Source organism: Lepidochelys olivacea (assembly GCF_965140295.1).
Source record: "Lepidochelys olivacea isolate rLepOli2 genome assembly, chromosome: 6".
NCBI lineage: Eukaryota > Metazoa > Chordata > Testudines > Cheloniidae > Lepidochelys > Lepidochelys olivacea.
The window spans coordinates 62,394,895-62,631,891 of record NC_140416.1 but is presented as its reverse complement, the minus strand read 5'-3'; the positions used below and the strand labels follow the sequence as shown (position 1 = coordinate 62,631,891).

General features: G+C 41.4%; 1 protein-coding gene across 3 annotated transcripts; it reads right to left on the bottom strand.

Moving 5' to 3' along the window:
* Nucleotides 1-57,785: 57,785 nt before the first annotated feature.
* On the bottom strand, nucleotides 57,786-184,156 carry PCNX1 (pecanex 1). 3 transcript variants are annotated; one of them, XM_084631695.1, is made up of 36 exons: nucleotides 183,923-184,156; nucleotides 171,753-171,961; nucleotides 168,396-168,501; nucleotides 163,908-163,953; nucleotides 162,183-162,272; nucleotides 158,398-160,089; nucleotides 138,246-138,378; nucleotides 132,655-132,839; nucleotides 120,384-120,474; nucleotides 117,511-117,568; nucleotides 115,082-115,299; nucleotides 113,333-113,486; nucleotides 108,610-108,642; nucleotides 107,512-107,683; nucleotides 105,570-105,680; nucleotides 103,705-103,796; nucleotides 101,832-101,941; nucleotides 100,927-101,032; nucleotides 99,095-99,187; nucleotides 96,835-96,985; nucleotides 93,774-93,915; nucleotides 92,164-92,341; nucleotides 91,388-91,496; nucleotides 90,580-90,709; nucleotides 89,304-89,362; nucleotides 87,939-88,154; nucleotides 87,231-87,484; nucleotides 84,790-85,020; nucleotides 83,249-83,349; nucleotides 82,338-82,488; nucleotides 78,964-79,194; nucleotides 73,288-73,562; nucleotides 71,580-71,785; nucleotides 69,922-70,361; nucleotides 68,421-68,561; nucleotides 57,786-62,873 (listed from the first exon to the last, which is right to left on the bottom strand). In XM_084631695.1, exons 1-36 carry the CDS (start codon nucleotides 184,073-184,075, stop codon nucleotides 62,733-62,735), a joined length of 7,008 nt encoding a protein of 2,335 aa, XP_084487821.1. In that variant the 5' UTR covers nucleotides 184,076-184,156; the 3' UTR covers nucleotides 57,786-62,732. The 3 variants fall into 3 exon arrangements, with proteins under 3 accessions (XP_084487821.1, XP_084487822.1, XP_084487823.1); XM_084631696.1 differs by having other exon boundaries at nucleotides 138,246-138,375; XM_084631697.1 differs by lacking the exons at nucleotides 132,655-132,839; nucleotides 138,246-138,378 and having other exon boundaries at nucleotides 183,923-184,155.
* Between the last annotated feature and the right edge of the window lie 52,841 nt (nucleotides 184,157-236,997).

Genomic DNA, 236,997 nt, shown 5'->3' with positions numbered 1-236,997 from the left:
TATTGGGGGAGGGAGTGAAACAGATGTATTCTCACCATGTGATGATGACTCTTTCCATTCTGCTAGTATTTCAGGAGGATGCTAAACAGCAGCTACTAAAGTTAGGGCTGATTAGGGTGACCAGATGTCCTGATTTTATAGGGACAATCCCAATTTTTGGGTCTTTTTCTTATATAGGCTCCTATTACTCCCCATCCCCGTTCCGATTTTTCACACTTGCTGTCTGGTCACCCTAGGACTGATCTACACTTACAGTGCTGCAGCCCCTGCTGCCTCCTTACCCTTCATTGCCCCAAGCTCTGTTCTGCAGCTTTGCACGCACCCCAAGCAGGGTCCACTGCTGAGCTGTGGTAACTGTGCCTGCTGCAAGCCTGGTCTCACTTCCCTGCTCTAGGTGCCACTTTGTGGGGCTCAGTGCCAGTGCCTTTCCCAAGCATATCCCTCTCAGTTGTGCCCAAGTCCCACCCTGGCAGAAATCTGGGGAGGGATAGGGGAAGGCATGGGACCCCGTGTACCTCCTCCACGTGTCAGCTATGATTTCATTGTAAAAGTTACCTTGGTGCCTTTGTTTCTGCCTTTGGGAATGCTCACTCTGCTTCCCTCTAGGCAGTGGGCATCCAAACGGCCATCTCCCTGTCTAAGCCCCAGAGTGATCCACAAACTGGGGGAAAATAGGCATTCATCCTCTTAAATTGCATGTGGGGCCCTATCCAGTAGCCATGTTCAGAGGCTGCCTACCAGATTGCTCTAACCACTGGACAAAAAGTTATGAGGTGGACAACACACGTCCACCTCCAACCATTTTGTGTGGAGCAAGGCAGGTGCTTCACTCATTCCTGCAAGAAATGCATTAGGCAACTTAGGTGCCTGACTCCTGGAGAGGGGTTCCCATTTGTGAAGGTAGGTGCCTATCTTCATGAGAGGTGTGGGACTTGGGACACACTGCTCTCGTTGGTATTTCCCATTGACTAGCTTAGGTGGCCCCCTGCCTACTGTGCTGTCTTTTGTGGGTCACATTCTAAGGTGCCTAACACTCCCCATTCATTGTCCAAGTAGCCTAGGCTTTGTGGATTACAGTGTTGTTTCTGTGATTTTCTAGGTGCTATGCCGCTCACCATTGCAATTCCTAAGTCACTTCATGGACCCCAACCTAGTACATTCACCTCTAGTGCTGAGGTCTAGCTGTAGAACGTGAACATAATGCATTTGAGTGCTGCCTTGCTCTAGAATCCAACCTCAATAGCGATTATCTGGGCTCAGAATTGCCATTGCCCCTTTTCCTCATCTTTCTGAGATGACTCCAGTGGTACTTTATTTGCTTCTTAATTTCAGTGTAACACTGGCGAAATTCCATTTTTCCACTGTAGTCTTCACCTTGTAACCAGAACAGAGTGGTGAAGGCCTTTGTACATGTGAGTATTCCTAGCCAGAATAAATGCCTTCCGTAAATCACGGTTCCCTTTACCCTGCTCATCCCTCAGGCATTCCCTATCAGTACAGAGGTTCCAGCACAGTAAAGCCACAGTGCAGCTTCTGTATCTGGTAAAAGTTTATTCTTTGAAGGTTTTATAAAGGAAAAAAGGCATCTCTTCAATATAATATTTCAACTATTTAGCAGCTTGTAACTGAAGAGGAAAAAGTACTTTTCATTTTTAAAAAAGTGTCAATATTAATGTTAAAGGTGCATAATTTCTGAAAGACTTTAGTTCAACTGCTCTATGACTGTTATAGCAATGAACTTGTGTCATAAATATAAAGGGAAGGATAAACCCCTTTGAAATCCCTCCTGGCCAGGGGAAAGCTCCTCTCACCTGTAAAGGGTTAAGAAGCTAAAGGTAACCTCGCTGGCACCTGACCAAAATGACCAATGAGGAGACAAGATACTTTCAAAAGCTGGGAGGAGGGAGAGAAACAAAGGGCCTGTGTGTCTGTCTATATTCTGTCTTGGTCGGGGATAGACCAGGAATGGAGTCTTAGAACTTTTAGTAAGTAATCTAGCTAGGTATGTGTTAGATTATGATTTCTTTAAATGGCTGAGAAAAGAACTGTGCTGAATAGAATAACTATTTCTGTCTGTGTATCTTTTTTGTAACTTAAGGTTTTGCGTAGAGGGGTTCTCTATGTTTTTGAATCTAATTACCCTGTAAGGTATCTACCATCCTGATTTTACAGGGGGGATTTCTTTATTTCTATTTACTTCTATTTTTATTAAAAGTCTTCTTGTAAGAAAACTGAATGCTTTTTCATTGTTCTCAGATCCAAGGGTTTGGGTCTGTGGTCACCTATGCAGTTTGGTGAGGCTTTTTATCCAACATTTCCCAGGAAAGGGGGGGTGCAAGTGCTGGGAGGATTGTTCATTGTTCTTAAGATCCAAGGGTCTGGGTCTGTAGTCACCTACGCAAATTGGTGAGGCTTTTTACCAAACCTTGTCCAGGAAGTGGGCTGCAAGGTTTTGGGAAGTATTTTGGGGGGAAAGACGCGTCCAAACAGCTCTTCCCCAATAACCAGTATTAGTTTGGTGGTGGTAGCGGCCAATCCAAGGACAAAGGGTGGAATATTTTGTACCTTGAGGAAGTTTTGACCTAAACTGGTAAAGATTAGCTTAGGAGGTTTTTCATGCAGGTCCCCACATCTATACCCTAGAGTTCAGAGTGGGGGAGGAACCTTGACAATTTGTCTCAATATCTGCTTATTTACATTTATTTATTCCATAGTAGCTGCGGGGATTTTTGTTTTTTTTAAGTGTATACAGTAGAACCTCAGAGTTATGTACACCTCGGAAATGGAGGTTGTTTGTAACTCTGAAATGTTCATAACTCTGAACAAAACATGGCTCTTTCAAAAGTTTACAACTGAACATTGACTTAATACAGCTTTGAAACTTCACTACGCAGAAGAAAAATGCGGCTTTCCCTTTATATTTTAATAGTTTGTTTAACACAGTACTGTATTTGCCTTTTTTCTACCTCACTGTGTACGTCCGGTTCCAAATGAGGTGTGGTTGACTGCTCAGTTTGTCAGTATTTGTAACTCTGAAGTTCTATTGTAATTATGTGCTTTAGCAATGCTTAGTTTCATTCCAAAGTTTTTTTCTAGCTGTAGAGTCACCCTGATCTCAGAGTTCTGGTGCCCCAAGTGATGCTTTATAGCACTCTGTGACATGGGCAGTGAAATTGCCTCCTCCCTTGTGAAAAATGGGTTAACCTCAACTTCCTCACTTCCTTGCACAGGCACTCAGCATGAGGAGGACTGCTGGAGTGGCTCCTTACAAACAAGGCAGGGAGAGAGAATGCTTTTAGAAAGGTTGAACTTCACACCAAGGCCATAAGAAGGATAACCTGCTGGACTGTGACTGGAACTGAGGATATTTGGGCTCAGTTCCTATAAATTTCTTGTATGACCATAGGCAAGACCCACTTAATCTACTCTGCACTTCAATTTCCCATCCATAATATAGGGATGATGATGTTTATCTATCTTACAGGGGTGTTGAAAGGGTAAAAAAATCCACAGTAAAAAACAATTTTTATCACAGTAATTAAACTGTGATGTGCTCAGGTGCTATGGTGATGGGCTATATCAGTACCTAAATAGACAGACTGAGTTAAACCACGCACTGCCTTCTGTTCTCCCTCATTATGTTGACTTATTGTGTTTTTTAGTTATAAACACTAATAGCTTGTGGACTGCAGCTGTTTTTATTCTGCTGTGTTACCTCACCAGAAGACATACACTAAGTGGGTGCAGACATAGGAGTGGTCCAACTCATGAATCCTGTGGCTAAATCTGCTTTCGGTCTTTCCAATGGCTGAGTAAGGACAAAGCTGATCAGCTTTGGATTTTATTACCCATGAATTTAAGCAACAAGCAATTTCTATTCATTTGTCAAAACAAAATATTAGTGTTACAGGTATTTATTTATTAAATAAGGATGTACATGTACATTCAATTTAGCCTTCTGGCTCCAGACAAGTTGCCAAACTAGCCCGCAGTGTTTGGGCACACTGAGACTACATCTTGGTATTATGTATAGGAGGAGTCACAGGCACCGACTTTTCAAAATGCCAGTGGGGTGCTGGACCCCCCGGCCCTGCCACCACGCCACCCCTTCCCCCAAGGCCGCACCCCACCTCTTCCCACCCAGTTCCACCCCCTCCCCCGAGCGCGCTGTGTCCTCGCTCCTCGCCCTTCCCTCCCTGCCTGCTGGGAAACAGCTGATTACAGCAGGCTGGAGACGCAGGGAGGGAGGGGGAGGTGCTGATTCACAGGGCCCACTGGTGGGCGCGAGGCGCTGCAGGGGTGTGGGGGACCTGATAGTGGGACTGCAGCACCCACCATTTTCCCCCGAGGGTGCTCTAACCCCAGAGCACCCATGGAGTCGGCACCTATGGGAGGGGTGGCCTGTCTTCATATCGAGAGAAAAGATGGTCGTGTGGTTAAAGGAGAGGACCAGGAGACCTGGGTTTTGTTCCCAGTTCTTCCACAGATGTGTTATATGCCTTTAGCCAAATTGCTTTAATCTCTGTGTCTCAGCTTTTCAATCTGTATAACTGTGCTGGTAATGGCAACCTCACAAGAGTGCCAGGAGGCAAAATTCAGTGTTTGTAAAGCACAAATAGAAGGTCCTAGGACAGCATAAATTACCATCTTCTTTCTCTTATTGGTGCTCACAGGAACATTTAATACTGGATTTGGGAGAGGGCTGATAAATGACAAACAATACCAGGGTTATCTTAAACAGATTATTATAGTTACAAATCATTCTTTCAGTTTCTCCCTTTCTCTGTTGCACATGTGGCAACTTCTCAAGCATGACACCCTTCAAGATATCTGAGTTACTGAGAGACAAGAAACTCATGGCCCTTTTAGGGAAAAATTCACCTTTTAAGGTTCAAGGAATGTTTAGCTTTAATTTGCAATAGAATTCTAGATGCATAGATCATTGCTTTAAGATTGCATTGGTGCTGAAATATATCTGTGATGGCAATTGGCCAGTGTAAATAGGAGGGTGTAAATCAAAAGAAGTACATGATGTTGTTTCTGTGCTGCTTACTGTTCTTGTTTTAACACTAACCCAGCCTCTTTCAGATGGGGGGGCTTAATGTACTTCACTTAAACTACAGCCAGAACAAGGCAGCATAGAATAAGCCCACCACTGTAATTTTACTTGAAAGGAAACATACAGAAGCTATAGCCAAGTCTTCATCTGGTTTCTTGTTTTTTTACAATAGGAAGTTAATAGAACAGAGAGGCCCTTTCAGCTGCAGAGGGAGGTTATTTCTGCTCCAAGACCAACTGCATCATTCAATTTGTTGCACACTTATGCTACCAATAGTGGTCACAGGGTGAAAACACAATAGCTTCCCTTTATACCTGCTTCTTTGTGACGACTTATCACTCAGGTTCTAGGATTTCTCAGCCACGATACCTTTTCATAGAAAACATGGGTCAAATTCTTCTCTCTTACACTGGGGCAACCCCATTATCTTCAATGGGTTTGCATTGGTATAAAAGCACAGGATTCCACATGGTGATTTCAGGGCTATTTATAGTTCCTAATTCTCATTTTGGAGAATGACTAGAGATTCCCCCCCGCCCCACCTTCCAGGTTTAGATGCCATGTTTTCTAATATGTCTCTGTGCGTGGATGAGATTAGTAAAAACAGCTGAAAATTACTCTAGGTAAGACTGCAGTTATAGTGGGAAGGAGGAGACATTTACAGGAACTAGCCAATACATTTTCTATCAAGGTTACATGCCCTCTGATAGTTAAAAGAAAAGGAGTACTTGTGGCACCTTAGAGACTAACAAATTTATTTGAGCATAAGCTTTCGTGAGCTGTAGGATTTCAGTGGAAATGCATCAGATGACATGAGCTGTAGCTCACGAAAGCTTATGCTCAAATAAATTGGTTAGTCTCTAAGGTGCCACAAGTACTCCTTTTCTTTTTGCGAATACAGACTAACACAGCTGCTACTCTGAAATCTGATAGTTAAGTTAGTCTGCAGCCTAACAGTCCTCGTGGACCCTCACTGCTACTGAATACTCAGGTACCATCAGCAGGTAAGAGAACCTTCTTCTGCCTGTGGGTGGCCTGTTGCCATCTCCCACTTTCATGACTACAGTGTACTGCACCTAGAAGTGAAGTTGGGGTTTCAGAAAAAACTCATATGAATCAGAACTCAGCAGCCCATCTGCTCACCCACACAGACTGCTGTGAACATATCACTCTGGTGCTATGGATTCACCATTCAATACCAGATTAGGTTCAGGGGCCTGATTCTGAACTTCAAAGCCCTCAAATAGACGGGGACTATACTAGTTCAGAGAGAGAGACACATCAGTTGCATTCACCAGGAACAATGAAACTGTCTAGGCTAGACTGAAGCTTGAGTGAGTTTGGGACAAGGTGCTCTCTCAGCAATGGTACCATCACTATGGCATTGAATTTCCTTTCACAAGAGTTGAGAATACCCATAGATCTTACTATTAGGACTAAATGCAAAACTCCATCTTTGCATCCTAGTTTATCACCCCTATCTGACTCCCAAAAAACAAACAAAAGACCCTAATAATGAATAATCAGTGCCTAAAATCTCTAACAGTGGAAAGAAAGATGATCAGGGATCTATCTGTTTATATAATCTGTGCAAGGTGTTCAGGTAGAATGGTGATGAATACCTTGATAGGTTTACTGCATTACAAATTCAATGTCATTTACCATTTATTATCACTAAGGTCTAGATTTTTAAAGGTATTTAGGCATCAGTATAGCAATGCCTAATTGATTTAGGAGTCTAAATCTAATTTTCAAAAGGGATTTATGCATTTAGGAGCCCAAATCCCATTGACTGTCAATAGAATTTTGAGACCACATTAAAGCACATTAACAAATTGTTAATGAGCATCAGCAGGGACTACATGGACAGATAGTTCGTGACAGGCTAGTCGGGGGTGGATTCAAACCCCAACTTGGCACAAAATGAATGTTTGTGAAGACAAGCCCTAAATCCCTTTTGAAAATTACAGTTAAGCTTCTAAATTATTGCTGAGCACAGCAGTGCCTAAATACCTTTAAATCTCTGGGCCTAAGTCTCTTTCAGCATTACTACTTTCTAGCTATCATCCTCCCAATGAATAGCCATGTTTGGGAATTGCCTTACACTTTTCCAAAATGAATTTCATTTTGATATTTTCTAGACATGTTATTTCTCTGTGCTCACTGATGTTTATACCACCACCTCCCAATTCGGTATAATTTGTGAGTATCAGTAATATAACATTTACTCCCTCTCCTAGATCATTAATAACAATAGAGCTAACCTAGATTCCTGCAGTATCTCACTAAACTGAAAACCTCACCCCCGCCTCCATATTGTTACCTGTTTTTACAGACCTTCAGTTAGTTTTTATACTCAGGTGTCTTTGTCATATCCAAGCCAATTTAAATTAATTTTGAGGTACACTGTCAAATCCAGATATATTCCATTTTTTAAATGTGCTCCCTTCATCTGCTGATTTTGCAACTGTCTGATTGATTTATTTAAAATTCATCTTACTATGGCATATGCAGGTTTATTTGAGAACACATGACTGCTGTTCCCATAGTCTTGGTAAACTACGTTTTAGGCAATCTTTTTGTTGCTGAGAAGTCTAAAGACCACAGGCAGGGAGGGTTTAGTTCACAGGAAGCCCCTGAGGTGGTTTTGTCATTAAGGGAGATTTCATCTTTTTGTCTGCAGGATTCAAACTTTATACTGCCCTTTTTTGGGTTACAAAAAGCCCTCTAGAGACCTTTTTTCTTATCGTATAAAACTGCTTGCTGGGGAGATCTAGTTTAAAATCCACCTTTTTCCTGTTATGGAATCTTACAGGGCTGCCTGGTCCTCATTCTCTTTATTGATGATTGTGGTAGAACTCCTGTCAAGGTTCCTCCCCCACTCTGAACTCTAGGGTACAGATGTGGGGACCTGCATGAAAACCTCCTAAGCTTACTTTTACCAGCTTAGGTTAAAACTTCCCCAAGGTACAAATTAATTTTATCCTTTGTCCTTGGAATATCCACTGCCACCACCAAACTCTAACTGGGTTTATTGGGAAACGTAGTTTGGACACGTCTTTCCCCCCCAAAATCCTCCCAACCCTTGCACCCCACTTCCTGGGAAAGGTTTGGTAAAAATCCTCACCAGTTTGCATAGGTGACCACAGACCCAAACCCTTGGATCTGAGAACAATGAAAAAGCATTCAGTTTTCTTACAAGAAGACTTTTAATAGAAATAGAAGTAAAGGAATCACCTCTTTAAAATCAGGATGGTAGATACCTTACAGGGTAATTAGATTCAAAACATAGAGAATCCCTCTAGGCAAAACCTTAAGTTGCAAAAAAGACACACAGACAGAAATAGTCATTCTATTCAGCACAGTTCCTTTCTCAGCCATTTAAAGAAATCATAATCTAACACGTACCTAGCTAGATTACTTACTAAAAGTTCTAAGACTCCATTCCTGTTCTAACCCTGGCAAAAGAAGCATATAGACAGACACAGACCCTTTGTTTCTCTCCCTCCTCCCAGCTTTTGAAAGTATCTTGTTTCCTCATTGGTCATTTTGGTCAGGTGCCAGTGAGGTTACCTTTAGCTTCTTAACCCTTTACAGGTGAGAGGATTTTTCCTCTGGCCAGGAGGGATTTTTAAAGGGGTTTACCCTTCTCTTTATATTTATGACAACCCCTGGCAGCAGTCATCAGTTTAACAACAGTTTAGATGGGATATACATAGGGGAGATTAATAATAGGGTATGTTTTACAGGGATGGTTCACTAATATATTTTTTTTAATCACAGAGGGGCCTTGCATCACACTTTTTAAACACTCAGGACTTTAAGAGAATGCTTTGGACTAGCCATAAATTGGTGCAAAAAAAATAAATTATTCAGCATTGCTAAAATAGCTTTGTTATTCCAGAAAGCAACTCAGTACAAAAAGTTCTTCAAGCATAAAGACCCATGAAATAAATATCACAATGGAGGTGAATAATATAACTTCAGCTATAAAATTCCTACTTACTGAAACATGTAAATGTTTCAACAATTGGATATGGTTACTCCTGACAATCACTGGTTAGGAATGTGTGCTAAAATGGCAACATTACATAGGTGCAGACACTAAGGGGTGAGAAGAACATGTCTCCACTGAACTTGTAGATGCCCTCATTAATCCCATTTCATTTCAATCCTGATCCTCACAACAATTCTTATGATTGCACCTCTACACCATTATCCAAATATATATATATCTCTTTGGATCCCTAATAGCTTTACTGTTTGTAAAGCACTTGAGATTCTCAGACAGAAGACTCTTGAGAAGTCCAAAGTATTATACAAAGGAAAACTCCAGTGTGAGATAAGTTAATCTTCATTGTCTCTAATTACAGAGAATAAAAAACACTTGTATCTTAACTTTAATAAAAACAAGCAATTAATCAAAGCTGTCACCCTGAGTATAATATTCAATATTTATTATCTAACATACTAAAACAAATCATGGAAGTCTGCCTTTTAAATCGTTAAACTTCATTATAAGTTCTTTTCTTATGCCAGTTTTGGGAGATCTGTTTACCCAAATAACCTTATTGTTAGAGAAGGAAAGTCACTATTACCCAGTTTTATGAATGGCAACCTAGCACTTTTACCCAGTTAACCAGTTTATGTATTCCCTGATACGATTCACCTCTATCCCAACAAACAAGCCAGATCAAACACAAGTGGGAGACATCTCACCTCAAAACATTCTGCAAGAACTTCCTAAAATTGTTTCAAAATGAGATATTTGTATGTTAACTTAGAGTAAAAATATGGAAGACTTCATGCTGTTGGGAACCATGAACGGATAAGAACATAGGCTACCAGTGTGTTTACTCACAGCTACTGACTGACTTTTAAGAAATTGCTTTACAAAATGAGATTAGTTCTGCACAAAGGCATCTCATCACAGAGCAGGAAGGTAATAGTCCTTCTGAACAAATCTCTGTTGTGACCAGATGGCGGTGTAGTGCATTTACTGCTGGACATTGCATTACTTACAGATATTAACAATTTATAGGGAGTACAGTGAAGAGCCCATGTTTCATAGTCTACAGGATAGACTTACAAGCCTATGTTAAATGCCTACTGCTTCTCTTATTAAAGCCAGCGACAAAACTTTCATTGTCTGCAAGAAGAAATGGATCTGACCCTAAAAGGATTAATACATATAGCATAGCTAAGTGATAGCTGGAGGGATATAAAAAGGTGTAAACACCCTGAAGAGAGAGGCACTACTGAGCATAATAAAAGAGGGTAGGACTAGAATTAAAGGATGATGTTATGGGAGGAAAACATAGCATATCAGAAAGGACTTCCTGGAAGTGAGATCTGTGGAATTATTTCACAAGGGTGAAATTGTGGAAGCACCATCACTTGGCACACTTAAAGTTAATTTGGACAAATGAATAGTCAGAGTGGATAAAAATTGATGATTTTTAAGAATTTTTAAAAAATCCTTTATATTAGATTTGTAAAATTTAAATACCTTTTTAAAAACCCTATTTAAAATTTAAATTGACAACCTATGTTAGTCTAAATTTGCTGTAGTCTATAAACATAATATAAATTAAATAAAAAGATTATATTAAAGCAGTATATATTTGCTGCCAATGTTGTATAGAAAGTCAAACCACTGAACTGATGGAAGACGCTAGCTAAGTACCTGGAACTAGAGTTTGCTGAAGTGGTAAATCAGCTTTTGAGAGCAGTAGTCTCTCCTGCAGGTACAGACAAAATACTGTCTTCATTTCAGTTTATTCAGATAGTGCAGTTCAATGACTAATTCAAAAGTTGGAAAACTCATTGGTAGTGACAAAGCAAAAAAGTTGGTTTTCCTGTTCCAAACTATAAATAATAATCAGGTTTGAGGACAACATCTGTCACCAGACGCAGCTCTCACTCCTGCAGGTACTGGTTCACCTCCCACAATCTTTGCTAATTTTCAAGCACGGTCTGGATTCACCCTTGTTGCTTATCTATCCCATTTGCTGGAGGTGGCAAGTCTGGGGTCCAGCCTGGGGGGGTTTTGCTGCCCTCTGCAAAGAGTGCCTCTGCCCAAAGCGACTCCATAGTCTTTTTCTCTTCTCCCCTCACCTCAAGGGTGTCTGTCCTGCACTGCACCACAACCTTCCCTTATGTTGGGATGACTGTGCTATATAGGCTCCTTCAGTTCCCTTTCCTCGGGGTCAACTGCCTCATGCAATCCTTCACCCAGTGCTCAATCCTTCACACCATCCCCTTACTTCAGGGGCGATCGATTGCCCGCGTTCTCCATCAAGTTGTCACAGGGTGCAGCTCTCACCACTAAACTGGTGCCTCTTCTTGGTCACTCTGGAGGTTAGCTCAAGGCAGACACCCTCCTCTGTGATCTGCACATTGTCACTCTCTCTGATTCTGCTTACAGCCCCTCTCTCCATTTCAGGAACTGCAGCATCCTTCTTCCCAACTCAACCCTCCGGCTAGGGTGCCAGTGTGTTTCCCCCTTCTGATGGTGTGTTTCTCTGTCCAACAGTCCAGTCACTTCCTCAGTGGCAAGTGGGGGATGGACCCGGGCCCACCTACTACTCTGGGTCCTGACCCAGAGACCCTGTAAACAGCAGCCTCCTGCTGCACCTCTTTAACTCCTGTCAATGCTGCTATATATCCCTGGGCCATTTCCCCATGGCCCCAGCACCTTCTTCACCCTTACCTCAGGGCATTCAGCTGCTCTGCCCCGCAGCCAGCCAAGAGCTCCCTCTTGCTCCTTTGGTCCCTGTTAGCAGTTGCTCTGTCCAAGGTGCTTACTGTTCTCTCAGCCATGGGGACACAATCCTTACTCCCTGGCAGCAGCGACTGACAACCTCGGTCCCTACAGCCCTTTTTATGTCAGCTTTCTGGGCCCTGATTGGCTGCTCCTTGCAGCTTCTCTCCTATTATCTGCTTCCTGTGCAGTCTCCCTAGGACTTTATTAACCCCTTTTATGCTAATGTAGGGTAAACAACCCATCACAACATGTACTGGTTCTGAAATTTTAAAGGACATATGGCCAGATTCTCAAGGATACTTAGGCTCCTAAATTCCATAGAAATCACTGGAAGTTACGAGCCTAAATACCTTTGAGGATCTGGGCCAGAGAGACCAGAACAAGCAATTCAACTCACTAACTACGGATAATACTTCCTTTGTTTAATAAATCAGTTAGTTTAAATGCAAATATTTTTATAACAGAGAAAGTAAGGTAATGTATCACATTTAAGATTGTTTATTAGTTAAATAAAACTATTTAAAATCCTGTTTTGTGCATTTTAATTGAATTCCAATTTCCATCAAATGCAGCTTGACACAAATCACGAGTAAAAAATTAATCCTCATCTAGTAAATGTCATTCATCATTTTCTAATTTAAAAATTAAGAATCTGAATAAATGTATATCAAGCTATATACTTGTGTAAATGTGTACACATACCAAGAGTCATGGTGGATTCTCCATTATTGACAATTTTTATATCCAGGTTGGATGTTTTTCTAAAAGCTAAGCTCTAGGAATTATTTTGGGGAAGTTCTGTGGCCTGTGTTATACAGGAGATCAGACTAGATTATCACAGTGATCCGTTCTGTCCTGGGCATCTATGAAAAATATAGTGTATCTGCCTGATTAGCAAAAAGTAGTACCAACTTATACAAACAAAAAAGAATAAATTTTTTTTAGGAAAATAACTAAAAAATGCAAATGTAAATCAAGGTTAAAATAAATTATTTCAACCCAGGTTTTTTGCTTGCTGATTTAAATCAAGATTAAAATGGATTTAAATCAAAGTGAATTAAATCAATCCACTATGGCAATAATGAATGTACAATAGGGGACAATCGTAGTTTGGCAGGGTGATGAATTAAATAAGTCTTTTCTATCTCTAGATTCTTTGATCCAACTGTTTGCAAGATTTATTTACAAACAAATTAAGATTATTCAAACAATGTCAAGGAGAACTGAGACATGCCTATACATTTTTCCAACACAGGCTATTATAAAACATTTTTCAAGATAGAGCTAGAGAGAACTAATATAACCCTGAAAAAGGTATTACAGAATGCATTTTAACTCCTGCTAAATCCAATAAACTCCATCTCACAAATGCACTATTATCTCTAAAAAGTAGCCCAGAGATGGACCTGGTGGAAAGAGGAGTTTGAGCTGTCTGCAGACCTGGCCGTGCAGGATGACGACAACAGCAGGAAAGTAAAATTTATTTTACTTTATTGGAGAACAAGTCAGAGAGCTCTGCGCCACTCTGAAGCTCACCACTGTCTCAAGCCTCACAGCAGTCCAGTTCTAGAGCCCTGGAGACCTGTTGCTCCCCAAAGCAAAACAAAACTGTGAAATGACACAGGTTAGTCACTAGAGACCAATCCAAAGGGGAGGGGATAGACTTCTATGTTACTGCCTTACACACGTTGGCTGCTACATACAATTTTGGGTATTTGACAGGATAGTCTGCGGCACTTGAGAGCACTACCTGTGGGAGAGGTTGCTCCAGAAAGGCTGTCTCTCATTAGACAGATGCTTAGACATTGGTCGTGCAGTGGAAACCTCAAGGGAAAAGATGAAAGCTGTAGGAGGCACAACACCCCCTGAAGTACATGCTGTGAGATAACACCAAAGGAGAGCAGTGGTCAGGGTCCCAAACCCATAGAGAGATGCATTTACTACGGGAGGCAGCATATATGGGTAAAGGAGAAGTGTCCTGCACTAAGATAGCATTGGAAGGAATATGGCATGCTGAATCATTTTAGCAGTATGCACTAGAGTAGAGGAAGGTCCAGAATGACTGACTTGTACAAGACAGCTGTGGCACATCAGATAGCGGTGATGACATCATGACTCTCTCTTTGAGTCCAAAAGTATATCAGATTCAGGCTGTCAGGACAGGAAAGCAACAAGGGACAATGTTGCATACATGGAGGTTGGTAATGTTAATAGGGAAATGCCCTATGGATAGCAGGGTGTCCTGAAAAATGATTCTTCAGGGTGAATTGGACTCAAAACACATGCATTACAAAGAGCAGGCACAATCTGATAATATGCAATGAGAGCATAATGCAGCCCCTGGGAAAATCTGACCTCATAGTAACTAACCCAAAAAATAACAGCCAGTACCAACTGAAGTTTGTAGTGATGGATGGTAATACCACAGACCGTACAACCCATGAATCTGATCAGGGTGTAGCATTAGAATTTTATAGCTGTAGTGTTAGAAGCAAAAAAAAAAAAAAAAAAGGGAATTCCATAGGCAATGGAGACAATTTTCTAAAGCGTATAGGGATGTTTTCAAAGGTGAGGAGTTCCTCAAAGGAAAGCTGTGACTGGTAAGACCCCGCAATGAAATCGGTGTGCTTACCACTAAGGAAAATTCCAGTGGCACTACATAATCCAGTATAAAAGAAGATCAAAAGTCTGTAAAGTTGGGGTATCATAGCCCCTGTGGAGGCCAGTACACTCTGGGTAAGCAGCATGAGAGTGGTAAAGAAGCCATCAGGCAAATTAAGCAGCTGCATAGACCCAAAGCCACTGAACCAGGCATTAAAAAGATGCCACTATGCACTGCCCACAATTCATGACCTCTTTCCAGAACTTTCCAAAGCCAGAATTTTTATGGTCTGTGATGTGAGGAATGGATTTTGGCAAAAAAGTGTAAATGAACTTTGCAGCACCATTTGGTCTCTCCAGATAGTTGCACATGCTGATGGGCAGAAGCCCACCATCAGAGGTGTTCCAGAGAAGATTCACCCAAGCTCTGGGGAAGGACTGTGTTAGTTGAAAATAATGGCTGGTGATGTCATCATTGTAGGTGACGGGAGCAATGATACAGAAGCTGAACGAGACCATGAGAGAAAACTACAAGCTTTTCTACAGAGATGGAAAGACAAGAATATAAAACTGAACTCAGAAAAATGTGACCGAGTGAAGTGACATGCATTGGACATCTGCTAATAGCTCAGGGACCGAAACAGATCTCAACAAGATCAAGGCAGTCAGAGAGATGCCAGTTCCAGTGCATGTGAAAGGGGTACTAAGTGGCTCATCTGTAAACAAAGTGTCGGGGATGGAGTGTTAACTGTCCTGTCTTCCTAAAAATTAGACACTTCAGATCATGGTTAAGGCACACTGGCAAAACACAGGGGATGGATGCACTGTGGCTACCTGTGTTGTACTTGTTCTGTAGCGAAGTAGACAGCTCCATGACTCATATTCCAGCACTACTTTCACACAAACACTAAAGGCTTATTTACACTGAAAAATTCATTCAGATTAAGGTAGGGTGTGACTTTAAAGCAGAATAGCTATTCCTGATTAACTCCTTGTATAGATGTCCTTATTCTAAATTAGCTTAATCCACTGGGGCTGCTCTGACCTTTACAAATTTGTAGTAGTCCTCAGCCAACACAGCCACTTTCATCCTACTGTAGTCCTACTGGGTTCCCCCACACTGGAAAAGAAGGGGGAGTGGGACTGGGAATCTGTCTTAATACGTTTTATGATTGATAAATCATTAAACATTAGGAATAAGAACATTCTATAATCTCCACATTTTCAGCTCCTAGACTCAAATTTTAAATGGTTTAATGCTCATAATTAAGAATTAAAAATAAAGAAATCCATTACAGGGAAAAATCACAGGGCAATAACAGGAGAAATGGGATGAAACCAAAATATTCCCTGAGGATAGTTCTGCCTAATGAGGAGAGTGTTGGAAGTCCCCTTCCTGTTTGCTCAGTGATGCATGCAGTGGTCTCAGTGCATCTTTCCAGGTGGCCATGCCTGCTCCACACACCAGGTGATCCTCCGCTTGGAACAGTGCCGAGCTGCTGAACCTCATCAGCATTTGGGGAGAGGAGGCTGTCCAATCCCAGCTGCACTCCAGCCGTAGGAATTATGATACCTACAGACAGATTTCACAATGCATGACAGAAAGGGGCCATGACCAGGACACACTGCAGTGCAGGGTCAAAGTGAAGGAGTTGTGGAATGCCTACCACAAGGCGTGGGAGGCAAACCACCACTCTGGTGCTGCGCCCATGAGCTGCCAGTTCTACAAAGAGCTGGATGCAATACTCGGTGGCAACCCCACCTCCACTGCAAAGACCACTGTGGATACTTTGGTAGCTTGTGTGCCAGTCGAGAGTGTACCAAGCCAGGAGGAGGAAATCTTGGATGAGGATGTGGAGGGTGGGATGGGACCCAGAGGCAGAGGACGACTTGGAGGTCAGAGATGCATGCAGCCAGGAGCTCTTTCCTACCCCGGAGAAGGCTAGCCAGTCACAGCTGTCGGATCTTGGTGAAGCACAAACAGGCGAGGAGGCCCTTGGTAAGTGGATTTGATTTTGGGAATCACTGAAGCGAATTGTTGGAGGCAGGAGGGTTGCAGAAAGCGGGCTTGTGTCTATATGATGCGCACACCACCACATAGAATCATAGATGCCTAGTCTGAGTGGTGGAACAGGGTGTTGACTGACTCCCTCACTTCACAAGAATCTGCCTCAGATCTCCACCAAGCTCTCACGGAGATACTGGGCAATCCACTGTAGTATGTTCTTTGGCAGAGCTGCTTTGTTTTTTGCCCCATTAATGGTAATTTTCCTGCACCACTCTGCTGTCTCGGGGCGGGGGGGGGGGGACCATTACGGCACATAGGCGAGCTGCATAAGGGCCAGGGAGGAAGCCGCAGTCTTGGAGAAGACCCTCCCTTGATTCCCTGCTCACCCTCAGCAGTGAGATATCTTCCATACTGAACACAGCCTGTGGAAAATGTGGGGACAGGAACGATTATCAGCCCCCCCCACACACACACACACAGTGCTGGCTCTCCCCAAGAGCCACATGCCCAGTGTACAGTAGGGTCTGAGAACACTGATTTACCCTGCCCCTGTGGCTACTCACCATTTTGGGGGTTTTGTGGCTCATGTGCTTGCCTGGGGTTAGCCAGTTAGTGACAGGAATGTGAATACTGGCTGTGTTTTAAATCACTGAATTAGTGTTCTGTGCTTCACAGAGATGATCTTGGGAGCCCAGCCTCCCTTTGTTATTGCCGGCTGAAGGACTGCACAGAATTAGAAAGTGGCCATGAAGAACTAAGGGGGACTTTCTGCATGATGTTATGATGCAGCCAAAAAACAGGAACTGAAGGAGTGGCGGGACAGAGAGAATAGGGACCGAAATGAGCACACAGCATGCCAGAATGAAGCCACAGAGTGGCTCTTAAACATTATGGAATGCCAAGAGGACACACTCCAGGTGATACTAGCACTGCAAATCGAGCAGCTCCGCACCTGCCCTCTCCTGCAGCCGCTGTCACAAATCTCTTTCCCATGTGCCTCTCAGACACTTCCAACACACTCTTATCAACCCTCCTGGTTCCAGTCTGTACCCATGGCATTCCACTCCTCCCCCATCACAGTCCAGCACTGCGGACTCCCAGTACTCTCTGCACTCAACACCCATCCCTCTGCAGTTTGGCCCTGCTGAAGTACAATACCCACTGCACTGTACTCCAAAGGAGAAGATTGGATATGATCCCTGGACATAGACAAGTCTTTAACTGTCCTGGGACCCCCACTTCCTCCTGGGACCTTCCCTTCCCCCATCCCCCTCAGTGCTGATATGGTTTTTTTTGTTTGTCTCTCTCCTCCAGTTGTTGTTTTTTTTTAATAAAAAAAATGTGTTGGTTTGAAAGCAAACAGAACCCCGGAAAACAACAGACAGTTATCTTAAACCTTCATATTGCATCGTCTGCACCAATCACAATCACCTCCAAGCATTATAAGCACAGCACTCCCAAGCATAGCAGCAAATATTAGTCTCTGGCTGTTCAAATTCAGCCTCCAGGAACTGAGCCTCAGCAGTCCAGCCCTGAGAGAAGATTCCACCCTTCCCTTCACAAATATTATGGGGTGTACAGTATGCGGCTATAAGCCTAGGAATGTTGTCATCAGCCAGGTCCAGCTTCCCATATAGGCAGCACCAGGGGGCCTTTAAATGGCCAAAAGCACACTCAACAGTCATTCTGCTCTTGCTCAGCCTGTTGTTGAACTGCCCTTTGCTGCAGTCAAGGTGCCCGGTGTATGGCTTCATAAGCCACCGCATTAAGGGGTATGTGGGGTCTCACAGGATCACAATGGGCATTTCGACTTTCCCTGTGGTGATCTTCTGGTCCGGCAAGCAAGTCCCTGCTTGCAGCTTCCTGAACAGGCCAGTGTTCCAAAAGATGCATGTGTCATGCACCTTTCCGGACCAGCCTGCGTTAATGTCTGTGAAATGCCCATGGTGATCCACAAGCACCTGGAGAACCATTGAGAAATACCCCTTCCGATTAATGTACTCAATGGGTAGGTGGTCTGGTGCCAGAATTGGAATATGCGTGCCATCTGTCACCCCTCTGCAGTTAGGAAAGCCCATTTGTGTAAAGCCATCCACAATGTCACGCATGTTGCCCAGAGTCACGGTCTTAATGGCCCTGCACACTTCCGTCAACACAGTCGACTTTCCCACTCCGAATTTGTTAGCGACCAATCGGTAGCAGTCTGGAGTAGGCAGCTTCCACAGTGCAATCACCACGCGCTTCTCCAATGGCAGGGCAGCTCTCATTCTTGTGTCCATACACCGCAGGGCTGGGGAGAGCTCATCACACAGTCCCATGAATGTGGTTTTCCTCATCCTAAAGTTCTGCAGCCACTGCTCACCATCCCAGACGTGCAGGACGATGTGATCCCACCACTCAGCACTTGTTTCTGGAGCTCAAAAGCAGCGTTCCAATGTAGTCAGCACCTCCGTGAATGCCACTAGCAATCTCGTGTCGTAGCTAGTATGCATGGCAAGATCAATGTCGCACTCCTCTTGCCTTTTTAGCTTAAGGAATAACTCTACTTCCACTTGTGACGTGTTAGTCAGAGTGAGCAGCATACTGGTCAACAGTTCGGGATCCATCCCTGCAGACTGAAGAGGCAGAGCACGCAGTACACAAACCATTGAAAGATGGTGCCAAATGCTGACAGAAGCACAGGGATTGCTGGCATGCGAAGCAATGCATCACAGGGCATTGGGACAGGACCCAGGATGCCCTGCAACCCCATCCGCCTTCCCACAGCTCTTAGTGGCAGAAGAGGAAGAGATGCTCTGTGGGATAGCTGCCCAGAGTGCATCATTGCAAGTGCCGCAAGTGTGAACATGCTATTGCGCAGGCAGCTAACAGTGTGAACGCACAACAGCGGTTTCCCTTCAGTGCTCTCTGAGCGGCGCTCTAACGGCCAGCACTATAACTCTGCCAGTGTAGACATACCCGAAGTAGAGAGAGCCCAGTTACTTGAGTCATTTAAAATTAAACTGGAGAAAGTATTGGAAAATATATGATAGGGAACGAGCCTGCAATGGGCCCAGAGGGAAAGTAAATAACCGTACAGAAATTAGCTATTAAAAACCACCCACTATTTTGACTTTTTTTAACCTTCACAAAGCTTCACACACAGAAAACCAAATGTCTTTACAGTGGTTATTTTATCTGTGCTTTTCTATATGTATCATCCTGGTTGAAGATTCCAAGGTAGCAACTGCTATGTAGTTTGTGGGACTCTCAAGGCTGAAAGATTACAAACAAATACGCATTTATCTCATGTATTTTTATATTCTTATTACTTCGCTATTCATCTATATGCCTTATTACCTCTCCTTGCTAAAGTGTTGCTTTCTTCACCTAATAATTGGTTCAAATGTGTGTTTCAAATTACAGTTTGGCCTTATCTTGCCTCTTTCAGTGTTTATGAAAGGTGATTTAAAAACAAAAAAGTTGATATCAAGTGAAGTCAGAAAGAAATTCATCTCAGATTTTATCTTAATAATCTTTCGAACATCACCTTTATATTTAAATACTCCTGCAATAGTTAGGGCTCCCCACTGATTGTCATTTTCTTTTGGTGATATCTGTGCCTCTGGGCAAAGTTTTGATTCAAAGATTGTTTGAATATTCCTGAAAGAAGAAAAGCAGTACATACTGGAAAGACAGGCATCAACTTCATTCACTGAGGGAGGCATACATCCCTCTCCTGTGAAAGGGGGTTGCCCTCACCTTCATGAAAGCGAGCCTTTACCAAAGCTGTAATAGACCTGTTGTGCAACTGAAACACTTACCTAAAAAACTGAAGGGCCTTTAGAGGACCGAAAATCCAGACCATCTGTCTTTGCTGGTACCTCATGTTTCTAGAAGCTTCAGGTGGAGAAAACCTGAAATCATGAGCAGAAAGACTTAATGAAAACATCTGTCCAAAAAGGCAACTAGCTACTGAAGACTTGATAATTAAACAAAAACAATTTGTGAGGAACTCAAAATTAATATAAATTTGCTCTGATTGTGTGACACTACCACTCCTTCTGGATGGAAAGCTGGTCTGCTTGGCTTCTAGCCACTTGTCATTTAAATCCCTCCTGAAAACTCATTTTTCCATCAGTCCCATTATAAAGGAACCTACAGCATTCACTGTTATAATCATCATCTTTATCTTTATAGATTTAAACATAAGAAACGTAAGAATGGCCACACTGGGTCAGACCAAAGGTCTATTCAGCCCAGTATCCTGTCTGCCGACAGTGGCCAATGCCAGGTGCCCCAGAGGGAGTGAACCTAACAGGTAATGATCAAGTGATCTCTCTCCTGCCATCCATCTCCACCCTCTGACAAACAGAGGCTAGGGACACCATTCCTTACCCATCCTGGCTCATAGCCATTAATGGACTTAACCTCCATGAATTTATCTAGTTCTCTTTTAAACCCTGTTATAGTCCTAGCCTTAACAGGGTTTAAAAGAGAACTACATAAATTCAATTCTTCCTGTCATCGATGAAGTTCCTTGCTGACTGATGGGTGCTATAAAAATAATAATAATTAATAATAGAGTGATTGGTGTCCCACAAAGAACTAAGACACTGACAGACAAAGGTGTGCGTAACTCTCTCAAGTTGAGTGCATGATCTTCTTGGCTTCCTTCTTAAAACCTCTTCTTGTGTTGTCATCTTCCTGTAGTTATCGTAATTTAGATTGTAAGCCCTTTGGTGAAGGGACTCCATCTTTATATATTTTGTAAAGAACCATGCACATTCAGTCCAGTTCAGCAGGTATAAATTGACATAGCTCAACTGAACTCTAAGGATCTGTCCCTATATAAATAATATCTAACAATAGGTACACATTCAGTGGAAAGATCAAATTGAATTGAACTACTACAGACACAAGGGCAGGTATTGCATCTAACAGAACGTGGAGAACCAGGAGCACAGACTTACTGATTAAACAAGTAAAAGTGCTCTGATGAACAGAGAAGCGCCTAGTGCTTCCATCAGCAGTTCATCTTGGACAGGCTCTCAATGCATAAGTAAACAGACGACAGATGCCCTCATAGCAATGGTGTGACATCAAGAAATATTCAGGTGATGGATAGACATTTAAAGCATTCAGAAAAAATAATTTATTTTGCACCATTTGAGAACAGAAAAGGAAGTTTATCTATTAAAAAAAGAGCAATAGGCATTCTTGCAATCCCATCCACTTTCAGCCCATTTTAGTTAAACATATTTTAGCCAAGTTCTGCACAGGGTGAAGAGACTCATTTAATAACTTCATCTTGGCCAAAAGGGCCAAGACTCTCAGAAATGGATCAACTAATGTGATATAACTCAGACTTTCCCTCTAGTTACTGTATAATTACACTCTAGTGTGTCACTCTTGGGTAGAATTCCTAAATTGGATAGCTGGATGGATGAAAGGCAAACAGCAAAAATTCCAATATTCTGCTCCTAGCAAGAAAACCTCTGCTGTTTTTTATTAAAATAATCCTTAGGGTGAACTTGGTACCCACAACTGTTGCATTAAAGCACCTCTAGTCTCACCTGTTGCATTGCCGGGCTCCCACAGTTGTTTCTACGTACTTCCATCTTCACTTCCTGCATCCCTTGCTATTGCAGCACTAGTCAGTCTCTTCAACAGAAACTAGCAATAATACTAGCGTGGGATTTTTAGTTTGGTTTGGTTTGGGTGGTTTTTTTGTGCATGAAGTATAGTAGATAAATGCCCAGTAAATATGAGGATTTTGATCATTAAATTCACCCTACATTAGAGGGGGAAAGACTAGTGCATTAATCCCACTGCATCATCAAGGCTTACCAAGGCATTTTTACCAGGTTTTGTTTTTATTTTAGTATCAATACTTTATAAATATTTATTTCTGAACAAGTTAGAGCAGCACTTGATGTAATATCAAACCAACTGTTACCTTTATATCTTCTAAATCATTGGTTCTTTAGACTGACTGTATTTAAAATTCTGTATCATTCCGGCTGGGGTTATCTTTTTACCCAGATATAAAACCAATGGATGCATTCATTATTGCTACTTCCTTCATGACCGTAGTCACCTAACCTGAGAGAACCAGAATTATCTTTGGTGCTGGCAAAGAAAGTTACATTTTCGGTTACCACTAATGTGAATTTCACAGATGTCAATGAATCATCTCCTTTTTTATTAAAACTTAAGTTCCTAAGGAAGAAAGCTGGAACAGCTGTGAAATTACACCTTTGGTATATATCCACTGGAGAATGTCAGCCCAGATTTCTAACTGGCTCTCACCTTCATGCAAAAGAAATAAAATAAAAAACCCTCATTATAATACAATAAATAATTGTCTGAAAACATTCAAACTGGTACGTGAAAGACTCACTGATATCCAGTAGAAAGTTATGTATATAGTGACAATGCATCTCACAGGTATTTCTCTTCCCCTTTGTTATTTTATTACAAAGTTCATTAGCAAGGATACAGGGACTTCCCCCCCCCATTGTGACCCTGATCCAGCAAAGCACTTAAGCATGTCCTTAAATTCATCCCTGTCTAGCAAAGCACTTAATCACGTCCGAGTCCCACTGACAATTTAGGTCACTGGTTGAACTGGGGCTTGTACCCACTTAACTGTGAACACTAATACTCATATGAACTAGGCAGGTGATGAATTCTCCAATGGTATTAGGTTTGTTTTTGCATTGAGCTATCTGGAAGGTATTAGAATTAATCAATTTTAAGATGAATCATGAACAAATTATGAGAATATAGAATTTAATAATTTATTAAATAACTTTTTACAAAAATTCACCTAAGCTGTTTAAAATTTCTAATACAAATCCCCCCTCCCAAATATGTGCAAAATTACAATCTCTTGAATAGCAGAGTGATATAAACGTTTTCACAAAGTGCTTTTTCCTTTCTGCCTCTGCCTGCAACTAATGTGTGCATCTGTATTTTACACACACATCTGCATGTGTATTACATAGAAAATACTGTGTTAAATGAACATTATTTAGACTGCAAAGTGAAACACTTGAAAGTTACGAAATGCCAGATTTATGGTTTCCCATGCAACCACGTTTCTGCTCCTGTGTGTGTCCATGAGGCAAAGGGGTCTTGTGGAAAAAAATCAGTATATGACTATGTAATTAAACGAAAGTATCATAACACATACATGGGGGGGAGGGAGACAGAATTTAGACTTGAACCCTAAACCTTCAGCATTCTAGCACTGATTATTACCACCTGAGCTATAAGACTAATTATATTATCTGGCATCATTGGGTCTGGTGAGTAGTTGCAGCCTGGCTTCTCTCTCTCTCTCTCTCCTCTGCATGGGAGTTAGGGACACCCAGGTGGTGCTCCCAGATGGGGTGGGACTAGACTTCCTGAGGCAGGTGCAGAGTTTGGTGGGGGAGAAGCCATGCCTGTCTGTCTCTCTTGCAGCGGGATACAGGAGGAGAGGAGAAGCCAAAGGCAATCTTGCCCCTGCTCTCTCCCTGCTTATAGCAGCTTTGGCAACTGCCATGTGTGTGGCTGATGCTTTGAGGGTGATGTCAGCTCCCACCTAAGAATGCTCACCTTCAGTTATTGTTTTGGCATGCTGCCAACGTTTTTCTTGCGAAACACAAGCAAGAGAAAGGAAGTGGTGATTGTTAAAAATCTCTGCAAAAGCTTACTGGAATTTCATGGAACAAAGAAAAGGCACTGCTGTAGCCTGAAGGCTATCCCCTGATGCATATCAATTGTCACCTGCAAACAACAGAGCTGTGAACTTCTCAAACAAGTTGTCATAAGACTCTTTTAGAATGGAAATTATTAGGCAACCAAAACATAGGGGTTGCTAACAGCTTCCCCCTCTAAAAAACACATTTCCTTCTAAAATAGCATCAAAACCCAGCCTGCTTAAAGTTTTTACAAGGCATCATGATTTTTTCTTGACTGACTGGGTTTTGGCTGGTGCTGGAGCCAGTGGTGATTCAAGAAGCTCCAACCCTCTAGTGAATTTGAGCCCTCTGATTGATTGGCTGCCCTCCCCACTTACTTGCCTACCTCCTAGGTCACAATAACCAATCAGAGCTGCTGCAGGTAGACCTCTTTTCTCCTACCCATAGCAACCCAAAGCCATTCTTGAGGGGGTGGAGGGAGAGAGGCAGGAAGAGAGCTAAAGAACCGCACAGCTCCACTCCCTCCTCTCCTCCCTCTCTCTGAGCTATGGGGACAGGGCAACACCTCCACTCCTCGCCACTCTCTTCTCCCTCTCTGCAGCGCCTGGGAAGGGGCAGAGTGGGATGAAGAGCAGAGCTGCCTCTCCCAGGCGTGAGAGAGTGGGGTGAGGAACCCCAGAGCTGAGGTTGGGTGGGCTGAACTGATGGGTGTGCAGTCTGTGCGGGAACCTAATTAATTGTCAGGCAGAAGTGGTGAGAGCTCCTTGTGCTGGGGCCAAAATCACCTTCGGAGAGTGTGCATCACTAATGACAGGTTTCAGAGTAAGAGCCGTGTTAGTCTGTATTCGCAAAAAGAAAAGGAGTACTTGTGGCACCTTAGAGACTAACCAATTTATTTGAGCATGAGCTTTCGTGAGCTACAGCTCACTTCATCAGATGCATGCCGTGGAAACTGCAGCAGACTTTATATATACACAGAGAATATGAAAAAATACCTCCTCCCACCCCATTGTCCAGCTGGTAATAGCTTATCTATTATGCATCACTAATTTCCCAAACACATACACTGGGAATGGGCAGAGAGAGTTCAGAAATCAAAAGATAAACCAGAAAACGGCAGTATAATCTTCAAAAAACAAACTCATGATTTTTGGAGTTTGACTTGTGATTTTTGAACTTTTAAGGGGGTCCAACCCCTGAATTTTGATCTTTGGATGTTGGCAATATTGCAGTTGTCTCCTCTTCCCTGACACTTAGAAGCCATCCAGAAATAGATGAAGATGAAAAAGTTCACAGTAAATTAGAGCAAATTTACACTTAGAAGCCATCCAGAAATAGATGAAGATGAAAAGGTTCACAGTAAATTAGAGCAAATTTGCTGGATAAAACTGAAAAGAAACCTCAGTGCCCCATTCCATCAGTTTTTTGCACCAACATGAGCATCCTCAGCATATGTAAATCATTCATATATTCTGTGCTCTGGCTGCCCAATGGATTGTGGATGCAATTTCATACTGCTAACTGCCTGGCAAATCCCATCATTCTAGCATGGCCTCACAATACCTCTAACATGCAAAGATTTTAAAAGTTAGGCTAGTGTGACTGTGTGTATATGTTTTCATGTGCCTAACGTATGTGAACAAATACCTCATGGGTGCATGCAGATCTGCTATTTGAAAACCACATGGCCCATTTAAGTGTCTAACTGGCCATGAGCACATACTTGACTTGCATGATTAATTTAGGTGTACTCAGGTGTGTTTGTGAGTGCGAGAGAAAGATTGGGTGTACCCCAATGAAGACCTCAATGTAATATGTGTTATTTAAATACTGTTAGTTTTTATAAGCTATTATACTGAAGAGCAAGAAAATAAGTTAATCATATATTTCAAACAATTGTATGCAACAATATACACTGTGGACAAGCTCTCACTGATAGCTACTACTATTTTATTATTGTACCATAGCTCCCACAATGCGTACAATATATTAAGTCAGGGGTGGGCAATCTACAGCCCGTGGGCCAGATCCAGCCCATTAGGGCTTTAGATCCAGCCCGCGGGATTGCCACCCCTGTGGCGCCACGGGCCCCATGCCGCTCCCAAAAGCGGCCAGTGCCACGTCCCTGCGGCCCTTGGGGGAGAGGGGGCAGAGGACTCCATGCACTGCCCTCGCCTGCAGGCGCTGTCCTCCACAGCTCCCATTAGCCAGGAACAGGGAACCGCGGCCAATGGGAGCTTCAGGGGAGGTGCCCACAGGCGAGGGCAGCACGCGGAGCCCTCTGCTCCCCCTCCCACAGGGGCTGCAGGGACGTGGTGCTGGACGCTTCTGGGAGCAGGGTGGGGTCAGGGCAGGGAGCCTGCCCTGGCCCTGGTACACACCGCTGTCACCCCAGAGCCCCTCCAGGTAAGCGACGCCGGGCCAGAGCCTGCAGCCCAAATGCCTCCTGCACCCCAACCCCTTGCCTCATCCCACGCCAACCCCCGCCCTGAGCCCCCTGCTGCACCTCACACTCCCCTGCACTCTAACCCCATCCTGAGCCCCCTGCTACACTCCTCCTTGCACCCCTGCCCTGAGCTCCCTCCCGCACTCCGCACCCTATCCTGCAACCTTTTCAGGCTCGCGCTGGAGCCCAAGCTCTAGGACCCTGCGAGGTGGGAGGGTCCCTGAGCTTTGGCTGCAACCCAAGCCCAAACATCTATGTGCAGTTAAACAGCCCCTTAGCCTGAGGGCTTGTCTACCCTGGCAATTTACAGTGCTGCAACTTTCTCGCTCAGGGGTGTGAAAAAACACCCTCCTGAGCGTAGCAAGTTTCAGCGCTGTAAAGCGCCAGTGTAGACAGTGCACCAGCGCTGGGAGCTGCGCCCCTCGTGGAGGTGGGTTTTTTAGAGCACTGGGAGAGCTCTCTCCCAGCGCTCTGCCACAACCACACAAGCCACGTTAGCGTTGCCAGTGTAGACTAGCCCTGAGCGCCACGAACCTGATTCAGCCATGGGTGTCTAATTGTAGTGTAGACGTACTCTCTGAGTACATTTCCCAGTCCTGAAGAAGAGCTCTGTGCAAGCTCAGAAGCTTGTCACTGTCACCAACAGAAGTTGTTCCAATAAAAGATACTACTTCACCCACCTTGTCTCTGTTTTAAGACATTATGTAAAACACTTGCACTTGATTTAGTTCATATTTAGAAGAGCAATATAATTTTGGAATAATCTTTTTACTTGTACTTGTGTTCCCCTATTGCAACAACACTAATTTTTGGAGGCAACAACCTTTAGCCCTTCAGACAATTCTCGTTCTGTACTGCCTTTTGGTAGAAGTTTTAAATCCATTTAATAACCACACTGGCATCTAAATAGCAATGACAATGCATATCAAGTGAATTTTAACACAGACTGAGTGTTTATGGTTTATAGCTTTTGTACACTCCTGAATAGCTTAATTAGCGACATAATTTCCCGCAGACCTCACTGCACTTGTGGGAACAGAGAAGAATTACAATTACAGTCCTGGGTGGTGGAAAGCAAGGGACAGCAGAGGGGGAAGAGAGAGAGTGCGAGAGGGAGATGCACAAAACCATTTCTCTGTAAGTGACGGTCATAAATATAAAGGGAAGGGTAAACACCTATACATCCCTCCTGGCCAGAGGAAAAACACTTTTACCTGTAAAGGGTTAAGAAGCTAAGATAACCTCGCTGGCACCTGACCAAAATGACCAATGAGGAGACAAGATACTTTCAAAGCTAGATGGGGGGAGGGGAACAAAGGGTCCTCTCTGTCTGTGTGATGCTTTTGCCGGGACCAGAGCAGGAATGCAGGTCAGAACTCCTGTTTTCCACGGTATGCATCCGATGAAGTGAGCTGTAGCTCATGAAAGCTCATGCTCAAATAAATTGGTTAGTCTCTAAGGTGCCACAAGTACTCCTTTTCTTTTTGCGAATACAGACTAACACGGCTGTTACTCTGAAACCTGTAAAAAGTCAGTAAGCAATCTAGTTAGATATGCGTTAGATTCTGTTTTGTTTAAATTGCTGATAAAATAAGTTGTGCTGAATGGAATGTATATTCCTGTTTTTGTGTCTTTTTGTAACTTAACGTTTTGCCTAGAGGGGTTCTCTATGTTTTGAATCTGATTACCCTGTATGGTATTTACCATCCTGATTTTACAGAGGTGATTCTTTTACTTTTTCTTTAATTAAAATTCTCTTTTAAGAACCTGATTGCTTTTTCATTGTTCTTAAGATCCAAGGGTTTGGGTCTGTGTTCACCTATGCAAATTGGTGAGGATTTTTATCAAGCCTTCCCCAGGAAAGGGGGTGTAGTGCTTGGGGGGATATTTTTGAGGGGAGACGTTTCCAAGTGGGCATTTCCCCTGTTTTTATTGTTAGACACTTTGGTCGTGGCAGCGTTTAACCTAAGCTGGTAAGAATAAGCTGAGGGGGTCTTTCATGCAGGTCCCCACATCTGTACCCTAGAGTTCAGAGTGGGGAAGGAACCTTGACAGTGGCATAATGAGGAAATGGCACTGAGCTAATGCAGGCATATGGAACTGTTCACAGCCATGTTGATAAAGGAATCATGAGTCATCATACATGCAGCATCAGGGAAGGTATCTGTTTTGCATAGGGAGAAATGACATGTACTGTAATGAACTGGCTAGTGTCGGTAGCACTAGGCTATACTTCATGGAATCAAAGTTTCTCAACTGTATGTCATAGATCCTATGCTGTCGATGGAGATTCTCTTTTCTAGTAGCTGAGGTGGAAGAGACCTGTACTTGTGAAGCAGGAGGATCTGAATTATATCACCACTGTGTCTGTGAAATTTGAATGGCTACTGCAGTATTAGCAGAAGTATTATGGCAACATTCAAAGGCACAATTATTTTAGGTGCTGTACAGTCTCACAAAAAACCCAAGATCTTTGCCCTTTCAATTTAATTTAAGTCAAGGTGCAATGAGAGAGTGTAACAAAGAGGAGTTGTCATGAGGGGAAGGACAAGGGCAAAGGTAATAAGGTCACATAGTCACTTAGGTTAACAGTGTGTACAACCTGAGGGTTTGAATCATATAAAGCTTCTTCCTTTTACAAATAAATAAAATCAGCTATACCTGACTGGAGATCAGCATGCTTGTCATTAGCTGGCGATTTCTTAAAGGCATAACAGCAGAAGTGTCATGAGAGTGGCAGTAGCCTAATGGATCTGTTCAAGGAGGGTACTAGATGTGTAAGGGGCAGAAAACATGGAGACATTTGTGGGAGAAGCTGAAATATGGGCATCATCAAGGCGGATATCACTGGTGGAGAGTGGGGTTTGGAAAGTGACCCAGTAAGAGACAAGAGCAGCACTGAAGAGCAGTGACATCCATGAAGTTCTTAGATGGTGATAAAATTGTTAGAGTATCTTACAGGCTGCATTAGCTTCCTTTGTACTAGTTTAAATGAATTCTTAGTGGGACACCTTTAAACTTCTCCTGGCAAATTGGTGAGCTTTTCCGGTCATTCGCATTGAATTTAGCCAGCTCTTGTCTTTTTAATATGTATGGTCAAATTGCTATGTCTGGACATTTTGTGTAATGAATTACCTTGACTAACTTGATAACAGGAAGTTATTTGACAAGAAAGAGTTAAGAATTAGCAGTTCTGACCCTTTTTGATTTATCCAATTTGACAGGCTTTTGAATTTCAGACAGTATCTCTCTTAAAATGCAGTTTGTTTCTGGGTGGTTAGCTGTATTTACATTCTCTTCCTCACTTCCCTAGCGACTGAATGTAGAATGAACATTTTAGCTCAGGGTTTGCAATTCACTTGTTAAATGACCCTCAGGCATTATTTTCTTTTTTTCCCCCTCACAGACACGCTTCCCACTTTTCCTTAGAAAAATGTCCAAGTCCTGCTTCCAGTACTCTCACAGACAACTGGACTTACCCTAGTATCAGTGTTTGATGCATTTCACATTTACATCACTCTTGCTCTAAAAGCTTTATTCCCAATCCTCACAAAACACTCTAGTGGAAGAGCGGCAAAGAGTCCTGTGGCACACAGTCTAGTGGAAGTAATTATCTGGCCTTATACAGAGAAGACTCAAAAGTTTAGATTCAGATTTAGATTTAAGGGTGTGGGAGTATTTGGGCACAGGATTTTGGTTTAGTCCATTTTAAAGAAAGGTCAGATTTGCAAAATTCAAGTCCTGATCCTGGTGTGGGTTTTTAACACTTTTACGTTCAGCAGTATTCAGATCAGGTTTGGGCTACTTTCTAGTTTTGTGTTGAATTGCAACTGCTCAATTTTACCTTTAAAAAAAAAACATACATAGAGAAGCTACTTCAGAGGCAACAGTAATACTTCATATATATTGGCTGCTATACAAGTACTAATGGCCTCACAACACCCCTCTCTTGTATGAGGTAGCTAAAAATGTTTCCACCTGTTTTCCAGATAGGTAAATGGAGGCACAAAGTGTTGAAACAACCTTACCCAAAGTCAAACAGTAACAGAACTTGGATTGGAATCCAGGATTTCTGTGGTCCCGTTCCCTGCTTTAATTGCTACATAAAAACTTTCACCCAACATTTATAATCAATCCCTATCTACACATTGTAATGCTTCCTGGTGAGGCACCCCACTAGGGTTGTGAGGCACCCCACTAACACCTCCCGTTAGCATGAGGAACTCTTGTCTGTGCTTGCTGTGGGTCACCTCCCCAATTCCAGCAGCCATGGGCAACATAAGCCCTCCCCTATAGGCTTTGCAAACCCTGCTGTTACTTTACAGGTTAGCAATTACACACCCCAACCCTCCTCAAGCCCTGTAAGCATCTACCTTGAGTGTTCAGCTCCTGGTTCACTGGGCACTCTCAGTATTCACAGATCAGCTGCTTTCAAAGAAGCAGTACACCCAAGCTCACCAGTTACACCAGATCACCGCTCCGCTCAACACAGTACTTAGATAATGTTTATAGTGAAACTAGGGGATTAGTTTATTTAACAAAGCATAGAGCTTAACAAGATACTCTCATTTCTAACCAAGTATTGCTCACCCAAAAGTCCTTGAAGCAGTGTACAGCCAAGCTGACTACGATCCTCCTTTCATGAGACAAGCACTCTGTCAGTTTGCCTCCTTGGTGAAGGACCCATGTTTCCTTACATCCAAAGATACACCAGAATTAACCTTTGTCTTTATTCATTAACAGGATCTCTCCTCCCAACTGTTCATTTTTTCTTGTAGATTTTCTTTTTTGTATCCAATATCTTATTCCGCTTGTGGCTCAGTATACAAACAGACATACATTTTGAGGTATACAATACACAGATGACCAGACAGGGAGATGAGTGTCTGTTTCCTCCTGCCTCAAAGAATGTTTTCCAAGGTATGTCACCTTTTGGTGACCTGCTTTAACTCCTGGATCTGAAGAACATTATTTTTAGAATAGATACATAACTTCTTAAATATTATCTGTTCATACATTTTGCAGTGATTATGATGACCAATCTCAGTAGAGACCTCACACAACATCCTTCGATAAACGGTTAAGCATAACCCTGGGATCCCAGTAAAATTCTATTCATCCCCTGTGCCCTCTGCCACTTGGCATCAAGGGGTCCCTGGATCACACACATTGCTACCTAAGTCAAAACTAATACTTTAGGCAATTTTCTTTCAAGTGATTATGGTTTTGGAAAGAGCACTTGTAATTGTCCGCACACAGGAGGCATAATTTCACATTATAATAACACGGCCATCATTTTTGGCCTTTCAAACCTAGTATTTAATAAACTAGTGAGGGGAAAAAAATTTTGAGGAAAAGTGGGAAGTGAGTATGAGAAAAATGAAAGTAAAATAATGCCTAGAGGGATTTTTAAAACGTGAATTGCAAAAATAAAATGTAAATTTATTTAAGCTCAAAAATATGTGCTGAATGCCCATATTACATAGGTTGAGAGAGGCTTTCGGGCAGGAATAAGTTATAGCTAGCTTTTCCTTAACTTTCTCTCCTCCTCTGAAATTCTCTGGCACTTCCTCCTTTACTAAAGACATCCCAGAATGCATCTTTTTGCGACATCGATACCAGATACCATAATTCTCATGTCACAGAGTAGTGTACTCTGAGAAGTTTTTACCAAATCAAGAAGTACCAGGGGATTATGCAGGGAATCATTAACTTTTACAAAGATTAATTATCGCTCATTTCTGTCTGAGTGCCCTTCATAGCCAGGTTAGTGGGGACAGTCAGTCTGTATTTCTTATCTTAACTCACTTTTCATTTTAAGCTTTGCAATTGTTGGTTGACCTGTAACGGAATACAGATTAAAAACCTGAAAATACTTTGGAAAGCACTAATCAAAGGTTATGGGGCAAAGTCATTATTTTAAATAAAAGATTTCTCACCTGGAGATTTGGGTAGATCTATGCAGCATGCTGGCTAAATGACCATGTGTTACCAGTGCTCTCTATTGGATGTTTCAGTGGAAATGGTGATTCTCCTTTAGTTCAAGGGGTAAAGGCTTGGGGCTTTTGGTACAAGTAGGCTATCCAACTTTTCAAAATGCAAAACTGGGAGAATGGTGGCGAGGATAGTGGCCAGGGTAGTGTGCAAGAGAGAGCGTGGCGGCTGGGGAGAGAGAGTAAGAAGTGCCTTCTCCTCAACCTATACCAAGTATCATCCCAGTGCATTCTCTGCCATTTCAGAATGCAACCCAGGAAATATGACAGTAAAAGTTGGAAGAAAACTATTTGCCCATCTGTGTCCCCTTTATTGTTTTCTTCCTGTGTCTGCAGACCCAGCTCCTTCTAAAAAACTCACCAGCACTGAGTTCCTACCATATGCCATGCTCGTCTTTTTTTTCTCTACTCCCAGCTCTTGCTGGGTTTTCTGTTCCTATACTTTAGTTTTCTCTTTCCCCCACATTCTCCTCTGTTTCTTCCTTTCTTCTCTCTCCATCTTTCAGTCTATTCCTCCTCCCCTCTTCCCTTCCTAGATTTCATTCTCCTGGCTCACCCTCTCAATCTTTTGAATCCCCATAAAAAACGGGCTCCCATTTGTCTTCCTGTGCCTGCTGCAAACTGGTGATGCATGGGAGGTGAGGAGAAGCACAGCCACCTGCCTAGGCCAAGTCAGTAGTTGCCTGCAGTCTGTAGACTCACTATTCATGTTAACTGGAGTCAGACAGATAGATCTGCAACTCTCTATTAATTTGACTTTGTATATAGGGAGGCCTACCTCAAATACTCATTGGAGTTCTCATAGCTGCCAAGTTGTGGGCAGCTCCATTTTATGCACATTATTTAATCCATATCTATAAATTAACATATAAAAAAATCTCAGTTTATGATCAACACACTCTTCCCCAAGTAGTGTGTGTGGGAGGAGGAGGTAGGACTTGGAGTTACATAAATCTTGGTAGCTGTGGCTGAAGATAGCGGAGGAAAGCTGGTGGTTGTCTAGGGGAAGCTGAGGGGAAAGCTAGGAGGGTGCTGCAGTAGTGGCAGCTACTGTGTTAATGTATTTTTTTGCCATTGAATTTCCTCGATTTATGAACAGGAAATGATATGTTGTTGGTGTGAGTTAGTAATCACCTAGACAGTTGTACATATTGTGTCCCGCAATTTGCGTACCGAGCCAAATCAGCCTGTAAGCAGCAATCTCCATGTCATGGTATACTCCTCGGTCTTCAGCAAACTTCTGCAACCTTGTGATCCAGGAATCACCGGGAATCCACATGCTGGCAACACTGGCAGTGTACATATTTATTTCCCCTCAGTGGTTAAGGTACCTGTGCTGTCAACTGCAAACCTCAGCATAGTGTGTCTTTGGAAACACCACATTAATAAACCCCAGGAGCAGAAAGTAGCCTTTCCCTCTCCTCTCCCCCAGCCTTTCTCCAGGGGCTGGTAAAATACAGATTTTCCTCAACCAACCAACTAAAGGTTTGCCTATCACCCATCCTCATTGCCCAAACCCTCCGCAGCCACAATCCCTCTGCATGCCCCTTCCTCTCCCCAAATCCTCTGTCTCCAGCTCCTTCTCATACAATCTAACAAATATTTTGGTTGACCGGCTGTTGACTATCCGGCTCTGTTCACAGTAAACCTTCCCATAAAATAAAAACATGTTATAACAGAGACAATTTATAGCAAGCAACATGAGCTGTACAAAAAAAAAAGGTTTGGACTAAAAATGTCTGAGGTGGGATATCCCTGAGGGCCAATGGTGTCAGCACATTCCCTTGAACTACCTGCACAGAAACCCTCTCATGGTTTTATTCTTTATCAGAGCATGTGCACAATGAGCCTTCCAGACTGTGCATATCTATGCACATGAGGAAGTGAACATGTTCTTAAATACCATTTGCAATCTGGTCCCCTAAACGTTTAGTGGATGCCATGCACTACCTTGTCTAAAAATTGGTCAGCTGAGACCCATTGCAGTAATAGTTTGATCTCTAGCTCTGCGGAAAAAAACTCCATCTGGAAACTTTTTGAGCAATTGCTACTTGGGGAGGGGCTTATATTTCTGCGCATGTGCCCCCCCCCAACTCAAATGACTCAAAATTTGGGTCACTAACCCTACCCTGCACCCTCCTGAGGCACACCAACTTTTAAAGAAATCCAACCAAGCATGTAGATTTTAGAAGAACTCAGGTCAACCTTTAACCAGATGTCATGATGCTACCTTAATTATAAAAAGAAGAGGAGGACTTGTGGCACCTTCGAGACTAACCAATTTATTGGAGCATGAGCTTTCGTGAGCTACAGCTCTCTTCATCGAATAGCAAGCTGTAGCTCACGAAAGCTCATGCTCCAATAAATTGGTCAGTCTCGAAGGTGCCACACGTCCTCCTCTTCTTTTTGCGAATACAGACTAACCCGGCTGCTACTCTGAAACCTGCCTTAATTATAGTGATGCTGCCTTGCCACTATAACCACAGTAAATAAGGCAGGAAACAGGGGACACTCCTGTATTTCTTGGACATTTTCTTGGACAAAAGGACCCAAACTCCATCCCTGTTTATAACCATGGCATCCTGTAGAGTTAAGGCTACAAATTAGTCACAGAGGTCGCGGCAGTGACAGATTCTGTGACTTCACTGCACCTCTATGGCTTCTTCCACTTTAGCTATCAGCAGCTGAAGCTGGGGCTGGAGGCGAGACTCTGCGTCGCAGCCCTGCAACTGGGACTGGAAACGGGACCCTGCAGCCGCAAGGAGGGGCTGCAGCCAGGCTGTGCCCCCCCCGTGGCTGCGCCCCCCGTGGCTGCGCCTCAGCCCAACGGGTTCCACCAGGGTGCTGCAGCTGGGCCACACACCCCTGCCCTGTGGCGGGGGCTGAGAGTTCCCCTTGCGTCCTAGGGCCATGCACCCCTGTTCTGCAGCTGCAGCCAGCTCCAGAGCAGGGGCTGTGCGCCCCTCACTGCGGCTGCTGGAGCCTGGCAGGGGTCTCGGCCTGTCAGCCCCTCCCCACTACTTAGTCCTGCCCCTGGTTATTTTTAGTAAAGTCACGGACAGGTCACGGGCTCCTTGAATTTTTGTTTATTGCCCTTGACTTGTGCATGACTTTTAGTAAAAATAACCATGACAAAATCTTAGCCTTATGCATAGTCAGAACTGTCACACCAGCTGTATATTTCCAGCTTACTGGGAGTAGACACTTTATGGTGGCAAGTCAGTAATTTCCACAGAAAAGGTCTCACTGCATCTCTCTCATTTCAGAGCAAACCCTTAGCTTCTTCTGTACTTTTTCTCTCTAGATATATTCGCAGACATTTCATCCTTTATTACTGAATACTGCTGCCTGCCTAACAACAAAAAAGAGGCCTTGTAACTAGGGATCGTGGTTGGTGAAGCTGAGGAGTGCTGAACTAGACTCTCAGTGAAGTACTGACCAGTAATTCTCTTAGTATTTTTTATCCTTATTGTAAAATTTTGAATTCAGCAAAGGGCAACAAACACAAAAAGCTGTGAAAAGCATCACTCAGAGTTACCTTTCCAAGGAGATTTCTCAGTGGCAGTTCAGCCATCATCTATACATCAACCAAGAAGAGATTAGTATTTTCCAGGGAATCGTTGGCACATCTCTAGGACAGTTAAAATTGAACTGGATGAAGCAATTGAGATTATAGTGTAGGAATAGATACTTCATGGTCCTTGAGAGAGATGATTCTGTGATTCTATGATTTAATTGTTTTTTTTCAATCCAGGGGCAGAAGAGATCCATTATAGCAAAACTGAGTGAATAGAGGGAAATACTTATCACGTATATTTCTCTGAATTCTAGGAACACATTTCAGTTCAGCTGTTTGTGGCTGTGATGCTTGCTGAACAGAACAGTGCAGTATGTGAACTTTGACTATTTACAACCAACTATTTGCACATTATGGGAAAGGCATTTTAAAAGAAATTAGTCAATAATTGAGTAATTATATTTGAAAATACTGTGATCTACTTGTAACCATTTCAAGAGAGAGAGGAGGTGAAACTTGACACCCTTTGTTTTGTAAATAAATTATTTGCTTAGCACACTTGTTAGGTCATGCACCCCATCTTCCTCCTAATACAAGATAGCTCACTACATTACATGTTCTGATGTTGTGTCCAATCTAGGTGTAAATATCCCAAGCAATGAAGCTTCCACTGCCACTCTTGGGAATCTGTTTCACAGGCTAACACAGTTCAATGTCAAGAAGTTACTCACAATAGTCTCTCTTTCTTAATAGCATCCCATTACTTTGACTGAAAAACAAACAGGAAAAATAGACATTGAGGTCTACCATATTTAAAGAAAACAAGTTTCCTGCCTGTGTTACGTATGCGACCTGAGATTGTTAAAAATGAAATGATTAAAACAAAACCCAGTTTGCCTTTTGCTCTACATTCACTATAGACTATGAAAATACACTGAGCAATTTCTAGTCACTTTCACCTTTTGGTTCTTTTGAAATAGCCTTATTACAGGAACCTACATAATCAATTTCCTATGTAAAAGAAATATGTGAGTAGCAGTGGTCACTTATGGAATGGAACTGTAAATATAGTCTGTTCTTTTCTAATTTAATTACCCCTTAACATTCACAGTACTAATTTCTATGTATTTAATAAACAAAATAATTTCATACTTTGGCTTTATGTAGTGTCTTTCATCTGCGAATCTCAATTCACTTTGAAAACATTCGTGGGCACATCCTCAGCTGGTGTAAATTTCCAGAGAATTTACATCATTTGCAGATCTGTCCCTAAGTGTCTCAAACTCCTGCACGGTAGATCAGGATTATTATCCCCATTTTGACAATAAGAGAACTGAGGCATAACAAAAAGAGGTTAAAGAACTTGCTGAAAAGTTCCAGCTCTACCACTAACTTGCCGTGCAAAAGAACCCAGAACTCCTAACACCTAGTCCCCCATGTTCTTCTCTGCTGCTTTAGGGTGTTGACAATTTTTGGCTGTTGTAAGGGGTAAAAAGTACTTGGACCTTGCAGGAAGAACTGTTTCTCCCCAATTTTCTTTGAAAAATACATTCATTTACATTATTTGTTTATTGTCTGAGATGTAATACAGCTTTGCAATGCCATTTTAATGTAGGAATTTATTTCCCTGTCATGAAAACTGATTATGTCTAAAACAGTTAGAAGATCACGCACCATAATGTAATGTACAGATGAACTAATAATCACAGCCAATGTTGAATTCTGAACCAATTATTCATTTCACAGGCCACTTCCATTCATTATTACACAAGAGATAGATTTTAAAATGCAAAGCAAGAAACTGGAGACTGCTGTAGAATGTGCCTCTCATAAGTGATCAGTCAAGGTAACCATCCTACATACAGAGAATTCTCCAAAGAGAAAGTCCTGTAATAGCTGGTTAAACAGTAAACTGGAGGCAGTGGTGAGGCCTAAGCCAACATTTACAAGGATTTCTTCCACTAATTTGCTTAACAGCAACCAGCTGTTTAGAAGTGGCTATGTTACAAGCCCAACAATAGATCATGAGACATCGTATATCTGGAGACTGTCTTCTACTGCCATTAAGTACCATCCTTACTGATGCATCTGCCCACCAGCCTCACTGAGGGCTTTGAGATCTATGGATGAAAAGTGCTATATAAGAGATAGTGATTATTATTAATTATTATCCAAAAACAAGCTCAAGGGTGGAAGTTACCCCTCAAACCCTCACCCTTGTCTGTAATCTCCCCATAATTTGAAACATAGCCCCCATCTTTAGGGTTTCAATTTGACTCAGATGTAAATCTTTGATTCTTCAAAAGCAAGTCTCCTAGTCAATGGGGAAATACTGGAGTGTATCTTACCCCACACACAGTTTTCACCAAAAGGGCCTTGCCGGGTGATAGGGTACTGAACTGGCACACAAGCAATCAAGAGTTCAAATCTCAGTCTTGTCTTTCTGCTTGCAAGCAGGAGATAAGAATGAGAAGGACTTTAAAGTAGGTTCAAAGGGGGCAGGTGACAAAAATCCATAGTAAGCATAAAAAAGGTGATCAGTTAAAGAGAGTTAAATGTTTCAAGGAACATGAACAACTACAGCAGGGTCACAGAAGCAACAAGAGGGAAATCAGTAAGGAAATCTGCTCAATATCTTAGATGTTTGTACACAAAATCAAGGAGTATGGGGAATAAACAGGAAGAACTGGGAGTATTAATACAAAAGCTAAAGTATGACTTACTTGGCATCACAGAGAAATAAAGAATATATACACTTGTTCTGAGGTCCAGAAGGAGGCCAGTTGAAAGTCTCCAGGTAAGATAAAAGGAGAAAAAATAGGGGTGACCTCATGGTAGGGATTGGTTCTACTATAGATCACCAATCAGGAAGAGAACAAACAGAAGTATCTAAAAACACAAGACTTGGTAGTAATGGGAGACTAAACATCCAAGCATCTGTTAAAGAAGTAATATGGCAAAACACAAAAATTCCAATAAATTCTTGGCATTCCAAGAACTGGGAACAACTTCCAGAAAGTGAAGGAAGTAGCCAGGGGGACAAACATTTTAGACTTCTTTGTGACCAACAGGGAGGACTTAGTAAAGAATCTGAAGGTGGAAGGCAATTTGGATGAAACTGATCATGAAATGATAGCTTTCACTATTCTAAGGGAAGGAAGGCGTGAGAGCAGCAGAATAAGGACAATGGAATTCAAAAAAGCAGACTTTAAACTCAGACAACTGGCAGAAAAGGTCTCATGAGAAGAAAATCTGAGGGCTTGTCTACACTGGCACTTTACAGCGCTGCAACTTTCTTGCTCAGGGGTGTGAAAAAACATCCCCCTCTCCCCCCCCCCCCCGAGTGCAGCAAGTTTCAGCACTGTAAAATGCCAGTATAGACAGTGCACCAGGCCTGGGAGCTGCACCCCCAGCCCTGGTAGCTGCGCCCCTCATGGAGGTGGTTTTTTTAGAGCGCTGGGAGAGAGCTCAACCAGCGCTCTGCCGCGACTACACATGCCTCGTCAGTGCTTTAACATTCCCAGGGTAGAGTAGCCCTAAGAGATAAAGGAGTTCAGGAGAGCTGGCAGTTTCTCATAAAGACAGTATTAAAGGCACAACTGCAAACTATTCTGATGTGAAAGAAAGACAGGAAGAAAAGTAAGAGGCCAGTATGACTCCATCAGAAGCTCTTTAATGACCTGAAAATCAAAAAGTGGAGACATGGACAAATTGCTAAAGAGGAGTATAAAAACTAGCAGAAGAATAGCACATAGGGACAAAATCAGAAAGATTAAAGCACAAAATGAGTTACGCCTAGCAAAGGGCATAAAAGGCAATCAGAAGAGGTTCTTTAAATACATTGGAAGCAAAACAAAAGAAAGTGTAGGTCCCCTACTTAGCAGGGAAGGAGAGCAAATAACTAAGGCCATCAAGAAGGCTGAGGTGTTTAATGCCTATTTTGTTTCAGTCTTCACTGAAAAGGAAAATGGTGACCAGATATTCAACACAATTAATATTAACAGCTAGGGGGAAGACACGCAAGCCAAAATAGGGGAAGAACAGGTTAAAGAATATTTAAGTAGGATGGATGTATTCAAGTCAACAGGGCCCAATGAAATTCATCCAAGGATACTTAAAAACTAGTTGAAGCAATCTCAGAACCTTTAGCAATTAGCAAGTACAGTATCTTCGAAAATTCATGGAGGACAGAGGACTGGAGAACAGCAAACATAGTACCTACCTTTAAAGAGGAGCACAAGGAGGACACCAGGAGTTAGACCAGTCATCCTAACTTTGATACCTGGAAAGATACTGGATTATTAAACTATCAGTTTGTAAGCATTTAGAGGATAATTGGGTTTTAAGGAATAGCCAGTATAGATTTGTTAAGAACATGCCAAGCCAATGTAATTTCTTTCTTTGATGGGGTTACTGGCCTGGGGGAAGCTGTAGACTTGTTATATCTTGATTTTAGTAAGGCTTTTTGACACAGTCCCACATTATATTTTCATAAGCAAACTAGGAAAATGTGGTTTAGATGAAATTACTATAAGGTGGATTTCACCTGGTTGAGTAGTTATCAATGGTTCACTATCTAACTGGGTGGGCGCAGGGTCAGTCCTGGGTCTGATACTATTCAATATTTTAATTAATGATTTGGATAATGGAGTAGAAGGGTATGCTTATAAAATTTGTGGATGACACCAAACTGGGAAAGGTTGCAAGCACTTTGGAGGGCAGGATTAGAATTCAAAAGGACATTGACCAATTGGAGAATTAGTCTGAAATCAACAAAATGAAATTAAAGAGAGACAAGTACAAACTACATCACTTAGGAAGGAAAAATCAAATGTACAACTACAAAATGGGGAATAACTGGCTAGGTGGTAGTACTGCTGAAAAGGATCTGAGAGTTATAGTGCAGAGGTGGCCAAACTTACTGACCCTCCAAGCCACACATGGCAAACTTCAGAAGTTTGAGAGCTGGGGCACACCTGCTGGGGCTTTGGCAGGGGTGGGAAATAATATTCACATGGGGCCACTCCATGAATTTTGGTGAGTTGTCATGGGCCACACATTTCTACTATATTAATGAAATTTTTAAATTCTACCCCTCCACTGCAGTGCCACATAATAATTTGTGCAAAAACTGAGGGGGCAGGAGAGGGTCCGGGGTCTGGGAGGAAATTTGGGTGCAGAAGGGAGCTGCAGGCTGGTGCAGAGTCTTGGGGTGCAGGAGAGGGTGAGGGGTGTAGGCTCTGGAAGGGAGTTTGGGTACAGGAGGAGATTCTGACCTGGGGCAGGGGTGGGGGTGCAGGCTCTGGCCAGGAGGTGTTTACCACAGGCGGCTCCCGGCCGGCAGAGCAACAGGGCTCAAGCAGGCTGCCTGCATGCTGTGGCCCCACACCGCTCCTGGAAGTGGCCAGCTGCAGGCACGTCTCTGTGCGTTCTTTGGCGGGAGGGGGCCAGTGGGTCTCTGTGTGCTGCCTGTGCCCACTAGCACCTCCCCTGCAGCTCCCATTGGCCGGTTTCCAGCCAATGGGAGCTGTGAGGATGGCACTGGGGCAGCACACGGAGCCACCTCCCCCAAACCCCAAACCACACAGAGACATTCCAGCAGCAGCTGGCCACTTCCAGGAGTCGCGTGAGGCCATGGCAAGCAGGCAGCCTGCCTGAGCGCCCCGCTGTGCTGTGGGACTTTTAGCAGCCTGGAGATCATGAGGACAGAAATGTTAGTCATGGCGTACCAGACAGAAATGTTAGATGGGCCAGATCCAGAAAAATCTTATTTTTCCCACCACTGGGCTTGGGGCTTCAGCCCCCTGGGAGGCACCTTTTAGGGCTTGGTGCTTCAGCCCCATTCCTGCTGAAGCCTTGAGCCCTGGGAGGCGCGCCCCACGGGGTTGAAGCCCTGAGACACCCCCCTCCCTGCTGGGCAGAAGCCTCTATCCCACCACCTTGCTGCAAGGCAGAGGTCCTGAGGCTCCAAGAGCCACACCTTAATGGTAAAAGAGCCGCATGTGGCTCGCAAGCCACAGTTTGGCCACCTCTGTTATAGTGGACAATATGATGCAGTTACAAAGGCTAACAACATTCTAGGGGGTATTAACAGGAATCTCATATGTAAGACATGGGAGGTAATTGTCCTGGGCTACTTGGTGCTGGTGAGTCCTCGGCTGGAGTATTATGTCCATTTCTGGCCACCACTCTTTGAGAAAGATGTGAACAAATTAACGATAACCTGACTTGTGAGGAAAGGTTTTCTAACAAAACTGGGAATGTTTAATTTTAAGAAGAGAAGACTGAGGCGGGACCTGATGTTAGTATTCAAATATGTTGACTTATCAAGAGGAGAGTGATCAATTGTTCTCCATGTCAGCTGAAGATAGGACAAGAACTAATGGGCTTAATTTGCAGCAAAGGACATTTAGGTTAGATATTAGGAAAACGTTCTAACTATAAGGGGTAGTTAAGTTCTGGAATAGGCTTCTAAGAAAGGTGTGGAATCCCCGTCTTTGGAGGTTTTTAAGAACAGGTTAGACAAACATCTGTCAGGGATAGTCCAGGATGGTTTATTTGATCCTGTCTCAGCCAAGGGGCTGTTCTTGATGACCTCTCTAGGTTCTTTCCAGCCATTCATTTCTATTATTCTGTATTGGAGGAGGAGAATATATGCACCCCAGGTACAAAAGAATTCACACATTACAGCCTTATTGGCTCTTTCAAAGACGAAACTGTGTCTACCCAAAGAAAACAGGATTCTGCCTTTGGTTGCTGTATATTATAAGAGCATGAATAGGGACTAGTATGATCATTCTGCGCACAATCAACAACAGGCAACCATTTGTGAGGAGGGTAATTTGCTGCATCTCATGAGAATACAATATCAGTACCTTAGAATCTCTACCATGTGGAGAACCTGGTTCTCAGATGAACCTCACTGGTGATGGGCAGAGAAGAGTCACAGAAGAAAACAAGAGACAGTGGTCGTGATATGGTCAGATGGAGAAGTCTTAGCACAAATGAGGCCACGTCAAGTGTCTGGAATGCAAAAATTATTAGGTTTATTCATTAAGTGTAACTATGCCTACTACATTTCAAATCTTTTGTCTCTCCCTTTACCCATTGTAAGAGGCAACCTCAAGTGTCTGTTTTCCATAAGAAACAGAAGAATTTTTACCTTGTTGGTTGCACCTGCCAGCCACTCCCCTGAGTGAATCTCCAAACCTGCTCCATTTGACTTAAAGGAAACTTGCGGTGGTTTTTAACCACTCTCAGAGAGCACAACAGAAAACGTCACTTTATCAGAAAATGCAAGTTAAGCAAGGAAACAAGAAAGCAGTATTACAAGATACCAGAAAACATTTCAAAACCCTGAGTGCTCTGAAGTGGGCAGATGGGCAATCCTTGGGGGCTACTGACAGAAAATGCAGACTGACGTGTGTCAAGACAGGAAGAACAGACACAGGAAGTAGCTTTTTCTAAGCACTCATTTCCAGGGGAACATTTCAAGTACAGATATAGCTCAAGGATCCTCAGTCAATATTTCTGAGGCATGTTACCTGGGCATATCCCAGCAGACGCTGAAGGAAAATTACAAGCCAGTAGTAAGATTCACTCAGATAATAACGTTAAAATTTAAACAAGTGATAGCAGGTATAATGAAAACTAGACAAGTTGGCCTTACATGTCACAGACATCCAAATGTCTTGGAAAGTAGGTGGGATACTGGAAGAGTGTATGTCCCCTCCAGTATCACGTCTCTTTTTATGAAAGCAATTATTCTAGACATTAACCAACTCATATTAACCATTTACATAACACCCATCCAATCTTAATCAGACATTCTGAAGGTCCAACAGAGCAGCTGGATACACAGCTTACTTCCCCAGGGATATAAAACAGCATACACTAAATAACAACAACAACAAAAATATTTAGCACTTATATAGCACTTTTCATCCATGGATGTCAAAGCACTTTACACCTCAATTTTATTGATGGAGAAAACTGAGGCATAGACAGTAGGATGTTTTTCCATTAACACCTATGACCCAAAGCCATCCACATAATAAAAGGCTCTGGGTGTTAAATCTAGCAGTTCCAGAAAGTTTAGAGTAATGACAGAAGGAGAAATAGAAAAGGAGTACTTGTGGCACCTTAGAGACTAACAAATTTATTTGTTATTATTTATTTATTTATTTGAACAAATTTATTTGAACATAAACTTTAGTGAGCTACAGCTCACTTCATCGGATGCATGCATCCGATGAAGTGAGCTGTAGCTCACGAAAGTTTATGCTCAAATAAATTTGTTATTCGCATCCGATGAAGTGAGCTGTAGCTCACGAAAGCTTATGCTCAAATAAATTTGTTAGTCTCTAAGGTGCCACAAGTACTCCTTTTCTTTTCGTGGATACAGACTAACATGGCTGCTACTCTGAAAGAAGGAGAAATAGTTAGTGCCAGACACAGGTGGACTAGATTCAGTTTAGCCGTAGTGGAGGAAATATCACCACTTCCAGTTGCTGCCTGGTTAGATGTGCACAAGATGTTTTGATGGAACAAAATGCACCATTAATAACAAACAGTACCCAACTAAGAGTGACACAAAAGGTATTTTGTAATTGCTTCTAGTACATCAGAGTGCTTGCTCTTCCAAAGAGATCTGCTGTCTTATAATTCACATTGGGATGAGCAGCTAAGAATCTTGCTTTCTTCACAACTGAATTAATGTGCAACAACACTCAAGCAGTGAGAAACATTTAGAATGTATTAGGCTTCTTCTCAGTGGGTGTAGGTAACAATAAGGGGTAATCAGTCAAAGCTCTGGTAAATATGAAATGAACAAGAGAAAAAAAGTTAATGTACCATGGCAATTACATTGCTTGGGCTGGGGGAGGAGAGGAACAGGCTTGCTTCAAAACCCCGAGGTTTCTATGGTGAAGGAGGAAGGAGACTGGAGTAATTTCTGTTCATGGAGAATTTAATTTCAGACTCTCTCTCCTTCATCCCCTTAAAATAGCTTGTAAAATGTGCCAGATTGACAAGACTGGAAATTGTCCTTTAAAAAAAAGTGTTTCTCTTTTTATTGAGTACAGTCTTTTCCCTGTGATTTTGAGAAAGTGTGTGTTTGCACATGTGAGGAAAAGACTTTTGAATATCAGCTGTATGAAGAAATATTTTGGCTGCAAGGAGGGGATTGGAAGTGGCTAATGTGGCTGTGAAACGGTGATGCCTTTTTCTGTGTATTGTACCTTCACATTTCTAAGAACTCTGCCTGCGTGCAAAGACGGCAGCCATTTTATTCTCAGTGTTACTAAGTATATCTTACAGAGGAGAGAGACCCAGTGCTCTCATGGAGATTTTACTTAATAGACTTTTCTTGTTTTCCTTAATGAGAAGTAAGAAGCCATTTAGAATGAAAATACATCACAGTATATGGGAACATTACATGGAAGAAGCTGCCTTAGAATTTTTTTTTGTTAAACATAGCTCTAGTTCCCAGCAAGGTGAATTGATTTAAATCAGAATGATTGAACTCACCAATTTTAATCTTGCTTTAAATCAGCAAGCAAGAAACCTTGATTTAAATAATTTATTTTAATCATGTTTTGCCTTTATATTTTTTAGTTATTTTCCTAAAGAAGGGTTGATTCCCATTGGCTGGTAACCATTAAAACATGTTAATTTGTAACTAAATATAGATTTTACATGAACTTTGGTGCTTCTCTTTGCTGACCTGGAGGATACCCTATATCTATATACATTTATTTAAGCAATTACATAGCTTAAATTTTTACTTGTGATTTGTTGTCAAGCTCTATTTGGATGGAAATTCCAGTTCAAGTAAAAATGCACAAAAACAGCATTTTATTTGTGTTTATTAAATAAAACTGTGTTGAACTATGAACTAAGAAAAAAGTTTTAAATGCAAAACATATTTTGATAAACTAACTGATTTATTAAACAAAGGGAAATATCATCTGTAGTTACTGAGTTGAACTGATTGTTATGGCCACCGTGCGCTTACGAGTCTAGAAATAGTAGATCTCATCCTCTCACACATAGTTTTTTCCCCATAGATCAGAAGAAGAAAACAAGCTTTCCTGCTTTTTCAACTCCGAAATGGTTCCTTAACTTTGAATGAACTAGTCATTCAACTGAATTAGTTGAATAAACCGAAGAGGAAATATTCTTTCTGCACCTGCAGAAAAAGCTACTGCTATCGAAAGCTATTTTAGCACTTCAGCAAACTCTGGTCCTGGTCCTTAGCCAGTGAGTGCCACTAGTTCAGTGGTTTCAGTTTGGCAGCAAAAAGTAGTGCTTAATATTATTTCTTATATTTCATTAGAATTATTTTAATAGCTGATAATAAATGTAAGCCTGAATGTAGACTGGCAATTTTAAATAGGTTTATTTAAAAAATAATAATATATGACTATTTAATTTAAATTAAAAATCCAATTTAAAACAATCCGTCTTTTTAAAACCATAAAATTTTATACACTCTGGTTCTCTGGTTTGAGAGCTCCTAAGGTTATTTAGTGGGAATGAACGGGCCATTGCTGTAGCAGCATTGTATGCAAGGTCAAATCACATATTTGGGGCGTTCATCTCTAAACTCTAAAACAACATAGTTAATGGAGACAATGCAGAGGGGATCCTTGTTAGGGCCACCCCCACTTAACTCCACTCTGTTAGAAAGATGAGGAAGAGGTTGTTTCTCTTCCTTTGCATGTCTTTTCCCTATTTCACTCTTGTTTGTCTTTTCTTCTGTTGCTATTTTTGTCTCTGTTCCTCTCTTCTCACTCACTACCCTGTAACAGCATCATTAGGAGCCAAGGCTTATTATTATTGTTATGATTAAAGTGACCTGCAAAGAGGAAAAAAACGGATTTGTGCCATTTTCCCTTTTTGATATATGAAGAAGACCTGAAAGTAAATTTGTGGGCTTTTTCTTTCCTCCTTTTATTTTTTTATTTTTTATTTTTTTAAAGTCAGCTTCTTCTTTTTCTTATTTGAAATTCTGGTCTTTTCTACCCTGCTTTCCCTGGAAGACTAAGAAGAACTAGAGAACTGGTAGATTTATGACAGAGAGACCACACAAGTGAAACCTAATTAATGGATGGCGAAAAAGTCAAGCCTCTGGCCCTTCAGCACTGAAACCTCCAGCCAACCCTCCACTAAAACCAGAGAAGAGCAGACATGACATCCCTGCTATTTGTAGGATTATGAGAAGCAGCCACACAAACTCTTTTTGGGGTAGAGGTGAAGGAGAAGTCACTTTCAGGCCTTTACAATCTGTCAAAGAAGCAAAAAGAGCACAAACCCCATGTTTTCCCTTTACAAGTCATGGTTAAGTGTTCACATGTGATCACTGCTGTATAGGACATAAAAAAAGACAAGGTTCCCAGCCTAAGAAACTTACAAAGGACTAAGACTGAGCACTGAAGTACTTTATATATTGAACCAATTGGGTTCAGAAACTAAACCCCCATCTACACTAGAAAAATAATCAGTGACACAGGATCCCCTCAACTAAAGCAGAAAACAGTCCATCCATTAGTATAAACTGGGCCAAATGGTTTATAACACTAGTCACAGAAAGCCCATGGTACAACAAGGTATCTAGAATTTTTTTTGCTATGACAAATGTTAGAGTTATACTCATATCTACTAATGGCCAAATAATTTTCTTTCATTGTTTACACAGAACAGAGAGGCCTGCAAATACCCATTATTATAGGGTATAATATAAACACCAAGTATAAGCACCCCCTACTAATGCACAATCCTAGTCAGTTTATCTTTTTAGCCCATTCTGTTGATAAGGCAGTATTGGTTAAAAAACTAATCTGGTTTACAGGGGAAGTAAAGGAAACTATAAAAGTATCTAACAAATGGGAGAAAGGGGAAGATGATAGTAATGAATATAAATCAGATTCTAGGAATTGTAGAAAATTGATGAGCGAAGCAAAGGGACAAGGAGAAATCTATGGACAGCAGAGTTAAAGAGAATAAGGAGTTTTTAAAAAAAGAATTCTGACAATGGTATTAATCTATTACAAGATGGAAATGGTAAAATTATAAATAATGCAGAAAAATGCAGAAAAGTTCAGTAACTATTTCTGTTCTGTATTGGGAAAAACACAAATGATATAGGCATATCATATGATAACTCTCTTTCTTCAAGTGCTTCCTCATGTCCATTCCAATGTAGGTGTGCACACCCTAGATACATTGCTGCTGGAAAGTTTTCCCTCAGTAGTATCCATCAGGTTGGCTCTGGTGCCCCCTGGAGTCGCACCCTCATAGTGCCGGTATATAGGGGGTCTGTGGCCTTGCCACCCCTCCAGTTGCTTCTTATTGCCCGTGACGGTCGCTGGAACTTCAGCTTGTCTCTTGCGTTTCACAAGTGTTTCTTCTCAGTGGACTTTTCTGTAAAATAATTGTAAATAGTTACTGTTAGTATTAGATTAGTTCTTAGCTAAGTAGTGTAGTATAATTAGTAGCATTCCCCACTTAGTGGGACTAGCCCACTGTGGGCACCAGGGTATGCCTCGGTCCCCAGGGTTTAAACTGTGTGCAGCGTGCCACAAACCAATGCCTGTTAGTGACCTGCACAAGAGTTGCCTTAAGTGTCTTGGAGAGGCCCAGGTGCAGGAATGGTGCAGGATCTGCAGGAGCTTCAGACCAAGGACAAAAAAGGACAGGGACACTAGACTGAAGTTCCTCTTTATGGAAGCAGTACTCCATCCCCCTTCGGCACCGACTCAGGTGAAATCAACATAGTGTATTTCTAGGTCAGTAAAAAGTGCCCCAGTGTCTCTGAGGGAGACGCAGTGCCATTCTGTGTCCCCGGCACCAAGAAAGGAATCCACACCGATGGTCCAGGATTTATGACACTGACATGAGTCCTTGATGCCAAGGAAGTCAATTCCAGCGCTCACCATCGCCAGTGGTGAAGAAAAAACAGAAAAAGATGGCACTCTCTAACCCCAAGGTCTACAGGCCATAGGGATGCGGTCAGTGTGACCCATGCTGAGCCACTTAGAGGCAGCAATGGGGCATGTGGCACTGTCAACTCCGGCCCCAGGAAGGACGCGTGAGTCTGGTACCTTCGGACTCCCCACCTAGGGAGAGCCACCACAGGGTGACAGCCCTGACTCTACTGTCGACATTGAAGGCTTTTGAGACAGCAAGAGACTTCCTTTCCATCCTGGTGCCACTATCCCATACCATTTGGGAGATGTCAGCAGCAGCATCAGAGCTGAGGGATACCATGGCACTGAGGCCGGTACTGGCAAAGGGTAAGCTAGCCATGATAGTACAGCATAGATCCCCTCATTCACAGCACTGCTCTCTGCAACTGCCCCGGTCGCCAAGAAGCAACTCCTTGGCCTCTGAGTCAGAAGCAGAGTCCTGCGCAGGCGCAGACATTGCTCCAATCAACGGCACCCTGTGGCGGACATGAGCCAGGGCATGCTACCAGTGGCCATTTTGGAGCCCCTGGGAATTCCAATCTATCCAGGGATCCCAATCTAGAAGATTCTTCTCTGCGATATCGGAGGCATGAGCTCCCCTGCCCATCTCCCTCAGAGCAGGGATTGGTCCCTGGTGCCGCGCCTGGTAGCAAACCGTAGGACTTCCCCTCAGAGGACTCATCTGGAGCAGAGGGAGAAGTACAGGGCCTTGTGCCTGTACAGGCCTCATCATCTTCCTCCTCCACTGAGGCAGTGGGGCCCGGGGCGGGGGGCGCGCTTGCGGACAGCTATGACGCTGACCCAGGATGATTATAGAGCACACCAGGAACTCATGCAGAGGGTAGCCCAGACCGTGAGCATAAAACCAGAAGATATCTCTGAATCCTCCCATGGCTTAGTGGATATTTTAGTGACCTCAGGACCATTATGCATGGCCCTGCCATTGAATGATGCCATCCTAGAACCTATAAAATTGCTCTGGCAGACCCATGCATCCCTCCAACCTACTGCCAAGAGGATGGAGAGGAAATACTTTGTCCCTCCCAAGGTGTATGAGTTTTTGTATTCAACCCCCCACTCCCACCCCTCAGGCTCGCTGGCCATTTTGATGGCACATGAAAGGAAGAGATAGGGGCTAAAAGGGCTGTCCCCTAAGGTCAAAGATGCCATAAGACGTGACTCTTTTGGCAGAAAGGTCCACTCTACAGGTGGCCTCCAGTTAAGGATTGCCAACAACCAGGCTTTCCTGGGTCGGTATGACTAACTCCTGGACTGCAATGGCAAAGTTCAGGGAGCTCCTGCTGTTGGAATCCAAGGGTGAATTTTTGGTCCTGGTGGAGGAAGGCAAAGCAGTAGCCAAAGCATCCCTCCAGGTGGCTCTGGACATGGCAAACCCTGCAGCCCGCTCCATGGCTTCTGCAGTGGTCATGAGGCAGAGCTCCTGGCTTCAGTCTTTGGGACTGCCCTATGAGGTCCAGCAAATGATCTAGGACCTGTCGTTTGAAGGCAAATTGCTCTTTTTAGAGCAAACTGATTCAAAACTCTATAGTTTGAAAGACTCAAGGGCTGCTTTGAAATTCTTGGGTCTGCATACACCAGCCCCCATTAGGAAGCACTATAAGCCCCAACCAATGGCCTGCATTTATCCTCCACAGACCACAGCAGAGGCAGGAATACAGTAGGAGAAGGAACAGAGGCTACAAGAGGAGGCCCCCATCCCAATCCTCCTCTGCTCCCTTGAGACATTTGGCAGGGTCTAAGCAGGCCTTTTTAGAGTGTGCCTGAGGACAGCTTACCAGGACAGTGTCTGGATCTTATGTCCCCTGCATCTGTGGACTGCTTATCCCTCTTCTGTCAGGCTTGGGCCCTCATTACCACAGATCACAGGGTACTGTGCACAGTAGAAGTGAGATACACCCTTCAATTCAGTTGTTCCCCTCCTTCCCACCCTGCCTCCCTGTCCCTCTTTAGGAATCCTTCTCATGAGAGACTTTTAGCTCAGGAGGTGCAGTTGCTCCTAAGGGCAGGAGCAGTGGAGAAGGTTCCACCAAAGCTAAGGGGCTGGGAGTTCTACTCCAGTTACTTCCTAATCCCAAAGGCCAATGGTGATCTCAGACTGATCCTGGACCTGCGAAACTGCAACAGATTCATGAAGAAACTGAAGTTCCACATGGTATCCTTGGCCTCCATTATCCCCTTTCTAGATCCAGGGGACCGGTATGCCACCCTCAATTTAAAGGATGCGTATTTCCTGGATGCTGAAGTTAGACATTTTAAAATCAGTAGTTCCAAATAGCTTGCATCCAAGAGTTTTAAAAGAGCTCAGTGGACCATTAATGTTGATTTTCAATAAGTCAACACTGGGAAAATTCCAGAAGACTGGAAGAAAGCTAACGTTGTGCCAGTATTTAAAAAGGATAAACAGGATAACCAGGGTAAGCATAGGGTTGTCAGTCAGACATTAATCTCAGGCAAGATAATAAAGTGGCTGATATGGGACTCAATTAATAAAGAATTAAAAAAGAGAGTAATATAACTAATACCAGTCAACATGGATTTATGAAAAATAGATCCTGTCAAACTAACTTGATATCTGTTTTTTGAGGAGATTACAAATTTGGTTGATAAAGTTAATAGGGTTGATGTAATATAGAGTTCTGTAGTGCATTTGACTTGGTAGCGTAACTGATTTAAAAACTAGGTCAATATAAAATTAACATGGTACACATTAAACGTATTAAAAGCTGACTGACTGATAGATCTCAAAATAAAAATGTAAATGGGGAATCATCATTGAGCATGTGTGTGTATAGCGGGGTCCTGCAGGAATCAGTTCTTAGCCCTGTGCTAGTAAACATTCTTATTGATGACTTAGATGAAAACATGGAATTATAACTGATAAAATTTACGGATGACACAAAAATTGGGGTAGTGGTAAATAATGAAGATGACAGGTCACTGATACAGAGCGATCTATATTGCTTGGTAAACTGGGCTCAAGCAAACAATATGCATTTTAATACAGCTAAACATAAACATATAATCTGGGAAACAAAGAATGTAGGCCATTGTGAAAGGATTGACTCACTGCTAGCACCTCCTTGTAGCCAGAACTGGTGTAGCAGCTCTCTTCCTGTTGGGTACCCCCTGCCAATGGTCGCTCTGCCTCTGCGGAGATCTGCCTCTTCCTGCAACTTGGCCCTCCAGCAGGTCACTGAAGTCTCTCCTCTTCCAGGGTAATCCATGAACAAAAAACAAGGGGAATTAATGCAAATAAACTGAGCTAACAGGAAATAGAGGGGAATGATTCCCTATCAAGGTGTGTTAGAATCTGGCACCCCCTTCCATCAGGGAGCAACCATTGGGCAACAGCCGCCTGGGAAGTGCCTGCTTCAGTCAGCCCTTTCCTTGAGAGTGGAGGGCCAAAAATCTGTTTGCTTCCCTGTTCTACCAGTGAGTGAGCTGCTCTGCTTCCCTTTTAGAGTCCTCCTCTAGTCTATGCATGCATCATGCGTGGTGGGGCAGAGCTGCCTGAGCCCAGAGCAGCTCCTTAATCCCTTGTTGTCGAGTGTGGGCTTTGTATACCTCACCACAGTTATATTTACAGGATGGGGACTCTATCCTGGGAAGCGGTGGCTCTGCAAATGCTTTAGAGGTGGTGGTGGATAATTGGCTGAACATGAGTTCCCAGTGCATTGTTGTGTCAGAAAGAGCTAACACGACCATTTGATGCATAAATAAGATAATCTCAAGTAGGAGTAGAGAGGTTATTTTACTTCTGTATTTAGCACAGGAATACCATGTCCAGTTCCAGGGCTGACAATTCAAGAAAGATGTTGATAATCTGGAGAGGGTTCAGAGAAGAGCCATGAGAATCATTAAAGGATTAGACAACCTGCCTTATAGTGACAAACTCAAAGAGCTCTAGCGCTATAGCTTAACAAAGAGAAGGTTACAGGTGACTTGACTATAGTCTATAAGTACCTCCATGGGGAAGAAATACATGGTAATGGGCTCTTCAGTCTAGCAGTGAAAGGTATAACACGATCCAATGGCTGGAAATTGAAGCTAGACAAATTTAGGAGTGGAAATAACGTGTATATTTTTAACAGTAAGGATAATTAACCATTGGAACAATTTACCAAGGCTAGTGGTAGATTCTCCATTGCTAGCAATTTTTAAAATCAAGACTGGAAGTGTTTCTAAAAGCTCTGCTCTAGAATTACTGTGGGGAAGTTCTATGGCCTTTGTTATATGGGAGTTCAGACTAGATGGTCACAATGGTTTCTTCTGGCCTTGGAATCTGTGAATCTTGAGCTGACCGCTAACTGGGACTTCGGAAGTGTCTGTATGCCAGGACACTGCAGGATTACGGCAGGAGGAGAGGAAGGAAAGTATTGATCAGAAAACATCAAGGGACACAGAGACATAGTGGGAGATGATGAATACATGGCTACTCAGCTATACTTTGAGGCACTCCTGCACAGAATAAGTATAACACAGGCAGTGGAGGTTCCCTCCAAACAAACAGTCACCTTTTCTTGTTTTGGAGAGACCCAAAAAGAGATTTGAGTACTGTCGTCCACTCTCATTCAATCCTTGGCTTCTCTGCTGAGACTACCAACACAATGTTTGCTTGTTTGTTGAAGACAAAGCCAATTCCTACACAAACATTTGTGATAGATAGATAGAACAACATTTGGTTACTACCCGCTCATACCTCTTTATCATCACCAAGCCATCCAGTCCTATCCTTTCTTCCTCCACTCAAATGTTCATGGCTTAAACTAGTTCTCTAGAAGTACTTTGCTTTTTGCTGATCTTACGCAAGACTGTATATAGTTGTTTTTTGGCACCCCCCTTGACATGGTTTGTGTTGCATTATGGATTTTTTTTAAATTTAAGAGCATATCCAGTTTATTGAAAACAAATTGTTCTGTCTTCCTATGAGAAGTTTCATAGCCACTCAGTTCATCCCACATAATGTCGAGGACAGCAGGTTGACTATTATTGGCTGTTACAAACAGATAAAAAGGGAAAGGAAGAAGCAGGGGTGGGGAGAGAATGTGTTAGATGTGCCCACCCAGAATATCACCAGTGACCACAAAGGTAACTTCAGCTAAGAAGTGGTTGGATGAGTGTTTATGTGAACATACCAAGTCAGGGTTGGCTTGAGCTGGTTTCCAGGTGTATGGGGATTTCTTCAGTGGCCCTAGTGCAGCACTGAGAACGAGCAGACAGCCTGAACTCATAGCTCTGATGGACATGAATAGCCAAACTCATCTCAAATAGGTGATTAATCCTAAAGCCTAAATGATGGCAAATTAAATGTGAGCACTTAACTTTACTGCTTATTTTAGCAGTCTGGATATTCTGACTGGGGATCATCTAATTCCTGGAGACAACATATAAGCAAGCAGAAAAGCAACTTTACAAAATGTATGTAAAGATTGCATTTTAATATTCCCTTCATGCCTGGGCTTTCCAATTACTGGGCGTGGCACACACCAAAAAAGTTACTCTGGCTCTTCTACTTCTTCATGCCAAGAATGTAATTTTATGCTAATTAAAAAGAATAGTGTTTATCCTGAAGCCTCCTCTCAAACTAGTTGGTTGGGTCAGGCAGGCTGCATTAATCGCATTGTTATTGGCCATTGTTCCACAGAACCCATGCATCTCACTTCCTTCCTTGTTCCAGCACAAAGAGTAGGGTTTTCACAACTAGCTCCCCTAGTATACACAGTGCTGTGAAGGCTAGAAAAAAGGAAGCAAAGCAGATGAATCTGTTGAGGTCAGATAGGTACACTGCATATAATTTAAATAGGCATCCTCAGGAGACTGCCAGATGTAAGAGAAATCCCTCTCCTATATGGGATGTATAGATGCTGCCATCTGCTGGCAGGTTTCTAATTTTTAAACCTTTACCTGTGCAAGGGAAGGTGTATAGGATTAGACAAGTTCAGTGATCAGCGAGGACTAGTCAGGTTTCATTTGCATTTAAAAGGTTCCTGGAAAAGTTAGGTTTGGCAAAATGCTGATGTATGAGCACTGGGGGGTGGGGGTGACTGGACAGACAATGAATTCTTCTAGTAATGTCTCTAAAGTCTATCACTATAAGGCATGTTTTCCAGTCCTTCAATCATTTTCATGGCAGGTGAAATTCAATGTTGATAAATGCAAAGTAATGCACTTTGGAATACATAATCCCAACTCTACATATAAAATGATGGGATTGAAATTAGCTGTTAGCACTCAAGAAAGATCTTGGATTGTGGATAATTCTCTGAAAACATCTGCTCAGTGTGCAGCAGCAGTCAAAAAAGCAAACAATGTTGGGAATCATTAAGAAGGGGATAGATAATAAGACAGAAAATATATTACTTCTATATAAATCCATGGTACGCCCACATGTTGATGTTGTTGCCCAAACTCAAAAAAGTTATATTGGAATTGGAAAAGCTTCAGAAAAGGGCAACAAAAAATGATTAAGGGTGTGGAACAGCTTCCGTATGAGAAGAGATTAATAAGATTGGGACTTTTCATCTTGGAAAAGAGACTATGACTAAATTGGGGGGATATGATAGAGGTCTGTAAAATCATGACTGGTGTGGGGAAAGTAAATAAGTGTTATTTACTTCTCATAACACAACAACTAGGGGTCACCAAATGAAATTAATAGGCGGCAGTTTTAAAACAAATAAAAGGAAGTATTTCTTCACACAACGCACAGTCAACCTTTGGTACTCCTTGCCAGAAGCTGTTGTGAAGGCCAAGACTATAAAAGGATTAAAAAAAGAACTGGATAAAGTCATAGAGGTCCATCAGTAGATATCAGCCAGGATGGGCAGGGATGGTGTCCTTAGCCTCTGTTTGTCGGAAGCTGGGAATGGGCGACAGGGGATGGATCATTTGATGATGACCTGTTCTGTTCATTCCCTCTGGGGCATTGACCACTGTCAGAAGACAGGATACTGAGCTAGATGGACCTTTGGTCTGACCTAGCATGGCCGTTCTTATGTTCTGTTCTCATGGCTTTTCTGTGAATTCTCTCCAGCATCCCTTTTGAAGTTCAGGTAGCAGATTCACAGCTTCCCAGAATAGAGGCTCCCATCCTGTAAGTGTAGCCTACATTCTTTCTTCCTAGATGTATGACTTTACATTTAGCTGTTTTAAAACATATTGATTGCCTGCACTCTGTTTACTAAGTGATCCAGGTTGCTCTGTATCAGTGACCTCTCCTCTTACTTCTCCCCCCGGCCCCCAGCCGCTTTGTGCTAATTTTAAACCCATTTAATGTGTGCCAGGTTGATTTTGTGTTGTTCTAGTTTCTGTAATGTGGTATCAAGTCAAATGCCTTACAGAAGTGTAAGTATATTACATCAACATTATCACCTTTGTCAACCAATCTTGTAATCTCCTCAAAAAAGATAGTTTGAAAAAATCTGTTGTATATAAACCCATGGTTTTGATCATATTAATCAAGCCCTATGTAAGCCATTCCATCATTTTGTCTGATATCAACGACAGGCTAAAGGCCAATTGCTGTAGTAATCACATTTACTCTTTTTAAATATTGTCCTCTAGAATTTCCCAGTGTCCAAAGACTTTTTGAAAAGTCAAGAGAGCTTTCCAGCTAGTTTTTTTTACAACTCTTGGATCCAGGTTATCTGGACCCAGATTTTAAAATGTCCGACTTTAATAGCTGCTGTCAACATCCTCCTGAGTTACCATCATCTTCCTCTACTGAAATCAGCTACAGGAACACAAACTTAATAGTTACTGAAGGGGCCTTCCCTCTTGGAGAGAGAGATTTTTAGCTTTAGGGAACTGTATAAATTCATTAGTAAAGAAGCCTAGATTTAGCACTAGTATCTTGTGGCAAAGGATAGTGGAATTATTCTGCAGTTAAGGGGTAAAGCCTACATTTGGTTAATATTTGTTAACAGATTTGGTGTCCATAATATACAGAAGTGCCCAGAAACAGTGCTGATGGGCAGGATTTTAAGTGACATACTGTAAAAATAACTATGAAGCAAACGTGGTTGGGGCAACGCTTGTATTAACTAATAGGTAACATCTAAATGTCACAACGCCTAGACAGAGTAAGGGAACTCAGTTTAATATACCAGGGGTTCCTTCATAATTAAGGCTACATTTTAGTCATAGGTATTTTTAGTAAACGTCATGGACAGGTGATGGCCCATGACCTGACCTTAACTTTTACTATACACCCCTGACTAAAACTTGAGGCGGGAAGGCAGGTTCCCTACCTCTGCTCTGCCCCAAGCCCCGGTTCTGTAGCTCCCATTGGCTGGGAACCACAAGGCAATGGGAGCTACATGGGCAGTGCCTGCAGGTGGAGGCAGCACATGGAGCTAGGAGCTGAGGGAAGGGAGTTCCTGTCACCCTTCAGGGGAGCGCCCCCCCCCAAGGTAAGCACCGCCCTGCACCCTAATTCCGAATCCTGAGCCCCCCCCCACACCCAAACTCCTGCTGCTGGAGGGCCCCAAAGTTCCCCAGCGGCTGCCCGAGCTGCTCAGGTGGATCCCAGGCCAGCCGCACGGGCTGCTGCAGAAGTCACGGAATCCGTGAACTCCATGACCTCCGTGACAAACATGGAACCTTATTCATAATAAATGGGGAACTGAGTGATATACTGAGGTATAATTTAAAAAAAAACGGTTCTTTATAGTCATTTGCAAGGTTGGCATCCCATGGAAAATGAAGTGAAAATGCAATCAATAAGAATAGCACAAATGAAAAAAGAAAATTTTATTTCTCAGTGTTTCTTCACTGTCAATACTGTCCTTTTTGATACAACACATTGCAAAAAAATCTCTGCTTTTTCCATTTCAAACAACTACAATATTTACAGGCTGTTTTCAATTACACACACGCAGACACATACACGCTTACAGACACACGCAAATACATGTATCCCTATCCCTGGCAAGATATCTATATGCTGGTAGAGGCAATGTGTATTTTTCATAGCCCATTCAAAACTCAACCCACTCTCCCTATCTATGTTTTATTCCCCTCCTCCATCAATTTTCTAATCAGCGGCTCATTGTCAGGCCTACTTAGGGTCCTTATGGAACAAGTTAACATTAAGCTATATGATGTCTGTCTATCAAAGTCATGGGATGATTGAATTTGCCAGAGGTTATATATTCAAACTGTACACCAGAAATTATTAGATTGCTTGTATTCAAATGTTTGTGACTGAGTGATGTACATATACTCCTGAAGTCTTTTGGAGCAGCCATCTTAAATAATTTTTTCTTGGAAATATAAATATACAACACTGGGGTGAAATAAGTCATGTACTGTAGTTCCCACCAAGGCGTTATGTAACCACTGTTTTATTAAGGCACATAAATACAACTAATTTCTTACACTGTCTAGCTTCACTGCGTGAACTACATCATGCTATCATGTACTGAGTAATGCCAGACAACAAGAAGAGTTGAAGCCTATATAATAGGTATAAAAGCCCCTTAATAAAATTAGCTACATAAAACCTATGGTGGTTTAACCAGATGTCCAATACGAGTTACTTATATATTTTAATTATTCATTATAAGAAATCCAAGCTGTTCTACTCTAGTTTGTGGAAGGAGAGTCCATTCTCTATTAATAAAGGTCTTCAAAAAGGTATAAGTTATGTATCTACAACACTGGGTCATTTAGTCTCTTGGGTCTGGTATCAGTGAAGTGATTCCCAGTTGGATATTTATTATTATTATTCCCCAAGGCAAAACTTTTAGGGCATCTGCCACAAATTGCCAAGGGCACAAATGCCACAGCATATCTATTCTGAATTTTCAGTTCATTACGCACCTAGGGTCTGCCCTCAAAGATCACCATCTGACAGAAAGCAGGATGGGATAGAGGAAGGACTGGAGATGAACTGCAAAGAGCTAATATGAAAATTGAGTCAAGGTCAGAAATGTGCAAGTGCCCCACTAAACAGGATATAGGGCCATTCAACTATTTACCTTTTTAAAAAATCCTTCCTCCCCCAACCTCATTGTGAAATCCTCTGGCACTTCCTGGTTTGCAAGAGAGATCCCAAAATTAATCCATCACTCTATGACATCACAGATACCATGAGTTGCATAGAAATTCAGGTAACAGTGGTGGTCAAATGCATGCTGGGATATCATTAGCAAAACCAGGAAGTATCAAAAGATTTCACAGGTAGCTAGTGTGGGAGAGAGGGAATTCAAGAATTTAAGTTGTGTTCTGCTGCTGAATGCCCCTGCAATCTGCTTAGTACAAACATTCAGTGTATTTCTGTACTTGAATATTCATTTTAGCTCAGCGGTAAGCCCTTAATGTATGTATCTATAGATACCGCCTTCAGAAACATCTACTTACAGAAACAAAGTAGATGTGGATCATATTCCCAGAGGCTACAAAGCTAGTCTTAACTGGAATGTCAATACAGCAAAATACCAGCAACACACAATGCTGCCAGAGGATAAGAGTGAAACCCTGCCACCATCTTTCTACATGGCTGAAGTTTCCATGTTGGACTGAGAAAGTTTAAGAACTCCATTCTACAGCCATGACATACTAGTCTGGTAGGACAACAATATGAGAATATTCAGGGCTTCCACTGTCCCCCAAAAATTCTTATGCATCAGTATTAACTCCTAATTGATTACACCACCACAAAAAAGAAAGCATAGCAATCAATTTAAAATAAATCTTGTTGAAGCACGGGCTGACCTAACATATTCGGAGTTAGCAGAATTTGGGTAAGTTTTGTCCATTTAATTGTGAAATCAAGAGCCCACTAATTTAGTAGACAATCCAATATAAACTAATTTAGGTAATTTAAGGACTTTATAACCAAGTAACTGAAATATTGGAAGGTGAAAAAGCTAATTTTTAAAAGCCATATGGAAGGGTAAAATTGCAATTAGCTAATTTTCAGTGAGCATATCTGAAATCAGTTAATAGTAAATTATTAGGATTTACAAGCAGTTTTGGTGTTGGTGAAATACAGCTATCTGAATGACTTCACACAGACTTACTAATAATGCTTTCAGGAGAAGCTATTAACCTGTTAACTAACCAAGTTACAATCGGTCTTCAAATGTCAACACAGTGGAAGCCTTAAGATTAAAAATATAGATCCACAAGTCATATTTACTGTTTAAGACATGCCTTGGTTCTTCTAAATTTTACCATTTAACTTTGAATAATAAAGTGTTACTGTAGTATTTTTATATATCCTCAAAGCATATTATTAGGAATGGACTTGTTGCTGGGAGAAATTCATTATCTTTCCCAAAAGAGAGAAACAGAGATTGCACATAAAAACCATATTTGAAGAGGTGCTTCATCCAAGTTGTGATTTTTTTAAAATGGGGTATATGTATTTACTTTGCTTTTTAAGCATCTGATTCTCTCAAAGCATCAGAACAGTGAAGACCCTTGTATTAATACCAAAATTAGGGTCTATCCCCAGAGAGGATTCTCATTTGTTAGTCTTTGTGAAACCATATTCCAACTGATAAAGGAAATGGATCTTTTAACTGTCAGCAGAGAAAGGGCATAAAAGTACAAACCTTCATTAAAAATGGCTTCAACTCTAACAGAAATTTTCTTCACTCATGACAGCAAAGCTACAAAACTGCCTATCAAGTCAGCTACTTCACTATGTTTTCAGATAACTAGGAGATAAATTTAACCACACTATCGTGCACATTTGGTAAGGTGTTTCAACCAGACAAATGATTTCCAAGGTGGCAGATTCTGAACTGTGCATTTATGCAAAGATTAAATACTGCATATGTATAAACTGTACAGTAATATGGAATTGTAAAATGCACAGTACATAAAGTGTACACGCTTTGCATCGTATACAACATAAGCAAAGCCCGACAACAGGGCACTAGGAATTGGGTTCACAACTGACCAGACACTAGGAATAGAAGAGACTACTTTTTCATCGCTAAAAGCTTTATAGTAACTTGAGTCAGCATATCAACACTGCTTTGCAGGAGGCATTTGCTTCCTACATGTTCCTTACCCCTTGTAGGTTTACTCTTACATAAGTATATAATGGACTAGATTTCAGTGCTTACAGAGAAATAATTGCAACACATCCCCTGCAATCTGCTAAAACTCTCCCCCAGTTATACTACCTCGGAAGAAGAGGTAATGATGGGGGAGAGAAGATGGCTGCTCTCAAAAGCTAGGACTGCGTGAAGTTCTCTGCAGAACTGACCATAATTCCAGATCAGAGACAGGAAACAATCACAACATGGATTAAGAGAATCAAGTTTGAGGAGCTGCAACTTAAATCTAAACTGCCGTTTTCTCCTCACACCTCCATAGTAAATTTGAGTTTTACTTGTTTCCCTGAATACACACATTTTAAAAAACACAATAAAACCTAGGATATGTAACACATGAATAATTGAACTTCACAGTTATAAATACTCAAATTACAGTTACATAGAATATATAATCATTGAAAATAAAATTCAAGTCATAGAAAAGAATGAAGACTAGAGGGAAAGGAAAGGTGAGATGGTAAAAACGATACAACAGTTTAGGGCTGTGCCTCCTCCATAAGTCCTTTAAAAAAACCAAAAAACAAACAAAAAAAAACAACCAACCAAACCCCAGTTGTTTAACTGTACTGAATCTGAAAACCTTCAAGGTTGCAGAAAATAGACATGGACCATGGACTAAGATTCACCCCTACCTCCCTCAAAAATCAAGTGCCTCTTCCAGAGAAGAGCCATCAGTATAACTGAGTTAGCTCCAGGTGTAAAGGAGCAGAGAAGCCAGGACTATCTAAGAAAGACAAAGGATGCAAATTAGTGCATTGAGACCCACTTTAAAGCTGAATATGTTGTACAGATGATTGATGCACCACCACCAAAATAGCTTTTGATATAGTTATGGGGATATTCAGGTACATTACTAGATATTTGGTATTTTGCCATTTATTGTGAAAAGGATGCAATGCACTGATATGAAATACAGACTACTGAACCAAACAGAATCCATAGCACAGCTCTTACTGTCAACATGTATATGGAGAGGGAGGGGATTAATCCCAAAGGCAATTTAAATAATGATATTTTATTTATATATAAATAAATGTTCTGAGCAATCTCAGATATTTTAGTGCATTGCTGTAAAAAAATTAGTGCAGTTCTCTCATTAAAGATTTTAGCTCACAAGGAAGAAGATAATCTATACGTCTATACATCTGCTCAGTCTCTCGCCATACATAAAACCTCTATATGGCTTTACGCTGAACCAAAGGTTTGTATGCTAGTCAGTTTCTTTAAATAAGGTGAATGGACACCACATGCTCCGTTACAAAACATGGCAATTTTTGGCAAAGCAATTAGAAAAATATGAGGGGCTCCTATTTTAGAACTGAAGTTTGTTGATTTAAAGCAATACACAATGCATAAAACAAAGTTTCAAAACAAAAATGATGTCTCAACAAATCTTTACCCTTCATGCAAATGTTTCCTCAGCAGCTAACAACTTAAAAAAATCCAGCTCTTACACTTCTTTATTTTGGGGAAGGGCCTTCTACAAGCCTCCTGTTTTCAGGTCCTGTCCTATAACTGGACTAAAGTTTCATGCCCTGGGAGCATCCTCTCCTGACCCCTCCTCTCTTCTGAATCTTTGGAGGAGGGGAAGTTTAATTATCAGTGTGGCTCACACTTCAGCCCCAAGTTCTAGGACTCCAGTTTCAACCACAGCAACATATTTGTCTTCAATCTGGACCAGCAGGATGGTTTTATCTATGTGGGACCTACTCCCTGGATCTCTGCTGCAAGGCACCCAGCGGTGAATCACCTGGAGAAGGCAATCATAACAATATGAAAGGTTAGTTCCACACGGATTACTGCCATTTCATGGTGTTGATTTATAATTCTGTACTATAACAGGGCAGAGGCAAAACTACTGAAAATGTCATACAATCTAACCACACATTTTTCAATGCTAATATATCCATAGATATATTATTCTTGTAATACTTCCTCAAAATCTGCTATAATCTCTTTATGCCAGTAAGGAAAGCCTGGAAATACACTAAATAACTAGAGAAATGCTGTCTGGCACACAAAATCCAATGTAAGGAGGACGTATTTTGAGGGAAGGGGCCTATAAAAGATGTAAGACTTTACTTTTCTGTGCTCTGCAGAATCTTAGGTTTTCTTTTTGGTTTTCCTACAACTATAGAGCTTTCTAGTCCTCTAGATACAAAAGATGAAGACAGTCTTCCTACTGCATATTACCGCACCCCTGTGTTTTTGTGTCTATAGCAGTAAAGAATGAAAACTCAAGAGGCTTACTTTCTGTCATTCATCTCAGTGGGGTGTTAAAAGAATACTTAAGTCTGTTTAAAAACACACTCATCAAGCTTAAACTATTACATATAAATAAAGAATAGCTGGGGTTGGATTTCAGCAATAGAAATCAAGTTAATCCCAACCAGACCCCATGTAACCACTGCAAACTCAGTGAAGAGCTGGGCGGTGGGGGAAGACAAGGAGGAACTTGGATATGAGGCTCCATTGACAGTGAAAATAAAGAGTCCCAAATTATTTCGGTGCACTGCAGTGAACAAACTGCAATTTAGGTTACAGTGATGCTCTAAATGCTTAGACCAATGAGACGTGAAATATTATACTCCTCCCCAAAAAGAGACTTTCAGAAACACTGGTTTGTTCTCTACCTCTACAAATTATTCACAAAAGATACTACAGAAAGGAACAGGATTTCAGAAGCACTGTTATTTGCTGTCTGTGTAGGAGCTTTGATAAACTGCATTTCTTCAACAAAGAAAATCTGTGCTATTTTGGTATACATTTAACAAACTTTCACAAAGCAGGGTACTGTAATTGTATTTAATAGCAAAGCAGAAGCACCACTTAGGAAAGAAGCAGGATGCACATAATGTTGAGAAATTTGAGACGAGTTCAGTTACCTTTAAAAGCATAATTAAAAAAATATATATAATTGAAGGGGCCAACAAAAACCCCTCACTGATCACAGGAGAATTAATACATACTTTCTGAAAGCCAATGTACAGAACATCTCAAACAAAACCCAAGTAATTTCTACAATTTTTTGGAAAAACAGCTTACAAACCAGGTACAGAAGACACACACACAGATCTTAGAGCAGAGGTCCCGAACCCTTGTGGGAGCTCTGGTCCTACCCATCTCATGTCCCATCATGCAGTTTTCAAAAACAGATTCTGTCCATTCTCTCTTGAGTCTTCTCTCTCCCCTCTCCACCTTCTCCCCTTTCTTTTTGTTCATTTTTGCTCTGGTTCACTGCTTCTCTCTCTAGTTATTCCCTCTGAAAGCTATTCTCTTTCCCCTGGTTACTCAACAGAAAGCTATGCACTACTTGGTGTGGGGGTGTGCTTATTAGTTGCTCAGTGGTCCAAGACACATGCTCCTGTAGCTGAGCTGGGTGTTTTGAGAGCAGACAGTGCCTTTGGCGAGTAAGCTTTTTCTTGTGTCCCAGTGTGCATGAGCATCTCCTTTGCTCAGTTGCATTAAAAGACTGCAAAAGGAGCAGGAAGGGAAGTGAGTTTCAAGTGAGCTTTACCAACAGCAGCAAGTTTGTTATAGGGAGTTGAAGTAGATCCAATGTCATGAAGCCTTTACCACACAACTCCTTCTATGCACACTCCTGGAGGGAGTGCCCTCCCTCTTCCCCAAGGTTAAAAGACACCATCCTAGAGAAAAACCGCTAGCACTATGTTCCAGAAAGGAAGTAATGCTCCAGAATTACTGAACAGAACTATTCACACACAAACATTTAGATCAGCAGCTTATTCTAATCTTCAAACTCTCTCTTTTTAACCTTCCTCTCTTTCCTTATCATCATCAAACAGTGTAGATGCTGGCATCCTGTGACAAGCAAGGCCAGTTAACGAATTCCTTGGAAGCAATTCCCAAGTGACGCTGGCCAACTGCCAAGGAGTATTCAGAATGATATGCATTATCACTAGGATATTCCTTATCTGCAATGGCTAACAGAGTAAGTTCCAAAACTAGAAGGCACAGTATTAACAACCTAGACCCTTAGTTTGCTTATTATGTCTTATATACAATACCACTAACAGCTGCTGTATTAAGTCAAGTTTACAACTAAGATTTAATGCACATGAGCCATAAGAGTGGACTGCCAATGGCAATACAAATTCAGTCACGGACAAGGGGAATTTATTTCCGTGTTCTTCATTCACACACTTAAAAATCCAGTTAGACTCTAGCTGTTCATGGAAGCCAACACTTCTAAGCATAAGACACTAATAGTGGTTAGAACAGAGCACTGGGTGTCAAGATATTCAAGTTCGTTTCCCTGCTGCCACTGTCTGGCCTTGAACAAGTTGTAACTACTCTGCACTTCTCTTCCTTCTCTCTCTTCCCCAATAGGTACAATAGGCATAAGTTTTTACCATCTTCTTAAAACACTTTGAGAGCCTTTGTTGAAAGGTGCTAAAAGGAAAAAGTATGTTGCATTTTTGGCTGCCAATTGAAAGACTGGTTTTTTCCTTCGGGACAAAATTTCCCATATGACAATCCCTACAAGAAAGTTTAGGATGCTTTAAAAAGTCTCCTTAGGCTTCTCAGGGGTGATTAAAAAGAACTGGGGTGGGGTGGATCAAAGATTTTAAAAAATCTCAATACCCAGCCTCCCTGGAATAGCTTCCTGGATGCTTGGGTGGAGTGGAGTGTTATTTGCAGGCTGCAAACACAACCAGTTTATTTTCTAATGCATACCACTGAATGCCTAAGTAGGAAGTCTGAACTGCTAAGCATTAGAAAGTCCTTGTTCCCAATGCCAGACAATACATGCACACATCATTTTAGAGTAGTGTGTCTTCCCTGGTAGTTCTTATGCCTTTCATATTTAAGGGCATTCTGACTTATTTGCTTGTATCATTCAGCTCTGAATATTATAGTGATCTTGAAGAACACCTCTCTTGGGGCCGAGCACTGATCCAGGAGTGACTAACTGTGTATAAGTAAAATGATGAGATTTCTGAAAGGTAGAGCTGCAGTTTTCTAGAAAGGAAACTATTTCAGTACTTACTAATCCTCTCCACTAGATGCAGTGAAAGGTGAAGTTGCAGCTATAACAGCGGAGGAGAAGAGGGATTACAATTAATAGGCTGCTGGAAAACTGAGTTAGACTAGATCTTTGTTTTCAGTTGAATCTCAGAACTTCCTTTTTATATACAGAAATAAACCAGAGACCTAATTGTGTTATCTCACTACATAATTGACTCAACCCTATCTGCATTATAGTGATTTGATTTAAAGCCAAAATACCATTAAACTAAGCAATTCCCGCAATATTAAGGCTGGCTGGTAAATTCATCTTTTGCATACTCTCAGGAGTTCATAATTTTAGGAAAGGAAAACTGAAGGCCGGGTGAATAGTACAGTAATTTAAATGCAATGCACATAAAGGGTTTTGTTTAGGTTTGTTTGTTGTTTTTTGCATAGGGCTGTTGATTAATCACAGTTAACTCATGCGATTAACAAAAAAATTAACTGTGATGAAAAAAAGTAATCAGTTTTAATTGTACTATTAAAAAGTAGAATACCAACTGAAATTTATTAAATATTTTGGATGTTTTTCTACATTTTCATAAATATTGTGTTGTAATTGAAATCAAAGTGCATATTATTTTTACTACAAATATTTGCACAGTGAAAATGATAAAAGAAATAATATTTTTCAATTCACCTCATATAAGTATTGTCGTGCAATCTTTGTTGTGAAAGTGCAATTTACAAATGTAGATTTCTTTCCTTACATAACTGCACTCAAAAACAAAACAATGGAGAACTTCAGAGCCTACGAAGTCCACCCATCCTACTTCCTGTTCAGCTAATCGCTAAGACAAACAAGTTTATTTACATTTACAGGAGACAATGCTGCCGCTTCTTGTTCACAACGTCACCAGAAAGTGAGAACAGGCATTTGCGTGGCACTTTTGTAGCCAGCATTGCAAAGTATTTACGTGCCAGATACGTTAAACATTCGTAGGCACCTTCATGCTTCAGCCACCATTCCAGAGGACATGCTTCCATGCTGATGGCACTCGTTAAAAAAAAACGTGTTAATTAAATTTGTGACTGAACTCCTTGGGGGAGAACTGTATGTCCCCTGCTCTGTTTTACTCACATTCTGCCATATATTTCACATTATAGCAGTCTTGGATGATGACCCAGCTGTTGATGATGACATGCTGTTCATCATTTTAAGAGCACTTTCACAGCAGATTTCACAGAATGCAAAGAAGGTTACCAATGTGAGATTTCTAAAGATAGTTACAGCAGTCGACCCAAGGTTTAAGAATCTGAACTGCCTTCCAAAACCTGAGAGGGACAAGGTGTGGAGCATGCTTTCAGAAGTCTTAAAAGAGCAACACTCCGATGTGGAAACTACAGAACCTGAACCACCAAAAAAGAAAATCAACCTTCTGCTGGTGGCATCTGACTCAGATAATGAAAATGAACATGTGTCGGTCCGCACTGCTATGGATTGTTATCAAGCAGAACCAGTCATCACCATGGACGCATGTCCACTGGAATGGTGGTTGATGCATGAAGGGACATATGACTCTTTAGCTCATCTGGCACATGAATATCTTGCAATGCCGGCTACAACAGTACAATGAGAACACTGGTTCTCACTTTCAGGTGACATTGTAAACATGAAGCCGGCAGCATTATCTCCTGCAAATGTAAACAAACTTATTTGTCTGAACAAGAAGTAGGACTGAGTGGACTTGCAAGCTCTAAAAATGTTACATTGTTTTATTTTTGAATGCAGGGTTTTTTGTACATAATTCTAAATTTGTAAGTTCAACTTTCATGAGAAAGATTGCACTACAGTACTTGTATTAGGTGAATTGAAAAATACTATTTCTTTTGTTTTTTTACAGCACAAATTTGTAATAAAAATAAATATAAAGTGAGCACTGTACACTTTGTATTCTGTGTTGTAATTGAAATCAATATATTTGAAAATGTAGAAAACATCCAAAAATATTTAAATAAATGGTATTCTATTATTAACAGTGTGATTAATCATGCGATTAATTTTTTTAATCACTTAAACAGCCCTACTTTTGCACTAAAGACTCTATCTTGCACCTTTTGGATTGGTTTCAGAAATTTCATGCAGTTCAAGTGAGGACCTAGGCTCCTTCTTCCATACAGGTAGTAACTCAAAAGAACATCTGCTCCACCAGCATATGATCAAATATGCCTTCTGAATGGTGGCTGCACAGTGTTTCAGACTGATCTTTTACAAAGTTGACTCCCCACCACCCTTTCACAAAATCAGCTTCCAAGTGAAACTTACATGGCCTTCCATGCCTTCCTGAGGACTCCAGTCTTTCCAGCTATTTCTTCCAGCTTTTAGCCGTATCACCTCATCTGGCCACTGCAGCTCCTTCCTTTTAGACATGTTGATCCCTTCCAGTACTTGGCTGGGATCCATTATCTAAAATGAAAAGTAGAAATGGATTTTAGACTATTATAGGCCCACCAATTAATGGTTAATAGTGAAACTGTAACTGTTCCCTTAGATGCTACTCATAAAAATGTTGCTCTTTAAAGGACTGATCTTGCACCCACTAGAGTCAATGGCAAAGCTTCAGTGGATTTCAGTAGTGCAGATTCAAGCCCTAAGTTAGCTAAGAGCTGCACTTTAAAAAACTTGAGTGGCACAGGCCTTCAGATTTGGGAAGGCTCAGAGGATTTATCACCAGGCAAAAGAACTAAGTTCCATTTAGGATGCACAGCAGAGACCAGCCAGTGTTTTGAAATTAACAGGCTTCCTGCACCTGGAAGAGGTCAGCAGGAAAGCATTGTGGAAAACCTCCCTCAAGTTGTGAACAAGCAGGGAGCTGCTTAGATACCCACCATCACACTAAGAGTTTACAGAAGGGACACGGAAGAAATATTATTGGGAAAAAACAGTTTTAAAAGAAGGGCACTGAATGTTAGCAGATCTTAGCTGTATTTTACTTAGCTCACCCCTGCCAGCATACAAAAGCTACAAAACTGAGGCCTGCCAAATTTATTCGCAATTGTCCGTGGTTACTGAATGACTACGACCAAGACAGGCTTCAGTATGGCATTAAGTTGTGTCACCATGTGAAGCAAGCTGGATACGACCTTTGTGGTACTGGGGACTACTTCTTCATTTATTCCAGCAACACTCTATTGTAAGCATATACTAGGGTTTATTGAAAGCCACATGAGCTAGAGCTTGTGTTTAGCTTCCAGATTTCAACAAAACCACCAAGGTTTCCCCAGACAACTTAAATCAATGGTGAACTGGCACATGCGCAAAGACTTTGTTCAATTCTTTGTTATTGCCACATACAATGAAAAGGAAACTGACAATATTTTTACAGTGACTACTATAGAAAATTTTCTTAGTTTGCAAATCAAAAAATACAAACTGCCAGCACTGCTGAGGAAGCTGTTCTGGCTTTCATGTTACAACCAGTAAATAAAGATACCACAAGCAAAACTAAGCTTATAATTTTGTTGTTAATGTATGAAGCAGAACAGAATCTAGCCCTCTCACAGCTCTGTGCTAAAATAAAACATGTCTGTAATGTGCGTAGATATTGCTCAGTATTCCAGTAGGCCACTTGTTCAGCAAAATAAAGATGAACCTTTCTAGTCATAACTGCACTTCTGTTCTGCACTGAGAAACTCAAGGACGTGTGTGTGGATAGAAGACAGGGGTAGTGTTCTTTAGTTGCTACAAGGTGTAAAATAATAAAAATGAGAGGAAAAAATAAGGGCTAAAAATGTGTAGATTAAACATGTTCTTCTGGCTGATTCACCTGGATTCTGTAAATAACTTCATCCCTTTTGGCTTGCATATGGTTTGCAGGGCTTGCATTACCACCTGACTGTGCATCAGTTACGTTATTCCCTCCTTCTGTTCCTAGGAAGCCCACAAGGGCATGTTGTTTACAGGCTGGGATGCTTTGGCTGGAGCTGCTGGAAGAGGGTAGGCCATGCTGCATGATGACAACGCCAGTCTGGCTAGTGGGTTCCATTTGGTTCACCATGGATAGGCGAGACTGGATGGAGGATGGGAGGTTACGAAGGGATATCTGACTGGTGGAAGAGCGTCGGCAAGGCACAAAGCCTGTAGTGGACGTGCGAAGTGATGAATGACGACTGCTGTAGCAATAAGATGAATGGCTGGCTACTGAGGCACGAGCAGGGGAATGTCTGACAAGGCTTGACTGCACAGAATGGGAGCTGTGACTGGTGCCTAACAAAAAAACAAAAACGGAATCAGGAGAGTTGATAGTTTTAATACATGCCTCCCACATATTTTAGACTTTACACACTTACAAAAGTGTTTTGGCACCTTGATACAAAATTGATGAGCATATCAGAAATGCCTGGAATACTTCAGAGGCAAGATGTCCTTTCAACAATGAAATATTTGAATATGTTCAATTAATCTTAACTGGTTTAAGAAACTGATATTACATTGCTAGGAGCATAGATGCAACAGTGTAAGTGTCCTTGATAAGTATGAACCCAGCTCTTATTGCATTAATGAAGTATTTCGTTAATGCTGAAGAGTTTAGTTTCTCATTCTATGTTGTCTAATTCTGCCAGTAACATTTGCAGTGTTTCAGAACCACCAAATATTCTTAGTCAAACATGTGGCTTGACTGGACTCCTAAGTGTGCATCAAAAAGTTTAGTTACTATTGCTGCTATTTTAACTAGTTCTGAAATGTTTAATTAGATTTGAAGTTGGCAAAGAAAAACCATGAGAATTTTAGCTCTTAGTGTTATTTAATGCATATTAATTAATGCTCCTCTCTGGTGCCAGACAGTTGTAGATACCCCATCACAATTATGGACCTTATAATGCTATACGGTATGACGAGATTCAGAAGCTGGCAATGTACTAATCTGTAAAATAGTTCTGTTTTTCTTGAAAGGCAAATGAAAGCAACTATACCTCAGGAAACACATATGCTCAATTACCTCCAGTTCCTCACTAGATCACTAATGGTGCTCCTTAGGTACTGTTTAACTGAAACCCTGCAGCAACAGACAATTTACTCCACAGTAGCAGTAAGGTTGTAGTAGCATAAAAGACAGATAGTCACATTTATAAAACACTTGTTATGAGTTTGGTATTTCTGAACACAAGGGAACAGAAGAACTGGTGCAGGTTAGCCATCCTGTAGAGAGGTGCTAAGAAAGGCTATCCCACTCAACTCTGGTCAGCATATCAATCCTGATCTGCAATCCTCAAACCATTCCAGTAGCAGTCCAGAAACCTGCCACTGTGCTAAACTGCATTGAGATTTTGCGATATGAATCCATTTCCATTGGGAATTAAGATTACAGAATCAAAATTAATTTTGTGCTTATAGCCCAGCCCTGATCTACAGTGGTGAAAGGCTAGCTGGTATTTATGTACAGTTCCAATATTTTATATAATATACACTTTAGGTTAGTTTTACCTAGTGTTGAGGGGTGAGAAGTGACAGGAGGGTGGAGTCCCACGCCAGGGCCCTGCCCTGTAATTAAATTCCCTCCTCCTTGTGACATGCTGCTTTGCGACTCATTGGCAGCTGCATTGTTACTTGTGCAGGAAACCCCACCTCCAGCATCTGAATCTTCAATGTTTCCACCACTGTTGCAGCCAGCACCACAACCTTTCCTTAATCTGAGAACAGAATGAGAATCAATTGTATTAGTGAACAGAAAAAAGTGACCAGACATCAGTTTCAACTATATTGCTTTTTCTTCTGTACTATGCTTTCCCCAACTTGTAGGCTGCTGTCTGAGACAGCACTAAAAATATTTTCCTGACAAACATATAAGTGATACTTACTTTTATTTATGTAGTACCAACTGTTTACAAATGTGACTTGGAGAATTCATTGGCAATACTTTTAATAACAAATACTAGAATTTATTGCTCTTCTATTTTGTGGTCATATTAGCATCAGAGTTTATGCTGTTCTGTCTATAATGGCTGTCATTTATCTCTAATTTCAGGCTTTTCCTCATACTTTTTCCTCTCTTTATGTTTAAAATGAGCAGGAAAGAACTGTTAGCTTTTTTCATCTGTTTCTTTTCTTATCGCTTTAGCAATGGATTTCAGTTATGACATACTTTAGTGACTATGAAGTGCTAGGGTTATTTGAGATTTTTATACTGCCCAAGCCAGCATTTGAACATTTAGGTGGGTTAATCCATTTGTTAGCTGGAGCCTGTAAGCTTTTATTTTTACAATGTTGTTTGGAGGGCTACACTTCATTTAGCCTCACTAAAGAAAGCACATTTACTCATCCTCCAGTCCCTAGTACTACTCTTGTTCTTCTGTTCTCAGATACATTGCCAAATCCTTTCCCAGTCTCTTTGCTTCTTGATCTAGGATTTTGAAGTATAATTAGCTTAGGTCTAATGCTTTGTTATGGTACTGTGACAGGTTTTTCTAGCAATATGCTGGAGAAGTGGTTTGGGGTGGAGAAGAGATATGTCACAGCTTGCAGTAAATACACCACACAATTTTGAGGAAACAGCCAATTTCTACTTATATACTATAGGTGTACAGCATGGTTATACCTACATTTAGTCAAATACTCGTGTAGTACTAACATTTAGAATGGTATGTTGCTTACATATTCAAAGTGCTGTACAAAATCATCAATCTTGAAAGTATTAATGCCTTACATAATTTTACTCATGAGAGAGTCCCAGTTACTTCAGTGGGACTACTCACATATTTAAGCATATTTAAGACCTGCATGAATCTTCCCCACACCTTTGTGAGGTAGATTATTATACTCCTCTTATGGACAGAATAAACTGAGGCATTGAAAAGTGACACACAAACCCAACAGCAGGTCACTGGCACAGCTAAGATCCCATCTCAAGACATAATGTTTCCACCTAGAATTATTTTTATGAGTTGTTAAAACTGGACACGATATTCTAATTGGCAAAATGCTTGGGATGTTGTCCACGTGGCCTGCTGAACAACACTCTTGCCATAGTAGGGCCATGTGTTGCAATTGTGACTGAAGGGAAAAATACTGAGAGGCAGCCACACTTCTGTGAATTCCATAAATTATGCTCTGCTAAGATGTACTAACATCTTAGCATTGACAGTGATGTTACTGAATAGCTGAGTGCTCTTAAGAACTCATTTCCACAGCTCACCTGTGCCATGTGGACACTATGAAGTTTCTTATATTTCCCAAACTGATAGCGCCCCCAAGAAACTCCTTGAGCTGATCATGGCTATCTGAATAGGAAGTAGTCAAAGGTGAGACGTAGATTGGGTATCCAATGGGCTGGTCACAGGAAGAATTGATCATATTCCTCAAAGCCTGCTTTGCATTTTGGATGCTCCCTCTTTCTGGGTTACGGTTACGCAGGAAGACAAGTTCCTGTTGCTGCCCTGCCCAGAGGCCACGTACACACTCCTTATTTACCTGCAAAAGAACAACAAAAACCAAGAAAAAAAAAGGACATCAGAAAACTAGTCAAGGAGAGGAAGAAAGAAAAAAAAAAAGCTACTAACCTTCCATAACTGTTGTTCTTTGAGATGTGTTGCTCATGTCTATTCCAATATACGTGCATGCTTGCCCCGAGCGCTGCTGCCAGAAAGTTTTTCCCTCTGTGGTATTCATCAGGTCAGGTCTGGTGCCCTCTGGAGTTATGCTCTCATAGTGCTGGTATAAAGGATGCTGCCAACCCACTGACCCCTCAGTTCCTTCTTGCCAGCTAACTCCGATAGCGAGGCAGTAGTGGGAGGTTTTAGAATGGACATAAGCAACACATCTCAGAGAACAGCAGCTATGGAAGGTTAGTAACTGCTTTTTCTTCTTTGAGTGCTTGCTCATATCCATTCTAATGTAGGTTACTCCCAAGCAGATGTAAGGGGTGGGTTTTGGAGCTCACTGACAAGCAGATTGTAGCACTGCTCTGCCAAACCTAGCATCGTCTTTAGCCTGCTGAATCATGGTATAGTGAGACACGAAAGTGTGGACTGAAGACCACATTGCTGCTCTACAGATATCCTAGACAGGGACCTGTGCCACAAATGCAACTGAAGATGTTTGTGCCCTTGGGGACAGAGCAGGGACTTTCATCGTATCATAGCATTTGCGGCTACAGGACATGATCCACTATGAAATTCTCTGGGCTGAGACTGAAAGACCCTTCATCCTGTCTGTAACAGCCACAAAAAATTGAGTCATTTTTCAAAATGGATTTAGTTCTTTCTGTGTAGAAGGCCAGCGTGCGTCTGACATCTAGTTAGTGAAGCCTCTGCTACTGGTTTGTTGGCATGCCGTTTCAGACAGAAGACCAGAAAGAATAGGTCTTGATTACTATGGAATTATGAAACCATCTCTGGGATAAAGGCTGGGTGAGGCCATAACTCGACCTTGTCCTTGAAGAATACTGTGTATGGAGGTTCTGAAGTAAGGGCCCTAATCTTGGATACCCTTCTGGCCGAAGTAATGGCCACCAAGAAAGCCACCTTCCAGGACAAATAGAGCAGAGAACACATTGCCAATGGCTCGAATGGGGAACCCATGATCCTTGAGAACACCAGGTTGAGATTCCAAGGGGTACAACCTGTCAAGTCCCTTGAGAAACCTACTGCAGATTGAGTTTGCAAAGATGGACCAGCCATTCACCCACAGACGAAAAGCCAAAATTGCAGTCAGGTGGACACTAATCGATTAAACCAACAGCACCTGCTCCTTCAGGTGTAGCAAGCAGTCCAGAATGAATGGCACTGATGATTGCATGGGCAAGACACCTTTCTGCACTCACCAGATCAAGAACCTTTTCCAGTTTGCCAGGTACATAGTTCTAGCGGACGGTTTTCTACTCCCTAAAAGAGCTTCTCGAACCAGTCCGGAGCATGAGCTTCCAGGCCATAAGATGAAAAGCCTTGAGGTTTGGGGGACGCAGGGGTCCTGGGATATTAGGTCTGGAACCTGCGGTAGTCAGATTTGCGTTTCTACTGATAGGTTCAAGAGTGTCATGAACCAGTGCTGGCGTGGCCAGGCCAGGGCTATCAGGATGACTCCTGCTCTGTCCCACCTGATCCTCAGCAAGCCCTTGTGTATGAGAGGAATGGATGAGAATGCATAGAACAGATGTCCCATCCAGGGCAAGAGGAAGACATCTGTCAGAGATCCTGGACTGTGGCCCAGGAAAGGGCAGAACTGGAGACACTTCCTGTTGCACCTCGTTGCAAATGGATCTATTTGGGGAGTTCCCCACTTCCGGAAGATGACTTGTAGGATCTCTAGGTGGATGGACCACGTGTAGTGGTTGGAGAAAACCCTGCTGAGGTGATCGGTAAGTTGGTTCTGAGAACCTGGCAATAGGTTTCCTTGAGGTGAATTAAGTGGGCTATACAAAATTCCCATAAGCAAAGTGCCTCTTGGCACAGGTGAGAAGAGCGTGCTCCGCCCTGTCTGTTGATATAGAACATGGCTGTTGTGTTGCCTGTACAGACTGACATGCACCTGCCTGCTACATGGGTTTGGAATGCCTGGAAGGTCAGGCGAATTGCCCTGTGCGCTCTGACATTGATGTGCAACAAAAACTCTTCTGGAGACCAGAGGCCCTGAGTCCTGAGGAAGTCCAAGTGAGGTCACCACCCCATTGCCAAAGTCTGATGAGAGACTGACAATTGGGGGTCTTGAGAAAGGTATTCCTGCGCACACTGTTAGCAGGTCTAGCCACCAATCGTGGGAAGTAATCACCAATGGGGAAACTGTAGTGACTGAGTCTACATGATTTAGGTTTGGCGAGTATACTGACACCAGCCATGCTTGGAGAGGTATGGGCTGAAGTCTCTTGTGATGAGCCACATAGGTGCAAGACGTGATGTGGACCAGGAGCTGTAAGCAATTTTTTGCCATGATGACAGGGTGATTCTTGAGGCTTTCTGTAGGTTTCTTTATTGCTTGGAAGCGTGCTTCTGGGAGAGAAGCTCTGGCCTGTACCAAGTCCAGAACTGCCCTGAAGAATTCTATCCTCTGGACCAGGAAGAAGGTGGATTTCTGTGCATTTATGAGCAGACCTAAGTTCTGGAAGGTCGACTGTATTAGTCTCACATCTGTCTTTACCTGGAGTCTGGATCGACTTTTCATCAGCCAATCGTTGAGGTATGGATAAACCTGAACCCCTTATCTCCTCAAGAAGGCTGCAACAACTGACATGCACTTCGTGAATATCTGAGGGACTGCCAAGTGACAGAATGGGAGTGCCGTAAATTGGTAGTTCATGACAAATTTAAGGAACCTTCTGTGTCCCTGAAAGATGGCAATGTGGAAATATGCGTCCTTTAAGTCAAGGATAGTGTACCAGTCCCCTGAATCCAAGGAGGGAATGATGGAGGACAAGGAGACTATGTGGAATTTCAGCTTCTTTATGAATTTGTTGAGGTTTCACAGATCCAGAATCGGTCTGAGACTGCCACTGGCTTTTGGGATTAGGAAATATCAGGAGTAGAACCCTCAATCCCTTAGCTCTGATCCCACTCTTAAGAGCGATTGCACCTCTTGGGTTAGAAGTTATTTGTGAGAAGGGTCCCTGAAGAGGGATGGGAAGGGTAGGTGGCAAGGAGGGGAACAAAAAAACTGAAGGATGTATCCCACTGCGATCATGCATAGCACCCTATTGAAGTGGGATAACCAGTCCACAAAATCTGAGGAATTTGGATCCATAAACTCTTCCTGGTACATCGTCCTTGAGCGTCCCATCAAAAAGCCTGCTTTGACCCCACCAAGCGTCTGGGAGTGCAGCTACAGATGAAGGCTGTGGGGGAGCTTTCCTGCTGTAGCCCCTGCTCTTCCTGTTGCTATAGTCCTGCCAAGCAGGCGGGAGGAAGATGCAAGTCGTTTGCTGTGGCTATAGTGCTTCCTCACTGGGGCCACAGTATGAAGGCCCAAGGACGTGGCCCTTGACTCTTAAAAACTGAAGTTTGGAGTCTTTCCACTCTGAAAAGATTGACGTACCTTCAAATGGCAGGTCCTGCAAAGTTTGTTGGACCTTCTGCAGCAAGCCCGAGGACAGCCCGATGTGGGTCACACCTTAGCAGCGTCTCTGTGTCCCACTGACCTCAGTGTAGGTGATCAGCCTCTGTTGGTCTTCCTTTGCTTCTTCCTAGGCATCAGTGACAGTGAACGGTGCCTGGGCTCTCTCGCATTCACATCCTTGTTTGGCACCGGGGATGACTGATGGTGCTGAGGTTCCTTAGGCATGGTCGGAGCATCTCACCTTGGTGCTGGATCTGGAGAATGGCACCGGATGTCCCAAAGTGAAACCAGGGTGCTTCTTACTGAGGCCAACGTACTCGGTGCCGAGTCCAAGTGGCCTTGCTCCAATGGAGGTCAGAGTGCTGCCTCCATGAGGATAGAGTGGAGTCTAGCGTCTCTATTTTTCTTGGTGCAGGCTTAAAATCCCTACACAGCTGAGCTTCTCCATTCCAGCTGCCCCAAGTGTCTGGGGGGTCACTCACAGGCATAGACTTGTGACAAGATTCACAAGGCTTGAAACCTGGAGACTGAGGCATGCCCTGGTTCTGGGAGTGGGCCAGTTAACCCCACTAACAGGGTTCCTAACTAACTAACTTAATAACTGAAACTTAACTAGTAAATACAATCAACTATATACAATAAGAGTAGAGAAAAGTTCACTAAGGAGTACTTGCAACAGCAAGAATGAGCCAAAGTTCCAGCAACTGTTGCAGGCTGTAAGAAGCAATTGGGTGGTCAGCAGGGTCCTTTATACCAAAGCTATGAGAGAGTGACTCCAGGGAGCAGCAGAGCCGACGGATACCACTGAGGTAAAAATCTTTCTCGTGGCGATGCTCATGGCAAGCACACACCTACATTGGAATGGACATGAGCAAGCACTCAAAGAAGAATTACGTTATTGTGGATAGAGCATATAAAGTGTACACAGCACTATACAACCAACCATCAAGCATTCACGCTCCCTGCTTCAAAGGACTCAGTATATAGGCACAAGCTGCAAACAGTACAGAATAACATGCACAAATACGGAATGGCAGGTGGGCCCTCTAATAGGAGCTGGATTCTAGTTTTTGAAGAGAGTGGCAGTTTGGCATATGTTAATTTAGGATTCTCTCACATACCTTTGGGGTGGGGGAGGGGGATACATAGAAAATAAATGGACCTTTTATCTGCTTCATATCAAGAATGACACTTGAGTGGACAAAGGGGAGCAGCAGGAAATATATCTGAAATCCAAAGTTATGGAGAGACCTGGAAGGAAAGCTTAAGCTTTGTTCAGAAGAGGGGGCAGCTGTGTAAATACCGAAGGGGCGGAAGTAAAGCTATAGTCAGAGTAAGGCTACATTTATCACTGTCATCTAAATGTAGATAAATTCAAAATTGCCACCAATAGTACAAGTCACAATATGGATATGCTTTCACGGGGCCATGTTTATACAATAGGAATATTATGCTGACTTTACAAGGTATTAGACACTTTCCAGACCTCATACACATACTGGAGAAAAGGGCAATAAGAAGATAAACAATTAGGTCCAATGAAACTAACATAAAGGACTGCTGAAATTGTGTTTTGCTGATATTGTCACTAGGTATTTTTAGAGATGACATTACACTTATTTTTCTGTCAATATTTAATGTTCATGGAAAGCACTATCTTGATAACCAATTAAGTACTCTAGGACAGCCCAAGCAGTGACCGCTTACTGAGAAAGGTAACGGGTGGGGCTGAAGTAGTAGTTTTCTGTAATGATTAACCTAAATTCTAAAACAGCATGAAGCAGCACATCATATGTCCATTCAATGTGCATATACAATGAACACACACCTTGATTACTCTGAAACTGAGATAACGCTTGTTCAGCATGATGATTTTATATTCATTGGTGCCATCATCCATCACATGGCGGAGGGCAAGCAGGGAGGGAGAGTTGGAAAGGACAGCGCTCCTCCAGGCAGGGTCCCCTTCATGTGCTATAACCAGGTTTTGCTCATGGGACACAATGGCTTCATAGAGGACAGTAGGGTCATCGTATTCATCTGGGGAAGTGAAGTGATCCTGAACTCAAAAATAAAAGCATTATTTGAGAATGGCTTAGTGTCATAGATGCTAAAGGAGTAAAAAAAAGTAGAGATTTCAGACCTCAGAAACTATAAATAATGCATTGAACAAAATTACAATAATCAAAAACAGATTCCCACCATTGTTTAGATGAGTTCAATATCCATCACATCAAATGTTTCTTTAAGTTTGGGGGTGCGAAGGATTTATCTAGTACTGGTAACAGTTAGTTATTATAATTTTTATGCTGATTTTATTGTGCATCTAGTCACATTGCCTACGGAGAGGTTTTGGTTCTAGTAAACTACTCCAGAGCTCAGAAGCCTTGAAGTTTAAAGCCAAAGAAGTAAAATACTGAATATTCAGTGAGAGGCTTCTTTTCAACGGTTGGTCTCATTTACAGTAAGAAAAACAAACACATGAATGTGTGTTCAACACCGACCTGCAGTCACACACTAAAAAGAAATCGAGTTTCAGACAAAACATCCTGTATACTTCATCATGCATTCAAAACATCATACTATTGCTAGCCACATATTTACAGGCCTCATTCAGTATTAAGTTATGGCTCTTTCTGATACAAAAGTACAGATTTAAATTCCAAAGGGCGAAGACCATGTTTAGGTTTTTCTTTTTTTTTGTTTGCTTGTTTTAGTGCCTAGCACAATGAGGCCCCAATCCTGAGTGGAGATACTTCAGAGCATTACCACAATGCAAATGAAAAGTCACCAGTTATCTGTACTATGTATTAGTTCAAAGGGTTGTGTTTAAAAACATTTATATTTGTATGCATATTTGTGTATATTCACTCATTTCTCCATATTCAGGTGCATACTTTGTAGTGGCCTATGTAATATCTTGAGAATATTTCAGGATTCGTAAATTATAATCCTGCCACTTTCACCACAGAACCATAGAATATGGAGTTGGAAGGGACCTCTGAAGGTCATCTAGTCCAACCCCCTACCCAGAGCAGGACCAATCCTCAACTAAATCATCCCAGCCAGGGCTTTGTCATTTATATTACTTTATATTACTCTACTGAAGTTCTTTTCTGCATTTACACCTACCGTTTCTCATTTTATATACACTGCTAAATTAAGACAATTCCATGATCTAATGGAACAAGCTAACTCAATTATTGCTATGCCATTGCATGATAGTTTTTGGTGACTTTTGGACATTGCAGTGATGCAAGCATGCAAGACAGCTGCAGCAGCACAGGAGCCAGCAAACAGAACTGTAAACGGGAGTTTGAGTGGGAATTTGTAAGGTGAGTTTGCGGGGGAAGATTAAGAGCCAGGTAAAGGAACAGACAGGCTAGTGAAGGGAATGTGTGGTGTTTTGGTGCTCGTTGGGGGTTTGTTTTGCTGTGGTGTTTTGGTTTGGTTTGTGTTTCCCAGACTAACAGGACTTAGGTGAGACGGCTATGACAGACACAGAGGTAGCAGTGGTAGTGACCCAAGTAGTGGAAGACACAATGAAGATGACTGGATGTAGAAGCTGTGGCATGTATATGATCCTGGAGGGGGTACCTGAAAATAATTTCATCTGCATGAAGTGCCGCCTGATAGGGCTGATGGAAGAGAAGATCCGAGGATTGAAGATGCAGGAGGAGACTCTGGTTGAGTTTAGAAGGGGGTTCGAGCGGATGATGCAGCAAAGACATGAGGAGGCTGAAGGGAAAAGATCAGACTTGCAGATGGAAACAGGACCGAAGAACTCTGAGGGGATACTGCTGGGTGAGGATTCTCATGTGACTAAGAGAACCAGGCAGAGGAAAAGACTGGCAGTGAAGGAGAAACAGAGCTCAGGAACAGTTTTGCGGAAAATGAAGAAGGGGCACAGCAGGTGGCCACTGAAGGTGAGAGGGCAAGGAAGAAGAGAAGAGCAGATAGTCCTTTAGGAAGAGGGCGAGAGTCAATGGAGATAACACCACCAAATATGAGCTCCAGGAGGATACGGTATGGGTTGCAGAGGATTGCAAGGGACAATAGGAATCAAGAGGACTTGCAGCCAGATGAAACAGGGGATAGACTGGAGAATCACACCATCACAGGAAAAGGCAGGTCTACGTGATTGGGAATTCATTACTGAGAAGAATAGACAGGCCTGTAACAACAGCTGATCCAGAGAACAGAAGGGTGTGCTGTCTGCCAGGTGCTAAGATACGGGATGTGGACCTGAGGCTGAAGAGGATCCTAACGGGAGTGGGAAAGAATCCATTGATTATCCTTCATGTGGGAACAAATGATACGGCCAGATTCTTGCTGGAACATATCAAGGGAGACTATGCCAGGCTGGGGAAGACGCTTAAGGAAATCAAGGCTCAGGTGATCTTCAGTGGGATTCTACCTTTCCTAGAGAAGGGCAACAAAAGTGACACAAGATTATGATGCTCAACAGATGCTCAAGCAGTGGTGCTATAAGGAGGGCTTTGGGATGTATGGCCACTGGAAAGCATTCATGGACAGAGGACTGTTCTCTCAGGATGGACTTCACCTGAGTAAGGAGGGAAACAGACTTCTAGGATGGCAGATGGCACAATTGATCAAGAGAGCTTTAAACTAGGAATTCGGGGGAGATGGTTGGGAGATGTCCAGGTAATCTCCACGCCAGATTTTCTCTTTGAGAGAGAAGAAAACGAAGTAAGAAAGGATACAGCCGTGGGTAGGAGAATGGACATAGGGCAGAAGGGCAGTGTGGATACCAATCTAATAGGTAATATTGTCAGTAGAATGTCTGTGCCTGACATGGGGCACTTAACAAGCGAGGATTTCATGTCCTTAGAGCTATTCAAAACACAGAGAGGGGAAGGAAGAATGATTGAATGAATGAATTCCCAAAAAGGGAACAGGGCCAGTCAGGCAAGCCAATGAGTTTGACGAGGCAGAGATTATACTGTCTTAACTGAACATGGTTTCACCTCAGTTTGATTAGCCCTATAAACATTTAAAACACTGTCTTTAAAAACATATTATAGACTTAGCTAGCTCTACCCAACACACTTATCTTAAACAGGATTTAAAGCTTGCTATGCTGGCCAGGCAAGCTGTGTGGAAAACTGCTCCATATATCACAATTTAATCAATCAGCATGGACATAGCCAAAAAACATACATCCCCCGTTAACCTTATTACCTGATGTAGCTTCAGTGACATGCGTATTCCGGGAACCACCACTTTCCTCAGCAATTCCATGTCAGCAAAGATCCATTCATCTCGGACTGAAGAGATACGGAAGTCGCCCTTAAACAGGGCATGCAGCCCATACAGGAAAGATTCCAAATTACTGTTTGGGATGGAAAGTAACCCCAAAACATTAACATATTTAAAAACCTCCATATACAGCATCCCTTCCTTACATCAGTAGAAATATTGATTTACATAATGTAACACTGAACTGTAGAGACAGGTACAGTTGTGATATTCCTCTGTACACATATGAACATAAGAATGGCCACACTGGGTCAGACCAATGGTCCATCTGGCCCAGTATGTGGTCTCCTGACAGCGGCCAATGCCAGATGCTTCAGAGGGAATGAACGGAACAGGGCAATTATTGAGTGAGCCATTCTCTGTCATCCAGTCTCAGCACCTGGCAGTCAAAGGCTTAGGGACACCCAGAGCATGGCATTGCATCCCTCATCCTCTTGGCTAATAGTCCTCCATGAACTTTTATATATAGGCTTCATGCTTTGAGCAAGGAATGAAGTTCAATTTCAAAACTTGATTAATCTTGCTCATTTTTCAGCAGGTATCATGGACAAGAAAGGCATGAAGGCCCTCCACTTCACCACTCTCAACTTCCATTAGTTAAGGAAGTGAGATGTTCGGCTACAAGTCTTCCGCATCCTTCATTTGCTGAATCTTGGCACATCTTCACTGGATCATCCACAATATTTATGAAGGAGGGTGGCCTAGAGTATCTGTTCATTTTGGGGGTCCATGAAGAACACTGCTTTTGTATGAAGAGTTAGCCATTACCCCAAACCTAGATGTTCGCAGGATCCCCTCCTCCAAAATCCTTGAAAAGAAGAGCGTAGTATTACCTAGACATATGATGGGAAGCAGTCCCCAAAGCTCTCCGCCCCAGAACACACAGTCCGTAACAAAGAGTCACCAAGGAGGAGTCTTTATCTGCATCCAGCGGCTGGTAGTAATAAATACATAAAAAAATAAAGAGTCATGTTGAGAAGATAGGGAGAGATTCATACTATAGCAAAGTGTATGCTGATAGGAGGAGTGACAAAAAGGCAAATACAGAAAGCTACCAGAAATCAACTTCCAGTGGCACTTATGTTAAATAAAAGTGGGTTGGCACTCAGAAGCACCTGAATTCAAATTAGGGGTTCTTACAGTGCTTTGTAAACGCTGCCTTACTAATAAGATTTGTACAAAAAAGCACTACATTTGCCATTTGAATTAGTTGCAAGCTGAATGAATGTACATACTATCCTGCATGCATACTCTGTTCTGGAATTCTAGGTTTGATTCATAAAAAGACTAGTCTTGATGAACAGAGATGTAACAGGCATATTAATGGACCAGGCATACATCTCTCACTTAAAAGTTAATATATATTTGTGAGTTTACTTCAGAAGTATGTAGACTGCTTCCACTCATCAAAACACCCAGAGCAAAAAGCCATTTGTGTGATGCTTTGTAAAGCAACATTACTGATGTAGCACTTCATTATAAAGATAATTCTCTTGGCAGTAAAATGTCGTGTATCCAAGTTATTATATCTGCTTTCCACCACCCGCACAAAATAATTGCCAAGTGATGATCATGTAATACAGGCAGACAGTTTTCTTTGATGGCCATTCTCCACATCTAAAAAAGGTTTCAAATATTATACTTCCTAGAAGAGGCCTCCTTTTAGTCACTTACCTCCAGTGGAGCTCCCCAACTCTAACGACCCAGGTACATCACTAAATCGAAAAGGATCAGGAGATGCTTTTACCCACTCCCTGAAAGACCACATCTATCCATGGTCAAACCACACATTTGAGAATTTAAATAAGCAGCCAGATGCCAGTGTAATTCTCTAGACACACTTTTGTATAAACTTCCTTAAAAGGGTGCGGGAGGTTTGGAGAGATGACAAAGAGGCTAGGAGATGAAGTGCTCATCTGGATGAAGTGGTCCAGAGAAGAGCTTCAAATTTGACCATGAGGTACCTAGCAATGCTTTGAGCAGTTGATTTTACGTACTATAGAGGAAATTATTTTGCAGTTAGGGTTGTTTTGAACATTAGGGAACCATGGCTATTCTAAGATCATTCTTCTCTGCCTAAACAGAGGCCCAATCAAGCCAAATTATATTGTGTGATTTGGTCGCCTCTTCCTTTCCCTAGTGCACTTCCAACTACATAATACACTACTTGCAATCTAAGACTAATTTGAACTTTGGTCTCAAGAGATCAAGCTCAAAGCATTAACTCATCAACCCAAACCCAATGTAACACTTTCCTACAAATCAATTTGAAATATAAGTTTCAATAGACAGTTAAATCCAATGCTACCAAAGAACATATGTAAGAGACTTTCCTAGAAAAGTTTAATAGTTCTGGTCACTCAGTCATGCTTACCTTTTCTCTTCGGGAGCAGCAGTACTCTATCCAGTTGAGGTAAGTCATACAGAAACTCTCTCTGGAGACCCCTGCTAGATGGTGGTCATAATCCTCATCAATATTTGGATTAAATGTAGGGTCCACATCAACATAGTTGCAGTCTGCACATGGCTGTAATCCTTCCTGCATTGTCTCATTAGCTAACCATTCCTCCAGCTTGGGGGAGGTTGTGACATAATAGATAATGCCCTGAAATGGTACAAGTTGAAAATATTATGACCTATACTACATATCCAGGAAATAATTTAAATCTAATTTGTTGTATTAAATTGTGTATTTCTCTGTTACACACGAGGATGGAAATAGCACCCCACACTGTTTGAAAGTGCACAGGTTTAATTAGTGCGGGATTTGTGACAGGCCTGTTTGTTTAGTATGTTTTTTAAAAAGGACTGAATTTAATGTTTTTAGTTAAGAAAAAACAAACTTCAAGCTCTTCTGGCAGCAAAGAGCCTTCTAAATGTGAACCATAAGTCTGACAAGTGTTTCAAGGCCAGATTTATTTACCCCTCAGAAGTATGAAAGGTTATGATCGTATTTGAGACAGTCTGCATATCGATCTTTTGAAGAGATCGAGGCCTGTTGGCTCAGGGTGACCAGTGAAGATCTGGCAACTATCATCTTTCTGCAGAAAGAGACATTTTCCACGGAGTCTTTGGCCAATATTTTCCCTCTACCACTGTTATGCAGTGATGTGCATGACAGTGGCCTTCTGCCCCCACTCCTCCATCCCAGAGGTAGCTGAATTTCAAAGATGGTGCCTGTACATACTTAATAGAGAGTTTTGGGATTGAAGAGATCACAAGTGTAATTTCCTATCATTAACACAAAACAGTATTTACTTGCATCCTTTGCAAGCAATGAGAGCATGGCAGGCTCCATACATTCCCCCAGGTTCAAAAAGGCCCATTTTAGTTTTGGATTTGCAATAACTAATTACAGAAATATTTTTAACAACATTTTCCTGCACTCTTACTGCAAATAACCTTAACAAAAGGTGCACTGACCCAGATCTAAAACAAAGAAAATGATTGTTCAAAGCTATCAATCGAACAGCAAGGAGGAGTTTTGGGGTTTGGATATTATGTAGTGGTGGGGGGACGGGACTTTCTTCCTTCTTTGGCTCTGTCCTGGCCAAATTCATATTTGGGTAATTACCTTCTGTACCCTAAGCTTCCACTGATGTTTCAGTTGGATACAGTAGTCATTCTCTGTCCTAGATTGTGTTACATGGCTGTCCAAATGTGAAAATAGATGTTACATTTACCACAAGGCATGTCTACATTTGGAGCTGGATGCGTGATTCTCAGCTCGAGGAGACATACTCACACTAGCTCCTTGCACTATAAATAGGGCCCTACCAAATTCACGGTCCATTTTGGTTAATTTCATGGTCAGAGGATTTTTAAAATCATAAATTTCATGATTTCAGCTATTAAAATCTGAAATGTTACAGTGTTGTAATTGTAGGGGTCCTGACGCAAAGAGGAGTTGGTGGTGGTGGTGGGGGGAGGTTAAAACGTTATTTTGAAAGTTTAGTTGGTCCTGCTTTGAGCACGGGGTTGGACTAGATGACCTCCTGAGGTCTCTTCCAACCCTAATCTTCTATGATTCTATAATTGTAGGGGGACTTGCAGTACTGCTACCCTTATTTCTGTGCTGCTGCTGGCGGCAGCGCTGCCTTCAGAGCTGGGCAACTGGAAAGCGGCGGCTGCTGGCCAGGATCCCAGCTCTGAAGGCAGAGCCGTCATCAGCAGCAGCAGCACAGAAGTAAGGATGGCAGGGTATGGTATTGCCACCCTTACTTCTGCGCAGCTGCCTGCAGAGCTGGGCCCTCAGTCAGCAGCTGCCACTCTCTGGCTGCCCAGCTCTGAAGGCAGCCGTGCAGAAGTAAGGGTGGCATAGTATGGTATTGCTACCCTTACTTCTGCGCTGCTGCTGGCAGGGTGTTGCCTTCAGAACTGGGTGCCCGGCCAACAGTTGCCACTCTCCAGCTGCCCAGCTCTGAAGGCAGTGCAGAAGTAACTGTGGTAATACCGGGACCCTCCTAAAATAACCTGTAACCCCCCAGCAACTCCCTTTTGGGTCAGGACCCCAAGTTTAAGAAACGCTGGTCTCCCCTCTGACACATTTTTCATGGCTGTGAATTGGTAGGACCCTAGCTATAAATCACACCCCCAGCTCAACGTGTAGACATACCCTCAAACCAGCTGTTCTCCTTTGGTGAATGAGAGATTCGTGTATTCATAGCTTATATCGCATTGTGTAATCCTCCACTTGAAAGACACTATATATACACAAAGTGTTAACAGTTCATGCTTCCAATTCCCCAAAATAACATTATGTTAAAGGACAGCTGAATTCTCCCACAGCCGCGATTGCTAGGTGCAGAGCCATACCTTCACATAATAAGTGGTGAGAATTTTCCGAAGATCAAAGACTTGAAGCATAGAAGCGGCACTGTTGTCTGTGATGCTGTAGCCTTCCAGAACATACTTTGTCACAAGCACTTCCCATGCCAGCCAGCGTTGGCCAAAGGTAGTATTGAATGAAAGCATATGTGGGATGTGGCCAGGTTCACAGCAACAAAACCCTTCATCTTCCTCTACCCCCTCAGTGATGGCCTCTACTTCTCGTTGCTGACAGTAAGTGCCTTAGGGGATGTTAAGAAAAGTAAGAATTTAGATGACTAATTTGAAGATAATTGATATTTTAAAAAGTTTGAGAGAATACATCACAAGTTATGTTTCTGTTAATAGCAGGTAAATTAAACTACTGTTTCTAGCTTAACTATTTAATGAAAAAAATTAAAATTGCTTAGTTTTAATTTACCACTCTATATTCAAACATGCAACTCAGGTATAGGAAAAGAGAGTAAGTGTCAATCATTGTACCTGTAATACATTAAAATGTAATGAGAAACCTATATTAGCTCTGTTATAGAATTCTGTGTCCCCTCTTATGTAAGTGAGAGAAAACCAGAGACCCTGAAGCCCAAGTTCAAAGCCACTGGTTTAGAGAACCAAACTGTAAATAAGTTAAACTTTTCAAAAAAGAGTCAATTTGGCAAGTCAATCAAATGGGTAATCAAAGCACAGAACTCTTACCTCTGAATTCAAGCCCCCTCAGCTGGAAGGTAACCAGACCATTTCCTATCTCTATAAGGTGTACTAGTGCATTGAGGTAGTCAGAAGCTAGGATGAAGCAGTCCCCAGTACTGTAGTTCCCCCACCGTCCCAGCAACAGGTCTCCACACAGGCTGTGCTGAAGGGAACGGGTTAAATGCTCATAGAAGATTGAATTCAGGTTGTTATCATCTGAACCTACAGGAAAAACCCAAGCTTCTATCAATTAAAACTTGTACTTTGCCATCAAGAAAATATAGGAGTGAATGTAATGTTATTTCAAAGATCTCAATCTCTTTTTATGGAGGCAACTATTCAACTAACTGAAATTCATTCTGAATGGATTGATAGGTTAATCAGTTTTGGTTTTTTGTTTGTGATCTCCAAGCCACTCCTTCCGTTTCACTCACACTACTCCCATATGCCTCACTCCATGCAGTGTTTTATGCTTAAGAACGTAGGCACAAAGGAATCAAGCAGCTATCAGCAGCACTACTTTAGGATGCAACCGCCCTGGTACCTAGACACCCTTTAAGCAGTGCTCCATTCCCAAACTGCCCTTGTTCATAGCACTCAGAAACCCCACAGAAAACAAAACAGCTGTGCGGGTACTGCAACAGGAAGGGGAGAAGTAGGTAGGCATAGAAAGAAGAAAAACAAGGCAGAGTATATGGTACACCTCTACCCCGATATAACCTGACCTGATAGAACACGGGTTCACATACAACGTGGTAAAGCAGGCCTCCCCTCCCCCCCCGGGTCTGGGAGGCAGGAGCTGTGGGGGGGCACTTTTGGGGGCCCCGTAGGCACAGAGTGGCTCAGGTGATTAGCAGGGGGCTGGGAGCAATCCGCTCCACTTCCCTCACCCCGGCCCGTGCCGTGTCGCTCGGAGGAGGGGGCTTGGCGAAAGGGATCCCCCGCTGCACTCACCGGCAGCAGCGGAAGCGGAGCAGCCCGGCCCCAGCCTGCTCCACTCTGCCAGCTCCCAGCCGCGGCACTACTCTTCCTGCCATCGGTGAGTGCGGGGGGCGTCCTTTCCCCAACCTCCACCCACTCACCAATGGCGGGAAGTGTTCTTCACAGGTGCTGTGTATATAAATGCACACAAGTCAAATACTTTAAAAGAAACCCAATTATAAGCTGAGCGACGTGTACTACAGTCATATAACATTCAGTGTAGGAGGTGAACCTCACCTTGATATACAAACAAATTTTTATTTCTGTCATAAGGAGTTCCCAGACACAGAATGGAAGTTGATGTGTGTCCCTTTCATGTTAGTAATATCTGTACATGACAGACTCACACCTCCACTCTGTACCATTTCAACCAAAAAGCAGGAGTATTACCTGGATTTCTATCAAGCTGGGAAGCGAGTCTTGTGTTTGAATGGTCCACACGCTTTGTGCTGAAGACAACAAAATTAAAACAAAAACATATTTAAGAGTTTTTCGTACGACAGGAGAATACAGAGAACGGAGTTGTAAATGATGCTGTACCAAAGAAAAGATTTTTTTAGAATAGCTTTGAAAGCTTTGCCTGCAATTCTTCTTTACATTCAACTTAGAATCCTGCCCGTACATAACAATGCCTTTTAGCCGTAGTAGTGTTAGAATCTAATACACCGAAGCTCTCACCTTTGCCCACAAAAAGCCACTTAAGGTAGATAGTTTCTAAGTTCTGCATGAAGTTTTAGCTATGTTACTTGCATTGAAGTCAATAGAAGTAGCAAAGCTAACACTTGGCTGCGCTCAAAGTTGACTTTTCAGCGTGGCACTAGTAGTTAAGAAGCATAAGTGCTGCTCCATTTTAGTTCTCCTCACCCAAAAACTGCCATTATGTTGGCTGAAGGAGAAACCCAAATTTGTACACCAGGTTTTAAAAGCAAGGTCTTGAAAGTATTCAACTCTGACAAGTGGGTTTCATTGATATTTATTGCCAGTGACTCGACATGAAACTTGCTCATTTTACATGTGAAATGATTTTCCCCTTAAATGCTAGTACTACAAGCTCATCCTGCCATTCCTGGGTTTTTTCTGGCTCAGGTAACATCAACAATAAAAGATTCTTACCGCAATGATACCTGCACAACCCCACTGTTTCAGTCTAAGGGAAGGTTTAATTGAAGGTACTATCTTACCTGAAGAATCTTTTATATTGGTGGTGGTGCATAAGCCAAGAACTGACATCGACTAAGATATGAGGATGAGTTTTTGGCTTTGGGCGTTAGGAAAAAAAAAGTTTTACCTGTAAAATGAGCAAATGTGAAGTGGAGTTACTAATACAAATAAGGAACCCTCAAATGCCCTTTGTATACAGTCACTTTTCAGACTCAATTTTCCCTTAAAATTTCTGTCATTTTGGAGCTTAAATTATTCAGTGTAGTGTAAATAAAAGCTATATGACAGGAATGAAGTGTAAGCACCGTCAGCGTTGAAACAGCTGCTATGATGTTTCAGAAAAATAATATACTTGTATGAAAGTATTAAAAGCCATGAACAAGTTCTCTCTAAAAAAAAAATCATAGCACCTAGAAATACAGCAAAACAAAAAGACCACATTCAGTCACAGCTTTCTCTATTAAACAGAGCTGAGATAGCTTCTTAATGGCTTAACTTCACCCACTTGTAGTCTCTTTCCCAGAATTTGACAGGTCTGACATATGAAGTGATGAATATTGCACTTCCCAGAAAGGGGTTCAGTGGGGTGGAGAAGAAAGCTGACACAGCCGCTTGGACAAACAACATTGCAGAATCTGTGGGGTGACAGGGTTAAGGAAGCCAAGACTACCGCGTGGTTCTTTTGCAATGTCACCAAGCTCTTATGTAGCACTTTAAATCATCAGATCTCAAAACACTTTACAAAAAGGAAAGTAAGTATCATTATCCCCATCTTAGAGAGGGGAAAGTGAGGCACCGATGTTGGCACCAAGTAAGAACAAAGCAAGTTCTCCCAAGTCCCTCATGTATTATATAAAGGAAAAAATTATTCCGCAATAAGGGGCACCATTTTTTTTTTTTTTTTGGCAAACAGGAAAAACAAGACTAGAATTGCACATGGCAACTCTTATTCTGGAACTTCTGTATTAAATGAGAATCAACACCCGACCCAGGACAGTCAACGAAGTGCAAGTCTCTATCTGCGGATAAGACGCTTGAAACTATGAACTACAGACTGGAGATAATTGTTGAAAAAAGGGAAATGTTGGTCAGTCCTACAATTTTTCCAATGGAATAACCTAGTCTAGGTCTTTTCTGTGATGGAACTGTTCTAGTTTTACTAGTATATCCAGACGGCAAGTGCATATAGTTGTCAATCACATTCATTAGGCAGGATAACGTACTCTCTAGGTTTAATTAATTAAGAATAATACAGTAAGAGTCAAAGTATAAATAGATGTAATTAACAACAAGTTGGAATCTTCAAAGGATACGCGGCACAGCAAAGGGCTGGGCAAAAGCATGGAAAGCAGATCCCCAGGTGATCTGCCAAGGAGCGATATAAGTATACACAAATCTCAATTTATAAAAGAGTTCCCAAAGCTAGAGAGAAAAGGGGAGAAGATAAAATATATAAATCATTTTGTGACTTAACTAAAATCAGAGTGTTTTACATATGAACTTCTCAACGGAAAATGCATATAATTTTGACTTGCAGTAAGATATACACTTACCAATATAATTTTGTATTAATTTGTTAAAAACACTCCTTTATATAGATATTGAACAATCACTACAGTAAAACAGATAAACATTAAACGAGTCTCAAACTACAGTAGAACATAATTTTGGGAAAAAAGTAAACAGTTTTAGTCATAAAACTAGAACCAAATATTGGGCTAAAACACAGTTGCCCCCATCAATCTCATTGGTTCACTATCAGTGCTTTGGAAAACTACTGGTCTTGTAAGCACTTGAACTGGTCTGCCGAAGTGCATCTAGCCATACTAAATCACATAATTCACATCTTCTCTGCTCCAAGGAAGTGCTGGGACTTTAAAAGAACAGATACCTTAACACATGCCAAGGCCAAAACATTAATACTGGGAAGCAGAGATTCCCAGCTATCCAATAGTATATGGTCATTTATTCATAGCATGGATGACCTGGGAGATTACATAACCACCAGTAGGATTTTCATTCCTTGGATTCTCAAATATGATGATCTGAAATACTCAGTTTCAGGGTGTGTAATTTTGTGTAAAGTTACCTTGCTGAAGAGTATGGACATGAAGAAGAGGTCAAGCAGCATGGTCTCAGAAAAACTTTTGTAGTCAAATGTAAAGAAGAGCACTGTGAAAACAACAGTGACATACTGGCAGGTTGGGTTGCTGAAAGAGGAACGCAACAACTTCAAACCAGCTATGGTGATCATTAAAGCGCCAATCCTACAAAAGGAGCACAGAAAGAAAAGTTACTCATCTGCAGTCTACTGCTTACCTGCTGTTAAGCAATTGCAATTTCTTCACATTCAATGCTTAATAGACATGTTAATGTTTCTTTAGGTTATGACTATAGTCTCTCCTTCATTATTCTGAATTCAATCAACATTCTACAATAACAATATTAGCACAGTCTGTGGGATAGTCTTCCTAAGAGATCTAGCAAAAAACCCACGTGTGACAGATGTGGAGCTGATATGTAATGATGTCATGAATACTGAGAGGCAATAATTTTATGAACACTGTGACAGGGTCAAGGAAGGAACGTTTATTGTGCACTGGTCATTAGAATTTGCTGTATGATACTGGACTAACCTATATTGGGGTGATGGAATATCATACACCTATAATGCTCAAATTCAATGAGGTTTGTGTATGAAGATGAGACAATGGCTTCCCAGACAAGAGCTCCCCAGAAAACACTTGAAAGACAATGAGAAAAGCTGTTAGCTTCAAGGATCCAGACTCCAGTGAGTTGCAAACCATTTTCTGCAAGAACTGGGAGTTACTCAATTAAAGAGCTACAAACATTTCAAGTGTTATTTGATTCCTACAAAACTAAGGAGGCAACTGGCTGACCTGGAGAGATTCTGCAGAGGGAATTTAAAGAAGTTAAGTCTTCCCAGATCCCCAAAGCCTTAGGGAAAGGCTAGATATGCATACAATCAGTTTTGTTGTTTTAAGATCTGTTTTCTCTAAAAGGCTGTTGTTCTAAATAAATATCATCTTGCTTTAAGGAGGCCATTTGGTCACTGTATTAACCTTTGATATATCTCTCTGAGGGACCAGAGCCACAGTCAGACCTGCTGGAATAATCACAGTGCCAACCGAGTGCAGTAAAGGCCAGTCTGACAGCAGAACTCCTCTGTGGTTCCAAACGGCGCCACATGACAACTAAAGGAGAAGTGAGAGGTGCATTTAGCCTAGTAACTATGACATCATGGCTTGGGTTTTTTTTAAGATTTAAATGGACAAAATACCAGAGGGATTATTTCTGCATTGGCATGGATAAGCTGGATGGTAACAGAACTATTCTATCTCCGATATCTGCAATTTGATACATTTCCAGAAAATTCTGTGGCTTGAAATCTGCATAGCATTTGACATGAGCTGAGGGGTCCTTTTTAACAAATCAGAAAACTCAATTTTATGATTTCTGCATTTAAAAAGTTTACATATTCATTCAGTACAAGCCATATGGTGATCCAGACATATACACTTGCCAGGTACTGACACTAGAAACTAGTTATTACTACTTTGCTTTAATTGCAACTCGTATTAACTATACTTCCACTGCAGCTGTCAATTATGACGCCCTTTGCCATTTTCTTCCACCATATTGGGTACACTCAAGTTACTGACAATCTTTTCTACTTACTCTGTGTCCAGTTTCTTTGGACTAGCAATGTTCTTGGCACTGCTGCTGAGCTCATTGAGGACTATCAGTGGGTAGATAACATTCTTCTCCACAAAGAGGAGCCACACATGAAGTTTCTCAAACCACATTACATGGGCAGCATCTAACAGGACAGCAAAAGAGGATATCACAGATTATACTAGGGGCCTAAATAGCTCAGGAGATTTGTAATAGGATGCAGTTCATTTCAGCTCCAGATCAGTGGTTCTAAACCAGTCTAGGTCATCTGACACCAAAAGTACTGGCCCTCTGGCAACTGTCAGGTGGCACACACAAAGATTTGGTAATCTTTAGTAGTGAGGCAATATGTGAATAACTGCTCTCTCCCTGCCAGTTTCAGCAGAGAAGCCAAAGACTAATAAGGATTCTCAGACTGAACTACCTTCTCATCCATAAAAGCAATCCTTCCAAGTCATGGCTGAATGTCATCGGAGAGAAGCTTGCACTACCGTATCTGTATAAAGTTGCCCATAGTTTTGGATTTTGGTAAATGTTACAGTTTCTGCATATCAGCAAACATGAGTTACTTTTCTGAAGGGATGGAAACTGTTACCATAGCTACTGATCAAATTACATTTCATTTTGATTTTAAAATGTTTTTCCACCCATATTTGAATTAAAATGCTTCAGACATATGTTCCTACAGTCTAGAAGAATTTAATTATCCTGCAATTATAAACTGACAACTAATAGCCTCTTTTGATCTTTAACTGCAAAAAAAAAATACAACATTGTTATTATTGACAGCAACACACACACACACACACACACACACACACACACAGAGCTATGGGGAAAAAAAATCAAGGTTATAGGACAGCACACACAGAGGCCTGGAATCAGCTCTGGATTATGTCAGTTTTCAATTATGCCCCTCCCTCAGTGATATCAAATCCGCTGGGAAGAGGCTGCAGAGGTACAAGGTGGCCACGACCTCCCCATCACCAGAGAAGTCCACAGGGGTTCACAACAGTCAGAAAAGTGGGAGGCACTAGCCAGGAAATGAGTGAGGATAGCTGAGACCTACTGATTCAAACACATTTCCACTGCAGCCTTTGGTAGCAAGGCTTCTTTGGAGCCTCCAACAGAAATTAAAGTTGCTCCTCTCCCAAAGCAGAACCCTTAGGGAGGGCAGACTACTGCCTGCCCGCCCTACCTCAGGTGAATTCTCTCTGCTGTGCAAGGGGCCAAGCCAGGGTACATTACGATCTGTAAAATTTCATATTGATGTATAGCTTTAATTTTGCATATACATGTAGAAAAAAATATGAACATTAGTATGTGAGACAATATTACAAACATGTGAGCACTGCAGCCTAATTATAATTCCTGCTGGCAACAAAAGTGTTTCTCAGTTTGTGTGCATGTTAATTCTCAGCCATAAAATTGTATTTAGGTAGGTTTTTTTCCATCAAAAAAATCTGATATCAAATCAAAAGACTGACTGTATTTATTTGAACATGTAATCACTGAAATAATGGAATTTAAAACTGCAGCTATGGGTACTGGTGCTGAGACAGCAATGTACCTGGCTAAAGTGCAGGTTAATCAGAAGACCACAAATGCATTCTGGTGTGAGATGAAGTTTTAGATACAAATCTGACAGCCCTTCTAGAACTATGTAAAGAAACAAGATACTTGTTTGCTATAAATTTATTTCATCTTCTTTACTACTCAGCTATCTACTAATTCCTATTTACAGAGCTACTAGAATGTTATTGACCTTGCTGTTCTTATTTGCCATTAAATGACTCAAACAGGTGATAGTACAATTTGCTGCTTCTTGCATGCAATGCTAGGTTTGGTTCAGGTTAACACTGAGATGTGTGAACTAATAAACTTCAGTAAAAATTGTTTTTTACCTCTAAGCCTGGCTGCCTGTGAACTCAAGATCTGAATGCAGAATTGGACTGTTCTCTGATGTATTTTCACTAGCCCAATTCAGCAATTGGAGCAGGAACTAGGAGTCAGGAAACTCAGGTTCTATATAGATTTTTCCACTGGCTTGCCATGTAATCTTGTTTAAAATATTTAGGCACTGATCAACAGGGACAAATGCTTATGCAAATACACTCCACAGCACGTGCAGTAAGGCTCCACTAAAGCCAAGGGGGATGCATACAAGCTGTCGGGGGTCCAACCACACAGACTGGCTTGCAAGAATGGGGCCTTAGGTTTTGTCTGTTTTCCCACTTATAAGTGGGGGTAATAATTTTCACCTTTATAAAGGCTTTTGAGATCCTCACATGAAGGATACTACTGTATGTAAATATAAACTCATTTTAACACTTTTTGCAAGGTTTTTTTGGGTTAACTGGGGTATAATTTGCTACCTTTTAAAAATGGCAGTTCCTTAGAAAACAAGTTTCATAAAAAGTTTCATTAATAAAAGAAATAAAATGGAGGTGCATTTGTTAGATGTATAGTGCAGATAAATGTATGTTTAAGCATGTATATATGTGCAGTTTCACACTTAGTACCCTTTTAAACAAATATAACGCACTGTACTATAGTCTATTTTCAGATGTTTGGCTGTTATTTCCCAATTAAATTTCTAGAAACATGCCAAAAGCATTAGTCTTTAATACGGACCAAGATAGCAAGCTGAAAGTATACAAGTGGGTCTGAAACATCTAAAATAAAAACAATTTAAACCCTCCTAAATGTTGAAAAAAAGACACTGAAAAAATATGTTTGCCAAAATGTTGCAAGAGAAGTTTCAGCACAGGGAGTAAGTTTTTGACACTTGTAAGACCCCAATAACAAGGACTCAATGCAATTGCATTCATCATAACAATAGCATTGTTAATGTGACGCCATCATTACTACTTACTAAAGATACATAAAATGCCACAGGATCAAACAAGGCATGCTGAGCTAGGAAAGAATTAACACTGTCAATCAGAGACCCTGAAACATTTAAGCAATGACAAGTTATAAAGCAAAAAGTTAAAGTAAAGTAATGGTTAATATAAACTGCTCAACCAATAGAGCAAATTCAAAAAAAATTATTGATACTTACTTCGGACTTCAAATTGATAATACTCCTTGGTTTTCAGCAATGAGTGAGAGAAACAGTGCCAAGGAAGCTGCTTTCGGAGTTGAGGCAGCACATAATGGGTTAAAAATCCTACTGAGCCCACCAACGCATACAAAATGTAGCTAAGGACAGGCTAAAGAAAAAGCAGAGTTGAATAAAAGATAGGTTCTCAGTCTTATAAACAAGAAGCAAATCAGTTAACAACTTGATGTTTTCTATAACCTTTATAAATCAGCCTAAAAGCACATCTGGACTGCAATTCCCCTTTTAATATGAGAAAGAATGTTAACTGTACGAATGTAAAACAACAAGGGTTGTCTCAGAAGATAACACTTCTAAGAGAGACAGATTATTCTACTTTTGATCTTCCCTGAAGACTGGGTTGCTACCTTTTCTTCTATAGTACTTCTGATCTTCTTTCATAGACAGTTGTTTCTGATTCTTCTGCATTTCTTCTCTAAAATGGCAAAACTATTATCCTTGAAGGAGAATTTCTGCTAGATAAAAAGGAGGTCCAAGTGCAGAAGAGACCGATCCTCATTCTGGATGATATTTTTAAGATTTCTCTTGAAGAAGAGTTGAACAGCACCCTCTTACTGAAGTATACCCTTTACATACTGCAATAACACATCACCTCCAGGTATGTGAGCGCACTGCTGTTTAAGAATTTTACAGTAACACAGTATCTGTACAGACATGAAAACAATGAGAAGTCCAGTGCCACCTGAAAGACTAACAGATTTATTTGGGCATAAACTTTCATAAGCCCATGAAAGCTTATGCCCAAACAAATCTGTTAGTCTTTAAGGTGCCACCGGACTCCTCATTGTTTTTATGGATACAGACTAACATGGCTACCCCTCTGATATTTAGAGACATGGGTATGCATTTTACATTACAGCAGTGCCTACTGCGAGAGCTAAATTGCGGTTATGAATCATATTTTCATGGGTAGCAAGACGGCAGTGAATTCACAAAGTTAAAACTTTTCATAGGGGTCTGTCTAGAAGCTCATTTTCAAATTTCTGATGTCTTTGGTCATTTAAAATAAACCTGAGTGTAATAAACTATTTAGTTAACTCAACAGCAGATAACCAACTTTCTTAGTTGGGGATGGAAGCCACATTCATCAGGGATGGGTGGAGTTTGGGCTTTCCCTGGAAGAGAGGTCTGCTTTAGCAAAAACTAGTGTGGATGTGGTCATCTCTACTCAACTAGAAGGACCCTCCATCTGAAAATGTTTAGATTTAAAAATAAATTGACAAATGCTTAAGAATAGCCTCTCCATTTTTGTAATTAGAGAGAGCAATAGAATACTGGAATCCTTCCAGAATTTATGCCATTTCTTTTCTTCGCATTATTTGGAACAGTGATGCTAGACAAACAAATTAGACATTCTAGTTCTTCCAGGTAGCCAAAATCCAGCATATGTCATCTGTGTAGCAACTTGGCCCGTCATATTTGCCCTAGCAATTTGATCTTTTGCTCAGAGTGAAAGTTATATTTGCTTTCAATACTGTAATCAAACTAGACAGTTTCAGAAGGTTTCTCCAGCTACTTAGGCAGCCACTCTGGTGTGTAAACAGCAAATTCCGCCACTGGATCTGCTTAGACAGACTCCTTCACCCACACAAATCCTGTTGCACAATGTGGCCTAAGTCACATGTCAAGCTGAAAATATTTAAGTGTATTCCGAAGCATATGCTAATGATAGCTAGGCTGATAGGTGGAAACTTAGAATGCAACTGTAAGGAAAGGTCTCCTGCCCGCACTGATACCCTGCGAGGAACCATCCCTCTACCCCCCACTTCCATCCCATGGGAGATGGATACTGTCTAGGAGCCACAACAGGTGAAACCCTTTTGAACCTTTTTGTCAATTTACTCTCTCCCTTCTCTAGAATGAGCTTGTAGGTATTTCTGTGGGTGGGCAGAGTGAAAGAAGGGCACTTTATCGAAAAGAGTGGAGCACTTAGAGAAGTAGAAGTGGGGAGGAGGGGAAGAAAAGGGAGAGGAACATTGGGGAGACAAAAAAATTGAGATTTAAAAAGGTCTTCACGGCAGGTATTAGTCACACTGTATGTCTGAACAGCACCTTGTGTAAGTCATGCCCCAAGCCCAAATGGGGCCATTGGGTACAACCATAAAAGAGTATTAAATAGTAGCATTAGCAAAAAGGCATCTACAAGAAAAGAGAAAGTACAGGTATTTTATAAATTGTGAGGCATAATGCAATAACTTACCTGCAAAACTGTGAATACTGTACTGACATGAATTGCAAAATAGAGTACACCAATGACGAGGCACACTATCAGGTCAGATTGTAACCGTTCATTCTATGGAATAAAAAGAAAACAGCTTAGAGGACATAAAGTTTGGTACTCTTCTTCCAGACCTAGGGTCACCTCCACTTACCTCTTAAAGGAATATGGGGTGCTACTGTCAAAAGATTTCAGCGCTGGCCTAAATCTGCTTCCACTGAAGTCAACTGAACTTTCCTCTCTAACTTTGACAGCAGCAGCAGTTAGATAAGTGCTTTCAAAAATCCCACCATTTTTATTTCCCAACTCCCAAGAGAGAACTGCAACAAGCACCAGTGCATGGAAGATAACCCTTACTTAGCTGGTCTTGTTCAAGGGCATGTGTCCAAATGATTTAATTTAAAACATCTAATCACTGCCATACGTGAGAAGTTAATGGACAAAACACTTTCATTCTGGATATTCTTCCCTTCCAAATTTGAGCCTATTGCCTCAATGTAGGTAAGCGAATTAACAACTTTTAAGGCTAGAAGGAAACATCTAGTCTGTCCTCCTGCATAACACAGGCCAAAGATTTTCACCCAGTAATTCCTGCATCTAGCCAATAACTTCTTGCTGTGCTAGAGCATCTCTTAGAAAGACATGTGATCATGTTTTAAAGACTTCAAATGAAATAATCCATCACATTCTTAGGTAAATTTTTCCAATGGTTAATTACTCTTGCTATTAAAAAAAAAATAATGCCCACACATAAATTATTTTTTTCCCTGAATTTGTCTAACTTCAGTTTGCAACCATTGGATTTTGTTACGTCTTTGTCTGCTAGATTAAAGAGCCCTATACTATCTAGCAGTAAATCTTTTCCCCATGCAGGTACTTTCAGAACACGATTAATCTTCTCTTGGATAAATTAAATAGACTAAGCTTCTTAAGTTTCTCACTTACTGCTTGTTTATGTGAGACAGGATAACAACTGGGTACTGTTATTTTCACAAGCATTTACAGTGGATTTACTCTAGGTATCCAAAGAATGTGATGATAAAATTAAGTCAATAAAGCAAGTCTCCAGTGTTACTAGAAGCAACTCATTCTTCATTTAAAAAAAACCCACCAGCTTTCCTTAGTTTTTAGTTTCTGTGTGTGGGCTGGATTGCCCAAAGCTCTTGTTTATCCAAAAATACTGAGTTAACATCTTTTGGCCACTATCACTCTTTTTCATTTGAGCCTTTATACACACACCAGGTATTACTAGGTTTATTTAGGTACATATTAAATTGTGAACATGAGTTACAGAACACCATCAGTTATCCTTCACTGCTCTATCATTTTGGGAGTTCTGGCCTTCCTAATTGTATCTCTTTTTTGATAGCTTATATTGTCAAGACAAAGGTAATACTTTTTCCTCATGGCTGTGCATTTTTAATGGGATGTATAGATAAAGATGCAGTGTTGTTTCAATACTGATAGTCAATGAGGCAACGAACTCAGCATTTTATATTCAAAGTGGAAATGCATTCTAAAGGTAGATGCAATTGGTCCTCTGAATGTAAAATTTTGACTCAAATACCCATTAGCATTAACTCAATCCTTAAGGAGTTATTTTTCACTGTGTTAAATACATATACCTAAAATTCTTGAAGTCAAGTGAAAGTCAATGGGACTTGAATGCCTCACTCTCTGGAAGTCCAAGCCCTGGACTGCAGAGTATATAGTGCTAACAAATTCCAACTAACAACACCAAACTAGTACATACTCTATTGGCCAGGATTCAGTTTATGTCTGGGTTGAGTTTTACAAAAAGCAAGCCTACTTACCACTGAATTTCTAAGTTTTTCAGGTAAAGGATCTTTGACTTCAGACAGAGGATCCTCTGGGTTTTTGTCTTCAGAATTAGGAAAAAATTTTGATTGTACTAAAGAGCTAAAAAGATGCAAAGCAAGAATTCACTGTGATAAATACATTGCTTTGGGTGGGTTTAGAAGAGGTAACAAAATCAGAGGCCTATTACAAATCAATAGAACATAAGCAGTCCCAATCTGCTATCTTTTGTGGCTCAATTTACTTAAAGGAGTTTAGAAATCTCAATTGGTATATAAAGGTAAGCCTGTTTGCCGCATCTCTCTTTTACGGAAAGAAAAAGCTCAATAAAATCTGTTCAGATTTTCCACCCCGCAAGTAGTCTCTGTTGGTCCAAATACAAAATAGGCAACCAAGGACTCTAGTACTAACTAAAGCTCTAACAGACCAACCCACACTCCTTTAATTTGTAGGGCCATACTGACCAAGTAGCCAAACTCTTAGTAGATGCTACTAGTAATAAAGCTTGATATAGCCACATCTGGAAGCTTTCCAAAGTATTTTTATGGCCTCTTTACCAGTATCTAAGTGGCTCACCACTTTTCCTGTATTTATTCTTGCAACACCTCTATAAGGTAGGTAAGTACAATTATCCCTATTGCATACATAGGGAACTCAGACAGAGATTAATTGATTTGCCCAATGTCACAAAGGAAGTTGTGGCAGCATAAGGAACTGTACCTGGGTTTTGAGAGTTCCCAGCCAGCAGCCTAACTACCAGACCACCATTCGTCCCTCCCTTTTGTTTTCCACAGGGTTGGGCCAACATCAGTTTCAGCGGTACTACTGGGTTTCTATTAATGGTCAAAATGGATCTCCTTTGAGAGTTGCCTTGAGGACAGATGTACAGTCAGTAACTTACAAAAGTACAGAAGGGTCACTACTTTGTCTGCTGAGATGATAGGATATCGCTACTAACAAGCCACAGAATATTGAGAAGAGGACTGGAATATGCTGGCCATCCCAAGAATCCTGGGGACAGAAGAATTAAATTTTAACAGAAAGACAAGAATATATAAAATCAATATCACAAATCAGAAAACTTAAAAAAGTAATAAGAAAAAGGAAAGATGAAAAAAGTCATATGCTTTTAAAAATAAAGGTATTTTGTTAAAATGTTAACCTATACTTTTTGTAAGTTAAAGCCTTTAATCAGTTTGAACTTTCTCCTGTTCAGGTCAATGGAAAACTCCTATTAACCTTAATGATCATGTCCTAAGAGTGCTACAGTCTGATCAAGCATAAAGTTAGAATGCCCATGTTAATACACTTTATTTGTATAATTAGTGCTTATTTAATAAATCTCTACATATTCGCTTCTAATTTGCCTATAACCATGTTATGCAAGTGGCGAATACCATACGAATACTACAATAAACTGTTTTCAACTTTCCCTTGCGGTACTTATTGACACGCCGGGACTGGGTCTTCTTGGAGTCGGGTTGCTTGGGAATGCAGCCCAAAACTGGTGGTAAACTCCATCTCAGGCTGTAATAAATTGGTGTGCCTGTTTACTATGCTGCATCACTTGGGTTCAAAAGTAATTCACAAGGAATCCTCATTTTGGTTTTAGAAGACTACAATAGTTTTATTATTTGCTGTTTATTTTACAAGTACCACACAGCCATACTTAATTTACCCATGTAATTAAATGTTCAACAGTTTTAATGTTCTGTACATACCATTTACCACACACCCCATGATCATAATCCTTAAAAAATTATTTAAATTGCAGTTCCATTCTGAAAATTGACTATGTAAAAAACTGTCACCCTCTTACTCAATAGAACTAATCCTTTTGTAATGTTTGCTGACTTTAGATGAAAAAATATTTACTCTTACTCCTACTATGCTGGATCTGCAGGGATCAGATTGATTTAACAACGTTTTGTTCTATCTTGTATATCAACTGATTTGTTTACTACGATCTAATCAGTTACACTCCTGCAAAGATACTGAAAACTATTGCGGATCTATAGGTTCACCGAAGGCACAAATTGGCTAGTAAATCTTTCCATCATCACAAGTAATAAAAGAAGCAAGGTTGACTCTCAAAGCCCAGGTTGATCCTGCAGGACCTACACAGTTAGAAAAAGTCATTTTACTTGTAAACTGAGCACATTTGACCTAGAAATCATGACACACTACGCACAAACATGGAAGTCAGTGTCATATTTTTTGTTGCTTTTCAGAGTAAAACTGTACCTTGAGCAAGTATACATTTTTCTTTGTTCCCTTGTGCTTGTCAGCTGCCTCTCAATCCCTCTCCCATAAACAGATATTCACCACTTCAGCAGAGCAAACTATTCCCTGCTTTCTTTTCAAAATTAGCATTACTGTAAAAATGTTTTATTTCTAATTTGCATCATTGGGAGTGAGTTTTCAAATTCAACCTTTTGGATGAATCAGGAAAAACATGAATGCATGAAAACAATGCAAGAAGTTGACCAGTTCCTATGTGCCCCTCACAAGAACCAGTGCAGAAAATAAATTTAAGGGAGATGGGGAGAGCTTCGCTGAACACAAGTGCGTATTAGATAGTTACATGATCTTATGAAATTAAAGATGGCATATGGCATCCAAAAATATGGCAAAGTAAGAGTAAAACGTTACCAAATCAGAATGGTAACACTTTACACACACTTTTCACAAATGTAAATAAGTAGACAAAAGTGAAAGGCACTGGAGAATCAAATCCTAAATATTTATTTATATACTATCAATGTACTGCTTACCTTCAGGGCGCCATAACACAATCCATACAATAATGCTACTGCCACAATACTACAGATGAAACTGTAAAGAGCTGCAAGCAGGCTTGTAGTGGCTGGAAGTAAAAGTGGGGTGGGGAAAAGGATCAGCTGCACAAACTTGAAAACGTAAGACTTTTTAAAGTGGACTGAACAAAAAACTACAAAAATTGCAACAATTTTTTGCTTCAATACCTGCTCAGATGTTAGAAAAATTCTACCAATTCCTACGTCGCAAATACCATCTCTCTCTCCTCTACAAGTTATTTTTCTAACTGAGCAGGATTTACATGTTTTTTTTTTTTTTTTACCATTTATTCAACAGCACTGCCTTGGGAATAGTCAACTATTGCTGCAACAAAAGCAGTAGATGAAAGCTGACACTATGTTAGACCTATGTGATCAATCTTCTCAATTCTCAGCAATAAACCAGAGAATATTTTCCCTTTTATAAACAAAATATAAATTTATAAGCTGGAGGCAATTTGACACTCGATACTCTTATGGAAGGTTAAATTCAGAGCCCCGCATAGTTGATAGCACTATTAACTTATATAATCTGTTCTCATTTTGGTTTTTGTTGATGAATATTTCTTGCAAAAAATGTTTTTGAAACACATCACTGAAAAGTTAAAGTGAGCAGCTAGTAATGAACACATGTCTTGGGATAAGGAGATTAGGTAACACAATAGGTGAGCTTGGTAATGAAGTGATGAGAGATGTTTTCAAATCTTAGTGAAAGTGCAAGTCAACACTGCATCAGGAGCACTGCACGACTGAAAGTGACTGCTCAGAAATCTGAGAATCACAGAATCATAAAAGGATGCTGCAGGAAAGGTATTAATTTAAATGTATACCTAATATTTAAACTGTGCCGATGAAGCCTCACAGATACAGGTACACTGAAGATGTTTGCATCCTCACCACAACTAAAATTAGTCAAAGAAACGTATTGGGCTCAGTGCTGCTCTTTTGTATTCCCTGGCCCTGAGGAGTGTACAGTATGCATAACTTATCTGAGATGAAAAGAAAAGAGCTCTTAGCAGTGCTCAACAGTTACATCGCTAGCTAATTAAGCCGCTATGTTGATGGATTTAAAACCAAGTTTGGCCCTGGTCAGATTGGAGAGAGGCTGTGGATAAGAGTAGGGAAACTTTAGGATGGATAAGTGAGGGAGAAGCAGTAAGCAATCCTTAAGTAATGCAGAGAACAACAAGGAGATGGGAAGGGAATAGGGAGTTCTCAATACAGTTACACTTTCACCTGCCTTGAAGTGCGAACTGCAAGCGCTTTGATAAACGGGTTATAAAGATGTCACAGTTCTACATATCTTGGGCATTCATGATCTGCCTTTTTACCATCGTATCTAGATACCAAATACAACAATTGAAGGAATATTTTTCTGTGACTGGACCATTTTTCTGCCCCCCACCCAAGTACAAGTCTCTTACTGGATTTACATTTGATAGGTTTTTAAAAGGGAAGTGAAGAGTTTTCTCCTTTTCTGCACTGCCCCAGAATTGAATTTTCTACCAGTAAGTTATTTTGCAACTTTTTGAAACAATAAGCTCTGACAATAAGCTCTCTTACTGTAAAAGCACACTTGAGGGACTATTTTACTTATACTTACACTGTGAAAGGAATTGCTCTTTGTTACAGAACTGTGCTATGTAAATGAGTATCGGTTCTTTTCACTGACTTCAGTGGGTTCTGTATTTTAAGCCCAGACCTAGAAATCATGTTACTAAATAGACTTTTAAATTACATTATTAATTTGATTTGAAAAATGGTAGCAGCTGCCTGGTCTATTTAATACTTCCCTCTATCTTTGACATAAAAGCTGCACTCACCATTGCCACCAAAGACATGAATATCCAGCTGTTCACAGAGGTACATCACAAATGTATTCACCTGAGGCAGAAGACCAATGAAGAATACTATAGGGAAACACAGCGTAAATACTACGGAAAAGAAAGGTGAAAAAAGTGAGTATGGAAAATCTGATATATTGCAATACTCTTCATAGTTTCTTTAAGCTCTGTGATATAGTCAAACAAGATACAATCCAACATTGCTATGGCTATACTATAGGGACCTTCTAACAGTTTCCAATTGTATTAGACTTCACTTTAACATCCACCTCCAACTTAGATTAGTCACGACTTTCCAACATTCAGAGGGATAAGTACATCTTTGCTGACTCCCAATTTAATCACCAGTGAAATCTGTGTGAGCCAGTCTAACATGACTGGACTTTTATATCACAACCTTTTCATTTTCACATAGTAAAGATCAAGGAAGAGGGTCTTCAGGTATAAAGTCTTGTAAATTTGTCACTCACAAGAATGAAGGCTCTCATGCCTCTCATCAGATCACTTTAACTCCAGGGGGGAAATTCTGGCCCCATTTAACTCAACAGGGCCAAAATTTCACCCTTGCTTTTATTGTGCTACCATAGGTTTGTTTAACAATCAGAAGAACCTCACTGCAACTGATAAATAAGTTTACAAATCGAAGAAGAGAGGACTTTTGTTTCTTTAATTCTAGCTTCCCTCCATCCGTCTCCTCCCCTCCGCCCCCCAAGATGGAGGGCAACCATTCGATTGGACATTACACATAGGTTATATATGCTTTTCCACCACAATAGAGACATCTTAAGCTCCTTCTCTCTCATCTTAGTTCAGACTACCTGTATCGAACTGTTGTAGCACTGTTCTCAGACAGACATTTGGAGTGGATTTAGACTATCTATGAATCAGGTCCACATGTCCCACTTGGTGGCCAAATGATAACAGATGTCTTAGTTGAGCTCTCATTAGTCTAATGCCAGCACATGGCAATGATGCCAATCAACTCTGAGGTTTGTCTTGCCCTGCGTCTGTGTTCTCTGGCAGACAGGTTTTACTTCTCCAGGAGTGAACGAATTCTGGTTCAGATCTGTGCTCTTTGCTTCTCCTTAGCGGTTTAAGTTTGCCACCAATGTACAGTTCTTTGTGGAATGCAAAACATTTTGTGAAACAGTGCCCTCAGTGTTACTAGCTGCTTTGAAAGCACTTTATCTGAAATAAATTACTGTTAATTGTTCAGAAAGAAGAAGAATTTAGGGGTGATGCACTGATCACTGGGTTTTATGAGCACAGTTATCAACACAAGTATAAATTGCATGGATTGAGACAAGCCTACCTGAGCAGAATACTGGAAGGAAAGGATTAAGGGGGGGGGGGAGAGAGTTAAAGTACATTGAAAGCTATCTCAAAGATGGACAGAGCCTAAAGAAAATACCATTGCCAATCATGTTGACCAATACTGTCTCATTGTTTACTTGTACTCCCCAGTCTGTCCATAGCCATCTGCTGCCTCTTGTCTTATAGAGTGTAAGCTCCTCAGGGCAGGGATCATATTTTGTTCCACATTTGTACAGTGTTTAGCACAATAGGGTCCTGTTACATGACTAGGGCTCCTACACCCTACAGTAATACAAATACAAATTATAAACACACTCCCACCAACGGTGATACTTATTTTAAATTCCTAGCTGTTTGAGAGAGGAAAATTTTCACACTCTAAAGCTCTGTTATGGACACCAGAAAGCCTAAAGCTGCTCTCTCAAATGAAAGGAGAGTGAACTGGGGTCAGAATGTAGTGCTGCAATAGTCTGACACAGAGATCTGGACCTGAGATTTAGATGATAAAAGCCTAAAATGCCTCCACTGTAGTGGAATAGCCAACTCTAACCCATGGTTAATATAATATCCCGGTTATTGGATGTTCATGTACAAAAAAATAACTCACCTATAACTAAGTCCCTGGCAGACAACAGCAGCAACGGGTTGGTGAAAACCATTCCATACAACCTGAACCTTGTTGTAGATGTATTTCTGCTACCATAATCCAACAACCATATGAGAGCGCAACACAAACAGAAATAAACAGGCCGACTATAGGCTATGATACGATTATGACCCTGAAAATTATAGAAGATTTGTTTCATTACTGAACAGAAATGTGCTCTTCACATTTATAATAATAAATTCACATAACCACAAATTTTAATTTTTGTCCATCCTTTTCTCCAAAAGCCCTCTCCCATAGTTTGTCAATATCTCTCAAAGAATATTTTATGACAGTACATCAAGGAGTTTTTTTAATCTGTCTTATATTGGTGTAAAGACAAGGACACTTATGGCTCTAATGTTCAATGCCTTTCTAGATGAACAGATTTTCCTTTATTCTCCATCAGGTTTTTAAACAACGTTCCTTACTGAGATATTAAAAACAACAGGACTATACTCCAAGTGTTCTTGTAAACAAAACTGAAAAAATGTGTTTGTTTTTATTAGATGTAAACCTCAAACTAAGAAACATTTTGTATTTATTGGTCAGATTTTGCTACTGCTAAAAAGCCACACTGTTAGATATGTAATAAAAAATACAGTAACTACAACCTACAATACTATACATAGCTTCCTTAAGAGGACTGATACAGTTTCTCACCTCTGGCTTAGGTCACAAGTAAAATAAACTTCTGTCACACCAATCTAATACATGCATAATAAAATTTCCCACTGAGTCTTCCACAGTAACAATCTGAACTCTTTCCATTTTCAAAAGTGCTTTATAACTAGTCCTCATAATACACCTGAGAGTTAAATAGTCACGATTTTAGAGACTGAAAAACTACAGCAAAGAGGTTTTGACTTGCCCAACCCACAGAAAGCCATAATTGGAATTAAATACTCAAATTCCCAATCCTGTACAACAATAGAAGTCTCTCATCCCAAAGATGGCACTTCTCCCCAAATGCAGAGGACTCAGGCAAAGAGAGTTAATCCTCAATGGTGGAAGTGCTGCACCCACTAGGGCACTGAAATGGCATACGCATTGACTTACATGTCGAGGGGAAGAAGAATCTGGTTGAACACTCTGAAAGTAAAATGGAAAGAGAGGAACATTATTTTGGGGCCTGCTATCTTTAGAGCAGTATTTCAGGTGGTAACCCTGAATCAAGGTAAGAGTCCAGGATTATTATACAGATAAGATTCCAGGAGTGTCACTCCATCTGTGTATCATTGTGAAACCTAGAATGTCTGTTGAACCAAAAAGAAAAGGAGTACTTGTGGCACCTTAGAGACTAACCAATTTATTTGAGCATGAGCTTTCGTGAGCTACAGCTCACTTCATCGGATGCATACCGTGGAAACTGCAGCAGACATTATATACACACACACAGAGATCATGAAACAATACCTCCTCCCACCCCACTGTCCTGCTGGTAATAGCTTATCTAAAGTGATCATCAAGTTGGGCCATTTCCAGCACAATAGCCCATCCAAAGTGACAACTCTCTTCACAATGTGCATGATAATCAAGGTGGGCCATTTCCAGCACAAATCCAGGTTTTCTCACCCCCCCATCCCCATACACACACAAACTCACTCTCCTGCTGGTAATAGCTCATCGCGAGTGGTCACTTTGGATGAGCTATTACCAGCAGGAGAGTGAGTTTGTGTGTGTATGGGGATGGGGGGGTGAGAAAACCTGGATTTGTGCTGGAAATGGCCCACCTTGATTATCATGCACATTGTGAAGAGAGTTGTCACTTTGGATGGGCTATTGTGCTGGAAATGGCCCAACTTGATGATCACTTTAGATAAGCTATTACCAGCAGGACAGTGGGGTGGGAGGAGGTATTGTTTCATGATCTCTGTGTGTGTATATAATGTCTGCTGCAGTTTCCACGGTATGCATCCGATGAAGTGAGCTGTAGCTCACGAAAGCTCATGCTCAAATAAATTGGTTAGTCTCTAAGGTGCCACAAGTACTCCTTTTCTTTTTGCGAATACAGACTAACACGGCTGTTACTCTGAAACCTGTTGAACCAAAGTAAAGCAATGGAAACAGTTTCAAGCATGGTTGAGAGCTCTTTTGGTTCAGAATATCACCAGCTGCAATCATTCTGGGTTTCACGGTCTGTTACTATCCAGTTTTTAAGTTCTCGGCCATTTTAACTTTATGAACAACATCTGAGAGACAGCAAGGCACATGTCTATGCCATGCCAAGAGTCCTCAACTATTGTGATAGAGGAAACCCCAACCATTACCCTGACTCTACAGCGAATCTGCATGCAACAATTTCATTGGTTGTATGAGAGAGACTATATAGATCATAGAATATCAGGGTTGGAAGGGACCTCAGGAGGTCATCTAATCCAACCCCCTGCTCGAAACAGGACCAATCCCCAACTAAATCATCCCAGCCAGGGCTTTATCAAGCCTGACTTTGAAAACCTCTAAGGAAGGAGATTCCACCACCTCCCTAGGTAACCCATTCTAGCACTTCACCACCCTCCTAGTGAAAATTTTTTTTCCTAACATCCAACCTAAACCTCCCCCACTGCAACTTGAGACCATTACTCCTTGTTCTGTCATCTAGTACCACTGAGAACAGTCTAGATCCATCCTCTTTGGAACCCCCCTTCAGGTAGTTGAAAGCAGCCATCAAATCCCCCCTCATTATTCTCTTCTGCAGACAAAACAATCCCAATTCCCTTGTAAGTCATGTGCTCCAGCCCCCAAGCATTTTTGTTACCCTCCGCCGGACTCATTCCAATTTATTCACATCCTTCTTGTAGCGTGGGGCCCAAAACTGGACACAGTACTCCAGATGAGGCCTCACCAATGTCGAATAGAGAGGAACGATCTTGTCCCTTAATCTGCTGGCAATGCCCCTACTTTACAGCCCAAAATGCCGTTCGCCTTCTTGGCAACAAGGGCACAATGTTGACTCATCCAGCTTCTCATCCACTGTAATCCCTAGGTCCTTTTCTGCAGAACTGCAGCCTAGCCATTCGGTCCCTTGTCTGTAGCAATGCATGGGATTCTTCTGTCCTAAGTGTTGTCCTTGTTGAACCTCATCAGATTTCTTTTGGCCCAATCCTCTAATTTGTCTAGGGCCCTCCATATCCTATCCCTACCCTTCAGCGTATCTACCACTCCTTCCAGTTAAGTGTCATCTGCAAACTTGCTGAGGGTGCAGTCCACGCCACCCTCCAGATCATTAATGAAGAAGATATTGAACAAAACCGGCCCAAGGACCGACCCTTGGGGCACTCCACTTGATACCGGCTGCCAACTAGACATGGAGCCATTGATCACTACCCGTTGAGCCCGACAATCTAGCCAGCTTTCTATCAACCTTACAGTCCATACCTCCTTAACTTGCTGGCAAGAATACTGTGGGAGACTGTCAAAAGCTTTGCTAAAGTCAAGGAACACCACATCCACCGCTTTCCCCTCATCCACAAAGCCAGTTATCTCGTCATAGAAGGCAATTAGGTTAGTTAGGCATGACTTGCCCTTGGTGAATCCATGCTGACTGTTCCTGATCACTTTCCTCTAAGTGCTTCAAAATTGATTCCTTGAGGACCTGCTCCATGATTTTTCCAGGGACTGTGGTGAGGCTGACTGTCCTGTAGTTCCCCAGATCCTCCTCCTTCTCTTTTAAAGATGGGCACTACATTAGCTTTCTTCCAGTCTTCCGGAACCTCCCCCGATTGCCATGAGTTTTCAAAGATAATGGCCAATGGCTCTGCAATCACATCCACCAACTCCTTTAGCAACCTTGGATGCAGTGCTATGGACTTGTGCTTGTCCAGCTTTTCTAAATAGTCCCAAACCCCTTTTCTCCAGAGAGGGCTGGTCACCTCCTCTCCATGCTGTGCTGCCCAGTGCAGCAGTCTGGGAGCTGACTGTGTTCGCGAAGACAGAGGCAAAAAAAGCAATGAGTACATGAGCTTTTTCCACATTCTCTGTCACTAGGTTGCATCCCTCATTCAGTAAGGGGCCCACGCTTTCCTTGGCTTTCTTCTTGTTGCTAACAAACCTAAAGAAACCCTTTTTGTTACTCTTAACATCTCTTGCTAGCTGCAACTCCAAGTGTGATTTGGCCTTCCTGATTTCACTCCTGCATGCCCGAGCAATATTTTTATACTCCTCCCTGGTCATTTGCCCAATCTTCCACTTCTTGTAAGCTTCTTTTTTGTGTGTAAGATCAGCAAGGATTTCACTGTTAAGCCAAGCTAGTCGCCTGCCATATTTACTATTCTTTCTACACATCGGGATGGTTTGTTCCTGCAACCTTAATAAGGATTCTTTAAAATACAGCCAGCTCTCTTGGACTCCTTTCCCCCCATGTTATTCTCCCAGGGGACCTTGTCCATCAGTTCCCTGAAGGAGTCAAAGTCTGCTTTTCTGAAGCCCAGGGTCCGTATTCTGCTGCTCTCCTTTGTTCATTTTGTCAGGATCCTGAACTCTACCATCTTATGGTCAATGCCTCCCAGGTTCCCATCCACTTTTGCTTCCCCTACTAATTCTTCCCAGTTTGTGAACAGCAGTCAAGAAGAGCTCTGGGTTACTTGGCCCAAGTGTACATCTGAGACATAGCATGTGGCTTTCAGCTACTAGAAATCTAACCTTTGTAAATATTCACTAGATACCTTATGAAATTTAAAACCCATGCTGGGGACCTGACAGAAATTCCAACACTAACTAATCTGACACTGAGTAACATTTTACTTTGGAAATTTAACTTTGACAAGCTTCTTCTCTGCGCGTATTTTCAGTAAGGACTAGAGTGCAAAAACAGTTAACTTCTTACAGCAAGCAATTTTTGACTCATGAGTAGACAGTTAAATAGAGATTGGGAATCTGGAAGATTAATTTTTACTAGTCTCATATCACAACATAGATTATCTTTAAGTTTTATAGAAGAAATTCTCATGCTAGAGGAGATCCAAATTACTTCTGACCCATTCTTCTTTTCTCAAACTCCCTTTCCTTCTCAGAATGTAAGCAATCTTTTAATCAACTGTATTTTGAAATGACCTTCTTGGCAATTTGACATCTGGTGAAATGCCAGGATATAAAGTAGAAAAAGGAATATCTACATGTATTTTTGGAGGGAAATCCTTTTATTTAAATAATAAATTACAATAAAAAAAAGAGTCCATTCAATGTTCTGATCTTCCTTGCCAATCTTTTAAAAATACACCGACAGACTCATCAGATCAAATCAACAAATAAAACAACTGACATCTCCACATAATCCCCAAACCACCAATACCCAACTCTACCGACACTCATATCTTGAACAGGCCAGGGAGAAAGGATGGGCCCTTGCCATGTGTCTACATGGCTAACACACTCAGGCCATACCAGATCAGAAGGAAGCAAATTCCAAAGGTCCAGGGCCCTAACAGAACACATTACCAATCACTCCCTTTTTTATAGCAATGGGGTTTCAATTCAGTTGTTTCCCCTGATTATACCTGTGGTAGTATATCATGGGCAGAGAGGTTTAGGTTTTTATTGTTCCTTTTTTAACAAATATACACAAGACTACTCCAGTGACCTTGTGTGGCCTTATTCCAAACTTTAGCAGAAGCCAAAATTTTTGTTTTACAAACTTTTATACAGTTCTCTTTCCAAAGTTCTTGGTAGCCTAAGTACTCAACCTTCACAGACCTTTGAACAAGAAAGTTTGTTGCACAAGTCCTCAGTTTATTTCTATTGTTCAAAACTGTAATTAAAAATGAAGATAAAAAAACTAAGGTACCTTGAGTAGTGAGTACTGACAACTGGCTATTACCAGGCAAAACTGAAAGATCCAGATATCCTTGAAAAAGCCCTCTATAAGGAGTACAGAACCCAGGAAAGCAACTAAAATAGCTAGGATGACAGCTAGCACATTTTCAAGGATCTCACGATTCCTGTAGGGGCAAAAAAGAAAAAGAGAGTAATATAAAAAAGCTGGATAGGTTTAGAAGAGATTAGCAGAGAACAGCTAGCACAAAGCCTAGCAAATAAGCTATGCTGCTGGTAGCAAAATGGGCCTGAACTCTTGCATAGTACATATTAGCAAACTGTAATACATGTCTGTTAGCAAAGCTTAGGCAGAAACTACCATGAGTTCAGTGATTGAGATAAATGGGAATGGAGGCAGGAGCAGGGAGGGGGACGATAACTGCCATCCCAGCAGCCTTTTGATGTACGCATGGTGCCTTTTGAAGCATATTTACAATTGACAAAAGGAGGTGTACAACACAAATTTTCATAAGGGGCTGGAGGGAGAGCTTGGCCTCACCCAGAAGCAGCAGCTCCTGTCCCACACGACTGGGCACCTTGCGCTTTGCTAAGTACACCACGTTGCAATGCCACTCACTCAAATTTGGCCCAGCTAAACCTAAATGGCACTCCGACCCTGTGTACTAGGTTGCAACACCCAGGATGAAGAACGAGGCCTAGGCCCCGTGGCCCAGGGCCGCCACTGCTGGGTAAGTGCAGGGCTGGCTTGCTCTCCAGCCCACCACTAAATGACCCATTACCCATTCCCTTCCCTCCTCCACCCCCCATTTACCACCCACTGCATGTGTTCAATGAAGGTTGAAGACACTCAGCATCTTGAAAAATTGGGCCTTTAAGAAGCAGCTTTGATGACCTCAGAAAGTAGTTAAATGCTCAGCTAGATGAAGAATGGTAGCCTCTAACATGGGCCTGTCTCAGAGTTCCATAAAGGATGCTCAAGAGCCTATCACCACATTAGGGAAGGCAAGAAAAAAATACTTTAGCCATCTTATTTATATGCAACAGGGTTATTTATTTAACAGGAGTGTGTAATGCAACAGTTGAAATTACTCTCGCACTCAGTGGCACTAAGCCACTCAATTCAGACTAAGCAAACTACAGTGTAGTGGTGACTAGCAGAAATAATAGGTGTTTACAGAGTTATTGCACAGACAATAACTGAGGAAAATTTAAAATTACTGTTTAAACTTCAATACACTGAACATGGCCAAAAGGAATTCGTGCTCACTTCAACAGGTGACACCAAATAAGATTTAGCTGTTTCTGCCTATAAGATGACACTCTGGGATTGCGGTCACCTCTTGAATCATACTTGCATTATCTCAGTTTGTAACCATCATTTGGAGTGGTTTCGAAGCTAACATCTTGCACCAAGCCAATTATCTGGCTTTACAGCCAAGTGTGCAACAGCAGTCCTTCTCTTTCTGTTTTTAAATAGTTCCTAGAGAAGTCAATAACTTGTTTCCACACAAGGTATCTTATATTTGAATCAACAATTTGGAATTTATACTAATGGGGGTTAGAGGAGAAAATAGAGGTTAGCTTTCATAATATTAGTGCAATTAAATTTGTTCGATTTCTTTTTTCAGTGCTCGATAAATTTATATGGCTTGCCCAGGATACATCCATTTGTACTATGTGGTATATTATTCACAATTTAGTTATAATTCTAAATCTTTGCTCCTTTGAGCTGTAATCTGGTAGTACATGAGGATCTCACCTATCAAATAAAGCCAAGAGAGTTAGCCTATCAAAATTAATACCAATCCACAGCTTGGGTAGGATCCAAAAGCGATAGTATTGTTTAACTTTCTGGGCTGCTTCCTCTTGTGATTGCATACGGTCCTGAAGGTCAGGGCTTAGGTCAATGTCTTGGTGCTCCAGCAGATCTGTATCTATAGTTAACAGCCTGTTCAACCTGATCTGAGGAAGAGAAAGCTAAAAGAAAATAAGTATTAAGAGTACTTTCAAGTTATAATTACACTTTCTACTAACTACATCTTTGAAGATTAAGAAGTTTTGGTTTTGAAATACTATTTACTAGTTACCACTTATTTTCTCTGTCCACAGACAGACATGTGAGTGGCACTCTTATTTTTGCAGCGTGCAAGTGTCTGCTAAATTAATTATTCTATTTAGAGTGGAAACTCTAAATCTGAAGAGAGGTGAACTAATGAGGCAAGCAAAAGTAATACTTGCCACAGATAGAGACTAATTCTGATTTTAGATAAGTGGCTATATATTGACATCTCATGTAGTCAGCTATGCAGCATGCAAACCCATGCTCAACTCGGTAGTTGATTTTGTGAGGCAAAGCAACATACTCGTGTTTCAATGATCAGACTTATGCCCAGAGTATTTAATATACACTTAAGTTTTAAACAATAAGGTTTGCTCTCACTAGCAAAGCATTATTCATGATTGGCCATGCTTTCCTATCTCTTCCTTCCCCTGCCATTTAATGTTAGGATTCTTCCCCGAAACCTCAGTAACACCAAAGAACACACAAAACTATTGATACCTCAAGATACATGACTGAAGAGTGAGAAACAGTGTTACAAAAGTATGTAGTAGAAACCCTAATGCCCAACCAAGTGTGTAAATACTGTGAAAAGGCCAAGCGACATTTTAAAGAGGTCCCATTTACTCTTTATGTATAATGCTGTAGAGGTTGGAAAAATTATTTTAATATGGAGTTGTAGCTGGCATTTAATTGAAGCTCTTTTTTTTTTTTTTTTTTAAATTAGACCGAGACATTGTCAATTTGAACAAAAAAAATTACACCTGCCCAAAAATTGTGTACCTATATAATTACATCTAAGATTATTGTAAACAAAATAAATAGGTTCTACTTTTCATTTTGGTTACTTTGTACATTCAACAGTTATGTGTGTATAGTCAGTTTCAGAGTTCTCCTATAGTGGCCTTTTTTTTTTTTTTAAAGAGGAATTTTCAGAATTCAGAACATATAATTTAAAATGGAGTCCTAGTAGAAACTTGAATTTTTTTTCATATTAGTTTTTTAAAAGTTGACAGGTGTCTTTTTAAAGCAATGTCACTACAAAAGATGTGTCACATCTTAATGATCCATTAAGCTAACTAGAGACTTAAAGTGTCAATTTGTATTCATAAGGTTTGAGTTTTTCTGAATTTCCTGAATTTGCACAGTTACTAGAAAGGGGAACAGAGGATGGGGCAGCATACACAGCTAGTACCCATCAACCAGTGGGAGCTCACCCTTGAAAGGAAGCTTCCACAGGAAGCCACAGTGTTTCCAAAATACATCAGGATTGAGCTGTGGAGATCACATAACCCCGGACAGGACCAGAAACAAGCTTATTACTGCTCTGCACTGTTCTGCACCAAAATTCCACCCTCCCTCTATTTTTGGTTATTTAAGTGATTTAACAAGTTTCATCATTCAACCGTAAGTTGTGTGAATCATCAGAATGATGATTATTTGAGGATTGAATGGTATGGGAATGGTAGAACGCTGAAGGAAGTACACAGGTATGTTTGGAGTTGACAGTAATATCAGAGATGTGTGTGTCACAGGAACACTGAGAACTACAGAATTTTTTGCACCGATACTGTATGTTCAGTGATTTTGTGTGGGCCTTTGGCTTTACTTAAGTGTCTCACTTCACATGTTCTAACCTTTGAGCATTAGATCCTGGTGGCAGGGTGTATACCTTTATAGGAAAGTCATGATTGGTTCTGGGGACTGCAGCATAGAAATTCACACCTCCTGTGTCCTACAGATCTTAGAGGTGCACAGGAATAGGGCTCTACCAGAGTACATGTATCAATCTTTAGGCCAGCTTTATGACATTTGTCAGAAGAACCCCTAATTCCAACATCTTTTATGATCAAATTATACAAATTAAAGATCATATTGTAGTCTTAGTTCAATTTTAAAAGGTGTAAATTACTCATATAGTTGTGCTTGTAGATGAATTTAGCTTTAAAATTTGCATGTATATATGTCTGAAGGCACTGCAATACTGAATATGAGCTTCTTTCCCAGTCAAAAAAGTTGCTTTTTTAAAAGCTGGTACAACAAGGTATGGTGGATCAGTGCTCTAAAAAATGTGCATGCAAATAGGCAAAAGGTTGCTTTATCATACAAACAATTTAAAAAAAACTTACTAGATCATGTGGATAAAAGCGAACTGAGGTAGAACTTGATACATGAGAATCCGTGTCGCTACAGGAACAGAGAAAATACTTTAAATTAATATTATATTTGACTTCAACAAGCCACTCCAGTGTATTAAAACGCCTGAAGTTTTACTACCCCCCACAATGCAAGACCAAACTTTTAGCATAAGCACCTTCACTCATTTTTGTAATTTCTTAGACTTCACACTAACATATTTTAAACAAATAAGTATTTGAGTTTTAAGATGCTTCTTACATGTAAACCAAGACGATGGACAACAAATCTTACCCATATATTGAATGGCAAAGAGCTCATGTGTGACTGTATCTGCTACAACCACAATAATAAAGATGCTCTCTTCTTCCTCATTTCTGCCATCTAAATTATACCTTGCCACAGATCCCTGGATTGGCTAGCAGTTGTTGTCACAGAAGGAATCATCTCATTTCCTGTTGCCTGAGTGAACCCTTTTTTAAACTTGTTAGCCCTCAAAAGATGAGCACTAGACATCCCTTAATGAAAATCTGAGTATGTCTCCTTTGGGCTCCCAAGGTAAGAGAATCTGGTGGACTTCTGCTCCTACCTCCTTCTCTCTCTCCCATTTCTCCTGCACTTCAACATTGTTGCTGATTGTTATATAGTTAGGGTAAAACTAAGCAACTTAAGAGTCTAACCTTCATTGAAAGTCACTTCTATAAAAACTAAAACACTTTTGAAAATGTAACATAGGCATTTTTTAAAATATTACCCTCAATCTCTAGTCAGAAGTTCAAACAAACAAAGTTATCTCGCCATTTGCACTCATTTTAGGCCAGATTGTTTTTAATGGATTCTGATATCAAACCCTTGCTTCTCACAGCAACGTTAAATTTATAGCAAGAACTTGGACAATTAATTTCACATAAATATAGTATGCAAGGATTATGTCAGAACTACACCAATTTTAAAAACACACTTCCTTTATTCCCTCTCCCTCAGATACAAGGTATCTTAATTTTGCATTTTATCAAAATTCAGAGGGTGTTTTAACAGAGTAAGCAGAAGTGTGGCTATCCAGATTTTTTTCTAGTTTGTGCCTGCTCCATCATCTGCTGTTTCTGACCATCGGACTGTGCTCCTCATTGTAAGAGTAAACGATGTGAAATAAGTTGTAGTCTTTAGTTTAAAATGAAGACTGAGTCATTCTGCAGGACTTTTTCAGTTAATTTTAAAGCCTACACCCAAAAGCCATAGACAAGTTACGCTTTAGATTGGAAAACATGGAAAAGCACTCGTGCAAAAAAGCCGGCTGAAAAAGTTGTACTGGCAGTGAGAAGAACTAACCAAAGGCCAATTTAGTTAAGGATTTTTGTGGATTTTGGGGTTTGCAGTTGACTGCAAGTTCAGGCCAATGAGATTCCACTGCTCTGGCAAGTGATGGCCAATATAGCTAGTTGTGCACTCCCTGCAGACTAATGGTAGGAAGGAAAAAACACAACACCTCCTGCACCCTCCCTTTGGATTTAATAGCATTCTGAACTGGACTGGGTCATTTATAATTGGGCCATAATGTTGTTGTTCCTCCAAGTGCCCAATTATTCATTACTCCACAAGCCTCACCTATCTGCACTTGTTCACCAGCCTCCATTACTTCAGTTCAGTGGGGCTGTCCTACATTCGTAGGATGTAGAATCAGTTTTCGTTTTGCTTTTTGTAAAACTGCAAAATTCAGTAATTACTATAAGTACAGAATGAAGCTTCTAGTGTATGTGTTCCTGCACAGAGCCGCTGGCGCAAAAAACAAACAAACAGTGAAAGCAACTCTGGACAATTCACCCCATAAATCTATAGTCAGAAGACTTATTCGACACTATGCCAATGCATTCAGTGTATGGAGATTTTGGTGCAGCTAGGAGATAAGTGTTTGAAGTCTCCCAAAGCTAGACTAATTTTACCTCTCAAAATTACAATTACCCACAGAAATGAGAAAGTTGAAAGTTAATACCTCAATTAGATTGGGTCAGTTCATACTGCTCTTGGGTGCGAATCCCACTGCTTACTCTACAGCTGTGCAGAGCCCTCTTAGCAAGACCACTGCTGTTAAAACGTACAATGCATAAGGGCAAGATCTGGCAGGCCCACGCAAGGAATACACAAGTTTGTGTCAAAGGTCAGCTCCATAGGAGGTCCCTGTGTACTGTTGCACAGCAGGGATTTGGAATGTTCTGTTGATCCATGATCCATGGCTACATGGATCCAACAGTTGTTCTCCTATGGGCGCAAGTGGTGGAGTTTACTTCAATCCTGCGGGTGGAGTAGTAGGCCCAGAGCAATTCAGCTGCACTTAAGTGGCGTTTTGGAGGACAAAGAACCCTTTATAGCACCAGGAAAACTTCCCAGTGCACAGCCTGCTTTTCAGGCTATGTTGGCAGGCCAAATGTTTGACTTCAGGAACGTTACATTTCTCTACACTGTTTCAGACCATCTGCACACTCAAGAACACAGTATTATCGATTTACGTTTGCTTCACAATTGGAAGTTTATTTTGCAGCCCTAACTGCTAAATTTTAATCTATGATCATATGCTCTGCAGAAACTGATAGTAAGTTCCGCAAGGGAAAAAATCATTTTCTACAGACTATATGGAAGTGCATTTGTTAATCCTTGAGTGAACATATTTACTATTATTTGGAATAGCCATTTTCCAAGGTATTGGTCACCTTAATGCTGTTTTCTGCTAAACTTGTTCAGATTTCACAATAGTAAAGAGAGACACAGGATTACATTTTTTATACTTCAAGGTCTTCTATAACTGAAATTAAATGCTTGTAACTATACTGCAGATAAGATAAGAAGCCTTCTGACTGGCCTTCACACACACCAGATGTTGGATGATCTTCTTGCAGCTGGCTCAAAGTTCACAAGTGACATGTCACAGCCTCCCGTCTCGTACAGTGTAGAACTAAACTTACCTATTAAAGAAAAGGTCAAGAGAGATCAAATATTCAATACTGCTTCATCGCAGCAGTGCGGATTTCTAAAGAGTAACATTTTAATGGATTGCTATAAATGTAGATCTCAAAACAAATAAGTCATCACATAAAATGTGACTAGCATCATGGATTAACAAAACATCAGGAAGAGGTAGCAAAAGCTTAGTTTGCTTAGCATTCTCCTCTAATACCAAAGTGATGTCACTCATGTCAATTAACATGATATATTTTAGACACAACTGCAATTCATTATCAACTATGCTTGTCAGGAAAATAAACAATATTGGAGATACAGGGAAACAACAGTGAATTAACCCAACAGAAACACAGTGGTAGCCTTTCAGTGAATATATAGACAAGCTACTTGAAATGGCAAATTGCATTTGTGGGGTTTCATAGAAGACACACTACTGTACGCTTTGAGCCATGTGGCTGTTACAACAGTCTACTCTATCATCCACCATTAGCAATTGGCAACCAGGACATTTAACTAAGGTAGAAATCCCACATGTGGCAAAATTAAGAGGCTTTTAAAGCCAGGTTTCTGCTTGAAAATAAAATTCTATAGAGAGCATAAGTGTTTTGTCAGTTATACTCGTGTCCGTGCTTGTCTTTGGAGAGGAGAAAAGAACTGCAAGTAGAGAGATCTAGGATCAAGCATTTAACAGGGTTTGGAGAATGAAGGCATTATTGGGACCTAAAGAAACACCATTAATTTGATGTTTTTACTTTGGCTAAACCAACATCTATTTCAACAATGATAAGAGAGAGCGCACGAGCCTGTTCCTAAATCTAAGAACTAAAGAAGAAAACAGTCAGAAATGAAAATCAAGCCCAAACAGTAAACTGCCTGATCCATAAGATATTTATCCTTACTGTGCCCTTCTCTCCCCAAAAACCTGGAAGCTTGCCCATAAGTCCAGATTCACGATATTTCAGCCCAAAGGTTAGAAAATGAATTCTAAAAAGTCTTTTAATGGAAAACGTTCTGCTATCAGCTTTATCTTGTCTAGAATAAATATGATCTCTTGCAATCTCTCATTGAGATACTGTAGTTTTAGAGCTATTAAATCAAAATCAACACTGTAAACTTTAGTTTGTAGGTCCTACATTTTTTAATTTGATACGAAAAATATTTTTCTGCTCCCCTATATTTAAAAGCTGTAGTATGCAGTCCCAAGAACACCACCTAACATGATCAGACCCTCACTTTCCTCCTCTCTGTACATACACCTGACTGCTCATAATTCTTGTAGAGTCTTGGAGGCAGGTACATCTGAGCTCCCCCTAGAGAAGTATATGAGGGTGAAGAGATAGGAAACGCAACTGACAGCCAACAGAAACAGTGTAACTAATGCAAAGTGCTTTTAAATGCACAAAATAAGTAGAAAATATTCGCATAAAAATAAAAACTTCCCACTGAGTTAGAGACTAAGTGCTACTTATAACAGTAGTAGTTATAAAAGAGTAAGGGAAAAGGAACTTGGAGCAACCTGGCCACTTGTAAATTAAACCAAAAGGAAAAAGGCTGTTTTGGCCCGACATTTATACATGTTATAAATTACATACAATGTGCACTAAATTTGGCTAAAGGAAAGCTTGTCCACTATATCTAATTATACTTGCTATGGATTATAGTAGATAGCGGACACTGTAGATATTTGAATTAATGCTTCAAATGTCAGTGTCTTTTTGTAAGTTTAAGATCTCGGTTAGGCTCTCCAGGTAAGTGTCCATGGTTTGCCAAAACAAACAATTGTGTTACTGAAGTAAAGTTTAATTTTACCAAATGCCCCATACATCTTCTCTATCACCTCTGATTTATCCCATTTATATAATTAAGTTTCACAATTACAGCTGTAGAAAGATTTTAGTAGTTGAAGCGAACTTCAAGGTCAGATCACACGCTTCATATTCTGGCCAGGACAATATTATTTATGACTCATCAAAAAAATCACATTTCAACACATGAACAAATTATCTTTAAAAGAAACAGGTAAATCAGCTAGGGGTATTCCCAATTCTTGAAGCTCTTGCACAACTGAGCTAACAGCCTGTTATGGGAAGACAACAGAGGCAATCCAGTTAATGCAATCAGAATTGAGTATTCACCAAAAATACCCTCTCAATCTGTTGGATTTAAATTTTGTTGAACTAAATCATCTGTGCGCCATTAAGGACTAGTCTACTTTGGTCATCGAAGAAAGTTTATTATCTTAAAAGATTATACTATTACATCAACATTGTCTCAGAAGAGTTTGCAGCTGTGGAAGTTCTAACATACACTTTCTTCATTCCAACGCCTCTTTGAAGCTATCAAAATCCAGATCTGCAAATGCAGAATATGTCAGGCTCTTAAAGGCCATGGTGAGATAAAATATTCCATGTAAGTAGAAATATGACAAATAATTGCAGCAAAAGGCAAAACTCTCAAAATGTAAGATTTCTTATTTCCATTTGAATGAATGCACTTTTACCAAGATATTTGTCATGCTTCACACTTTTGCTTTAAAAAAAAAAATTCACTTTTCCTAGTGAAAGTTAGCTCATTTGTGTGAAAAACATGGCTCTAAGATTCAAATTTTGGCATCTTCTTGATAAAACATAGTTGTCCTTTTCTAAAGGGAAAGAAAGTGATGTTCTATTAACATATTAAGTAACCCAAAGCAGGAAAGACTAATAAAAGATTGTTTTTTGGGGGTGAAGTTAAGTTTTGGGTGTCCTACAGTCTTCATGAATTGCTAAAATGTCATTTAGCTAGATATCATATGCTCAGAAAACCAAGGACTAGGGCAGCATGGAATATTGTAGACAGACTTTCAGCTCAAGTGTGAGATCCTTGAGTGCAGTGTAGAAATGACCAGATGAGGAAGTAGTCACAAAAGTTCCTCCCCCAAGTTCTAGTCAAAAGATGCCAATGTACACACATCTAATTCTGTATTTTTAATTATGGAAGACTATAGATAGATATTGAATGTTTACCTACTAAGAATCTATCCCTCTCCATCCTCTTGCCACAGGCAACTTTGAAAATAAAAGTTAAGATTTTTTCAAATCTCATGTTACTTTTAACTAGTTTGAGTACAAAACATCTATACAATTTCAGAACAGTCATTTATCATGTTGCAATTTTCTAAGGCACAGCAGAAGTGATATTGCTTACTCTTGGGAATAAAGAGATAAAAAACTGCTTCAGTTTTAAGTGTTCAGATTCTCAATATACATTTTTATTAAGTTATAATTGTTTTAAGAATTGTGATTTGAGAAAGGAGACTAAACAACAAATTTCAGCTGTGCAGCAGATCACCCAAACTTATCCTGCAGGCACAGAAATACAGGCAGTAATATGGTTGGCCACCAGATGGCATCTCCCCACACAACTCCTTAGTTACTGTTTGATAGAAATCTTAGTAACCTTTTAGGCAAAGGAAGAAAACTCTGGTTATAAATGTATTCAGATTAAAAATACTTCCAGAGGTTAGGTCAACCTATTTAGAGAAGCTCTGGATATTGGCATATAACCAACACAGTGCTACTCAAGCACCAAAATACAGATTACATTTTTGAACTGAGATGGCAAAAGGAAAAGATGAATGTGGGCATTTGCTACAAGGATCAGAGAATACTATGTGCCCAAAGACAGAGAGGTGGCGGCTCTAGAATGAGAAGCGTAGAGATCCATGGGATCCTGTCTGAGCTGGCCTTCAGCAGCTACGAGGCGCAAGAAAGGCAGAATCAGCAGCTCAGATAGCTGAAACCAGAAATACTTAACTTGCATAAAACATGCTTAGAATATAAGTGTTCTAAAGTATTTGCCTGACAAATTACTTCCAGAACGCACTTCACGTTTCCAATTGGCTAAAGATCAGTTTGCCTTTGTCTAGCCTCCTAGGGTCTAGTTCTGAAAGATGCTGAAAGCCTTGATGAAGCAATCTGGCCAGCTTAGCACGTGGTGAAGTCTACATTAACATTAGAATGAATTAGAAAATGTTAGAAAGAATTCGCTAACACCATATCTTTAAATCCTAGTCAAGACAAACCCACTCAAGTCAACAGAAGTTGAGGATATTCACCGCTATGCAAAATTTCCTCTCCTTTTAAGATGCAATTTAACTGACCTCACATGTTCAGCTTTGGGGTAAAGTCCATATAATTATGTTTTTGGAACTCGAGTGGTTTTTGTTTTTTGTTTTTGTTTTTTTAATATAAAGGTAAGAGTTTATGAAAATAGTAGCCCAAAAATCGAGAGCAACCTGACAAACTACCAAAAGGGAGATTTCCCAAAGGTACAAATGAAAACTAAGCGCCTACTACTTGTGCCTTTAAAAATCCCCCTCCTCCACCCACTCATTTGTTTTTTTATTTTGCATGTTTGAGAACTGATTCAGATTCAAGCTTCAAGCATTTATACTGGCAAGTGATTCAAGTAACGCTGAGAGACAGTATTGTAATTTGTGATCATCTATTGGACCTTTCCAAGGATCAAAATTCTGAGAAAAATCAATAAATTAAAACCTTGCAATAAACTTGAGAGGTAATCATCACCGCCACTTTAGAGAGAAGGAAAAAGGGGTGAAGTGATTTGCCCACGGTCACAGAAGTCTGTGACACAGCTTAGAATAAAACCTAGGGCTCCGAACCCCTAGATCTGTGCTATAACCACAAGATCAATCATATTACACTTTTTAAAATGAAGGATACAGCTGTCTGAAGTTCACAAGAATGGTTTACAGGCATCTCTCTTCCTAGGTCCAGAAATCAAGCACTTGTTCAAGTAAGTTAGCACTCTTCATTTTTAAACTGCCCCACAAACATTAACATCCACACCCCTTTGTGACAAAGGACTTCACAAAATTTACCCGACACCTACTTGCCCTCGGACTTAACTTACTAATCACAGTGAAAAGTATCTGTGCTGCCAGGCCATGCTCCAAAAACCAACATGCTGAAGTGTATTTTTTCCCTTTCATGGGCTCACACCAAATTAAAAGCTGTGTACAGTACATCAGGACAGTCTGTTTTCAGAACATTTTGCTTTTCCTTCCTAACACTGTCTTCCACGCTATATTTTGCTCTCTGCCTCTCCCTCCCCCTCAAAATCTTTGATACTTTCTTTCTGAAGTAACAGTATAATCTATACAAGCCCCCAAACTCCCACAGAATATTAGACATCTAATAACGTGAAGGCTGTATCTACAACTACTACTAAAGCTAACTTTGGAAGTACTGGAAGTACTGAAGATATTGCTCACCACTATCCATCCATCAAGTGCAATGCCCAGTTGAGGAGCCACACTTGTGCCTCCAGCTACTAGGAAAGGAAAGAATGCTGGGATTCTCATCAGGGGTGCTGTGCCTGGACCTTGCTCAAATATGTTATCTGGTGTGTTGCATTCAATTTGGAAATGGCTTGTACATCTGAAGTGCTTCACTCACTACCACCACTGGCTGCTAAAAGTGTGGTTACATTAGTCAACAATGTAACACTGCAAAAAAGCAAACATCATTTTGGGATGTATTAGTTGGAGTGTTGTAAGCAAGAAATGAGAAGTAATTCTTCTGCTCTACTCCGCGCTGATTAAGCCTCAACTGGAGTACTGTGTCCAGTTCTGGGTGCCACATTTCAGGAACGATGTGGACAAATTAGAGAAAGTCCAGAGAAGAGCAACAAAAAAAAATTAAAAGTCTAGAAAACATGACCTAAGAGGGAAGATTGAAAAAATTGGGTTTGTTTAGTCTGGAGAAGAGAAGACTGAGGGGGGACATGATAACAATTGTCAGTACGTAAAAGGTAGTCATAAGGCAGAGGGAGAAAAACTGTTCTCCATTGCTTCTTGTCGTATCTTCAAGTTAAGGTCTTAAATTGCAGCAAGGGCAGTTTAGGCTGGATATAAGGAAAAAACTTTCTGTCAGGGTGGTTAAACAACCGCCTAGGGAGGTTGTGGAGCCTCCATCATTAGAGATTTTTAAAAGCAGGTGAGACAAACACCTGTCAAGGCTGGTCTAGATAATACTTAGTCCTGCCATGAGTGCAGGGGACTGGACTAGATGACCTGTTGACATCCCCTCCAGTCCTATGATTAAGGCTAAGATTATATCGCGGCGGTCACAGAATCCACCACTTCTGTAACCTCAGTGATATTTTCTGTGTCAGCCCCAGGACAGTGAGGCTGGAGCTGTCAGGAGACCCCGGCAGCTCCAAGCCACCATTCCCGGGCAGACCCCTGTGCTCTAGCCGCCATGCTAGCAGGCACTGGACCACGCCCCCCTTTCTTTACCCTCCCGCAGCAGGGCTCGAGCTTAGCCACATTTTGTCAGTTATTTTTTAGTAAAAGTTAGAGACAGGTCATGGGCTTCCTTGAATTTTTGCCCATTGCCCATGACCTGTCCCTGACTTTTACTAAAAATAACCATGACAAAACCTTAGCCTTATGATTATCCATTACTTTACCTTTCTTTCAGCTTCCTGGCTACTACAATAGAGGTGGCCTTTACTACTACTCCTTTCCCTCAACTTTCTGGTTGCTGCCAAGCAGGAAGTGTCTGCTACTGTAACTCTTTTCCCCATCCTCTATTTTTGAGTCCTTTTCCTGTTAGGATGGCTTCAGTGACTTCCCAAGCACCAATAGGTGAAACTGATTTTACTACCTGGGGGTTCTGCTTAGCAGCAGTGAAAGCGGATAATAATCAGATTAGTTTTCACACCGTCGTAACTTGGAAAAACTTAACAATAGTAACAGCAGACTCTGTTTACAAACTTAAGACAGCACAGCATTTCTACATACTGTTCAAGTTCGGAAGGTTCTCTTTGCAAGTGCAAGGGCTGGATTTATTTATTTATTTATTTTAAAACAGGAATGCTTAGATCTTGCGTAAATTGATGGCACTCACCTAGGAAAACTTCCTATGTGACACATGCAAGCAGACTTTTCAAGCTCTGATTTTAGAGACAGAAAACTTAGCATGAGTTGAAGACTGACCAATACTAGGAGGAAATCAGTATCAGAGTTGGGCATTTTAATTGAAGAGTTTCTGGTTCTAGTCTTATAACCCTCAATATTAACATCCCAATACTTTAATACTGTATTTACTTAGATTGCTAAAAAGGATGGTGAGATTAAGATTTGATCAAAATAAAGTCTATTACAATGTACTTGGATATAACTCAGGGAAGAGAATACCGAATTGAGAACATAGGACTTATTTAACTAAAGAAATTCGACCAAAAGACTGTCCTCAAACTAAGTTGCCAGTTGGAAACACATTATGAAATATAAGGAGCTAAATTAATACTATATAAAAACCTCCCAGGTTGCAAGAACAGATTTTCAGAACAACATGGCACTCAGTCTGGGAAGCTCTTTTAGACAGGGGAGTTAAGGAAGAAGTGTGGTTCCTTCCATTTAGGTATGGCTACACCAGGTTGTGGATACAGGTGATGGGGGAACAATTGCTATGCCCTGCCCTGGATGTGCTACGATTTCTTTTCTGCTGAAGGAAATAAGATTCCTGATTTCATGAAGTGCAAGTTCGTGGACATACGGGAGGAGAAGATGCCTGGTCTGGATATGTCTGGTCTGGATATTTCCACGATATGCATCTGATGAAGTGAGCTGTAGCTCACGAAAGCTTATGCTCTAATAAATTGGTTAGTCTCTAAGGTGCCACAAGTATTCCTTTTCTTTTTGCGAATACAGACTAACACGGCTGTTACTCTGAAACTGGTCTGGAACTGCAAATTTCAACTCTACACAGCATTCGAGAAAAATGAAGACGTCTCGTCAACCAAATTCAGACATCATTGACATAGATGCCACAAGGAGGATGTGTGATAAGGGCTCTGGAGAGATTAGCAACTGAAGAATCAGACCAGCGATTTGTGACCAAAAGAATGAATGAATTGAGCAGATATTCAACCCAGCTAGAATTATCACATAATTCAGATACTCAGTGAGTCAACAACCAAGAAACCTGTCTCTGCAGGAATGGAACAGCTACTAGGGGCATATCTAATGGATGCCTCCTGCAATATGAAGCAAGCAGCTACCAAAGAGGTTCTTCAACCTCTTAAAAAGGGAAGCAATTTTCATCAGAGACTCCATATTCAGAAGAGTGAACAGAACATTTAGCAAAGGATATGAGACACAAAAGGAACGGGTTGCTGTCTCCCTGGTGCAAAAATACGACATGCGATACAATGGCAAGATTGGGCAGTATTATGAAGTTTTCTGGCAAGTCTCCAGTGGTGCAGATACACATGCCATCAAGTGACAACATCAAATGGAACTACAACATTATAGGAGGGTTCTAGGATCTTGGAAGAGAGCTAAAGAGGAAGTCTTCTCACAGACCTTTCTAATCACATGAGCAAGAGAAGGGAGAAAATGAAAGAGACGCATTGGCTGTATGATTCATGTGAAGCTGAAAATTTTGGTTTTAAGGATGTTGGGCCACATTCCAGTGAGAGATGGGGTTGTATGAACAAGAAAGCCTGGATCTCACAGATAAGGGACCTAATCTTCTTTGTTGGGAACAAGATGGAGCAGCGAGGAGAATATTAAAACTAATAACACAAGGGGAGTATGCTAAGGCGGCAAATGCAATACAAACTCTGTATGTCCTAAACAAATTGAACAAATTTGGCAAAGAACATGAAGAGAAGAACATTTTCAACTGATTATGTATCAATGTTAGATGAGTGAGCTGTAGCTCACGAAAGCTCATGCTCAAATAAATTGGTTAGTCTCTAAGGTGCCACAAGTACTCCTTTTCTTTTTGCGAATACAGACTAACACGGCTGTTACTCTGAAACCAATGTTAGAATTGATTAACAAGCTATAAGAGTTGGAAATTCTCATTGATGAGAAGAAATTTGATTACTGAACCCAGTGGGATGATTTTCATGACTGGACTGTTAAAATCTCTGGTTATAACCTGTTTACAAACGACTGAGTGGGTAAAAGAGGTAGGGGTTGTAATCTGCACTAAAGATGCTATATATTACCTGGTTTACAGTTATTGATAACTCAGAACTGCAAGATTTTGAATGAATATGGATAATGTGTTAACTAAAATCCCCAAAAAGGGGGTGCCTATTAGACCACTTAATTAAGCCAAAGAACAGGATGAGTTACTCCTAATGCACCTGTCTGAAAACGTGTAGAAAGAAAAACTGTGTTATAGGTGACTTCAATTTGGGAGAAGTATGCTGGTGGCCCCATGGAACCAGCAGTAAAAAAGCATTAGAGTTTCTAAAAATTATAGATACTTCCCTAACACAAGAAGTGTCTTGCACCCAACACCTGATAACTATTTTGGACCTCATTATGATGGATTAAAATGAATTAATCACTGGACTGGAATCTGGTGGTTGCCTTGGAACCAGTGATCATGATCAGATTACATTCAACGTGGGAAAATGGAGGATTGTGCCAACCAATAACATGTACGTTTCGTGCTTCAAATTAGTTAATTTATCAAAGCTCAGGAAAATGAGTAAAACTGACTTACTTACTGACTTAAAGTAAAACTTTAAGAAGAACTTCTTAGGTGTCCAAAAGGCTATGAGTCCATAATCAAGAAAGAGGATAACTGATTAAAAAAGCCCAATCTAGTTCAGTGGCGAAGTGAAGGCAACAATTAAAAATTCGGGGCACTATGACACCAGGTGCTAAATTTTAAAATTTCAGTTTTAAAATAATTTTGACTCAAACTAATAAAGGCATTTACTTGTAAATTCTCAGAAAATTCATTCTGTCCCCAAAGAGTAAGTGCTGCAGTCCTGGTGTATTCTTCATACATAATGTGGCTGAGTTCCTGCTTTAAGAACAAAACTTTATGGAGCAGGAGCAACACACTTTCATAATTCCTGCAACACACAAATTGCAATGATCGATGCTCAATTGAGAACTCAATGATTCATACTAAATAGACAACAAAATCTGGAATTTCAGTGTGGTACTGCTTGAATTTGATGGAGACATATATCCTTCAACATCATTTGGCTAGCTGTCTAGAAACTGCAGGCGTTCCAAGGTTTAAAAACAGAACAAAAACAGTCAGTGATTTGAAAGGGTATGATTCACATTTCTGCAGTTAATGTTATAAAACCACAATATCATGAAATGCAAAGTTATGCTTTCAAATTTGCACACAATGGAACCAGAAGATACTTTTGAGTGGTAAGTTCTATGCTAAAACTGTACTTAAAATGTGCACTACACAAAGCAACTCTTTAAATTCTCTCATCTGCACTGTGAAGAATAAGATGTTGCACATTTATCTCCTAATGCAGGATTATTGGCGAGGTCTAAAACAGACTAGCTGTTAGTTTAACAACATAATGATTTTACAGAACTGCACTCAAACCATGTGATCGGTAGATCCTTAAAATAATTAGCAGTCATTGATAAAGGTTATTGTTACAGGTGCCCTATTTTAATATCTTTGCTGTGTTTTTTGCCCAGTAAACTAGAAGTCCCATGTTGATGCCCAAATCATTAGCAGTTGTTTACATGTTGAAGTTAGGAAACACAGTTTGTTGTTTAGAGAAAGGACCCCCTGAAATCACCTTAATCCAGTGGTTCTCAAACTATGGGGACGGCCTCCCAAAGGAGGCAAAGGAATGTGTCAAGGGAGGATTGAGATGTGTACCTTTAAAAAAAAAAAAAAGCTCTGGCTGTCAGCCCCAGGTGGCTGGGGCTCATGCAGAAGGGCTGTGTACACCCAGGAGATGGGAATAAAGAGGACGGCTAGAGCCTGCCACCAGGCATGGGCTCTTTTTCCCCCGTCCCTCAATTCCTCACTGGGAGGCAGCCCAGGCTCGGGCTACCTTCCTCCACCCTCCCAATCCCTCACTGGTGGGGCTCCAGCTGTCAGCCCAGGGTAGCAGCTGCAGCAGCACAATAGTAAGGATGGCAATGGGGCACTAAGTCAGCTGTGAAAAGTGATATTGATGAATATCCCTTTCCACACTGCCACCCCTATTTCTGAGCTGCTCCTGGTGTGGTGCTGCCTTCATACTGGGTGCCCAGCCAGCAGCTACTGCTCTCTACTCTGCCTTCAGATCTGGGTGGCACTATATGTACTTGTGGGGGTTGTAAATGACTACAAACACAAAGAAGGGGGGCCCAATGAAATAAGTTTGAGAACCACTGCCTTAGTTCATTTCTGTCTCTAATGAGATTATTGTATCACCTTGGGCAAGTCACTTCACATTACTGTGTCTCAGTTTCCCCATCTCTAATGATTTTACTGACCTTACAGAAGTGGCTGAGTGGTTTAATTAATATTTGCTAAGTGCTTTAAGACCTCTTGATTTAAAAGTACACTGTATATACAAAGGCACTAAAATGGCCCAGTGAATGAGAGAAGACTGACAAGGAGGGAAAAAGTCTGGAATTTTTTCAATCTGACCAGTAAAGTTACATGCAGAAGATATCTTCCTGATCATGGTACCTAAATGCTTATTACGGCAGCAGCATAACATTCAAGTAACTTAAAATTTTATTAGGAGACAATCTCAGAAATACAAACAATAAGATGCTTTAATTTGAATTAAGCTTCTGACTTCTTTCAAATGTAACTTGCAGTAACTGACATTGTCTGTATTTCACTTCCTACGATTTCTCACCCTCCTCACCCTAACCCCTCCACACACATTTGAAGGTCCAATATATCATGGCCCACTGGGAGCAGAAATTCTTTGGAAACCATAAAAAGATGCTTTCAGGGCTAGTACATTTTTAAACACTCATCCTCCTGAACCAGAAAAATATAGACTTCAATCCCTGCTAAACTCTGTGACCAAAATGAAATCGAGTCAATAGAGACCAAGAAAGCGAATTCAGCCACTTCTAATGAGCGTATATACTGGTACTATTGTGCTGTTCAAGCCATGAAAGCACGCAGAGTATTCCTTAAATCTATGCCTCTTTTAAGGGTGTTTTCAAAGTGTATTTGCTAAAGGAAATGGGGAGAGGGGAAGGAATAATTATGAAGGAGTGGGGAACTGACCAGAAGTAATATTTCCCTTTAAGAAATGCACCCACACATTTCTGAAATGAAGATCTCAGTTTAAATTAATTTCAGTGCATTATTACCCATAAATCTGTGGCATTAAAACTTCCATGTCACCAAGGTTACATAAGGCCTGCATACCAAGTTCATCGTGCAAACTGCTACCGCCTACAGCAGATGCATTGTCATGTGATGCTTCTAAGTGGACACTCCCATTTCTCACCAGCAAGGAGGCGCTAGCGCTGAGCACAGCTGCCTGGGAAGGGGGGCAGGACTGGACTTTGACCTGTGTTGTGGATTGCTGGTCTTGCTGACCATCTTGAAGGCTACGAAAAAACATGGATTGGGGAGACATTACAGGGAAGAATAAAAAATAGCTAGAAGTGATGAAACAAAACTATTAAAAAAAAGACAAAGTTAAAATAAAGCATACCATAAGAAAGCCATTAGGCCTACTAAATAGGCTATCACAACTCAGGAGTACTGTAGAGCAGAGTATTTAGAAGTTAACTAAATAAATATATATCCTCTACTACACCATTTAAAAATTGCTTATTCTTACTGCTTTTTAATTTGTCCTTAAGCCCCACATAATGCTATTCTAGTGATGTGTGCATTTGCATGTGAAATGGCAAAGTTGTGTAAGATATTACTTTAACTTTAAAAAAAAATACTTAACTATTAAAAAGATGGTGTCACGGATAGTTATGTGCCCCTGGTGCTTCTCAAAGCAAGAGCTGCTGAACTGTTTACTATTTGCTTTTGTCAGGGACCCACAGGAGCATTTGCTTGCCTGCTGGCTGTCCAACTACACTCTGTTCTCTACACCTTCAGGCCAAGTTACTAGTCAAACTCTGGAGTAGCCCTAACAAGTAACTGGACTGTAGTTACATAAACTCTGGATATATTGCTTTATGTGGCTTACCTGTTCAAGCTGAATGGAGTACAAAACCTTCGTAAAATAAAACTTTAAAACTAAATTTCTAATGTTATTAGTTTGGATTTTTTTTAAACTGATTATTGTGGCAACATTCCATTAGAACACCCAGTTTTGTTATAAAGACCAGAGATTCTTTTAAGCCCAAAGATATACATGTACCAAGAAATAACTTTTCATATACGTCTACCTAGGGTCAAGAGGCATTTACAGCAGAACTATTTCCCTTCCAGTTTTAAAAGTTCTAAAAATACTATTTTCCTCTTACTACCTATTTCCACTTCAAAACTACCTTTTTGATAAAAAGTCTTATTATTCAACAGAAACAGATCTAAAAGGACAAAAAATGGGCAGAGTAACACACTGCAGGTGGTTATAACAAGCCATGACTAAAATCTTCTAAAATTAAGTAGCAAAAAGGTCCCAGACATTTTTAAAATCGCATATATTCTAGCAGATCACATACTAGGCTATTTATATTAATTTCTTTTACCAAATAAGAAGTTATCTTATTTGAGGACCCTGATATGTTGTATATTTTATGGTTCACTCGGGCAAAACAAGTTTCCTGTGTGCACAGAACATCACTGTCCATTCCCTTTAGCAGTTCAAAATGTAGGTGGTTTCTGGTGCCTTTAAGGAATATGCTGTTCTACAGCGGACTAAGAAGGCAACAACTAAGTATATATAAAAGTATGTGTGTGGACTATACCTGATTACAGCAACAGAATATATTCTAGAACTTCTGCTTTTCAGTTCCCTTCTTAAAAATCATTGGAAAAATCACAAGATTATGTACTAAGAATGAATGTTAAAAAAAGCACATGCAAAATAAAACAGACATGCACACAGCACATGGAGAAAAGCAAGCTTGCAAGTCACTACTACCATATTTTATTTTACCATATGGGTTTGAATGCTTTTCAACCTTATTTAATTTAGTGTTTTGCTGCTGTAGACAAGGCTCTCTGTGAGCTACATGGTAACAGAAGCCTTTAGGGAAGTAAGATTCAAAGATACATCATCCCTCAAGAATGCTTCATTGTCTCATTTGAGCATTACCCAGAAGAGCAATAAAGCTAACCTAAACAGCCTATAATTATCTGAATAGATTTTCATTCAAACACAGCTATAAGTTAAAAATTGTACTTAACTTCTTTTAGCTATCAAACCATATGACAAGAAGAAAGCAAAACACTGAGTAACAGTTTTATAGAATATCCAACAAGGAGTGTTATTCTGTCTCGTCCACAAAATAATTCTGAATACAAAAAGCTTCTGGAGCCATTCCATTTCAAAACACAAGTAAATTTAGAAGTCAAATCTAAAGTCTGACACTAGTACAACATTGAAGTGTACAACATTGTGTCTGAAGTGCCCAGCACACTGCTGGTACTTATCAGGGAGCTTGGAAGTAGTCTGTTTTTAAATGGGGCAATGTATGTCCACGTATTTATTTTACCACCATGCCTTCAGAGTTTACTGGAGATTTTAATTGAAAAATCTTTTTCATGGCCAAATGTCTAGTTATGCAATGCAATTAGTCTATTTTAATAAAATGTTTCACTACTGAGACACCCTTGTAAAAAAATGTATGTTGAAAACTTCAAATGGGATTGCACAGGCCTTCTAATGACTATATCTCTATGACATCTAATATTATGCCACAGTCAAGAGATTAGGAAAGAAAAGTCTCATTGACAAGAGTATTAAAGAAAAACAGTATCAGGGCATCTAAAGGTTAATATGCCTAACTGTTATTAAAGTTTAAAATTTGAAGCAATAGAGTTTATTAGCAATATAGGAACAAGATAGAGAACCACTTCCTATTAGCAGAGATAGGAAATGCCTACATATTTGCAGTGATCAACACTTTCCCCATAATTACTAAAATCAGTTCATAACAGAATATATTCATATTTTTCTCTGTGTTTCTTTTTTGCACACTAAGTTTTTATTTCTTACTTCATGGGTCTCTTCAGTGCACATACAACTCCCATTAACACCAGTTACACAAAAAAAAGGGAGCAACTTTATTTCTACTAGTTATATTGAAGTCTGAAGAATATTTAACATGAATAATTTCCAAATAAATTTCAGTTTGTATCTCAAACAAATTTGTAACAAATAACCAGTGACCCTCTTTGCTCTAAAAATGAGGTCATTTGTAACACTGGTTGACTGGCAGTCAGATTAAAAAAAATAGGCTAAGACATTTTAAACTATAAAATATTTGGCTCCTAGCCAGCATCACAAATAATACTTTTAGTAGGGTGTCTGCTACCAGTATTTGGCTCTGCATGTATATTTCAAATACTTAATTTCCGTTTATTCCTGGTGATATGCTTCTTTGTAGATGTTCAGAGATCTGAGATAATGGGTTCCGGTTTTCATTTACACAGGAACAAATCAGGGCATGGGCAACACGTATAAAGAACATAATTTACTTGGCCAGAATTTTTCTATGTTCTCTCGTTCTTGAATTTTTGTCTTTGAATAAGAAGTTATGTCCTTAAAGTTCAGCGCTCTCATTGTCCCCACAACAAAATCCACCTGTTTGTCAGAGGCAATTGTGTCATGGAAATCTTGGTGCCTATATTAGCGGGGAGAAGGAGGCAGCTGCCAACTCCAGTTTTAAGCAGCAGGGACATCTGAGATAGTTCCTCATTTGCATCCTATTCTGCTCTCTCTGATCCATAGAAGTCACAGACGTTACCATTCTTAGGCTGATGTACAATGATTAGTGCTCACACTGATCTGCATGATCTTCTACAGATAAAACACAATTGCTCTACCCTCCGTCAGAAGAGCAGAGAACACAATGCAAGTGAACATGATGCAGAGCAGACAGAGGTGACTCAAAATATGGAGAGTTGCTATGGCCCTAACTGTTAAGTTATTCACTTATTTTTTTATTGTTTTGAAATCATCTATGTTCAATAAGAATAAAGATCAACATCTATTTTGCCTTTAGTAAAATTTATTTTAAAAAAAATCAACTCAATTAAGTATTGCTATGTACTGTAATAGCCAATAGCCAAATGCACCTCACTAACTTGTATCTTGAATAATGAAAGTTGGCTAGATGGGTATCAGAAGCCAAGTTATCACTATTTACTCCTTAACTATACTCTGATCTAACTTCAGTTATCTGAGCTTCTTGAGCTCCTGTCTCTTGGGCAGTTTCTCCCTCTCATTGGCACTGTCTCTGCAGCTGATTACAAGTGCCTAGGGTCACACTTATGCATCTTCACTAAAAAGTGGCTTCCAAAATTCAGGAGGAGCATGCCTATATACCTGCAATAAACCAATGCAACTCTGATATCAAGGGGAAAGAAAAAACAACTGATCTTTAATGTGAGAACAATGGAGAAATTCCCACATTTGGGGGAAAATGGAAGACACACTTGAGTAAGTTTCAGACACAGAAAGCAGATTTTAAACTTCCTCTCACCCCCACTCCCTTAAAACTAGGATGAGCCACTCGTCGAAAGTCAAATTCTGCACCTTATTTTTAGAATCAAATAGAAGATGACCAAACTGGGGAGGAATGTGGGAAAGTGTAAGCTGTTTTACACTAGCTTTACATTTTACATTTACATTCAGGATAAAATGTGATCTTCAAAGTGGGAAGGAAGAAGCGTACATTCTTACTTAAGTGTGTCTCTCCTTTTGCCCCGAAGAATAGAAAAATTGATGCCAAGTGTTTAAAAGCAAGACCTTGCAAGCATCAATCCTGATATCCAAGATATTTTAGAAATTCTGTCTAGTAGTTTCAGAGTGGTAGCCGTGTTAGTCTGTATGAGCAAAAAGAATGAGTACTTGTGGCACCTTAGAGACTAACAAATTTATTTGGGCATAAGCTTTTGTGGGCTAAAACCCACTTCATCAGATGTTGCTTCAGGAGTGCCATGGTGAAGACATGATTCCCTGCCTCCTGCTTACGAACTGTTTGGTTTAGACAGTATTAAAGATTTAAGGCATTAGTTTGCTCAATTTCTGTACTCTTACTAAAAGAAATTACAAGAGTACTACTGAAATTTAAAGATGGAGAGCTCATAATATTGGGAGCAATTAACTGTTAACTTAGAAGGTTAAGGACAGGCCTTAAGAATACACAGATATATCAAGTACCAAATGGATGTTAAAGTAATCAGTATATAAGCAGAGTTAGTACCAACCAACAATAAATTATGGAATTTATTACATTTAAAAACAAGATTACGATAGTTTATGAATTATTTCAAAGACTTCTATTTTGACAGGGTTGATTCCTGGCTCTTTATGCAGTGGTTTGCTGCATTCTAAGATTTAGAACATTTGCAGGACGGTTTAGCTGTTTACATTATCCTGCTAATTTTATGGTGCAGATCTCTTCCCCGCTACAGTCCCTGAGAAGTGTGGGTACTCCTATTCTCCTCTTCCCCCTTGGGAGAAAAAAGAGATGCTGATTTAACATTTTCTTATTTATGATTGAAATTTAAAGTATCTAAAGATTTGACACAAAATTAAAGTGAAAGAACTGAGTAAAAGTCAGTTTGTTACCATTCATTTGTTTTGTGGTTGATCTAAACCCACATGTGCCATGTTGAGATAGGCTAACCTTGTCATTGTGGGGGAAAAAGTGCCACGTACACATGCACAAATTCAACTAGTCCAAAGACATGCAGAGACAGCCCAAAAAGGTTAAAGGTGAGGAGAGAAGGAAAGTACTTTTTGGAAATGCTAGGGGGTGTGGGAAATATGTAGTCTGCTGCATGCATGCTAAAGATGGTGGAATATTTAGATACCATACCTGAGGGGCGATCCGATGAGCAATGTGGGAGGGGTGGGGTTACTCCCTGCATTGTGCCGGCGCCGTACTGCCTGACGCCTAAATGTGCTGCGTTCACGGTGAAACATGACAGTCTCCTCGCTGGCTTGTGCTGCTGCATCAAGACAGACTTTAGGTCAAACAGGAACCCAGCCCCAGTTATATACACAGCAACTGAAGTCTCTCCCTTCCCCCACCCACACCCCAGTTAATGAATTTTGCAGCAAGAGAAACTAGGTCTTTTCACTTACTGTACTCGTCATTTACTACTGTCATCTTTTACCTTAAATAGGATCACAAAAGCACATTATAGCTAGATTTATATTTCCTTTAAATATACACCCTACTGGTCTTTCCCCATGTCCAAATAGCCAGGATTCCAAAAAGTTTTGTCTATTTTCTTCAAAACTTTAGATTTTGCTGGGAAGGGAACTGGATTAACTTCTCCAGCTCCCTAATGGAAGGAATAAATTATGTGCAGTTGGTACCACTGCCTATTAAGGTTGCTTGATACTTCCCATTATAGGACCCTCTTTTCAGTTGCACATAACTTTCACCAAACTTGAATCATTTGGTCGGAAGGTTTCTATGCTGGGTGTTTGCCTCAGGCTGAATTTTTGAGAAAATTTCAGCCAGAATTCTTCAGCTGTTTCCAAGAACAAAGCTAGAGAAAAATAATCTTTTAACATGGGAAAACGTATGTACTTTTCCTTGGAAAGCTCTAGTCTCCATCTTTTGAAGCAGGGAGTGGCAGCAAGGTGGGCTGTGTGTCAGAAATGTACCTTTTTCCATCTCTGTGAAAAAATTTCCCATATTTGGTCAAAGATAAACCTTAGAAATAAAAGTTAGTTCACACACACTCAGTGGCATCATCTTACATTTGAGCAGCTAAATTCCCAGAAAAATGCATCTGTACTGGGCCTTTTTCTGCCCAGGGCAGAGGATGACTTTTCCTGCTTTTTCAGCTCTGAGCTGCCACAGGCCATTCTGGGTCCAGGTTTGGACACCTTAACTGAGGGCAGGGCACTTGTCTCTTCTCTGCTCTCAATGACTCTCCTGCTGGGTTCAGACATTCTAAAGGAGTAAACTACCTGATATGAAGGCAGAATAGATGACAACTGGACCGGTGAACCTAGGAGGACTAGATGGGGCAAGGAAACTGGAATGGAGAACCAGTGAGACAGGAAGAAAGAGGTATTGGGAGACATTCATGAGAAGCTGGGACACAAGAGGAGAACTGGGTCTGGGAGTCTGGAGGGATGAGGGTAAGATTTACTGAGCACAGAGAGTGGACTGAAATAAGAAGCCTGAGCAGTGGAGACTGGGACTGGCTAGTTGAGCAGAATAGTACTACAATGAGGAGCCAGGGATAGAAAAGAGAAAGGACTGGAACAGTAACAGGTTGGAGGAGATGGGACAAAAGAGGTTATGTTCGGGGGTAGACAGGAAGTGAGCCCTGTAAAGAACACTCCCTCTCTAAAATCTGGAACAGAGCCCATTATTCCTGAGTCTCACCGTTCATTTGCTGTCAGCAAATATTTGAAAGACACTCTCTATCCCACTCTCATGCTGGTCCACACAGAGGAGGACTACCTACCATTACTATCATTTACTGCCATTAGGTCAGCAGAGGTCTGTGCTGTGTATCTAAAGGCTCCAACCCTGCTGATGACCCATATGAGTATCAATATAGCACATGGCATTTCTGCTTTTTCGGTTTGCTTTTTTAAAAGATAGGAAGATACATACACACAAAATCTACATTAAAAGAACATCAATGTTGAAAAGTCAAGAACTCAAAGTTTGGAAATTGCAGAGTTAAGACTACATAAAACCTTAATTCAGCTCCCTTGTGCTTACGCTTTTATATAGTCTTTAGTTGCATGATCATATGCTAGAGACCCGCCCCCCCTTCCCATTCAATGTACAGGATGGACCTGCCCTGGAGATGATTCAGAGGTGTATACTGAAAGGAGACTGTTGGCTATAGAACCCCTGCTTCCCTTTTTGAAGAAACTGGAAGGCATATAGTGAATGAGGCAGGGGACTGCTGGAAAATAACTGAATTCTCTGAAGAACTGTCCTGGAGAATTGAACTGAATTCTATTTCTGCCTGTGTCACACAGTTCCTATATGATTCTATTCAAGTCACTTATATCAACCTTTTCACAGATGGTCACTAATTGTGTGGTATTCCTCATGTTTTGGTTGTCTGACTTCCGATCATGGGGTCTGATTTACAAAAAGTGCTGAGCATTCATCATGGCAACTGAAGTCAATGGGAGCTCTGTCTTAAACATATTACGTGCTATATACTTTGAAAATCATTCTCAAAAACCAGGTTGTAGGCCTATAAAACAGGGATAACATCACCCCACTCACATCACAATGGGGTTTTGAAAATAAATTCATTAGTCTTTGAGTGCTCCACAAGGATCAACAGTGATGAATGCCACAGAGAAATCTCCAAAGAAAGTTAATAATTTTGTCTATAGAGCAGAATTTGAATAGGAAGGACAAAACAGGGGCCTGGGACCACACAATGAACAATGTGGAGAAAACAAAATAGTTGCTCATTGACTGATCACTGTCCATTCTGTACACTGAATGAAGAAGGGGTCCTATGGAAAAAAATTGATCAGGTAATTAAGGACTATATCAGAGTACGTATGCACAGGGGGATCTAATTAAGGTTGCACAAGCAACCGTAATTCTGACATTTACTAGCTTATGCATGCTTGACTTTGCAACCTTAATGTTGTTCTTTTAATGTAATTTTTGTGTATACAATATTCTAGATTATCTGACAGTGACTCCTATTGGGGTTTTTCATGATCTTAAGACTTTCCCTAAGGGTAGCAAGGGCAGCCCTCAGATGCATTGCAGCGTCTCGAACCAAAACAAGCTATTTTGGGACTTAGTTGCAAGTAGGCCACCCAATCGCTTGCATGAAAGCCATTATGTATTACTTCTTTTGACTGCAGGACAAAAACAGCTTTCTACTGCAAGGCCCTCTCCTACGGTCAAATTCAGACCACTGAATAGTTATGAGTTAGTGAATGTTATATAAGTCTGTCCTCTCAAGAAGCTATATGTCAAAGCTGCAAGCAAGAAACGCAGTCTAATGTAAACAAAGAACAAACTAGTGGCACAGAAAGAATGGCATTCCAGTTTAAAACAACTTAAACAAGACCATTAAGACATCAGGCTGAACAAGTTTAATTTGTTTGCTTTTTAAAAAAAGCAAAGTTCATCATTCTGAAAGCACACAAGATTTAAAGCACTGCATCATTATGAACATGTACGACTAAGTACATTTAAAAGAAAGTTAGTACTTTTGTATCTGACCCTATGCTTGAAGAAAGGGGATGGAGGCTGATAAATCTCAAGCAAAATGCCTGCCACAGGTAGTAATGGAAGATCAAGTTCCTAAGCCAGTTTCTATCCCACTCTAGAATTTGTTTAACCATGATGATGATAGCTTTATTTTAGAATGGAAGGTTCCTTTAGTGTTGAACAGAAGGTTATTTTGTAAGTCAGTATTTGAGCAGAATTGATGTTTATTACAACCTCTTTTATCTAGACTGAATAGTATTAACTCATATTTGTACGGTGCTACCATCTGGGGACTGTGAACTTGTGGTCCATACAAAAACTTGGGCTGTTAAGACCTTTGATAGAGGTCTAGCATCTGCGTTCACATGCAAGTTTCAAAAGCCAATAGCATTTACATTTGAGAGGCAGATAACCTTTGTTGGGTCTTGGCCAACACTCGCTCTCAGTGAAACTGATTCTACTCTACAATGCAGGAATTTTGTGTTTACTGAAGAGTGCAGGACTGGTTCCACTGTCTACGGCATCACTCACAAGACTCAGCTCACAGAATTATTTTGGGAAGATTTCTAGACTAAGAAAGGCACTACCATAAAATCAATCAATCTAAATTCATGTATGTTATAAGGAAGGTGGAGTGTATATGTAATCTTAATATTACAGGAACAAATAGTTCTATATTATTAGCAAAATATATCAACAGGATTATTGTAATTCACTTAAAACTAGCTCATTCAGTAGTTGCATCTTCACTTCATAAAAAGCCCAGTTTCAATGGGTCAATCTTTGAAGTAAATCAGTTTACATAAGCAAGGCTCCCCAGGATCATAAATGTCTGCCTCGGAAAGTTCTGCTTCCAATACAACCTTTGGCTCTCAAGTGTTGAAATTCTACAATGTTAAGGTGTGTTTGAAAAAGTTAAACTTTTCCTTCTGTTTAGCGATTTATTTTAATGAGCCATCTGAGACTTGTTACTATCTATTTCCAAGATATGAAAATTGGGACGTGAAGTTTACAAGACACACATTAACTAGATATGTATGCTACAGCTCAGAGATCAATACAAGACCTATTGTGGAGGCCCAACAAAAACTTCAGTGAGAAACTCAGCCCACCAACCCATACTTCCAGCTGTTGGGAGGAAGATTAAGTAGAATGTATCCCAGAGCACCCCAGAGCCTGCCTGCAGTGTGCGGGAGAGGAGAAGTCTGTCTTTCATGGAAGCCTTTGGGTGTTAGATGTGCAGCATCCCTCCCTGATTTCTGGATGAGACAGTCTCTGCCTGCCTGCGTCCAGATCCTGCAAGAAACAGATGAGAGCGAGGGGTGTCTTAATTAGTTTATCCCACCCTCAGCCTCTGTTTTGTTTTAGTCCTCCCTCCACTGCAAACTGCTGATTGCCTGACTGTTGCGATTTATAGCTTTTTCCCCAAGCAACAGCAAAGTGAAGCCAAGAACTCTGATCTACATTCATATTTTACCCACTGATGTAGTTGCTCAGGGGTTTTATTACTATGGCCTGGCCTGCATACAAACTAGCACCAGATTAGCTAGGTTCCACTGAACAGTGCAAACCTTGGTGTGGACATATTTCAGTTTAGTTTAAACCTGATCCTAATGTCAATTCTTTTTTGTCAAGGTACGAATGTCCTGGTCAAAGAATAGGCCAGGTCAAGATTCCAGAGAAAATAATTAAAAAAAAAAGTATATAAAAAGATTTTGGAGTCCGTTCAAAAGTGTCTGGAGGTCCGGATTTGGCCTGCAGTCCACCTATGACTACCCCTGGTACTAATAGCTTTAAGCTAAATTGAAAAAGCTTAGTTTAACAATTAGTTAAAAAAATAATCACAATTTAAATTAAACTAGTGCAACTCTGAGTAAAAAGATTATTTTAATTTCACTAGATTGCTGCTTAGGGTAAAAAAGCCACTATGAGCAACAGCACAAGCATTGGAGCCTTCTTTCAGAGAGAGTAATGATGGCATTACTGTACCACCACACAACTGGAAGTAGGATGGTCGATTAATTGCCATTAATTCACACTATTAACTCAAAAAAATTAATCACGATTAATAGCACTGTTAAACAATAGAATACCAATTGAAATTAAATATTTTTGCATATTTTTCTACATTTTTACATAGTGATTTCTATTACAACACAGAATACCAAGTGAACAGTGCTTACTTTATATTTATTACAAATATTTGCACTGTAAAAATGGTAAGAAATTGTATTTTTCAATTCAGCTCATACAAGTACTGTAGTGCAATCTCTTTAGCTTGAAAGTGCAACTTACAAATGTAGTTTTTTTTGTTACGTAACTACACTCAAAAATAAAACAAAGTCCACTCAGTCCTATTTCTTGTTCAGCCAATCGCAAAGACAAACAACGTTGTTTACATTTACTGGAGATACTGCTGCCTGCTTCTTATTTACAATGTCACCTAAACATGAGAAATGGCACTGGCACTTCTGTAGCTGGCGTTGCAAGGTTATTTACGTGCAAGATATGCTAAACATTCATATGCCCCTTCATGCTTCGGCCACCATTCCAGAGGACATGCTTCCATGCTGATGATGCTTGTTAAAAAAAATGTGTCAATTAAATTTGTGACTGAACTCATTGGAGGACAACAGTATGTCTCATGCTCTGTTTTACCTGCATCCTGCCATGTATTTCATATAACAACAGTCTCAGATGATGACCCAGCTCATGTTGTTCCTTTTAAGAACACTTGCACTGCAGATTTGACAAAACACAAAGAAGGCACCAATGTGAGATTTCCAAAGATAGCTACAGCACTCAGCCCAAGGTTTAAGAATGTGAAGTGCCTTCCAAAATCTGAGAGGTGTGGAGCATGCTTTCAGAAGTCTTAAAAGAGCAACACTCCGATGTGGAAACTACAGGACCCAAACCACCAAAAAAGAAAAATCAACCTTCTGCTAGTGGCATCTGACTCAGATGATGAAAATAAACATGTGTCAGTCCACGCTGCTTTGGATCATTATCGAGCAGAACCCTCCATCAGCATGGACGCATGTTCTCTGGAATGGAGGTTGAAGTATGAATGGACATTTGGCACATAAATATCTTGTGACACCAGCTAAAACAGTGCCATGTGAATGCCTGTTCTCACTTTCAGGTGACATTGTAAACAAGAAGCGGACAGCATTATCTCCTGCAAATTGTAACCAAACTTTTTTGTCTGAGCGATTGGCTGAACAAGAAGTAGGACTGAGTGGACTTGTAGGCCCTAAAGTTTTACATAGAAAAAAATAACTGCTTTCAAAAATAAAACTATGTAATTCTACATCTGTAAGTTCAACTTTAATGATAAAGCAATTGCATTACAGTACTTGTATTAAGTGAATTGAAAAATACTATCTCTTGTTTTTTATAGTGCAAATATTTGTAATCAAAAATAAAAATATACAGTGAACACTGTACACTTTGTATTCTGTGTTGTAATTGAAATCAATATATTTGAAAATGTAGAAAACATCTAAAAATATTTAAATAAATGGTATTCTCTTATTGTTTAACAGTGCAATCAATCACAATTAATTTTTTTCATCGCTTGACAGCCCTAATTGGAAGTCTACCTTCCCAACGCAAGGTCTAGAATTTTATTTTAAAGAAAAATTCTGCAGAACTTGATAGGTTGCATTCCCACCAATAGTTTGGTGGTCAAGTGGTTATTTCAAAACCTCAATATAACTATCAGATCCATCAAGCAGCAGACTGTACAGTTGGAATAAATGAACACTAGCTGAACCATCCTGCCTCTTACACATGCATTTCTAAAGCCTACTTACTTTCCTTTTGTACATATAAGTGAAGGCATATACACATTAAGTGCTTTATGTAGAATTATTTAACAAAGCTTGAAACAGTTGTGAGTGCTCAAGAAGCTAGACTGTATATATTGTTATACAGTATATTACTAGTTTTTAAGAGAACACATGTTGCCATAAAATAAACTAATCTTTGATTCTCTTTCATAGCAGAATTTGTGTTTGAATACTTGAGGTAAACATAGGTGTGGAGAAACCCCTCTCATGCACAAGTCATTGTGCACCTCTCATGTACAAGTCATTGTTTTCGATCCAAAACTGAACTTAAAAGTTGGAAGAGAAAATGCAAGTGGTGAAAATGCAATGTTTCCTCCTGTTACTGAAGTTAAGGAGGCTAAATTCAATTTTTTACTAATGAAGAGTACCCACCACAGAATCCCAAATTAATCCTTAAATCAGTGTGGTTTGGTGAACTCCTGAGTGAAAAGAAGGCAGCTAAGAAAAGAGGGACAAGCTGCAGAGACGGAGTAAAATTTTTCAGACACACAACTTAGGAGCCTACGTGTCATTGAAAATCAGTGGCACTATAGTTCAAGTGCTTTTGAAAATTTTGCCTTCAGACTAAGTACAGTTAAACTCTTAAAACACCCGAGTGACCTTCTGAAATTCCATTTATGTGGCTAGTTGAGTAAATTTGAACTGGATTTAAAAAAAAACCCACCTGTAACTAACAAGTGCTGCAAACTCACCATGACATCTGATTATTAATGGCTTGTGCATCACATACTATAGTAAGGAAGACCCTAATGTCTACTCAACCTGGTTTTCAACCTGGGTGCCTGAAGTTTGGTGCACAGATTAGATTCCTAACATTAGCATTCAGATTTGAAAATATGACCCTCTATATAAATCTTCTAGAAGAGAATCTAGGTCACTTTTCTTTAGCTGTGTTAGATCTACAAAGCTAAGTAAGAAACCCTACCTTTGTCAGTAAAATAAGCATATTACTCTGAATACACTCACACAGGAAGCAAACTGGATCAGAAAGACATTTTTACTCAGTATCTTTTCTGACCATTCCTACACAACTTAATGACAGGTTTCAGAGTAGCAGCCGTGTTAGTCTGTATCCGCAAAAAGAAAAAGGAGTACTTGTGGCACCTTATAGACTAACCAATTTATTTGAGCATAAGCTTTCGTGAGCTACAGCTCACTTCAATGTGAAGTGAGCTGTAGCTCACGAAAGCTTACGCTCAAACAAATTGGTTAGTCTATAAGGTGCCACAAGTACTCCTTTTCTTTTTACACAACTTAAGTTACCCAATTTACATTTCAATCGTTCTGGTAAAATACTCCATCCTTCTAGAAGAAAGACAGTTCAGTCCGCATGGCTCCAATGATGCACTCTATGCCTTTTATTCTGAACATATACACATATCAACTAAACAGATTGAGTGCAAATGAAGTATACCATACCCTTTGCAATTAGAGGTAAGCCCTGAGCTACAAAATTTCAACCCAGACTCAAAATTCAAGTGTCCCATTCAAGAGTTCTGGTGTGAAGCGCCACCTCTACTTATCATGTACGTATAAAAACTTGGAACATCAGATGCAGTTAGGCTGAAGTGAAGCTGCAATGATTTGGGAACAGTTGATATTATGAAGTTACTATGAAAACTGCTGTATTATGAATGCCTGTGTGCGTATGCACCATGAGCTGTCACATCTCTGCCAGATCAAGGACATTGGTGGATGTTAGAACTCAGTGACTGTCTATTCAGGATTAAGCACCCTGGGATAATAGATTAGCTAAGGAAGTTGGCTGAAGTCAGCAGTAGAATCAGTTCTCCCCAACCTTCTCAACCCAGGACTGGCATTTAAAGTTACTAGAGCAAGAGAAAGACATACAGACAAAGCAAAAAGTTTATGAAAAGATTAATGGGGAAAGACCTATAGATAGAGCCCTGCACAGACACAAAATTTGTATCCGCATCCCATCCACGATCTGCAAACATGGTCTGCAAATATCTGCAGATTTGCAGGGCTCTACGAATCATGACACAGGCAGAAGTTTGAGCAGGAGGAAGAAAGGGGACAGACAGGCCAAGGTCAGAGGAAGCCACCTGACCAAGGGGGAGAGGCCCTATGTTTTGGAAGAGAAGAGAACTCAGAAAGCAGCAGCAGAAGGATCCTGCATCCCACAGAGGACCATGAATCTTGCCCCTGCACTCCCTTCCCCCCCAAAAAACCACACAAAACTCTGGAGTGGTAGAGTAGAGCTGGTTGGGAATTTTCTGCTGAAGCTTAGTTTCATCAGCAAATGCCAGTTCAGTAGAGTGAAGTAGTCTGCTGAATCTATTACAAATCCAATAAAACTTCTGAAGCACAGCAGAGTGCCGATCCCTCCTCCCACCCCCAGTGGCATAGAGAGGCCCAGCACCACCGTGCCCTGCTTCTTTCCCTCTCCCTTCAAACTCCTAGGGACAGAGAGGCATAGCACCTCTCTAGCTCCAGTTGGGGATGTTGGCAAGGAATGGCTGGGCTCTCTTGCTTCCTTGCAAACAGGCTGGAAGTCTCTAGTCAGTTTCACAAATAAGCGGTCCACCCCTCCCGCCCCGAAATCCCTTTCTATGGATATTTTCTTTTAGACATTTCATCCTGCTTCAGAAGCAAGCTCCGAAAAAATATAAACATTTTCACAGAAAGGAATTCCTTTTTTCAGCCACCTCTAGTGGAGAGGAAACTGCGGCAGAGAAATGCATGGAGGGTTTATTATTTTTTTAAAAAGGTTTCAGACTGTGTACGTTAGAATTCTGTGTTATATGCTACACCTATCACATGGCCCCTTGAAGGGGTAAACCCGAAGTCTCATTCCTTTGGTGGAGATTTAGAAGGTGTGTCTAAGCTACTGGAGTACTGTGGGAGGGCGAGCAGGAAGTCAAGGGCAATCCCGGAGGAGGACTCACAGACTTTGAGGACTCTCAGACTTTAAGGTCAGAAGGGACCATTATGATCGTCTAGTCTGACCTCCTGCACAACGCAGGCCACAAAATCTCACCCATCCACTCCTGTAACAAACCCCTGACCTATGTCTGAGCTATTGAAGTCCTCAAATCATGATTTAAAGACTTCAAAGAGCAGAGAATCCTCCAGAAAGTAATCTGTGCCCCATTCTGCAAAGGAAGACAAAAAACCGCCAGAGCCTCTGCCAATCTGCCCTGGGAGAAAATTCCTTCCTGACCCCAAATATGGCGATCAGCTAAACCCTGAGCATGTGGGCAAGACTCACCAACCAGACACCCGGGAAAGAATTCTCTGTAGTAACTCAGATCCTACCCCATCTAACATCCCATCGCGCATATTTACTGCTAATAGTCAAAGATCAATTAATTGCCAAAAATTAGGCTATCCCATCATACCATCCTCTCCATAAACTTATCAAGCTTAGTCTTGAAGCCAGATATGTCTTTTGCCTCAACTGCTCCCCTTGGAAGGCTATTCCAGAACTTCACTCCTCTCATGGTTAGAAACCTTCATCTAATTTCAAGTCTAAACTTCCCAATGGCCAGTTTATTATATCCATTTGTTCTTGTGTCCACATTGGTACTGAGCTTAAATAATTCCTCTCCCTCCGTGGTATTTATCCCTCTGATATATTTATAGAGAGCAATTGTATCTCCTCTCAGCCTTCTTTTAGTTAGGCTAAACAAGCCAAGCTCTTTGAGTCTCCTTTTATAAAACAGGTTTTCCATTCCTCAGATCATCTTATTAGCCCTTCTCTGTACCTGTTCCAGTTTGAATTCATCCTTCTTAAACATGGGAGGCCAGAACTGCACACAATATTCCAAATGAGGTCTCACCAGTGCCTTGTATAATGGTACTAACACCTCCTTATCTCTACTGGAAATACCTCGCCTGATGCAACCCAAATCCACATTAGCTTTTTTGGCGGCTCATAGTCATCCTGCGATCAACCAATACTCAGAGGTCCTTTTCCTCCTGTTACTTCCAAGTAATGCGCCCCCAGTTTATAACAAAAATTCTTGTTATTAATCCCTAAATGCATGACCATGCACCTTTTCACTACTAAATTTCATTCTATTACTATTACTCCAGTTTACAAGATCACCCAGATCTTCCTGTATGATATCCCGGTCCCACTCTGTATTGGCAATACCTCCCAGCTTTGTGTCATCTGCAAACTTTATTAGCACATTCCCACTTTTTGTGCTGAGGTCAGCAATAAAAAGATTAAATAAGGTTGGTCCCAAAACTGATCCCTGAGGAACTCCACTAATAACCTCCTTCCAGCCTGACAGTTCACCTTTCAGTATGACCCGTTGTAGTCTCCCCTTTAACCAGTTCCTTATCCACCTTTCAATTTTCATACTGATCCCCATCTTTTCCAATTTAGCTAATAATTCCCCACGTGGAACCGTATCAAATGCCTTACTGAATCAAGGTAAATTAGATCCACTGCATTTCCTTTGTCTAAAAAATCTGTTACCTTCTCAAAGAAGGTGATCAGGTTGGTTTGGCACTATCTACCTTTTGTAAAACCATGTTGTATTTTGTCCCAATTACCATTGACCTCAATGTCCTTAACTACTTCTCCTTCAAAATTTTTTCCAAGACCAAGTAGCTGTTAAACAGAAAAGGCATTTTAGTTTCTAATATGTAAAAAGTGTGTTTCAGAGAGCAAATCAGAAAATGGCTTAAGGATCTCTTGTCCAGCATAGAGGTGCAAAGACAGCTCAAGAAAATGAGAACATAAGACATTTCAGGATAGTAGTACTGAAAGGTAACACACTGGAAAGCTTACACATCTAGGAGATCCAATACCTGTGGGCAGATCATCAGTTCGTGTAGATCATTGCCATACCTTCACAATGGAGCTATGGAAATTTATACCAGGTGAGAATCAGCACCCGTGATTTCTTTGCAGAGATTAGCTTTCTGCCAGAGGAAGGGAAGAAAATACACAAGTTTTGGTGGATGTAATATATCTACCAAGCATCCACAGAAAGTTATGCCCAAGACTGATCTCTGCAAGGAAGTTGCCAAGAGATGGTGGAAGGGGGACAGTGAAAGAGAAGGGGCAGCCCCATTCCCTTCCCCACAAGGTAGCAAACTTTGGTAGGGAAATGGGGCAGATGATGACACCATAATGTAAGAATCCAGCACTCAACTGTTTTGCTGGTCAAAAAAGAGCAGCAGCTATAGAAAAGTATGGTCTAAGATTCCAATGTTTTGACTGATTGCATCAAGAGCGGCATTTAGAGGCGGACGAATGAATACTTCCCACCATGTCAACTTGTATCACTGAGTTTGTGAGGTAGAATACTATCTACTAGTCAACAACTATGGGCATGAAACCATCTGCTTTGAATACTGAACAAACATTTTTCTAGGCCACCTTGAAGTCAAATGGATACGTTTTTGCATTAATGCCCAAAGACTTAACTCTGAACCTTCTCAGTTGTTTTACCTTATTTTATTTCTCAGAGCTATGACATTATCTGGGAGAACATTAAAAACATGACGTTTCTGCGTTCCTACATGGTCCACTTAATTGTAATATACCTAGGTTTTTACAGCTAGAGACCATTATCTTAATCTAGTCTGATTTCCTGCATAAACACAAGCCATAGAACTTCAAGTGGTAATGTGGGCATCAAAACCAGAAGCCTGAAGTATTTATGCTGAAAGTCTAGCTTTCATAATTTAGATGGCTGTTATGAAGTTTTTTGTACACTTGACTTTCTAGGTGGGATAAATCCTAAGGAAAGATGCTGAGAATTTGCAGAACACGCTGCTATTTTCTTGGTGGTATTGAAGGTGTTTTGGATTAAGTTCATATACATCACTATTCTCATGCTTGTTCCAAGTCACATTTAAACACAAAACTATGTTTTAGGTATCCAAATTTTAGTTACATTCTGTACAGCCGAGAGTTACGTCCGATAGGTCCCTCTAGCAGTAGTGTATGAAGTTTCCACTGCGGTGCACAGAGAATAGCGTATATTACCTTCTTTGAAGATCAGAAGTTACTCATTGCTACCTGTGTAACAATAAATTCAAACACGTCTATGAAGTACATTCAAGAAATAAATTGCTAGTTTAACTGGAAATCAGATTTGATCAAGTAGGATCCAGACTGGCATACAACAAATGCTAAATATATGTAAATGCTGAAGTCAGCAATGAATCCAGCAAACAGCTAAGAAATGTGAGAAGTGTCCTACTGCTTGTGATGGTTCTCTTATAGAAAAGTATACTTGGAACCTATCTATGTCAGGCAAAAAGGTATTTCAATCAAACAGTTGCACGAGTGTTGCCAATACAAGACATTCAAATACTGTGCTTCCATTATCCACCATTTCAGATATTTCAAAATAATTGTTTGTTGATTTTTTCGTGACACTTGAGACTGTCTTTATTTCAGGTCAAGCCAAGATGATTCAGTCCTAGACAATTTTTTCCCCAGTGCAGGTGGAAAATAAAACATTTGGCTGCACTTTTTTTAAAAAACATTTTTAAGTATCCCACAATACAATGGTGGGTTTTTTTTGTTTTGGTGGGAGGTTTTTTTTTGGGGGGGGGGGGTGGAGGGGGAGAGGGAAATCAAGCACTCTGTACCTTCCATCATTCAGCCCTGGGGAAAACTAGGTAAAATACCTAGTATTCTGTAATTGGTATTCTAAGGGGAAGTTTCCCTGGGGTAACAGGAAAACTCTTAGCAGTAAATAATACCCAACACCTGTAGTAAGCAACTAGGGCGTACTCCTCACTGTTAACAGCCACTACTTTGAGTCAGGCAAGTTTGTGCTAGTTACACATGCCTCAATTCCTTCTATGACTGCTCCAGCAAAAGCCTATAAGGCTGTCACCTGCCCAAAGGCTGATCGGCGGACCCCACTCAGGATCTGTAGCAATAAAGTACAATCGCATACGGGGTGGGCAATAATTTTTGCAGGGGGGCCACGCTATGAATTTTGGTAAGTCATCACGGGCCACACATTTCTACTATATTAACGGAGGGGGTGTGGGGTCTGGGAGGAAGTTTGGGTGCAGGAGGGAACTCTAAGCTGGTGCAGTGTGTTGGGGTGCATGAGAGGGTGAGGAGTTTGGGCTCTGGGAGGGAGTTTGATGCAGAAGGGGGCTCCAGGCTGGGGCAGAGGAGGCTGGACAGAAATGTTAGATGCGCCAGACCCAGCCCACGGGCTGTATTTTGACCACCCCTGAATCAGATCAAGGTGTCACAGATCCACTGCTCATTGGGCACCCAAGATTGAACACAATGCTAGGTAGCACTAACTATTTAATATTTCCTTTGTTTAATAAATCAGTTTTAAATGTAAAACATGTTTTGCTAAATTTTTCTTATGTATCCAGCATATTTAAGGTAGTTTTATTTCACTAATGAAAAGTTCACTAAAGCATGTTTTTAAAATGCTATTGCTGTGTATTTTTAATTGAGTTTTTCCAGACAAATGTAACTGGACATAAATCAAAAGTAAAAACTAATCAAGTCAAGAAATGCGTCAGTCACCATTTTCTAACCCAAACGTAAAAAAATCAAGCATCTGAAGTGTATGTTAAGACAACTGCTAAACAAATGTATATAGACACAGTGTACCTTCCCTTCTAGAAAGAAGCAGTACAAATGTCGTGTAAAGGCTAAATTTCTTTGCAAACGTTGATACCAACCACTGAGAATTAAGCCTTTAGGAAGGTAACTAAAAAAAGCCCAAGTGCAAAGCAAGATTACTTTTTAAATTATTCAAATCAAGGTTTCCTTCCTGCTGATTTAAATCAAGATTAACAATGGTGAATTTAAGTAGCTGATTAAGATCAATCCACCCTATTTCAATCTAACAGTCATACACTAGAGGTCTCATGTTATGATGTGTAAAACAACATTGGAGTTCCTTAGATTTATACATGAAAGCTTTTTAAAAAACAAAATTACTTCAAGCGGATTGCAATTCTATACTAGACCATATTATGATGCAAAGATTAAACTACCAAATTAAATTGATGGCTGCCTAGGTTCAAGAGATCAAACTAATTTCATTTGCTATGTCAAATAGAAATATATATTTGGTGTTTTAAAAAAATGCATGTTTCCAAAGCTGAAAATACATGAGCAAAACCAAATGGGAGGACATATTTAAACATAAGATTGTAAATAACTTTGAATTGTTTAAACATGCTCTATTACATTCAAAAAAATGAAAGAAGGCTTCGTTCATTAAAATCCAAGGGGAAATGAAGGCCTCAATTAAAAAAAATCAATACACAGCAAGTGAAGCAACAGACACTGTAGACAATTGATAAGGGAAGCTGAAGGTTACCACTAAAAAATTCAGTGGTCAGTAGAATTAAGCATAGTAAGAAGGAATTGTTTAAATATGTCAGGAACAAACAAAATCCTAGCAATTGAATAGGTTTGACGTGAGACATGGATGTTGAAGTTATTACTGATGAAGCAGAAGAATTAAATACTTCTGTTCTGTATTCAAAAAAGCAGGATGATGTATTCATATCTCACAGTGCTAATGAAATACTTTATTCCATCAGTAACTAGGGAAGATGTTAAACAGTACTATTAAACATTTTTAAATCTGCAAGACTGATAACTCATACCCAAGATTATTAAAAGATGTGGCTGAGGAGCTGTTTGAACTCTCTCATCTATTAATGTTGATTTTTAGAAATTCTTGGAACACTGGGGAAGTACCAGAAGACTGAAAAAAGGTAATATCAGAGAGAGTTAACAGGATGATCTTGGTAACTACAAGCCAAGTACCCTAAAAATGAACTTGGACAAAATCATGTAAAGACTGATATGGGATGTAAATCAGTAAAGAATTAGAAGATGGTAGCATAATTAATGTTTTTATGGAAAATACAGCTAAAACAAACCTGGATTTTTTTAGGACATCACAAAACTGATTGCGAAAGTATCTGTGTTAATATAATTAGATTTCTGTAAGGCATTAGAATTAGTCCCTCATGACTTTCTGATAAAAAAATTAGTATTATACAAAGTCAATGTTGCCCACAGTAAATTAAGAGCAAATTGATGAAAGATCACAAAAAGTAACCGTAAATGGGGAATCTTCAACCAATAAAGTGTTTCTATTGGGGTCCCACAAGTATCTGTTCTCAGCCCAATGCTATTCAGTAATTATCAGTGACCTAGAGGAATTATAAAATCATGCCTAGCAAAACCTGCAGATCACTTAAAGTGGAGGAGTGTCCAATCATGATAGGACACGTCAGTTATACAGACGAAACTGGACCACTTCATAAAACGGGTTTTTAATACAGCCAAATCAAGCTCACACCCCTAGGAACAAAAAGAACGTATGTCACACTTACAAGATGGTAGACTATCCTGGAAAGCAGTAACTCCAAAAAAGGACTTTGGGGTCACAGTAGATAACCAACTGAATCTCAGCTTCCAGTACAATGCCAGAACTAAGAGGGTAAACAGGAAGTGTATTACCTTTGTATATGGTTACTAGTGAGACCACTACGGAAATGGTGTGGCCAATTCTGGAGTCCACACTTCAAAAAGAATCTGCGGAAATCTGCAAGGATTCAGAAAAGAGCTACAAGAACAATCTGAGGACTAAAACACATACCTTATAATGAGTGACTCAAAAAACTTATGCCCAAATAAATTTGTTAGTTTCTAAGGTGCCACAAGGACTCCTCGTTATTTTTGCTGATACAGACTAACCCAGCTACCACTCTGAAACCTGTCAAGAAGATCAGTCTACTTAGAAAGAAAAGTTAAGAGGAGACTATCAGTCTACAAGTACCTACATGGGGAAGAGACTTCTGCTAAAACAGTTCTTTAATCTAGTATGAAAAAAGAGACATAACCAGAGCCAAAGGTTGAAAGCTGAATCTAGACAAATTCAGACTAGAAATAAAGGTGCAAATTTTAAACAGTTAAAGTAATTAGCCATTGGAACAACCCATCTAGGGAAGTGGTGGATCCTCCATCACTTGAAGTCTTTGAATAAAGACTGAATGTCATTCTAAAAGAAATGCTATAGTTCAAACAACTTAAGGGCTTGATGCAGAAATTATTGGATGAGGTTCCTTGGGCTGCGTTATAGAGGGTCAGACAAGATGATCTGGCAGTAAGAATCCATTAAAATATTCCTTGAGATGCAGTTACTGTGAGTGATACGGAGTGGAGGAACACACACAAAAAAGAGAACGATTTAAGTCAAGGAGAAAGCAGTAGATGCTTATTAGGCGGCTGGACATGGAAGCTTGTCCCAGCTTATGAAATCAATGGAGAAATAAAAACTTGAGACATATAGCAAGGCACAGAAGCCTAGCATTGCCTTCTAACAGCTTGAGACAAGAATGTTTTAGCCCACTAAGATATGCCCTTCACACTCCTCTCCAGATGTCCTCCTAACCCACCAGCCCTGAACTGAGTTCAGGTGTACTAGGTAGCTCTCCATAACTAGAGCACATACTGTACAAATTTGATCACTTTCTCCCAAATATTCTTCTTGTTCATCCAAGCAGCCTATTCAGAGCATTAGGGATCTATGCCAGAAAACAGGCATTTTGGCAGGAACAGCAAATGGAAGGACTTCCCACGTTAAACAAAATCTTATATACAGCTCACCGCAGTTAAGTACCAAGGAGTCAATCCCTCTTGGTTTGGTATGCATTGTCTTCATAAAGGGCCTGCAAATTGGTAGCATATTTCTACTATCAATGTACCACTTCTTCCACAAACTGAAGGTGATTAGTGTTCACATGAAAATTAAGATCAGTCATCTTTAGAGACAGTGTATTGTATCCATCCTTGTTTGCACATCAGAAACCATTCAAACAAACAAAAACACTTACACTAAAGTAGTTTGACTGTACTAATAAAAACCAAAGTGAACTTAAACTAAGAAGAGTGCAGTTATGGTCAGAACAGTGAATACATACATAGGCCCTTTTATTAATCAGATCTGTTCCTAGTAGGTATTAAAATCAAAACTGCTTACTACTTTGGTGACAAGGGTGTTTTTACTATGTTATAACCATGTTAACCTTGAACTATTTGTGAAAGAACAAGCTGGATTCTTTCCTGACTCAGATTGCTTTATTAGGTGATTTGTTAAGTTCCAGAACTCATTACTGATGACTAGGGCTCGGTGTCTGTCACGGAGGTCGTGGAAAGTCATGGATTCCCCGACTTTCCACAAGCTCCATGACTTCTGAAGCCGACCCTGGAGACCGCTTGAGCAGTGGTCCTGGGGACGGCGGGAGCAGCCACAGCTCAGCGGCCCCCGGCAGCACTCCCAGCAGCAGCCAGAGCAACTGTTGCTCAGCCCCATTCCACCCCACACTCCCCAGATCAGCAGACCCCTCAGGCACACCCCCAAGTAGAGATCCCCCTCTGGAGGCTCCCCAGATAAGATTTAGTCAGGGGTATTTATAGTACAAGTCATGGACAGGTCATGGGGCCGTGAATTTCCGTTTATTGTCCGTGATGTCTCCATGAATTTTAATAAAAATACTCATGACTAAATCGTAGCATACTAATAATAGACAAGCTAGAAAGAACCCAATTTGACTTGCAGATTTCACACTAAAGGCAACTAAACAGGACCATATATATATTATAAACCAAATGAAATTTGATCAAGAATCACAGACCCTAATGCCAGTTTCACAATAATTTTTCAGAAACTAAATGTACTCTAAGTTATAAAGCTCGCTTCTAAACTAAAGGCAGTAAAGGGATAGTATGAGTTGTGTTTAGTCTTCCAGATAGACTTTAAACAAATTCCACCTAACAAGATGAAATATTCGCTACCTTTTACGATTTAAGCAAACTTAATACTTGCTCTAATAAAGGTAACTTAATTACAATTTCTTACAACTTAATTACAACTGTTTATACAGGCTGCATCTACCTACACACTTGAAGTTTTATAGTTTTCATGACTTTCATTAACAGGATCCATATATCAGAGATGAAATCCAAATTTAAAGGAAACTAGAAGTCAGACTGAAATAACCAGCAACTATACAGAGGTCCTGAAAATTCTTATTTCTGGTCCATTCAATTTCCACAATCAAGTGACAAGAGTCAACCTTCTGGTTTAAGATAGCCAGTTTGGCAAAATGACTCACGAAAGTTCAGAAGCTGAAACAGAGATGATTGATTGATACTGATGAAATCCTCATTATGAAAAAAAACAGAATGGTACATCCCTATGTTCACTTTGTCTGCAACCGATAAGTCAAGTTTACATCTCATGTTCCATCAGTAATCCAAGCAATTTTAAACAGCAAGAGGAAGCTACATTCCCCTCATTGTCACTGGAAGGACTGGGTTGGCTCATAATAATGAGAAAAAAAACTAATCCTCATGAAAATAACTTTGCTCAACCACCTTGGTAACAAAGCTAATGCAAAAAAATCAAACTCCTATAAAGAATTTGTGAAGTAACTAAACTGTCATGAGAAAAAGCAATTCAAGACACAAGGGCAGATTTTTTTTTTTTTTAAGTTTAGTGCCAAACCATGCTAGACAATTCCAATTAACAGGCACAGAAGGGTTATTCTTACAATTTCAAGTAGCACAAAGTCTTAAAAAAAGCTTTATAATTTAACATAGGATTTTTAAAATTTGTTTTGAGAGCAATCGTGAAGCAGGTCTAATCTCAGTTACAATGATATAACCCAAAGACACAGTTTTGGTTAAAAAAAAACAAAAAACAAAGAATATTAAACAATGGATTCTATAATATTTCATTACATGCCCTTACACACAGTCCCAAAAGTTTTGTGTCCTCTAAAACACAGAACTTCCATGGGGAAACTTTTCTTTTGTCTCCAGTAAAACTAAAACCAGAACAGGATAAAGAACTGAAGCATAGTTTAAGTCAAAGAGCAAGTAATCATGGATACCAAATTTAGTAGCAACATGTGGTAATGTTACCTCTGGTAGCTTTTTTACTTACCTCCACCAGCTGATTCTTGCTCTTCCCCTTCGGGAAACATAGCTTGGCTTGGTAAGCTATTCCTAGAACGAGTGACTGACTCTAAATGTGAAGCCCTTCCCAATAGAGATAGCTCATCTAGCACCTCTCCCTCTTTGGCTTCCAAATCTGATTTTGAAGTGGTTAATTGTTTTATGTTACCTGGTGCCATTAAGCTATTTGGGTTATTTAAACGGGCTACAGTACCACTGTCCAGACTTAATACTCTGGTACGACTCTTCACACTGTTAGTGCTAGAAGTTCGACGTGTTGAACGTTTTTTGCTAATTCCTTCAGAGCCTAAATGGGCTTTGTGGGTGTTCAAGTCTGCGCCTCCTCTTTCTTTAACGTATTTGGTCTTTAGAGCATTGTACTTGCCCTCAGGAGACTGGCATGAATGGGAAGTGGTGCTGGAAGAGCTATCACTGCTGAACTGGTGGGCTGACTGCATGCTTGAGGTCCTGCTCAAGTCACTCTGATCACTGGAGTCCTCGTCATGACAAAACACAGCACTTTGGGGTTTGGTTCCAGACACGCCTCGAAAGGAAACATATTCCCTATGCCGGCTTGAGTCAAAACTACTAGCCCGTTTTTTTCCTGTCCGTCTCCTGCTCGATTTATGAACAGAAGCTGTCCGGTGGAGTAAGTTAGAGGATTTAGGTCTTACATCTCCTTCCTTTTGTTTACCACCTGTTTCTTTACAAGTTCTTGAATCAACTAAGGCAGCCAATTTCTCACTCTGATCATCTCTTGTTTCAGCAGCCTTCCCAGGTGGCCTGTCTATTTGTGTAGTTAGTTCATTGGCATGTGGGTTCTTATTGGCTTCTTCTGAAGCAGAGGCACTAAGACCCCTTTGACTGTGTATCTCATCGGATGTGTTAGAATCCTTTGCTTCTTGAACACCACTATTAGTGCTCATTTCTACAGCAGTCCTTTCACTACTAGACCTTTTATCCGTAGCAGAGCTACTGTCATCCTCCGAGTCAGTACAGCAGTCCTTTTTCTTGCTGTTCTCTCTCTCTTCTCTAGGAGACTCCTCATGCTCTGACAACACATTTTCTACATGAGTTGAACTGGTCTGCTCACTTCTGTAGCTACTGATGGTACTGTTAGTGTCACGATCAATTCCACTGCAATAGCTTTCTGTTGAACCACTACTCCTACCACTCAGGCTTCTCAGACTGTCCACGCTTTTGTCTGCTTTCAAAGATTTGCTCTTCCCACTCTTGGCCAGCTGTTGGGGGCTACTACTTTTCAGGATGTCATCTAACTGAAAGACTCCTGAAATACAAGAGTTCTCAGCTAAGGAGTCTTTGGATTCACAATGGGGTTTGGAAGCTTCTAACTCACTGACTGGATCTAGTCCTCGTCTTTGTTGATAGAGAGGGAAGTCATTTAGAGAAGCATCTGGAAAAGCAACAGCAGAGCTAGAGGTCCTTGGCACACCTCGTGGTCTGTGATCTTTTCTATAGGAGTGGGAATGCAAAGGTACAAGAGAAGCCACTTCAGTGTCACATGCACTAGATAGAGACTGATCCACATGGTGGTTGTTAGGGAGGCACACTTTATCACTGTTGTCCCTTGGCAAATCCTGTCCAGAGGATAATGAAGGCTGGATGGAGACAAAGGAGTCATTGGAGATCAGATGAAGAATCTTCTGATCAGCTGCCAAATCTGCGTAAGTGTACATTTGAAAATATTAAAGTCAGCAAGACATACAGCTTTGCTTTTCTACTACCAGGTTACAAAAGAAACAGTTCAGTAAAAAGTTAGTTAGTTTCTATGACAGTAATAAATAAGTTTTACAGGTCCAGTTAGCTAGACTGCAACATTTCAGGTTCTGGGAGACTTGCTGAGCAGTAAGTTCGTAGACAATGCCAGCAAAAATATAAATATCGCTGCAGCACTTGTGTGAGAGTTAAACATGGGCTACATTACCAAACACTAAGAAGTAACATAGGACTGTGTCAAGAAAGAGCACAGTTGTACATCATTTGTACTGAGATTTATACATCTTCAGTACTTCAACAGAACAGCATTATTAAACATTATGTCCCATCACACCTTATTATTGAAGGTCAAAAAAGCGATTCCTCTTCGTTAGTGATCTTTGTCACATATTTAATGTTCTTTGATGCAGTATGTGCATCAAGTCCCTTTTTCTGTAAAAAAGGATCAGATCTGCTCCTTTGTAGGAAAATACAGTAAATGTGACTACATTCACAATCTTATATAAATTAAAAAAAGTGATCAGAACAGTCACTGCAATAAGACCCCATGACTGAAGTGACTTAAGTAGATCCAAAAGATATACAGAAAAACCCATCGAGTGCAATAGTTTCCTACCATAGACTATAAAATGCTATTAACAAATCTGCATGCACTGGCAGCGAACAGCTGGATCACACTCCACCTGAAGGGAAAGTTATTAGAATTCTTCTAAACTGCAGTGTTGACTCCCAGATTTAGGTAAACAAGTAGTTACTACTTATTCAAAATTGAACTGCAGCTCTACTCTGGAAAATGGTGACGTCAAAAGTGTATCAACAACTGTAGTATCACATGCACTAAAATTACAATTATTTACATTATATTTACAGAAAGATTTTGCCTTCTGCCTGCCTTGCAGAAAGCATCAAGAGTGAAGCTCTTTTTCTTCTTGTGCATTACCACCAATATAGAAGGCCTGGAGGCCAAATTAGGCCAACACAGTTACCACCCCTCATTGTTTACAGTGGGTTCCTACAAGTGTAACTAACTGATTGGAACTTAATACATAGTAGATCTGACTATGCACAAGAAGGAGCGGAATCCAGATGACTCTTAGCTAGCACTGCTAAGCTGGAGTAGAAAGCCTGAAACTTACTTGTCAGTGAGGCAAATAGTCGTGACTCTGAATACACAGGGAACCTAGCTACTGGGTAAGATGGTGCAATTTATACTTAGCCATTACTTAGGTGCACTCCTCTGAAATATGACGAAGAGAAGTCATCATGAAAAAAATTCTCTAGGCTGCAAATTTATATTAAGCTTCACATCTAACAAGATTTTTTCATGGAGTTATAAACCCATGAAAACAAGTTTAAAAATAAAACTACTGACAACCACAGAATATAAATTAACATGCAATGAAAGGATACATGATCACACATTTTCAGGCATCACAGTAATAGTTCCTCTCACATACTGCTGCAACATGCAGTTTCTGATCCTGCAAGCATTTTGCTGTAAATATGCCATCAAATACAAAAACCCACTCCAAAAATCTTACTAACCTTTTGTAATTTGTACCCAACTACACCAGCGTCATGCCTTTTAGAGGGTTTTCAGTGGCAAGGGGCCAGAATGTACAGCATACATCCAATACCTTTTGGACGATGCCAAAAAATTGAGCATGCATCCAAAGGGTGAACTTCAGAGGATGCACACTGTATATCCCAAGGGCTTACTGTAATTAAGAAAAGAAGAAACTCCAAGACACCATGTTTTTGGTTCCAGCTAAATAATAAATGAGTTATCCACATTCTTTCCAGCAGTATCAATAGTGACACAACATGAGCTTCATGTAACAGACCCTGACATTTAACTGAAGTGTTAGGTTTTTTTGTATGACCAACAATGAGGTTTTGAGTTGTCCTAAACTAACTTTTATTAAAGTGACATTAGGTGAACTGAATAGCCCCAGTGAAGTGCATATCGATATAGAAGTTTTATGGCAATCATGGACCATAATGCCAGATTAAAGCACAATAAACCAGAAGTCTCACCTTGTTCTTCACTCCCTTCTTTACAAAGACTACAACTCCGGCCAAGACTTAAACTGATATCATCAGAAGTCTTCGCAGTGTCAGTATCTCCTGTATATTGTAAAAAGCATATTAGTGCTCAAAATATTAACTTTTAAATCTATTGAGGGTACACTTTAAAAAAAAATATTTCTCTTACAAGTAAGACGCTAAACATAACAAGATCCAAAATTTGCACTAAGACCTCAGCTTAGTCACTTTGCTTGAAAATGTTTTAACTACCATAATTAAGTAACATAAGATTACTGTAATAGAAAGGAATTGAAGAAAAGTGTCTACTTTATCAGTTAGTTTTACTTTGTATATAAGCAGGTTCTCCTTTTCATTGTGTGGGTCTTCAATATAGCAAGTGGGAAGGGAAAAGATATTCTTACAGAGAGAAAAAGGAAAATGCAAGCCTGATGAAAATTTAGTTTTGCTCAGAGGTGAATAGCTGAAGCGACTTTTTAAAATTTTTTTTACTAGATTTTAAATTTACAATATCCCTTAAAATAAGCTTGACATGCAACTTCACAAAACAGCAATCATGTCAATTCTCTAATAGAAGACGGAGCATATGAGGAGTTTGCCAGGTAATGCAGTAAGCTAGGTTAATCATGCTAGCTTGACTGTATTTTGCAGACAGTAAGTTATTTGTTTTTAACAGTTGGTTTTTTTTAAATAAACCTGTAATAAGAAATATTGCCTATTTTTGAAAGCAACATTCTGATTAATGAAGACTAGCAGAAACAAAATGCTATGACTTTCCTTAAGCCTTGTTTACATTAGGCTTTTTAGCCACTGGAATGAAGCATACACACAACACACTGGTATAAACTGTGACTTACACTGCTGCAGCTTCCCCAGTTTGAAGCCATGTTAATCCGCACTGGTACAAGACAGTTTACACTTTTTTTTTTTTTAAACACAAATAAATTGGTCAGTCTCTAAGGTGCCACTAGTACTCCTTTTCTTTTTGCGAATACAAACTAACACGGCTGCTACTCTGAAACCAGTTTACACCAGTGTACAGCTTCTCTATCAGAATTTTGCACAAATACAGCCACACTAGTGGCTAAAAACTATGGAAGGGTGAACAGAACCATGAAGAGGATAAAAATGTACATAGATTGACTAGCAAGGCAGGGAAGAAAACCAGTTATTTCCTTATTTACATTAAAAAGTTGCACATTTAAGGAGGCCACCTTCCATTTTGCCTGTTACAAATAATCTTTTCCACTAAAATGTATTGTCCAGAATAACTATTTTAAAATGCTTCTTCTCTCCTTATTTGTTGGATCCTTAGCATCCAGTAATATCACATTAAAGTATTGGTCCACCAGCTGCAATGGCTGCAGGGGAAGTAATAAATGAGTACTTAAAAGGATAGGGAGCGAGAGAGAGGAGAAAAAAGTCAGGTAAGCACCTTTCTGGGACATGTATAAGTATAGATACCTTTCAGGAAGTGAGACAACATGGATTTCTATGCTTTCCTTTCCCAGTGAAGTTTTAAAAAGTTTCTCTGCACTTGTAATTACAACGCCCAAAGAATTAAGAATTTGTCCAGTCAGCACGCAGTGTACTCACTCACCCCTATAACAATGGCAGGCTGAAAGATAAAGATGGTGGAAAGGATTTGGAAACATCACATCGACACCGACTTGAAATGCTCCTGCAAAGCAATATTAAGGATAGGCAGAATCTTACCTTTGATGGTTGCTGTTGTTCCAAGACGAGATAATCCTGATCCAATCTGGAAACAGGGCACATTAAAAAAAGGAGGAAAAGAAGAGTAAGCCTTTTCCAAGTTACATGGCACCTGCTGTTTCATAGCGTGGCAATGTGTGTACATTATTTACCTATACACATAAGGGAGATTTTAGGTGCCATAAATTGGACACCTAACAATCCTTTGTGTCTTCACAACTGTCTGTGAATGATAAGCCATCTCATCTATTAAAGAGTTAACACTAAGGCTCTACCTAATTTGCAATATTATGGATCCCACAATATTAGGCTTCATTGCAATTTTAAGCTTACTTTGCACAGTCCACAATTTTGCATATATTTTGAGGTTTGCAACACACACTTTTTCTCCATTAATACAGTAGAACCCCATTTATATGAGCTGATAGGGGCTGGGGCTCCTGATGTCAACCCCAGGCATTAATGACAGTAAAATAGTTCAAGCAAAATGTCTGGTTATCAAAAAAAATATTCATAACAATACTTGAGTGTTTATATTGCTCCAGCAAATTTTTTTTAAAACAAATAGGTCTTCTCTGGCTTTTTCAAATTACCGCAATTAATAAAGGTCCATTATTACTTTTTCCATGATTTTCCATTTCTTGTCTGCAACTCAGCTGCAATTACTTGACAATCATTCCACAATTCAAGTAGGGCCTTAGTTATTACCAAGTGGCATTCTTTTCTTTATAGCAATTGGAAGTAGAGACTTCAGTCTTTTTAAATATGCAGACTTTAACCTGACAGCTTCCCTTTAAATTATCCAATATTGAAATAAACCACACAACATTGTTGCCAGGCTGACAAGCGCCAGGCTATAGGTGCCTATAGAGATGAAGCCTATAATGGTCCAAGAAAAAAAAATTGATATTGAAATATTTGTCCCTATTTCCTTTAACCTGTTTAAAATAATAATCAGAGACATACTGGTGATGAGGATCCAGCTATGCAATACTGGGAGTCTATATTGTCCGAGTTATACAAGACAGCTTTGGACAATTGGTGATCATGACTACACTATTAAAGCATAAATCTCTCTGACAAGCTGCATGGCTATAACTGATTGTATAGATGAAATCTTAATAAGTTATGCTGAAATCCCAAAAGCATATCCAGTATCAGAACACAACTCATTTACTCAATCAGCTTTGTTCCTGGCAACTACTTCTGCAGCATACAATTAATAATAAATCTGAAAAGTATTACTATAGTGCCTAAGAAATCAAATCACAGACCAGGATCCCATTGTGCTAGGTGCTGTACAAAACAGAACAGAGTCCCTGTCCCAGAGAGATTACAATTTAAGCATTTTTTAAAATTTTTTTTATTTTTTTAAAGATGGAGGATACACATTAATTCTAGCTTTGTGCTCTGGACGGTACAGTAACAATAGCACGCGTTTATGCAGCTGTGAGAAAAATTAAGAACCCAGATTCATAAACTATTCAATTTTTATGCATGAAGGGCTTCAGTACTCCTAAAGTGATGAAACCCTTTGAAAACACAGAGCTGACCCTCTTGGTTGGTTTTGCTGCTACACTCCCAAGCCACTTCCCAGGTTCCTCATCCACCACTGCCACAGAATCCTTCAAAAACAGACCAGCGGCAACGAATACCTCCTACTGTGTTCTGACCATGTGAAGTTATTTTAGCCTGCAGATTAGCAGGCTCTCTTTTTGCTGTTGCCCCCACTCGCTCAGGTGGTTATCCCACTCTCCACCACATTACACCCTTTCCCTTTATGAAAAGGATTTAAGAACAAAGTTAAAATGGCTGATTTCCAGCCAAGGGGTGGCAGGAGAAACTAAAGTCCAAAACACCTCACCCTAAGAAAAATCTGTAACAGATTTGAATTTGCTTGATAAATCTTGCAGAGCAGTAGCTGTTTAATAGCTAGAGCTTGTGTTCTTATTATGTTAAGAACTTTTAGCTTTCTTCACATATTTTGCTTCAAATTATCTCCATTAAGTACATAACTTAAGAAAACAAATACATTCAAGACAAGTTTTACTGCGCAAAGCCAAAACATGCTTTTGTCTTTGCATCACTTTTGCAACCAACCACCAGTTAAAAAAGCAAGACTTGCTTAATTTCTAAAGAAAGCTGGATACATTTCTTTACCTTCAAGCATTAAAACTAACATTTTATTTCAGAATGCTCTCTTTATGAACTATGTCTTCACTTTACATGAAAGCTGCAGGAGGGTATATAATCCACTTTTTTGAACAATTCAGTGGAGTTGAAGTTTACCTCATTAGTTCTATTAAAAAGCCATACAAGCATGCAGACAAATTCTGCTTCCTCACTCAACACTAGAGCTGAATGAATAACTGTTTTTTTCCAGTTTGGTGACTGACACGAAAAATCCAGAAAAATATTCAGTTAATTTTGAACTGGAAGTGTTTTTAGGGTTTGGGTTTTTTTTAAAAAAAAACAAAAAGCCAAAACAAAGATGGTTCAAGACAAATGAAACAAGATGTTATTTAGAATCAACATTTCATTTCGAAACAAACTTCCAAAACTGTTCCTTTGAAAGTGTAAAAATGGAACAGATTTCCCAAAAAAATTTCAGCTGAAACTATTCATTAAATTCAGCAACTCAAATCTGCAAATAGTTTCAGCGTCCCAAAAAATGTATTTGTTGTGAACTTTCTATCCACTGAAAATTTTTTGTTGAGCTCCACTCAGCACCACGGAAGGGAAGAGGTCAAATACATAGTGATAGTATTATACTTTCAGTTAAAATAGTCATTAACACATTAGTCTGAAAAAAAGAGAGAAGCCACAGGAATTTACTTGCTATAAGCATTTCCACTATTCTGCTCATGATTTACTGGTTTGAAAAGGAAACTATCAAGGTTGACAGGCTGAAACTTGAAAATGGAAGAAGAGATGGAAAGAATATAGAGCAGAAAGCAAAAAGGAGTGGCAGCTGAAAACAAAGGGATTATGTAAAGCACCATCCTTACTTCATCTTCATGAAGAAAGGAGGTAGGTCATACTGCCACAATCCAGCTATTTTCTCCTGTAAATCTTGCTGCCTTCAAGTGCTTTGCTGAACAAGCAGAATTGGTACATAAGCACTAGAAAAAGTTAATTCCTCCAATGCATTTAAGACATACACAAGGCTCAGGTGTTTACTGCCCCTATGCCCAGTTAATATTACAGCGTCCATGATTTGAGAATAGAAGGTCCCAATTTTTCCAGCACAGATGCAGCTTTAATCCATCCTCCTTCTCCATTATGGAGCCAAAGAACACTGTGCGGTTAGCATTAAAACACACAAGAATGGGTCACAAGCAGCAAAAAGCAGCTTGTGCCCTCTCCATGTGCTCGAAACACTACCAGTCATACCAGTGCATCAAAATCACAGAGGAGTGTTTTATAAAGCCACAAACTTAAGTTCCCTTCAAACTTGGTCTGCAACTATGGGGGAAGATAGATATAGATGTATATGTGTATATATATAAAACCAACACTGGTTTAAAGAGCCCTCTTGTTATTATAAGAATATATTCCTCCCACCCAACCCCAAAATACTTGTTCTATTTAAAAGATGAAATGCTAGCAGCAAGTTCTTACAGTCCTGACCTGAGGGGGAGGGAAAGGAAAACAGAAAGCCATGATACCCACTTTCTGCAAGATAGGTGGACAAGACAGAATGACCAACCTCCTAAAAAGTGAGTTTCCATGTTTAGTGAAGGAAATAATTGTTTGCTGTGAACATACTTCATTTCTGAGTTTCCATATAATGCTATAGAAAATTAGGGCATAATACGATTACATTAAAACTGAAATCTCAAAAATTCACACAACCTTGCCATTTTGGCTACAGCGGCCCAAAATTATAACCCCTCCCCACCCTGCTTCCCCTCAAACCTCCAAAAAACGTAACAGAGGATTAAAGTAACTGGGACACTGACACAGTTCTTCTTGGAATGAGAGAGATTTAGAGTTTCTCCATTCCCACCAGCTTATCTTGCTCTGTTCCCTTTAGCCAACATTTATGACTACTGACCCTGATATGTCAAGAGTAAGGTCTCTCAAAAAAGCCAGTTAGCACAATGCGAAATAGCCACACAAGGTAGTAATGGAAAAAACTTCCTAGGAAGAAACTTCCATTCAATTTTCTTAGCAACTTAAATTAAATTTGCCATTTGGGTAACTAAAAAGGTTAATTTAATATGGAAGTGCTAGGTAAGAAATTCCCAAAGAAATGAAGTTGTAGAGCTAATGGAGTAGTAGGAAAGAAAAGACATTTCAACTATTGGTCCTAGGGCACTGAAGAAGTGTTTTACAAAAGAAACTAAAAAAAGAACAGGGTGACAGAACAGACTGTTTAAGTTTTTCTTTCGATGGAAAAAAGGGGGACCGCAAGCTTACTGGGAACAGCAACAAAGACTGCAGTAATGATTAGATAGCAGTAGTTGGATTAGCTTTAATTCCTACCTGGTTGTTTGGGTCTAGAGCAGCATAAGAATTGCGTGAACTGCAGCCAACTGGGGGAGTGGCTTCTCGTATGAACTCAGACATCTCAATCCCTCCACCAGGGTCACTAAAGAAAAAGTAAAAAGACAATACGATGCTTTTAAACCACTATTCCCATTACCTTTACTCATATTTGCTAGTAATCCAAAAGGCACAATGTTTCAGGTCCTGATTTAATACAGGCTATTTGGGTTTGGTGTGGTTTTTTTAAACTTTCAGGTATGTGAACAAATAGATACCAAAGTACATTTTCTACTTCACTTACCATCTGTCATGCTAGGAGGGTTTGGTCACACTGCAATCTGGCTATTTTGGACTTGTGCAAAGGCTCTTGGAGACAATGCAAAGCAGTCCCTGAAGACATTCTAATTTATGCTGGGAACTAGAATGGTCCCCAGCCACCTCCTGAACCTGAGCCTAAGAATTAGGGCCAGAAGATTTCGAGCAGGATAAACTGAATCTTATTTAAACTAAAATTAACAGATTTTTCGGCCAACCTACATAGACCAAAAGCTAGAGCCTTCTGCAATAAAAGTTTATGAAAGGGATAAATAGGCTCCATCTCCAACGACTTAGGAAATACTTGAAAATGGGACCCCATTTTGGTACGGCTCAACAGTGTAAAGTATATAGTAGCAAGTAACTATTCCTTAAACTGAAGCATTCCTGCTAACATGAACAATGGTTGGGCAGATCCAGGAAAGCAAACACTGAATTCTGGCTCACTAACTTAAGTCTTAGCTAAAACAGAGGATATTCCTTAAATGGTTTTAAAATAAATGAAGAGTAAAATAAAGTTAAAAGGAGCATTTCAGTTTAATTACAGTATACATTACCACCGCAACTGTGCTAGTATAATAATGCCTTGCAAAAAATATTCCTATTTTTCCCCCATTGAGTAGCATACTCAGAAATGTTGCATGCATTTAAAATATTAGCAGGCACATTACTTCTTAGTGTGAATTTTCAGATGGGTGGGTTGAGCAAAATTGGCACAGTTTTCTTTTAAATGAGCTAAAAAAAGCTAGCATGAGAATTAGTTCACCCCACTAGGGCTCCCTTATACAAGTAAACCTAGAGTTGTATAGCAGTCATCCCTAGCAGGATATAAAAGACTGACAAAGCATTATTGAAGCTGGGAATATATAAAAATAAGTTTTGCAGGCACAGAAAGAAGTATGGATTTCAAAACTCAAATCATGGCATCTATAAAGGATTTTGCAACTCCTCAAACTCAGACCTTCAATTTACAACCAACCAATTATAATCTTGGGTGAATTATATGTTCATTTGTTTTCCCTATGAAATACTGGAATTTGTCCATTCCTGATTTATCTGTTGACTTTTGCAAGTGAATTCTGAGTGAGAGAGAAGTTGCCAGTTTCAGAACAAGAGTCACAGAAGCAGATATGAAGTTATCATACAAAGATGGGAAGAAAACCTAATGCAAAAGCTATGTCCAGAACAAGTAGTAACAATGAGACTAGAAGTTCGAAATTAAGAAATGAGACTGTCATGAATTAGTAACTTGAAAAGGTCAGGAAAAATTAGCAGTTATTTCAATGTCAACTACCACGATCTTATTTAAATTGGCTAGAAACATTGAGTTCAGCTAGTGACTGTAACGATGAATTAAAGTATAAATGCAGTGTAAATAAGATCTTGAAAGCTTAGTAGCCTGACTGAACAGTAAATTACAGTAAAGCCACTTCCAAGGAAAAACCAAAAAAGTAACTTTATTTAAGAAGTCAGGAATTTTCTGATCTGGAAGTTACCAGTTTAGGTCCATGAAAGTGAATTGACAACCTGTCATTTTCAAAAATTGGCCTTCTGACTTGGAAACTGAACACACTAGGTGCAAAGCGTTTATTCGTTAGTACCCATCTGCTATGGCCTCTTTGTAACTGTATGCACAGACTACGCAATGTCATGTGTGCAGCTTCCTTGACCAATTATTTCCAAAGAATATAAGCTTTTTCAAAAAAGTATGTGTTTCATAGTGATTTGTGCTGAAGTGTGCTATGGCAGAAATTTTTTTAAACTAGTTTCAGATTTACAAGGGGTGTTCAAGAAAAGGATTTGAAGATCCATCTGCATCCCATAAAAGACAGACCCTGCAGTTAATTAGCTACAGCTAGAAACACACAAAGAAGTCAAGTCAGAATTTTAAAACCCTTTTTGATCGAAGTTCCAGTTTCTGAATGGAAACAGACTGTAAACTGCTATTGGCAGCAAATATACAGCCAGATTGACAGGCTTCTTTCTGCATGCTCACTTTCAGGAAACAGCATTCAGCAGGCACCTGAAAGTGCCAGTCTGCAAAAACCAGCTATAAACTTCCAAAAGAAGGAGGTCAGAGCAGTTAATTTTTGAAGTAGTATTACGAGCGTTTTTTGGATTGTATTTTGTCCCTCTGAACAAAGGGCATATGGGTAGGGGGGCCTGGTTTGGCATACTAAACCAAAGAATACCAGATATTTAATTCCAGCTATTATGCAGACTCCATTTTTAGCCTAGGCCAAGTCAATTACTACTTGACCAAGTAGTTCCCCTCCCCATGTACCCATCCCAAATATCTGTAGAAGGGGGATAATACTTACCAACTGTAAAGGAGGTTGTGAAGGTTAGCTGGCCAATGTTTGTAAGTCGTAACACCAAACATAAACATAAACACCAAATATTGTCAGTCATGACCTGACCATTACATCATTATCAATATAATCATTAGAAGATACTTGCAGAATCAGAACTTTAGCCAAAATTCCCATTTGATTAGATACACTTATAGCCATCTAGAATCCACCGGTAGAGTTGGGTGTTTAAGTGATTTCCTATATTTGGGAAAAGGTGCTTTTTGGAACTATTATTAAGTTAGAAAGCTACCATGTGATGCCATCTCTAAAGAGATGCATCACTATCACTAGTTTGAACTTCAGTTAAGAGCAAACCTAAATACACGCTCCCCACAAAAAAGATTTCCCTGCATGGAGCTGGGAACAGGGCCACTATGAGAGGCACAGAACTTGTGGATCTTCCAGATGGGCAAGTGGAGAGTATGGTGTTACATATTAAACTCCACCCTCAAACTCACAAAGTGACATGAAATAAGCTACATTTCAGGCAGCTGCTGTTCCTGATTGACTTTAAAAAGCTATCTGACTCCCTGAAACATCCGAAGTTACAGATACAGGTAATATCCCCACAGGTTTTTTACATTACCTTGATTTACGAGTTATCAGCCTGATGAGGACTACTGTTACAAGTAAGTAGTGCATGCAGAAACAGCTTTGACCATGTAAGCAGATGCAGCTCTCTTACCTGGGCCCATTGCTGTCTGTTCTCCTGGTTGAAGTATTGCCTTGTTCAGTTTTTGCACCCCTGTCCATATGTTGTTTGGCATTCCTCTCCACAATTTCTCCCTCATCCAATGCCCTGTGCAAACGGTAGTTCACCATTTTCAGAACAATGAAGAGAGCTGCTATCACTGGACAGTAGACTGCTACAATCACCATTGAAGAAGGAAGGGCCTTTCAAAAGGAAAATTAAAAAAAATGAAGTGGATTCAAGAGATGTTAAAGACAAGATCACCAAGCATGTACAAAATTGTTGGAGTATGTAGTAACAGAATTTTATTTGTGCCATGTACGCTTTCATCATTCCCCAAAACCAATTTTTTTTATTTATATATATATATAAAAAGACACATAGGATATCAGCATGTAAGACTTGTTTCAACTAGTTTTTTCAAACCTGAAAAGGGGACTCAGGTGGGAATCAATTTACAGGGTGCCAAGAGTGGACATGGAGTGGGGATGACTGGGCAGCAAGGTCTCATGATCAATTTGTTTTCGTCAATGAAAAGCAGCAACCGCACGTGAACTGTGGAAAGAGTTTGGGGGGTGAGGTGAGGGCGGAGGAAAAAGATCCTGTTTAGATAAGTTGACTAATCAAGTCAGAACACAACAGCTACTCCCACATGCTAGACACCATTATGATGGCAGCCTAACATGTTTTCCTACCTATGCAGAAATATTGTTTATATCATACTGACTAGACACCAGAAATTAACCTGCAAGACTGCACGGTTCAAGTAACATTTGTGCTGCAACAGCTATACATTCCCAGAAGGAAGTAGAAACACAACAAAGGTGACCTGGAAAGGATTTTTCACATCACCACCACACACGCGTTGGTCTGATGCGTAAAAGAGCTTGACATTTTTTTTTCAACTTATTCCAACTGAAGGATGAAAAATGAGAGCTGATCTTGCCAGGTTTTGCTGAAAGACCAATAGGAGGTCTCCGGGAACTCTGCATCCGATGAAGTGAGCTGTAGCTCACGAAAGCTTATGCTCAAATAAATTGGTTAGTCTCTAAGGTGCCAAAAGTACTCCTTTTCTTTTTGCGAATACAGACTAACACGGCTATTACTCTGAATCCGGGAACTCTGACTAACTGAAGGAGCAAAGGTGTTCCTCTAGTTTTAACCCCATCTCTCAAGGCCATGTCGAACATAAGAGCCTGGTAGAGGTCCAGGCACAACCTAGTAACTACTTTTTAAAGATGCTCAAAAGAGATGAGAGGAATACCTCTGCAGTAGAGATATACAGATACTTCCAACCCCCACCTCTCTGGAGAGTTACTTTTGCTTGTTATTCTGTAACTTGTATTTCCCCACCCCCAAGTTTTTGACTTCTAACCTGCCTTGTTGCTCTTGCTGAAGCTCTTTAAATCTTTAACAGACCCAGTAGAACTTCAGCAGCAGTAAGAGGTGCTGGAATTAGCAGAGGAGTTAGGAACTTCCTACCAGTAAGTAATTAGTCAAGGGAACCGATACAAGCTTTTCCTATTTACATACATGTTGGTAGTGACGCTGCTGCAAGAACTTTAAACTGTAACTGCAAGCATCAACAGGTCCCAATTAGAGAAAGACAGGAGTTAGAGGTGTGGCTGATAAACTCACTTTGAATGTTTGAAAACAAAATAAACAGGTCAAAAAGAAAATTTTACCATGAAATTGATTCACTAACTCAAAATATTTTAAAAACTTGTCTGGAGCAGAGTAGCTTAGGTAGGGGTCCAAAGTTGAGGGGTTTGTTTTGTTTTCTTAAAGCGTGGTTGAGTTGCGTGGTTGAGTTGCAAGAGAAAGAACTTCATTTTAGGCCATGACATCAACATTTAAGTGTTTTCAATAAACTTATCCAGAAGTTACTTTAACTAAGCTACAATCATAATCACTAACACGTCACTAACAATCTATTGATTAATTAACCCACTCCATGGAATTCACTGCTTTTGTTCAGAAAAAGACTGCTTGTAAAAATAGATTTGCAAAGGCAATACACTTGACTTTTGATCTAGATTCTTGAAGTCCTGGGGGGGAAAAAAATAAATTGTGCCTGTGCCAGACTTAAATATATTTCTGGTTAAGCAAGCCTGTAAAGATCAGCCAAACAAATCTTAGAAGCAGGATCCATAGGGAAATACATTTCATTTTCTACTTTGAATTAGAGGACAAGTGACGGGTTCATATTAGCAGCCACTGAAAAGGGACAGATAATAAGACAGAAAATATTTTAATGCCATAAAAATCCATGGTACTCACACACCTTGAAAACTGGGTGCAGTTCTGGTTACCCCACCACAGAAAGATATACTAGAATTGGAAAAGGTGCGCAGAAAGGCAATCAAAATAATTAGGAGAGATTAAAAAGACGGACTGGTCATCTTAGAAAAGAGATGACTATAGGGGGAGGGGGAAAATATGATAGGACAACAAAATCATGAATGGTATGGAGAAAGTGAATAAGCAAGTATTAGGTATCCCCTCACATAAAACAAGAACTAAGGGTCACCCGTGAAATTAACAGGCAGCAGGTTTAGGGCGGGCGGGGGATGGGGGGGAACAGAAGGAAATACTTTTTCCACACAACACAGTCAGCCTGTGGAATTTGTTGCGAAGGCCAAAAGTATAACTGGGTTTAAAAAAAAAAAAAAAAAAAAAAGGATCAGTTTATGTACCTATTTGCCACGAACAGCCATTAGCCAAGATGATCAGAGATGCAACCCCATGCTCCAGCTGTCCCTAAACTCCAAACTGCCAGAAGGTGGGACTGGACAGCAGAGGATGGGATCACTCGAAATTGTCTTGTTCTGTTCATTCCCTGTGAAGCATCTGGCACCGGCCAATGTCAGAGACAGGATGCTGGACTAGATGGGCTAGTTTTCTGCCCCCCATGGCCATTCTTATGGCAACTAACTTAAGGTTTCACAGTAACAGAGAACACTGGTTTAAATACATTCAGCCAAGGAAGAAAGTTATAGATTTGAAATGAGGTGAAGACAAGGGTTGTGTTTCATGACCAAATGTGATAACTAAGATGGTCTATTTCAGACTGAAAGAATCCAATCATCACATATGTCCTTTATCTCATAACTATTACATTGCATAGCAATTCTTAAAGTTTGAATGGTAGTGCTCATAAAAATGCCTTCTTATACCGGTTAAAGCCACACTTGATGGAGAAAGGCATTGCATGAGCCTTCCTGCACAGATCTCAGACTCACAATTTTGCAACTTCATCTTGACCTACAAGTACATACACTATTCTAATCCTGGGCCTTTCCTGAGAAGGCTGCCAGTTGGGCTTCATTCATTATGGTCCTATAATGAGAACAAATTCTGATAAAGTCTAACAATGACTTCACAACTAAGGGCTAGTCTACACTGGCAATGCTAAAGCGCTGCCATGGCAGTGCTTTAACATGCCTTGTGTGGTTGCAGCACAGTTCTCCCAGCGCTCTAAAAAACCACCTCCACAAGGGGTGCGGCTCCCAGTGCTGGTTCACTGTCTACACTTGCACTTTACAGTGCTGAAACCTGCTGCGCTCAGGGAGGTTTTTTTCCACACACCCCTGAGCGAGAAAGTTGCAGTGCTGTAAATTGCCAGTGTAGACAAGCCCTCACTCTCACCTGCTACTTCGGAGAGGTTACATTAGTTTTATTACCTTTTGTTACTCTGCCTCTTTTGTATAAATAACCCATTTTAAACCTCAGAGAAATCCTGTTCATTAGTTTGTTGCATATATTGCTTATTCTACAATATTTTTGCAGCTCTACTATATGGTACAGATAAAAATCATAAGCCTTTACTAGAAACTGACTTGTCTCTTAAAAGGAACTATTTATTGGTAGGATATACTTCAAAAGATCAAGTAGACAAAATGCAAGAACTGCTTGTTCATTAGATATAGGGTGTGTCAAGGTTCCTCCCCCACTCTGAACTCTAGGGTACAGATGTGGGGACCTGCATGAAAAACCTCCTAAGCTTATCTTTACCAGCTTAGGTCAAAACTTCCTCAAGGTACAAAATATTCCACCCGTTGTCCTTGGACTGGCCGCTACCACCACCAAACTAATACTGGTTACTGGGGAAGAGTGTTTGGACGCGTCTTTCCTCCCAAAGTACTTCCCAAAACCTTGCACCCCACTTCCTGGACAAGGTTTGGTAAAAAGCCTCACCAATTTGCCTAGGTGACTACAGACCCAGACCCTTGGATCTTAAGAACAATGAACAATCCTCCCAACACTTGCACCCCCCCTTTCCTGGGAAATGTTGGATAAAAAGCCTCACCAATTTGCATAGGTGACCGCAGACCCAAACCCTTGGATCTGAGAACAATGAAAAAGCATTCAGTTTTCTTACAAGACGACTTTTAATAAAAATAGAAGTAAATAGAAATAAAGAAATCCCTCCTGTAAAATCAGGATGGTAGATACCTTACAGGGTAATTAGATTCAAAAACAGAGAGAATCCGTCTACGCAAAACCTTAAGTTACAAAAAAGATACACAGACAGAAATAGTTATTCTATTCAGCACAATTCTTTTCTCAGCCATTTAAAGAAATCATAATCTAACACATACCTAGCTAGATTACTTACTAAAAGTTCTAAGACTCCATTCCTGGTCTATCCCCGACAAAGACAGACTATAGACAGACACACAGACCCTTTGTTTCTCTCCCTCCCCCCAGCTTTTGAAAGTATCTTGTCTCCTCATTGGTCATTTTGGTCAGGTGCCAGCAAGGTTACCTTTAGCTTCTTAACCCTTTACAGGTGAGAGGAGCTTTCCCCTGGCCAGGAGGGATTTCAAAGGGGTTTACCCTTCCCTTTATATTTATGACAGGGTGGAAAAGAGCTTTTTAAACGTACGAATTAATTCAACTCAGCAAAAAAAGTTTTATGTTTTAAAACTGGCTAGACACAATATGCAAATTTGGGCTACTGAACCAAAGATTTCTCCATAAAGTTTATACCTCTGTTTTGGAACAGCCAATACTGGGGCTTCAGGCAATCCAAACTGAAAAATATTTGTTTAAGAACTTCTGACTTTGAAGCATTTGGGTGTCCTAGGAGATTTAACAGGAAGTGTATGACATTTCCTCTGCAGTAATATGTAGAGTGCTACAGTTTGAGTTAAAGTTTGACCAAACTGGAGTCAATACTGAATGTTTTTAGATAGCCTGTAGAACAAGACGCTGCAATATTATTAATTGCAAGAAGTAAGGTCCCACATTTTGTATGCTGCATCTAGTTATTAGTTTTATTTAAAGCTTAAAGAATAGATAATACTTGAAGCACTAAAAAAGCTGGGCCCAAGCCCAAGATAATTCCAGATTTTTCACTTATATTTCTCAAAATCTGTAAAGACATCCCCCAAGTATAAGAATGGCCACACTGGGTCAGACCAAAGGTCCATCTAGCCCAGTATCCCATCTTCCGACAGTGGCCAATGCCAGGTGCCCCAGAGGGAATGAACAGAACAGGTAATCATCAAGAGATCCACCCTTTGTCGCCCATTGCCTGCTTCTGGCAAACAGAGGCTATGGGGGATCATCTCTGTCACCCTGGCTAATAGTCATTGATGGACCTATCCTCCATGAACTTATCTAGTTCTTTTCTGTATGATGCATTTATGACCTCAACTGTTAAGTTACAATAAAGAGTAGGAATAATGGGATTTTCTGAAAAAAAAAAATCTAGTTGGGACCACCACCACCACACTAAGTACCACTTAGAGAAAGCAAGCACAAAGTCACAGGGAAAACATCTAACTGAAAGGCATTTCAGTGCCTAGGCTTCCTCACTGTAATCAAGGAACCATACCTGTTTATCTAAAAAGTCCTACCATAAAACTCACTTCTACATTACATTTAAGTGACCAGTTTATGTATGTCTGGCTATTATATCAATTCCAGTTATCTAAAGAGATCTTATAGATACAGACATATTCCGTAAACATGTCCCACACTTAGCAATAATGGATGAAATCCCAGGCCCAATGAAGTAAGTGGCAAGACTCCCATTCACTTCAGTGGAGCCAAGATTTCCCCCATTTCATTTCTGACTGCTTTTGTTTTTGTTTTGGATGGGGGAGTGGAGAGTTTAAAATAATATGGGCAGTGATTTGAATACTACATTTACTGGACTAACAGTTAGCATTTATATAATATTCATTTCAAGAGACTGGTACTCCTGTCTCTGGCATGACCTGTAAGACCAGAGGTGGGCAAACTACAGCCCGTGGGACCCTCCTGCCTGGCCCGGGAGGCTCACCCCCGGCCCCTCCCCCGCAGCCTCAGCTCAGCTGCTGGCGCAATACTCTGGGCAGCGGAGCAGTGAGCTCCTGGGGCAGCGCAGCTGCAGAGCCCGGTCTGACCCGGTGCTCTGTGCCGCACCGCCGCGAGCCACCGGTGCTCCAGGCAGCGCGGTAAGAGGGCAGGGAGCAGGGGGGTTGGATAGAGGGCAGGGGGAGTTCAGGGTGGTGGTCAGGGGGTGGATAGGGGTCGGGGCAGTCAGAGGGCGGCAAACAGGGGGGCTGAATGGGGGCAGAGGTCCCGGAGGGGGGAGGCAGTCAGAAAGGAGAGGAGGGGTTGGACGGCGCAGCGGGGGGCAGTCAGGGGGCGGGCAGGGGGGCCAGATGGGGCAGCGGTCCCAGGGGAGCCATCAGGGAACGGGGTGGTCGGATGGGGCAGGAGTCGGGGGGGAGGGAGGGAAGGGGCATAAGTCGGTGGGGAGGGAGGGAAGGGGCGGGCGGGCCACGCCTCCCTCCCCTAACTGGCCCTCCACACAATTTCCAAAACCTGATGGAGCCCTCAGGCCAAAAAGTTTGCCCACCCCCGTGCTAGATGATGCTGTGACAAGTCACTTCCCCTTCCTGTGCCGCAGGGCTTGTATACATTTAAAATGCTGCAGTGGCACAGCTCCACTGTCTCCACCTCTCGGGGAGTCTGAAGAGCACTTGTCTATGGGCTGCCCCTGGGGGAGAGGGTGAAGGAGGTGGGCTGCTGTGGAGCCCAGCCCAACCCTCTTTGCCCCCTACCAGCCTCTCTCTTCCAGTAGATGGAGGTTCCTGCCTCATGTGGAGGGAGGGAGCATGGGTCAATGGGCCTGTAGACTTGGATTGAGGCACAGGAATCTAACAGTTGAAATTAACAAGGTTTTGTTTTCTGCTGTATGTGTACTGATCATTGAGTATCTGTACATCTCTGGGAACAGAACAGGTTAACAGCTGATGCTAAAGCAACCAGAACAGTCCCACAGACTTTTGGTGCAACAAACTACATCTTTAGACAATGGAGGTATATTTGAACTTAATACTTTGAAGGACAAGCTGCATCCTCTCAGATAAAGTATTTCTTGCCTAAAAACTAAGTTACACTTGAATGTAATTTGATTATAAAAACTTAAGTCACGTTTACCCTCAGAGAGCTTGCTACAAGCAAAGAACTGGAGGGACTTTGTGGCATTTCTAAAATATCCTGTGGTAGGAAGAAGTCCCAAACGTTACTACCCTAAAGCAGCAAAACAAGTGGGAATTTGTTCCTAGAATTTCCTACTGTGGGAAAACACAAGTAGTTTTACAAAAGTTAAATGTAATAAGATCTCCCAGCATTTGAAATCTTTGTTTTAAAAATAACATAGGCTGTTTGTCAGCAAACTACTTTGAAGCTAGTTTAGAAATCCTCTCCTACACATAGTTATGAGCCACACTCCAAAAACAACAAACAAAACAAACACACCTGGTTTCCTCCAGGGATGTTTAACAAATGCTACTTAACTGTGCAATTTCTGCAAAGATACAGTTCCAGAATACCAACAGTAAATGATGCTTCAAAAAAAAAAAAAAAAAAGAAGGATATTCAGGAATAAGATGACCACAGTCGGTCTGTTTAGTTTATGTCTAGACAAAACTTAAAAACGGCAAAGGGTGGAAAAGGGAGAACAGCCAAATATGATTCAATCTGCTTTAACTTGTGACTAAACTTCCTACTTATTCTTGGAACATTTGGCATTTGCTGTTGCATCTTTTGTTTGTCAAAGGCAATGGAGAATTTTTTTCTAACTACCTCAAAAAGAAACAGCTTGTTTGTTTGCTTTTGCCTGCTTTTTCTTTCTATCAAAACACACAGGCAGAAATAGTGCTTAAAGTTTCGCTCAAGGCAAACATCCCTAAAGCACCAACTCATGCTGCAAAAGCTGCACAAGATTCAGATGTTACTCCAATTCTATCAGGTATCAGAAAAGGACAGAGAAGATCCTTTCTAAAGGAGTTTCCTGAATGGACATCTTGCTGTTTGTTACAATGTTTATGGCAAGCCCTAGTGACACTACTAATTAGATAAGCTATTTTGTCAAGCATGACTGGATATAGAAAATTACCATAAAAATGCAGAACAGAACAGAACTACAACAAGCTTGCACCTCAGCAGAAGACTCTAAAGGATCTTCCTGCCTTTGCATGGAAATAGATTCCCAATACAACATCCATTTAGTTGTAAACTGGATTAGACTGCTCATCTATTACACACACTGTGGCTTTAAAAAAAGGCAGCTGTTAATTAACAGCCTCCTGTTTTCTTGCCAGGAATGTATTATTTTTCAATAACGTGAAAAGCCCTTTTCATTTTCCAAAGAACACCAAAATACAAAATGAGAAGTAATCTCAAAGGCTGTAGTCTTAAAATTTTACAAGATTCCTCCATCTCACTAATTTCTTAATATATTCTAATTACTGATATTGAGTCTACCCTCCTCCTCCACCAAGTTGTAGTGTTTACTAATGAATCTAGCAGCCTGACCTATGACCTCTAGTTCTCCTGCAGTTACATACTCACACTGGGTTTTACCCTGGGGACTCATTCATTAATCCACATACATTTTTCACAAGCCAGCTTCTACTTTAAATTGTCAAAGCATCTTCATTTCCCACATTTGCAGATTAGATCTGACTGTGCCAGAGACCAATCATGTCACACCTAAGTGATCACACTGTACAACTGCTGAGAAATCCATAAACTGAAATATTAATGTGTATCACAGATGACACAGAAGTCAGAATTTGATGCTAACACATAAAAGTGGTGAGTAGTGTACAATGGGAAGCTACACACAGTCTGCCTGTCCTCCGTCCCACAACCCAAACACAACATATTAACATCTAGAAATTTTTTGGATTTTTTAGATGGAAGGCAAGGGGGAACCTACAAAGGGTCATCAAAAAAATAAGAGGAGCTTTTGGGTTTGCAACTCAGCCTCTTTAAAAAACCTAAAAACAAAACAAGATGCTAAATACGAAGGTACCTTTAATAGCAGATTATATTCCTGCAGCATCTATTTCCCCCAGAGGATCCCAAACCACCTTACAAGCTGCAAGGCATAAGAATGCCTTCCCTTACTCCTACGACACAGTCAAGACAGGAGAGCAGACACCACACAGTGCACACAATATATGAATGGACCTTTAGACTATGATCTTTGAAGTATATCCTCTAATTTTAAGAGATGAGCCACAGAATCTTTGCAATTAGACCAGACAAAACCATGGTCAATGTCTCATCCAAAGGTTCTTGTAGACACAGACTGCAAACATTTATGTGAAAATAAAATATTGCAATACCACCTAGATCTTACATAGCACTTTTAATCAAAGTACTTTAACAAGGAAATAAGCCATGTTATTCCCATCTTACAGATGGGGAACACTATGACACAGGGAGGTGAAGTGACTTGCCCAAGGTCTCCCACAGCAGGCCAGAAGCTGAGCCAGGGAACGGAAGCCAGGTTTCCTTAGTCCCTGTCTGCTGCTCTATAACTGTGGAAATTTACAATATATGAAACTTTTATTTTATCTAGGTCATTATAGCAGCAACCATCAGTTTAAACCAGTTCAGATATGCATTGCAAACCTAAAGGATTCTGTCATCTTTGACATTTCCATGGTAGCTATAGGAAACTCTGACTCTTATTGCCCAGGCTAGCACAGGAGAGCACCTCACTGGCTCTCGGTCCCACAGAAAGAGCAGTAAGTTTAGACAGGTTTCAGAGTAGCAGTCATGTTAGTCTGTATCTGCAAAAAGAACAGGAGTACTTGTGGCACCTTAGAGACTAACAAATTTATTTGAGCATAAGCTTTTGTGGGCTACAGCCCACTTCAGCGGATGCATAGAATAGAACATTATATATAGATATATATATACACAAACACATACACACACACAGAGAACATGAAAAGGTGGAAGTAGCCATACCAACTGTAAGGGTCTGATTAATTAAGATGAGCTATTATTAGCAGGAGAAAAAAAACTTTTGTAGTGATAATCAAGATGGCCCATTTAGACAGTTGACAAGAAGGTGTGAGGATACTTAACATGGGGAAATAGATTCAATATGTGTAATGACCCAGACACTCCCAGTTTCTATTCAAACCCAAGTTAATGGTATCTAGTTTGCATATTAATTCAAGCTCAGCAGTTTCTCTCTGGAGTCTGTTTTTGAAACTTTTCTGTTGCAAAATTGCCACTTTTAGGTCTGTAATCGAGTGACCAGAGAGGTTGAAGTGTTCTCCTACCAGTTTTTGAATGTTATGATTCCTGATGTCAGATTTGTGTCCATTTATTCTTTTGCATAGAGACTGTCCAGTTTGGCCAATGTACATGGCAAATGGGCATTGCTGGCACATGATGGCATATATCGCAATGGTAGATGTGCAGGTGAACGAGCCCCTGATGGCGTGGCTCATGTGATTAGGTCCTATGATGGTGTCACTTGAATAAATACGTGAACAGAGTTGGCATCGGGCTTTGTTGCAAGGATAGGTTCCTGGGTTAGTGTTTTTGTTGTGTGGTTACTGGTGAGTATTTGCTTCAGAACTGGCCTGTCTCCCAAGATCTGTGAGAGTGAGGGATCATTTTTCAGGATAGGTTGTAGATCTTTATGATGATGCACTGGAGAGGTTTTAGTTGGGGGCTGAAGGTGACGGCTAGTGGCGCTATGTTACTTTCTTTGTTGGGCCTGCTCTGTAGTAGGTGACTTCAGATTGACAGAGCCAGAAGAGTACCCAGAACACAACAAAAACACTAACCCAGGGACCTATCCTTGCAACAAAGCCTGATGCCAACTCTGTTCACGTATTTATTCAAGTGATACCATCATAGGACCTAATCACATGAGCCACGCCATCAGGGGCTCATTCACCTGCACATCTACCATTGCGATATATGCCATCATGTGCCAGCAATGCCCCTCTGCCATGTAACTGGCCAAACTGGACAGTCTCTACGCAAAAGAATAAATGGACACAAATCTGACATCAGAAATCACAACATTCAAAAACTGGTAGGAGAACACTTCAACCTCTCTAGTCACTCAGAAACAGACTTAAAGGTGGCAATTTTGCAACAGAAAAGCTTCAAAAACAGACTCCAGAGAGAAACTGTTGAGCTTGAATTAATATGCAAACTAGATACCATTAACTTGGGTTTGAACAGAGACTAGGAGTGGCGGGGGCATTATACATATTGAATCTATTTCCCCATGTTGGGTATCCTCACATCTTCTTGTGAACTGTCTAGATGGGCCATCTTGATTATCACTACAAAAGTTTTTTCTCCTGCTAACAGCTCATCTTAATTAATTAGCCTCTTACAGTTGGTATGGCTACTTCCACCTTTTCATGTTCTCTGTATGAATATATATATGTTCCATTCTATGCATCCGATGAAGTGAGCTGTAGCCCACGAAAGCTTATGCTCAAATAAATTTGTTAGTCTCTAAGGTGCCACAAGTACTCCTGTTCTTTCTGAAGAAGTTTAGAGTAAATCCAAGTGGACTCTCTCGTCTTTCCCCCACCTGGGAATTTTAACCATAAATGGAATTAAGCAGGAAGGGCCCCGCCGGAGCTGGCAGGGACGGGGCCGTACACTCCCAGCCCCCCCGCCCCGGCTAGGGTATTCACGAGGCTTCGGCTCGGATTCAGTCCCGGTGGAGCAGAAGCAGCCCGAAGAGCTCGCGAGCAGCAGACGCCGCACCCGCGAGGGGGGGAGGGGAAAGCCCTGACAGCGGCAGCGCCCCGGCACACGCGGCCACTGCCCCGCACGCGCGCACGGAGGGGTGGGGGCCGCGCGAGGCGGGTGGGGGCCGCACTCACCATGTAGAGGGTGAAGGGGAAGCCCAGCAGGAAGAGCCACAGATACAGGTGCAGCGCGTTAACCCCGGCGCCATGGTGCGGGTCCTGGTACCAACCACCGCTTAGCGCCGCCCACACGCCCTGGCGCAGGATCTGCAGCGCCTGGGAGCCCATCGCGGCCCCGCTCCGCCGCGCCGGCCCCGCTCTATCCGCCCTGCGAGCCCGGCCAGAGCCGCGTCCCGCCTGCACCCCGCGACAGCCCGCCCGCCCGCTGCCGCCAGTACCGCCTCCCCCCCGCCAACGCCGCCGCCATCTTAGGTCCGGGCCCCCGGCCGCCCCCGCGCCGCCTCTGGACCGGCAGCCCCTGCGGCTGGAGCGGCCCGCCCCTCTCGCCGCTGCCAGGGAGAGACAACGAGCGGCGCTGCCCGATAGAGCGGCGGCCCCGGCAAAGCCCGCCCCGCCTGGGGTGCCCCCGTGCGGCGTGGAGGAGGAACAGCACTTCTGAGTCAGCAGCGCAGGGGCTGCCGCTTGCCTCGGCCAGGAGAGCGTGCAGCAGGGCCGAGGCTCGGAAAGAGCCGCCTCACCTGGCAGTACCCCCGTCTCCCTATGCCTAGGCCCCAAGGGAGTAGCTGCTGGCGGGAGGGTGACAAGAGGGTGTCATGGGCCCCTTAGTCACCGTGATAATGTGGGCAAGGGCTGGGGGTAGAGGAATCGGGTTAGTGGCACTTTCCCCAGGAATTGAAATTGGGGGTGTTTCAATCTACAGGAGGGGTGGCAGCTGATGAAGGGTAAGATCCTGAGGGCAAAGGTGCACTTTATGGCACCATAGTAAAACTTACTTCATTACCGTTTTATTAGGTTTAACTCATGTTTTAAAATCATCACACAAATTAAAATCAAGTCTCCTATGAAGCACAAAAGCTACGTCCTTCTTGGTTTCTTGTACTTTTGCACAACTCTATACATTAACTTCTCAAATGCAGTGCATTCATCTTTGGTGGTTTCTCATGTGTCCGGTACTTCCAGTCCGTCATGATATGCTCATGGTCAGGCAAAAGGTGACTCCTTTCAGAACACAAAATTCTATTCAATAAGGAAAAAGAACGTTCAACTGTAGCTGTTGGGGCTGGGAGTAGCAAGAGATAAATTCCTACTTCTTTCATCCCAGGAAACATAATACAAAGTTTGGGCTGAACAACCACTTGTGATGATAAAGAAAAAGCTGAAGTCAAATCTTCATTCATTTGTTGTATAGTATTTCACTCTCTGTTCAAATTTTTTAGTCTGTCCTGATCACATAGCAGCCCCATTGCTGATAGAGCCTCACTCCACCCAACTGGCGGTGTTTTATAAGACAGGCATCTGTAAAAGCTATGTAAAGGTTCAGTAGAATCCAAAGGCTGCTGTTGTAGATTTATAAGAATCAAGTCTGTGTACTTTTTCAGCTGGCTTAACAAATGCTTCTTGTCCTCTTCACTTAAGGAGTCAATATACGTGCCTTAAGTAGTCAATTTCTGAACTGAAGTCTTTGCTTCTTCCAGTCCGTTTTCAATAACCCTCTCTCTCTGGTTGATCCAAGTGTAGCTTCTATTGTTGGACAAAGATCTACTACTGTTGTAGCAGATGCCTACATCGCATTGTTTAATGACCCCAGTGGTTTCAACAGTAGACTTTCAAGAGAATGACAATTGTCCTTTCTAAGAGCAGGTCTACACTATGGGGTTAAATCGACGTAAATTATGCAATTCCAACTATGTAAATAACGTAGCTAGAGTCGATGCAGCTTAGGTCGACTTACTGCAGTATCTATACCGCGCTGGGTTGACAAGAAAAACTCTCCTTTCAACTTACCTTATGTTTCTCATTCCGGTGGAGTACCAGAGTCGACGGGAGAGCAATCTGCAGACATTTAGCGGGTCTTCACTAAACCCGCTAAATTGACCCCCGATGGATCGATCACCGCAGCGTTGATCCACGGTAAATGTACACATACCCTGAATGTAGTAGCAAAAGTAGTCCACCAGTCTCACTACTTAGATCCGTCCCATCTCGGTAGATATTTTCCAAAGCCAATAATAATGGTTGCAGTAATTTTAAGACAACAGCCAAGGATCGCTTATGAGAAAGCCAGTGGGTTTTCTCAGGTTGGACTCATTTGAACTTCGGTCCCAGTGTATCTTCTATTTTTTCCAAGACATACAGTCCTTTTGGACTCTTGCTGGAAAAAAAAAAAAGAGTATACGAAGAAATTAAATTGTTTTTTTTAAAGGTCTTTTGAAGATTCTGCAGCTCGTACTAGTGTTAGCTGGAGCAGACGGCCTCTGCAGTGCATATAGGAGAGATTAGAGTTACACTTTTCTTTGAAAAAAGAAAAGGAGTACTTGTGGCACCTTAGAGACTAACCAATTTATTTGAGCATGAGCTTTCGTGAGCTACAGCTCACTTCATCGGATGCATACCGTGGAAACTGCAGCAGACTTTATATATACACAGAGAATATGAAACAATACCTCACCAGCAGGACAGTGGGGTGGGAGGAGGTATTGTTTCATATTCTCTGTGTATATATAAAGTCTGCTGCAGTTTCCACGGTATGCATCCGATGAAGTGAGCTGTAGCTCACGAAAGCTCATGCTCAAATAAATTGGTTAGTCTCTAAGGTGCCACAAGTACTCCTTTTCTTTTTGCGAATACAGACTAACACGGCTGTTACTCTGAAACTTTTCTTTGAGCAAAGCTTTTACTCCACCACGTCATCCAGAGTAGTTTGCAACTCTATCAAATGCACAAGCAGCCATCTGTTTGGGGGTGCAATTTACAAGCATTTAACTTTTCTAAGATGTGGGTTGTCACAGATGCAACCAATGTGTCTTCTATAACCTGAACATCTAGAAATGCGTCTGCTGGCCTACCCCTGACATCAAGATAATGTACGCAATGTCTTAATACTTGACACCAGTTTGCATCAGTGCATTCATCAGCCATGTATGCACGTTTTATGCGGTGAGAGAGTTCTTCACTTTTTCAACTGATGAGCCTTTCACTACTGTACTGCATGCTTCTAACCAGTCAGTTGAGTTTCTTGCAGAAAGATAGTGAGCATTTGCTGGGCTTGGTCAGAACCAGTGTCCAATTAACAAGTGACAATACATTTAACATTGGCCTCCAGTTTGTAGTGTGTGGTATCTTTTGCTTAAATAGAAAGTATGATGTAACAGCCATGTTTGTTTGCATAAACTGTGTTGTCTCTCCAGCATTCTTAACAGCCTCATAAAATACTTCTAAAATTGGCTTTGACAGTGACTGGCTTATAAAGTTTTCTGCATGTCTATGTAGTCCAGAGGCTTAGTGTTTTGCAGCCTTTTCACACAGGTGTTATAATATAGATATTCAGGCCTGTCGGTAAAGGCCTGTACTCGAAGAATTTAGGTTTATTCTTATAACTTGGCTAGTTATAGAGGTATAAAAGAAAGAATCAAAATCACTGTCTGCCAGTGTAAGGGCCTTCTCTTACTGTGACAGTCTGAGGCCTTGTTCTTAGATTAAGGCCTTTGGCTAAGCAGCAGAGGCAGCCATAAGCTGGGAAGCGAATGGTCAGATCCTCACATTCCAAACTAGTCACACTGAAATAAGGTGCTGTTGGGCTGTTAGGAATACAGTCCTGCCCTGATAGTGCCTATCACCCCCAGAGAAAGGGAAGTGCCTAGAAAATATAAAAGGAAACTTAGTTTGATAGCATCCTGTCTGGCAAGAACTCACTTATCAATAGTGGGATGTAAAATCCTCACTTCTGTATTGTTTTGTCATTATAGTTCCCACTTTGCTATCGTGTGTCTGTATAGTCTCTGTCTGGTTCTGTGATTGTTTCTGTCTGCTGTATAATTAATTTTGCTGGGTGTAAACTCATTAAGGTGGTGGGATATATATTGGTTACATAGTCATGCTACAATACGTTAGGATTGGTTAGTTAAATTTCAGGAAAATGATTGGTTAAGGTATAGCTAAGCAGAACTCAAGTTTTACTATATAGTCTGCAGACAATCAGGAAGTGAGTGGGTGGGTGTGTGGGGGGAGATTGGGAACGGGGTAAGGAAATTGGAATCATGTTTTGCTAAAGGGGGAAATGGGAACAGGGAATGGGAGTGGGGAAATTGAAATCATGTTTGGCTAAGGGCAGGAATGGGAACAGGGACACAGGTGTAAGGCTCTGTGGTGTCAGAGCTGGGAAGGGGGACACTAAGGAAGGAAACTGGAATCATGCTTGTTGGAAGTTCACCTCAATAAACATTGAATTGTTTGCACCTTTGGACTTCGGATATTGTTGCTCTCTGTTCATGCGAGAAGGACCAGGGAAGTAAGAGGGTGAAGGAATAAGCCCCCTAACAACAGGTTGTCAGCATTGGTTTGCTGATCAGTCTGGCAAACCAAGCTCCTCCACTTTTACTATATAAATCCATGGTATGCCCACATCTTGAATACTGCATGCAGTTCTAGTATCCCCATCTCAAAAAAGATATATTGGAGTAGGAAAAGTTACAGAGAAGGGCAACTAAAATGATTGGGGGTATGGAACAGCTTCTATATGAGGCAAGATTAAAAAGCCTGGGATTTTTCAGCTTGGAAAAGAGACCACTAAGAGGGGATATGATAGAGATCTATAAAATCTTGATGTTGGGATACGGAAGGGTTAAGTAGAGACCTGGGAGACCGCTGGTGTGTTGGTATGGTATTAGGGAGTAGAGTCACAGGCAGGCATAATTTCTTCGCTTGATAGATAAGTGTCATTCCTCGCCTTCCCCTTCAGCTTGTTGGGGATAAATAAATGTTAGAGCTGCATAAGGAATGGAGTTGTCTAAAGGATACCTTTGTGTAAAGAAGTGTTATCTCCCCCTCCCTTCCTTTCCAAGCTACAAATACCAGAACTGCTCATGACCCCTTCCCCACTCCCCTAAAAACTGCTGATTAAGGAAACTTCTGGCAACAAATTACTACGAAGAAATGTATTTTCAAGGTAAAAATGTGTGTATAATATGCATAATGCTGTAATCAATCAATAGGGGTGGGTATAATCATAGTATTGGTGTTTCTATTACTTAATAAGGGTTTCTTTGGGTTGTAACAGATCTAGGCATTTACATACTAACTTAAATAAAAAGAGAGTGTACTGTAACTAATCCAGTGCTTACTCGACAATTGGGTCGAGGGGAACAAGTATCACAATAAAGAAGCCCATACTCAAATCCACCACTGGGTCAACCTGCTCCTTCTAACACTTGACTGATCTGGAGAAAGTGAACACAGAAGTGTTATTTACTCCTTCACATAATACAAGAACTAGGGGTCACCCAATGAAATGAATAGGCAGCAGGTTTAAAACAAACAAAAAGGAAATACTTCTTCACACACCACAGTCAAGCTGGGGAACTCATTGCCAGGGGATGTTGTGAAGGCCAAAACTATAACAGGTTTCAAAAAAGAACTGGATAATTTCATGGAGGATACAGGGGAGGGATAGCTCAGTGGTTTAAGCATGGGCCTGCTAAACCCAGGGTTGTGAGCTCAACCCTTGAAGGAGCCATTTAGGGATCTGGGGCAAAAATTGCAGATTAGTCCTGCTTTGAGCTGGGGGTTGTACTAGATGACCTCCTGAGGTCTCTTCCAATCCTGATATTCTATTCTAGGATAGGTCCATCAATGGCTATTAGCAGGATGGGCAGGAATGCAACACCATGCTCTGAGTGTCCATAGCCTCTGTTTGCCAGAAGCTGGGAGTGGACGACGGGATTGATCACTCGATAATTGGCCTGTTCTGTTAATACCTTTGAAGCACCTGGCATTGACCACTGTCAGAAGAGCGGATATGGGGCTAGATGGGCCATTGTTCTGACCCAATGTGGCCCTTCTTATGTTCTTATGCAAAAAGTAATTATAATATACAATAAAATAAATAAAAGTACTTAGTACAGAAACTCCTCAAGATAATGATCTCTCAATACAGAGATGATATGTCATAATGATCGTGTCAAATAAAGGATTTTGAAAATCTTGACCTACTACGAAATGTATATTTGTAGAAGTTTCCCAGTCACAAATCTAGCATTCTGGAGCAAAGTCACTAAAATATAGTCCAACAAACAAACGTTCCTTTAACATGCCTCTCCCTTCTCCCTCCACCGCACCCCACATATAGTTGTTGTCCTTGGTCAATGGAGACCCAGAGTTCAGAGGTGCTTTTGCGGGATTTCACCTACCACTGCGGTGGGGGAACAGGAGTGAAAGCACCTTGCTCGTTCCTCCAGCCACTCGCTGCTTGCTCCGGCTACTTGGTCTGGCCGCTGTTCATCAGGCTCAGTTCATTCTATCGCTCTGTCACCGATGATACTGTGCCATCACATTCTACTGGCACCTACCACTGTGACCTCAGTGAGTTAGGCTCCTGAGGTTCCACCCAGCAATCAGCAATTTCAGCTCTCTGGGGGAACCTCACAGCTAGTGCAGAATGGGCAGGGTCTTCCACAGAAATGCTGTCCTGCAGCAGGTCTAAGCACTTAGACCTAATTATCAGTGATTTCAGCTCTAGTGGTCACTTAACAAAACAAAACAAAAAAACCTCTCAGTGGAGCGTACTCAGCCCTGTCTTTAAACAGGGGAGTGGGGCAGGTCAAATAATGCCTGTGACTCTTCTGCAGAACTCACACGACCAAGCAAAACACCTGTCCCCACCCTCTCTCTCTCTCCACTGGGATCTGCCATCCAAACCCCTTGCTTAGTGAGTGCAGTTCAGTTGAGAGTGAGCAATGCTTAATTTGTAATGAAAGAGGTGCCAGGGCTCAAGCAAGTTTTTTTACTTTCTTAACTGATGTGGCAAGCACAGAGGCTTGAAAAGCCAAGCCTAGATGTGCTGGGGGCTCAGATTTGGCAAAAATTAAGCACTGAGGGTGACCCCATGAATTATGACAGGCTAGGTACAGTTCTGCTGCCCTTACAGCATACAATAAGGATAACAACATTTAATTCCCCCCACATTCAATACTAAAGTGATTTGTAACCCAAAACCAGCCATTCAGACTTGGCTTACAAATCATAATTTGAAATTATAAGGTTGGCCAACATCACCAAAACGAATGCACTGACATTGTCAAAAAAAACAAAAACAACAATAGCTATGTAAGGAAGCTAATCTTTGTTCATATCTTTCAAACCTATTATGCTTTTTCAGGTACAAGTATTTTATCATATACTATATATTAGTAGTCTCCAACCTTTTTATGAACAAGATCACTTTTTGAATTTACGTGCAACCCAGGATCTACCCTTCCCCTTCCCCAAGGTCCTGCCCCTTCCCCGAAGCCCCACCCTACTCATTCCATCCCCCTTCCCTCAGTCACTCACTCTCCCCCACCCTTACTTACTTTCACCGGGCTGAGGCAGGGGGTTGGGGTTCGGGAGAGGGTGCAGGCTCTGGGCTGGGGCCAAAGGGTGGGAAGGGGCTCCAGGCTGAGCCTGGAGCAGAGGGTTGAGGTGCAGGAGAGGGTGAGGGGTGTAAGCTCTGGGAGGGAGTTTGGGTGCAGGAGGGTGCTCCGGGCTGGGGCATAGTGTTGGGGTGTAGGAGGAGGTACAGGGTGCTGGCTCCAGGAGGGGGATCAGGGCTGGGGCAGAGGTATAGGAGGGTATAAAGGGTGCAGAAGAGGGTTCGGGGTGCTGGCTCCGGGAGGGGACTCAGGGCTAGGGTGCAGACTCCTGTCAGGCAGTGATGCAAAGGGGCTAAGGCAAGCTCCCTGCTTGCACCGGCCACATGCTGTTCCCAGAAGTGGCCAACACAACCCTGCAACCCCTGGGGGGAGAAGCACATGGCTCTGCACGCTGTACCTGCCTGCAAGTATTGCCCCCACAGCTCCCATTGGCTGCAGTTCCCCATTCCTGGCCAATGGGAGCCTGCCTTAGCCCTGCAGCGCCCAGGGGTGGCGAGTTGTATGGGCCCATGGTGCCTGGGCTCCAGGAATATTCAGGGCCTGGGGGCCCGGCTCCACCAATGTTTGGAGCCGGTCTCTCCCCCAGCCCTGCCTGCCTCCTTCAGAGTGTCCCCCAGCCCCTGCCTGCCGCCCCTGCGTGCCTCCCCCGGGCCCCGGAGTGTCCCTGCCTCAAGTGGGCGGTTGCCCTGCAGTTCTGCTCTACGCTCCCTTGCCAGTGGTGGCAGCGGCCACTGCTGCTTACAACACAAACGTGGTGCCGGTGGCAGGCCAAGGAGGCTGCTGCACCTGCAGAGGAAGGAGGCGCACACATGATCCCCTTCCCTGCACCCACTGGGAGGCGATGCTGAGGGGATTTCCGGGAGATGGAGTCTGGACCTCACCTGAGCAGCTGCTGGGGCTTGGGGGACTGTGGAGTCCTCCTCTCTGGCCCCGTGGCAGCCTGGCTCCACCTCAAACTCCTCATCCCCAGCTCCGCCCCGCCCCACCCCAGCCAGAGCCTGCACCCCCAGCCAGAGCTCTCACCCCCCCGCAGCCCAACCCTGAGCCCCTTCCTGCATCGTGAACCCCTCATCCCCGAACCCACCCCACAGCCCTCACCCCCACACCCCACCGCTCTGCCCTAGCCCTGAGCCCCTCCCACACCCCAAACCCCTGATCCCCAGCCCCACCCCATAGCCCGCACCCCCAGCCAGAGACCTCATCCCCCCCTCCCACACACACACACTCCCACATTGTGCAATGTAGGGAAACTGTTAAATGCTTACTGTTTCCAGTCCATTTTTACATTATTTTAAAAAACATATATCAGCTTACAAGGCAGGTGTGGGGTGGGGCGAGTCTTGGACCCGTTCTGGGCACCACCAAAAATTATACAAACCTGCCACCCCTGGCTGTACCACCAAACTTTTAGTGGCTGGAGATTGCGATCAACAGGCAGAGGCTCAGGGACTGACCAGTTGATCACGATCTATGGATTGGTGACCACTGCTGTAAATGCTTTAATAGAGGGCATTAGTGTTTCGATTTCAATTCAAATTTCCAATCAGTGACTCAACTGGCAACACTGCATGCAACTAGTTGACAACTGGGGCGGTGCTGGGGAAATTCATGGGGGGTGTACACCCGGGGGTGCAGAGAAATCATTCCCTTTAGTCTACCAACTCTGCCAACCCTTTGGTTAGCTAAAGGCAGCACAAACCATTACTGCTCTACAGCTGCAGTTTTCAACCTTCTCTCATTTGCGGACCCCTAAAAATTTCAAATGGAGGTCGGACTCCTTCAGAAATCTTAGACATGGTCTGTGCAACAAAGGTTGAAAACCACTAGCAGAGCTGCTGACCGTAGGGGTGAGCATCATGGGCAACTGCCCAGAGCACCATGGTCAGGGGACTACTGTATGCAGCGCAGAGGAATACCCACAGCCGTGACTGACAGCACGGAGTGAAGCACTTGGGCAGCGTTTGGGGGCGGGGGAAGGAAAAACGCATGGGGGTCACCCAGATTTCTTCCTGCTTCCTCCCCACAGAGGAATGTTTGGGGGGCAAGCGGTGATGCACAGAGTGCCTGGCATTGCTGCTTGCCTCTTCCCATGTCCCATGTGCCCCCACACCCCCTTAGGAGACAGTGAGAACCAGCAGCAATGCCCCATGCTCTGAGCATCCATGTCACATTCCCCACCTGGGCTGTGCGGCATCAGGAGCTGCTCGCCTACCCTCCCCTTATGCAGCCCAAGTGGGGAAAACTGACCTGAACACACGGAGCACCTGCGTTGCTGCTCAGTCTCCCGTCTCCCCCCTCCCAGCCCCCTGGAGGGGCATGCAGAAACATTCGGGGGCGGGGGGGAAGCAAGCAGCAATGCCAGGTGCTCTGTGCATCCAGGTCAGTTTCCCCACATGAGTGCAGAGGTTAGGGGACAAGAGGCACAGAACAGATTAGGGGACAAGGGGTTACTTACTGTTATTCTGTATTTTACAAATAATTTCAGACATACACCTCAGATTAGATGCCTGAAATCACACTCAACTTTACCAGTGACTACCAACTCTCAGCTTCTCTGCACGAGCACAAGATGGGTCCATCTCCCACTCTGTCTCCCTGGGTTTTCTCCTTCCCTTTCTTTATTCTTAGGAGCCTTCAGAAACCTATCAGCAGGAGCCACAGATTTGACCCTGAAACCTTTACTCTGCAAGGAGTCCTTACTCATACACTTAATCCCATTGAATAGGTGCTGGAACAATTTTTATAGTGGAGGTCCTGAAAGCTATTACCATGTATGTAGGTGTTGTTACTACTTCAAGCCAGGAGGAACTGCCACACCCCCAGCGCCCAAGTCCCATTGAATTCATGAAGGTTGCACGATCTGTCCACAGCTCCTGCTATAGCTCAGCTGTTCAGAGTTTTAGAGCAGCTACATATTTGTATTAATTTGTCTGCAAACATTTTAATGTTTTGCTTCTGTTATGAAGAATAAAGAATGATTCTATTTTCTATCCTATACACACACGTATCCTGAAGTGAAATCACCTATGTCAGACTCCTGTTGGCTATGTATAGCACATGTTGTGAAATAAAGCATGTTTTCTTGCTGATTCCCAGACAGACATTGCAGCTGTATAATACTGTTAAAGCTACAACGTATGGATTTGCACAGGAGTAATTTCCCTATAAATTAGTTCCTAATAAAGATAAATTCTTCAGAATAAGCACTGGAATCAGCTTTTGCAATACTGATTAGCCTAATCAAATTATTTTTGTAAATACTGTTTACTAGCAGACAACGTATGTCCCAGTCCAAAATTTATATCCCTTATGGCACAGTTTTTGCCCTTGTTTATATATTTTTAGCTAACACAGAAGTTGCTAAATTATACAATTAGAACAATGTTCTGTATTCTGTGTGGTTAGTGTGAATATAGTTTAAGCCTTAATTTCTTGAGACTCTAATTCCATAGTTATGGATAGTAGAAATTCCTGTAGTAGATAAAGCAGTGTCCAACCAATTTTATGGGAATGTGTGAAAGAGTGTACTTCTGTTTTAGATTTAAAAAACTAGGAAATAAATTACAAATACAAAAACAAAATGGGTAAAATAAGTCTTTATCCTGTTTGTTTGTTTTAAACTAACAACTCTGCAACAACAGACCTGCAAGAAGGAAAGGAAATCTACAAATGATACTTTCTCATGCCATTTTATTAAACCAGCTGGATAGAGCAGATATAAGAGACAAGCTCTAGGAAGTGGTGCCTTTTACAATGTACAGGAAGATCTGTTGTTTTGCATAGCGTTTTGCTGTTGAAATTTTTTTTGCCCAAATCATGTGATGTGACCATATGTGACAAATTTCTTGTAATTTAGTGGTTCTTTGGTTTTTTGTGTTGAGTGCTAGGCTGCTGGAGAGCAGTGGCTGCTGGCCGGGCACCCAGCTCTGAAGGTAGTGCTACCACCAGCAGCAGTGCAGAAGTAAGGGTGGCAATACACTATGCTACCAGGAGACAGGTGGAGTGGCAGCCTTCCAGTCCACATATCCCTCCTCCTCGCATTTGGTAACCATGCCAACCCATACATTCAATGTGCAATAAGTGGTAGCAACCTCAGTTGGTCAACCTTAATATGTTTTGATTGATTTCAGTTATTTTAAACTATAAATATTTCCCCCATTTCTCTAATCTTTCAGTTTATTGTCATGCCAACACATTTTCATTAATGGCATGTATAGTGGAGCAGAGAGTATGCTTATAAAGTTTGCAGATGAAACCAAGCTGGAAGGGATTGCAAACACTTCAGAGGACAGAATTAAAGTTCAACAACAAACCTTAATGAATTGGAGAAATAGTCTGAAATCAGCAAGATGAAATTCAGTAAAGAAAGTGCAAAGTACTGGACTTAGAAAGGAAAAAAAATAAAATGCCCAGCTACAAAATGGGGAATAACTGGCTAGGTGGAAGTACTGCTCAAAAGGATCTGGGGGTTACACTGGTTCCCAAATCAAATGAGTCAACAATGTGATGCAGCTGCAAAAAAGGCTAATAATCATTCTGCAGTATATTGACAGGAGTGTCATATGGGAGGTAACTGTCCTCCTCTACTTAGTCCTGGTGAGGTGTCAGCTCGAGTACTGTGTCTGACGCTGGGCACCACACTTTAGGAAAGATGCGGACAAATTGGAGAGAGTTCAGAGGAGAGCAACAACAACAAAAATGATAGAAGATTTAGAAAATCTGACCTATGAGGAAAAGTTAAAAAAACTGGGCATGTTTAGTCATCAGAAAAAAAGGCTGAGGACAGACCTAATAGTTTTCAAATAGATTAGGAGCAGTTACAAGGAGGACTGTAATCATAGAGAATCATAGAATCATAGAATATCAGGGTTGGAAGGGACCTCAGGAGGTCATCTAGTCCAACCTCCTGCAGGGCCAATCCCCAATTTTTGCCCCAGATCCCTAAATCAATTAGTCTCCATGTCCACTGAAGATTGGACAAGAAGCAATGGGCTTAAGCTGCAGCAAGGGAGATTTAGGTTAGATATTAGGAAAAACTTTGTGACTATAAGGGTAGTTTAGCACTGGAATAGGCTTCCAAGGGAGGCTGTGGAATCCCTGTCACTGGAGATTTTTAAGAACAGGTTGACAGACACCTGTCAGGGAGGATCTAGGGATACTTGATTCTGCTTTAGTGCACGGGGTGGGACTTGATGACTTTGAGATCCCTGCCAGCCCAAACATTTCTATGATTAATTTACCAGAGCCTTGAAGACCCCTTCTCACTCACAGTTATTTAAACCTTAACAACCCAGTTTGTACCAGTCTGTGGGTTTCCAACTTTTGCTGACTTGCATAAACAGTTTTATTTAAAAGCCTGAGCTGGACTTGTTACTCTGGACAACGTAGATTAAAGGCCTTTTCACAACATGCTTAAGCACCTGGTGCCATGTCCCACTGTGCCAGGCACTGTACAATCATATTACTTAGTGCTTACAATCTGAGTATAAGAGGAGATGCAGCATTGCCAACTATGCCAATTTTATGACGAGTCTCACATGTTTTGATGTTTTCTTAAAGTACCAACTTCTGGAGTCTTGTAATTACAAGAGAATCTCTACTATCATTAAAAAAAATTAATAGCCTTCATGGCTACAGAGAAAAAGCTTGAAACAAAACCATGACTCAAATGTACCATAAAAAGCTCAAAAGCCAGAAGGCAAATAAAAAAAAATACAAATGAAACACTTTAATTAAAATCAGGAGGTTGGTTAGAGACCTGATTCAGGATTTTTGAACACTTACGCTTGGTAATACTGTGGGTAACAGGAAGATATCTCCACTACAGCCCTATGAATGAGTAAAGAAGCATCAACATTATTTTGATTAAAAAATTAAATCTTACTCAGAGGAAATAGCAGCATGTATATAGTTTAATCATACTACATGGTTGGCAGGAAAACACTTACCTGCTTAGGTCTATCCTGATAGCTAGATATTGTCACACAAGCACCCCACAAGGTCACTGCAGCGTAGCTCATGTGTGGTGGGATGCAGCTGCTCTAAGTTTATTGTAGGGTAGCACATAAACTTGCAGTACATTGTCAAATGGTTGGTTTGTGCAGGGATGCACATGATAAGTATTGAATATATTTCTATATCTATATGAGAGAGAATCTGTTTAGTTTCAGAAATTCTCCATGAAAAGTTTTATTCTCCTGGAGTATTAACTGAATCAACAGCAGCATTTTGCTACTTGAGAACCAGAAAGTAAAACTGACTAAACCAAAATGGGTCAATTTTCATTTTCCAAGATCAAGGGAAATACCATAAAGAGTAGTACCAAAGTAAAACACAAAATCCCAGTATAAATAATGAACAGTGGTTTTAATTCTGTCAATGTGGCAAGTGTTTTGAAGGATGCATTTTTAGTATAACTTTTGTATTACTAGTGTTCCATTAAAGGAACATTGCTTTTTCAGGTAGCTTCTATAAATTATACTACATATAAAAGTTACCTGGTCATTACAAACTTTTGCTGTAACTGGTAGCAGGCTTGGCTACAGTCACCCACTGAAGAGATCCAAAACCAAAGATCACTTTTGGGGGTGGAGAGAGAGCAAAGCACTGCACTACACATATGGCAATAGCATGTGAGAAAAGATTCCAGTATATATATCCTTAACTATGAAATGAACTTGAACCCCGCGCAGTGAACCAAAGTCCTCACCCACCACCATTTGTAGACTATATTTAATCGCCTCCCACCTATGGATTTCAAAATTAATTTAGCCTTACACCACCACAGTGAAGTAGATACTCCCCTCACTTTATATTGCAGCTAATAGGGGACCAGTAATAAAAGTGCATAATACTTGAAGCTGTATTTAGGGTAGGGGGACATTAACTTAAGTAATTGAAGACCACCACATTCTTCCAGTGATTGTATTTTTGTTTATGTAGGGCAAGACTAAGGCATACAACACAGAAAATAAGCAATTTGCTGAAGCTCACACAGTATATCTGTGGCAGAGCTAGGAACAGAACTCAGATACTGTAGCCTCCCAAGCTTGTGGAAAATCATGCAGCTGTTCTTTCTACTACTCCATAGACCTGTTCTTTCAAGAGAGCGGATATAATTTTGATCTTCTCTCATTCCTGCCACATTTACACAAACAACCTCTCTGGGTTTTTTTTTGTTGTTGGGTTTTTTTTGGTGGCAGACGGAGACTCTTCTGTAGCAAAACTAATTTTATGAAGTCTGTCAGCATACAACATGATACTAAAACACAGAAGGCCAAGTAAAAAAAAAAAAAGTGGATTTTGCAATAAGCTACAACAATGGTTTTCTTCATGCCCTCTAAACCCATGGGAATGTGCGTTTTGGAAAAATAGGGCAATATCAGATGTGATTAAATGTGGACTGGTCAGATGAATTTCTAGAACAACTCAAAGGGGATAAACACAAAGTAAATCACAATAATTAAAAATACTACTATGTACTATAGAAATGCTCGAACACACTACCATTTACAAGTGTGATGCCACAGTATGTTTTGTGTCATTCCTGGAATTTAAAAAGGAGACCTTTATGTGATTATCAGCCTTCCTCATGGAACCATCTGATGCTACCATTTCTAAGTTAGGTACTGAGAGGTACACCAGGTTCAGTGGCTATAGAAGTTAGACAAAAACAGATGAGCTGTTTGGGAGAAAGATGTAACAACAACAAATGCATTAACTGTTTTATCCATTGCCAAACAGGACTTTTATTGTTTAGACATCACAAAGTTAGATTACAGTTGAGTGAGTTACAGGAAACTGGAAATAGCGGTCACAGCCGTTAAAGTTTGCTTGCAAGTATTTTTACATCAAAAAAATCAATTTTGGCTCTAGACTGAATTTAAAAAAAAATATCAATATTTTAATTGTTTACATTGCTACAGTCAACAACACTGAGAACTGGAACAACGTTAAATAATCAGATCTATATGCATAAAACAAAAAGCCATATTACTTGTCTTGAAAGGGTGCTACCAACATTAAACTATGCTCACATCATCCCTGTGAAGTAGGCAAATATTTATCCCTATTTTATAGATGTGGAAACGGAGGCACAAAGATGTCAGGTGACTTAGCCAAGGTCACAGAGTTTAAACTCTAAGAGGTTCCTAGCCCTTAGACCACATTACTCTGTTGCAATTCTATGAATTGTGTGATGAACTCCTGGGGTGGGTTATCTGCCAGGATTAAACCCGGAATCACTGGATCCAAAAATCACGAGTCAACTGTTTCAACTGAAAGGACCAACTTCATTAACTCAGGCCTGGTCTACACTATGGGGATAAATCATGCATGCGAATTGTGAAAAGTCATGAAATGGGCTACAAATGCAATAAAAAAAATAAAGGTATTAAAAAGTTTAACAAATGGGGGAGGGTGCCAAAGATGCTCCTCGCCTGGGGTGCCATTTGGTCTAGGGCTGGCCCTGATCAGTAAGCAAACTTAGATGAGATACAAACAGCTTCTTTGAAAAAATTGCACAACAATTAACAGAAACTATTTCTTCCTGCTCTGCCTATTCATTCAGTTAAAACAGAAAAAGTCTTACAAGTACTGCAAAAGCACTTTCTGGTGATTTCCAGTAATATTACGCTAAGTTAACAGAAAGTAAAAATTAAGATGAAACATCCCAAGAAATCATTCAACAACATTTCAGAGACAGAACAGCAGAGAGAAGATAAAAGTGCTTGAGATCAGTTTAAATAATTTAATTTACACAATATGTATATATGCACTAAAGCAAAGTCCATGTGAACTGTTGTGTTTGCACTGGTTAAAAGTGCCTGAGAACAGCCTAAAAAGTTCCATTGTCATACTTCTCAACCTTCAAAACTGCCAACATGTAACACAAGCAACTGAAACGTGTGACGAATTAATAAAATGGGGAAAAACCTATGATCTGCATATTATGCCATAAATAATATAAAATGATCTTTGACTATAAAACCTGCTTTTCCTCACTGTGTGGATTAAATAAACCCTTTTTTTAAAAAGTCACACATAGCCACAAGGACTTCACACATAGGTCATCAGCAGGCTTTAAACTTTAGTCCTTCAGATTCCCATTGCTTGAGCAAAAGGAAGTAGCTGTTATCTTCTGTACGGAATAGCCACTAGAAGGTGACAATACATTTTGCCAATGGATTAGACAACTACTGAGAGAATCATAATTGACAGATGATGTTTTTATACTATAAAACTTGTTCCATTCCCAGCTCTGGGGGGAAGCATAGTCTAGTGGTTACAGACAGCGTAGCCAGTCAACTGGTACGTTAGCCACTCTTTTTCAGAACTAAGTGGATGAGACTTGAATTGGTGATATTGAGGAGCTAGGTTCTGTTTACAGTTCAGCCAGAAGAGACCTGTGGGCAGCCTCTCAGTTAATTTATTTGTAAAATGCAGGTAATAGTACTTGACTGTCTCCTAAGGTAGGGTATGAGACCTGGCTCAATAATGAGGGTTATAGAGTGCACAAAAGCAGAGGTAGCAGACGCTCATCGTGAATGGGGAGGGCTGAAGTTCAGGGCATGGGGTGTGCATTGAAGAGCCTAGGATGCACAGGGAGCTTGGGCAGTGCCCGGTGCTCTGGCAGCTGTGGGGGTAGAGCAGAGTGGCAGGTCAGGCACTCACCTTGCTTCAGAGATGCGCAGCAGGCTGAGGAAGCGGTTCCTGCTCCCCCTACCCTAGGCAGTCAGAGCAGCCAGCTCCCTGGTCTCACCCATCTGTTGCTTTGGCAGCAGTTCCTGCCCTAGAAGGGAAACAGCCCTTCCCCACATCCCTGAAATGACACAGCTGTGCCCTGCTCCCCCTTCCCCAGCCAAGGGAACTGGTGGCCAAGCAAATAGCAGAACTTGGGCTGTAACCATCTCTCACCCTCTTCAGGTACAGAAAAAATATTGTGGGATGGAAACATAGATCAGGCCCCACAATATTTCCATGGCCAGGGCATTAGCCCCCACCACCTCCTGGTTTCACCACCCCTGCACAGAAATATAAAGAGCAGTCTGCAGAAGTGAAACTTGACTTCAGGCTCTTGCCTCCCAACCCAGTGCCCCTTACCCTAAGCTAAAGGTATTTTGTAAGCTCTTTTTCTCATAGACTGATCTACACATAAAACATGTACCATTATAGTTACGTTGGTTAGGAATCTGATATTTTGCTGACCTAGTTATACCACTAAAAGCCCTAAAGTAGATGCAGTCATACTGGTATAAAAAGGTACCTTATACCATAGGGACTGACTCCATGGGTGCTCCGAGGCTGGAGCACCCACAGGGAAAAAACACCGGCAGCCCCCCATCAACCCTCCCATCACCCTGTGTTTTCCGCCTGCAGGCGGCCCTGCTGATCAGTGCCTCCCCCTCCCTCCCTGCGCCTCTTGTCCGCTGCAATCAGTTGTTTCGTGGCATGCAGCGGGCTTTGGGAGGGAGAGGGAGGAGTGAGGGCATGGTGCACTGGGGCGAGGGGGCGGGAAGAGGCAGGGTGGGGGTGGAGCAGGGACAGGGCCTGGGGCAGAGCTGGGGGTCAAGCCCTCCCCCCCGGCACATTGGAAAGTCAGCGCCTATGCCTTATACCAGCATAGTTCATTGTGGTTCCGAACCCGAGTAAGCTCTACTGGCATAAGCACTTGGAGCAGGGGTTGCTGCTTTAACAGTACTGACATAATTAAATCCACAGCATTTTATAGCTTAGACAAGTCGTAAATCCAAAAAGGAGAAGCCATATTACCAAGCACCTAAAGACCAGAACAGACTATAAACATGGAACGAAACCAAGACCTAGAAAGGGAAGAGAAGCTGATGGTCCTGGGTCTCCACTCAACTGCCATTCATCTTATGCAAGTAACAACCTTTGGAAACATGGAGTATAAATACAAAATACATTTGCATTTTTAGGAAGAGAATCTAGCTAGGAATCCTGGGATAAACATCTAAACTTCTTAGCTGGATCTTGTTAAAGATAACTTCTTTGGTAGTACCCAGACCCCAAAACTGTTATTTGAACTCCTCCAGTTTGCTGGACAGATTAATTGTAGAAGTTAGTCCTTTTTCAGTTTGTAAAGGTTAATTGATAGAAGAAGTGATAACTCAAATTTTAGCTCGGTGTTTGTGTAATATAAACCTTTGCCTAGTTAAGAATATTAATCTGACCATACTGCTGTTTGAGTGAAATGCAATTCATAACCTATATTTTGGTTGATTTTGCAATACACTACAAAACCAGTCTTTATGCACTTTGTTGTAATGTGATTTACTCTCATTCCCTAAGCAATATTAAAAGTAGAATTTAGTTTACTGTAAAGGTGGAGCCCAGAGTGCTCTGGCTTAAGTTAGGTGGTATATCTTGACTTTAGTAACGCTTTTGTTACTGTCTCGTGTGACCTTCTCATAAACAAACTAGGGAAATACAACCTAGATGGAGCTACTATATGGTTGGTGCATAACTGGTAGGAAAACCATGACCAGAGAGTAGTTATCGGTGGTTCACAGTCGAGCTGGAAGGGCATAACAAGTGGCATCCTGCAGGAATCAGTCCTGGATCCGGTTCTGTACAATATCTTAATCAATGAGTTATATAATGGCATAAAGAGTACACTTATGTTTGTGGATGATACCAAGCGGGGGTGGGGGGAGAGATGAGGGGAATTGAAATCGCTTTGGAGGATAGGATTAAAATTCAAGAGGATCTGAAGTAAATAGGATGAAATTCAATAAAGACAAATGCAGAGTACTCCACTTAGGAAGGAACAATCAATTGCGCACATTAAATGGGAAATGACTGTCTAGGAAGGAGTACTGCAGAAAGGGATCTGGGGGCGATAGTGGATTACAAGTGTAACACTGTTGCAAAAAAAAAAAAAAAAAAAAACCACCACAAACAAACAAAAAAAAACCCAAACATCATTCTGGGATGTATAAGCCATAGTGTTGTAAGCAACACATGAGAGCTAATTCTTCCACTCTACTCCGCTGATAAGGACTCAGCTCACATATTGTGTCCAGTTCTGGGCACCACGCTTCGGGAAAAATGTGGACAAATTGGAGAAAGTCCAGAGGAGAGCAATAAAAATGATTAAAAGTCTAGAGAGCATGACCTATGAAGGAAGATTGAAAAAAACTGGGTTTGTTTAGTCTGGAGAAGAGAAGACTGAGAGGGGACATGATAGCAGTTTTCAAATACATAAAAGGTTGTTACAAGGAGGAGGGTGAAAAATTCTCTTGTCAATCTCTGAGACTAGGACAAGAAGCAATGGGCTTAAACTGCTGCAAGGGAGGTTTAGATTGGACATTAGGAAAAACTTCCTAACTGTCAGGGTAGTTAAGCAGTGTATCAAATTGCCTCGTGAGGTTGTGGCATCTCCATCATTGGAGATTTTTAAGAACAGGTTAGACGAACACCTGTGAGGATCTAGTTGTTATGTAGTCCTTCCTTGAGTGCAGGGGACTGGACTAGATCACTGGTTCTCAATCAGGGGTATGTGTACCCTGGGGGTCTTCCAGGGGGTACATCAACTCATCTAGATATTTGTCTAGTTTTACAAGACACTACATAAAAAGCACCGGTGAAGTTAGTACAAACTAAAATTTCATATAGACAAGGACTTGTTTATGCTGCTCTATATGCTATTCACTGAAAAGTAAGTACAATATTTATAGTCTAATTGATTATATGGCAAAAATTAGAAAATAAGCGATTTTTCAGTCATAGTGTGCTGTGACACTTTTGTACTTTTATGTCTGATTTTGTAAACAAATAGTTTTTAAGTGAAGTGTATCTTAGGGGTATACAAGACAAATCAGACTCCTGAAAGGGGTACAGTAGTCTGGAAAGGTTGAGAGTCACTGGACTAGATGACCTCTCAAGGTCCCTTCCAGTCATATGCTTCAATGATCATACAAAAATACTAATCAATATGGGTTTTACTGTAGAAAAAAATCCCTACAGCCTTCTAATAACACTTGTAAAGAGTTTTCAGCTGTTTAGCTTGAGTTTTAAGTGGCCTCTATAGCCTTGTAGTGGTCCCTCACTCTCAAGTAGGGAGGGAGGCCAGTCCACCTCACTGCGTCAGGCAGCAGCACTCAGGCTCGGGTCACTCTGGCAGGGCTAAGTGGAAAGCAGCCTATAGCTCGTAGCCTCCTAGCAGAGGCAAATAATCATTAACAGTCTGGAGCTCTAGCCCAGAGTCTCATGGTCTGGGGCTACTGCCAATCAAGAGTCTAGGCCTCTGGCCCTCTGGGCGTGGCAAAGAAAGGAGCAGTCCTCAGCCTAAGCCTCCAGGCTAAAGCAGACAGCACCCAACAATCTACAGGGGAAGCTCCGTCCCTCCGGGCAGGGCCTAAGCCTCCTGGCTAAGTCAGTGAGCAAATACACTATCTGATCCCACAGTCTCCTGAATGGGGCAAGACACAAACAACACACAGGTCTGCTGGCCTAGTGGTGAATAGGCTGCCACACTAGGGTGGGGTTGGCAGCAGGGGATCCTGGGCCCACCCCACTCCACTGGGTCCCAGCCCAGGGCCCTAACAATGGCAAATGGTTCTGCCACTAGGTCAGCAGGGATCCTACCGAAACATGCTGATCCCTCTCCAACAAACAAAACTGGACTGAAGTCTGGTTTCCCTGGGCTACTTCCTGCCATAGTCTGGATGGTGGAATTCTGTAGTCCAAGGGTCCTCTGTCTCCTTGAGATATGCTGCGGATGGCAGTCCTGGCAACTCTGCTCCAGGGTCGATCTCCTCCGAGGGCACGGTACTTCACAGCACAGGCTCAGCTCCAACGGCAAGCTTTTTCTGGGGTCACTTTCATTGACGCCATGTCTCCACTGCTATTGTTACCTGCACTAGTCTAGTCAATGGTGCATGATTCCACTTCTATTAAAAAGTAGCAATACTAGATTTCTCTTTTTTTAAGAAACTACTACAAGTTAAAAAGACTACTACGATAGGCCAAAAATACTGAAGTAACTGTAAGGTGTGGCATTTTGGACAACTATGGTAGTGCAACAACAGCTGCTCAATCAAGCCTGCTATATTTAGAACAGTCAGGAATTTCACGGTAACCCTTCAGTTGCTTTGAATTTCTGAAAAGTTTTCATTTTGGGATGAAATTGCCCATGCTTTTTTTCAATCCAAAAATATGGTATTTAGGAAAGTTTGAGCAAGATCCCTTGATTTAAGTTTGATGGCATGGGAAAGGAGGTTATAAAACTGTTTCCTACCTTTCGTAACTGTTGTTCTTTGAGATGTGTTGCTCATGTCCATTCCATTCTAGGTGTGTGCACACCCACATGCACAGTTGTCGGAGACTTTTGCCTTAGCAGTATCCGGAGGGCTGTCTATGGTGCCCTCTGGAGTGCCACGCTCATACCACAGTATATCAGGCGCCGCAGGCCCTATGCCTTCTCAGTTCCTTCTTTCCAATTACTCCAACAGAGGAGCAGGAGGGTGGGTAATGGAATGGACATGAGCAACACATCTCAAAGAACAACAGTTACAAAAGGTAGGTAACCTGTTTTTTCTTCTTCGAGTGCTTGCACATATATCTTTTCAATTCTAGGTGACTCACAAGCAGTATCTATGGAGGTGGGCTTGGAGTTCAGCGCTTGGTGGCTTGCAGTTCTGCTCTACCAAAGCCAGCATCGTCCTGGGCCTGCTAGGTAAGTGCATAGTGAGACGTAAAAGGTGTGGACCGACAACCAGGTGGGCATCCTACAGATGTCCTAGATAGGTACTTGGGCCAAAAAGGCTGCTGAAGAGGCCTGTGCCCTGGTAGAGCAGGTGGTGATTACTACCGGGGGCGGCACCTTTGCTTGATCATAGCAAAAGCAAATGCAGGCAGTGATCCAGGAGGAAATTCTGAGCAGAAGCAGGTTGACTTTTCATCCTGTCAGCCACAGCGACGAATAATTGCGTCCACTTATGGAATGGCTTGGTCCTTTCAGTGTAGAAGGCCAGAGCCTTCCTGACATCCAGGACATGTAGCCTGCACTCCTCCTCTGACTTATGTGGCTTCAGAAAGAAGACTGGTACGTAAATGTCTTGGCTTGAATGAAACTGAGAGACCACCTTAGGAAGGAAGGCCGGGTACGGTCTTAGCTAGACCTTGTCCTTGTAAAAGACCGTGTAAGTCGGCTCTGAGGTGAGCACTCGAATCTCGGATACCCAGCGGGCTGATGTGACTGTGACCAGGAACGCAACCTTCCAGGAGAGGAGAAGGAGAGAGCAGGAAGCCAAAGGCTCGAAGGGGATCCCATGAGCTGTGACAGCATCAGATTCAAGTCCCGATGTAGGAAAAAGGTCCCTGACATGCAGGCAGAGGTGCTCCAGGCCCTTGAGGAATCTGGTTGTGATATTCTGAGAGAAAACAGACCTGCCTTCAAGCGGTGGGTGGAAGGCCACTAGATGGACCTTGATGGATGAAAGTGACAAGCCCTGAAGCTTGAGGTACAGGAGGTAGTTTAGAATGATCTGCAATGGGGCTCACTCAGGTCAGAACCCCTTATTTGCTATACAGCAGGTGAATCACTTCCATTTGGCAGGTAGGTGGCCCTGGTGGAGGGCCTTCTATTGTCAAACATGACTTGCTGGACTTCGGATGAGCACTGCTGTTCTTGCAGCATTTAGCCACACAGCAGCCAAGCTGTCAGATGTAGCGCCACCAGGTTCGGCTGCAGGAGACTGCCGTGGTTCTGGGACAACAGGTCTGCCCTGAGTGGCATCTGGAACGGGGTCGCCACCGAGGGGTCCAGCAGCGTGCTGAACCAGTGTTGGCATGGCCATGCCGGCGCTATGAGGATGACCTTCGCCCTGTCCTGCTTGATCTTCAGGAGGACTCTGGGCAGCAACGGAACAGGAGGAAAAGCATACAACAGAGCCTCTGACCATTGGAGCAGGAAGACATCCAATAGGGATCCTGTCCCTCCCCTGGAACGAGCAGAAGACATGGCATTTTCTTGATAGGCACTTAGGCGAACAGGTCCACCTGGGGAGTTCCCCATCTGCAGAAGATAGAACCGACCACCTCCGGGTGAAGGGACCACTCATAACAACATGAGAATGTCCTGTTGAGGCGTTCCGCCCAAGTGTTCCCTGCCCCGGGAGGTGAGCGTCCACAAGATGGATGTCGTGGTGCAGGCAGAAATCCCAGAGACAGAGCACTTCCTGACATAGGGCAGACAACCTGGCTGCCCCCTGCTTATTGATATAAAGACCATGGCCTTGTTGTCTATTAGGACCTGAACTGCCTTGCCTTGTACGTGAGGCTGAAAGGCTTGGCACGCTAGGCGAACCGTCCTGAGCTCCCTGATGTTAATGTGCAGGGACCAATCGCGATTGGACCAACAGCCTTGAGTACTGAAATCGCCCAGGTGGGCTTCCCCAATCCAGGTGTGAAGTGTTGGAGACAAGAGTCACTGACAAGACTGGGTCTGCGAAGGGACTCCCTCCAGCACTGACGCAGGATCTTGTCATCAGGTAAGAGACGACAGTATGCTGTCTGGAATCCTGATCACCCGCTCCATACTGTGCTGGTTGAGGATAGACTGATGCCAGCCATGCCTGTAGGGGCCTGAGGCTGTCGCATCCGCTGGACCACGCAAGTACATGATGCCATGTGACCCAATGGTTTCAGGCACATGTGGGAGGTGGTGAGCGGTTGGGCACACAGAGATGAGATGAGGTCCACCGTGGCTTGGAACAGAGTCTCGGGGAGGAAGGCACTGGCTAGCGTGGAGTCGCATTCTATACACTGCGCTGGGTGAGGGTTGACTTTTTGTCGTTTATTATTAGGCCCAGGTAGCAGCAGGTGGAACAGGCCAGCATAGGTGCCAACTTTTCCCAGTGCCGGTGGGTGCTCGCCCCCACCCCCATTCCAACCCCTGCCCCACCCCCATTCCAACCCCTGCCCCAAAGTCCTCGCCCCAACTCTGCCCCCTCCATGCCCCTTCCCAAAATCCCCACCCCAACCCCGCCTCTTCCCCAAGCATGCCACGTTCTCCCTCCTGCCCCTCCCCCCAGCGCTTGCAGCCATGAAACAGCTGTTTTGCGGTGGGAAGCGCTGGGAGCTAGGGGGAGAAGCGGGGACATGGCATGCTCAGCGGAGGAGGCGAAGGCACAAGTGAGCTGGGACATGGGAGGGTGGGGAGCTGCCAGTGGATGCAGAGCACCCACCAAATTTTTCCCTATGCGTGCTTCAGCCCCGGAGCACCCACAGAGTCGGCGCCTATGCAGACCAGCTTGAGATGCTTCCGCACCTGATCCAAGGACTGGCCCCTTATAAACCAATCATCAAGGTAGGGGAAGATTTGGACTCCCCAATGCCGCAGGTAAGCGGCCACTGGCACTATACACTTTGTGAACACTCTTGGGGCCGACGAGAGACTAAAGGGGATCGCCGTGAACTGGAAATGGCACTGGCCCAACATGAAACGGAGGAAACGCCGGTGCCCCGGAAATATGGAAGTGTGTGTCCTTTAAATCGAGGGCGGCGTACCAGTCTCCTGGATCCAGGGAGGGAATGATGGATGCCAGGGAGACCATATGAAACTTCACCTTTTTGAGAGACTTGTTGAAGCGGCACTGGTCTAGGATAGGTCTGAGGCCCCCTTTTGCCTTTGGAATGAGGAAGTAATGGAAGAAAAATCCTCTTCCCTCCATGTCATCCGGAACCTCTTCCTCTGCCCGTAGGCTCAGGAGTTTTTCAACTTCCTGAACAAGGAGTTGCTTGTGAGAAGCATCCCTGAAGAAGGACAGGGAACGGGGATGGAAGGGTTTGTCAGCTACAAACTGCAGAGTATAGCCCAATGAGACAGTGTCGAGCACCCAACGGTCCGAGGTGATATGGGACCAGGCTGACAGAAAAAGGTGGAGGCGGTTGAGGAAGATGGGGAATGGATCCGGTGCAGTGACTGGGCCATTGTCCTTGGGTGCACCCTCAGAATGACTGCTTCTGGCTGCCTTGATTCCTCAAAGGACCAGGCTGGGCAGGTGGACAAGATGACGACTGGTTGCATCACTTAAAACCCTGGTCTTTGTCCTTCTTTTTGTAGGAGCCAGAATGAGGGGAACCCCTAGACCTCAATGATGGTGGAGGGCGGAATGGCTTTCTGGCCTGCTGAGGAATAAGTACGTCTAAGGAGCGGAAGGTAGCCCAGGAGTCTTTAAGACCATGGAGCCTAGGATCAGTCAGCTCCAAGAAGAGCCCCATTCCCTCAAACGGGAGGTCCTGGAGGGTGGATTTCATCTCCTGGGATAGCCTGGAGGTCTGTAACCAGGAGCTATGCCTCATGGCTATTGCAGAGGCAACCACCCTGGATGCCAAGCCCATGGCATTAAAGGCTATCTGGAGGACACCCCTGGTTACCGCCCTACCCTCTTCTATGAGAGTGGCGAACTCCTGTGCCATTGGTCCTGGGAGAGGCTCTCTTTGAACTTGCCAACGGAGTCCCACAGGTTGAAATTGTATCTGCCAAGTAGGGCCTGATGGTTAGAGACCCTAAATTGGAGGCTTGCTGTGCAATAAATTTTTCTGCCAAATAAATCTAGCCTCTTGGTATCTTTATTTTTGGGGGTGCCATTTGCCTGGCCCTTTTGTTGATGGCAGACATGACCAAGGACCCTGCAGGAGGGTGCGTGTATAGGTATTCAAACCCCTTTGCAGGGACATAGTACTTATTTTCCGCCTTCTTGGATGTGAGCGGAATGGAAGATGGGGTCTGCTACACCGACTTGGCAATCTCTAGGACCCCTGCATGAACGGGCAATGCAACCTGGGATAGGGCAGAGGAGGGAATGACATTGAAGAGGTCATTGGGCTCCTCAGCTAGCTCCTTGACCTCCAAGTTCAGGTTGACCACCACCCTTCTAAGTAGGGCTTGGTGCTCCCTGAACTCATTGGGGGGGGGGCGGCTACCAGTTTGCGAGGGCCTCGCCACCACCTCATCCAGGGGCGATGAGGATGACTGCACTGTCGGATTTTGGGGGGTGTCCTCTTGCTGCGTCGGGGACGACTCCATGGTCGCTGGGACCTCCCTCAGGGTCACTGCTTCAGATTGGACCCCTTGATCTGACACCAGTGCCAGCTGTGCTGGGGGTAGCTTGTCTGATGCTGTCTGGGAGAAGAGGTCGGAGTATGGTGCCGGCATCATAGGTACTTCCCACGGGTTCCACCACTGCCACTGGGCGGGCCATTGCTCTTGATCTCATGCCGGTGCCGCAGGTGGGCTCCTGACTGGGAGACGATTTGCCCCGTACAGTTTAGTCCTTCCCCTGTACCTCTGACCTGGACCACTGTCCTTCTGGTGACCAGGGTGGGGCCATGGAAACCTGAGTCTGTCAACTGACTCTTGTCGGCGATCAGTTCAGGGAAGGTGAGGGCCGGTGCCTGCCCAAAGAACAGTACCAGGGCCCTGGCAACTGGTACCGCGACCAGGAATGGTCTCATATTGGAGGGGACCGACACTTAGGAGACCTGCAAGGTGATGGTGACTGGTGCCTTGGCGATCTCTGGTGGGAGGACTGTTGGTACCAAGAATACAGGCATTAGCATCGTGATTCCAAAGTTCTGTGTCTTGTAAGCAGAGACCGTGGTGTTGGAGATCTGGGCCTCCTGGCCGGAGACAGGGGTTGCAGTACCGGGGTCCTTGGCTGTGGCGAAGGGGAAGGATAGCTGCGGTCCTGGAATGTTCCACTGCCTTTAGGATGGTCCCATCACCAGCTTGGTCATCTGAGCTGGTGGTTTGGTGGGATCTGCCTTGCAGCCAGGCGTCTGCAGTGCCGGTTGGCCTAACTGTTCTTTGGCTGCCAGGCCCATCTCAGGTGCAGATGGCCCTGCTATGGGCTGGGAGCCCCTACCACTCCCCGCAGTTGGAGGTGGGTCCCTGGCTGGGTTAGGGGGTCCGACCACAGTGGTATCCCTGAGAGCCTCCATTGCAGACATGAGGCCTAGCTCAGGTTTTTTGCCCGAAGTTCCCTTGTGAGGTGCCTGTGGACCAGATGATTTAGACCTCTTCTTTGGTACTGGCAAGGGGGAACAGTGCCAGGTGGATTCCAGCTCCGGTAGTGCACTGTCTGCTGATGCCGAAGTACCAGGCGTGGAGTCCGAGGGCTCTGATGCTGGGCGCTGAGCAGCCCCCATGAGGAGGGCCCTTAATTGAATGTCCCACTCTTTTTGAGTTCGGGGACAAACATTTTTGCAGATCCGGCACTTGTCTTTTCAATGGGAAACCCCTTGGCACTTCAGATAACTCTCGTGAGGGTTACTGATGGGCATTGGCCGGCTGCACTCAGAACACGTCTTAAAGCCTGGGGAGCGGACAAAGTCCCAACCTGGACTCTAACTACTAAACTACTAAAACACTTAACAGGTAACTAATCACTGACTAAATAATAAAGGAGAATGATCTGAACATTGAAGAACTGCTCATGCTCTTGCTAAGCAAGACCAGGTGCTCCAAACAGCTTTCACGGGCAGTAAAAAGAAACAGAGAGGGTGTAGGCCCGGCAGCACCCGATATACTGCCGCCTGAGCACAGCACTCCAGAAAGCGCCACAGCCAGCCTTATGGATACCATAAGGCAAAAGTCTCTGACAACTGTGCATGTGGGCACGCATACACCTAAAATGGAATCGACATGAGCAAACATTCGAAGAAGAACAAGCACCCTCTTAACTTGTTTTTTTTTTTTTCCTTTTTTTTGCTGAAATTAATATATGGTATCAGATTCTCACTATATATAGCAGGACTTTGATGTTATGAACATAGGCCCCAATTCTGCAATCAGATCCAGTGGGCAGAGCCTTACATCTGTATGGAGCCCCACTGAAGTTAGCATGGCTCAGATATTTAACTGATAAGAACAGATATAACTTAGATAATTTTTTCACTTCAAGGTCCAAGAGACACAGACAAGGTTTTCATCTCGAGGCCAAAAGACCAAAAACATCGAGACACTTGATCACAGCCTTGGATAGACCAAGACACTACTTACACTTGATCTTAGCCAAACTGGATCTTAGCCAAAAGGCCGAGAAGTATAGGCAAAGGTGGCTGCCTACAAAGATCCAATTGCAGGACTGGATTCAGAGGAAATAGAAAACAAGAAATAGTCTATTTCATGTCACTGAACCTAGCCAAGGATTCCAGATCTTTTGCAAAGCTTTATTATTTCTCCATCAAATAATCTGGTTCTTTACTGATGGGAGACTAAGTTTTCTGAAATTAATTTAATGGCCTTTTCTTATTTCCACAGCCTAGTACTCCTAACCAGTAGAAGAAAAATCACTATGAAGAAAGGAAAACTTAAGAGAACAAATGGAGGTATACATTTAAAAATGGCAAAGTTCAATAAACAAAAAAGGTAAGGCTCTCCTAATTATGAAAATCTAGTTACATTTTATATGCCATAGATTCTACTTTTAACCACAAAAAATACAAGATGTGATAGGCAGTTAGGTTCAATTATGAAAATCTTACCGTTTTTGTTTTCTGACTTTGCAGTTTAAGTGTCCCTTAATGTTACATTAAAAAACAAAAAACTGTTGTAAAAGGATGGAGTCTCACCATTTGATCCAACAGTAGTGACAAAACAGGTGGAGTAGCTCATGCAATCCATTAGAGGGGATTTGCAAAGGAAGAAAAGGCCTGAAAGTTTTTTTTCAATTAGAGTTCTTTTCCTGCTTCCATGTCTCCTACTCTTGCCCCCAGACATTAGAGATTCAGGTCTTGTCTACCCATTTTTTCCCCCTTGGAAGTCTCTATGGCTCATTAAAGCACTAATAAATTTAGGCCCTTAGAAAAACCAAGCAAGGGAGATTTCATTAATTAATTGAGAGGGAAAGTAATTTTTATTTAGGGTGTTCCTTTGGGGATTTTTATTAATACCTATTTAATTCAAACACTTGGAAGAATAGATCTGTGTTACAGATTGAATCACTCCTCTGGCCATTCAGTTAAAGTCTAGGACTCTGATCCTGCAGTCAAATCCATGCAAGCATGAACTTCATGCCTATACAGAACTTCTTTGAATACACATTGGAATCATCTAGTTAAAACCAGGAATGTCAAGTTTTCTCCTTTTTTCTCTTTTAAGCCTTTATAAATCATAGGGGGAGGAAGAAAGGAGAGAACGCAGGTGGCAGATCACCTTCAAATCCACTGAAGGTTCATTAACTGCACTGGGGCACACAGACAAAGCAAGATATTCCATTTCATAATAGACAAATAAGTTAACTGGAGTTTACACATTTATTCCTTTTAATTGTAAGGTCTTCTCGGAAAAGACCTCATTATTTTGTTTATTTCCTATCATCTATGTTTCTCCTTCTATAGAGCCACATAGTACTTCAAAGTGCTACTCCAGCGATCTTTCAATTAAGTTAGCATAAGATGGTGATTACTCAAACTCATTATACCTATGACCTGCACAAACAGCTTGTCAACGAAACACACTCATGTTACTCTTACCTTGCCTTCCCTTTCTCCATTAGTTTGTTACAGCCAGCAGTTGCATCTCTTTAAACTCTTTGGGGCAGGTACTATCTCTTATTACACATGTGATGCAGTCTGAGCCTCTAGATAATACTGGAATATAAATAAGAAAATAAACAGGCCAAAAAGCACAGAGCACATTTAACTGCCAGAAAGCTCTAAATGAAGACATTTCAAATGACAAACATTTTTACACAGAAAAGAGTCACCAGTAGGCTAAAAAATAATCTTTCCAATCAGATGTTGGAAAGACTCCCAAGTTAAATGTTAGCTGGGTCCCCTCTATTACCTAGTAAGAATTGGTTCCATCAAGCTACTTGAGGTAAACCCTTAGCACCTGCCTGAACCCTCAGTCTTATTACCCAAACCTTTCCCAGTTGTTTGGGTATGGCAGCAGGCAACTTTAGCAGGGAGTTAATTCTCTCACTACCAGTGCTACAGTAGGGCCTCTGTAGCCCATTATAGGAATTTTTACAGTGAACTTCCTTCCCTCTTACACCTCAGACCATTAGTACAGGATTTTTTCACAGGAAACTTCTCTCACTGTATTTTTAACCAGTCATTTTCACATCTTAGGACCGAGTTCTGAAATTGCCTCCATATGGACAGACTCTTGCACCCACGAAAAGACCTAATAACCAATGAAACTTCAGGCAATCAACAGGCATCTGCTTGCATGCAGCAAGTGTCAGGATTGGCGTTTGGGTATCCACTGATGGCATGAGAATTTCTTAAAAAGACCACAGAGATAAAACATCACAAACAGGTTTAATATCATAATATATAAACACTGAGCTGAAAGTATTTTAACAGCATTTACATAATGTGTTTTAAACTAAGGCACACTAGTGTCTCAGTACATGCACATTTCTACCAAAAATTATTAATGATCCTATTAGGAAAAATTCTTCATTAAAACTACCATTCAACATCATAGTTTCATGTGTGCAAAGCAATAGGATGAGCTATTTTAGTGAATCTATAAAACCTCAGCCCACATTTTCGAGGGTTTTATCTCAAATATCTCTGTCTTACGCCTGGTTAGGTTTTGAGTTTTTTGTAAGTGTTTCAGTTGCATTCAGCCTCCAGCCCCTGTCATTTCAGTTAGCTCTTTTCACCACAGCCCTGTAAACTGATCCAGGTGAGCATATGTTGGATTCAAGTGAGGGTTTGTGCAAGCACAAGCACCTGCCCAGGCAGATCAGCCTGCAGGACTGGCACCTGATTTTAGGTCTTGCTCAGACTTCTGAAAGACTTCTGAGAGAACAGTAACCTTACATTTCCATGGTACCTTTCTTCTTATTGAAAACACTTTATTAATTGTGTATATAGGGCCCATCCAGGGGCATGTGCAGGAAAGTAAATTTGACTGCTTTTGGAGGGGCATGTTAAACACATGATGTTATGAGAAAATACAGTACACCCTTTCTATAATGAACCCCTGGGGATCCAAGCCATTTGGCCATTATAGCCAGGGGTTCATTATACCAAAAGAGAGGGGGAAGGACAGCTCCTCCAGCCCTGGGGCCATGGAAGGGGCAGAGAGATCCCCTGGCCCTGGGGCTGCAGTGGAGGTGCAGAACTCCTCTGGCTCGGAGGCCACAGCAGGGAGAGTGAGCTTCTCTGGCCCCAGAGCTGCAGCGCTATTCAATAGGGCCAAGAACCGATCCCTGTGGACTCCATTAGAAACATACCTGTTCAATGATTATTCCCCATTTACAATTACATTTTGAGAACTATCAGTTAGCCAGCTTTTAATTAATTTAATGTGTACCATGTATTGTTCTAGTTTTTTAATCAAAATATCATGCAGCACTAAGTCAAATGTCTTACAAAAGTCTAAGTATGTTATATAAACACTATGCAGTTATCAGCCAAACTTGTAATCTCATAAAGAAGATATCAAGATAGTTTGACAGGATCTCTTTTCCATAAGCCAATGTCAATAGGCATTAATTATATTAACCCCATTTAATTTTTTATTGAGTCCCATATCAGATGCTCCATTATCTTGCCCAGGATTGATGTCAGACAGGCAGGCCAAAAATTACCTGGGTTATCCTGTTTACTTTTTTAAATGTTGTCATGACATTAGTTTTTTTTCAGTCTTCTGGAACATCCCTAGTGTTTCACGACTTATTGAAAATCAACATTAACGGTCCAATGAGCTTCCCAGACAGCTCTTTTAAAATTCTTGGATGCCAGTTACCTGGAGCTGCTGATTTAAAATGGCTAGCTTTAGTAGCTGCTGCTTAACATCTTCCTGAGATATTAGTGGAACAGAAAGAATGTTATCATCTGATAGGACTACAACCTTTCTGTGGCCAAGAGCACACTCATGCCTTTAGAAGAGTGTGACGGGCAGCGACACTTCTCGGCAGCATTTCAGTGGCAATGTTTCTCCGCTGGAAGCGCTCCTCAGCGCTCCTCTCCTCTTCGTTCCTTGGCGCCAGCCCTGATGGCGGGTACACATAAATACCCTGGCGGGCATCATGGCACCCATGGGCACCACATTGGAGACCACTGGACGACACCATCTGTTTTTTCCCCAAATACACAACAGAAATATTTATTAGGATGAGGCGTAAAGAAGGATTTCTGCATTTGAAACTATTGAGGGAATATAGGGAGTCAGAATGTAATTTGTTCCCTTGAGATGGAAAGCGTTTATGGCACCAAGGTTAATAAATCTGCACTTGAGAAAAGACTACAAGATTTTTCATGAAGACGGGTTCATGTTTTTTCTGAGAGACAGCGCCTCCGGTCACACAACAATCCAACTGATTTAGTTTTGACTCTGAGGGAAGAGTTCCACCTGCCACACCACTCAGGGCCAGATCAAGCAATATATTATCTCTTCCAACGCATATGTGCAAGAAGTACCCACCAGCTCGCAAGATCTGACCCTACCGTACCTTCCTATATCACTTCTGTCTGTTCCTTGGAGCTAAGCGCTGACGAGGCCAAAATAGCTTTGCTTGGAAAATCTGATGAAATCAAACCCCAAGGTGTCTGGCTACTATTTTTATATTTGCTTGAATTGGCAATGTCTGGAAGTGCAGTTGACAGATTTCATAAAGTAAAAATTAACACATGATTAACCCAGGGGAAGTGCCCTGAGAACACTTTATGTTACAGTAACTTGGATTCCAGTAGCCATTTTTAAGTATTTTTAAAAATTCCATAAAAATTCCAATATGAAAGCAATATTCGATTGATCATAACAGCAATCCAAACTGTTCTGCACAACCTTTCCTTTTTCTCTTTGTAATGGAGAAGTGCTTACTTAAATAAATCATAGTCCTACATCTGTACCTCTGCCTGTACTAAATGAAATCAAGAATAAATACACGGCAGCTTGGGGGAGGCATGAAGTCTGCTTTATTAGGTAGAACATATGGATCTTAAAGAAAGGGTCTTTGATGTTCAATTGGAAGTGGCACAGTTAGCCTTTAGGAGAAGAATGGCAACTGTATAGCTCTTCTGTCACCCTTACTGGTTGAATATGGGGGAATTTTGTGCCATAGTGCAATGCAGAATTTTGCAGAAATTAATATTGCGTGCACAGAATTTCCTTTCCCAAACAGAAATAGGCTGCAGTGCTTCTGGCTGCCACTGGACCCAGCAGAGCCCAGCTCACACATAGAAGACACTGCCGGTGGAAGGGGATGGAGCTAGAGGGTTCCCGGCAGCTGCAGCTCCCTGCATGCCCTGAGGGAAGGAGACAGTGGCATGCAGGAAACTCCACACTAGACCAAGCATCAGGCTGTTTCTCCCTCTGGATCCTAGGGAGCGGGTGTCTGGCCTGGGGGGGGGCATAGCTGGGCTCAGTGCGGGAGAGGGGCGTGGGTATCTGGGCAAGGTGGGGCATGCAGCTGGACTCTGGGGGGAAAGGTGGGGTGGGTATCTGGGCTGGGAGACCCCATGGCTGGGCTCTGGTGGGAGGGGGTGCGGTTATCTGGGTTTTGGTGGGGAGGGGATATGGTTATCTGGGCTAGGGGGATCCTGCAGCTGGCTCGGAGGGGTGGGGGGGAAGGGGTTTGGGTGTATTGGCTGGGGGGGCCATGGCTGGGTTCTGGGGGGTCGGGTTGTGGGTGTCTGGCCCCCTGGTTGGGATCTGGGTGGGGAAAGGGGCAGAGAAACAGGAACTGGGTTGTCATATGGGTTACTTTAACTCTCTACTCCTGGGGGAATTTTTGTGTGTGTCTGTATTGTTACAGACATACTTGCTTACAGGTATTTTGAAATAAATTACCAAAATAATTGTTGTTTTTAATTTTTTGGTGCAGAATGCCTCCAGGAGTAATATGTTTGACATTACCTTTCAAGGGGCATCTTCTTGGTAATAACTTTGGTATATCTTACCTCTAGTGATCATGCTGGTGGGTGTACTACACGTAGATGAATCAAGATATACTCACAGAGAGTACTACGTGAGTCAACAAAAATAATCTTTCTGGAGTATCAGCATGTGGCTAGTTAACTTGTTCACTGAACCAAATTCTGTTTTGCCCTATACTTACACCCATGCACACATGCTACCTGCCATCACAACTCTTTTCCTTCATCTGGGATAGTGAGATGTGATGTTCTTCACTAAACTCTGGTGTACTGTGAATCAGCACACAGGCCTGAAAAACTCTGGGCATTGAACAAAAATTAAACTAATAACAGATTTGAAAACTCAAAGGCAATGCAGCCTAATAAATGACACTAATAATAAATAGTAATACCTACCTCTGATATAGTACTTTTTATCCACAAATCTCAAAGAACTTCATGATCCCCATTTTACCCAATTGGGGAAACTGAGGCACAGGAAGGCGAAGTGATTTGCCCAAGGTCACCCAGCAAACCAGTGGCAGGGCTGGGACTAGAATGGAGCCCAGGTCTCTTGAGTGCCAGTCCAGTGCTCTAGCCACTAGGACATACTGCCTTCAACACTAGAACGTATCTGCATACTGTCACAATTTCTGAAGGGTCAGAACATATAAGGACTCTTGGAGTGGGGTTTTCTTCATTTGAGAGAGAAATCAGTGGACCCAGGATCAAATTATTCCTTCCTACTCTATATTTATTTACAATATGACATAGTTCGTGGTATTGTTTGACCAGGAACAGATATTGAATAAAACAGTAGCAAAGCTCATAAAACGGCAGAAAACAGCCGCATTTCAACCTTCAGCGAACCAGCAGGCTCTCCCATAATGACTGTCTGGGCTGTAGGATCATCCCAATGTATGGAAAAACTCCATCAACATCTTCTGGCAGATTTCCTCCCTGATCATTTTGTTTTGAGTTAGGGTTTGCCCCTCATGGAATTGGCTGCAAAACCTGCCTTCAAACTTAGCAGATCCTCAGAGATCTGTAAGGATCCTGGGGAATCTGCAGGAGTTCAGGGCCATATATATATGGAGGCCTTGTGCCTTTGCAGCTGCTTTGCTTTCACCCTCGATGTGTCCCCCTCCCCATATTAAAAATATGAATGTATTTATTTTGTAAGTGCGTGCTTTAGTATTTGTCAGAATGCTGAGATTTAGCCAGTTCATTGGGAAATCCTTGATGGAATCTGCAATACAAATGAACAAACAAAACATTGTTCCACAACAATGACGTTGGATAAATGAATCTGACAGTGATGTGAGCTGCATATAATTGTGGTTATATCTGAATGTGAAATATAAGACCTTTTTCATTGTTACTGTGGGAAGGTCTGTGCAATGACTGCAGATTGGTCTGGAAACACCTTCCTGGAGATAAACAATGGAAATGATCTAACATTTAAAATATAACTCCAAAAGCACAAAACACAAATGGCATCAAAACAAAGAAGGAGTGGTGTAGGCAGCCCCTTCGGAGAAAATTATGCTTCATTTCATTATGTTTATAGACCCCAGCCTTTCCAATGATGGTTGCATCAGAAATTCATTGACAGACTATAAATATAAAATGTATTGCAAGTCTTTGTAGAAATCCTAAATCTAGATATCACAAATCAATTTACCTGTCCTAATGTTTATAGCAGCTAAAAAGTTAGATTCTGAGTGCTTTTATTTTATTGGCCAATATTTGGGCAAGTGACATGACAAGAATAGTTTTTTGCTACAAACAACCTTGAAACACGCAAAGCTGTTTTGCAATAGAAAATGTACTTCCAAGATTTAATTTGATACTGTATGCTATACAAATTATGTGAAAAACAATCTTTATGTGGCAACAGCACGGCATGTCCTAAATATTTTGTCACTTGGACTTATTTTTGGATCTGGCACATGCTGTCACTTCATCTTTTTGTCAATGTCAACACAGCTAAATATTGGCTCTTAAATCTTCCTTAAATGGTCATGTCACATAATGCCAAACAAGACATTTTAAATAAAAGACCCAAGGTTGGGGCCCAATCTTGCAAGCCTTCCACACAAGGGTATCTTTCTGCATGGCCATATTCCTACTGGCATTAGGGGAACTACTCACATGAATAAAGTTACTCTATTGAAAGGGTTTGTAGGATCTGGGTCTTAGCTGGTAACATTTCAAACCTTTCCATAATTTAACCTTCCCTACCCTCCCTTCTGAACCCAGCGGTTAAAGTAGTATCCTGGGATTTTAGAGGTTCAATTCCTAGCTCTCCTACAGACTAGTTATGTCTTATGCAACTCAGTCTCTCAGTTCCCAATCTGTAAAATGGGATAGTAGCATTGCCATCACTTAGCGGCATGGTGTGAAGATAAATACATACCCTCCCTTCTGCCTGACTTCCTGCTACAGATTTAAAGAAACAGCATACATGTTCTCAGAGACTACTTTGTGATCTGCAGATCAACTAGGGGCATAATGACACTATTCTCACTGGCTAATTGCATCCTGATTTTACAAAGATGCTTTTTTAACTCACAGACCCATAAACTCTGAAATAGGTAGTCAGCACTGTCAGATTTAGCTCATGGATACGATAAGTAAATCCCCTCCCACCACAGAATGGTTTTAATAATAAAATAACAAGAAGTCACGTTTTACCCTTTTGGGGGAAGAGCAAGTCAAGGGTGAAAGAGATTAACTAATGGGAATGGGACAGAAGCCCCAGGAATCTCCATTAAATTAATTTAGCAGAGCTTCTGACTGATGCTAATTGGAGGGGAATTTTGATGGTGGTAGTGTTGGTAGGTTGTGTGGTGTATAAACCCCACAGAAAAAGGAGGCAGAGCTGTATTGAAGGATTATCTTTCCATGGTGATGTTTGGCTTCCCCTTCCTCACTGGCAATACAGCATGCTCAGGAGCCATGCATCTATTTGCTTCTCCACTTGCACAATAACCTCCTTCCTGAGAAAGGAATACAATCATAGAGCAGGAATTATTGCTACTGGCCATGGTATTAATTCCGGTGTGGATATATACCTTGTCATCTGGAATCCGCTGTGAGTCAGTGGCAGAGCTGTGAATAGAACCCAAGAGTCCTAATCGTACACCATGTCCAAATAAGATTAATTCAGATTTCAGGCAAAAGTACAACATGAACTAAAAACCTCTCCCATCCCAACATTTTGGCTTTAGAAAATAAGAAACAAACTAACATTCCAGAAACATATGTATTGTCATTCACCAGCACTCTTTCCGCCCCATTCTTTCAGCATTATGTAATTTATTTTTCTCTGCAACTAAGGTTTTACTACAGATTCTCTCTATTGTTTCTTTCCTTCAGTAACAGTGCCTGCTTTGGCCATGCTTTCATCAGATACATGCAGGAAATTAAATAATGTAACATGGCAGAGTTTCAAAGGTCCTTTTTCTTAAGGGGAAACCTGAAAGGGTACTACTGGTTTGAGGAACTGGGAAAAAAATAAGTCTTATGTAGACTGCAGCTATTTCATGTAACTGACAAAAAACAATAAGCCTGGAGCCCTAAGGAAACAACGCGTGACTCCATCAGGTTCAAAAATAGCCGGTAAAAGAATTTCTTCATAGTTACGACACAATGGAAAAACAAACTACATATGTAAAAGGCAATATCTAAGTAATGGGAATGAATACCTGATCTGATGCAGACATAAAGTAATGTGCAGCCCACTCCATGAATGCATGGTGTTATGAGTCACAGAGGCGGAACTCAAGACCTTTCACTCATAAAATCGTGGCCCCTACAATCTGAGCTAAAGGAGAATCTATATTAGCTGCAGTAGCCTTAGTGTTTATAGAATTTGAGGGCCAGTGGTATATAACACACTAGCAAAATTATCACACACACAGTCACGTAGATGAAGCTCTTTCTAAGTGCCCAGGATTCATTGGAGTTAAAATCACACAGTTGTGCTAATTTTAAGACATCTGTGGTCACGAGGACTTCCTGGCTTTCATTTTCTAAATCCCAACCCCCTGTTACATGAGTTAAAGAAGTATCCCCATTACAGGTAATAGCAGCCACCAGTATCTGCCATGATCACACAGGGACACACCTGAACAGGCCTGATATTCCATCCAGTAGTTTCCAGTGGTTCTGGCCAAGATTTAGGGAGACTTCATGCGGTGACTATAGGCACTGCAGGCTAATTCAGCAAATCAGGGAAATAAGGAAGAACCAGTGTCCAGAAGACTGAATAAAGTTTCCCTTTGGATTCACTGCATCAGAGTCATGTCCCCTCTCTCCACCCTACATGGGCATTAGAACAGATTTTAGTAAAACAAATAGAAACAGAGGACAATCTGGGCCTGGAACAAAAGAACATTGTATGTGTTTTCAGGAAGTTTCCCATACAACTCTTGATGAGTTCTGATCATGCTTAGTTTCTGAGAACTGACCCCATCATAGCCTAAGGTGGTATGGCTGAAGATTAATTGAAATGCAGCAGTAGAAAATGGATGCCTACCACAAGGCTTGGATCCCAATGTTGCACTTAAGTTTGTTATAATTAAATAAATGTAAGACCTCTAGCAGGATCTATTGAATAATGTTTCTATAAAGATACACATTTGCTTTAATTTTTAAAAAGTTTTACATACAATAGTATAATTTAGAATTTCTGTGATGTCCTCCATCTGAGAATCTCATTGTGTTTAAGACAAGCTAATTAAATACGTCTTAAAACACTCCTGGGAGGTGACAGATCATATTGTTATCCCCCTTTTTACAGACAAGTTAACTAAGTCCCAAAGAGGTTAAGTGTCTCTCACAAAGTCACACAAGAAACCTGTGGCAGAGCTGAAATAAAACTCAGGGCTCCTGAGTTCCAGTATTGTCCTTTTCTTCAAACAAGGTAATAGAAAAAAAATCTTCCAGACAGCGAAATTACAGCATAAGAAAATATAGCATGAGGGGAAGGTGCCACTGGTAACACACCAGCTACCTGAACATCAGGGCAAGACCTAAAGGGATTTGTTTATAAGTTATTAGAAATGTCATATTATATGTGATCATAACACTCACTGAGTGAACTTCACTGCAAGATTTACATACTGTGCAGCTGCCATTGTATCAATACAAAGCAGTAGGTTTAGATGATATTCCCCAGTTCACTGAGTCCAGAGTTCTGAATCATTTTGTCCTACCATCTGAACAAAGGAAATATGTATTCAGCTGATTTGCACAAGGAAAATAAGGCAAACTGGCCAAACTCACTGCAAGGTTGGGCAAATCCACTCATAAATGCCTGGTGTTAGGCTGGATATGAGGTAAATTACTAGCTCTTTCCTCAGCTTCTTGTCAGTGACTTTCTTCCCCTCATCAAGCAAAAGGCTTCAGTCTTTTGCTGTGTTAATTAGGACTTGTGAGAATACCAATGCCAATTAGTTAAAACTCCTGCTGGTTAGGTGATCTGAAATTCTGCTTCACTAATAACAATGACCAAAATAAGCGCTAGAAGGTTACTGTAAATGTCATGCTGTGTATTGTATTTCCAGAGCTGACTTGACGCAAAGGCTACATGTCCAAAGACAGACACTGCAGCTCCTCAGTGTGTGTGACATTAATGAGTCCTACCTGATTACAGATCCTCCACCCAAGGGACAGCTCAAACATTTTTTTAAATTTTCTATAACTTTTTATTACCTATTTTTGAAAACAAAGTACAATTTGTCCACTGCCTTGACAATACGATGACATACGCCCTCTGCTGGGAATACTACAGACAATAATATTCTGCAAATAGGAGATGCATTTATTACCAGTTTACTTCAGTTCTCGTGTGGCTCCACTATAAAGTATGAGAGATCAGGTGCCTCTCATAATGCAGGGAAATAACAACACAAAAAGCCTTGAAGAATAGATGAAATGGTCTTAACTATAACATTTTTACACATTTATTCAACACAGCATAGTCCAGCATTAGGATTTTAACAATATCAATATAGTCTAGGTTTTCCCAAATGTTGTTAAAAAGCTATGAATTGAATGCAGTGTTTTAGCCCCATAGGTGACCTGCCTACAGTACCATTTAGCTGCTCACTTCTGATCAAGAGTTTGATCCTGCACCACTGAAATCAGTGGAAGTTTTGCCATTGTCCTCATGGGAGCAGGATCAAGTCTATAGTGAGTATATGCTGGTGTGAAGGTTTTATTGGCATAAGGTTGAGATGAGTGCATTACTTATGGGCATTGAGGCCATGAGTGAATTATACAGGTCATCCAAAATGAGTGGTGATAAAACCTTTACACCACCAGCACAAACTGTATTTGCCACACAAGTTACAAATGTTTTAAAGAGTTTCAAAAGTATGTATTGTGGTTATTTTTCAGATCCCTCCTCCTGTAAAGCTACATGCCTTAGTTACCATGACTCCAATTGTGCAGGGCTCAGAGGGAGCAATAAAAACCTCTACAGATTACCTAAAATAGCTTTTTGAAACATAAAAGTGTCACAGTTTTAAACTCTATTATCAGAGAACTTCCATGTAGATGCTGGGAATCTCCTCTTCCCCAGTGAATAAAACTCAAATTTCTATCACTAATGGACAAGGAGAATCAGACTTTAAATCTCAGACATTTATATATAGAAAATCTGTCACTGGCACATCACTGAAACTTGCAGATCTGGGGCCTCTGGTCAGTGTAATCTGGAGGCAACATTCCTTATGTTGGGAAAGAAAGAGAAACATTTCTTTGATAGGTTGATTTTTTTAAAATTAAAGCTTTTTGAAGCTGTTCAGGGGATTGGAATGTAAGAAATCTAGGGGAGATGGATTAATGGGTATAGGATAGGTCATGGAGCAGGTCCTCAAAGAATCAATCCTGAAGCACTTACATAAGAGGAAAGTGATCAGGAACAGTCAGCATGGATTCACCAAGGGAAGGTCATGCCTGACTAATCTAATCGCCTTCTATGATGAGATTACTGGTTCTGTGGATGAAGGGAAAGCAGTGGATGTATTGTTTCTTAACTTTAGCAAAGCTTTTGACACGGTCTCCCACAGTATTCTTGTCAGCAAGTTAAAGAAGTATGGGCTGGATGAATGCACTATAAGGTGGGTAGAAAGTTGGCTAGATTGTCGGGCTCAACGGGTAGTGATCAATGGCTCCATGTCTAGTTGGCAGCCGGTGTCAAGTGGAGTGCCCCAGGGGTCGGTCCTGGGGCCGGTTTTGTTCAATATCTTCATGAATGATCTGGAGGATGGTGTGGATTGCACTCTCAGCAAATTTGCAGATGATACTAAACTGGGAGGAGTGGTAGATACGCTGGAGGGGAGGGATAGGATACAGAAGGACCTAGACAAATTGGAGGATTGGGCCAAAAGAAATCTGATGAGGTTCAATAAGGATAAGTGCAGGGTCCTGCACTTAGGATGGAAGAATCCAATGCACAGCTACAGACTAGGGACCGAATGGCTAGGCAGCAGTTCTGCGGAAAAGGACCTAGGGGTGACAGTGGACGAGAAGCTGGATATGAGTCAGCAGTGTGCCCTTGTTGCCAAGAAGGCCAATGGCATTTTGGGATGTATAAGTAGGGGCATAGCGAGCAGATCGAGGGACGTGATCGTTCCCCTCTATTCGACATTGGTGAGGCCTCATCTGGAGTACTGTGTCCAGTTTTGGGCCCCACACTACAAGAAGGATGTGGATAAATTGGAGAGAGTCCAGCGAAGGGCAACAAAAATGATTAGGGGTCTGGAACACATGACTTATGAGGAGAGGCTGAGGGAAATGGGATTGTTTAATCTGCAGAAGAGAAGAATGAGTGGGGATTTGATAGCTGCTTTCAACTACCTGAGAGGTGGTTCCAGAGAGGATGGTTCTAGACTATTCTCAGTGGTAGAAGAGGACAGGACAAGGAGTAATGGTCTCAAGTTGCAGTGGGGGAGGTTTAGGTTGGATATTAGGAAAAACTTTTTCACTAGGAGGGTGGTGAAACACTGGAATGCGTTACCTAGGGAGGTGGTAGAATCTCCTTCCTTAGAATTTTTAAGGTCAGGCTTGACAAAGCCCTGGCTGGGATGATTTAATTGGGGATTGGTCCTGCTTTGAGCAGGGGGTTGGACTAGATGACCTCCTGAGGTCCCTTCCAACCTTGATATTCTATGATTCTATGAAAATTGCCTGATTAGTTCGTGTATATGTCTGTATGACCCCATCACACACACAAATATATGTAAAGGGTCAAATTCTCTTACTTACTTCCATGCTACTTTAAACCACAGGAAATAATAGGGATGCATAGATGAAAATGGAGTAAGAATTGGGCCTATGGTTCTTCGTCCCTTACCATAAAATATCATCACACTAGCACATTGTACTGAATGTGTGATGCATGAGTTTGTCCCATCAGACAATCACATGCATCAAAACATGCAATGCAAAATGGTGGTGGCAGTGACCCTGGTGTAAAAATTAAGAAAGTTATCTTCATTTTAAAAAGAATATATTTCCTTTCATAAAACCTGCACGACAGTATACATGAGAATAAAAAATAGTGCAAGTTCTCCTGCTGTGTATTCACCAAAGAATGCAAATAAAGTAATTTGTCATTTTAAAGCCTTCATTCTTATTGTCTGTTGCCTTTATTTTGACATCCAGCCTAGGTCAAAAGTAATGACCACAATGAACATACTTGACAGACATTCCATCAGGACATGACATATGCCCCTCCAGGGCTTTTGATTTCCTTTCATTTGCTTGGTCTGTCCCCACTTTATTCTGTGAGGGCTAAATCCTGATAGGTGTTAAAATACCTGCTACTCCCACTGCGATGTTGCACTCCCTATGTTTATGGAAATATGCTTATGAGTGTAAATATAATGTAACTGGAATATGCTTTATGCAAAAGGTCTCTTGAAAGGTATCATTACAAAGCTTATAATCCACTGAGTGTGTTCATCATATTTGTATGAATGTATCATTCTTATATCTGAAGCTAAAATATGAAGTATTACTCTGAAGTCCTATTGTAACTATGCAAAGTGTGGGCCATTAATGGTGTCTTGGAATCTTGATGGCTCTGATTAACTCGACAATTGGTTGTGAATGGCTCTGTTTACTCGAAAACCCTCCTGGGTACATGCAGGCCAGCCCTGAAAGAATGGAGAATGAGGTCTTACAGTGACATGTGATCATGTCACCTGGTACTGGAATCCATCTTAAACCTGGTGCTTTTCCATTTACTATGGTGGGTGGGGACCCAGAGAGACAAAAGAATCTCCACCTTGTGCCAAAGCTATAAAAGGGAGTGGAAGAGAACAAAGGGGGTTGCCAGTCATGAGAAATCCCCTAGTTACCTCCTGAGCTGGAACTAACAAGAACTGTACCGGGGAAAGGATTGGGCCCGGACTAGGAAGGAGTCTAGTCTGTGAAAGAAGCTTATTGGAACATCTCAGAGGGTGAGATTTACCTGTATTCAGTTTCTTAATCTATTAGGCTTAGACTTGCGTGTTTTGTTTTATTTTGCTTGGTAACTTACTTTGTTCTGTCTGTTATTACTTGAAACCACTTGAATCCTACTTTTTATACTTAATAAAAACACTTTTGTTTATTATCAAACCCAGAGTAAGTGATTAATACCTGGGGGAGCAAACAGCTGTGCATATCTCTCTATCAGTGTTATAGAGGGCGGACAATTGATTACTTTACCCTGTATACGCTTTATACAGAGTAAAATGGATTTATTTGGGGTCTGGCTCCCACTGGGAACTGGATACTAGAGATAAGTAACGTGCTGAGTGGTTTTCAGTTAAAGCCTGAAACTTTGGGGGCATGGTTCAGACCTGGGTCTGTGTTGCAGCAGGCTAGTGTGTCTGGCTCAACAAGGCAGGGTCCTGGAGTCCCGAGCTGGCAAAGAAAACGGGCTCAGAGGTAATTTCAGCACATCAGGTGACAGTCCCAAGGGGGTCTCTGACTGAACCCGTCACAGATCTAATCCTGAAAGAGGTGCTAAACATCCTCATTTCTGGAGGTCAGATCTTCAGCAGGTGAAAACTGTTATAGCTCAGAAGATCTGCCTCTGGGAATTTTGCCATTGACTGAAATGGGAACAGGACTGGATTCAGTTAGAGTTGAGGGCACTCAGCACTTTGCAAGATTGGGCCCCATCTACACAGACTAAGCGCAGGTGTCATACTTGTTTCAGAGCTCATAAAAGCTTTAACAATATAGCTCACTGTATACTCCAGTATATATGGGGGGATTCTGTGCCAAAAATTAAAAATTCTGTGCACAATACTTTAAAATGCTGCAAAATTCGGCATATTTTATTTGTCAAAACAACACAATATAATCACACCCGTTTCAATTATTTTTGGTCATTTATTTCAAAATAAATAAATAAAATAAAATTTCAGCAAATACGTCTGTACCAATACAGACAACAAAAAAGATTCAGGAAATGTTTTTTGACAAATAGATTCCTTACTAGGCATACTAATACAGAATTCTGAGTAACACAATTCATTTAAACTACAATACAGAACCGTATTTCCCACACCCCTCAGAAGCAGTGCAAAGGCTTGGGAGAGTCAGGGGTAACTGAGTAGCTGAGGGACAGGGAAGTAAATAGTTGGGAAGGAGCCTGGATGTGAACTTGGAGGGTTGTTGGGTATGGGTGGGAAAGTATGGAATAGGTTTTTTGGGGGGTGGGGAAGGATTGTTAGGGAGCTTCCCCCGTGCAGACCCTGTCTAACCCTAGCCTCTCCCATTCGGTCAGGTGCATTTGCCCCGTCCCCATGTGTTCCTGCACCCTCTGTCCACATGTCCCTCCACCCCAACTCAGACATCCACTCAGCCCATCCCATGTGGCCCTACACCCCTCCCCATGTTCCCATGTGGCTCTGTATCCCCTCCCCATCCCCATGTGTCTCAGTGCCCCCACCCAGGCACTCCCTTGTCCCTATGTGTCCCTGTACCCTCTCCCCCACCCACCCACTCCCCTGTCAGTGTGTAGCTCTGCACCCCTTCCCTCATCACAATGTGGCCCTGCACCTCCCTCCCCCTGTGGCCCTGTGCCTCAATTACCATTCAGCCTCTGTCCCAGTTTGTCCTCCCCCACTAGCCCTTATGAGCCCCTGTCTGACCCCCCAGCAGCCCCACCCTGTTTATCTCCCCATATCCCCTATTTCCTGACCTGGCCTGACAGACGCTGCGAAGAAGGCAGGCTCTTTCTCTTCCCTCACTGGCCAGGAGCTGCTGCTGTGTTCTACTGCCACAGCACCCTCTGCTGGGCAAAAGGCAGAACTGCAGAAGTTATTTTCTGCTGGGAGCTGCTGCTGTTCTTGCGCCACAGTGCTCTCTGGTGACAAAAGGTGGAACTGCAACAACATATTGGCAGAAGTTTTTTTCTGCACAAAAAAATAAAAATATGTGCGGCTCATTAATTATGCATGCACACAGTAACAGAGAATTCCCCCAGGAGTTCAGACTGTAGTACCAGATATACAGAACCATAGTTCACCTGCAAACCACTTAGGGAAACAAAGTAGGGAAAACCAAGCAGCAAATATGAAACTTCTGGAATGTAAAGGGCATACTCCTCAAATCACATTTGCATGTTGCTTAATGGATTGATGCCTCTTGATGTCTATGATAGTGGGGCTGCCACTGCTAACAACTGCCACCACAACAAGGACATTACATCATTTTCTGCCCATGAACACTGAGAGTTTTGCTGTGTCCTGCCAAAGGTGAAACCAGGCAAGACAAAACTGATGCTAGTGAAGCATAAGGGGTTTGGCCTATTATTATTAACAATAAATATTAGACTGCAGGCACAAAAGGCAACTTATGATATATAAGTTCATAGTAGTTAGAAACAGAAAAGACAGAAATATAATTGATTCCATCTCCCTGCAGACGTAGAACAGAGTCCCCTGACAGAGGATGTATCAAATAGTAAATGGATACAGTACCATATTTGATTTCAGTCGTCAGGCAAAGATAAAGCATCCCTACATAGGAATATCAGGTTTTAAAATTTTCCAGTAAAGATTTATACATTTTTTTCAGACTGCTCTAATTAATGTTGCTATGGATTTCAACTGTGATTGCAAATAAAAGAAGACAGCAGGCAAATGCTGCCTGTTCCCTCAAGACAGCTGGAAAAAATAATTAGAACTGCACTGACTTATTTGATTTTATTTTTGCTTAAAGTTTTACTGTATAGTAAGTTAACCCATTGGGAACATTTTAGAAAAAAAAGACTATCAGACTCAATCATCAAAAAGTGTCTGGTTCCAAAGGAGAAACTACTTCTATTCTTTTCATAACTTTGTCTGTATTTCTGATAAGAGATTAGCCTGAACGTTGATTTCGATCCAAACTTTTTCAGAGTACAACACTGGCAGGTTCTGGTGTTCCAGTTAGACACCATCTTATGGGTACTAAGTACAGCTCTGAACTGCCCCTAACTTCAAGGGGCTTTGCAGTCAGGGTTACAGTTTGGATCAACTTTATAAAAGTGGTTCTGAGACAAAATTTTGGGTTCAGATCCAGTGTTCTTCGGGTCTGTGCTGATCTGTGTTTCTGAGGTAGGTAGGTAACAGGGATGTGTAAACAGGTTTGAGCAAGCTGAATACTGTCCCAAACATTTTTCCAAATCACAAATCAAATTGCTTGACAAACTTTAAAACAAAATAAAATCAAGCAGTTTTTCACTTCATGCCTTCAGATGGGCCAAGATCTCATCAGCTCTCATGAGCAAATCATGGTTGGGCTTGATTAGTACTTGGATATGAGACCTCCAAGGAAAACCCAGGTGGCGCTAGATGCTATGTTTTACTCTGAGATGGTGCTGAATCAAGGCCTCAGCATTCTGTTAAAGGATATGTGCTGCTGGACAAAACATAAAAGTGAGACGATACTGACCACTTATAGACATTAAAAATCCTATGGCTCTTTTCCCAAGAGTAGCTCCAGTGTCTGAGGCAAATTCCAGTGGGGGTGATTATATTCTGCTGCCCTAAGTTCCTCTTTCTGTTTTAACTATTCTGTTGTTCTTCACATCCTATGCTAAACTGCTATGTAGTGTTGATTGTGTTTCTGTATTCCTCTCCAAAGATGGCTACACTCCAGTACCAGGTGAAACAATACCTATAAATATGGTCTGTATTGCACTTTGGAGAATAGAGTGCATATGTAAATGGAAGTATTACAATTACCCACAGAACACAGGACAAAGCAACACTTCTGCTAGATGTATCACAGCTAGTCTATAAAAAATTGTGTTTAAAAGTCCGGTTTCATTTTATTTTTTTAATGGATCCTGCTACATTTATCAGACCTTTGTGTTATGTGGCCCATGTGAAACTGTATTGAGACCTGTAATAATGCTCTTAAAATCATTGCTATGTTTTATTATCAAAACAAATACAAACTAAATTTAAAAGTAAAGTCCCTCTGTGAAATCTGCTTAAGGATCCCAGATTCTACTAGTTCCAGGATTCCTACTGTCCAGAGGGTTTACAATCTTGTTGTGTTTTCCAGATCCTCTGTTTTGTGAAGAAAGAGGATTTATTTTCCTTAAGAACATAAGAATGGCCGCACTGGGTCAGACCAATGGTCCATCTAGCCCAATATCCTGTCTTCCGACAGCGGCCAATGCCAGATGCTTCAAAGGGAATAAACAGAACAGGGGCAATTATCAAGTGATCCATCTCCTGTGATCGAGTCCCAGCATCTGGCAATCAGAGGCTTACAGACATCCAGAGCATGGGATTACATCCCTGACATCCTGGCTAATAGCCATTGATGGATCTGTCCTCCATGAACTTATCTAATTCTTTTTTGAACCCAATTATAGTTTTGGCCTTCACCATATACCCAAGCAATGAGTTCCACAGGTTGACCGAGGGTTCTGTGAAGAAGTACTTCCTTATGTTTGTTTTAAACCTGCTACCTATTAATTTCATTGGGCGACCCCTGGTTCTTGTGTTATGTGAAAGCGTAAATACTACTTCCTTATTCATTTTCTCCACACCGTTCATGACTTTATAGACCTCTATCATACCACTCCCTCTTAGTCATCTCTTTTCCAAGCTGAACTGTCCCAGTATTTGTAATATCTCCTCAGATGGAAGCTGTTCCATACCCTTAACCATTTTTGTTGTCCTTCTCTGTACCTTTTCCATTCCTAATATAACTTTTTTGAGATGGGGTGACCAGAACGGCACACAGTATTCAAGGTGTAGGAGTACCATGGATTTATATAGTGGCATTATGATATTTACTGCTTTATCTATCTCTTTCTTAATGGTTTCTAACATTGTTAGCTTTTAATTGCTGCTGCACACTGAGCAGATGTTTTCAGTGAACTTATCCACAATGACTCCAAGATCTTTCTTTAGTGGTAACAGCTAATTTAGACACCATCAGTTTGTAGGTATAATTGGGATGTTTTCCAATATGCATTACTTTGCATTTACCAACACTGAATTTCATCTGCCATTTTGTTGTCCAGTCACTCAGTTTGTGAGATCCCTTTGTAACACTTCACAGTCTGCTTTGGACTTAATTATCTTGAGTAATTTTGTATCATCTGCAATCTTTGCCACCTCACTGTGTACCCCTTTCTCCAGATAGTTTGTGAATATGTTGAATAGCACAATCCCTGTACTGATCCCTGGGGGACTGACAATTTATTCCTACTCTTTGTATCCTGTATTTTAATCAGTTACTGATCCTTCAGAGTACCTTCCCTCTTATCCCATCGCTGCCTACTTTCTTTAAAAGTCTTTAGTGAGGGACCTTGCCAAAGGTTTTCTGAAAGTCCAAGTACACCACATCCACTGAATCACCCTTGTCCACATGCTTGTTGACACCCTCAAAGAATTCTAGTAGATTGGTTTGGTATGATTTCCCTTTACAAAAGCTGCGTTGACTATTCCCCAACAAATTACGTTAATTTACGTATCTGATCATTCTGTTCTTTACCATAGTTTCACCCACATTGCCTGGTACTGAAGTTAGGCTTACTGGCCTGTACTTGCCAGGATCGCTTCTGGAGTTTTCTTTAGAACATTAGCTATCATCCAGCCATCTGGTATAGAAGTGATAGGTTATGTACCACACTTAGTAGTTCTGCAATTTCATATTTGAGTTCCTTCAAAAAACTCTTGGGTGAATACCATCTGGTCCTGGTGACTTATTTCTGATTAATTTATCAATTTGTTCCAAAACCTCTTCTATTGACATCTCAGTCTGGCACAGTTCCTTAGATCAGTGGTTTTCAAACTTTTTTCCTGGGGATCCAGTTTAAGAAAATTGTTGATGCCCACAACCCAATGGAGCTGGGGATGAGGGTTTTGGGAGGGGCTCAGGGCTGGGGCAGAGGGTTATGGTGCAGGGTGCAGGCAGAAATGAGAGGTTCAGGGTATGGAAGGGGGCTCAGGGCTGGGGCAGGGGGTCGGGGTGCAGGAGGGGCTCAGGGCTCTGGACTGGGGGTGTAGGCTCTGGGGTGGGGCCAGGGATGAGAGGTTTGGGGTGCAGGAGGGGCTCTGGGTTTGGGGGGGTTCAGGGCTGGGGCAGCAGTGTGGGCGGTGGGAGAGGGGTCAGAGCTCTAGGCTGGGTCCAGGGATGAGGGGTTTGGGTGCAGGAGGGACTCCAGGTTTGGGGGACACAGAGTGCAGGCTTCCTAGCATCATAGACTACACTGTGCCTGAAGCAGCTAGTCTGGCTCCTAGGTGGAGGTGCACAAGGGGCTCTGCGCGGTTCTTGCCTGCAGGCACTGCCCTGCCCCCCCACCCAGCTTCCATTGGCCAGGAACCCATTGGCTAGTCTGAGTTTTACTCTGACTGAAATATTATTTCCAAGAACCTTTTATTTTATTTATCTAGTTACCAAGCAACCAATGAACTATGAAAAAAGGGGCAACATCTTTTTTTTAAACCTGCAGTTGAAAGTCTTTTACAGTATCAAGCAATTCCACAAGGTTGCAGAGTTGTCTATTGTTTTTCAATCTACTGCAGTTAGATACAGTAAATGACTAAGTAAACCTAGGTCATCTTTCTTTCATCTGTATCATACCTCTGAATCTTCAAACCTTCCAACGTGTAACATTAGCAGTCAAAATATATGAAGAATGACAGAAAGGTGGAAGATCAGTACTTAGTTCATCACATAATTTACTGATTTTTTTTAAATTACAAAACCTGCTTTGAAGGATGTTTTTTTATTGTTTGATTTAAACAAACCAATTTTTTTCTAAAAAGAAAAAACTGTAAAATACCACTTCTCCAAGGAACATCAGCAGAATGGGTGGCTGGCCCTTAAGAGCCCCAGCTAATGCCTCTACCACTTGAGCTACAAGAGTAATTACTAGCCCCTTTTAATACAAGCCACTCAAGGAGGATTTGACACACACTTTGCCTGTGGGTCAGACAGCAGAACATTGGAGAGCAGGTAGCCTGGGTTCTATCCTTGGCTGTGGCAGTGGAATGTGTCACCTATTTACAGATGAACTTTGTCTATCCTATTTGGCATATTCAGTATGAAAGGCAGTACAGCTACATGCCACACCTAGGTCTGTCATATTAAAGATATAGGTTCTATTTCTAACTCTGCTTGAAGTAACCTCATTAACTTAGTTGTAAAATCTAAAGGTCTGGGAGGTGTTGGTCAGTTTCATTACTACAGGGTGAACTGTGTAGACTCTTTTATTCCTCTTGAGTGCACCCCCACTGATGACATGCCTGGCTTCCCGGACCTTGCTCTGGGTAGAACCACATAGTTCAACCATGCAGGCTGGATCTCTGGGCAGTAGCGCCCCAATTCCCAACTGTCTTAATGACACAGTCATGACTTGGTTTTGGCATCTGTAATAGTTTCCCTTAGAAGCCTGTATCTGCATAAAGTTTGCAGTGACGCAGAAAGTGTCTTCAAAACAAAGCATTTATTTATTTATTCCTGAAAGGTACAAAGCACTTAGAGCATTGGTAAAATATTTGTTTGTTTAGGTAAAAGCACTAAAAGGCTTACATGCATGGGACTTACTTACACCTTAAAAACTTTCCTTACCAGCTTTTGTAAATTTTCCTAATTCCATCTCTGGCAGGGAAAAGGAGCCTGTCCTGCTGCAACAGGCTCCCTGCCTCTGTGTGTCTCAGTCCCTCTCTCAGCATTCAGTGACACTCTGGGTAGCCTTTGATTACTCATTCAACCAACCTCTCCTTTTTCCCCCCTAGCATCTTTGAGGGTTAGGATCCCCTTTGATCTTAGGGTCAGCATTGGGAAGAGCAAGCCATTCTAGCATGGATAGAGCCAGACAAGGGGGTATTCCTTAACTGATAGGTCTACCTATGGTTTCCGCAAGGATACTTATCTTTGCCACTGTGTTCTCCTGTTAGTTTTCCCCTTTACAGCCTTCTTTGATTCAGTTCTTATCTATTTGCTATTAGCCTGCCAGAGAGCTAAATGTCATATGCCCCTCAGTTTAAAAAAAGAATGATACACAACTCCCTCATTTTCCAAGTTCAGTAGTAAGAGCTCTGAAGATTGTGGAAAAGCAGTGAAAATGTTTTGGTCACCTCTGGTTCTTTTTGAAATAGTTATAATGAAGCTCTAACTGGTTGTTTTTCCTAAAAAACACCCTAGAAAATTCAAGCACTTCCCAATCTACAATAAACATTTTGAACTAATTCAAAACACAGTTAAAATAGAAATCCTGATGCATCTGAACTGTAGTGATACTGCCATGATGTTATAATGATAATGTAAAAGAGAAACAAGGCTCTTTGGTTGACTCAACCATTAGCAGGTGGTAGGGTACATAAAGCAGTTGGTCTGCTGACTCACCAGGCCAAAGTGACTCCACTTTGGAAGGAAGGGAAGCAGGGAGCAGTCCTTTAGATCGGAGGTCATTGAAGGAAACCCAGGTTCAGAGGGAAGGCAAATCTTATTTTATATTAATGTTTTTGAGTTAGGTATCAAGTCAAACCCAAAGGAGATAAATTTGGATCCTAACTCAGGGTCTATGTACTCTCGAGGATGAAGTAAGTGATTAAATTAATCAGCCTTTACCACTGACTTCAATATAGCCACTGAGTGGGAGTAAAAAGGGACACAAGGAATAATATGATTTTTCCTTCTATTTAAGCAAAGCACTTTGGCTGGTGCTCCTTTATCAGCAGCAGACTCAGAAAGTTTCAAAGACAATTGGATTTGGCACAAGAGTTGTGAACTGCCATAAATATAAAGGGAAGGGTAACAACCTTTATGTATGCAGTAATATAAAATCCCTCTTGGCCAGAGGTACAGAATCCCCTTACCTGTAAGGGGTTAATCAGTTCAATTAACCTAACTGGCACCTGACCAGAAGGACCAATGGGGAAAAAAGATACTTTCAAATGGGGAGCAGCTTTGTTTTTGTGCTCTGTGTGTGCTCTCTCAGGAGACAAAGAGACTGAGCAAGTAATCCAGCTCCTACTGAATGATACATCTAAATTGCAGGAACAGTAAGTAATAGCAAGGAAATGCTTTAGAGTATCTTTTGTTTTAGCTTGTGAATTTTCCCTATGGTTAGAGTGAGGCGTATCCCTGTTTTTTGTAACTTTAAAGTTTTGCCTAGAGGGGAATCCTCTGTGTTTTGAATCTGATTATCTTGTAAAATTACCTTCCATGCTGATTTTACAGAGGTGCTTTTTATTTTTTTTTTAATAATCTGATTGGTTTTAGTGTCCTAAAAACCCAGGGATTTGG

Excerpts from the sequence above, each read along its gene's own strand:
- PCNX1 (XM_084631695.1), bottom strand. The coding sequence starts at position 184,075 with ATGGGCTCCCAGGCGCTGCAGATCCTGCGCCAGGGCGTGTGGGCGGCG. Across the intron at positions 90,710-91,387 it reads CCAGCCCTTTGCTGTGCCGC|ATTCTGCAATGTTGTTTGTC; the intron begins GTATCCTTTGAA and ends GTCACCCCACAG. Across the intron at positions 82,489-83,248 it reads GCTTCCCATCATATGTCTAG|TAATTTGGAATCTTTCCTGT; the intron begins GTAATACTACGC and ends CATCCCAAACAG.